The sequence below is a fragment of the Gopherus evgoodei genome, chromosome 6 (assembly GCF_007399415.2).
Source record: "Gopherus evgoodei ecotype Sinaloan lineage chromosome 6, rGopEvg1_v1.p, whole genome shotgun sequence".
Taxonomy (NCBI): domain Eukaryota; kingdom Metazoa; phylum Chordata; order Testudines; family Testudinidae; genus Gopherus; species Gopherus evgoodei.
The window spans coordinates 10984054-11272411 of record NC_044327.1 but is presented as its reverse complement, the minus strand read 5'-3'; the positions used below and the strand labels follow the sequence as shown (position 1 = coordinate 11272411).

Sequence of the window (288358 nt, the reverse complement as noted above, 5' to 3'; positions counted from 1 at the left end):
TGAGCTCACAACCCTGGGTTTAGTAGGCCAATGCTCAAACCACTGAGCTATCCCTCCCCCAAATAAAAGATAAAATTAATATTGACATATGTTGACAACAAAACAGATCCAAGTTTGCATATGAAAAATATTCATTCTGCTGAACTTTAGCTGGTAAGGATATTGCTCACTGGTGACCTAAAGAAGGAAAGTTACAGTACCAGCCCAATAGCTTATCAATGCCTTTGAAACCAAACATTCCTTCATAATGAAAAGAAGAGGTAGATCTGTTGTCCATTAGGCATCATCTATGCCAGAATCTGAACCACTCCCCTGTACAGTTTGCTGTACTTTGTCCAATGAGCATTTTACTGCACCTCAATCTCAAAACACAGATGGCTTCACATGGTGTGTGGGGACTCCCAGCTTTGCAGGAAGTATGAGACTGACTCCCACCCCTTCTTTTAAAGAGCTACCAGGATCTCCTCTTTGCTTGTGTGCAAAGACTTAGATTTTGGAAGAAAAGAATTGGGTGGGATTTATAGGTCATTTCCCTCTGTCTCAAGCCACTTCGGGGATTTGACCTTTGTATGTCAGATCAGATGAACTGAACATCACTTTCTTGATAGCTAGAGCATTGATTCCCCCACAACTGGTTTTCTATAGAGCTGGGTGAAATTTCTCACACAAAGCATTTCTTCTGTGGAAAATGCAGATTTGGTGGTGTGCATAGCCCATACTGGGCTGGAAGGGGTTAACACCATACTTTGGGCGGAGGAAGTCCCACCCCTCAGACTGTACTGGGCTTGTGTCAAGTGCCATGGCAGTATAAAAGGGAGCAACCCGGCTCAGTGTGGATGGACTGCTGGAAAGGGAGGACCTTTGAGCGAGTCTCCAGCTGTGTAGCCATTATAGCCCTTGCCTGCAGGAGCCGGAGATCCTGAGAAGCAGATTGGAGATCTGTGACCAATGGAGCCCCAGGGAATAACACACGCTGAGGAGCCCAGAGACCTACTACCCCATGGACTACAGCTTCAGGAAGCATGGTAGGAAGTGACCTAGGGAGTGTGAGTGGTATATCTCACCTGTATGAGGTCAGTGTGTTTTGATGGAATTCCCTGCTGACCTAGTGGCAGATCATTCTCAGGTATTGGCCACTGGGCCGTGCTCCCCTGGACACAGGGGCTGCTGCTTTCACTCTGACCTTTGGACCTCAGTGTGGTGAGGTCTGGGACAGTCTGGTAGACAGTAACTGTGGTGTCCACAGACCCACTATCCACCCCGACAGGGGACAGGGTATGCATACACCACCACAGGTGACATTAAAACATTTCGTGAATTTGTGTCAATTTTACCAGATTGTTTCAGTGGGGTGGAAGAACTCTTAAAAATCCCAAAAAGATCAAAACAGTTTGTTTTGATGGAAATGAAACATTTCAAGTTTTCAGTTCAAAGCAACCTTGTTTCAATATTTCCTTTAATTTTTATTAAAACAATCAAAAACATTTTAAAAGATCAAAATCACAATTAAACATTTCATTTCTGTGCAAAAGAAATGTTTAGTTGAACCTGAAATTATTTTTTTTTCAACTTTTCAATTTTCTGAAAATTTTCAAAAAAATTGTTTTTTGGTTCAACCCAAAACAATTTCCTCTCCAGTTTTTTCAAATGGCCAGCAAAACCAAAACATGCATTATTCACTCAGTACTAACTCTTTATGCTGTTCCTTCTATTCCTGAACATCTTTATTTAAGTAGAATATTAGATAGCCAGTCAGATCCTCCTTTTCTACACTTCCTTGCCACCCTAGTAACAATGTATGCATGGGGTTAATTTTCCACCATCTGTATATATTGTAGAGCCTTATTTTCTTTACTCATGTTAGCTTACACTAGTGATCACACTAACTATGATGACCTTGAAAATCTCTTTTAATCTAAATTACATATATTTTTCCATCCCTGTAGTTTAATTTTCCAGATTAGTTAGGCATGAAACCACTTGACCCTGCTGTGTGTCTATAGGAGCAATAGCTGCTCTGGTGCAATCTAATTTCTGGTGTAATTGCTGGAAGAGGCCTTTGTAGCAGTGGAATGAGTTCTAGATTATGTTCTACTCAGCTGCAAGGCAGTTATTTCAAGAGACAAGATGTTCTGGGCAATGTCTTTAATTGTGATATTTCCAGCGTCCTTTTTAGCTCCAGACTGAAGATCTATCCTTGGAATTTAGTCTTAATGAAAAGTATCACACTTAGTCCGTCTGAAATACAAACTTGTCATTCTCAAACACTCAAAAATCATGAGCCAGGCCCCCAAAATCATGAGATTAGCTTAAAAAGCATGAGGAGCTATCATGGATTGAGGTGTCAATACAGGAGGATTTGGAACAAATTGATAAATGGTAACAAAGTCACCATGACCAGATGGTATTCACCCAAGAGTTTTTAAGGAATTCAAATATGAAATTGCAGAAACTACTAACTGGTCTATTGCTTGAATCAGCTTCCGTACCAGATAGGTGACTGGAGGATAGCTAATGTGATGCCAGCTTCTTAAAAAGGCTCCAGAGGCAAGCCTGCTAATTACAGGCTGATAAGCCTAACCTCAGAATCAGACCAATTGGTTGAAACTATTGTGAAGAACAGAATTATCAGACACAACGGTGAACCCAATTTGTTGAACAAGAGCCAAAATAGTCTTTGTAAAGGGCAATTGTGCTTCACCAATCTATTAGAATTATTTGAGGGGGCCAGTTAGCATATGGTGACCAGATAGCAAGTGTAAAAAATCGGGACAGGGTGGGGGGTAATAGGTGCCTATATAAGAAAAAGCCCCCAAAATTGGGACTGTACCTATAAAATCGGGACATCTGGTCACCTTGAGTAAGCATGTGGACAAGGGTGATATAGTGTACTTAACAAGGTCCCTCACCAAAGTCTCTTAAACAGAGTAAGCAGTCATGGGATAAGAGGAAAGGTCCTCTTACGGATTAGTAACTGGTTAAAAGACAAGCAACAAATGGTAGGAATAAATGGTCAATTCTCAGAATGGAGAGGTAAATAGCGGGGTCCCCCAGGGATCTGAACTGAGACCAGTGCTGTTCGACATATTCATAAGTGATCTGGAAAAATGGGTGAACAGTGAGGTGAGAAAGTTTGCAGATGATAGAAAATTACATAATTATGTTTAAAAGCAGACTGAGAAGAGTTACAAAGTGATATCACAAAACTGGGTAACGGGGCACAAAAATGTCAGGTGAAACCCATTGTTGATAAATACGAAGTTATGCATGTTGGAAAACATAATCCCAACTACATATACAAAATGATGGGGTCTAAATTATCTGTTACCACTCAAAGAAATCTTGGAGTCATTGTGGATAGTTCTCTGAAAACATCCACCAAGTGTGCAACAGAAGTTGAAAAGCTAACAGAATGTTAGGAACCGTTAGGAAAGGGATAGCTAATAAGACAATAAAGCAGGGGTTGGCAACCTCTGGCACGCGGCTTGCCAGGGTAAGCACCCTGGTGGGCCGGGCCAGTTTGTTTACCTGCTGCGTCCGCAGGTTTGGCCAATCGTGGCTCCCACTGGCCGCGGTTCGCTGCTCCAGGTCAATGGGGGCGGCGGGAAGTGGCACAGGCCGAGGGATGTGCTGGCCGTGGCTTCCTGCCGCCCCCATTGGCCTGGAGCAGTGAACCATGGCCAGTGGGAGCTGCGATTGGCCGAACCTGCTAACACGGCAGGTAAATAAACAGGCCTGGCCCACCGGGGTGCTTACCCTGACAAACCATGTGCCAGAGGTTGCTGACCCCTGCAGTAAAGCATAATTTCACAATATAAAGCCATGGTATGCCCACACTTTGAATACTGCATGCAGTTCTGATCATCCCATTTCAAAAAAGACCTATTAGAAATGAAGAAAAGTACAGAGAAGGGGGTGGGTGGGAAATTAGGGGTATGGTACAGATTTCATATGAAGAGATTAAAAAGACTGGGAATGGTCAGTTTGGAAAACAGACAACTAAGGGAGGATATGACAGATGTCTATAAAATCATGACTGGTGTGGAGAAAGTGAATAAGTAAATGTTATTTACTCCTTCACATAACACAAGAACCATGGGTTGCTCAATGAAAATAATAGGTGTAAAGCAAACAAAGAAATACTCCAACACACAGTCAATCTGTGGAACTCATTGCCAGGGGATGTTGAAGACCTAACACATAACAGGGGTCAAAAAAGAATTAGTTATGTTGATGAAGGGCAGGTCTATCAATGGCTGTTAGCCAGGATGGGCAGGGACTCAACCCCATGCTCCACAGTGACTCCAAGATATCTTTCTTGAGTGGAAACAGCTGATTTAGACCCCCATCATTTTAGATGTATAGTTGGGATTGTTTTCCAATGTACATTACTTTGCATTTATCAACATTGAATTTAATTTGCCATTTTGTTGCCCAGTCATCCAGTTTTGTGAGATCCTTTCGTAGCTCTTCGGAGTCTGCCTGAGACTTAACGATCTTGAGTAGTTTTGTATCATCAGCAAATTTTGCTACCCCACTGTTTATCCGTTGTGAATAGTCCTGTTGAAGTCAGTGGGGCCACTTTCGTTCCTTAAAGGTGAGCATACATGTAACTGCTTTTCTGTATCAGACTAGAGTGCCCAGCACATGGCAGAATCAGGTTCATGAAGCAAACGTACATCACACAGCGTGTCATGTATGTTTGCTTCTTGAACCTGATTCTTCCATCTATTTGGGCCCCTTATTAGGGTCTCTCGGCTTATGGGGATGGAGAGATGAGAAAGGGGTTCAAATAGTTCAGGGAAACCCAGGGAGGGCGTGGGGGAGAAGAGGAGGAAGAGAAAAAAAATTAACTAATATATTCAAGAGAGCAGGGGAAATGTATTTATCTCTGTCCTTATTACTTTCTCCTCATTTTTCTTGCAGCTGCTTTACATGCACTGCATACATCCCTATAAAACTGCTTTTAAAAGGTTTTGCTTTTAAATTAAAAGAGCCATTAATGAGCCAAACTCTACTTCACTCAATGCTGTGCACTAGTACGCGATTGGGGTCTGATCTGAAGTCAGTGGAAAGACTCCCATAGACTTGAGCAGGATTTGGATCCAGCCTGTGCTTCACTTCTGGGTGAAGGGAGGTGGCCTCTGGCTGCATGGCCTCACAATGTCCCATAGGCCACTAACACGCATCCTGCGGTGCATTATCAGTACAGCTTCACACTTGGGAGAGTTGTGTCTCACCCACCCCCATGCTCAGTCTAGCTCCAATCAATCCTCAACTGAGTGACACTAGTACTTCAGAAGTTAATTAAATCCCCCCCCCCCCACCTGATCTGCTCCACCTCTTCCTAATGCTCTACTCTGCAACCTAAGAGGAAGCAGCGGGAGAGGGAGGGAGTGTAATTACTGAGCTCCATGGCACTAGCTCTACATACAGTGCTTGGTAACTTTTAATTATAGTTTCTGCTGTTCCACTCAGCTGAGGAGCAGAGCAGCATGTGGAGGGGGAAGGGTGGAGTGGAGTAGTGGGAGGTGAAGGAGCTCAGTTCATTGGAGAGAAGCCACCTGGGTTAGGGGAGGGGAGAGTGGGTAAAATCAGGAGGAAGCAGGCAAGACCTTTGAGGGAGGAGGAGAGAATTTGTGGGAGGAGAGAAGCAGTTAGGGATCAGGAGAGGATGCAGAGATGGATAGAGAGAGGGAGAACAGGGGGATAAAGAGAGGAGAGAAAAGAGGTAGGACAGAAACAAACAGATTGGGGAGAAGGAGAGAGAAATGTAGCTTTGCCTGTGGTGAGCAATGAAGGAGCAGATACTGGACAGAGAGCAGGGTGTGGGGTTGAAGTGCAGAGAGAGCATAGACATAAGCAAAAGTCAGACACACTAATCTAATTTGTTGTTTTTTATGGAAAATTGGGTTTTACAATTAAATGAACACTTTTTTTTTTTTTTTTTTTTTTTTTTTTTTTTTTTTTGCAGAAAGTGCCTGCTTGTCTAGAAAACTTTTGATTTTTTCATTGGACAACCAAAACCCTACAAACTGAAGATTTCTGATTTTCAGCCAAAAATGTTTTGGCCAAAAAATTTGAAAGGATAGTTTTCCATGAGGGAAAAACAAATTATCTATAACTGACACATAACTGTAACAAACTAATTGCAAAATTAGTCAGAAATTAAATATCAGACAACCAGATACACATACCTTTTAAAAGAATAATTAATAAGTGATCAGTGAAATATCTCTGATGCAGAATTTTACTTTTCCTGCTTGGTTATGTTGGAAGACACTCAGATACCATCATGAAAACCAAGCTGAGAAAACCCAGATAGACAGAAATTACATAAATGTAATAATGTTCTTCCACTAAAACACAGGAGGGGATGACAAGACGGATATGGTGAGCAGGGCATGCTGGAATAATGAGCAGAGCATGGAGAATGAGCAATGGTGGGCACAGCCCATCATGGAGTGAATATGATCATGGATATGTGAATAAATTCTGAATGCACCATATTCTCCCCTCCCCCAAACTCTGAGTCCTGAATCCTCTCCCAGAGTCTCAGTGGGAGAGGATGCAGGCTGTCAGGATCCTAGCAAGGACAGTCAGGACTAAGGGTCAGAGCAGGGTCAAGCCTGAGGCTTGGAGTAGCAGAGGAGTTCATATTCAGGTTCAAGGCCCGGGCTGATACCCAGGGTCAGAGGCTGAGTCAGGTTTCAGGGTCTGAGTCAGAAGGAAAAGGCCAAATCAAGCCAAGGTCAAAGCCAGAGTTCAAGGGCAAGAACAGCCACAGGAGAGCCATACTATTGCCTGAACACTTCCAGCACACCCCTTGCATTCATATAGGGCAGGGAGCCAAACAGGAGCCATAAGGCTGCTGCCTGTCAAACCTCTTGAGGCGGGACTTCCCATAGTCTGTGCCCACGGTGGGTCATGGGCAGTGGAGCACAAGTTAGTTACAGCTGCTGCTGGATGGCAGCTTGGAGATTTACAGGCCTTGGTTCTAGAGCTGCAGGGTCTTATACAGGCTAAGTGGATGTATAGACTGACCTACTTGTTCCTCCAGAAAAGGGCTTGGGAATCTCGGCTGCTGCTGCCTTGCTCTACCTGTTCTGTGAAGAAAACATTAGTCTCCATAGCTGTCGTGCTGGTGCTTTTCATGACCACTAAACCCAATTTATTTAAAAGAATGTAGGAGAGGGGGACCCCTGGTGTCACATCATATTGGCTTTATCTGCAGCTTCTGAAAAGAACATGCACGTTCCAGCCTCTGACGGAAATCAAAGGACAATTTAATGCCAGAGAAGAATTCAAGCTCAATGATTTGTTGCTGCATTACCAATAGTTTTTTAACTCTGACCTCGTGATTTTTGCTTTCTTTTGGCTGTTCCTTCTCTCTGTGTGTCTCTCATCTTTCTGGAGAATTTCCCTTAAGGAATTCCCAGCGATGACTCCTCAGACGAAGATGTGAGTGGCTGACATTATGTAATGTTTTGATATTTGGCATTCCCATGGTAATGGCCCACCCACCAATGCAGAATAAGTTGTCAGAGCATGAAATTGGTATTTTTACATATTCTTAATGTACAGATGTCAGTCTGAAAACCATTCACTAATGTTAGGATTAAATTCTTTGTTTCATTCTCTTCATATGCACAAATCTATTTGCATGATTTCTTTCCTTTTTGGGAGTAGAGAGAAGAAAGACAAAACTTAAAGTAATAACTTAATAGCTCTACTGAAAGGTCCAAGCTAACTTTAAGGTATTGTGTGCTGAATACAAGATAGCGCTCTTGCTTTTGGATTTATGAGTCTCAGTTTTAGCACCTGTGCTCCTGGCATGGGAGCAGAAAGTGAACTACAAGTACCAGATGCAGAGAGGCAATATAATCAGTGACCCATTTTCTGCTGCCAAATTCATCAGCATGTTCCAAACCAAATCCGCTCACAGTTTACAAGTTTGTTATTCTGCATTAATTACAGTGAAAGAATGGCCTACCCTTATGGGAGGATTAGTATTTCTAAAAATAATGTGCATGGAGAAAAGAAGGAAGGGTCTGAAAATGGGGCCACCTAGGATGCCAAATTGTGTTTGATTATGAGATGACAAAGACTAGAAGATATCAAAGTAACTTTCCTGGAGGCAAATAAACTGTTCCACCAATTCTTCCTTTACCTTCCACTTGCCTCCCAGAAGGCTGCATCATAAATATATGGGAGTAATGTTGCTTCTCTGCAGTGGGATATTGTCTTCTAAGTGAACAGTGAAAATAGAAGGACCTTCTGGCTAGAGTTTACTGCTAGAATTCTTGTTGATTATTGTTCAATGGGCTCTCAAGAAGGGAATAGTCTGGAAATAAATCCTGAAATCCTTGTTTGTAAGGGTGATCCTTATCCAAACAGTCTGATTTTCCTGAGCGAGGCTACTCACGTGATTACAGAGCTAGGCTCCTGATTTGCTTAACAAAGATTCCAGCTGATGACAACATGGCCAACATATCAGAACTAATTATCCATCTTTATCAAGCCCTTCTGGAAAACTACCTCCTGTTGTTTTAAAATTCATTTTAATGAATTTTAAATGAATAAAATATGATGGGGTCGAGGGTCGGGTTGTCACTAGGGAATTTTCTCCTGAAGGTGGCTGTGACACTCATTTCGTAAAAATAGCTCAGGCCACATCTACACACGAGCACTAGACAGGGGCACTGGAACAATTTGTATAGTGGGGGTGCGGAGAGCCATTGAACCAAACTGTAAACCCTGTATATGATGGAAACCACTTCAAGCCAGGAGAGTTCAGCAGCACTCCCAACATCCCTAATTCCAGCACCTAAGGCACTAGACAGCTGTAAAGTCAGCTTAGCTGAACCAGTTTTAAAACTGTTTAGGATTTAGGGGGAGATTTTCCACAGTGTAAACCAACCCTAGGAGTCTGATGCTCTTGAAACACAGCCTGTGAGACTAAAGTAGGCATCCATCTTCGGTTTCAGCTGTGACCTAGCTCTGATGTTTGAGATCTCCCAGCTTTGATGTCTGATTTTCTGGCGGCTTCTCTCAGCTGACTAAAACCCATCAGCAGGTGGTGGGGAAGTGGGTGAACACTTCTAGCTACTTGCAACTCAGATCATAATGGAAGACTCCCAAAGTGGAAATTCCAGTTGAAAACTTTCAAGGGGTTTCATCTGGCCAGTAGGCTGTTGGCTCTGCAGATCTTGGATGGGACTGTACCTTACTGCTCGCTGGAGTGAGCACTGTGCCTGGAGACATGTGGGCTTACAGACAGAGACCCTAGGTTTTGGAACTGGAAGATTCCATTGGTCTACTGACTCCTGGAGCTATACTGGTAGAAGGGCTCTAATGGCACATATTGGAATTTCCACTGGTGTGCTGTATGGAGCCTCTTCAGTCTGCATTGATGGAGGGAGGAGGATGGTCACTGCAGCCCCTTATAGGCCCAGCACATCATAAAATAACCAACCCATCACTGTGGTTTGATTTCTTGTATTCTAGCAGCTGGTCACCATTGGTTGAGCAACTCCAGGTCCAGCCAATGTTATATCAAAGGCAAAGACTCCATGCCAGGGGCTAAAACAGAAAATGAAAGGCCATGGCTACACTACCAATTTTTTGCCGGTGCAAGTTACTTCAGCATAAAGCTGCTACAGATAGTATATTGGTTATGCACATGGGTATTTGGCTTCTGGTGTCGGTGCTGTGTGCTCTCACCAGGAGTGCTTGTGTTAATGCACAGTGTGGTGCACCAGGGATAGGTATCCCAGTATGCCACTGTCATAAACAGATAAGTAAGAGTTAATAGAACAAAAGTGCTTCATATCTCTTTTGCCTGGAAAGGGTTAACAAGAACAGTGAGCCTGGCTGTCACCTGATCAGAGGACCAATCAGAGGACAGGACACTTTTAAATCTTGAGGGAGGGAAGTTTTTGTGTGTGCTGTTAGTTTTTTGGTGGTTGTTCACTCTGGGGGCTCAGAGGGATCAGACGTGCAACCAGGTTTCTCTCCAATATCTCTGATACAGGCTCTTTTAAGTTGAGAATAGGGAGTACTAGGTAGATAAAGCGAGTTAGGCTTATGTTTGTTTTCTTTATTTGCAAATGTGTATTTGTCTGAAAGGAGTTCAAATTGGTATTTTGCTGAAAGGATCTTAATTTGTACTTGTATACTTGGGCTGGGCGGGTATTCCCAGTGTCTATAGCTGAAAGACCCTGTACCTATTCCATTTTAAATTTACAAAGATAATTTTTACTGTTTTTCTCTCTTTAATTAAAAGTTTTTCTTGTTTAAGAACCTGATTGTTTTTTTTTATTCTGGTGAGACCCCAGGGGACTGGGTCTGGATCCACCAGGGAATTGGTGGGGAGAAAAGAGGGAAGGGGGAGAGAGAGGTTAATTTCTCTGTGTTAGGATTACTTTCTCTCTCAGGAAGAGTCTGAGAGGGGGAGACAGAAGGAAGGGGAAAGGTGAATTTTCCTCTCTGTTTTAAGATTCAAGGAATTTGAATCACAGTGATCTTCCAGGGTAACCCAGGGAGGGGAAGTCTGGGAGAGGCAACGGTGAGGGAAAGGGTTTACTTTCCTTGTGTTAAGATCAAGAGGGACTGGGTCTTGAGGGTCCCCAGGCCAGGTTTTGGGGGGACCAGAGTGTACCAGGTACTGGAATTCCTGGTTGGTGGCAGCGCTACAGGTTCTAAGCTGGTAATTAAGCTTAGAGGAATTCATGCTGGTACCCCATCTCTTCGACGCTAAGGTTCAGAGTGGGGATTATACCACGACAGCCACCCATCACCATCCAGCACTCTGTCTCTTGGCAATGCATGATGGAGTAGAAGGGGTGTCTGAGGCTGAGGGGTTAAGTTCCCAACATGCAACTTTCTCCACCCCACAATGCTATTTTCATCCCATAATTTTCACACCTATTTTGAAAATCCCATGAACCTGCATGGGACTTATCGCTGTCCGCTGTCTATGACAGAAGCATGGAGCCTGCTCAGCTCTGCACTATTGTCATGAGCGTTGCAAGCACAGGATGCACAATCCTCCGGTATTTGCAGAGCCACAAGAACTGCATCAGCAGGGACTGGAAAGAGTTCTTGGAGGACAGGTTGCTGTGGGACATAGCACTTCAAGATTGCTGGTGGCATTCGTAGAGCAGCTGCAAATGGTGGAGTGCTACTTCTGGGCCTGAGAAACGAGTACTGACTGTTGGGATCGCATTGTAATGCAGGCTTGGAATGATGAACAGTGGCTGAAGAGCTTTAGGATGCAGAAGGCCACATTTCTGGATCTGTGTACAGAGCTCGCCCAGCCATCAGCACAGATTCACCAGAATGAGAGCTGTGATGAGAGTAGAGAACCAAGTGGTGATCACACTGTGGAAACTTGTAATGCTGGATTGATACTGGTCAGTGGGAAGCCAGTTTGGAGTTGGTATATCCACCGTGGGGGTCATTGTTATGCAAGTGTGCAGGGCCATTAATTGTCTCCTGCTACACAGAACCATGACTCTCAGCAATGTACATGACATAGTGGATGGATTTCCAGCAATGGGGTTCCTGAACTGCAGTAGAGCAATCAATGGCATAGAGATCCTGTTTTGGCCCCAGACCACCTTGCCACACAGTACATCAACAGAAAGGGCTATTTTTCTGTGATTATGCAAGTGCTGGTGGATCACCTGGGGTGCTTCACCGACATTAGTGTTGGCTGATCAGGGGAGATCCATGACACTAGCATCTTTAAGAAAACAGGACTGTTCGGAAAGCTAAAAGCAGGGACTTTCTTTCCCAAATGGTGGATTACCATTGGTGATATTGAAATGCCAGTAGTAATCCTTAGAGATCCAGCCTACCCCTTGCTCCCCTGGCTCATGAAGCAGGACACTGGGCATCTCGACAGCACCAAGGAAAGATTCAGCTCCCAGCTCAGTAGGTGCAGGATGACAGCTGAGTGAGCTTTTGATAGACTGAAGGGACATCGGCGTTGTTTACTCAAGGATTGGATCTCAGTGAGAAAAACGTCCCAATAGTTATAGCTACCTGCTGTGTCCTGCATGATATCTGTGAGGGAAAAGCTGCTGCCAGGGAGGAGGTGGAGCGGCTGTCTGCTGAGTTTAAACAGCCAGACACAAGCTATCAGAAGAGCTCAATGCAGAGCCTACGACTCAATAAGACTTTGAAAGAGCACTTTGACAGCAAGTCACAGTAATGCATTGTGGTGTACAGTACTCTCCCTGGCCCTGCTCTTTGGGGGCCTGTTAAGAATCATGTGGTTTACTGGGCGCATCTATGAACAAACACTGACTATGCACCTGTTAGTTTTGCAGTGCTTGCTGTATATTTATGATTATTGCATTGTTTGTCACTGATCCTATCAGTTGTCACAATGTACAACAATAGTGAGTCCTTTCACTGCCGCCAGGCATTCGGCAGCATACGTTGAACTAAAATCTTAACTCTTTTCTAGACAATAGTTTTATTGGATAGTGAAAACACTTAAAAATGCAGTGCAAGTTAAAAGCAAATACATTTAAACCTTCTTAAATGTATGGAACAGACCTTAAAGAAGGGGAAGGAACATTCACATATATACGCCAACTGTGAAACTTTGTTTGTCCATAATGTCCTCTAGTATGGAGTGGTAGGGGTAGGGATGTGGCACCTAATGTCATGTGGAGCGGGGGGAGGTGCTATACTGGGGTTATCCATGGACTGCAAAGGGAGGTGAGTCCAGGATTATTAAACCTGTAGGTCCACCAGAGTCTGCAGCATCTGTGTTTGGTGCCATAGAAGCCCCAGTATGTCCTGGTGCATCTCCCTCTGTGACTCCTGTGCTTTTCTCCTGTCTGCTCTTTCCTTATCCATACAGTATGCAATGTTCATCCTCCAGCCAGGCCCTCCGCTCACAGTCTAAAGCAGCTCTGGATTGCAGGATCTTGCTGAACATTTCATCACAAGTCCTCTTCTTTCTCCTTACCTGGCTCAGGTATTCCATGGGTGTGGAGGGGGAACTCCTGAAGGCCACAATGGCAGCACCAGCGAAGAACACGCACAAAGGTACTATTGTCGGTATAGTTGCAATGGAAAGTGAAAGTTACGATTCAGAACTCCCTTCCCTTGTTCTCCTAAAGTTTAAAACAAGACCTGCTGATTGACACTTCTGCTTGGGAGTGTTTGTGCCTGGTGTTACTCACAGCTCCAGCCGGGGCAACAACAGCACACCAGTGGTAAGGGAAATGAGGCAGGAATTGCTCTGTTGCATGAAACTGAGACTAGGACAATGGCATTGAATGCTGGCACCATTTTCCATAGGTGGCACCTATGCTTAGTTTTGTTAGTCCTCCTTGATGGGCAGGGGAACCACTCCTTCTGCCTGAGTTCACAAGCTCTGTGCAGGCATTTGTACAATTATAAAGCAAAACTTGTATATTCCACCTTATCACATGTAATATATACATATATTACAAGTAAGATTAATGCATGCGGCAACTTATAAGCATTTTAGAGTCCAAACACTAAATACATCCTTTAGAAGTCTAACAACACTTGTCTTGACCAATACTAACATACTGGTCTGGTCTAGTTTCCAGCTATGAATTTGTCAGTGCTCAGCTGATGGCTACAGCCTTCACAAGATCTGGCACTTGGTCTGCCAGCATTACTGCATGCCCCCCTCCACTTCCTTCTCACTGTTCACACCAGGGGCATGAGATCTGGGTTTCTCAGAGGTATCCACGGTGGTGTGCGGGGGACTGGTGGGGTCTCTGACAAGTACGGCATACAGCTCTTTGTAAAAGTGGCAGGTCTGTGGCTTGGCACCGGGTCAACTGTTGGCTTCCTGGCTTTCTGACATGCCTGCCACAGTTCCTTGGCTTTCATGTGGCACTGCTGATGATCCTGGTCATATCCCTTCTCCTTCGTCTCCCAAGCAATCTGCTCATAGATGTTCACGTTTCTGTGGCTGGTACAGACATGTACCTGCGCAGTCTTTTCTACCTACAGGCCCAGGAGATCCAGTATCTCCTGTTTACGTCTAACTGGAGCATGTCTGTAGCTGGTGTAGTCAGCGGGGCAGTTGCCCACAACAAACGTGACCTGCTAGGTGAACTCACCAAGATGGGCATTCAAGAAAAGGCATTTCAGACATTCACAGGGTTTTAAAATGGGGTGGCTCCCATTCTCTGTTATTCCTTGGGCCGTGGAGTTTACAGTTGTGACCAGAGCAGTCAGTGCTGGGCATTGTGGGACAGCTGCTGGAGGACTGTTAAGGCTGATATAGGTAATAGTGTCTACACTCTCGCTGTGTCAACCTCAGTATGTCAATCCTTGAGGTGTTGGTACTGCATCGCTGTACCAATGCTCCCCGACTTACGCAAGCATTCCATTCCAGAATGCCTTGCATAAGTCGAACTTTGCATAAGTCGAGGACGTATACCCAACAGTTATGCCAGAAAAAACCAAAACGCTTATGGAACTTAAGTCAGGTTTGCATAACCCGGGGAACGTCTGTAATGGGGACCTTACATCAGGAGAGACAGATTTAAGTGTAGATGCGTGTACAGCTAAGTTGACACCAGGCAGCTTACATAGACCTAATTTTGTAGCGTAGACCCCCACCACCTCTTCCAAAGTGCCAACTTTAGCTCACACTGATTGTCTGAAGCTCCTAAGCCTCTACTGCTTTTTCCTATTCGCTTTAAATAATACACTTTTATTTATAAAGGGATAATCAGTCAATGCTATGTATTTACCCACTTAGGGCCAGATCTTCAGCTAGCACAACTCAGCCTAGCTCAGTGTAATTTACTGATTGCAAAGAGGCTATCATGATTTATGCCAGCTGAGGATCTGACTCCTAAAGCTTTTTAAATGCCTTATGACATGGCTTTTTTTATTGTCTTAAATCTCCATCTAAGGGTATGCACTTGCAACTGTACAGCGCTGCCGCGGGAGCACTTTGAAGTGCGAGTGTGGTCGCGGTGCCAGCGCTAGGAGAGAGCTCTCCCAGTGCTGCACGTACTCCACCTCCCCGTGGGGATTAGCTTGCAGCGCTGGGAGCCACACTCCCAGCGCTGGGGCACTGTTTACACTGGCGCTTTACAGCACTAACTTTTTTCACACCTCTGAGCAAGAAAGTTGCAGCTCTGTAAAGCGCCAGTGTAGCCAAGGCCTAAGAGACTAAGTGACTCATTACAGGGTCTGCAGTAGTTACCTATGGTATGCAGTGAGACACTGTGCTGCAGTGTGCCCTGGGCCTCTCTATGGGCCTGATCCATTGAGGAAAGACATCCAAAGCCCACTGAAGCTAATGTAACCACCAGTGCCAGAATTTGGGGCGGGGGGCAGGGGGCCATGACACTCCCCCACACTTTTTAACCAAAAAAACATAAGCGAAGAATTCATGTCCGCTGCAGATTTCTCTTCCGCCACCCCCATGCAGAATAATAGATTCTGCTGGGGAGGCGCTGTGGTGCCAGAAGAGAGGGCAGCTGGCTCACTGCATGAGCTGCCAGCCTCAGAACCTTGGCACTGCCCCCCCCCCACTTCTACACAGGTTCTGGCGCCCTGGCTAGGAACGCAGCGTGTACCAGTATCACCCAGCCACGCACACCACCTGTTCTGTCCGATTGATTACTTTGAGAGAGGTTGATAGTTTTACTTATTTTATATTTTTTTAGGCCTGTTAGTGATTCTGTAGTTGGGGCTGAGCAGAGCTTTCTATTTAAGAACTCAAGAAGGTGGAGGTAAAAGCTCTTTCAACCAAAGAAAAGATGAAACAGGTACAGTCTGCTATACCTCCAGGCTGGAGGAGAGGGGAAATATTCAGAGGCCTATTTGTCCCGTGCCCAGGTTTCTCCTCTTCACTAGGTTTAACATATTACTGTCGTTCTATTCTTTTTCCTTAGCTGCCCGTCTGCACTTAAAACTGACTGTGAAATGCACAGATTTATGGCCTCAGCCAAACAACTGCTCTCAAAATCCATGGGAGATGGGGCTGACCAAATTGCATCAGACCATTGGTGTGTTTAGTTGGATGTTGTGCTCTTGGCAGCCTTCACACCTGATGATTCAGCAGAATGTGAAAAAAACCCTACATACAACACAAGGGGGGTTACACCAACATAAATAATAACCAAAGCTTCCTGTCCAGGATCCTCCACGAGGCCATGTATCTTGTTAGAGCCAGAATCTGAAGTAAAAATTGCAGCTTGAATGGTTGTGTTGCCTAAGCAAGGACTGCATATTGCCCCTTCTGTGTGGAATGGTCTATAACTGTACAAATATCATGAGCTTGTAATTGTATATTCAGTGTGCATACGTGGCTTATCAGGAGTGTATCTGGCAGAGTACAGAAAAGCAACACTAACTGCAGTGAGGGTAAAAGGGCATTCTTGACCTAATGGGCAATTTATATTTATTTGTTTTCACAAATACAGATGTAAAGTTAATCCTGCATAGGATAATTCCAATTTATGTTCTTTTCTCCTATGCAAGATTTATTCTACTTCCGTAAACTCTGACCTCTCAAAGGGCAACATCTACATTGTCACATCACTTGTGCTTGAGGAAACTTGCATAACCATGTTCAATGCAAAATAAGGAGAAATAAATTTGTAAGTGTAATAAATTACACTAGATTTTTTTAACTTTATTGCTATTTTTAATTTTGTTATGCTTAAACGAAGATATTGGGCCAGATCCTCAGCTGGTATTTGATGGAGTGACACCAATTTACACCAGCTGAGGATCTGGTGCATTTTTTTTTTACAAGTTTTCTTGAGAATGGTGTTTTGTGTTGTTGCTGACTGTGAGGCTGGTAAATGCGTTCCATTGCGAGTGTTGCAATATATGATTATTTTTGGAAGAGCGTTTTTTGGTTTTGTTCAGATGGTTTTCTCTAAAGTTCTTAAAGTTGAAGTGTCATAAACAGATAGTTAAGGGTTAATGTCTCTCTTACCTGTAAAGGGTTAACAAACAGGGACCCCAAACACCTGACCAGAGGACCAATCAGGAGACAAGAGAGTTTAAAATCTTGTGGGAGGGAAACCTTTGTTTGTGGGTTTTGGGTTTGGCTTTGTTCTCTCTGAGTCCTGGACGGGGCTAGAGGTGTAACCAGGTTTCTGCCAATCTCCCTGCTACAGTCTCTTATCTGTTCAGAATTGTAAGTAGAAAAGGTGGTCATAGTCTTTTAATTTGTTTTCTTTTTCATTTGCATATGTGTACTTGCTGGAAGTAGCTTAAATTGTGTTTCTGCTGGAGAAAGTTTCTTTCTATTGTTTATAAGTTGAAAGACCCTGTAACTTTTTACCATCTAAAGTGCAGAGATAAAACCTGTTACTTTTTTCTTTGTTTTTTTATTAAAAGCTTTGCTTTAAGACCTGTTTGAGTGTTTTCTCCTAGTTAAGCCTCAAAGAAGCTTGAGTCTGTATTGCCTGAGGGAGGGAATGGTAAAGTTCCTCTTTGTGTTAGATTCACGGAGTTGAATCAGGTGATCTCCTAGTGTTCCCAGGGCGGGAAGGAGCTGGGGAGGAAGGAGAGAGGGGGAAGGAAATGGTTTATTCCCCTTTGTTGTGAGACTCAGGGAATTTGGGTCTTGAGACCCCCAGGGAAGGTTTTGGGGGGAGACTAGAGTCGATCAGGCGCTCTACTCTAAGTCCTGATTGGTGGCAGCCTATCAGATCTAAGCTGTTAATTAAGCTTTGGGGAATTCATGCTAATACTCATATTTTGGACACTAAGGTCCAGAACTGGGAATTATATTATGACATGGTGTGCAGCATATGGGAAAGATAAGAATCCAAAAGCCAGTAAGATTATAAATTTTTTCTCTGCTAGCTGCTTGTAAGCAGAGAGAGAAAGGGTTTTGTTTTAAACCTACAGCCAGAGATTTTTTTTTCCTTGCTCGGTCTGGCTGTGCATAGATAATGGCCTCAGGCAAGGGCCATTAGGTTTAATGACGGTCGTTTGTTAAACAAAGCAGCCTTAAGTGGTCAGCAATGCACTACACCAATGGAACACACACACAAATGAAAGGTTTCTTTTTGTTCTAGTTTTATTCGGGAAGGCTTGTTAGAAAGACTCTGTTGCTTAGCAACAGAGCAGACAACAGAGAGCCAGCAGTTCAGAAAAAAAAAACACCAGAGGGCACCCCAGCACAAGAAAACAGGAGCCATGACTTCCAAGGCAAAATTGGATGCAGTGGAACAAATCAAAGAGGCAGACCACAGGCGAGATATGGAAAAAAAACTACAAGAGATGGAGCTGAGAGAAAGAGAGGCAGCCTACAAAAGAGAGCAAGCAGCCAAAGATGTAGACCACCAAAGACAGCTGGAACTCCAGAGGGAGACCTACCGGCAGGCCCTGGAATTAGACAAGGCTAAGCAACAGAACACAGCCAATCCTAACAACCTTTCGCCAATGATTGTTCCATATCACAAGAAATTTCCCACCTACAAAGCAGGTGATGACACTGAGGCCTTCTTAGAAAATTTTGAAAGAGCCTGCCTTGGGTACAGCATCTCTGAAGACCAGTACATGGTAGAATTGAGGCCACTGCTCAGTGGACCCTTAGCAGAGGTGGCGGCTGAAATGCCTAAGGAGAAAATGAACGACTATAAACTTTTTCAAACCAAGGCCAGATACAGAATGGGGATAACACCTGAACATGCCCGTCGGCAGTTCAGAAACCAAAAATGGAAACCAGATGTGTCATTCCCCTGACACGCCTACCACATTGCAAAGAATTATGAAGCCTGGATATCAGGAACAAAGGTTAACAATCTGGACGAGCTGATACAAATGGAGCAGTTCTTAGATGGTATTCCTGAGGAAATAGAGAGGTACATCCCAGATGGGAAACCCAAAACGGTAATCGAGGCGGGGGAGATTGGAGCCAAATGAATGGAAGTGGCAGAAAAGAAAAAAGCTACTGTCAAGGGGAACGAATACCCCAGAGGGCACACCGACAATAAACCCTACAACCGAGGGCAGCCAAAGACCCCACCTACAACTCAAGGAAAGCCACAGACGCCCTATTCTTCCACCTCACCAGTCTCCAGTAACCCACCTCGACCCAGTGACCAATCAGCTGGAAGATGCTTTAAGTGTAATGAACTGGGACATATAAAGGCCAACTGCCCAAAGAACCCCAACCGAGTGCAGTTCATGACACCACCCTCACACCAAAGATCCCCAGGCCCAGATGCCTCTCAAATAGCCTTGGAGCGAAGGGAAATTTTGAGAGTGGGCGGAAAGAAGGTTACTGCGTGGAGAGACATGGGGGCACAAATGTCAGCTATCCACCAATCCTTCGTCGACCCCAAATTCATCAACCCAAAGGCCCAAGTGACAATTTACCCCTTCATGTCACAAGCTGTAGACTTGCCTACAGCTGAACTGCCTGTCCAGTACAAAGGCTGGTCAAGAATGTGGACTTTTGCAGTCTATGACAATTATTCCATCCCCATGCTGCTGGGGGAAGACTTGGCCAACCAGGTGAAGCGGGCCAAGAGAGTGGGAATGGTTACATGTAGCCAAACCAGGCAAGCTTCCAGACCCATTCCTGTTCCTGAGCCGTCCACAGGGGCCCCGTCTGTATTACAAGAGACCCAGACAGAGGTAGTGGACCCGGATCCCCTGCCAACAACTGAAACAGCCACAGCGACTCCAGTCCCAGACCAGGAACTGGAAAAGCAGCCAGCACCAGAACCATTGCCAGCGCTGATACCAGCGGTTGCAAATCCATTTTCAACCCCAACGCCAGAGGCCGCCAGCGAGCCTGAACTGGCAGAAGCGGCAGACAACCACACCCAAGAGGCTCAGCCAGAGCCTGCAATACCCCCTGGTGCACCAGCAGAACGCGGCTCACCAGCCACGGAAACAACCCCATCACCTACATCGCTTCCAGACGGACCAAGTCCACAGTCTAAGGAAGAACTGGTGTCTCCAGCTTCAAGGGAACAGTTCCAGACTGAGCAGGAAGCAGATGACAGCTTTCAGAAAGCTTGGGCGGTGGCACGGAGCACCCCACCGCCTCTCAGTTCTTCTAATCGATCCTGGTTTGTTGTAGAACAAGGACTTTTATACAAGGAGACTCTTTCTGGTGGACACCAGGAAGACTGGCATTCACAAAAACAGTTAGTGGTTCCAGCTAAGTACCGGGAAAAGCTCCTTAGCTTAGCCCATGATCACCCTAGTGGCCATGCTGGGGTGAACAGAACCAAGGACCGGTTGGGGAAGTCCTTCCACTGGGAGGGGACGGGCAAGGACGTTGCCAAGTATGTCCAGTCTTGTGAGGTATGCCAAAGAGTGGGAAAGCCCCAAGACCAGGTCAAGGCCCCTCTCCAGCCACTCCCCATAATGGAGGTCCCATTTCAGCGTGTAGCTGTGGATATTCTGGGTCCTTTCCCAAAAAAGACACCCAGAGGGAAGCAGTACATACTGACTTTCATGGACTTTGCTACCCGATGGCCAGAAGCTGTAGCTCTAGGCAACACCAGGGCAAACACTGTGTGCCAGGCCCTAACAGACATTTTTGCCAGGGTAGGTTGGCCCTCAGACATCCTTACAGATTCAGGATCTAATTTCCTGGCCGGAACCATGAAAGAACTGTGGGAAATGCATGGGGTGAACCACTTGGTTGCCACCCCATACCACCATCAAACCAATGGCCTAGTGGAAAGGTTTAATGGAACTTTGGGGGCCATAATACGTAAATTCGTCAATGAACATTCCAATAATTGGGACCTAGTGTTGCAGCAGTTGCTTTTTGACTACAGGGCTGTATCACATCCCAGTTTAGGGTTTTCACTGTTTGAACTTGTGTATGGTCACGAGGTTAAGGGGTCATTACAGTTGGTGAAGCAGCAATGGGAGGGGTTTTACGCTTTCTCCAGGGACTAATATTCTGCACTTTGTAAGCAACCTACAAAATACCCTCCGACACTCTTTAGCCCTTGCTAAAGAAAACCTAAAGGATGCTCAGGACGAGCAAAAGGCCGGTATGACAGACATACCAGAGAGCGTTCCTTCAAGGTAGGAGACCAGGTTATGGTCTTGAAGGCGCAACAGGCCCATAAGATGGAAGCATCATGGGAAGGGCCATTCACGGTCCAAGAGCGCCTGGGAGCTGTTAACTACTTCATAGCATTTCCCAATTCCTCCCTAAAGACCAGAGTGTATCGTGTTAATTCTCTCAAGCCCTTTTATTCCAGAGACTTACAGGTTTGTCAGTTTACAGTCCAGGGAGATGATGCTGAGTGGCCTGAAGGTGTCTACTACGAAGGGAAAAAAGATGGTGGCATGGAAGACGTGAACCTCTCAACCACCCTGGAACGTCTGCAGCAGCAACAAATCAAGGAGCTATGCCCTAGCTTCACCCCATTGTTCTCAGCCACCCCAGGACGGACTGAACGGGCATACCACTCCATTGACACAGGTAATGCTCCCCCAATTAGAACCCCACCCTACTGGTTGTCTCCTCATGCCCAAGCTGCTATAGAACAGGTGTCATAACCTTAGTCCCAGATTTGGACCTTAGCGTCCAAAATATGGGGGTTAGCATGAAAACCTCCAAGTTTAGCTACCAGCTTGGACCTGGTACTTGCTGCCACCACCCAAAAAATTAGAGTGTTTTGGGGCACTCTGGTCCCCCTGAAAAACCTTCCCTGGGGACCCCAAGACCCAAATCCCTTGAGTCTCACAACAAAAGGAAATAATCCTTTTTCCCTTCCCCCCTCCAGGTGCTCCTGGAGAGATACACAGACACAAGCTCTGTGAATCCAAACAGAGTGACTCCCCCTCTCCGTTTCCAGTCCTGGAAACAAAAGCACTTTCCTCTTCACCCAGAGGGAATGCAAAATCAGGCTAGCAAATCCAACACACACAGATCTCCCCCCTGATTTCTTCCTCCCACCAATTCCCTGGTGAGTACAGACTCAATTTCCCTGAAGTAAAGAAACTCCAACAGGTCTTAAAAAAAAAGCTTTATATAAAAAAGAAAGAAAAATACATACAAATGGTCTCTCTGTATTAAGGTGACAAAATACAGGGTCAATTGCTTAAAAGAATATTGAATAAACAGCCTTATTCAAAAAGAATACAAATCAAAGCACTCCAGCACTTATATTCATGCAAATACCAAAGAAAAGAAACCATATAACTTACTATCTGATCTCTTTGTCCTTACACTTAGAAACAGAAGATTAAAAGTAGAAACTACTCCTCCAAATCTCAGAGAAAACAGGCAGACAGAAAACAAAGACCTCAAACACAAAATTCCCTCCACCCAAAGTTGAAAAAATCCGGTTTCCTGATTGGTCCTCTGGTCAGGTGCTTCAGGTGAAAAAGACATTAACCCTTAGCTATCTGTTTATGACAACAGGAGATCCAGAATATGCTACAGATGGGTATAATCCACTCATCTACCAGTGCATGGGCATCTCCAGTGGTTCTGGTACCCAAACCAGATGGGGAAATACGCTTTTGCGTGGACTACCGTAAGCTAAATGCGGTAACTCGTCCGGACAACTATCCAATGCCACGCACCAATGAGCTATTGGAAAAGATGGGACGTGCCCAGTTCATCTCTACAATAGACTTAACCAAGGGGTACTGGCAAGTACCGCTAGATGATCCTGCCAAAGAGGGGTCAGCATTCATCACCCATGCAGGGGTGTATGAATTTAATGTGCTTCCTTTCGGACTGCGAAATGCACCTGCCACCTTCCAGAGGCTGGTAGATGGTCTACTAGCAGGACTGGGCGAATATGCAGTTGCCTACCTCGATGATGTGGCCATTTTTTCTGACTGGCCCGAACACCTAGAATACCTGGAAAAGGTCTTTGAGCGCATCAGGCAGGCCGGACTAACTGTTAAGGCCAAAAAGCGTCAAATAGGCCAAAATAGAGTGACTTACCTGGGACACCAGGTGGGTCGAGGAACCATAAACCCCTTACAGGCCAAGGTGGATGCTATCCAAAAGTGGCCTGTCCCAAAGTCAAAGAAACAGGTCCAATCCTTCTTAGGCTTGGCCGGGTACTACAGGCGATTTGTACCACACTACAGCCAAATCGCTGCCCCACTGACTGACCTGACCAAAAAAGCCCAGCCGAATGCAGTTAAGTGGACTGATGAGTATCAAAAAACCTTTACCCAACTTAAGGTGATGCTCATGTCTGACCCTGTGCTAAGGGTTCCAGACTTTGACAAACCATTCCTAGTAACCAAAGATGCATCTGAGCGTGGTATAGAAGCAGTGCTCATGCAAGAAGGACCGGATCACAACTTCCATCCTGTTGTGTTTCTCAGCAAGAAACTGTCTGGAGAGGGAAAGTTACTGGTCCGTCAGTGAAAAGGAATGCTACGCCATTGTGTATGCCCTAGAAAAGCTACACCCATATGTTTGGGGACGGCGGTTCCAGCTACAGACCGACCATGCTGCGCTAAAGTGGCTTCATACTGCCAAAGGGAACAACAAAAAACTTCTTCGGTGGAGTTTAGCTCTCCAAGATTTTGATTTTGAAATTCAACACATTTCAGGAGCTTCTAACAAAGTAGCTGATGCACTCTCTCATGAGAGTTTCCCAGAATCCACTAGTTAAAAAGTGTTCTTAAAATTTAGAAGTCTGTTAGTTATATACTTAGTAGTATATGTAAAGGTGCATGTGTTGTATTACTCTGTTCATTTTAGAGTTCTAGGAAGAAATCGCCGCCAGTGAAATTCCCCACTGTCTGCGATTTGTGGGGCGTGTCTTAAACAGATAGTTAAGGGTTAATGTCTCTCTTACCTGTAAAGGGTTAACAAACAGAGACCCCAAACACCTGACCAGAGGACCAATCAGGAGACAAGAGAGTTTAAAATCTCGGGGGAGGGAAGCCTTTGTTTGTGGGTTTTGGGTTTGGCTTTGTTCTCTCTGAGTCCTGGACAGGGCTAGAGGTGTAACCAGGTTTCTGCCAATCTCCCTGCTACAGTCTCTTATCTGTTCAGAATTGTAAGTAGAAAAGGCGGTCATAGTCTTTTAATTTGTTTTCTTTTTCATTTGCATATGTGTACTTGCTGAAAGTAGCTTAAATTGTGTTTCTGCTGGAGAAAGTTTCTTTCTATTGTTTATAAGTTGAAAGACCCTGTAACTTTTTACCATCTAAAGTGCAGAGATAAAACCTGTTACTTTTTTCTTTGTTTTTTTATTAAAAGCTTTGCTTTAAGACCTGTTTGAGTGTTTTCTCCTAGTTAAGGCTCAAAGAAGCTTGAGTCTGTATTGCCTGAGGGAGGGAATGGTAAAGTTCCTCTTTGTGTTAGATTCACGGAGTTGAATCAGGTGATCTCCTAGTGTTCCCAGGGCGGGAAGGAGCTGGGGAGGAAGGAGGGAGGAGGAAGGAAATGGTTTATTCCCCTTTGTTGTGAGACTCAGGGAATTTGGGTCTTGAGACCCCCAGGGAAGGTTTTGGGGGGAGACTAGAGTCGATCAGGCGCTCTACTCTAAGTCCTGATTGGTGGCAGCCTATCAGATCTAAGCTGTTAATTAAGCTTAGGGGAATTCATGCTAATACTCATATTTTGGACACTAAGGTCCAGAACTGGGAATTATGTTATGACATGAGGTAGGTGACATTTTAAGTGTCTATGAAATTGGGAGAGCTGAAAAGAACTCACTGAAGCCCAGCCCTGGCAAGATAAAAGCAGGGCTGTTAGGAAAAGGTAAGCAACTAGAGACGCTTTAAAAGACCATAGTTGTACTCTTGAGCAAAGGGAATATAGCACCTGCTCACAGAATCATAGTAATGTAGGGTTGGCGACTGGTAGGGACTTCCAGAGGTCATCTAGTCCATCCTCCCGTACTGAGACAGGACCGAGTAAATCTAGACTATCTAGGACAAGTTTGTCCAACCAGTTTTTAAAAACTTCCAATGATGGGGATCCTACAACCTCTCTTGGAAATCTATTTCAGAACTAACTACCTGTATAGTTAGACAGTTATTCCTAATATTTAACCTCCAGAGTCAGAATAGTGGGGTCCCCACAGATAAAGGCAGAAGAGCTAGCAGAAGAAGAAAAGTAACAACATGCAATCCTACCAGGGTGACCAGGTGTCCAGTTTTTGACTGGAACACCCAGTCGAAAAGGGACCCTGGCGGCTCCGGTCAGCGCCACCAACTGGGCCATTAAAGGTCTGGTTGGTGGTGCTGTGGCACTAAGGCAGGCTAGTCCCTACCTGTCCTGGCACTGCACTGCACCCCAGAAGCAGCCAGTGTGTCCGGCTCCTAAGTGGGGGGGGGCATGGGCCTCTCAAGCACTGGCTCTGCATTCCCATTGGCCGGGAACTGTCCAATGGGAGATGGGGAGGAGATGCCTGCAGGCGAGAGCAGCGCACGGAGCCACCTCCTCTCCCCCCGTCCCCACCCTACTAGGGCCGGACCTGTTGGCCGCTTCCGGAGCATGCACAACATTGTGTCAGGACAGGCAGGGGGCCTGCCTTAGTCCTGCTGTGCCACTGACCGGGAGTCGCCCGAAGTAAGCCCATGTCCCAACCCCCTACCCCAGCCCTGAGCTCCCACATACCTGGAGCCCTCTGCTCCTGCACCCTAAAGCCCTCATTCCACCCCAGAGCCCATGCTCTCTCCTGCACCTCAAACCACTCATCCCCAGCTCCATCCCAGAGCCAGCGCCCCCAGCCCAGAACCTTCACTCCGTCCCAAATCCCAACTCCCTGCCTCAACCTGCAGCCCCTCCCCCACTCCAAATCCCTCAGCCCCAGTGTGGAGTCCCCACTGCACCCCAAACCCCTCATCCCCAGCTCCATCCCAGAGCCCGCACCCCCAGCCCAGAACCTTCACTCTGTCCCAAATCCCAACTCCCTGCCTCAACCTGCAGCCCCTCCCCCACTCCAAATCCCTCAGCCCCAGTGTGGAGCCCCCACTGCACCCCAAACCCCTCATTCCCAGCCCCACCCCAGAGCCTGCACCCCCAGCCAGAGCCCTCACCCCATTTCCTGCACCCCAAGTCCCTGCCCAAACCCAGTGAAAGTGAGTGAAGGTGAAGGAGAGCAAACCGCCAAGGGAGGGGGAATTTAGTGAGCAGGGGAAGGGGCTTCAGGGGAGGGGGCTTCAGGGGAGGGGCAGGGCTACGGTATTCAGTTTTGTGCAATTAGAAAGTTAGCAACCCTAAGTCCTACCTCCTTGCCTTCCTCTATTGTCCAACTCAACTGGCTAGCTCCCTTGATCTCCCAGGTGCCTTCATCTCACCAGCCACATGTCTCAAAGGAACGTTCACCACCGGAGTATTCTTCTTGAGATCCAGATAGCAGCCACCAGGAATGCCTTCTCCCATCTCTGGACAATCTGAGATTTCATACATCTTAAGGCCACAAGAGACCATTGTGATCATCTAATCTGACCCCCTGCGTTACAGGCCATGGGACTTCCCTGATTTAATTCCTGTTTAAAGTTCAGTAGTAGCGGTTGACATTTTGATATATCCAAACCTGGTTTATAATTTTCAGCGATGAAGAATCCACTACAGCCTTGGATAAGATTCCAATCATTAATTACCCTCACTGTTAAAAATACAGACCTTATTTCCAATCTGAATTTTCTAGTCCCTGGGTCTTGTTATATCATTGTCTGCTAGATTTAAGTGCTCTCCATTATCAAATTTTTTTTCCCAGATAGGTATCTATTGACTGACTGATCAAATCACCACTTAGTCTGCTCTTTGATAGACTCAAGGAGCTCGATCTACTGAGCTTATCACTATGAGGCAGGTTTTCCAATCCTTTAATCATTCTTGTGGCTCTTCCCTGAACGCTCTCCAGTTTATCAACATCCTTCTTGAACTATGGGCACCAGAACTGGACCCAGGATTACAGTAGCAGTTGTGCCAGTGCCAAATCATCATTATCATGGCAAATCTCCAAGGGACGTGGCCTCCTTGCAGATCAAGCATCAGCCGAGTTGATCTCTGGCTAGGTCTGTAAGTTGGTCTGACTGAATATAGTGTTGGTCTGACTGAATATAGTGTATGTCCATCACTGGCAATCTTATCACCCCACCAAAGCTTTTGGCATCCATGTGATCACATGCTGTGTTACCTAGCAGCATTTCTTGGTAAACACACTTTAGAATTCTTTGGTCTTCCATTCTAAAAAAGTATGTCTAAACCAAGAAAGCCACTGAAATTGAGCCAATGCTGATGGAGGCAGTTGCTGTGTTCAGCTTCAAATATCCTGATGTTGTCTGTTGGGCACACAGAAAATGAAGAGCATGCAATGAGTGAGACATTCAGAGGTATCAGCTCCTACTCGATAGTCCCCTCTTTATATGTCCACAGATCACATCATCCCTTTTGGCCCAGCATCCCCCTTGGAGCTCATGTTGGGGTAATTATCCACCATTAACCCTCTGTCCCCAGGTTGTTTTCAGAGTCACTGCTTCCCAGGATAGTCTCCCATCCCGTAAGTATGGCCTACATTCTTTATTTCAAGATGTATGACTTACATTTGTCTATATTGTAACACATTTTGTTTGCTTGCATCCAGCTCACCAAGATATCCAGATCACTCTGATTCAGTGACTTGTTGTCTTCATTATTTACCACTCCCCTAGTTGTTGTGTCAGCTGTAAACCTTATCAGTGACAATTTTAGGTGTTTGGTTTTTTCAGGTCATTGATAAAAATGTCTAATAGTGTAGGGCCAAGAACTGATCCCTATGGGACCAATTCTTCTTGAACAATGATCAAATGACCAAGTGTTTGTCTCTTCTAGCCTAGATTACTTGAATGCCTACCACACAGGGCATTCCAGCTTGTCCCACTCGCTGACTGCTAATCAAGTCACTCACCGGTGTTCTGTGCACTCCACTGGCTTCCCATCTGATATTGGATCCAGTTCCAAGGGAGAGTTGTGGAGATGAAGGGCCTAGTCAGTAGCTTGACTGTTCCCAGCTCAACATAGTAGTGGAAACCTCTGCTCTTATAAAGTGGTGTTACAAAAACAAATACAATGTTTGGCTGCATTAAGAAAGGTGTAGACAATAATACAGAAAATATTATAATGTCACTATCCAGATAGATGATACACATCATGGTGAATTGCATGGTCTGTTCTGGTCACCTCATGTCAAAAAGGACATACCTAGATCCTCAAAGGTATTTAGGCTCCTAATTTTCATGGATTTAGAGGTGGTTCAGCAGTGGGTGATGAGATTAATCAGAGACATACAAGGAGAGATTTTAAAAGGTCAGTCCTCTAGCTTTGAGAGGAGACAAGAGGCATCCCAAATAGCAGATGGTAAAGAGGAAGCAACGGACACTCCTAGTTACTCTCTCCTAAGAGAACAAGAGGCCCCATACACGCAATGAAATGTAAAGACAAATTTAAAATCACTACTTCTTGATAGACCACATTGGTACTTGGCAGAGCCAACTCCAAAAAGGTATTTTGAGGTGAAGAACTTAGCACGATTCATAAAGGCCAAGGCTGAGGTTTTCAAGAATAGGAGCCTAACGCTGGGCTGCCAAGGGCAGGATTTTCAAAAGTCTCTAGGTTAGCTAGGTTTATGCAATGCTTTCCAGCCAGTGGGAGTGGGGGGACTGACAGCCCAAGCCCCACTGCCACAGAAAGAGGGGCACACAGCCCTGGTTCTGGCCCCGGCTGCAGGCAAAGGGGATGGGGCGGGGTGCACAGCCCTGGCCGCAGCCACAGTGGGCAGAGTGGGGGGATGCACAGCCCTGGCTCTGGCCCCAGCTGCGGACAGCTGAAGCCTGAAGAGGTACGTCACCTCCTCTTAGTTCCTGTGCCAGCCCTACGGCTGAATCTGCCTCATTGTCCTTCTACCAGTGGCCCCAGAGCAGACGGCCATGATCTGTGACTCCAATCTCCTGTCTTGGCGGCTTTCTCTGAAGTCCGAAGTTCACCACAGCCACTCCTAAAAGCTGAATTGAAGCCAAACGTCATGTCACAGTGTTCAGGCCCCAACTGAAACTGTCCCTCAGCTATAAAACACCCCACAGATGCTCAGAATTGCATCTTGGGTAACTGCCCTGCGATCCAGGGCTAAGCTTGAGCAGGAAGTTTAGATTTACCGCACCTCCTGTAGGACATTCCACACAGCCACATTTCCTATAGGCTTATGTAAGGCTGACAGACCCCTGGCTGTTGGCAGGCGGGATTGAACCTGGGACCTTGGAGCTAAATTCATGAGCCTCTAGTGCAGTGGTTCTCAACTTATTTACCATTGTGGGCAGGGCATGCAGCTCTCTACATGTTAGGTGGGCTGCAACCACACAGTATATATGTAGGGTGACGATACATCCTGGTTTGGTCAGAAAAGTCCCTTTTTTAAGCCCTTCCTTGGCTGGCCCAACTGTTTTGGCAAAAGTGGGAATTTGTCCCCTTTGTTCTTGCCGAATTGATCAGTTGACAAGAGCAAATGGGACATATGCCCACTTTTGTTAAAAAAAAAAGGGTGTGGTGCAGAGGAACATGCATGGAGGGGTTGAGGGGCGACTCCGGCCAGGTGCAGGGAGGGAGGCAGGGATCAAGCAAGCAGCGACCCCAGCCTTGCACAAGGGGCAGGCAGGGCTCGATCGAGCAGTGACCCCAACCTCTCAGTGGGAGGGGAGTGTGGGCAATTTGGGAGGGCTCTTGTCAGCCCCGCGTGGTGGGGGGAGGAGTGGGAGAGCCAGCTGCACGCGGTGTCCCATTTTCCCTTTGGGAAATGTGGTCAGCATATATATATATATATATACTACCTGTATGGTTATGAGGAGTCACATGGGCCGTAGCTGTGTGCTGATTAGGCTGCAAGTGGCCCGCAGGCTGCAGGTTGAGAACCACTGCTCCAGTGCATGAGCTAAAAACCACCCACCTCTTAGCTCAGGCTGTAGCAGACATATCAATCTCCAGCTGGGCTAGGTGCCCCGAGAGGAGACCGAGCACCACACCGAGCAGGCCTGGGTTACATTTACATAAACAGGAGAGAGTGTAAAATAGAGAGAACATCCTGGTTAGAACAGCATCAGTGCCGGGTCTACTTTGTAAATTATTCCTAGGTGTTAGTTAAATAAATAAATTATACAGCTGTCTGTCTTAGTCGTCATTCAAATGCCACGTCCTATTTGTCCCTAGACAGCTGTGATAACACTACTCTTTATGAGCCGCACAAATATAGACTCATAGACTCTAGGACTGGAAGGGACCTCGAGAGGTCATCGAGTCCAGTCCCTGCCCTCATGGCAGGACCAAATACTGTCTAGACCATCCCTAATAGACATTTATCTAACCTACTCTTAAATATCTCCAGAGATGGAGATTCCACAACTTCCCTAGGCAATTTATTCCAGTGTTTAACTACCCCGACAGTTAGGAACTTTTTCCTAATGTCCAACCTAAATCTCCCTTGCTGCAGTTTAAGCCCATTGCTTCTTGTTCTATCATTGGAGGCTAAGGTGAACAAGTTTTCTCCCTCCTCCTGATGACACCCTTTTAGATACCTGAAAACTGCTATCATGTCCCCTCTCAGTCTTCTCTTTTCCAAACTAAACAAACCCAATCATAAATATCATCAACAGTCCAAGTATATATTCTAAAGCAATTACCCCCATACCCAACAGCAGTGGTGGCCAAGCCGTGGGGTCACCATCTGATTGCACTTTGGTCACAAGTAGATCTAGGGGACCTTTTCTGGCCAAAACTTTTTTTCAGTGAAAAATGCAGCTTCAGAGGCACTGAAACACTTTGCAAATTCGTACCAGTGGAGCTGAATTGCTTAGGCTGGAAAAAAAATCCCCCAAATGTTAAAACATTTAGTGGTGGTGTTTTTCAGTTCAAAATGACTTTTTGTTTAGAAATGTATGTCCATTTTATTTTTTAAATATTCCAAAATGTAAGAAGATGCTTGAAATTGAAACGAAATGTTTTGTTCAGCCAGAATTCTTCTTTTGCTTTTCAATCAGCAAAAAAAAAAAAAGGTAGAGAGTCAATCCAAAGTGAATTTCCACCCTCCCCCCATTTTTCAGAATTGCCAGCAAACTGACAAATCCATTATTTGCCCCGCTCTCATAATGAGGAGGACGAGGCATTTCAGACATTTTGTAATATACAAAGAAATGCAAGAACAAAGTACTGGATTGGATTGCTGAGCCTAACCGTGGACTATATGAAGAATTAATAATACTGGCCGCAGACTCCAGCTAAAGAGAGAAACGATGAGGAGCAGAGGATGAGGCATGCAGTTTGAAGAGGAAAGCGAATAATAGAGCAACAATATTACTGAAGAAAGAGTGTGGTTCAGTCCTCCTGTGTGATCTTGCTCAAGTCACTTTCCCTTCCACCGCTTGTCTATTTAGATTGTAAGTTCTTGGGGCTAGAGGTTATCTCTTGCATGTATGTACGGCACCTAGCACGATGGGTACTGCACTATAAATGACAATAATAACTCAGCACTGCGTAATTACTACATTTGGGACCAAATTCCTCAAGGAAGTCAATAGAATGACACTAAGGATGACTTGGGCAAGGTATTTTTAGTAGTAGTAGCTTCTCTCTTGGTTGGGCCTATTCTTTGTCTATCCCCTTGGCGTATGTGGTTAATGGGCTAGACCTTCAGCTACTGTGGTCCATGGAGCTGCAGCAGTTTATACCTGCTGAGGATCAGACCCTCAGACCCTAACCCATTGGAAGGAAAGGAGAAATGGCCTCCTTTGCATAGGCTGGCCCCAGCAGTAAAACTCTCTGATGATAATCTGGTGATTTTTTTTCTTCTTATCCTGAAAATTGATTTACAGGCTCACGCTTTGAATGCTGGAGTTCCGTCAGGGTTGAGTACCCACCTCTTGCTAATAAGGCGTGATGAACTTACTTCCATTAACAACTCTATAGCTTTGCGAGCTGGGGTTCTGAGCAATGACAGCCATTGTCAAAGGCAAAGACTGGGTTGTGTATATTCCTCATACTGGATGAGTTCCAGGATGGTTTGTCAGAATATTGGGTCAGGAAATGGTTATGTTTGTGATTGGTGGGTCACAGGACCACAAAGATTAGGAAGCACCAGCCTACCGCCTAATAGAGCATTTCCAGCCTTGTGCAGGTTGACGTGAAATTTAATTTGTACTAATCCACCTAAGAGCGATGAAGGATGAAATATATTGTAGGCAGGATTGATCTGTTTTACAGCGTCCTGTATTTTATACATTGGGCTTTTTGAAGGCATAATTGTCAGTTATGTTTTGCTTTGGGTTAAGTACTTGACCTTTCTCAGCTTCAAACTCTCTCAATATCCGTGATCTTTAAGTTCATTGCCCTTTTAAGCACTCTGTTCTCCATCCTGCTTTTAATGTAACATGGGAGTTCTAACCGCACCAATTACATTTCAGCAGTCAAATTCCCACTGACGTCAACTCCAGTATGACAGGCCCAGATCCAGATTCTTTGAGGACCTGGGCCATAGTGACTTCACTGGGAGTTTTGCCTAGGCTGGACTGCAGAACTGGGCCCCCAAAGCTAAAAATTAACAGGCCCATGCACACTCTAGGTAATCCTGCACCCATTGACTCCATTAGGGCCAGGATTTTTTTGTCCATTATCTGTGCTGCAATGGGATAATTTCAGTTTCTTGTGAAAGGGACGGTTTCAACTCTGTGGCAAAGCTGGTCCCCTTCTCCCTGCCTTCCATAGGGCTTTCACAGGATTCCAGCTCCACAGAGCTGGAGGGGACAAGTCAAAGGGCTGATCTGGGCTCCTCCAGATTCTCACGCACCTCCAAACCTATGGGGAAAAGAATCCTGGCTAATACACATTGAGGTTGTGTTAACTGGCAATGCTTTTCTCTCCATGCTGAAGAACTCCACACACCCCAGGGGCTACCAGGGTAATGGGAGCCTCTAGAAACAAAGCTCTTGCAAGAGCTCTGCTGTCCAGGGCTGGAGAGATGCTGGTGGGGCTGGACAGGAAAGAGGAGGCATGGATACCCATTGCCTCTGTCAGATCCCCTGAAGTATGTGCAGCTCTGGAGTGATTCACAAGAGAAGGAAGTTGGACCACTGGCTTCTTTTGCAGGGATAGGGAGAGATCCAACCCCCTGCCCCCAATGGAAGAATGAGAAAGAAACATCATGAGTTGAATTTCATGGCATTTCCTCTCCCCTCTGTGAGTTGTTCCAGCCTAGGGGAGATGGGACCCCAAGATATGGCAACAAACTAGCAGTGTGTAAAATGCACTTTGGTTCAGGGCTCTTGTGCCACTCACGTCCCCTAAAAATCCTTAACATGGGACTTCAGTGGACTTTAAGTTACATGGTCACCCAGCACCCACCACGATTTACAGATATCGCTGAGCCAGTGTCTGATCACACTTCCTAGACTGTAAAATGTTGTGAGAGTTTGGTTTTAATTTCACATCAGTGGCCTGTAGTCAGGGCCATCCTTTAGACACAAAAGGCTGCTAGAAGTGGAGGCGTCAATGAGAGGACACAGCTTATACATGTGAATATTTAACTTATCTCAGTCAAACAGCTCATGTATGTAACTGTTTCCAATCTGGAAAGCACATTACTCTGCTGTTTTAGAAGCATAGGGTGTCCTGAAACATAGGCCCTGCCAAAAGAGAAATGATTGTGTTAGGCATGCTGGTGAGTGTCTACCCCACACAGGTGAACAAAGAGTTAACAGGAGCCTGCAAGCTCAGTTAGTTCACCTTGCTGCACCTGAAGGGTGTGTCAGACGTGATCAAAGAAGGTAACAAAAGCTATAGGGAGGTCCAGGAGAGGTACCCAGGGCAGAGAAATCCAGGAGACAGATGTCAGTGACTGGCATAGAGGAGGTTATACCTACTGGTTAGAGAAGAAGCCATGCCTAGAGGCTAGAGCAGGTGTCAGTAGACAGAAATTAGATCCCAGGGTCAGAGCTGGAGTCCAAGACCAGGTGATAGAGCCACAGGTCAGAGTCAGAAGTCAGAGCCCAAGGTAGTCAACTGGAGTCAGGAGCCAGAGCCGGAGCCAGGAATCGGACCTGAGGGTCAAAGCCAGGTTACCTGGAGTGAGGCAGGGCAGGGTCCAAGACAGAAGCAAAAATTTCGAGCTGTCTATGAACTGTGGCTACTCTTGGGCTTAATCAGGCATCCTACCGCAGGCCAGCTGTGCTCATTAGGTTTCCTGGAGACTGGCTCTGCTGCGGGCCCTGATTTCTGAGCTGGGAGTTGCCCCTGTCTAAGGAGGGGTTGAGGCAGACAAGCTGCAGAAGGCCCCAGGCACCGAATTAACCCCTGTGGTGGGCACTGGCAAGGGCGCTGGGCACAGAAAGGCAGTCCTGAGGCAGCAGCGTTCCAGCCAAGAAAGGAGGAGCGGGGAGAGCCTAGGGAGAAGCCAGAGGCCTGGGAATCAGAGGAGGAGTTTTGTTAAGCACAAGGTGCAAGGGAGCCATGCAAGGAAGTGGCCCAGAGAAAGAAGCAGCACATCTGAAGGAGCAGACCCAGCTGCTCAATATAGGGCCCTTGGGCCACAACCTGGAGGAGAGGACAGGCCTGGGTTCCCCTGCCAGCCCTGAGGATAGGGCATACAAGCCCAATTTAAGGATTACGGAGTCCAACGTGGGGCTGAAGACTCAGCCTCAAAGTCAGGCCTAGATAAAGCCCAAAAGGGGCAGCAGGATCTTTTGTGTTGGGACATTTGGGGACTTTTAGTTGTACCCTTGTTACCCCAGAAGCAGTGGAATTAAAACATGATCTGGCTGGAGGGCCCAGTTGCAAGAGAGACGGCTACTAAACCGGCTGTCTGCAGGAGGGTGCCAGAGAGAGCTCTGTTACCCCACACCCAGCCACGAGGGGGCGCATCAGCCGTGAGTTAACTCTTCCACATAGGGGAGACCTTGCAGGTTGAGATGCACTCCAAAAGCTACTCTAAGGTACTTTCAGAGTAACTCATCTCTGCACAGCTATCACATATTAGAAAGAAAGAGAAGCTCTCTTACCCTGCATCTTTTTCTATAACATAATTCTGTAAATTCATTGCAATATTTTACCACTTCCTTGTGGAATCTAGAAGTATTCGCCCCAAAAGGGCTTCTTTAAAATATATCGATTGCATATGATGTTCTTTTGTTTTTAAGCAAGCCATGTTAGAACGATTCTAAAACAACTCTCTGTGCATGGCTCATGTAACCTCACACTGTGTACCTCATTGATTAACCGTGGTCTACATATTTAATATCGTGTATCTTTTAAAGCACCTTATAGATTCACAGCTGTTCTGTAAGGCACTTAGATTTATTTCAATGTTTACAATACATTTGTTGTTCATTAAACATATTTACCCGGGCTAACCCAACATGGAAAGAAATTATCTTGTTTACAGTGGAATCTTGACAAAAATACATGCTGAAAAGACAGACAAACACACATAAACCTGGATTGCTTAGTGGAACATTGATTTGCTGCCACATCCAATTTTTCTCATTAGAACTTATTTTATTTGAACATGACTCAGTACCCCGCGTACATGCGAAGTTGTTAATCTTATTACTATATGGAAAACAAATTAATTATTATGCATGATATTGGAAATGGGTTGTTAAGTTGGCGTTGAAAAGATTAGAAAAATACACTCATTACTTCCAATGATATCTGATATACATGTATATATTGAGATCCTTTGTAATGTTCAGATAAATAGATAGAAAAACCCTTTTTCTATGTCTTTAGAACATTAATTTGAATTTTTTTTAAAAAAAGGTTGGATTAAAGGCCGCATTTTGTATGTGAACCATTTACATGTTAAAATATAAATATTTCAGCTGAGGAAATGAAGCTGTTGTTTTTCTCTGTACATGGTGATGGATATATTATGTTAATACAACCACCCAGTGCCAGGTAGCAAGATTCACTGAAACAAAGAACTTGGAATTCTAGAAACCGCTCTCTATAGACCTTTATACATTTTGATCTCCCCGGAGATTATCTATGGAAATTATTGTTGTTAAAATAACTGCAACAACAATAAACTTAGCACTCATAAAACACATCTTTGGTGCATGTTTTTATAGTATCTAGCACCACAGGGTCGTAGCTCATTACCAGGCTTTGGTAATATAAACAAATAAGGGATTGGATTATAAGCATTAACTAATGAACGTGTGTGTGTTCATATAGAATATATGTATTATTACTGTTTAGTCTATACAGACGTTCATCTTTTCAATATTTGGTAAGGAGAAGGTCTCTTTAGGGACCCCTCTTGCACCTCTTACTCTAGTGAAGAATCTTGATTTACGTGAACTGTGTTATCAGTTGCAACGGAACTGCTCATATAAAGGTTACTCATGTGAGTAGTGCAGTTTTGCCAACCCCAAGCGTTCAAAATTAATGAGCCTGGGCCCCAAACGTCGTGAGATTAATTGGATTAATAATCATGAGATTTGCAAAAAGAATCAATTTAGGGTCTCTTTATTTGCCCCCTGGGTTTTGAATCTTTAGGGGGTCACATTCACAAGTTGTTCTCTGCTACCATGAGGGCTAGAAACATTCTTTTCTCTTGAACAGGAGCTGAGGTTCTCATTTTCAAAGAGCTGGGGTTTTAAGGAACATACCAAATATGATGAGACTTGCGGTCACATGATAAGAGCTGGTAACACTGGTTTTCATCGCCAACTTTCCACTCACTTCAGTGTGTGTTGGCTCAGTTCTCATATAGGGCTTGATCTTATGAGGCATTGAGAGTTCTCAGCACCCACTGAAGTCAGGGAGAGATTTGAGCCTTCAGGATCAAGCCTGTTTTGGTTCAGATGCAAGTCTTTCACTTTCTTTGGGGAGCCTTGTGAAGCTCCCCCATTGCCCAGCATTCCAGCCACCAGCTCCCCCCCTCGGGACTGAATGGGACTCCCTTCATAGCATGTCACCCTCACTCTTTAATAGTCAATGAGATCACTTCATAGTGAGTGCTCCTGCCTTCCTGATCAGCAGGGGAGGGCATGTCCACACAGCATAGATCACACAGAGGATCGGCACCAGGTCTGAGCTCATGGGTTAGCCTAGCTCTGTTGTTCGGCCTCCCCCTCCCCCATGGTTCTGGCACAGCCCATGGTTTGTTGAGCTGAGACGCTCTAGGATTCTTTCCCAGTCAGTTGCAGGAGAACTTGTCTGTCCTTTGGGGGTGATTGTGGGAAGGCATTGGAAGATTATGAGCACTCAAGGTTTTTAACCTGCATCCTCAGTGCAAAGTGAGCAGGGTCCAGGCAGAGTGAAATGGGAGCCTGGGTTCTAACCCCACCTTCCACCGGGTACACTAGACTCAAACACATGTCAGAGGTTTTCCTGTGTAGATGGCAGGAGGGTTAAGGCTAAAACCATTGTAAGAGCCTAAGTTAACTGTGCAGTGTGGACACTCCCTGAATGAGAAACCGATGGTGGGAACTGAGTGCTCGTTACCCACACTATAGGAATGTAGGGCTGGAGGGACCTCGAGAGGTCACCTACTCCAGCCCCCCTGTGCTGAGGCAGGACCAAGAGAACCTGCACCATCCCTGACAGGGGTTTGTCCAGCCTGTTCTTAAAAACCTCCAGTGATCAGGTTTCAACGACCTCCTTTGGAAGCCTGTTCCAGAGCTGAGCTGCCCTTACTGATAGGTTAGACATTAGGAAACACTTTCTAAGTGTCCCATGCTGCAGTTTGGGCCTTGTCCTACCTTCAGTGGACATGGGGAACAATTGATACTGTCCCACCTATAATAGCCCGTGATAGATTTTAAGACTGTTATCAAGTTCCCCCTCCGTCCCCCTGGTCTTCCTTTCTCATACTATAGAATGCTCAGCTCTGGGCAGCAGAGGCAGGTTGTACAAAGGGTTTTTTGTTTTTTAAATCAAACTGTGCAGTGGAACAATTTGCTTCTTGCTTTCAGAGGTGGGAACAAGAAGCTGCCAGATGGCCTGGGAGTATGGACTTGTTTATGGTGCCAAAGTCCTGGGTTCAGATCCCACGGAGGGCCTGGTAACAGGGCTTAAATCTAGGGCCCCTCGTATTGTGTCTGAAAGATGCATCAGACATTGGGTTCAGTGCAGGAGTCACTCTGTTAAATTCTCTGCCCTGTGTTGTACAGAAGGTTGGACTGGATGATCATAGCAGTCCTTTCTGGTCTTAAAATCAACGAAAGAAAGAAACAGTGGCGTGCTACCAAAGACTTCTTTTCCTGCCAAGAACGAGCACCTCTGCATCAAATATTTTGTGCATCTTCCAACAGCAGGTTTTCCAGAATACCTAGATCTGATGCTGTCCATCATTCTGAACTGAGCTGCATGCCTGTGGAAATCAGCAGCTGTTTAAATAGAGCGCTGAGTGGCTGTAAAAATGTATGTAACCCACTGGAAAATGTGCCTTATAAGACAATCTTTGGAAATCCTTGTCTCCATTTACTTCCTGCAGGCCAAAAACTAAACCTCCTCAAGATAAACTAGCATAGGAAACAGAATGAGTTAATCAGTCAGTCCAATGACAAAACAAAGTATAATGATGTGTGGGAAATTCCCTTAACACCTGGCAACCACTAAAGCCCCGTTTAGTTCCCATGTAGAAAAGCTAGAACTGCAAGAGTTTGTCACTGATTTCCTGTCCACACATTCTGGATCTTCTCCTCACTGTGACCAGGCGTGGAGGGGGCTCAGCACTTCACCCAGCCGGGACCTATGTACAGTGGTGATTAGAAATGACCTTATCAGAGCTGTGTGTTGGCTTGCACAATCCAGGACTCCCTTTGCTTCCCCAGCCACAGCGATTTCTCTGATAAAGAAAGACAGCTCCCCCCAAGGCCCATCATTGCTGCTTTGGGCCAGCTGGAGAGTTGTGCTGATGATGATGATTTATTCTCTATTGTTTATACCGCACCCAAAGGTATTGGCCTCCCCTTTAAGGGGTGGACGCCTGGAGCCAGTAAGCCCTGTCCAAATAGTCCTCCCCACCTTTAATTAGCAGAACTACCTGGGTTGGGAGGAGCTGATTCCCCTATAAAGAGCAGCAGGAAGGGGCTGGGGTAGAGGAGAGGCAGCTTGAGTGAGAGATGGCAGCAGAAGCCTGCGAAGGCAGGGCATGGTTGGATGGTGAGTAAATTGCAGCAGGGAATCCTCAGTCTTCAGTGGGAAAGGCTCCAGACAGGGAAGAACTGGGCAATCCCCTGCAGGAAACATGGGATGTATGGATTTGATGGGGACTGGAGAACTTTATTTTTAGACTACTAATAGATCCAGCACTAAGGAAGTGTGTTGCTGAACCAGAGAAGATTTTGTTCTGGTGGTTTGAGAGAGCCCTGAAAAGAGGGGAAACAGAGGCTAGGGTGCTGCAGAACTAGCCCTGGCCATGAGGGGTTACTCAGGCCCTATATGAGGTATGCTTGGTGGTATACAGCCCAGTCTTCAGTGCAGGGATCTTGACAATTTACAGGCTGTATTTGGCCCAAGAGACCAGGGTCCTTCCTTTCCCCTTTCCAGATACTTTGTTCCGCTAAGGGGGCAAGTTTGGGCAACTGTGGGGGTCTCACTAAGTGGTGGCATAACGAGGGCAAAGGTGGTTGTATGCCACCCACTCCTGGTTCCCCTGATGTGGGGGGCATGTTGGGAGCAGGCCAGGTCATAGCTAGAAGACACTACTCTAGCAATCCTAGGCCAGCAGAGCGGCCCATTGAGGCTGTCCTGCCAATGTAAGTCAGATCAGCCTGAGGCTGCTCTAACTTTTGCCGGGGACCAGACTCAGAAGGGACCACTGGGATCATCAAGTCTGACCTCCTGCACAGCACAGGCCAGGGAACTGCCCCAAACTAATTCCTAGAGCAGGTCTTCTAGAAAAATATCTGGTTCTGACTTAAACATCGGCGATCGAGTTACTCTCACCACTCAAAATTTACACCTTATTTCCAGTCTACATCTGTTTAGCTTCCAGCCCGTGGAACTGTCACTCCAGGATCAACTGAGTGGAAAGGTGGCAGAAAGCCACCGGTGCTCACTTTCTCCTCAAAGGGTGCTGAGGTGACTTGCTCCTAGACCCCTGCGGCAGAGCGAGGGGAGGTAGTCCCCACCCAGGGCTTCACTGCTCCCTCTGCAGCAAGGACCAGGCAATAGCCAGGAATTACTTGTTTTTCTGAGGCAGCATCTTGTGCTAGGGTGTCTTGCCAGACAACGTGAGCCTGTATTTTACTGTACTATATTACACAAGTCTTGGGGTGGCTTATTAAAAAGCAAGCAAGGAAATTCTTCAGTTTTCACTGGAGAACATACCACAGAAGTAAATGACTTTTTCCACAGTGATTATGACTATATATTGAGCAAACAGGGTGTTATCAAATTGCTATTTTTAATTTTCTTTTTATTGATTTCAAATTTAACTAAAAACAAACCCCAGAAAAAGGTTCCAATTACAGAACAACCTTTTAATATTTCACAGTTAGTAACTTTCATACAGCTGTCCAATTGGAGCTAAGCAGTTTCTGGAATTAATTAAATAGATTTCTGTTAAGTATTGTTTCCCAGCATTGTTCTTAAAGTCTTCAGCTTACTACAATTCACAGTTTTTTATCTTAAACCAGGGCTCTTTATAATTCTGCTCTGAACTCAGCCCTACAAAAATTACAGAAAGAATAAAAAGACTACCCAAAAACAGCCAAAGGGGAATGGATGGGGGAGGGAGCAAAGATCTGATGAGAATTATTCTCTGAAGAAAGCACAGTATCAGAACCACACATGGATCTATAATTCTATATAAGTAAATCAATAAGAGCTTTTAAAAATCCATATGAAGGAATTGTTTAGCAAACTACCAGCAGCCCCACCATCTCCCTCACCACAGTCTAGTTTTTCTTCCACCAGCATTGGAGCTGTAGCTTCCAATAATCACAATGCATCACAATAAAAAAATATTTGATACATTTTAATGTGTCACTTGCAGGTTGGCTGGGAGTACAGCGTTGCAGCATCCACCTCCTGATGTCCATTTTTAAATGCTCATGGTGGCTGGCTCCAGAATGTTCATGTGCAGAACAGATTCTTCTCTTTTGTTCTTTCGGGGTGCACCCGTGGGCCGATCCTTAGCAGGCATCATTTGTCACAGCTCCCCTGGACTTCAGTGCAGCGATCTTTGTCTTCAGATTGCTGTAGAAAGCTGGGATGGTTTTGGTGGAGAACAAGCCTGATACACCGTGGGCAGGTCGGATTGGCTGTGTCTCTTGTAAATGTCCTTTGTTGTAAGCCTGCTCCCAGCACTGTTTCCAACAGGCCTTTAAATGTGCCGTGTGCTGGCTAGTCGAGATCTCACTATCGCTTCTGTTGACAGAGCTTTGTTTTGGTTTTCAAGCCCCACAACAGAAAATGGAGCTTTTTGTGGTTTTTATCAGGTATTTCCCTCATCTATTTCAGTGGGGGAAATCAAACGCTCAGAGCAGTGGTGCGTGAAATGCTAAGACACAACAAGTTTCCATTGTATGGGCCTGGCTTTGAGAATGCACAGTAGCAGGGCAGGGACCATCTCTTTGTTCTGTGTTTGTACATCACCTAGCACAGTGGGGTCCTGGCCCATGACTAGGGCTCCTAGGTGATGCACATGATTAATAATAACCAAAGAACGGTGACAAAGCAGTAACTGAGGGGTATTACTTGTCCCTTGGCAATGAGCTCCATAATTCAGAGCTGCTTCCGGGTCCCAGGTGGCCTGAGGGTGTGAAGTGTCTTTTCTCAGCCGTGTTCCCTACCATGATTCGAAATGTTTCTCTCTGATGTGGACCTGGCCAAATTCTCTTGTGCCCTGGTGATTTCCAGATTGGACCTGCTGCAGGAGCTATTCCGGGACAGCTCTCGGAAACTACAGCTGGTGCAGAACTGGGTCACCCACTCGCTTGCTGGGGTCATTGACAACGGGAAAGAATATTTCACCAGTGCTTCCAAGTCTGCACTCTCTAGCTGCTTAGTGCGATTCAAAACGCTGATACTAATTTGTAAAACCCTCTATGGTGCAGGCCTCACCTGCCTAAGAACCCACCCCTTTTCCTATGCTCCAGGCTACAGCTGAGATCGGCTGAAGGTCCCAGTTCCATTCTGCAGACTAGAGCATCCTGGCAGGACATCTTGGGGCTGGTTTAAATTGCTGTAGCTCCAGGTCACACCTGTTGAGGACCTGCCATTGTGAGTGGAGGGCCTTCCTCCGTCAGTCTGACAGTGCCCTCGTCTGAATATTTTTGAAGGTCCCCATTTGCTGAGGCTTTTGCCTGAGTAGGGCGCGAATGAAGAATATTTGTTGTTTTTAAACAGCTTAATTTGGGGTCACCTATTTATTTTTGGGTGAAAGTTCACTGACTCGTGTATTTAATGAAGTGCACCCTGGCCCACATTGTTGATGAGCATGATTTTAAAACCTAAATTAAAGAAATAGATGCTTTGAATTCTGTTTTCGCTCTTAAAAACAGGAATTATTTTAAAATCAAACCCTGGAAGGGAGGACTTTCTGTCCATAAGACCATAAGAACGGCCATACTGGATCTGAACAAAGGTCCATCTAGCCCAGTATTCTGTCTTCTGACAGTGGCCAGTGCCAGGTGCCCCAGAGGGAATGAACAGAACAGGCAATCATCAAGTGATTCATACCTGTCCTCCATTCCCAGCTTCTGGCAAACAGAGGCTAGGGACACCATCCCTGCCCATCCTGGCTAATAGCCATCGATGGACCTATCCTCCATGAATTTAGTTCTTTTTTGAACCCTGTTATAGTCTTGACCTTCACAACATCCTCTGGCAATGAGTTCCACAGGTTGACTGTGTGGTGCGTGAAGAAATACTTCCTTTTGTTTGTTTTAAACCTGCTGCCTATTAATTTCATTTGGTGACCCCTAGTTTTTGTGTTATGAGAAGTAAATAACACTTCCTTATTTACTTTCTCCACACCAGTCATGATTTTATAGCCTCTATCATATCCCTCCTTAGTCATCTCTCTTCCAAAATGAAAAGTCTCAGTCTTATTAATCTTTCCTCATATGAAAGCCATTCCATACCCCTAATCATTTTTGTTGCCCTTCTCTGAACCTTTTCCAATTCCAATATATTTTATTTGAGATGGGGCAACCACATCTGCACACAGTATTCAAGATGTGGGTGTACCATGGATTTATATAGAGGCAATATGATATTTTCTGTGTTATTATCTATCCCTTTCTCAATGATTGACTGCCGCCGCACATTGAGTGGATGTTTTCAGAGAACTATCCACAGTGACCCCAAGATTTCTTCCCTGAGTGGTGGTAACAGCTAATTTATACCCCATCATTTTAGATGTATAGCTGGGATTAGGTTTTCTAATGTGCATTACTTTCCATTTATCAACACTGAATTTCATCTGCCATTTTGTTGCCCAGTCCCCCAGTTTTGTGAGATCATTTTTTAGCTCTTTGCAGTCTGCCTGGGACTTAACTATCTTGAGTAGTTTTGTATCATCTGCAAATTTTACCACCTCACTGTTCACCCCAGATCATTGATGAATATGTTGAACAGGTCTGGCCTGGTACAGACCCATGGGGAACACCACTATTTACCTCTCTCCATTCTGAAAACTGACCGTTTATTCCTACCCTTTGTTTCCTGTCTTTTAACTAGTTACCAATCCATGAGAGAACCTTCCCTCTTATCCTATGCCAGTCTACCACAGAATATGTGGCATGCACCCATACGAAATATGTGCTGTGATATCTACCAGAGACACATGCAGGGAATATCTGGCTTCCCCGCAGCCACATGTGGGCCACTTGGTAAAATGTGTTAGAATCAAAAACTCTTCTCTAAGGGAAATTTATAGATGTATGAATTCACTGCATATGACAGCATGTCAGGAAAAAGATTCACCTGTCTACCAATCAAAGGATTCATAGGGGGTGGGCAGAAGGAAATCCCAGACTTTTCACCTCTATACAAAAGACCCCAAACTCAGAGGAAGACAGGTTCAAATCTCTGCTTAGAGTCTAATCTCAGACACCTGGTTAATGCTAAACATGTGCTCAGAGATTTTGACCCACAGGACTCTTTCAGTCAAGGAGGGAGAATCAAATTCCTGACCTGGAATAGCAGCTAGGAGAGTAAATAAATAATACCTTAAGCATCTTTCCTTTTGTGCCTTGAGAAAAGCTTAGATTTCTTAAGTTTCCTCTCTTTCGTTGCATTGAGTTTCCACTTTTCTATCCACGGAGAGATCACCTTAATCAATGCACTATTTACTTCAATGGTATTTGCCCCCATTTCACTCATTTCACTCATTTCACGTCATATCTTCCCATCTGCTTTTTAGCCTAGCAATTCCTGAAGCAATGGAGTCAATTTGACCTTTTCAGAGTTTTAATAGCAGCGAGCACAAAAGTTACAGTACCGGATATACTTGAGTTGAAATTTCCCTTCTTTTGCTGCAACACTGACCTTAGAGGCTGAAAGAAGCAAGCATTGTTTAGGCCCATCTGAGCTGTCTCCTGCAAGAAGTCTCATCAGAAAAATATCATTCATAGTTTTCCTTACCTGGCAGCATTACCTGCCCAGAATCGCCCCAGCATTTCCAAATGTCTATGGAAAGAATACAGTTAGGAAGGGGGTTGCAATAAGGCAAACATAAAATATGCTTTGAAGCAAAATTGCAGAGACAACATAGGCTTTTCAAAATTGTCTTTCTGCCTGTTTAAAAATGCACAATTGGTGAGCATGTTTGACCAGCATAAATTGCACTGGTAAAATTTGAATAGGGTTTGAATAGGAATGGATGGCCTTGCACTTAAGGAAATGGGTGCGACTAAGAAGATGTGTGTTCAAAGGTCCTAGCTCTGCCACAGCTTCCCTAAGTGACCTTGGGTAAGTCACTGCATCTCTCTATACCTCTGATCCTTAGCTGTGAAATGAGCCTAATAATCCGCATCTATTTAGCTTGCATGCACCCTGGGGCAGGATTTGCCTCTTACTATGTGGATGTACAGCATAATGTGGCCCTGATCTAGGTCCGAGCCTCTAGGCATGATGTCACTGCACCCACTGCATTCAGTTCAGTATTTTGCAATGTCTGCTGGTGAGGAACCCCTCGGATTGTATACGTTATAAAGGACTGCATTTGAAAACACAGCCAAATGCTGGCTAATCCAAGGTGGTGCTTGTACCCCACCATCTGCCATGCTCGTGCTCCTAATACAGCCATTTCAAAAGAGGCTGTTTGACTGCCCTCTGCCACCTACCTGAGACCAGCCCTATACATCCCTCAGTCCTTCTGTTCCAGCTAATTTGCATGGAGAGGATCTTAGTCAGGGCCATTCCTTGGCCCAAGCAGCAACTTACACATGTGCAGCAGCTGTGATATATGCTGATGTCCCTGTGGTCATGCCTCATTCCACCATGGTGTCAACCTCAGAGAACCTGTTGAGCTTTCTTGCTGCAACTTTGTGGAAGAGGCATATGCCAACGGCGGCCATGCACACCAGCTTTTTCTGCGATCCAGGTAAGAGTGTCGCCAGACAGAAATTGCTCAGAAATTAACTTTTAAAACATTATTTTTGTGACTTAACAAATCATTCAACCCAGTGACTATAACTGGGGCCTGATCCCACTCCCATTGAAACCAGTAGGCTCTTTGGCCATTAATTTCAGTAGAAACAGGACTAGGCCCTGTGCTTTGTGAATTAAATTTGACTAAATCTTTGCACTGAAATAAATAAAAACAGCAGCTCCTGCTCACTGTACTCAGGTGAGTGGTCCCATTGAAGAAAAACATTTAAAACATGAAAGGAAGATGAAATGGTAGTTGGGGGCAGGCAACTATGATCATCTGGATTTGCCACTCGTAAACCACCTTTTATTCTACTGATCTGAATGGGTACAACAATCTGGTGGTCTGTATCTCCTGAAATGGTAGAGGTGAGCAATTTTATATGTTGGTTTTGAGGGTATTCAGTATGCAGGTCTGGAGAGACTTGACACATCTTGTTTAAATGAGACATTTCTGAGTCATGTTAACGCAGCCAGCTTATGGGGGAAGGGGAGAAAGGCCATCCTCCAAAACAGGGAAAGCACGATAAATGACTAGCACTGTTTTTAAGCCCCCCAAATGTGACTTTTTTGGTTGAAATGTTGAACACTGTTGAAACTTTTGAGCTATTTTATCAGAATACTGCCACCGAGGCACTTCATTTGCATGTTTGCACCTGCCAGTTCTTTTTTTCCTGATGATTAAATCATCATTAAAACAGGAGAGGGACTAGTTCTGGGTCACCTTCTACAGGGTCCAACTTAGCATGTGTTATTGATGGCTGGACGCGTGGATCACAAGCAAACATCTTTTAAATCTTACTTCCTGAAGACTTCTTTCAGTCAGTTTCCTAAGGATCATTGAGGACATTAGGTGATACCATCAACTTTCTGGGAAGGCCCAGGGAACACTCCTTCATAGGATCATAGACTATTAAGGTTGGAAGGGCCCTCAAGAGATCATCTAGTCCAATCCCCTGCTCAAAGTAGGACCAATCCTCAAATGGCACCCTCAAGGATTGAATTCACAACCCTGGATTTAGCAGGCCAATGCGCAAACCTTCAGTCTAGTTAGCCTGCCCATCTCAGGGTTTAATTTTATCCCTGGGAAGATACTAGGTCACAATCACTACCAGCTCGTCCACATGTTGAAATTAAAATGAAATGAGGAAGAGAGGTGAAATAAACAGCATCACGGCCCCATATGTGCGGTGCAGACATGTAGCTCTGAGACAACAATAAAACCGCTGTTTATACCTTCAGCTACTGAGGCTAGAGGTGAGGATCATCCTTTGACAGTCCCGCAGTTTGGGAATTGTGTGGTTTTTCAGGAAAATTAGTAAAAAGCAAAGGATTTGAGAAAGGAGTTAGACTGTACATGCTCCAACATAATACCTTTGCCTGTTCCCTGAGCAAAAGGAGAGGTTAGTCCCTGCTACTGAATACAGAGTCCTTGTAAATGAAAACAAGCATGTGGTTGGGGAGGGAAAGGTTCTTGTAAACAAATAATTCTGGATGTTCCTAGTAGCTAAGCTATGATCTGATACAATGAGCACTATAAGATATTTTTCCATGTGTTTTTATCCTTTTATTCACATTTTCTTTTGCTACTAATTTCATGCATCAGAGGTCAAAAGACAAAAGGCTGGGTCTGGTTTAAGACCCATCTAACTGCATACCTAGTAGTAAGGCCACAGAAAGAGTCCTTTAGATAGTCTGGAAAAGGGATCAGGTTCCTGAAACAGAACAATTTTCTTCTTAATTCCTTTGTATTATCATTATTCCCCCGCACCAGGTTATTTACAGAAAACAAAACGATGTGGGAAATGATACACAGGATGGAGTTTATATCACCAAGACAGTGCCAGCTAAGGATGCTTTCTCTCCTTATTCCTCAAGTTTGAAAAAGAGGTTTTGAGCCCTGAGTGGGTTTTATTGTATAAAGGATTGGGGAGCCTGCATATGGATGAGACCTTTAGGCATCTATATTTGGATTTTCTTCTCTGTATTTTACAAAAGACTAAACAATCCATGTATCTGTTTGGTTTAGGTGTGTATTTTGCTGCTAAGGCCTCAGTCTTTGCTTTGGAAAGAATTAATGTCTTTAACGTTAAGATCTGGCTTAGGAAAAAAAATCAGGAATAAAAATTGAAACAGCTGCCTAACATTTCAGAATTCAAGTCAGTCAGTAAAATACATGACTTGTGTCTTTAATACTTTTCTTTTTGGATCCAATGCCGCTGGTGCTTAGAGGAAATAAAGGATTATACATGTTGATTAGAAGATTGGGGGGGCAGGGGAATATAATTTTCTTTTTAAAATCTGCTTTAACCTGTCCCCTTTTTAGTTCTAAACGCAGCCTCGGGAGTGGTCGCGGGACCTGATCCTGCTCTCTCGGACTATTGCTGTTAATTTCAGTGGGAGGAGGCTGGGGGCTGTCACCGTTTGCACGCCAAGCTCCCGACTGTAGGAATGACTGGGGATTGCGCCAGGAGCAGTGCGGGACAGGAGCAGGGCGCCTGCGCTTGCGCGTGTTTCTGTCTGGGTTTTGGACCCGGCTCGGAAACTACCCGAATGGCAGCTGGGCTTTAAATCCTGCGCAGCTAGCTCCCGCCGCTCAATCAGCCCCGATTCGTTTTAGGCGGGGATTAAGATGTTCAAACCCCTGGTTCGGTTTGATTTGATTTGACTTCGTAGCGCGCTGAAAAATTCCCCTGCACAATGAACAGGAAACACATCTTGAATGGCCGGGGCGAAAAGAACTGGTTCAATTCAGCCGCTCGGGCAAAGCTGGTGCCTCCCCGGTGGTCAGACGTCTATGGGGAGCGCCAGGGCTCCTGGAGCCAGCCCCAGCCCCCCCGGGAAAGCAGACTCCAGCCCAGGGCATCCCAGAAAACCAGCCTAGGGCGAGCAGACTCCAGTTCAGGGCGAGCAGGCTCCAGCCCAGGTCATCCCAGAAAACCAGCCCAGGGCGAGCAAACTCCAGTTCAGGGCGAGCAGGCTCCAGCCCAGGTCATCCCAGAAAACCAGTCCAGGGCCAGCAGGCTCCAGCCCAGGTCATCCCAGAAAACCAGTCCAGGGCCAGCAGACTCCAGCCCAGGGCATCCCAGAAAACCAGCCCAGGGCGAGCAGACTCCAGTTCAGGGCGAGCAGGCTCCAGCCCAGGTCATCCCAGAAAACCAGTCCAGGGCCAGCAGGCTCCAGCCCAGAGCATCCCAGAAAACCAGCCCAGGGCGAGCAGGCTCCCAGAAAAGAATATAGCACGTGAAATGGCCCCTTTCCTGCCCCGCCGCTGGCTTGTTCTGTTTTGTTTTGCCCGGGACCAATGTCCTAAGGTTTCTCCTAACGCTTAGTTTTAAAACAAGTTCTAATTTCTCCACTTTAACCATTGTAAAACGCAGGGCCTGCTCCTGACCCCCACAGGAGTTTTACCCTCGGTTTCATGCGAGCAGGATCGGGACCTTACCACCACTTTGCCACCCTTGAGGGAAATCGCCACTGGGAGCAAAGGGATCGGTCCCCGGAGTCTCCTCTGCCATCGGAGTCTAAAACATACGTTGTGCAGGGCAACATCTGCATCAAGCGTGGTTTGCTGCTGTTAACAGTAGCCGGAATGAGGGGCCCGGGCGATAAAAAGAAGCGTGTGACCGATAGAAGGGTGTGTGGTGATTTCCAAGGGAAACCCTCAACGTACATTTATTTTCAAGCTTAATTTAAAACCCCCCAAGTCTGTGCCCACCCGCATGTTTCAGAAACTCCGCTCTCAGGTGGGAAAAAGGGCTAAAGAAAGAGACAAAAACGGAGTGGAGAGGGTGATATTTTTACACGTGCCAGGCTCGGGCAGTTGTGTGGAAATTGTCAAGAACTCACCCAGGACACAAAGACCTGGATTTGGCTCCAATGGAATCGCTTGATGCTCTCTGGTGGATCTGCACCGAGCAGGTCCTTCTCAGCAGAGTTCGAGTTGTTCATGGGAATAACATTTTCTTGGGGTGTCTTTCAGGGACGAGAAATACTTAATTCGCGAACAGAAGGTTGGCGAATTGTGACAGGTTCTTGGAAGCCCCCGCCTGTCTCTTAAAAAAGCCCCATGTCCCAACACCTTAAGAAAGTATGAAGGCAGGTCCTGGCAGGGGCTATGATGGGAGCGCTGAGAGATGGGAGATGTTGCTGTCCCACTCGCAAGGTGCCAGCGCTTTCCCTTTTAAATCCCAGGCCGGACGTGGCTTTGGAAAAGTTGCATGTTCACACTCCCGTGCGCCTGCGACAGTAGAATGGTTTCCCCAGCGGAGCCGGGGGGCTGCAGCGGGGTGCAGCTGGGGGCAGAGGGGGGTAACTGGTTTGTCCCCCTTGGTATTAAACTCTGCCGCAGCCTGGCTGGGATTCGGAACCAGTGGGATCCGCTGTCATTATTGTGAGTTACTGGCGTCCAGTCTCTGCCCTGGAGGCAAGGGACAGGGGGAGGGGGAGAAGTGACCATGACCTTGGGGGAGGCAGCCAGACTTCCCTCCCTCGGCTGCAGATAAGCTGCGGGACTCTGCTCCAGCTCCCCGCAGGCTCTGGGCTGCTTGTGTCCCGGGGCACACGTGGGAAGGGGGCAATGGAGTTACGCTGTGCCCCCCTGGCCCCCAGGCACGGCGCGATAACCAGCGGCGCTGAAGCCAGGAGGGTCGCAGCGGCTGGTGGCAGAGTGAAGATTTCTCTGATCCTGGGGTGTCCTGGACTGGGGACGGCGTGAGGTGTTTTACCCCTGACTCCCGGGTGGGTCCCCACCTGGCCCTGTCCGTGGGGTGTCCCTGGGCGCGCCCGAGTGCCCTGGCTTCGCTGTAATCCCGGTTCCCGCTGGGGTCCCCCCCAGTAAGGCATGGGGCTGACGGCGTTAGCCGGGGATATTACCCTCAGGGCAGCGGCAGCAGCGGTCACCGACCCTCCTAGTGTCACATGCAAACCCCGGGGTCCAGTTCCGCGCTGCGCCGTTTGAATCCCAGTCCCCGGGACTCTGGTTTCCTGCTCACTGCCCCTGGTGTAACGCGGGGAACCGCTTCGCCCAGACGGGAGCGGGCTGGGCAGATGTGTCCCACTCCCATCGCCTCAGGAACAACCCGTGTCCGGAGCCTGCGGGGACTGGTGTTTATTGATTTCACTCGGCCCCTGGAAAGCCTTTAGCCTGGCCCCAGATCGGATCTGATTCCCGGCTGGTCGCGGGCTGGGAAAGGTGGGCAGCGGAGGAGGAGCTGCGGGGGCTGGGCGCGAGGTCAGGAAACAGACAAGCCCGGGGGCCGAGGCTGCTTCCCAGCCCAGGGCCAGGTCTGTGCTGCGCGCAAAGCGAGGCCACATCTGTGCTCGGGGCCAGGCACTGCTGAGGCTCTGGCTGCATTTCTCCTTTTCTTCACTTGATTTCTTCTCGTGGCTGGGCCCGGAGGGTTTTGCTCTTCCTTTGCAGGGGTGGCATAAGCAGATCATGCCTCTCCACCTGCTGGGCTGCAGACTCAGCGGGTGTGTGTGTGTGTCGTGATCTCTCCCTAAGGTGCAGCCTCCTGCCCCATAAGGTTTGGGAAAAGCCAGAATTTGTGCATATCCCGCCGCAGTAGCTGGTTTTGCTGCACCCCTCCTGCGATTTTATGGGGATTTTCTGGGTCTTCACGTGAGAGCCATTAACTTCAGTCACTCAGTGCATTAAGTGGCGAGCTTCATCGAGCTTGCAGAGGCAGAGCCAGACAGAGCTTTCCTGCCTGGATTTGTTCTCCTACAACCCCGTTCGTTTCTAAATGTACGGGGCGAACGCACATGGCTTCTGTTCCCAAGCTGTGCCCTGGAAGGGCAGGCGGTAGAAGCGGGAGGCCCAGGCACTTCTGGCGGGCGGTGCCCCTTTCCGGGGAAGGGGACACAGAGTTTGGGAAGTGCCTGCAGCTCCTAGATCGCTCTCCTGGGCAGCCCCTCTCTCCTGGGGCTTCTCGGGAGTCAGGGGTCAGCAAAGGCAGGGTGTGGGGGCGAATGGCCCCAGCCCCCCAAGCTGTGGCCGGAGGGCAGGGCCGGATTGGCCCTGCCCCGTCCATGGGCTCGCTGCCTGGGGAAAGCAGGGCAGGAGCCGGCCCCAACCACCCAGCCTCGGGCGAGCGCTGGCCCGGCCCCGCTGTCTGAATGGGGCTCAGCTCCGGGGCCATTCCCTTGCGCAGGAGAACCGCCAGCCCGCTCCTAAGGCGTGCGAGGCCCGCGGGCTCCGGGGCGTGCAGGGCTCCGCTCCTGGGCTGGGCCCTAAGGGCTAGGCATGGCCCAGCGCTGGGGAAATCCACGCCCACACCCGCAGGAGAGCTGGGCAAGGGCATGCACCCTCGGCCACGCGTTAATCCCCAGGCAGGGGTCTGCCTCCCGGGAGAGACACCTGTGTGTGCATCCATATACACAGAGAGAAAACTCTCCCATTTGCACACGTTCTTGTGTCTACAGAGAGACAGGCATACACGTGTCTGCGTATGTGCAAGTAGAGGATAAAATACGATTATTTACAAACGTGTATCTCTATGGAGACACACAGGTGTATATATAAACATTCATAGCTAGCTGAGAATACACAAATATACATTGATAGAGATATACACACACATTATCTATATACACACGATATATATACCTTTGTCTTTTTAGGCTAATATTTTAATCTAAGCGGGCTGCACACACATTTGTAGACACCTTGTTCCATGGCCAGTATAGATAGATAGATACGCATCTCTGTGGATTATATATACGCACATATATACAATTCCCTATCCATACACAAATATACATGCACACGGACACACTAGCATACCCACAGCCGCACACGCACACAGTAACACGTCCATCTACCCACACGCGCATGTGCGCAGCATACGCACCCATCCGCCAGGAAACGCACCCGAGCCCAGGTGCTGCGTGGCAGACCGGAGCCCTGCTCTGTTGATGGCGGGGGCTGGAGAGGGTCCAGCAGCTTAGGGCTGGGTCCCGCTTTGTTCCCGGCGGCGCCCCGTGCCCAAAGCGATTGTTTCGTACTTTGATGCCGCCCTGGGGGCTAATTCATCCCCCTCTGCTCCGCTTCCGGGCTGGGGAGCAAAGACCCTTCCACCTGTTTGGAATATGGACCGCCCCCCCCCAGCCCTTCCCCCTATGGGCCAGCACAGAAAGCCACGCGCTCCCTCCCGCCTGGGTCAGTCTTGCGGGGCTGGGTTTGCGGGAGGATCAGGCCCGCGGATTCGTGTCCCGGTCCCACCAAAGCGCCCTGGCGAAAAGCAAGAGCCCGGCCCCTGGGGTCAGCGGGCGGCTAGGAAGTGTTTATTGCAGCGGGGTTATTTTTATACAAACAAATGAGCTCAAAGGACGTTAGGAAAAAAGGGAAGTCACAGAGCTGAAGGCAAAACAAAATCTGCAGCGGGCAGCTCGGGCCGCTTCATTTCAACGGCCCGGTCCGTCGTGTCTGTGGCCCGTTTAGCGGCCGTGGAACAAGGCGGCTGCAAAGGCGTGTGCAGCCCGCTCCGAGTAAAACATTGGCCGGAACAGACCAAGCGACGGGCTGCGATGGCTCGCTGCTTTGCTGGCCGTGGGAGGATGTTTCAAATCTTGTATATGGGCGACATGCCGATTTCGAAAGTATTTGATTTGAAATGAGGTTATAACAATGTGCCCCGGGTTTCTGGATGGGAGGATAAAATATTTGTTAAGGTTTTTAAAAAACGCACCTGTGAATTGATTCCCATCTTCGCAGGGATTTTCCCCCCCCTCGCCCTCTTTTTTTTTTTTTTTTTTTTTTTTTGTATTTTTCACTCCCCGTTCACAAAGCAGTTACACGCCCATCCAAAACACCAATACCGTTTGAGAAAGAAGGTAAACCCGTCCTTTGGGATCTGCCTATGGCTATAACCATTAATACTTCTTTAATGCATTAGCTTAATATGCCGCAGTAAGATGCATATTCTTTTATTTTCCTCTCTTTGCAAAAGAGGTCAGGAGAGAAACTGTCCCTTGGCGAGGTCAATTCGATTCCAAAAGGTGCTCTCTACCCAGAGCACCGCTTCCCACGGAGCCAGGCAGGAGAGGAAATATTAAATGCATTTTCATCGGGTGAAAATAATAATAATAGCGATCACTGATAAATTAACGAGGGGGTGAGAATTCAGGAATCGCAGTGTTTTCGCAGGAGAAACGTTCGCAGCCCTTTTCATGTACATGGCTGCTATAGGATGTTTACATTCGCCTGAAACTAGCTTGGAGTATGTGGGTGCTCATTTTAGTCAAAGCTGGAGTTTAAAGATTCCCTGTCCGCCTTTTTCATTGTAACCGAGACAGGTCGGCGTTTAGCCCACTAGAAAAATGCCTTTGCCACCCTCTGTACGGTGAAAGAATATTTTGCATAAATGTATCGTTTGCCATTAAATCGATATCGGCCCTTCTCACCATATTCCCCCCTTTCCACTCGCTAAATATGCTAGAGAGGGGCTTTCGCTTTGCTAAAACTGTCTCCACTGAAGCATATTCTGCACTCAGGGAGAGAAAAAAATAAGGTGTCTAGAAACTATTTTGATACCAAGTTCAGCTGCAATGGCAGATAGCGAAGTGTGGGTGGCTTAGCCGTCTCGTGGAACAAGTCGATTTTCGACAGGCATGAATATTTCCAAACTAATCAGATTGACTACAACAGCGAAGGAGCTTAAAGTGCAAATGCTTTTCTTCGGAATAATTTTGAGTCCGATATTTAATTTTCGGTTAAAAATGAACAGCATCCCGCCTTGAGCACAATTGTAAGGCCTATGTTTGTGTGTGTGTTTGTGTGTGTGCACATGCACGTAGGATAGAGGCCGTAAAACACGAGACACACATATTGTGAACATAAAAATCCACCGAAAAATCTGTATTTCCACCGAAGACTTGCTCCTGCGTAAAATTACAATATTTGAAATGTCTCCGGTGTTAGAATGGTTACAAATGAAAATAAGAAACGTTTTCCTTAATGCCTTACTTAAAAAAAAAACCCAAATCGAAGTACACGACTGCATGAAATCGAATGATCCCTTTTAATTTTTTTTCCTGAGGCCCGTGGGACGTTATTGTTATGACTGGTCCTTCGATATAATTTCGGAGGGCACCGTGTAAATAAATATTCCCCCTCGAAAAGTCTAGCCTAGGCGCCTCTTTAAAAAACAATCAAAGCTGAGATGATTGTTGAAGGTGCTGCTTCTAGTTCACGATCATCTGGGCTAGTTTTGCAGTATGGTGACTTTCTAAGCAAGAAGCTGATATTAGGACAAAAGGATCCTTGGTAAGGGACTAATTTTGGTCTGATTATCCACGCAGATATATTTAAGCAAAGACAAGTGCCCCTCCCTTTAAAGCGAGTATTCGATCAAATATTGCAGGCAAGAGGAATATAATACGTAATCATTAAGTTTAAGAGGAAAAATGATTTCCCGGTGTGTCCCCATCAGCCTTTACTGTTGTTTGCCCATTTAACGCTCTGAAAGTTGGTTTTGATGAAAAGTTGATCAGGTTTCCAGCTATACATTAAAGCCCTTGACTGTTTTTGTTTCAGTAAAGTCACAGGCGTCTCTCTGCCTCCGCCTTTCGCTGCTCTGTAAACAGCTAAAGTCACACTTTAAGGCAGTTGGGTTGCAAACAAACTTTGATTCCTGCTACAACAGATGTCAGAGTTTCTTGGTTTTTGGCTGCGTCTGGGGACATCTTGTGATGTTTTAGAGAACAGGACATGATCTCACATGGCGAGAAGCTTTTTAGTTCCTTAATCATTTCACGGTTCCTTCGGAGGCTTTTTTTCCACCTAAAACGTTTAGTTTCAGCTCAGTGATCAGCTGCAAAGGCTCGACGGGGAGCGGAAGAGTTGAATTATTCCAACCTGCAAGCAGACCGTCAAAAAAAAAAAAAAGTGGAAACTTTTTTTCTCTGTCCATTTCACCAAGTCCTGAAAAATCAGAATGGAATTAGAGAAAAACTACATGACTTCCAGGACTGGCCGAACAGGTAGGACTGTCCTCCTGGGTTTTAAAGTAGCTGTAAATAAATATGCAATTTCACTCTCTAGCCCGAGAGCTGCCTGTGCGTTGGGCACAAGTAGTTTTCATATACGGTGTGTGTCTATATGAATCTATAGGTGGGTGTCTCCGTGCATACATGCAGTGTGATACTGATCTGTTCTCACGGCATGGGGATAGGGTTATATAGCTCTGGGTTTACAGGCACTGGGTTATGTTTGGTTGTACTGGTAGGGGCTTCAGTGGCTTACAAGCCCAGAGACTCGCTGCTTGGAAAAGACGGTAAGAAATGTTCAACCAGCACAGGGGCTGCCCTGCCCCGCACTCAGGTACCGAGCTGCTGGTGGAGTGAAGTGGCCGCATTGTGTTTGCCTGGGGATGTAGCTTTTGGATCGCCAAAGGGATTATCTCGAGATCGACCATTTTCAAAGCAAAAGTCAACACTTGCGCCAGGCATGGCAGAGTTCGGGGGCGCTGGGTGCGGGGAACAAGGCTGGCAACCATTTGCGTTTCCTGCAGGGGTTTCAGCCACCCAGCCAGACACTCTGTTTGTTTTTTTTGCGGGGCGGGGGAGGGCGCAATCGGCAAGCGGCCAGAGCTTTGGAGGGCAGGCTCAGTGGACGGCCACAAACACGATCAGGAGCATTGCGTGGGTCCCACCGCTGGATGCGTAGGGGGGTTTGGGACAGTCCCGGCGAGGGGGCATGGCTAGACAGAGCGCAGACCCCGCGGTGTCAGCTCCAGGCTCGGGACTTCCTGACCCAGGAGGGGAAATCCTCCACCACCACCCCCCAGCGCATCGCCCGCACGAGCAGCCGGGCGAGCTCTGCTTTCTTCGGGGATGCTCCGGACGCTGTTCCGGCTGGGGGCTGTGACTGTCACACTCTGTAAAGGGGCTAGAGATCGGGGCGTTTGTGAGGGAGGCCGAGCCGGCGCTGGGAATGGCCTGGGGGGTGGGGGCGCAGGGATCTGCCCCGCAGTGGAGAGCCTTGAGTGTTCCCGGGTCCCGCCAAGCTCGCTATAAATCATGCAAGTTTGCAGCGATCGATGGGCCCGTCTATTAGTTAAATCGCCTGATTCATCGGTTAATCGATAACGCGTTTCCTTGCGCTTAGCTGCGGGCCCTGGGAGGGGCCGGGGAAGGCCCTGGTGGAGGGGGAGCCCGCTGGGGGGTAGGGGAGGTCCTAAGCCGCGCCCAGAAGCTGCCCCGGTCCCCAGCTTTTGGCTGCTCCTGCCAAAGCTTTGCCATCGTCCCTGGTCGGGGCTGGGCCTTGCTTCTCCGGGGCCTGCCTGCCGGGCCCTGCGGTGGCGGCTCGCCCAATCTGGGCAGGAGCCGGACCCAGCACGATCCGAACTGAGCGTTGCCTGGTTGTGCCCTAGGCCATCGGTCCATCTTTGCTCTCAACCGGCTGGGGGCGGTGGGACAGGCCCGTACCCAGGGCAAACCGGCCTGGGTAGCCGGCTAGTAGCCACGCCACAGGCAGGTGGGGAAAGCCCAGACCACCCCCCCGGGAGATCAGGGGAAGCAGGCCGGGAACCCCAGAATCCTAGGGGGGGGAGCTTCCCCCTAGGCCTGGTCTGTAGTTACAGCCCTAAACTTTGTGCCCCGTGTTCACTCTGGACGGAGACCGGCGCCCTGCACTCTGTGCTTGCTCCTGGGTCCCGTTCCGATGATGTCTCCAGCCAAATCGCAGACTTGTCTCCCCTGGCCTTGGGAAGAAAACACAACCTGTGTCCGCTTTGTAAAGGGCAGGCAGCGCATCCGGCGCTGCCCGGAGGACTGGCAAAGATGCGGGCGCGGGGGGTGATGGCTGGAGCAGGATGACTAGACCGTCACCTCCGGGCCAGCCCTGTTTTCACTCCGGTCTGTACACACACCGCAGCGGGAGGCTCGAAACAGAAAGGTGACACGGAATAGCGGAAGTCATTTTCGGCTTTATTCTGTATGGCCTGTTGCTTCCAGCCTCCCTCAATTGGTTTCCCTTAAACCAATTTCTGTCATTTGCTCTCTGGTCTTCCTCCTTTAAGGGCTGGGGCCTTCCTTTGCCCCAGAGAGTAAGTGCTTCTAAACACCAGAGACTGAGCCCAGCAGCTGTGCATTCCCCCACCCCAGAAATAGGTACCTTCATTCCGTGATTACTTTATTTTGGAGGCTTTGGGGGGAGATTCTGGCCCCCAGTTTAGTGTGAAACAAAATGCCTTCGTCATCAGAGCTTTCAAACGGACACCTCTGCTCTGGAAATGGAGCTGATCTAAATGACTGTATGTAAATTGCACCTGCCACCCTGCCTAGCAGTGTCCGTCTCCCCAGCCTAGAGCTGGAAGAGGGGCCTGCCTTGCAGAGACATCCAATCACAGCTGCAGCCTCTCTCCCCTTCCCCCCCCCCCACAAGGTATTCACTTGACTGGTAACAGGGTAGATCCCCATATCCTCTAGTACGCTCTGCCATTCTCCGTGTCTAGACGGGAACGGAGGTGGGGGGCGAGGGGGGGTACCTGACGCAAAGTAACACGGATCAACTCAAATCTTCTCGCCTCAAATTGTCCAGGGATACCTGCAGCTGTGGGCTGGAGGGGGGAGAATCTTACCCCTGTTTTTTCGTGCGTGGGGTTAAACGAGGGTTGATGGACAATCTAGTCTCCCGGTGCTTCTCAGGCCACTGAATCTAGAGTCTGTTAAGGGAGGCGCTTTTCCCCTCTGTGACCCGTGTTTATTTTCAACTCTGATCTCACCCTCAAACCCTCCCGGGGCAACACACGTGGGACTCACGCTTCCATTCCCAGCTTTCGCCGTCCTGGGTGGGTTCACATCATCACCCATCACTACTTCATCTGAGATGGTTTAAAAAACAGTGGGTGGGCGCTGGGTGACCTCGAGGTCCGCCACGAGAATGGCAACTGCATTATTTATCTTCCTCGGGTTTAGAGGGGAGAGGGGGCTCGGGAGAGGGAAGGGTTTTGTCTGCAATAAACCCTCTACCTCACCAGAGCCCATCACGGGAGGGGGAGATTGAAATAAGAACTAACAAGGCGGATCCCTTGCTCCAGGCAAACCTCTAAAACACATAGTTAATAACCATCAACATTGCTGGTGCAATGGTGTCCTGAGAACTTGATCTGTCAAAAGCGACAGAGTCCTGTGACGAAGTGGGTATTCACCCACGAAAACTCATGCTCCAATACTTCTGTTGGTCTATAAGGTGCCACAGGCCTCCTTGTCGCTGATAACTTCATGTGGCTGGTGACCGCAGCTTAGCACGTGGTGTGGGAAATCGCTGCACGCCGGGTTTAAGAGTTGTGTAAATAGATGTATATTTTCCAGTCCCACGGGATGAGCATGTTTGCATCTTTGGGTCTGGATGCAATAACCTCGGATGGGCTGGTCCTAAAGAAACGCCTTATTATTTATATTGTATGATTTATTTGCTCAAAAAAGCTGGCTGTGCAGTACTGGAAGGATGCTTCCGATGAAGCCTGCTGGGCGTCTCTCCGGACTGTGTTTCTAGAAGTTGGGGGGGGGAGGTAGGGACCAGGGCGCTGATGGAAAGTTACAGGGAAATCCTCTTCCCATGTATTTGTCCTTCGCAAAAGTCGCCTTTGATGCCCGCTTTGTGCCAGTTTTAGAGTAAATCCCTGCCAGCTCCAGCGACATGGGCTGGATGCAGTCGAATTGTTCGTGATTTTATACAAGTTTCACCCGCCTCCTGAGTCCTTTTGAGGCTCTCTCCAAACCCCTCAACGTGCTGGTGCCTGGCACACGCTGGCTACAGCTCATTAAACCCGAGCGCCCCAGGGCAGGCTGCTCGCCCTTAGCCAAAGAGATCTTGCAGCACTTCGGGACTGCTAAGGGGTCCCGCGTGCTCCAAACTGGTGTTACCCATAAGATTTTTTTCCTCAGTGAAAACTCCCGGAAGGTGAGATTTCCCTTCTCGATTGAAACGGACCGCGAAAGGCTTTTGCGGAGATTTTTGCAAGTTGTTAGCGCGGTGTGATTTTCAATCGCTCTTCGGGCGCAAAGTGAAAATGATCAGGTCAGAATTTGAACCTCCCTATACACCCTGTCGTGACCCCTCTCCTCCCTTCTCTAGCTCTCGAAAAAACACCGACCCTTCCGAGTGTGGCGCTTGGTGCGCAGAATTAAACCGCACCCCCCGGGCAGCTGCGGGAAAGACGCTACACAAATCTGACCTTCTCTGAAACTAAGTTGTGAGGTCAGCGCTGCTTTACTCTGCGTGCAGCTGAATGCAGGTGGGACAGGCTCCGAGTCTGGCAGTTTCTGTAGCCGGAGATTTGCACACACAGGAAGGTGTTTGCCAGCTGCGGGAGAGGCTCCAAAATTGTTTCTGTTAGACAATGGATACCAAAAGCAACTACAGACACTCCACTGTAATCAGATCGTTAGAGATACAGCGGCTAAGTGCCTGGAGCTTGGAAATCCTCGCCTGGAAATCCTTGTCGATTAGCACTTCTCGAAGGAAGAGGAGAGAATACACTTAATGCTGCGCTGGTTCAGTGCAGTGTATAGCGAGAAGCCTTTCGCTTTAAGCGTGTAAACGCCCCGCGGCCAGCCTTCCTCCCCAAACTGCACCGAGCCCCGTTTGGCACAGCGCAGTCTGGACTCTGGGCGGGCGTGGGACAGATTCACCGCACAGCCGAAGCATGGGGAAAGGTGTGTGCCTGGGTGTATTTCGCACGTGCGTTCAGGACAGCCTGGGAGCTGCACACCACGGGACGACACCCGACGGAGAGCCCAGAGGGGCTGCGGGTGCGGTCCCAGGTACATGCACACGTCAGGCTCGCAGGAGGCGAGAAGGCTGGTTTTTGGAGAAGACATTTGCTTGTGCTCCCGATGTAGCGGGTCAGAGTTTGCCAGGCAGGAACTCCCCCTACTGTTAATTTCATAAGGCTGCAGCAGCGCGTGGGGAGAGCTCCTGAACACAAGCAGGGAGGAACCCAGCCAGAGGAAAGGGCTGTTTGGGAAAGGGCTGGCCAATCCGAGCGGTGTTAGGCGTTAAACTGTACAACGCCGAGCCCTCAGGCTCTTAGAAAGACAACGGGGCCAAAGGAAAAAAGGGAGGTGGTAGAGGTAGGTAGTGGCGAGTCAGGACGAGAAACGAGGCGTTTAGAGCAAGTAATAATAATAATAATAATAATCATCATCATCATCATCATCAAAACTAGCCATAACAAATGCCAGCAGCGTATTGCACCGAATAAAAGTGCTGCCTGTGGCAGTGACTTCTGCTGCAGTTTCCTTTTGGCAAATGGCTTCCACTGCTCTGGCTCAAACTAGTTCGTGCACTGGGAAGACCAGGCGCCGTGTGGACGCTGTCTGTGTGATCCGGCTCAGCCCAAGTCACTTCAGCAAAGCTTAGAACTGCCCGGTAGGGTTTTCCCAAACTGTTCCACGAGTCTCTTGGCCAGAGGAGAGCAGCAAGCCGGCCTTTCAACCGGGCTTCCAGGGAACACGTCCACCCGCATGAGGCCGGGTTAGCGCCGGGTGCACAGGACCCTGGTGTGGGTGCCAGCGATCACACGGGTCTGGAGATACCCATGCACAAGAGACCAGGGAAACGCGGCTTCACCCCATGAAAAGCACAAAGCAATGCGAGACCTTGGGGGGAAAGGCCTGCCTGGCCTCTCTGTAGTGTCCTTGGGGCACCTGCTCTCACTTTCCAGAAATGCCTGATTTCTCCCTGGTCTCTGCCCGGGGCTAGACTCGCTCCTACCGCCCCCTCTAGGACTAAGCGAGTCCCTGTGGCCGTGGAATGGGCTGCCTGGGTGGGTTATGGAGCAGACCCCCCTTGCTGAGGCTAGGGGTGAGACTGGACAGGCCTTTCCCCCGGGGAGGCCGACGGCAGGCTCCGGAGCCAAGGGCATGGCCCTGTTTTCTGCACCAGTTTGTGTCTCTCCAGACCTCTCCCCTGGGCAGCGGGGGCCTGGGAAATGCTGCGCATTAGCGTCCAGCACACTCGTGTCGATGGAGGCGCAGACTCCCAGCTAAACCCCGCCCTGGCTCCCGTGCCCCGGAGCTGCCGGGCACTGCCCGCAGCTGGGAGAGGACTCCGGGCTCAGCGTTCAGAGAACAGAGAGCATCGTGCATTGCAGCTGCCCGGCCAGAGACAGGCCTGAGGGAGGCCACGGGCTTGGGCTGGGGGAGGCTGAATAATGCCGAGGCCAGTAGCCCCTGGGTGTCGGTGGCCGCTCCGCAGAGTGAGCTTGGGGTCATGACGCGCATCACTTCACCCGGGGCTCTCAGATCAGCCGCCCCTCCTAGCAGGGCTATTCCTCTCTGCCCCTAACACACAGAGCGCGGCCGGGGCAGGCCAGGGGCTCTCCTCTGCCGGCCAGACCCTGGCTGGGACAGAGCCCCCCGGGAAATACCCAGGAGCGTGTTCCTGCCTCAGCTACACGACTCAGCGATCCCTTCTTTGGGCCTGGCCCACACTGGTTTAGACAACCTCCCTGCTCCAGTGACCCTGGTTCCCTGTCCGCTTTAGATCCCTTATTAGTGTGGAAAGCAAGCGAACAAAACAGAGTAACCAATCCTTACACCTACAATACACAATTTGGCGGTGCTTTGCTTCAGCTAGTCACTTCAGACAGGGAAAGAATTATTTCTGCATCTCTCTCTGTGTGAGACTATTATAAGTATCTTCACACACAGAGTGATTTATATTATATTATATATTAGCATGCATATATATATGTCATACATTGTATTATATATTATATTATAGGAGCATGCATATATATGAGTCATATACATGCATACATATATTTATATATAGGATTCCTCTGTGTGTGTGTGTGTGTGTGTGTGTGTCTATATACACACATGCTCCTATCTAGTCATTATAATATATATATTCCCCTGTGTATAATTATGAGACATTGTCATAATTTATAGTATGTACGATATAGTTTATATATAATATAAATTATATGTGCTGTAAATGTGAGTCTCCGTGTACCATATAATTATACACAGAACTCTATATGTGTGTGACTGTGTAGATACCGTCTGTATAGCTCTATTCACTCTCATATGCACAGCGACACAGGCGGGGTGTATATCTGTACACCTATAACATATTATTGATGATGCACTTGCTGCACAAAGTTATCATAGGAGGGAAGAAATCTAACAAAGGGCACAGTTCCTTAATTCTGCCAAGCATATGCAGCTAGATCCGGTAATAACTATAGATTTCATGAAGGCAGAATAATAACCAGTAGCAAAACAGACGGTATCGAATCTCTTTTGTGAGGTCTGTCGTACGCGGCGCTCTGCAGCCAGGGAGAGGCGGCGAGCTCCTCGGTATATTTAATGATCATTATCGCCCCGCTCTCATTTCGCGGTTCCCTCGGTAAAAGGGAGCATCCTTCTGTGACTTTGTGAAAGTGTCTTTTTGAAACAATTGCTATGGTGGGTTTTTGTTTGTTTGTTTGTTTTGGCCGCCGTCTCATTAACTTGGGAGTGAAAATACCTGGCTGTGTGTGTGTGTGTGTGGGGGGGAAGGTTTCACTTTTACTGGAGGCAAAAAAGTTGGAGGGAAAAAAAACCCGCCCCCGATCTCAGCTTTGCCTCCGGGCCTGTCCTAGCGCGGCTGGGAGCTCTGTGGGGGTCCGCTCGCCAGCAGCTCCTGGCAGGACCCGGCTAGCCCGCGCTTTGGGGCGCTTTCCAAGCGGCGCAGAGAGGAGCGGGAGTGGCCAGGACAGATCAGGGCGCCCGGCCTTTCCGCAGCACGGGGGCGGGGCGGGGGCCCGATCCTGAGCGGTGTGTCCCATGCCCCCCCTGCGGCCCCAGGCCGCCTTCCACGCCCCTATTCCCGGGGATAACACAACCTCCCCCCCCACCCCCAGCCGGACCCAGCCCGCCTGCCATCCCCCATTCCCGGGGGTAACACAACCTTCCCCCCTCCCCCAGCCCCGGGGGTAACATAATCTCCCACCTCCCCCAGCCGGACCCAGCCCCCATTCCCGGGGGTAACACAACCCCCTCTTCCCCAGCCTCCCTCCCATCCCCGGGGGTAACATAACCTCCCGTCTCTCCCAGCCCCCATCCCTGGGGGCAGCACAACCTTCCCCCCCTCCCCCAGCCGGACCCATCCCTCCTCCCATCTCCGGGGGTAACACAACCCCCCCCTCCAGCCCCCTCCCATCTCCGGGGGTAACATAACCTCTCGCCTCCCCCAGCCGGACCCAGCCCCCATCCCCGGGGGCAACACAACCTCCCCCGTCCCCCAGCCGGACCCAGCCCGCCTCCCATCCCCCATTCCCGGGGTAACACAACCTCCCTCCCCCAGCCGGCTGGACCCCACGCTGCCCCAGCAGGGGGAGGGGCGCCCCGGGAGCATCAGCCCGACGTGGTGGCTGGCCACCCCCTCCCCCGCATACTCCCCCCAGTTTGTCAATGAACCGGCTCCGCCCCCGCTCTCCCATTGGTCGGGAGCTGGCTAATCGCTGCCGGCCCCGCCCGGCAGCCAATACGGGGGCGACCGGCAACTTTACTTTTCCGATTGGCCCGCGGGCGGGTGAGTGACGGCCCCCGCCCCCGCTCGCTCCCAGAGGCTGAGCCCCGCGCCGCTGTCCACATGCAGCAGGGTCCTGAAGGCGGCTCCGGCCAGGCGCCTCGCTCCGCCATGGGCGCGCAGTAGCCGCGGGGCAGCCGAGACGGGCAGCGGGATGGGAGCGCAGCGCCGGGCGCCGGAGCCCGCCGGGGCGGAGCCGAGGGCGTGAGGGAGCCGAGCAGCCCGCCCGGCATGGTCGGAGCCCCCGGCCCGGCTCGTCCAGCGCCTTCCAGCTTCCCCGGGGCGGGGAGCCCCCGACTGGTCCGGCCCCGGCCCCCAGCTCACCCCGCAGCCCGCTCCGGGATCCCGCTCCGCGCCTCTCCAGCCCCTGGATTGCTCCGGACCCGCCTGAGGAGCTGTGCCCGCCCGGGGCTCTGCTGACCTTCTCCATGGCGCCCTGACCCGCGCCAGCGCCAGCGCCAGCGGGAGACCTGCAGGGACCGGGCGGCCTTGGGAACCGGACCGCCCCGAACTCCTCCCCAGGTCCCGTCCCGCCGCCGGGCAGGAGGGACCGGACATTGCCGCGCCGGGAAGGATCTTTGGGTGGGGGTTTGTTGCTGGCCTGGAGCGAGAGGTCTGGGCGTTAAGTCCCCGCAGTTTGAGCCAAGGGAGCGGGGCCGAGCGCCGGGGAGTTTAATACCTGACAGGAAAGCTACCGGGGACCGCTCCGATGGAAATACACTGTAAGCACGACCCGTTTGCAGCAATGCATAGTAAGTAGGCGGCTAGTTCCACTTCTCTGACATTTAGCACCGATCCAGCCACCCTGCTTGGTCCGATCACAGCGTCCCGAGCGGTTATTAAAGGGGGGTCGGTGTAGCTGCCTCTGGGCACCACTAGCGAGGACCAGCAGCACTTGACCTGCGCTTTGCAGGCAGGATGGAAAAGACAACAGCCGCCGCCGCTGGCTCGCTCTTTCCCCCTTGAATTCGCGAGATAGACTTCGGCGGTATTTATAGAGAATATGTGTCACCTATATCCCCATATACACGCCACTCGGACCAGCCTTTGCTAATCAGTGTTTTATGAAAGTCAGAGACAGAGTGCACGGAGAGAACCAGAATGCAAATTTCAAACATTGATTTACCTAGCGCAGGTACTAAAACCACCGGGGGAGAACTACAGAGAGGAGTGCACCTTTTATTTTGTTAGAACTTTGCCATCTCGCAGTGAGAGTCAACTGCCAAAACTAAGCAGTACAATCAACCCCCTTAAATAGTTCCACCGAACAGACCCGTTCCTTTTTGTAAGTCTCTCCCCTCCCTTTTGTCGGATGGCTTAAAAAGTTGAGGTTTTCCTTAGTCGACTTTTACTATTTCTCTATTATTTATGTAGAGATAATTTTCAAGACAAATCTTTACTAGAAAAAATAGGTCTTGGAAATATTAGAAACAGTCTGCTTTAGTGTGTATCATTTACTCTCTAGAAGAATGATGTACAAATATTTCTAAATCAAATTTCTCTTTTTCTCTCTTTCTCTCTGAGAAAACATTGTGTTTGGATGATACTGAAAAGTTTGGTCTGCAGCATTTCTGCCAAATTTAAAATACCGATTTAGCCTAAAAATACCCAGCAGTTATCAATGATAAACTGAGTAAAATAATTTTCTTCTAAAAACATAGAATTATTGTTTACAACATCAAAGTCTAAGTGAGGCAGAATGGCTAACTAGCAGAATGTGTGTAATATGTTTGCTTGAGGTTTGTTGTGCTCGAGAGGCTGGGAGAAGATTTATCCATTAACACAGTGTTATGTGAAATGACATCTTCTCTCATGGTGAGTTAAACGCTGGATTAGATCTAGAGATTTCAAGGAAATATAAAGTAGAACTAATCACATTTCCCTTCTGCACTCCAGCCTTTTAGCCAAGACAGATTTGTTTTCAGAATAAAAGAACGTGATATATAGATGGACATTATCTATCTTATAATAATATAAATTTAGAATAGGACACACAGTACATGATTATAGAAGGGCAAACTGTAAGCTTACAGGGAAACGTATAAGATGAACTACAAAGAAAAATACAACTTTTTTTATTAAAAGAACTAAGGTTATATTTTAGCTAAATCGAATTTTCAAACTAACCTGCTTTTTAAAAAAAGGAAAACTGTAAATGGAAAAAATGATTTTGATTTTTTTTTATTTACAAATCAAAATATTTTAACTGCTGTGCAAATCGAGCTTTTCATTTAGGAGAACGACAGTTTGAAATATGACTAATAGTGAAACCCAAGATTTCTCGTGGAGTTGTCTTTCTGCTAATTTGACGGGCAACCATATGTGGAAAAGCCACCAAGGGACTTAGCTGCTTCCTCCATTAACCTAAATAATGATAAATCAATATCTTCTGCAGGAATGTAAGGGGAGAAAAAGAAATGGAGGGGCAGACCCCCAGTTTGATTATGATGCCTTTTGCTATTGTAGTCAATCTGTTTCCGGAAAGATTTAGTGCAACTGACTCCGAAAGAAAGAATTTCTGGCTGAATTTTCAGCTGTACATTAACAGCTATTCTGTTCTCCCTCGTGAGACCTAGTTAAAACATTTGGAATAATAATAACATACATATACGTGACTCTGAGGAAAGGGATCAGACTTCTTCCTGCACAACAGCCCAGGCAGTGTTTTGGCACAAGTGGTGATTTAGTCTTTAGCATCCTCAGTGAGCGAAGCCAGCTAACGCCAGCCCCGTCGGAAATACCCCCAGCCTAGAACCGCCTTTGGAGCCGGGAGCAGAGAGATGCCCACCAAACAGCGGAATGCCCTGGCCAGAGAGGACTCATTTCCCAGGGAAGTATAGCAAAGCCGTCACACAGCGGGAGAGCAAATGCGGAGCAGAGAGCAGAGTGCTTACAATGCCTGCCGTTCTTTCTGGCCCAGGAATAACAATCCCACATTGTTTCTTCATTCTCGTTGGAGGGGAAAGCTGGAAACCTCCAGCCCCCGAATCCAGCAGCGATGCAGTGTGCAGTAAGGAAGAACAGTGTAGTTGTATTCTGCTGTGCTTTCGCTACCAGGAAAGTCAGTTTTGTACAGGTGGGGACAAACCCTATCGGTCTGGTCGCACGCCCCAGTATTTATCCATGGGAGCATAGGTAAAGCTGTTAATAGGTGGGACCTTAATGGCATGTTTCGTGGTTTCAATACCTAGCCAAGCAATAGGTTGGCTGGAGCGGGGACTCACCCCGGGAGTCTGGTCAGGGGTTGGGCTGGTCGAGCTGGGGGTGATTCCTCTGCGACTTAACAACAATAAGCAGCACGAGGTTAAGACCAAGTCCCTCCACCTCCATCGCTTTCCACAGCTTGGTAACGACTCCGCCCCCAACCTCGGGGCATTTCCTCTTTCTAAAAGTTTTGCTCGTTCAACTTTTCCTGCTTTTTGCTTCCCACGGGGGCGAGGGGAAAGGCTGAGATATGACGCGCCAAGCCGCAGGGCATTTTGCCTACAAACGTTCCCAGTTTGCACGTGTGCGTTGATGTACGAACAATAAAGATCCTGGCCAGATCTCACCTGCGCTAAAATTAGCCCCAAACCAAATCCTAATAATCCGACAGCTCCTTCCTTTCCTATTGGACGTTTGTCTTTGCGGGAGGCTGAGGGGCAAGCTGATCGCTGGGCGAGGAGAGGGAACCCATCACGCGCGTTTCAACTGGGGGAGGAATCAGAATACGCTGAGTCAGCTGCTTCCCCTAGCACTGGGCAGCCTTTGCAGCTGAAATCCACCTAAGCAGCAATCCGAGCAAACGAGCCAGCGAGGATCCCCTTGCAACCGGGCTGGGCTCGAAAAGAAGGGACCGCCAGATGGACAGTTAAGAGCTGGACTTTCCAAATAAACGCCGGACACATTGAGAGAGACAACGAGAATTCATTTAGAAGGGCGCCTTTGTGTCTGTTCGTTTGCCCGGCTCGCCCATCGTTTTCTAATCGTGAGAACCGAGTGGGAAAATACCGTAAAGGTGTTTTGTTCCTTGAGGTGGTGGCACTTAGCTTTACCTTCTGCAAAAGAGTCCCCACCTGGTTCTAGGTGCGAGGTAATATTTGCAAAGAACACCCCGGGGGTTATTTTTCGCAGTGGCACTTCTAGTAATTGTTGTTTTAAAACTTTCTTTAAACCCCTGTTAGCAAATGGGTTGGCTCTATTGTGAATCAGCAATCCCTTCGCTTACAGCCAATCGATGGAGCAATGCTGGATTTAGTGCTTAAACAGCTGCTATAATGTGTGTGTATTCATAGAGACGTATCTCTCTATACTTCTTTCCCTCACAGATATGCATATATACGCATATTACACACATATATATGAATATATACTATACATGTATTGTGTGCATATATAATATACATATATTATAACAGACACAATACACACAATCCATCCATCCATGTATAACTACATATATATGTCTATATGTATAATATACGTGAATACTTCTCAGTGAAGACTATACAGTACATATGTACATACATATGTATATATGCATACATGTGTGGATTATGTTCTTATATTATATTCACATAACCACACACACAATACATAAATATGTAGTATATATATTCTCCATCGTTAAAATTGCGTAACAGTTTGTCAGTAATAGGCACAGTAGTATAGAGTGCTGCAGACTTGCCCCAGGCTTAGATGTGTTGTACTTTTATAATGCCACCGTTGGCCTGGCATAGTGCAGTTTTCTTGTGTAATCCCCCCGGAAGACACTGAAGGCCCAGTTATTTAATAACGTGTATTTTTCACAGGGAGGGACTGGTTGCTGTTGTCCTGCCAAACTCCCAGAGCTGGCCCTGCCAGACTCGCTGTGACCTGTACTCTGCAGGCTGATTTTTAAAAGCATTTGTCTTTGCCTTCCTTCAGTGAGAACTTCCATCTGCTAGTCGAGGAGCCGGTGATAATGGGGACAAATACGGGGGAGGAGGAGACGGCATCCCCACGGATGCGTCGTTTCCCTTTCATTTGAACTAGCTATTCCTTTCCCAGCCCATACATTTCCCCGGCGCGAAGGTGAATGGTACGAATCCGAAGGCCCGTTAAGTGCCCGTAAAAGGCGCTAGGATGCTTTTTAACCCCAGCTGCAGAGTATTTTAACGTAATTGAACCTCTCCTGCTCCAGCACACGAAGGCAGGGAGCACAATTCACCCAGGCTGAGCAATTTGCTCAGCAGAGTGACCCTAACTGAAGAGGCAGGGTGATCTCATAGCCTGGGCTGGTTAATTTCCCTGGTCTCCTTCGCCTGGAAAGCCAAGTGGGGATGGCTCCTTCCCTGGCTAGTGAGACTTGGCATCAGGACTAGAGTGGTTTTGTGTCTTGGGGACAGGAGAGCAAGCAGCGAGTGAGCTGGCGGGGTCGGGGTATTCATTTGCCTCCAGGAGACCAGCAGTATTGAGAGCTGTACGGAGAAGACAGAGATTTTCAAACTGTTGGCTAATTAATTTGCCTGGTTATTAGCATAACGCCGCTTCCCTTTGTTAGAAATCCAGAAGGATCCAACCCTGCACAGGTTCAGAAATCTCCTCCTCAGCACAGAGCTATTGCACGTAGAGAAGCTCGCCCCATGGCTTGCCAGCCTTATGTATGTTTTCATAAAACCACCGACTCCTTACTTGATGATTTATCGCTACATCTTTATTATCTAGCAGCTGCAATCATCCTGTTCTCTCGGAGGGAAAGGCCGGGTTGCTGGGGAGCGCCTCCCGCTGCAGGACATTTTTTTGTTGTGACTCTCAAGCATTTTAATCCCCCCATAGCCAAACTGGGGGCTGCCTGAGCCAGCAGAGAGATCTTTGTTAGGCACGGGGTTGTTGTTTGTTTCCGGAGGGAGGAATATAACTCCCTTTAGAGAGTGACCTATTTGAAGTCACAGAATGGTTTCATCCCATATCTATTGACAACAAACACCAAGGCTTTACGTTTCCCCGCCTCTATTTTAATAATCACGTTTACACGTGAACCTAACCCCGGGAAACTCAGGCGGGTGCTGATTTTGGGCTGTTTGGGGGAAACGCGGATGGGTTACCGTTTGGCCTCACTCCGCGGCACCGAAGTTCAAGTCGAGCAGGGTTTCACTGTCGCCGGGGAGAGCTGGCAGAGCATGTAGGGAGCCGAAACCCTGTCCCTGCTGAAGCCCGGGAGAGCATCCCACTCAGCTGGTGAAGCACCGATCTGCCGCCGCTGCTGGGCGAGCCTTGCTGGCCGCCAAGAGGGATCGCGTTCGAACTTCGAGCAAAAAGCACCGCAGAACAGAGGGCTCCTTTGTTTAATTGCCCATCTAGAGGGTACATTGTTGTAGGGCATTAAGGAGCCTTTGACTCTGGGAGAGCTCGATGCCCGCAAAACACCGAACTTGTAATATTTGGAGGGAATAATTACAAAATTAAAACCCTTCCCAAAACAAAGTCTGAGCTTTAAATATCCAGATTTTCTTTCTTTCTTTCTTCTACTTTGAATTGCTTTTCTAGATGAAAAGCTATAGAGCTTTGCCCTTTAAAAAAAAAGTTAAATACGATGTTAATAATTGAATATCATTGAAATTGCTTAGGAACCTGAGGCTAGTTTGTTTCAGTTAAGTGGGGTTGTACCTCTGCTTTTTGGTATTCAAAGCAGTAAGGATATTATTCTTCTGGCCTTAAAGGAATTTCAGAATCAAAACGGATAGGCTCTGTAAAGCTAAAAGAATGGGATGGTTCACTCTGGAAAATGCAGCACAAGGTTATCCTCAAACTTCTTTTGATATGTTCGGAATAAACTCATTTTTGGAGCAGAAACACTTCGAACCTGAAGCTTCCACTAAGATCTGGTGTGCTGAAAAAAAGATTCACTTCTGAAATTGACAAGGAACTTCAGCGACTGGCTCCTCTGTGTGGGCTTAAACTGGCTTTAGTAATCAGATATTTAATGTGGATTCATTATGTGTTCTGACAGTTATTGAAGGGGTTTACAAAGTTTCATAGTAGTTTATCAATGGGGAATTGACAGGATTTAAATAAAAATAGTTTATACAATTGTTTTTTTTTTAAGCACAGAGGCATTTGACCTGTCAGCTTATTCTGCATAGTCCAAGTTTTCTGTAAATAAAGATTTTTCTTATTACTTTTTTGTTCCAGTTTTGGTAACAGGGCTGTCTATGCTATTATTTGTTTTCAGTTTTGCCAGCCTTCTGTGATGTAAGTAGTTTGAATGATTACCAACTTGAGGATTAATTATATTTCATCACTGCTACATGGGATTATTACATGTTCATTGGTTTTACACGATTTAGCTGCTCCTCATCTAGCTGGGTCCCATTTCACATCAGATATATGATTCACCTTGCTAAAGGGGAACAGTGCAAATCTGCTAGAAAAAGAATTATGTATAGGTGTGGGCTAAGCATTCACATTTCATTTGTAGGACCATGATGTCTGCAGAGGCTGCTGTAAATTATAACAGCAAAAGCCATTCATATTCCCCCCCCTTTTGATTAAATTAAGCATTAGGCAGTCATTTGGGGGGGAAAAGTAAACGATCATTAAATTCAGTGCAACCCTTTTCTGACTGAATGAAACTAAATTTATAAGGAAAATGGTTCCAGTCTTATTTGAACACAGCCTCATATTTGTAGGGAGACTAAAAGTCACCTTTTTACCATGCAGCCACAGGGATTGCCTGGGCAGTTCTTACTCAGGCAACATCTTCCATTGGTTTCAAGGGGAGATATTGCCTGAGTATTGCTGGGCCTAAAACTGTAATTTGAAATGCTGTTTTACGTACTAGGGGCCTGATTTTGATGTCACTTCACTCAGGAGGAACTCCATTGAATCCAATAGGGTTACATTGGTATGAGATTGCTACGAGAACAGAATTAGGTTTCAACTTTTAAAAGTCTCCCTGCCTTGGCAGTGAGTGATGATCAGTAATTTGAAAATGTTTAAACTCTTGTTGAGGAGTGAGGTTGGTCATTGTGAAGGAGGAATCGGTTGCTAAACAAGATTGCGGTAGAGAAGTGTCTTCCAACTATCACAAAGATGTTTTTTTTCCTGCTTGTTTTTTTTCCCATGTGTTTCAGGACATGGAGGAGTGAATCAGTTAGGGGGTGTTTTTGTGAATGGTCGTCCGCTCCCTGATGTTGTCCGCCAAAGGATTGTGGAACTTGCCCACCAGGGTGTCAGACCGTGTGACATCTCCAGGCAGCTACGGGTCAGCCATGGTTGTGTCAGCAAAATTCTTGGCAGGTAACTTTGTTTCTGTAAAGGAAAATATCAAACTCTGGATCAATGATTCTGAAACAAGAAATATGTCAGATGGAGACTGATAGAAATGACCTAGGAATGACAGGAAATTGCATAGGATCAGTAAGTCACAATTTAAGTTGTCTCACCTGGGAAGTGAAAGCGATTTTTTTTTGTTTATTTACTTCACCAAAAAATTCTTGCAAATAACTGAAGAAATGAAGGGGAGGGATGTGGTCTAAATTTCCTGCACCTGTGTGTACTGAACAAATTGACAAAGCTGTGCATCATCTGCAGTAAAATGGAAAAACCAGACGTTATGAATCTGGCAGTGAAAGCTACCCCTTTTATTTTCTAAAAAACATTCTATTTTTAGCACATAATTTCACTGCCTAAAGCCACCAAGAGCAGTTGTCAGTCAGCACATTCATTTACATGACCTCTTTTGAAATTTGTCACAAAAATTTCATTTTAAGGCTTGTTTTATTCTTGTGATAAGTTATATTCCCAATTAGAACACAAAGAATTATAAGTAATCATTAACGCTCTTAATTCTGATACTTTGAGAGTAGCCATCTTTTCTGATTGGAGATGCTCAAAGTAGTAAAGAAATAGTAAATTAAAAAAATCGATTATGTCAGAATTAGGTTGTGAACTTGATTTAGATTCAGGAAAGTCATGACTGCATTTTAACTCCTTGTGCACGAATGTGAATACCATATATCACTGGTTTTAAATGAACTAGAATGCAAGTATCTTGGGAACTTTTTGCTGCCATACTTTTCTATTACCTTCTATTTTCTCTCTATAACTCAGAGAAGTTTTTAAAATGTTTATTGAGCATTAATAATTGAATTAACTTCATTGTTTGCATTCCACTGGTATTAGTCATATTCTGACCTTCACTTTCCCCCCTCAATTTTAATTGATCTGTTTTATTGGTCGGACTGTAGTTATAAAGATTGTTAGAGCAAACATTTGTCTAGCAGTGTACATAGACTCTTCCTTCTGAAATAACTGCAGCAGCAGTCCCACGTGGACAAATCTAGCAAAGCTAAGGATTATTTCACCCTTATTCTGTGAGATCCATTGTCTCTACTGGAGTATTTTCTCTGCAGTCCTATTCAGATTGCTGCTATAATGCCATAGGAACCAGTCATATGCACAGAAGGTCCCAGAAACCCAGTGGACCTGGTTCTTCTCTCACATGCCACAGTTTTACTCCAGTGTAATTCCACTGGAAATCAGCAAAGTTACCCCTGATTTTACACTGGTGTAAGTGAAAGGACATGTAAGCTCTGATATCTTTACTCTTTCTGAGAGAGAGACTTTTCTCGTGTGGGACTTTCCTGCCTACCACAAGCTGCTCCATTCTGTTTGATCTTTGAATCTGTTCTGAGTGCTGGTCCTATTTGTGACATCCTACTGCTCTAGCAGATTTACAAACCATTTTTATTAGTATCAGTGCAAAGCTAATAAATAGGCAACTCATTTGCCTACCGCGGAAAAGTCCAACCACTTTCCTGTTTCAGATTTGAATAGATTTGTCATTAGATATATTTGCATTATGGAGCTCAGAGAGCAGCTCCTGAGTTTTGTCATTTAAGTTGTCAACAATAAATTGGAATTTCATAGCTCATTATTTTCATAACTAATAATTACGGTGGGTAAAATGTCACTGTAATTGGAGCTGCTGTCTGTGGGGAAAAAATAGGAAGGCTCCACGCAAAAACATTCGGTTCCAAATTCTGGAACTGAAAGTCTTTGAATCCGCTTGTTTTTAGTCAAACGTTGGAAAAAAACACAAAACATTCAAGGAAATAAATATGAGCCTTTGGGGCGATGGTCTGGATGGTGGCAGAAGGAGGCCGACTGTAGCTGATCGCTCACGGAGCATTACAACAGGGGTGTCTGCCCTGCGCCCATTTGAGGGGAGAATTGGCAACCTGCCTGGAGCTCAAGGGCAGGATCTAATTTGCATAAAATCAAGCAGATTGCAGCTGCCCTGTCTTTAGTGTGGGGTTGTGGCCAGATTGAGAGGGAGAATTGCACTCTGGGAGCTGTAGTCTCTGTGGGCCTTGCCCCAGGTTAAAGATAGACTATCCAGGTGGGAAGAGTGCTCTGTGGAATTCTAGAGGTTTAGTTGGCCTGCAGGTTGCCCCCCAGCATTACAGGGAAATTGGGATTAAGTTATTCTGGGGCTGACTCTGTAAGGGCCTCATTTTATGCCCTTTAAAGTCATTGGAATCTTTCCATTGATTTTAATGGGGTTCAGATCAGGCCCTTATCTTCTATGCCAACGTCCTTCAATGAGGCAAAACTGTTACCCAGCAACATAGGGGCCTGTCTGTCTGCAGAGTCCAAAATGCATCACCAAAGTGCTTGTCAGTTGGCTAGTTTCCTGTCGGCTAGATTGTCCAGAGCTGGAGGCGACAGTAAGCAAGGGGCAACAACCAGTGATCGTTCACACAGGCAGGCCCGAGAGAGGGAGACTGGTTACACAGAGGAATTTTTATAAATGCTGCCATTTTTTGTTTGATCCATGAAAATTGTGGGTGGTTAGTAATGTAGCACTAGGCTTACCAGAGCCCTGTTCTGGAGCTTTCACTCACTGGAGGGATGGCATAAGCGAAGGTTACAAGGTTGGGTTTGCACGGTCATTTTTCATAGGCATGATTATTTTAGGCACATCATGCAAACATGTTTGTGCCATTATTTCATCATTCACCCAAGGAAAGGGTATGGGGTGGGAGCAAGTGTTTCCTTCTGGCCTCAAGTTCATTGTTAGGCTCAACTCAGGGCAGCCCAAAGGTTTAATCCATCACAAATGTGCGTCACCTTCCATTACTAGTACTCAAATGAGTGCATGGAGACAGAAGTGGAACAGACCATTTGTTCCAAATTCATGTGAAAACAGGTGCAAACATCATCTTGTCACTCCCATTAAAGGGATTTTTTTAGGCTCTGAAAGAAGAGTGCCCGCAGGATGATTAAACCTGTAATACAGAAGAAATTTGATGAATGCAACTGCCCTTGAGACACAAACTTCGGTCTCATAACATGTTCATGCTCTTTTGCATCGCAGAGATTTTAGGAGATTCGTTTTTCCTCAGACAACACAGATGTCAAGTAGCTGCAGAGAAAATATATCATGTGAACATATGTTTTTATTGGGTGGGTTCTAGTAAAGATCTTGCTAAAAATCTGGGATGTGCCAAGGTCAATGAACAAGTTTAGGCTGATAAAGATGATACAGCCAGGCAAGGTCTCCCTGTATGTAGAACCCATGAAGAAATGGGAGCTCTAAGCACAGAGGGCTTTTAGAATCAGGTCTGATAGGGAAGAAAGTATCAGTCTCTCTGCTGTTAGTTCTGGGCTTATCTTTATCTGGTCTTAGAAAATTACAAACTGTAAAAAAGTGCATGGCATCGTTGACTTACACAGCCAGAACAACGTCATCACTTACAGCACAACTTTTTGGCTTAGCATTTAGGGAGATTGTTTTCTTCCTTAGATTTCCTCTTGGTCCTCTGTGGGCAGAACAAGACTCTCACTTTAAGCAATACAGTAACAGCAGTTCTCAAAGTGTGGGTCAGGACCTCAAAGTGTGTTGCGATGCTGTTTTAATGGGGTTGCCAGGGCTGTTAGACCTGCTGGGGCCCAAAGCCGAAGCTGAAGCCCGAGGGCTTCAATCCTGGATGGTAGGCTCAGGTTACAGGCTCCCTGCCTGGGGCTGCAGTCTTTGGGCTTCGGCTTGGCCCCGCCACGGCAGTGGGGCTCAGGCCTTGGCCCCCATTCCAACCCAGGACAGCTGGGCTCACGCAGGCTCAGGCTTCAGTCCCCCCTCCTGGGGTCGTATAGTAATTTTTGTTGTCTGAAGGAGGTCGCAGTGCAATGAAGTTTGAGAACTGCCACAGTAGGACCTTAGAGTTATGAACATGTCGGGAATGGAGATTGTTTGTAACTCTGAAATGTTCATAACAGTGAAAGAACCATAATGTTGTGTCCAAACATTTACAACTGACCATGGACAATGCAGCTTTGAAATTTATTTTGCAGAAGAAAAATGCTGATTTCCCTCTATTTTGTAGTAGTTTAACACAGTGCAATATTGTATTTGCTTTCTTTGTCTCTGCTTTTGCCTGACTGTGCACTTCCAGTTCCAAACGAGGACTGTGGTTGACTGGTCAGTTTGTAACTCTGGTGTCCGTAACTCTGAGATTCTACTGTATTTTCCAAGCTTTTGTTTCAAGAAAAAGAAAAAAAGAGGTTTTTATTTTTATTTTATTAAAAGAGGTTCTCAGCTGGAATAAATTGTTGCAGCTCCACTAAAGGAAGTGGAGTTGGTCTCATTTACACCAGCTGAGCAGCTGTCACAGCATCTTTAATATAATTCTGTTAAAGGCCCTGATCCTACCACTCTGTCTGATTGGAATAATTTTTAATCACATGAGTAATCTCACAGACGTCAACAGAGCAATTTGTGGGCAAAGATTATGGTATCGGGCCCTACGAATTTAAAGAAACCAACCACTCTACTTTCTTCTGAGAATAGTGATGAGAAAATATTTGTTTCCTCCTTAAGAACTGGATATTGAAACCATAGCTCCCTGGAAAAGAGAATACAACAAAATGTTACACTGACATACTTACTTCAAGTGTACTCTGCAAATATTTGTCATGATACTACTTTACCTGGCCTTCACGTGGGTGGGAAGTGATGACAAGGCATTTACATTAATGATGGCGAATTTCCCTCTGAACAGTAATTTATTACAACAGAGTTTAGTACAAAAATAATGGTGCTGAATGTGATTTGTTTCTATTATGTCCCTATCTCTGATTAATAACACACATTTCCAGTTAATTTAGGAACTCAGCATGCCCTTTAATCTTGCATTGTTTCTATTGTCTCGCTGTTATGGAAAAATATATGTTTTATACTGGGGCCCATTTTCAATTACTATAAATTAATCCATTGGGGAGATAATGTACTACGTAGTCAGGAAGTGTGAGTGAAAGGGCAAATGTATCATAGAAGAGACTGGAGATGCATTGTGCTAAAAGAGTGCGCACTGTAAATCTCCAACCTTCCTGTCTGTCAACTCTTGGTAACTAAAGCTTTGTCTTGGATTCTCTCCCAGGTACTACGAGACTGGGAGCATTAAGCCTGGAGTGATTGGAGGATCCAAACCAAAGGTCGCCACACCCAAAGTCGTCGAAAAAATTGCAGAGTATAAACGCCAAAATCCCACCATGTTTGCCTGGGAGATCAGGGACAGACTTCTGGCCGAGCGAGTGTGTGACAACGACACCGTACCCAGCGTCAGCTCGATTAACAGGTACAGATTTGGACAGCCCCGGTGAGTGGCTTTCACCACTAGAATTTGCAGCATCTCCTCATTTGGGTCATTTGCAAGTAATCTAGTTTGTGTTTGTTTCCTGGATGACTTGGGCAGCCATGAAAGCTAGTGGTTGAGAACCGGGGCGAGTGTGTGGCATATTATGAACAATTGCTATCACCACGCAGCCTCACTGCCGCATCCCGCTCCCGACCTGCAGTTCCTTTGCTGGGAAAGACCCGCGCTTATTCGAATTGAGCCCCACACTCGCAGGGTTGGATTCAGCAGTAAGGGATTTCAGGATATAAACATTCCCTAGGGATAAGATCGAGACCACCAGTGACCTGAACTACTGGTGATCTAAAAAAGGTTTGAATCCAGATTCAGCTGAGGGTGGGAAGAGTGATGTCTAGTGGTTAGAGCATGTGAGCATTTCTGGATTCCCTTAGGCCAGATTCATGTTCAGTGGGGTAAGGTACTGCTCACCATGAGTAAGGCTGATGGAATCTGGTCTGTAACTTTTATATGCCTCAATTATCCACCTGTAAAATGAGTGGTAATTTTACCCACCCAGAGGGGTGTTTGGCGAGTTGATTAATTTTAAAAAGAACTTTGAGGAACCCCACATGCAAGGTACTACCATGGGGCCTGATCCTGTACTACAGGAACATTGCCATCGACTCTCATGGGCACAGGATTAGGGCCCTGTAGAGGTACAAAGTATAATTACTTTTTTTCGAAGTGCTCCACCTAAATGAATCGTAAGCAGAACTATTTAGGAAGCCAGCACTCCCTTGCACGATGGATGAGATTCTAGCTCACATCGAAAAGAAAAATGAGTGTTCATCATGACAGTGTTGAGAAACATCTTGTGAAAAGTGACAAAAGTTAGTAACAAGTGTTAATGGAAGGGATACAAATCCCCTAAATATTCTAGATAGTAAGCAACAGCCCTTCATCCTCTGCAGTATTCTTCTTAGAGGGTTCTTCATAGTTAACGATACAGGGTGTAGACATAAAACCCCTTTACATTTAAATTCAAAGACTGTGTTGGACTTTGAATCCATTTTGTGTGTGTGTGTTTGGTTTTAAAAATCAACATAGTTTTCATGACATTTCATCCAAATCCCCAGAATGCAGCTAACTCTAAATTTCCATGCGTGTCTAGGGTCATGTAATAAATAGATGCCATATTATTTTATGTGTCTGTTTGGAGATCCCAACCTGGATGCCCTTGTGGAATTGCCCCTGAAGTATTAATAATCTCTGACATGATAACATGAAAAATAATGGGTGGCCCTTTACCTCCAAATCAAATGTTATGTGACAGATTCATGGAAATAAGTGCAAAGACTGGGTAGACAATTCAAAATGTTGAATGGTGTCTGCAGTTTCCTAACTGGAGTGAAATCCTAGCAGCATTCAGTAATACTGAGAGATTTACAGATTTGGACAAGAAAGAGACGAGTTTGAGAAACAGAACAGAAACCGGGGGCTGAAAGAAAATCTTAATACTTGGCGTCCTCAGATAACTGAAGGGCAGCTCCACTCCCACTGAAATCCGTGGGGGTCTTGCCATTGTCTTCATTGGTAGTGTGATTATTATTTTTAATTATTGGACCTTCGGGGTCAGGGCTTCATTGTGCTGGGTGCTCTACAAACACATAACCAAGAGACACTCCCTGCCCTAAAGAGATTACAACCTAACTAGGCCTCTCACTTGTTTTAATCCAGTTTTCACATTTCACTCTTTTGTTGCCTTCTCTACCACCCTAGTGTATTTCTCGTACCAATAATATCATGGAGTGATCCTGTTTACATGTCAAAAAGTTGTGCCATGATTTGGAAGCCACCCCATTTGGTGGAAATCTCATCCCTTCTCATGCATCTGCAGTTGTGGCTCAGAACCTTCCTTTGAAATGCATTCAAGCTTTTTGCATTGGTTTGTTTTATTGGGCAGAATCGTTTTTTGCTACCTTACAGCCCCTTCCTGCTGTTCAGGACTTGCAATTGCATGTAAGAAAAACCCTACATATGGTAATAAGTCGGGAATCTACTCCAAAGACGTGGGGCCCCAATTCTGCCGTCCATTCCTATTCAGCTCAGCACTCTCTGGGACGCAAGCACAGGATTAAAGTTAAGCATATATGTAAATGCTCTGCTGTGCTGGGGCAGTAAGGTCTGACCCTGCACATCTTTGCTCATGTAAGGTAGTACCACTGCAGTCAGTGGACTACTCATGTAGTTAAGGACTACTGTTGTTACTGGGTTTGCTGGGTCTGTCTCTTTAAAAGCAGTTCATCTCTGAGAGCCCTCGGGGAAGACTACCCAGCCAGAGGATGATCGTCTGACATTCCACTGCATGGGACCTATAGTCCATAGCAGTCTCCGACCCCAGCTCCAGAACAGGAGCCATGGGGCTGGTGCACATACATAGGGTAATGTGAAAGTCCCCATTTCGTTTTAACTATTACATGCAGGATTTGTTTTTCTCTAGCCCTTGGCAAAGAACAATTCCCAAATTCTAAAATGGTAAAGCACAGAATTTACTAGGGAAAACCATCAACATGAGCAGAGCGCCACAGTGCAGACGCAGGGCAGATATAGTATACGCTTATGCACATTACGTTCCTACATGCGAATGTTTGTTCACAGGGCACATTAACATTAACAGGGTAACATTTTCAAAAGCACCTAAGTGACTTAGGAGCATTTTCAAAAATGACTCAGGGGCAATTTTGAAAGGTATTGCGACACCTAAAAATGCAGGCAGGTGCCTAGAGGGGTTGAAAATGGGTTCTGGGTTTGTAAATCACATAGTTGATTTTAAAGTGTAACCCTCTATCCATTGACTTTGGATTCCCATCGAAAGCTCTTGCTTCTGCTTTGTGTCGTAAGTAGCGATAGACAATGGCTGCACGGCCCACATGTGGAATAAATGAAGGGGAGTCATGCTATATCCTCATTCCACCTGGCCTCCCTGCTTCAGGGGAGGGAGGGAGGGAGGGACGAAGGAGCCAGCCTATTGCTACTTGCAGTGAAAGCAGTGCTGCACGAGGGAGCTGGCTGGCATGCTAGGCAGTCTGGCCTATGCAGTTTCTTACCCCGTGCTCATCACCATAGCACAGCTGAATGCCTTCTAGTACAACATGCTTCAAATAACACCTGCCAGGTGTTTGCCACATTGATTAATGCCCGACCAGAAGATACTCAGATACTATGGTGATGGGCCAAGGAGAGGAACCTGGGTAGAAGAGAATTCAGAATTTGGGATAGCCTCAATTCATACAACCAATACTTGATAATATTATTTAATATTAATCATAGTAGACTCCTCAGCAGGAGCAAATTCATGACAATAAGTTTTAATTAATAATAATTATTAGCTTCACTCATGTAATCTGCAGGCTCACTGGCTGCTTTATTATCCGTTAACCTGCCAGAAATAAAGATATTTACATGTAAGAAGGCCCTGACTTCTCTTAATTCCTTCTGACAACTCAAAATCCTTGTGCAAAGTGTTATTTCCTCCCCTTCCCTCTCGTGCAGATAGATCTCACTTGAGGGGCTCAGTCCTGCTCCCATACTAAGGTCAGTGGCAAAGCTCTCACTGGCTTCAGTAAGACAGGATCAGGCCCCTGCTCCAAAAGTCCTGGCTTGTTGCTGAGGGAAAAGAATGCTGGTAGGCACTGGCCAGCTTGGCCCCACCACCAGGAATGTAGTGATTAGAACTCAGCACCCGGGGCCGCTTCGCAATCTGCAGCTTTCAGGGCCTGATGGGAGAGGCAGGGAGGGAGTCAGTTCCTACGTTAGGGAGCATGTCTCGCCAGCTATTTCTGCTCAGTAGAGAAATATGGGAATGCCATGTGATTAAGTACCTAGTGTATGGGGCTGGGATTCAGGAGACCCAGACCTGGGATTCTATTCCTCGCTCTCTCACTGGCCTACTGGGAGATCTCGGGTGAGTCATTTCCCCATTCTGTGCCTTGGTTTCCCCTTCTGTAAAACAGGGATCATGATACTGACCTGCTTTGTAAAGAGCAGCAAGACCTGATGAAAAACTCCTTATATAAAGAGTTAGGTGTTGTTACTATTGTGGTCACTACTGAATGGTTGTAAAATAATAGAAAAAGATCTAGTGGGAACAGATAAAAATTCTGCAGAAAACTAATTTTACATAAAAGGAGTCTGAATGATAAAGCCCTTATCTGAGAATAATTTTTAAGCTTCTTCCTTTTACTATACACACAAATGCAGACCCCCACTATAACTTTACACATGAATGAAGTTTTGGCATTCTTGGGTGAACATATCAATGTGCAAAAAACTGATGTAGAGCAAGGCATAAACTGGGAATCTAGCTTGTTAAATAGCCCCGGAAGAAGTAATCACCACAGCATGCTGTCAAAATAGTACATAAAATGTACAGACCTACTGTGAGAAGCATGTCAATGAACTATGTATTTAGCTGAGTCAACACCACTGCACAGTTAGTATTTGGGCCTGATTTTCCTTCCACTGAAGTTCATGGCAAAATGTCCATTTATGTCCTGGGCAGATATCTCACACCTTGTGTCTTTCCCGTTTATACATTGTCACTGTCATTTTTGCCAGCGCATTCCTGTTGCCTTTCTTGCTAACTGGCCTCTTTCCAAAAAGCCACCACACACCCTTTCATTTATGTCTCTGTATCAGTCCTACACCACATGCACAACTGCAACAGATGCTGCTCTCTGGGAACACTGGTGTAAATTGGGAGTGACCCCTTTGAAATTCATAGAGTGACTCCAGATTTACACCGGTGTAAATGAGACCAGAAGATGGTCTGAGGGTCCAGTTATGACAAGATAATTATTGAGTTTTGATGTCTTGCATTTGGTCCAAGATTTGTTGCTTTCAGTGTTCCGTTTGATTTGGGGTAAAAACTTCAAAAACGCCTCAGAGACTTAGGAGTGTAAGTCCCATTTTCAAAAGTGAAAAAGATTTTTAAAGGCATTTAGGCGCTCAAAGATAGGTGATAGGTGCCTACTGGGCTTTTTTAAATATGTTGGTGCCTAACTCTTACAGAAATCAATGGGAGTTCGGGGCCTGAGCACTTTTGAAAATCCAGCTAGGCATCTACCTCTATTTTCAGGCACCTGAAAGCCTTAGGTGCTTAACAGCCTAAATCTCAATGGAACATGGGCTCCTAATTCACCTGGGCCCAGATCTTCAGCTTTACTCATATGCTTTACTCCCATTGATTTCAGAGAGGTTCCTAAATGCCTTTAAGGATCTGGGTCTTCAGCACTTTTGAAAATTTGGCCCTAGATCTGCCCAGCTGTCTGACTTTCACTGTGCTTCAGTGGAATAATACAGGAAAAGATGTTTCCTTTACCATCTAAGTGTCCTGAATGGACAAAATACCTTCTAATGTTCTCCAGGCACTGATATTATTTACCTGCAGTTTCTACAGTGTGCATGCATCATAGTAAGGAGCCATTTGTTTCTTTTCAACTACATGCAGGATCATACGGACTAAGGTACAGCAACCACCCAACCAGCAGGTCCCAGCCTCTAGTCACAGCATAGGTGAGTCGAACTTTTTTTATATGAACAAAATAATATAATGGAATCCAAATATTCTAAAGAACTTTTAATCATTCTTATGGACAGATAATTCTGCATAAAACACTTCAGCACACGTACTAATGTGCCTTCTTTGTCATTTGGCAAGGGCTGAACATGGTAAATGAATTTTATAAATACTGCTAAAAGATTTTGAATTTTACTGATTAGTATGATAAATAGCTTTCACCGTGAGACAGAAAATTGAAATCTAAACCAACTCCCCTCCCCACTAATGGGGATCTATAGAAAGTCAGATAATTAAAGTAATAAATCAAGAAAGGGATACTTATTCATAACATTTTCTGCATCATTAGTCAGTAAGTAGTTTTGAATGTGTTTTTTTCTTCTATCAACCATCCCTTCTATAATTCTTTGTGCACTTGCAGTCTTGGGTGAAGAGGTACCAAAACTTTCCAAACTTTCTTCTCCTGCTCTTCCCTTCTCCTTCCTAATGCAGATGTTCAGGCCACAGCAACATGCTCCAGCCAGGTTCCGATGCTGCTCATGTCGGGAGACAGCAACCCTGATTAATATATTTTTGTGGTTAACGGAGTTGGTGGCCTCAGTCCAACTTTCTTGTTCGTGGAGATTTTTGATCTCTTTAAACATTGTCTTAGGCAACTGCATGTGTATTGCATATTCTCCTTTTGTAGGCATGTTCACTCAAATCAGAAGGTGGAGCATTCCTCATCTGAAATGTCCATTTCCTGCAGCGTTCATGCCTCTTTATGTGCAGAATGCAATGAAGGCAGTGAGCAGCGGACATTATTTACTTCAGTTGAACCAAGATTTGTCTTTCATAGCTAGTCCCTAGGAGGTTAAACTTGGGTTTGCTTTCTTAGTAGCAAGGCGTTCCATGGAGGGTTGCTAAAGGAAAGGGAAGGGAAAATGGCCTTGGGGTGACGGTACAAGACTTAGGCAATCTGGGTTCTGTTACCATCGATGCTACAAAATGGGACCTCCATTAAGCACCTCGCTTGTGGGTCTGGTAGCTCATTCTGCAAGTAGCCCCAGTGGGATAAAGTACTGCTCAGTGTGAGGAAAGGCAGCAGAATCTCTGCCCTAGTGTCCTCATCTGTGAAATGGGGGTAAGGCTCACTTCTCAGGTGTGCTGTGAAGTTAAACTGAGAAATATCTGGGAGGTGCTTTTTGCGAGACTCAGTTGGAAAGTGCCTGGGCGTACTGCTATTTCCAGACATTTGGAATCGTTTTATCAAGACAGTGACTCTAAGAGCCTCCGCTGAAGAAAAGCAGCAGCTAGCGTGAATGATAGGTTAAGGCTTGATTGTGTTACCAGTGAGCTCAGGAGCAAAACTCCTGATAGCTTCAGAGGAGCCTTTGTTTATATGGGGCAAATCCTGACTCTGCTTTGCTCTGCATAGATGGAAGCTCGGTGGTTCATCTTGATGCTGTGGCCGCCGAGCACAAACAGAGTGCTGACTCTCCCTGCTGGCACTGTGAGATTAGCAGCTGTGGGACGGCAGTGTGACAGCCCATCCCCTCCTGCACCCACCCCACTGCCCTGGGCCAAAGGATGTGTGTATGCTCATGCTTCCCTGGCCCCAGGGAAGGATGGAGAGCCAGCTGTGGAGAACCTTAAAGAGGCCAGTTGGCCACAGCAACAACACTGGCTGACATCTCCAAATTTACATTGACCTCTAATGCCACTCCCTGTAGGACAGGTCAGTACCCCACCTGCCCTACCGGGGACATTCTGTCAAAGGGAAACAGCTTTAATTCATGTCCTGGACAGCTCCTGGGGGCTTTCGCTCCATCCTCTCCCCAGCTGTGCCTGCTCACATTGTCTGCTGTGCTCCTGGCAGACCCAGCTTGCAGGCAGGTAGGTTGTTACCTCCTGGCTCTAGCACTGGCCACCTGCAGCCTGAGTTCTGCCTGTTTGTGTTGACAGAATCCAGGCAGCGAATCATGCACATTGACTCATTCTTACCACATGCCAGGGTGGTGTATGAGGATGGACGGGGAAACCACAGGAAGGAGGGTAAGTGCTGTGCCCATGGTTACAGAGGGAGTCAGTGCTGGGATTCGAACTCTTGGCTTGGGCACTATTTCCATCTGCATCCTTGGTCAAATCACTTAACCATCTTGCCCCAGTTTCCCTACTGGGGATGTTATTATTCAATTACTTGCTTCCCAGGAATTGTGTTGGAGGTTAATCAGTTTGTGCTCGCAAAGCATGTTGAAGATGTAAAGTGCAATCTATAAGTGATAAGCATTATTATAATTACAGTTATCCTATCCATTCAAAGCCATTCCACCTCTTTAAAGCTGTAAACTGATAACCAGACATTTTGACAATGTCTTCTGATCTTGGTAATCCTTCTTCGAAAGGTTCCCGTAGCAGGGTGCTCACCTCATACTTTCCTCCTATTTAGTGTTCTGTGTAATACTGGCGAATGACTCCTCTTCCCCTGTTGCAGTCGCTGGCGTCAGGATGAAGGGTTTAATACAAAAGGCTCACTGAAGCACTCCGACAGTTAGGTTACCCACCCTGTGGTTCCCCCACTAATAATACATCAGCAGGCTTGGATTGTGGCTTCAGGTTAACTCCATATCACACTAGATTCTTATTTAATGGCTCAATATGTAATGTTACATTTATTGTATAGAGAACGAGCCAATTAAAAAAAAGATAAACAGTAGATAAAGCACAACATGAGCTTTGACATTTGTGAGGTGCATATATAAGGTGTTTGATGGGTGTGGCAGTGAGACTGCTTTTCAATGGCCTTCAATGGTCCCTAAGACAAACACAGTAGGGCAAACTCAGCCATAGGGGAGGGATAGCTCAGTGGTTTGAGCACTGATCGGTTAAGTCTAGGGCTTTGAGTTCAATTCTCAAGGGGGCTACTTGGGGATCTGAGGCAAAATCAGTACTTGGCCCTGCTAGTGAAGGCAGGGGGCTGGACTCAATGACTTTTCAGTTCTATGAGATAGGTATATCTCCATATGTTATTATAGTAGTTGTTGTTGTTGTTGTTAATTGGAGCCTTGGACCTCTAGTCAGGGACTGTTGTGCTAGGTGCTGTACAAACACAAAGAGAAGAATAGTCCCTGCCCCAAAGAAGATACACTAGAAGAATAAGACGAGAACAGATGGAGACAGACAGACAAGGGCATGTAATGAACCAGTGATGCAACATTGTGTCAGAAGGAGAGGCGGTGTGCTCAGCTCTCTCATGGCACCACTGCCAGATCCAACTATTTTTTCATAACTCTCACAATCTTTGGTCTTTTTCGTAATGTCTGAGTTGCTGGAATCAGATTATGGCCTGAGAATCGCAGCTTTCATTAACAACAGGAGAAAGCTTCTAGGCCACACGGTGGGAGAGAAAAGGCTGAGACCCGACCCCTCAACACTCTGACACCCAGGGGCAAATAAAAAGGACTCCACATCTTTTTTATTATTTTGTAAATCTAATGATTTTGAGGGCCTGACTCCTGATTTCTGAACACTTGGGTTTGGCAGCACAGTCTGCTGCCAGCCAGTGGTTTTAATGAACAGTGGATGCCAGGAACCAGAACCACCGTGGTACTGATAGAAGAGAAGCAATCTGAGTGGAGCATGGCCCTGAGGGTTACTCTAGGGCCCAAAGCTGCTTTCTTTGCTGGAGCGGGGTTCACTGAGTGGCCACGGCTCAACAGTCTTCAGAGTCCTGGGGGCCTTGTAGGTAATCTGAGGGCCTAGTGGCCAAATTATAGTCTGTCCTTCTCTGGGTTACCCCCGGTTGGGCTAGGGGCAGAGTGAAGGGTTGGGAGACCCAGGCCCTCCCTCTCCACTGGGTCCAGAGCAAGGGGGGAGGCTGTGTTTCCATCCCCTCTAGCTGATACCCCAGACCAACCTCCCCTGGGCCACTTCCTATCTCCCATGGCACTCTTCCTTTTGGGGCATGGTCCATAGCAACACAAGATTCTATTACCACAGCAACCAAATACACAACAGATGTGATCACAGCCCTCTGCCCCCTCCTCGAGGAGGCTGTTCAAGGAGTCACAGTGATTGAGAAAGTCACTTGGGGTTGCCCAGTTCCCTTCCAATGTCCAGTGATTTCCCCCTTGGAGAAAAATGGTCAGGGCCCTGGCTGCCCCATCAGGCCTTGGTCCAGTCCAGGTCCTTCCTTTATGGATTCCTCTGTTGCAGAAGGTCCTAAAAGGCTCCCTTCCTGCAGACAGCTTCTCCTTCCCACTCCCTGCGTGATTGCCAGACTCCCATTTTAATCAGGTCCTCCATTTGGGGCATGCTCTACGGCTGATGTGGAGTGGGGCCTTCTTGGCCCAGCACTGCTCCATCACCGCTTTCATCTCAGTGAGAGGGTCTGCAAATCCTATCGCATGTGCACACACAAAGCCCCTATTGCAGGCAATTGTGTGTTTGCCACAAGCTATGCTCCATCAGCCCCTCTTCAAAACTCATGTGTCAGAGGAAACACAACAAAACAGGCATGACCATTCAGCTTCTTAGCTGGGGCACTGCAGAATCACATGAAATTGTTGTGGCTGAGGGTGTGGAAAGTGGTCCCAAGATGACTGGGATGGCAAGAGTTGTGGGCAGGCTTTGGCTTTCATGTTCGTCTGCACGCTGACTACTCTGCTTTTAATTACAGCCTCCACGGGGTCCGTGACCCAAGTCTCGACAGTGAGCACTGACTCCGCAGGCTCCTCCTACTCCATTAGTGGAATTCTGGGAATTACATCCCCCAGTGCTGAAAGCAACAAACGCAAACGCGATGAAGGTAAACGGGCCTATTTTCTCTTTGGTGGGTAGCACGTACTGAAAAAGGGTCGGGCGGCGTTAGAAAGATGCTCTATCTGCTATTGTCCTCAATACTCACTTTCTTAGAATTCACCATATCTAGTTGTGTCTGACATGGGTCCATGTAACCTGCTTTTGTGACTTAATCTGTTAATGTGGGAACTGTTTTTACCGGAGTGCTAGTGCCTGGCCAGTTGGGCTGAGATAGGTACTGAGACAACAGTGTTGCTAAGGAGACATTGCCTGTGTGTGCAAGGTTTTCATGCTGGTGTGACTCCATCAATGGCAATGGAGTTTCTTCCGATTGCTACAGGTTTACGTGAAATCACAATCAGGCCCAGATAGTTTGCCCCTGCTCTACTTGAAGTCAATGGCAGCTAGAATGGAAGCAGGATTGGTCCCATGGTTGGGTGCCAGTATTCAGATATGATAAAGCACTTGGGATGCATTGCATTTTATCAATGACTTAAGAATAAAACTGAACTAAACTAAGAAAGCTTCCCGCCCATCAGTGCCAATGGCAAGATACATTATTACGATGGCACAACACTGCACCTTGTTAAAAAATAAAATACAAACGAGGTGGGTTAGACTTGTCTGAGGTCGGGATGGTTTATAGGAACAGTTTCCTTTGCCCCAGCTCCCACTGACATCAGTGGGATTTTTGACAGCGAAGGTTGTACTGAAGACTGCTTGATTTTGCTTTGTATGGATCATTTCCTGTAGGTTTTGCATTTTTCTTAAGGTTCATAGTTCAATGTCACTTTGCAGCTTGGATGTCGCTTTGATGAACACGTTGCATTACCTTTAAAAATAAGGATAATTTAGGACAAAAGACAGGATATTCTGAGTTTGAATTTTTTAAAGATGCCTTAAATTATAACCGACTTTTTCCTTAGAATCATAGAATCATAGAATATCAGGGTTGGAAGGGACCTCAGGAGGTCATCTAGTCCAACCCCCTGCTCAAAGCAGGACCAATTCCCAACTAAATGTTGGATGTTTCTTATTATCTAACCACAGGAGTTCCAGAGGTTAGGAAATACCATCGGGAGAACATGGCAGCCACTCCCTGGGGCAAGTTTAGGGCCTGATCCTGTAGACGTTGTATGGGAGTGACTTCACTGGGACATCTCACATGTGTAAATTACTTGCATGTGGGAATGGTTGGAGGATTGAGGCCTTAGTTTGTTTTCTTTCTGCCCACTTGTTGCCACCCCTGCTTCTTAAACTACTACAGTCGTTGCTTTTGTGCAACGGTGGTCACAAAGTGCAGACACTGCAGTGCTTGACGAGGAGTCTGTTCTGCCAGCCATGAGCCTGCCCTGTTCATGGGATTTGCACACACACCTCAAGGTGAGAAATGACCCTGGAGTCTTTGTAAACTCTGGGGCAGGAAGGGAAAAAGCAGTGTTTTCTCGGTGGCCTTGAGCCTTCCAAAGAGCCTGACAGGACATTTAAGCCAGTTATTCTCCTGTTCAATTCATTCCACTCTTTGTATGTACACACAGAAAACGAGCCTGACTTTTAAACAGCCCGGAGTGCCTGTCCAGGTCGAAACAATGAGTGCGTGTGGCCGTTCCCAGGGCTGGACAAAGCAGTCAGGTGCAGAGGGCTGTTTAAATCCTGGGACCATGGAAGTCAATTGCAAACTCCCATTGACCTCTGTGGGGCCTAGATTTCACTAAGACTGTGGCTGGCTGCATGGGTGCAAAGACTCAGTTTGTACATGCAGTTGCAGTAGGTGTGCACATTAATTAGATGTGCAGTTACACACTTGACTTTTTGAAAATCAGGTCATAACTATACAAATAAATATTGGCATTATAGTAGGAGCAGTAGCAAAATCTGTAGTTAATTAAAGATGTATAACCATCTACTGTGGTGATAAAAGCAATATGGGAACCAGGACAGAAAATATAGAATCTCCATCCTACAGCCCTGTTTCCAGTCACTTGTAACTTTCCAAAACATTCTCCTTTGGGGCCGACATTTTACAGGGTTGATCTGTGCTGAAACGTGATTTTTAAAAAACTTTGAGCTAACCTTTTCTGCAGTGCATTAAGGGAAAAGCGGCATAGCCCCTTGGGTTTTGGAGAGCGGCAGTCTTAATGTTGCAAACTCTCACAGGGATATCACAATAGTTTCATAAATTTCTTCTAAAGCCCCAGCTCCTGTTGTCACAGGAGAGTCTCAGATTTCATTTATAAGAAGTAAACCCTCATAGCTGCAGAGAAAAGATTGAGAATGTGACTGTGAAAGGCTCAAACCCAGAAGGCTACCCATCCCCGGTATGCCAATCCACAATAGCAGTACTGCTATCTTCAGCTGCACACTGAAGCCACACAGCTAACGGACTCCCTCCTGCAGACTCGTTAAGAGGGGTAGACAGGGTGCTCTGGTAAGTGTCTAGCTAAATGGTTCCACGTTATGGAATTTCTTTTTTCTGTCTTAATCCCCTCTTCCTCCTAGGATATTCCATTAACACCCTCCTTCCCCCACTAAGCGATTGTCACCTGCGCACAGTTAAGCACTCAAAATGCACTCCGAGTAGTACAAAGAAGCCCTGCTTTTGTATTGGAGACTCTAGAATAATGGAATCATATTATATTGTATTATTTCAGGAAGAGGAAAATGTGATGGTTTAATGATGGACTGTATAGTAATATATATGCACAAGGGGGCAGAGTTAACTTTGCCATTGATTGACTTTTGGGAGCTCAATGCTACATGGTTAAGGTTCTCGTGACTTAGTTTTTTGACATATGTCTCTCTCAATATTGAGGGAGGGGTCTGTCTGTCTATAGATCTGTGATAAGCAGAGCCACTGACTAAGTAACCATTGTAAATTGATCTAGGCTTCTGTCTGACTGGGACAGTGAAATGCAATGAGTTCGCTCTTCAGCTCTGCAAGATGCATCCAGCACACAGTAGGATTCTTTGCCTTTTTTATTCCTCTCGGTCTGGACATTTTTTTTAGCAGCTGTCACCAGTCTTTAACCCAGTGGGTTGCTAGCCTAATAGCAACAGGGGCAAGCCAAATCAGACAATCTTTATTGGCTTATACAGCTGAAGGTGCCATTCCCCCTCCCTCATTGTAAAGTAGACTCGGAGCAGATGTGCCTTGGTGGGGGATCGGTTGCTTTCACTTATAGTTAAAGGACATACTACTGGGGACTGACACAAGGAGCAGACTACACAGTAGCTAGACAGGCTTACTAAAGAGAGATGCGATCGGCGTTCTAAGTTTAAAAAGGCAGATGCCGTTGGGCACGTTTGCGGTTTTGTTTTCAGATTCCCCTCTCTACCTTCGGTTGCTTCATTTGGATTTTCCCTGCGCATAGTGGGAAGCCCGAGCAATGCATGTTGAGCAGATGGGTGGGAGGATGGAGAATGATCTTATTTTATCATCTTCTAATGAATTCCATTCAGCTGAAAAAAGGCCGTAGAGGGGAGCAGGCAGTGAGCGTGGGACCCACAAGTAGGTTAGGTTACATTTTAAAGACAGGTTTTTACAAATATCCCTATTCAAAGAAATTGTTTTATTCCATTAAAAGTGCCTACATTTTCAGAAATGACTAGGGGCTTGTGGTGGCTCAGTTCCTGAGTGTCCAGCCTGAGCCTTCGTAAAGGGTCCTGGAATTCAGAATGTGCTGAACAGCTGCCCTCTGAAAAGCAGCATCTCAAATGGGACACCCAAAAATGGAGGCTCCCAAGATCACTGCTCGGTTTTTAAATGAAGAGACTCTTCTGTTTGGATTTAAACTTTCCCTGGTGATGTTTGCCACCAGGGGTGAACATAGATCAGATGAGGAGGGGGAGTTCTCCAGTTCTGGCTGCTGTCCTCAAATTCAGTTTTTCTTTTGGTGGTGCAGTGTTATGTTGTATTGTGATGACAGGACAAAGCTATAGGAGAGAATAGGGGAAAAAGACAAAATGTATGCAAAAGGAGGTTGTGTCGCCAAGCAGACTTACATCCAACCAAGGAAATGAATGTGTGTAGTGTGTCTACAATGTGTGTGTGTATGTGTACAGTTGTCCTTTGTGTGTGTTTGTACAGGGCACAGACATACTGTATGCATTACATGTGTTTGTGCAATGGGTGCGCATTTGTGCAGCGTGCATGTGTACTGTTTGCAGTGTGTTTGTGCAGCATGCCTGCACACGGTGTTTAACATGTGTGTTTGCACACCGCATGTAGTGTTTGTGCAATGCGCACTGTAAACAATGCATATGTAGGGTGCCTGTAAGTGGTGTTCAGCATGTTTGTGCAGTGTGCGTGTGTGCAGTGTGAGTGTGTGCATGTGTATGCGTGCAGTGTGGGTGTGTAATGTGTTTGTGCGGTGATTAGGTGTGTGTATAACTCAACAGGGTCACGTCCCTGGAGGGCCCCACAAGCCCATTTCTATATGTATGAGATTTTGTAACAAAACTCCAAATGGGTGCTGGTGCTCTGCCTCGGCAGTCACTGAACTCACCTGGCAGTTACTGCATGTGAGAAGAGGTTTAAATACGTGTTTTTTAACAGAGAGATTTGATGCAACCTCTCTCTCTCTCCTCCAGGATTTCTCTGTCTGTCTCCCCTGGCCAGCAGGAGGGGCAGGCTCCCTACAGAGGCGGCAAAGGGGGCTCCCAGCTCAGCTGGGACGCCTCTTCGTCTCCCATCAGGTGATGCTGTTGCTACCCCTCCTGGCAGTGTGGCTGGGAGTCCCAGAAACCCCTCAGCCAGGCACTAGCTCCTCTTGCTGCTCCCACTGCAGAGTCTGCTGTTTGGTGGGGTCTCAGCTCACAGTCCAGGCTGAAGGGATGCTCCGGGGAGGGGAGCTTTCCTTTTCTTTAACCCTGGCTTGTCACCGGCTCTCTGCACCACTGGGCTAGTGCATGAGACCTGCAAGTGAAAACGGCTGTGCACCATGATTTGGGTTTGGCGAGCCTGTTCCCATTGGCCGAGCTGAGCACTGTGCGCAGAGCAAACAAACCTACCTGGACGGAAGCACCCGTGATTTTGAAAACCATTTCAGGACACACACTCCCAAGACACACACTCACACACACAAACCAATCAAAGGCCAAGTGCAACGAGAGCAGGACTGCATCAAGGCCCTGTAATGGGTAGGGCTGGGTTTCCCTCCTTCTGGGCGCATGGATCACATCCTCTCGGCAGGACCATGGCCACCAGCTGCTGTAACGTCCAGGCAGAGCGGTGGGCATGTCTCCACCACAGTTAGCATGTGGTGAGCAGGAGGCAGCCTGGCCGTGGGCAGGAGTGCGCAGTGCTGGGAAGGGGAACGGGCCAGGGGATGGAAATCTGCATTCCACAAAGTGCTTCCATCACAGTGTGTCATTGCTGAGTGCAGGGCTAAGGTCCGATACTATTGGAACTCTTCTTTCCGAGGTTATCAGAAGGGATCACCCCACATTTTTAGCCACTCATCCAGCTCCCCTGGCTTTTACCTAGGTCACCTCTTAAGAAGAGCGCCATTGATTTCAGCCAGGAGCGTATTGTCCATAGCTCCCTCACTAGCTGGGGGTCTGGCCTACAGCTCTTTAGTGTACTTCCCATCCAGTGGGTTCTCATCCCTAGCCGTACACTGCTGTGTCTGTGTGCCACTGGGAGAAAAATCTGCTGCTTTATTTATCTTCTGCTTCTCTTTTGCTGCTTATGCACCAGGCAGCCCACTTGGAACATTCTCCCTCTTACAGACCCAGATGATAACAATAATTATGATTTTCTTGGGCCAGCCCCCTCCCCACTGTAAATTAGTGCAGCCCCAGTGACTAGAGCTCTGTTGACGTCCACCAGCTGTGGATCTAACTCATCAATATTTCACCAGTGCCAGAAGTAGTCATGACACTGTAGAGAAGATGTAGCTCCTGCCCTGAAGGATGAAAATCTTACAAAGTGTAGCCCTTACTCACTCTGAGGAGCATTTACTCCCACGAGCAGTGCCACTCTTCGATGGCACTGCTCCAGGGAGTACGCTCTCCCCATCAGGGCAATGGGCAAACAAACGAACCATGGTAAAAGCCGGCAAAGGAGAGAGAGACCGGCCTGGGTGAGGACAGATAAAGCTGTTCAGAAGCCGGGTGTCCTGGTAAGGCCAGGTGCTCTGGTGGAATGCTAGTGCTGTGTCACTGGGGCGGCGATGTTGCATGTGCAGCGTGTGAGTGTCTCTTCTTCCTTCTCTGCTCTTTACTGTTATTTTTCATTTGGGAATGAGATAGGGCAAGAGAAGGGGAGCTGGTGGGAAAGGAGAGGAGGCCGGTGGCTGGGAGCTAGCTGAAGGAGGAGGGGATTGGGAGCGGAAGAACAAGGATCTGAGGGGTGCTGGAGGAAGGAGACAGCTCCAGCACATGGGGAGTGGGGATGCTTGAAGAGTGGCCTGAGTGCAGAAAGCCGGAATGGGAAGAGCCAGAGGCGAGGGCTGATACATGCAGGAGCAGGGCCGTTCGGGTGCATGAGGAGCTCTATCGATGGGAGGTGGAGGGAGCCAGCTGGTGGGGGAAGGAAGGCTGTTGAGGCCACAGCCTGATTCTCTTGTCCTGGTAGAGGGCTATTTTGGGCAACTGCTTCCCAAGCTTTATAAACTCTAAACGTGTCTCCTTTTGGTTTCCCTGGCGACTGCGGAGGCTTCTTTGAGGTCAAGAGACTAGGAATTTCTTCTCCCTTCTGCACATGGACCAAAGGAGGGAGGGGAGCTGCTCTGAGTAGGTTCCTCTTTCTCTTCTCACATGTGCCCAGGGAAGGTGGTGTCTGCCCGGGTTTCCTAGGGTCATTTGAAATTAGATCACATTTATATTCCGGGATCCAAATACCTGTCAGACATTAGGGCGCTCACTAAGGAATACCACCTGACAATGGTTTACTTGCCATGTGTAATATAGAGAGCAGCTGGGGCAAACGTGCTTCTTGTCCTCACCACTGAGGTGAGAAAAGCCATTGCACCACATGGCTGGTTCTTCAGCAGCTGCGCTGGTGCAAGGAAGTTTCGTGCTCTAGGCGAAACATCCACCTTGTGCCCCCCCCCCGCTAACCTCGCCCCTTGTGGCAGCTAACTGAGCCCGCCACCCGGGGAGCCCATCCCCCTGCCCGGGGAGGCCCTCCTCCTGCAGCAGCTCCCCCCCCTCTGCAGCTAACCCTGCCCGGGGAGACCCCCCCGCCCCACAGCAGCTAACCCTGCCTCAGGAGACTCGGCCCCCCTGCAGCAGCTAACCCCGCCCGGGGAGTCCTCCCCCTGCAGCAGCTAACCCTGCCTGGGGAGTCCCCCCCATGCAGCAGCTAACCCCGCCTGGGGAGACTTCCCTCGGGGCAGCTAACCCCACCTGAGGAGCCGCCCCAGCTCTCTTCCACTCCACCTCCTCGCCTGAGTGGGCTTTTAGGCTCCTCCAACCACTAGGCACCCTAGGCGGCTGCCTAGTTTGCCTAAATGGTTGCACTGGCCCTGTTCAGCAGGGTTTTCCTTCTAGACTTGCTCAGGTAGATTTCATGGAGAAAATAAGGGTTTGGTCTTTGAGAGCCTTGTAGGTTCTAGTCAAGTTGGAAAAAACTCATTTAAGACCTTGTGATATTGCTGGTAATTAATGTTAATTGTTGGAAAGGATTTTGTGATGGAAAACACATGCAGGCTGTTCCGGTCAGCAAAATGGTGCAGTCTAGCTCAGAACCCAAAGACTATGGACTAGATCTTGAGCTGGTGTAAATCGGCATAGCTCTGTTTATATCAGGACCAGATATTATATGCTCTGGGCTAAAGCTATCCTCGTAGGTGGACACCTGATATTCCGCATTTCCGTGCATAGGTATCTGTTGAAATAATTCACTGAGGAATGTAGCCTGTGAGGACATAAATGGTGAGGGAAGCTGTCAAAAGACTGGGCAGGAAAATGCAGAAGGTTATGGAAAGAAAAAATCATTCGCTGGTGGAAATTTTATATTATATTTTATATTAGAGGTGTGCTCAACTAAAGTGCCTGACAAAACTCAGTGACAGCACTAGTATGCTGGGTTCAGAAGAGGTCAAGTGGGGTTTAGGTTTACCAGAGAGTGATTCAAGATTTGTTCATCATATGTGAGCAATGTTGTATAGCTTGCAAATTATTAATTTATATATACTCTCTCTCACACACAAACCTAAAAACCAAAGACATATGGCAAAAAAGGAATGGGAAAAGTAGACATAGAAATTAAATTGTTTGGAATCTACATGTAACAAGCAATGTGAGAGTAAAGAAGAACATGAGAAACAATGGATGTTTGGAATCTACTTAAACAGTTAGCAAATCCTTAGTCACACGCGTATTCTTTACTCATGAAAATATTTCTGTTGATTTTAATGAGATGAAGATTTTGAGGGTCTGGGGGCACTGATTTAAATTCCTTCCTCATTCAAATCGTTCTTTGAGTTCAGTAATTCTTTCCAGATGTCTCAAAAATACTATGAGATGATTGTTCAATCAATGTATCCATTCCCCGAAAGCAACTATATCTACACCCACACATTGAGAACAGCCTTTAACATGATTCGATTTGGACTTTACTCTCTACATCACAATAATGACTCCATGCATGGTATTTCTAATGCAATCCACTGCTTGCTGGAATTATTTTAGAGGAACCATGCAAGCTAAAATGCTGGAACAAGATATTACACTTCCTGCTGTTGCCTTTATGGGCTTGATTTTCCACTCGGTTACACCATTTTTACATTGGTGTAACTCCAGCGGACTCTAGGGAATTACACTGATATAGGGTTGCTGTTAAAAGACGGAAAGTATTTAAAGTATTAGTAGCACTTGGGCCAGATTAACCAGTGTGCTCTGGCTGCTGTGAGCCATTCCAGTGAGGCAAAATAGTCATTAAACCAGGCTTATCTGGCGACTTAGCTGTGTTCATAGTTACCCAGTGTCACTGGAGCTGTGGCAAGCAGCTAGTGCACCCCAGTGAATCCTGCTCTGCCCTGTCAAGGAGTGCTAGGCACAGGACAGACCTGTTATCCAGGCTGGATGCTTGTCATCTCCAACACCAGTCAACGTCAGCAGTCTAGTCTCGATTCCCTAGCTGAACTGTGAAGCACTTGTAAGATTTTATCCTGCTGCTTTCTGATGGAATTAATATTTAAAGTCTCTCCCATCTACATTACAGATCGGTTGAGGTGCTATATAGACACATTCTAGGAGTTGCATTATATGCACTGTGGGGTTGCATTAGAGAGTGATAGATTTGAAGGCCAGGAGTGACCACTGTGATTGTCAAGTTTCACCTTGTGCACAACACAGGCCGTAGACTTAAAGTATGAACTTCTGCCACTTGAGCTAAAGGACAAAGTTCAACTATCTCCTTCCTTCTGAAATTAGCTGTGTTTCCTTAAGTTTGGACAAATGACATTAAATGATTTAATTGTACAAATCTCCTGTGTGAAATAGATCAGCCTCTTTCCATTGTTGCCAATCATTAGATTATATTTTCCCAGTGTTTTCCAAGAGGATTTATCCCTTAGCTGGTGCCTATCGTTCAATCAGTGGAATATGATTGTTGTCTTTGTTGTATAGTAGCTTTATGTTGTGTGAGAATGTACATTGTCATTAAGTTCTTTGTTATCAAGTTCTCTCCAGTTGTTGTTGTTTTTTGTTCTGAAGTCTATTTATAAGAGTGATGGTTGATAGATGTACATTTAAAAATTTCACATTTTTGGTTTTTCCCCTTTCTCCCAGACAGTGGAATGAATGAAATCCGGGGATTATTTTCTGTTGCTCATTTTTAATTTTAATTTTAACTTTTTTTTTTTTTCATTTTTCCACTCTGTAACCTTCCAAAACTTCCTCCTCTTTGAAAGAGCTGGAGAGCGGCCAGAGGAAAAATGAAATTCTGCTCCTCTAACTTTGCCAAAGCATGAGAAGTTTTGAAACATGTCAGAGGAGCAAATGGAAAAAATAAAGAGTGGGGGGAGAAATCCAGTTTATAGGGGAATCACTTGATTCTTCTCAGGTGTGCGTCTTTCAAGGTTAGCTAGCCCAGGCCCTCCTGCCCTTGGAGAGCAAGCTATCCTGTTACACAGCTCAGCTAAGTAAGTTCAAGCTGCAGCTGATTGCCTCCGTGATAGGCCTATTGACTTGAGGCAATGCCCGCAACAGTTAATGAGGGTCTTTCTAGGGACTGCATTGGGTGCTGGATGAGGCCCATGCAAAACATGACTCAGCGAAATCCTGCCTTGCTGGTGAGAGCTGATGGGACCACAGCACAAGGTAGGGACAGGTCAGTGGTTTGAGCATTGGCCTACTAAACCCAGGGTTGTGCGTTTAATCCTTGAGGGGGCCATTTAGAGAACTGAGGTAAAAAAAACTGTCTGGGGATTGGTTCTGCTCTGAGCAGGGGGCTGGACTAGATGATCTCCTGAGGTCCCTTCCAGCCCTGATAGTCTATGATTCTATGAAGGTGGTATGGCTGCTGGCATATCTTCAGTTCCCTGCATGCCACAAGCCAGTGGGCCTTCCTGGGACACTTTCCATCCTGAACCCTCATGTAAAGGCAGCAGCAGCTGTTCTACAGCTCTCTGGAGTAGTACCCAAAACACCTGACAATGACTAGGCAGCTCCTGCATTGTTGTGCTGATCAATATGGTCTCTTTGTTTCCTGGTACTCCCTTGTCTGTCTGTATCCACTGGTTGTTTCTTGGCTTATGTTTAGATGGCAAGCTCTGTGGGGCAGGGGTGATCTGTTTGTGCAGCACCTAGCCCAGTGTGGTTCCGGTCCAGAACTGGGACTCCTAAGTGCTTCAGTTGCCTTGTTTCACCTCAGAAGTGGTTGCATTTCAGTGGTGGATAAAGTAACTCCCAAGTCTAGTTTGATTATTAGGATCAATGCAGACTCAGTGGGCTCACTGTGCAAATCCAGCTGCAGGATCTGGCCCTTCCTTTGTAAAGCGCTGGAGGGACAAAGACTGGATACAGATGCCACATATTGCACTGATAGACAAGGTGGGTAAGGTTAATATCTTTTATTGGACCAGCTTCTTCTGGTGAAAAGGACAAACTTTTGGGCTACACCGAGCTCTTCTTCAGGTCTGGGCAGGTCTCTGAAAGCTTCTCCTTTTGACCAGCAGAAGTTGGTCCAGCCAGAGATACCGGCTCACCTTGTCTCTCCCATAACCTGGGACCAACACAGCTACCACGCCACTGCAGAGAACGTCTTACTGACATGTATTGAATGACAGGGGCAGAAGTGCTCTGAACATGGAGCTCTTAATATGAGTCAATTAAAAGTGTGTGGGTCTCTCTCCGCCTCCACATGGCAGCATGTGCAGCTGCTCTCTAATTTTGCTAGTTGGATCCTTTTCAAAGCTCAGGGAGGCTAGTGAGGCTAGTGTCTGTGTGTCTGTCTCTCCTCCCCTGCCTGTCTGTCTGCCTCCCTACCTCTGTCTCAGTGTCTGTCATTCACAACTGTTACAAATCCTGGAGCAAGATGGTGCGCGGGCTGTGAAATGGCTGCGTTTGGTCCCCCTTGGCCAGCCACTGAGAGCTTTTATGAATGGAGCAGTGTTTGCCTCAGGGATCAGGGCTGTGAAGAGCTCATTAATGGATAATGAATTCTCCCCCCTCCCGCCGTTCCCTGAGAAGGAGTGGTGGTGATGGTGGCGGTGGTGGTTTGACACAAACAGTGACAGGGCGTGATCTGCCGATGAATGGCCACTGTCATTTACAGAGTGATCGGGTGGCAAGCAGCACTGCTGCTCTCTGTTCTGGGCCTGGGGCTTTGATCTCTGGGAGTGTGTTGGCTTCCGCCGAGCCTCTAAGGGACACCTATTCAAACCCTCCCCCCCTTCCCCCAGACAGACTAAAAGGAACTGGAGTCTCATACACACACATGCACACACACAGTGTTCAGCTAAATGCTAATGCCATTCAGCTACCCAAAACTGGAGGCGTCTGCAAAGAAGAGCCTCGTCTTCCTTTAGACGGAGCAGTGGGGGCAGGGAGGGGAGTTTGTCCTTGTCTGGAACCACATTAAAAATGTGAATTTATTAAATGCATCTGGCTTTTCTTAGACCAGGCACTCACTTTGCAGACTGAACAGGGAGCTTCCCAAATCAGCATTCTGAAATGGAACGAAACCAAAACGTATCCAAATTCCCCACGAAATGAAAGCCAGGAAACGAAATGAAAGGAAACCTTTTGGGTTGAACATTCTGGGTTTTTCATTTCTGTAAAACAGAAACATTTCGTTCTGATTTTGACTTTTGCATTTGTTCAAACGTTATACAGGACAAAGTAAAAGTACAAAAAAGTCATTTCCAAAGGGAATACCAAAATGCTCCATTCTAATAGTTTTCTGAAACTAATTTTCACTGAAATTAACATTTTCACAATGTTTCAATTTCAGCCAAAAAGCATTTTCTGTTGAAAAAACAATACGCTGGAAAATTAGCAGCCAGCTCTAGTAATGAATTCCTATGTGTAGATCTCATTTGTTACTGTGGCAGGAGTCCCCAAATCCTGCAAGTACCTGAGTATGAGCAGCCCTGACACCCAGCCCTGATCCCCTCGCTACACCTGACCCTGAGCATCTCACTATATCTGGCCTTGAGCATAGGGTGACCAGACAGTAAGTGTGAAAAATCGGGATGGAGGTGTGGGGTAATAGGAGCCTATATAAGAAAAAGACCCAAAAATCGGGACTGTCCCTATAAAATTGGGACATCTGGTCACCCTACTTGAGCACCACTGTAACAGGGTGGCCCGTTCCTTTAAGGGCCAGAGGCTTTGGGCTTGTCATTCCTGTTCAATTACCCCTGCCTGCTACACCTGGCCAGGGGAGGTCTTAAAAGGAGGCAAACCCAGCAACTGAGGGCTGGTGGGGGGGGCAGTGGGCTGTTCTGTAGTGGGCCAGTAGCCTAAGTGGAGATAAGAGCCAATCAGGGAGTGCAGCCCCCTGAAACCCTGCATGGGGGGGTGATGGTGCTGCCCTTTGGACAGTGAGTTTGAAGCTCAGGAGACAGGTTGGTGCTAGGACAGTCTTGCAGCTGGGGCCAGCCTGCAAAGAAGGGAACTAACAGCTGAGCCTGGCTGGGCTGCAGATTTACTTGTTTTGCTATTTTTGGTTCAGTTAAAGACTCTGAAGCCCCAAAAGGGGTTGAGCCCTGTTATGAGGCCAGGCCTGTGGCCAGAGCGAGCTGGAGAAGACACTTAGAAACTGAGGCAGGGCTGCTGCAGTACCATTTTCAGCCATGGAACACCTTGATTTTTTTCATTTTGAAATGACTATCTGTTTCTAAGAAAATATCTAACAAACAATCTGTTTCTAAATGATAAAATAAATCAAGTCAAAATCGGAACAAAACATTCTGATTTTTATGGAAAACTTTCAATTGACCTGAAATGATGTTTTTTTCAAAAACTTCATTTTGTGGCAAATTTTTAAATTGTTTTTTTGTTCTGATTCAGAACAAAAGCAAATTTTGAAATGTCAGAATTTCTCAGGAAAAGAAATCCTGAGTTTCAACCAGCCCTAAGAAATATCTGTCTAGCCAGACCAAGGGGACAGCTAAAAAAAAGACTTAGGTGCAATGAATAATGGTTTTAATGGTGGTGATTTTGTTTCAAGCTGGAAGTCTTACATTATCTCGCACTTTCCACTTCACCCGTGTACAATCTTAAGATGTTGGATTTCATTTATATATTGTGGGAGAGAGCCAATAGTGAGGATAATAAAAATTGGGAGAATGGGGGGAAAAATGGAGAGACAGGTAGATTCTCATCAGGCTACATTGTCGCAATCCAGTTACTTTGTTCTCGATATAAAATACTTTTCAATTATTTGCCTTCATAAGTAATTAAAGACAGGCCAGAGCATCTTCTGCAGGGAAAAAGGGCAGGAGTCAGTGAGCATTGTGGTGGAAATATATTTAAATTAGAATAATCCAGATCTTGTTTGCTTCTAGGGTTGGCTGCATTATTTTGACTTGCAGAAGGGAAGGATGCCATATACTGCTCGTTTTGTTCTGGAGTAGGGTGGGGGTGGTGCATGGATTGACTGATTTCTAAACTGGCTAGTGTAAACCTGCAGGTGTTACAGTGCAGTAGATTCAGCTTTGTAATTATGGGTCAGTTGACCTCTCAGTGAAGGTCAATTGGATGAAAACTGCTTTCAGTGGGCCCACTATAAGGAGGTGAATTGTGACACCTGCTGCCAGGCCTGAGAGGAACAGTCCGGGACATTTCATTTTGCGGCACAGCCAGGCTGCTGAGCCCTTGTTTCAAAGGGAGCCTGCAACTCGACCAGTTGTGCCTTTAAAACCCCGTGAAAGGTAGAGTTATTCCTGTTGTGTACGTTGGCTTTTCTGACAGGACCGGAATGCAGTCAGACAACAGCAGTGATGTTCATCTTCAAGACATGGGCAGATAAGGTTTTACACTGTCTCCCCTCTCCCCCTTTCCTGTACGTAAATCTATGTGGCTAACATCTCTGCAAGTGCTTCCCCTACATCAAATGAAATGCTTCAAGCTTTGCCAGTGAAAGGAGTGCTGAGGAAATGTAACCTTATTCCAGACTTGCTCGAGTCAAACTAATGCAAATTTCTGCCGGTGACTAACAGGGCTTTGAAACATGCTGAGCTCATACCCACCTCAAAGGGCCTCTTACAAAGCATTAAATCATTTGGCTGCTCAATAGTTAAAACTGTTAGAAGGAACTATTTGAAACCAGGTACAGTATTTTTCTACACCATATTTTGTCAGAGTGCCCTGAAGCACTGACCTCGTCATCCCTGTCTTATTTCAGAGTAGATTTTGCAAAGAATTATAGGCCCCACTTCTGCAAATGAAGCCATGTGGATGGACACTTGCTCTGGCCAAAGCTGTACTTGGCCACAAAGGCCAGGCTGTATGGAAAGCCATTGTCAGTGTCAGAACATCAAGAGGCTTTTGGGGGAGGGAGGGCCAGGGGGAAAGAGAACTGAACTTAGAGATGGGGTGAAATAATAGTTGCAAAACCCAAGATTGTTGACAAAAATTAGAGTTTTTGCATATCTTCCCTGAAATCCCAGAAACTTTGTGAAAAATTTAACAAGAGAGTTTTGCGACACTGATCTGTGTTTGTATAGTGCCTAGCACAATGGGGTCTTGTTCCGTGACCGAGTGCCACCAGAGAGCTCTAATAAATAATAACAGGCTGAGGAAGTAGTGGTGACGTCACCTGTTTAAAGGCCTCATAGCTTGAAGAAATGAACGCAGGTCTGTGAGCCCCAGAATTCTGAATGCTGTTCCTCTCTCATTTTGATTGGGCATCAGACTTTGCACTTATTTAGTACTGAACTGAATTCCTGAAGCTACTCCATGAAGCCCAGCCATGGTTGGCCCAAGTCAGGTGACTCAGGTCTTGGGCGGCAGGGCTAGAAACTGCAGTGGAGACGTTCAGGCTGGGGCCGGAGCCTGGGCTCTGAAACACTGTGGCAGGTGGGGGAGGGGTTCAGAGCCTGGGCTCGAGCCTGAGCCCAACCTACTAGACTGCAACTTTTAGGCCTGCAGTCCGAGCTCCATGAGCCCGAGTCAATTGCCCCTGGCCCTGAGGCTCGGTGCTGGGGGATTTATTGCAGTGTAGCTGTATTGTTCTCCTCATTTTGCCTGTGGAGGTTTACTGAAGTTAAAGGACTTCTTTGTAGTCACTCAAAGCCAGGATCAGACAGCGGGGCTGAAATCCAGGCTCCTTTGACTTCAGTGTGAGTTTTGCCATTGATTTCAATAAAGCTGAGACTTGGTCTTGCATCCCCTGGCTCCCTCTCTGTGGCTAATTTGCTAGGCTACAGTAGCTTTCTAGGGCTGAGTTATAAGCCCCTGAAAAACGCGATCCATAATGGAAATGCTGCTGTTTATTGGCGCTCCTATTAACGGCTGTAATGACGACGTTAAGCTTTTGTTCATGTTCTGTCTGGAGGCTTGTGAAAATAGTATTCCTTTTTAAAATGGACTGACTTGGACAAATTTTCCCTCTCCTTCACCCAAGGTTTCCAGTGAGAGGGTCTGTCCTGTCACATAGCAGGATTCAGTGTTAAAATCTTCTTTTCTCACCCCTCTCTTTTTTTTTTTTGTGGCAAAGTAAATACAGATAAAACATAAAATCAGCCTTGCACTAATCCAGCCCATTAATAACATGCAAATAGAGACGTTTAGGGTCAGGATATTGGAAATCTGTCAGTAACAGCCATCAGTGACCTTAAAAGCTTTCTGAGAACATGCTTACTATGTCTTCTCAAACCGTGCCGTCAGCAGCGGCCTGTTGGTTGCTGGTGCAGCTCCAATACAAGGAATCTGTGTTTTCTGTTCTTGGTGTTTTCACTGCCATTTGCTAGGTGCAGATGGTTCTTCTGTCTGCACAGGAATACACTGTCAATAGCATGCTGGGTCTCTGACTGTCTGGAGACTGATCACCATTATATTTGATCACCTTCATGGTATCTGATTGGCCTTCAAACACATGATGCCAGTGTCCTGGTTTGTTTAAATGTCTTCTGTTCATCCTGCAGAAGCTGCCCTAGTGGTGGCTATGACAAGAGCTGATAGGAAAATGGGTGCATGGAGGTTTCCATGGAAAACATGGACAATTTAAAAAAAAATCGTGTTATCAAAAAATTTCTACAGAAAATTTCAACTTGTTGTCAAAAACTGAACAAGTTTCAGCTGAAAAGCAAAAGTTTCAACTGGGAAAATTGGAATTAAATATTTCATTTCAGGTGGGGGCAATTCAAATTGAAATACTTTGGGATGTTGGATTGAGTTTCAACTTTTCAGGTTGGCTCGATATTAAACTGTTTCTCCCTGAACTGCCTCAGTGTCTCATGGGCATTGTAGTTCAAGTGTATTATATCCCTGTTCTCCTCTGTGGGCCAAACATCCTGCTCAGACTACATCTCTCAGATGCACATGGGCTCCCTCTAGCAGACATGTCTCAGTGCTTAACATGGAAGTCAGTTCTGGTGCATCATGGCAGACTTAGTGTGGCTAGGAAGCCTGGCCCGAAGGGAGAATGGGGTTATGAGGTCCACCGTGGCTGAAGAGGACAGTTCAATGTCAAACTGAGCTGACACTAAACTTTTCAGTTCTGAAATGTCGACATGCTTCATTTGGATCAAAAACATTGACAGGGAATGTTCTGATACCTCTGAGTTGAAAGTTTTGGTGTTTGGCCCAAAACATTTGCGTATTGGCTGAAAACACAACCAGAAACATTGGTGTTCGAGCAGCCAGTTCAACAAGAAACCAACATTTTCCACAGAAAGCAGCCACTTTTCACAAAAAATCCATTTGGTCAACCCCCTCCCAACTTCCTGTCTAACAATGTGAAACAGAATTTTTACAGTTGGGCATAACTGTGACCTTGATATGATTTGTAGAGCTGTTACCACAGGATTGCCAGCCATTTCACGTTTGGGATCTAACAGTTTCTTGCCATGCAGGTAGCTTTTTGGCATTGTCACAGTATTCCTTCTGTTTTATTTTCCTGGCAAATCATTGTTGTGTAACTACCCCAGCTTTAATAGTCTTTGACTCAAGAAGCTTCTTAGATATCAGTGCTAAGATTTTTGTTGTTCTGCTCTTGAGACTTTCAACTGGTGAGCCTAATCAAGTATTGATGTGTGCAGGGCTGAAAGTAACTTAAAGGACTTACCAGTACTCCAGAGTCCTTTCCAGCCTGGGGGCTCCATTTCTTCAGTTTTTGCAAAGATTTAAGTTATCTTTGGCCATTTTGTAATGCTAAAGATTGTAGCCTGGGCACTTGGTGAGGATGGATAGCTATTGACTCTCATGAACTGTATCCAAAGAAAGGAGGGATGAAAAAATGGAAGATACATGATGTCTAGGCAGGATTGATTCTAAAGAAAATGTTTTTCATAATTTTACAGGAGCAATCCATGAGCAGCTCTTTGAATGTTATCTATGTGGGGTATTTTTCTGGCCCCCACTACACCAGTATGGGAGCGCCTCCCAATCTGTTGTGCATTTGTCCTCCCAACATCCTTGTGGGGTAGGGAAGCGCTGTGCCTCACTTTCCATCTGTACAATGAGGATAAGTGACTTGCCAAAGGTTGCACAGGGAATCTGTGGCAAGGAAATGAACCCAGGTCTCCAGATGCCTAGGTTTGTGCTTGAACCCTCCCACACCATCCTTTCCAAATCCAGATAAAAATGTTTCTGAAACATAACAGTGGCATTCCCCCATGGCTGCCATACTGATAACTGTGAAAATGGGGACTCTGGATCAGAACCTGAACTAGTATAAACTGACACAACTCCCCTGAAGTCAATTTAAACCAGATGAGGATAGATCCTGTAGGTTAAGTGTGCCTGGATTCTTTTCTTGATTAACCAGTGCTAAAAGGTCTCCCTAAAAGTTACTTTTTTGTCAAGAATCTCCTCCCATGTAACTTTCACACACACATCCTCTTCTACCAAACAAGAGAAATGGAGGTTACATATATGTGTCTGAGTCCCCAAGCAGCTCTTAGAAAACGCAGCCCTGCTGTCACTAGGAGCATCACATTTGTGTTTGGCGATACTGATTTGGTTTCTGAAGTGTAAGCAAACACTAAGCTGTCACGGTTTAACCTGTCCATAGCAAGATGGACACCAGCATGGATAGAGAGGAGGAAATTGCCTGTGCAAACTGTGTCTGTGCAAAGTGAGTTCCCTGGAAAGTGATAAAATTGCAATCATCTGCCAAATTGATTCCACTCTGCCTCCCTTTACAGCTCTTTCCTCACTTCACGGGAGAGATACGTATCTTCCTATGAAAGCTGCAAACTTCCCTGCAGATTGGCACCACCATCCATAATACAGCACAGGCCGTGCACCTCTTCATCACCCTGGAGACAGAAACAAGACAAAATTGTTCCACAGTGGTCAGCCACACTGTAGCCACTGCAGTGAGGGGTCATCAACCTCTGATATTTAAAAAATAACGGTGCGGCTTGAATTTGCTTCCTGTCTTCCATGCTGAGTTTGTAAGCCAGTCACATCTAGCTAGTCACCGCAAAATTGAGTCTGGAGCCTCCTGTTTAGAAACCGACAACACACATCCCAGGAAATCATGCTATCTCCATTAAACTGAATGCAACTAGTTAATAATCACCAGTTCAAAGGGTGCAAGGAGCTTTCCTATTACTCTGGAGGTTTCTCTTAAGAACAACCCTACAGCCTAGCATCTCTAGGTGTGTGTGTGTGTGTGTGTGTCTATCTGTAATCTGAATCTGTCAATATTCTGAACATACACAGTTGTCACGCACACAAACAGGATCAAATTTTCAAACCAGCCTTAACTAGGCCTCCACATTTTATGTCCCAAACTTTCTCATAAAAGTGATCGGTTATGCAATGAAAATCATCTGAGCTGCTCAAACATCAGGTCTGTAGGCATCTGAATTGTTAAGCTAATGCCTGCAAGTTGTGGCAGCAAAAAAATGATCCTTTTTTATTACCCTGTCCCACTGTGCTAGTCACTGTACATTCATATCGCAAAGAATTGGTCCCCGTCCCAAGGATCTTACAATCTAAGGTGGCAGGTTTTTACAAATCTGGTCTCTGGTGTGTATGAATGCATTTGCAAGTGTGTGTGTATATACACACAGGCATACCGTTCTCCATTGCCCTAACCCCTAGAGATAGTAAACAAAAGGAAAATGAGAGCCTTTCAAAGGAAGTTGATATACAATATGTAAATATATTAGGTTGATTATATTACATTGATTATAATTGATTTTTGTTGGGTACTTTTTTTTTGTGTTTTAATATATAGTAGTATGTTTATATCTAGATCTACAGATGTGTTTCTCTCACGTATACTCACAAACACTCTGTGTTATGTATGTACAGTAAATGGGAAGACCCACCTAATTATAGCTATAAATTATGCAAAATAGGTAATATATGTATAAAAGATTACTCTGGATCTGCATATATTATCACTGATTTTTGCCAGCATCTTTCGACAGGCTACCGGTTCCCCCTTGCTTGAATTCAGGACATCCCTTTCAAGTGGGTCCATGCATGTCTTTGGACGTATAAGGAGAACAGATATTCTTATGTTCTGCACAGTGCCCAGAAATATGGTGACCTCGCCTTTTCATCTGTGATTACCATCTGCCTATTCATTCCAGTATGACCTACTGTGCTGCCCCGTGCCTTACGTTTCTAATCATCTTCCAAATCCCGCAATCTTTGTTGAACTCTGACATCCAGGACTAGTCATTTGGGTCACCGACATTCATCTGGTAACCCTCCAACCCCATTAACACGATGTTGTCGCCAATCTTCCTCCTTTCCCTCCTAACACAGGGAGAGGCAGCGACGTTTGTGCTCCCAAGTTGCAAATTGTTTTACTTTTGTGTGGAAACAGAGCTATTGGCGTATGTTACTGACAGTAGTCCAGGGGTGTCTTGGGGCAGGGGGCAGTATCTTAAGGATCACATTAAAAAGGAGAGAGACATCGTGCTTTGGGACGCTTCTTTGGGATAAATCCACATCAATATCCCTGATGAATGGAGATATGCCAGATAGGTTCTGTTCTTGCGGACTGAGAGCCTCCTGTGTTATGTTCCTTACAATTCACAATGGCTGCCTAGGGTTTGCACATGGGATGCTTGCCCCTTCTCTTGCATTTCATTTCTCAGTGGATGTTTTATCTAGCTATTTATCAAGGTAGCAACGCCAGCCTGTAACTGCCAGCACTAGGATGGCTGAATCACCTCCTGAAATACAACTGCAAAGGAACAGCAGCCCAAACTAACGCCAACTTCAGTCCAAGGGAGGAGGCAGAAAGCTCTTTCAGCAGATGATTGATTAATAAGCTAATCTGATCAGAAACGACCAGGGGGTAAAGTGTGTGTGTGTGTATTTGGGAGAGCAGGAGAAAAAAGGTCCTATGAAAGTATCCTGTAACTCAGTGAAGTAAAAGGACACCAAGAAGGCTGATAGTTCCTAGTGTCCATTAAAAACAAATTATAAACAGAGCAATCATAGATACAATTGCACTGAGATGGCAGAGGTCTTTACGAGTGCTGATGGGTTGCCGATAGTCAGCTGAAACAAATGGTTCAATAGTGTGATACCTCAGCTCCCAATAACAGAGGGCAAATGGCCTTCCAGGAGGAGATATAGATTTTCCTCTGAGATATGGAAAGGGAAATAAATTAAATTATGTTAGAACATAGCTTAAAAAAGAGGAGTGGGGGGGAAGACAGAAAATAAGCTTCTGCCGGCATTTGCAATTTAATTGATATTTGGCGGCAGGAAGCCAATCAGTATAAGTAAATTGACGTTGTAAGATAAAAATAATCGCTTAATGGGATACCTTCCCCCCTGGCGGAGGCAGAGCGGATAAATGTAGCTAGGCCCACAGAAAGCAGCGTGATGGCTGTTACCGGGTCCAGCCTGCTGCTGTCTTACTGGCAGGGTTCTGCTCATGCTGCTGTTTATTTTTACGGCATCTGTCTTCGCTCCCTGAGAGAAGGCAATGAGCAGTTTCACACTGATTGCCACCCCAGCCAACGGCGGCCGAGAGAGAGCCCATAATTAATGACTTTATTTGCTGGAGCACTGCTGAGAACAATTGAGTTTGTTATGGTAACAACTGATGCCAGCTTTCCCAGAGGCTCAGGGGAGGTGTTTTAGCGTGGAGTCCAGCCGCCAGAAGCCGGGCAGCGTACCAGATGATCCGCTCGCACGGGGAGCGCTGGCAGATGAAGTGTCAATAAAGCTGAGTGATTCAGCCTTGCGCTGATGAGAGCCGAGTGAAGGATGGGGGCTGGCATGAAGCATGGGCCTTTCTGGACACGCGCTTCCAAGATTCATTATTACGATGCCTTTTTTTAACCAGGCAGCAGGGGCTAGTCATCGTGGGAGAGCAGACTCCAATTTGTTAGTCTCTCTCTGTCTGTGAGACAAGACGGGTGAGGTAATGTCTGTTCTTGGACCAACTTCTGGTGGGGAGAGAGACCAGCCTTCCAACTGCACCAAGCTCTTCTTCAGGTCTCTCTATCTGGGTCAGGGCTGCCAGGAGACTTTCAGAAAACTGCTGACAGTTTGTGCAGCAAGATCTTTTTTCTTTCTCTCCTGCCTGGCGGCTTGAAATGCTCTGAATTTCCATTCAGGGGGCAACTGAGATGATGCGCGATACCCCACCTGCCAGGCCAAATCAGAATTTCCCAGAGCTGATGAATTTGTGTATGTTTTGCAGTGCTGCAGGCGAAGTTATTTTCATGCTAAAGGCGTTTCCTTGCTTTGATTCCGGTCCCTTGTGTTGCTTTTTTGAAGACGTCACTCAGAAGCAGAATGGCGCAAAACTCGGCGGTTTCCTTAGCAGGGGTTCATGCAAAGATTGTCTTTGGTTTCACTTCACCTTGCTTTACAGCTCCTGAATTTCACTTTGAGTCTCAGGGATTAAAACAAACACAGTGTTTCAAAGCGAAACTCTCTCTAAACCACCAAGTTTCATTTCATTGCACCCTGTGCAACCCCCCCCCTTGTACACAGCATGATTTTGGTGTGAAAACAGGAAAGACTTCATGTTGGCTTGCATTGGGGCCCATGGTCACTTGAACCTGAACTCAGTCTTTCTGCAAAGGTCTGTGAACTTTCGATAAACTTGCCTGAGTTTGGAGACTGTAATGAAACAAAGAACGAGGCAACTTCTGTGTGATCTTGAGTTTCACTGAGAACATTTCACATTGTTTTAGTTCCAAGTTTTACTTGCTTATTCCTCATCTAAATAAACCACAGAGGTCCATGGCCCACTCACAGTTTACCTTCTCCTAGGGTTGCCAGTTTTGGTTGGATGTATTCCTTGAGGTTTCATCGCACGACATAATCTTTAATTGAAGATTAATCTTTAATTCTGGAAATGCCAGGACAATCCTGGAGAGTGGGCAACCCTACCCTCTCCTCTTTCTGCCAATGGCATGTTTTTCCCATTGATAATTCACATTAAGAGTTCTTATCATCTTCAATATTGTCCGTCCGTCTTCTCCTTGGGTGGGCATGAGTTACCATGAGGATGTCCTTCCAAAAGATACTGAGCTGGTTTGTTTTTCATCATCTGAGCTACCTACCCGGCCCACTGATGTGATTTCATCACATTTACTTCATAGACCTGCCACAGTTCCCTATCAGATCTTCCTCTCCACACATCATTCTCCCAAAATTCATCTGAACACTATTTTCCAAGGTATTTATCTGTCTTCTTTCCTTCCCAGTAAGTGGCCAGGTGTCGCATCCTTATCAAACACATAGATCCTCTAGATACAGTCTAAATTTTAAGCTGGAGAAAAGCTTTGCTCGAGTGAAAAGGAGCGCGGCAAGGGAGCAAACTGCAATATTTTTGTACACTTAAACATCAGGGAAAATGCTGAAGTTCCTTGAACTTGTTGCTGGTTAAAAATAGAAGCAAAATTAGGATTCCTCCTTTTGTCATTACAATTTTCAAAAATTCACAACCAATGGAAGTTTGACCAAAGACTTGGAAGGGGGATTTGCAAAAAACAAACCTCCTCCCCAAAAAAACCCCAACCCAACCACCTTGGGTGGAATTGCTCTCCCTGCCCCATTTTTTTTAAAGACAAATTTTGCTAATGTTTGAAATGTTCTGACTCCACTCAAACCACAGAACAATGGTGGATTTAAGAATGCAAACAGGTGCACTGTTGCTGAAAGAAAGTGTGTTCTGTGTTTCCTGCCACACAGAGCTAACAGGGGTGTGATCAGAGAAGCAGCATGTGTGTCCCAATCATCTCCAGGGTCTGCTCATGCAGATCCCTCACAAGGGCAGGAAGGCTCCTGGCAATGCTCAGGAGAGGTAACAGGTAGGGGAGGAGTTGCAGAGCAGAGAATAATCAGGACGGATGGGGGAATCCTAGGGATGGATTACCAATCTCTTAATTTAGAGCGTGTTGATGGTCTTTGGTGAGTACAGGCCAGTTGTGGGTCTGTTTATGGGATCCTGGGAAAATATTACAAATCACAGCAGCTAAGATGAAGAGGAAGTGAGATTCTTATGGCCTGCCGACAGTGGGTTCTGCACAGTCTACAGTTTTGGCATAAAGAGCCCAGAACTCAGCATAGTCTTCAGTTTGGAACTCAGTCAAGTGTGGTGTTAATCTCTCACCTAGGTGCATTTTTTGACATCTTGGCATTGTGGATTGAGCTTGGGGCCAGGAGTCAGCTGCTCCTGGATTCTAAGTGTGCTCGCTCTTCCCCCAAGTTGCTCTATTTCTATAATGGAGATAAGATGTACACACCTTCCCTGCAGAGTTATTGTAAGGCGTAATCTGTTAATGTTGGTAAAGCACATTACAAATGTAAATCACTGGGTATGTGCTGCTTATTATGATCTATTTTATTTATTATCCTATATAAGTGAGAAGGTCCTTTTGGCTTTTTAGAGTACAGGTTAGCTAAGAATCAATGGCCTTATGCATAAGAAGAAAACTGTTAGCTAAAATTTAAAACATACCTTTTATCCTAGTGATGACCAAGCCAGTGAACATATAATGTATATTAAATCGGGCTGGAAAATGTTTCCCCATCTTGTGGAAAATGCTGACAAAAAACAAATAGTTTCTGTCAATTTTCTGCAGAAAACATCAGCTGTTCATCAGAAAATAGAAAATCGATCTTTTTTTCTTTTCTGTTTTTTTGGGGTTTTTTTTTTTGGCAAACTAATGTGATCAACTTTGACTAAAGTTTGCCAGAAAAACTCACTTGTTTTGTTCTGTGTTTGGGAGAAAATGTTCAAACTTCTGAGTAGAAAAATAAGAATTTTTAAGGAAAGCAGATACTTCCTTCATTTTGCCTAAACCACAATTTCCCTGGGTGAAAAAAGTTTTGATGGAAAATTTTCAGCTGTATATCTTTCTTTGATGCTATCCAGTATTGTCACACCTTGCAGAAGTGATAGAAGAAAATTCTATGGGGACCCGTCACAGCCCCAAATTTAAAATTTTGTAAAAGAAATTACTCCTTGAAATTGTTTGGTTTTAGTGAACACTTCTTAAAACGAAGAGCATTTTGTTGCGAATCTCTGGGAATTACCTTACTTTAGGTGCTACATTAGCCATCTTTCATGTAACATACATCTGAGTAATAATGAAGAGAATATTTGTATTTTTCACAAGATTTGTGGGCTTCGTCTTGCAGTCTTTATTCAACCCTACAAGCTCAACATTAAGTAAGGACTGTGAGGCAAGATCTTTGTTTTTTAAGCAATAAAGATCTTCACTTTTTTTTTTTGGACATATTCATTATGGGTTTGATTGTGCGGCCCTTGATCACATTGCTGAGCACATTTTCACACAAGTCCCATTGACTACTCTAATGAGTAAATGATCCTAGATGTCAGTCAAGGTTATGTAATCTAACCCTACATTCCTGGCATGCAAGAAGGCTGTATGTGTGCTATAGGATGAGCAGGACGTATGTATTATAAGAGGGAATTACAGTGCAAAGATAGGTTGGTTTTATTTTCCCTATAGATTAGTGTGGACAAAGGCAGCTTGACCTGGTGTGAAATTGTTGGAGTTCCTTTAGAAAAGGACACTTAAAAGGTTTGGTTCTCTTTTACAATCATTTCTGACACATAGTTAAGGAGCGGTTGGTTTTATGCTTCTGTCATTCGTCTCACTGATTAGTAGGATCTATTTGTATTGTATGGTGTGGAAGAAGCCGAGCCATAAAGTTTGGAACCAGTTCAGAATTTCCCCAAAGTTCAGGGGTGTTTGGATGAGAGGTTCTGACTGGCCCATGTCAGAGAATAGCCGGTTACAAAGGCTGGATTCTGATCAGGTGCCAGTTTTCTCTAGTGTTTGGTGCATATCTCTCAAACTTCAGATCTGGCACTATGTGACACCAGCAATCAAAATCTGTGGCAGATTTCCAAAATGTGGCTCACCTGTACTTTGTTGTGTGTCACACCATTGACAGATTATAATGTTTAAAACTGAGTAATTTTGTTTTAAAGGATGTTTTCTCATTATCTGAATTAAAAAAAAAACTGGCAAAAACAAACAAGCAAGTTATTTGATATGCATCCATAAAGTCCTCCCACATGGACCACCAGCAGTATTTGAACCCTGGACAATCAGTTTTCCTGCATGGATTTCTACCACCTGAACCTCAGAAATAACTGTTTTTCTGTCAGCCACCACAGGAAGGGGACTTGACACACACATCACTGTTTGCTAGGTAGCAGCAGAGTGTTGGAGATCAGGAGTTGTGGGTGGTGTTTCTGGCTCTGGAAGTGGTAAAATCCTTAGAGCAGTGGTTTGCTAGAGGATAGCCAGAGGTCCTAGATTTAGCACTTTTCAGTCTGAATGGCAATGTGGCTAAGACCTGGCTCAACCATATTAAATCTATTCCAAGCTCTGCCTGAAGTGTCCTCAAACAACCTTTCCATTAACTCATCCCTAGTTTTACCTGCAGTACACAACTGCCTTGTTGGGTGGGTGTATAAGGCCTTAGTGAGTAATAAGGGCTGTGAAGTGTGCAGAAATATAGAGGGCAGTCAGCGGCAATGAGAGAGAACTAATGAGCTCCTGGCTCCCAGCTCAGTGTGCGTAGTCTGCAGGGTATTTTGATGAGGGGCGCTTTCATGTGTCTGTGGAACGCTGCATGATTCAGCCTCAGTGTGGAACGTTCTGCATAATCTGCTGTGCTTGAGAGCTCCATGTTGTGGCTACTCAGACCTGGGCTTTTGATCTGGCACAGATTGAATATTATTGGCAATAGGGAGGTACACAAGAGAAATGTGTCAGATTTTGCAAGAAGGAAAGGTTCAGGAACCAATCGGAAGCTGCATACTTCACCTGTGTTTTCACAGCAATACGTGCAAAGGATGCCCCATACAAAAAGAACCTTGGGTCAGAGCTCAAACCCCTACAATGGCTTTGTGGTGTTCTGGCAGCTCAAACCAGCCATAACCCCAGCTTAAAGTCCATTTGAGGATGCCCCATGTGTAGGGGGCTCTTCAGTGCTAGAGCTTCCAACACAGCACCCTCTGACTGCTGATACAGTGGTCATGTGCGAGGGTGAAGAGGACCTGAGTGGGTATCCCTATGCCCCCATGATCCCTATCTTCTGGAACAGCCCTTGGGTCTATGTGCAACTGGCATAATGTAGATTAGCCTCCATGCATGGCGGAAGGTCTGGCCATTGGATTAAGGTAGAGCAAAGGCCCAGAATCTGGCCCCTAATTACTTCATTTGTTTTGTCTGCAAATTACTCCATGCTGCAGTATCTTCTACCCACACACTGCCATTGACAGTAGAACTGGCAGGCAACAGTTTTCCCATTCCCAGCAAATAGTTGAGATTTTGGAAAAACTGTCCTGGCCGGAATCAGGATTAAAAGTCAGAATTTCAAATATTCTTGAACTGACAAAATGAAACATTTTGGTTTGTGTCAACTGAAACTTTCATTTCAGGGTTGAAATGTTTCATTTTGATTTTGACCATTTGATATTAATGTTTTATTCTAGCTCAAAGTTTTAAGCAAAGAGTAATTTTAAACCAGAAAACTGAATTTTCATTTTGAAAATGTCAGTGGGATTATCTGTTTGATCTTTTATTTAGCTGTGACACTTAGTACTTTGCCCAGACCTAAAGAAGAGCTCTGTGTAGCTTGAAAGTTTGTTTCTCTCACCAACAGAGATGGGTCCAATAAAAGAGATCACCCCAACCACCTTGTCTAGCTAACTAGACATTTCAACAACTTCAAAACTCTTTTTTCCAACTTTTTTCAAGTTGAGAAATACATTGAAATGGACCCTTTCCTGTGAATGGTTTCAACAAGGCAACATTTTTTGATGGGAAAACATTTTTTTTCAAAATTCCCAACTAGCTGTCACATACAGTATACGCAGTATCCAATTCAGTACCATTGACTTCAATGAATGCATGCTCAAAACCACAGATCGCTATGTACTCAATGCTGGACTTTAGTTTTCAGTCCACCACCATCCATTCACAGAAATTATTTGGAGAATAATTCTGAGTAATGGAATTAATTGAGAAAATTGTAGTCTGTTCATGAAGAATTGGCTGACACGAAGAGACAAAATTCAGTTAAGCTATTCATTACAAATTATTTGCCGAGTTTTGCCGTTTGCATTTCATTGGGTAACTCAGCCAGGAAAAAGAAAAGAAAATAATGGAATGTAGAAAAACTCAGCCACAGAAGTGAACAGAACAGAAATTGTGAGTTTGCTGGAAATCGGCTTCTGATGCATTCATTTCCATTGGATTCCTAAGCAAAGCTAAAGAGACAGAATTGCTTGTCTCACAAAGCATTGACAGAGCTCCAGTGAGCGCGCCGGAAGCAACCAGCTCAACATAAAACTTCCACAGTAACAGTGAAAGGATTTTTAAAATAATGGAAATACACCTCTACCCCGATATAACGTGACCCGATATAATACGAATCCGGATATAATGCGGTAAAGCAGCGCTCCGGGGGGGGCGGGGCTGCACATTACGGTGGATCAAAGCAAGTTCGATATAACGCGGTTTCATCTATAACGCGGTAAGATTTTTTGACCCCTGAGGACAGCGTTATATCAGGGTAGAGGTGTATATACAGTGAAGTACATTCAGACTTGCCTGATAAGGGAATCCCTGGCAATATATGCAATATCCAGGGAATTGCACTGTAGATGGCTAAAGTTACTGCAGGATAAATAATTAATGTTTAGGTGTCACTAATTAATTCATTAATTAGTACAGAGCTATACTGTTTTTCCCCTTCAAAAATAAAATCTTGCCTGGTTTGATTTTGTTCTGTATTCAACACATCAGAATATTTTAGGTTTCTAAAAGAAGAGCCAGCAAACCCAGTATAAAGGATTGATTTCTTGTTAGAGCACTGAATGCTTTTGGACTCCTTCCGCTGTGCAATTTTAAGAAACTGTGATTACAAAAGTTTGAATAACTAAAATAATGGGGCGCTAAGAGGCCTTGTGCCACCATGGCATAGTTGACTCTGCCGGTGTGTTCTTCTCCCACAATGTGTCTTCTCTAGTTAGATGGAATCTCTTTGGGGGCAGGAACTGTGCTGCTCTGTTTGTGCAGCACCTGGCACAGTGGGGCCCTGTTTTTGGTTGGTCCTGAGGCACTGCCATAATGAACATGTTGCATTCATCATGATTATGGATCATGTTGGTTCATGCCAATGGAATATGAAATGTAAGAGGTGGATAGCGGCTAAAATTTAATTTGCAGGTTGAGATCTGCACGCTCTGGATTAATGAAGATTCAAAATTGTGGGGAGGAGAACAGTTAAGGTGGATTGAGACCTAAAGTACAATGATAAATACATAACTATTATCATTTGTTATTTACTATTAACTATTTATATGTATCGGTTCTGTGCATGTTTATGTGCTAATAGAGAACACACACATGCACAGATTTATAGTACCATACCATCCAACACTCATCCCTTAGGCTCTTGTGTGTCTTCTATTAAACGCAAAGGATGATGCCCTCTGGGCCCAGATACTGCCACATGTGTTCCAGGGATGGGATTTTGGGCGGCAGTGTTGTGCCCACAGGTCTGAATTAGAACTTTGAGAGCCATGGGGCGCTGGAGGAGATGGAGTACAGGGTGCGCCCCAGTGCCAATGGACTGTGGAAGTCAAGTGGCCTCCAGTTCATGAGCACTGGATCTTACTACATCTGCAGCACTGTGGATGCCTGTTGCTGGTACGCAGTTGGCCCCATACCCCTAGCTCTCTGACAACAGTAGCCAAATCACGGTTGCCTCCTGCACATGTGTGCTAGAGCTGCAGGCGGGATCCTTGCTCTCACATATATATTACACTGTAGTGTTTGTGACCGATAACAGTGTGTGTGTGTGTGTGGGGGGGTAACTTTCCCCAAGTTAGGGATGAACTTGTCACTCATGAGTGACAGAGAAATGGGGCAACACATAGGTTTTTGAATTCATCATCCTAACCAAATTAAGGCCCCAATGTTTTAAAAAGAACACATGAACAGACCCCCTATGCCTGCATGAAGCCTTATTGAAGTCAATGAGGCAAGGATGCATATGGCTCTCTCTACAATCTGGGCCTATATTATTTCAGATCCCGACATTCCAAACTTCCAGCACGCTGGTTTCTGTCTCCGACATCCTGGCCCCCTCAATGTCATTGGCAAAACTCCCAGTGACACTAGCGGGGCTGGGATTTCCTGCTCTGTGTATGTATCTTGTAGATAAACGTGATTAAAATGCTAAGAAACCTACAACTTGTCTCCAAAGTGAAGCTAGAGGCACAAGCTATCACTCTGTGGTCATCAGAATGGACGATGCACAGATACAATTTCTGGGCGTGAGAAATAGACACAAATGTTTGGGTTGTGAAATTGCCCAATATGAAATGATGGAATTTTATCCATATTTTTTTTGTTTGCAACGAATGTTGTCCAACTCTAACCCACTTATAAAATATGTAAAATACTATTAAAACTACATATTTCACATAAATTGCAATAATATATTTGTAAATATTTTATACTGTGATAGGGTTCTGATCTCCATTATAGAACAAAGTCCCACTTCTGCAAAGAGTGAGTCACGTCCGCAGCTTCACGTCATTCCATTGAGTTCAGTGGAACTGACCCTATGCTTAAACTTAAGCATGTGAAAGTCTCTACAGGATCATGCTCTGAATTCTTAAGTTTTAAAAACTGAAGCCATATTCAAATGGTGCTAGGCAAAAATCATATCAACAATTTCTGCCACTGTGGTGGGCACAGGCATTGGTACACCGCAGTCCCTCCTATTCTCTGCTTGTGGCACATAATAGTCTAGTGTCCTCTGGGTGGTGATACTTTGGTCTAATTTCAGTTGTTGGGTTAGCATGCGGGTGCTGGTGGCCTGTGATATTCAAGGGATCAGTCTAGATCAGTGGGCCCCAACCTTTTCTGGGTGACCGGTGCCCGATGACGAGCCACCGAGGACCGTGGCCGGCGGACAAGCATCCGTCAAAATGCCGCCGAGAAGTGGCAATGTCAAGAGGCATCGCCGCCGAAATGCTGCTGAAAATCAGTGGCATTTTGGCAGATACTTGTCCGCCGGCCAGTATGTGGGTACCATGGCGCCCGTGGGCACTGCATTGGGGACCACTGGTCTAGATGATCTGTTGGTCGCTGGGGGCTGTGAACTCTGACTCTTCCATGGAATCTTTGGATTCTAAGCTCTGTGGGAGGAGGGATTGACTCTTCCTGTGTGTTAATTCAGTGCCTAGCACAACGGGACCCAGTCTCCCTTGGTGCTGCTAGCTGCTATTGAGTTATTAATTAAATAATTTAATTAAATGCATTTACATTTACATTTGCAATCTGAAAGTAACAGGTACAAATACTATACTAATAACAGCAACAAAAATAATTTTCATCAAAGAATAATGAACGTCAGTTGCTTTTGAAGAGTGTATCATTCTGAACCTTGCAATGTCTGGAACTGGATCCAGAGCACATCAGAGTCAATAGGAATCTTTCAATGGGCTTTGGCTCAGACCCGTACCTAGTTAGTGTTTGTATATTAGATGCTGCTGCTGATTTTGCACTAGGCTGCACTAGTGTTCACTTTAATTCTGCGTGTTGCACCCTTAACTCCATTACACCTAAACCCGAATAGTTTAGTCAGTGTAACAGCGCATTCCACCCTTCTGCAGAGGTGCTGGTTTCATTTGCTAATGATGTGTACCGGTTTGAACGGTGGTGTGCAGAAAGGGAGGCGGCCTGCTGTGTGTAAATTCCTTTAATCCATCCTTCGAATACGTGTTGGTCTAATCAGGTATGTCTTGCTAACATACTGAGACGGCACAGCTACAACAACACTGCGGTAGTCAGGTATGTTCAGACAGTGCTGTCATGAAGCACTGAATAGTGTAGAATACCCTTTATTCAAGAAAGTGGTTCTGAACCTGGACCCAGCCCTGGGCGAAGTCCTGCCCTTGCTGAAATCTGAAAGTTTTGCTGTTGGTTTTAGAGGGACCAGGATTTCGCCCATGGTAGTGAAGACCAGACAGGACACTCCTGCAGGAGGCTCCTCCAGGGATGGAAGTGGAGGTCCCTTGTGTTTTGGAAAGCTCCTCCATCAGATCTATAGTTTTTTTTTTTTTAAGCCAGAAGGGACCATGCTCAATCCTCCAGTCTGACCTCCTGTATATCACAAGACAGAATTGAGATAGTTAACGGGAGCCGGGGCTTGGCACAAGACAGTGCCTGGCATAAGGAACATATGGGCTGGCACTATTTGCTGCTATTGGCCAGACAAAGTGAGGCCAATTTGGCTGTGGCTATTCACAAGCAACAAACGCAGGCAGTGCTTTAGGCTTCCTGCTCTGCGCAGCAGAGTGTTGGGTTTTGTATATTTGTGTAGTTTTATAGAGTCCAGCTGCAACAGTGATGGGCACTTAAAGCACCCCAATTAAACAAAGAAATAAAACTAGTCTCTGGGCCTGATCCTGTGTGCACATAATCACGTGTACACTAGTGGAGATCCATTGGCTTTGATGGGGCTCTCCACCAAAGTAGGGTAATGCATGTGTGCAAGTGTGTATAGGATTGGGTGTTTTTTCAGGCCCTGACTGTGATAAACACTTCAGCATCTGCTATTTATGTGCTTTAAAGTTAAGCATGTGCATAAGTGGTTTGCAGGATCAGGGCTAAAGTGCTCAGCACCTTGCAGGATTGAACTCTTCATCAGTCAGCTCTTTTCAGTACAACTATCCAGGAACTGCTCACAAGTGGGCATCTTCATAGACCGTGAGAGAATGTACTGCTGGTGTAGCACCTAAAACACAACTCCGTCAGCTGCCATATTGGATGAAATCCTGGCCCCACTGAAATCAGTTGTGTTGGAGAAAAACTTAGTTTTACTTTTTGGTTGGGTGCAGCAAAGTTAGATACTTTATTTTTCAAGCAATTGCATAGAGAGAGAGAGTGCACTAGGACACAGGGTTTTCCCCTCCTAGGCAAGTCTTTCTTTAGGTAAGCAATTGCAGCAAACATTTATACTTTTTGTTACATACAATAATAAGCAACAGCTGCTTTTTGTTTATACACAAGTCATTTTGATATTTTATTTTTTTAATTTTATTTAGACTACAGTTTACATTTTATATTTAACACAAGACTAACAACTTTTTACACAGTTTTTTTTATTTGCCTTACACAATCTTTGCTTTTACAAATTTTGCGTTATTAGATTACAGCTAGCCTGACTTTTGCTTAGAGGTGACTGTTTGCACTGACATTCCTTTTAAATTCCTGTCAGCTTTTGCTTTACTTCCACAGTTGCAAAAGTCCCATTGATTTCAGTGGCATGGAGATTTCACCCACTGGATCCATTCTGCTAACGTCAACAAATATCTTCTAGAAGAAGTGACAGCATATTGGCTGGGTTTGCACAGATCCTTTTGGATTGTTCATGTATTTTTGCACTGTTTTTCTTTCTCAGCTATCAGCTTTAGGTCTCTTTTCTAGTTCTGCTTCCCTCTTGACATCTGGAGTAATGTACTTATAGGATCCAACTGACATGTACACTAAGTAAGACCCCAGTACACTGCCACTCTGGTATAAAGCAGTCTTTGGGTTTGTCTACACTACCCACAGGATTGGTGGGCAGCAGTCGATCCACCGGGGGTTGATTTATTGCGTCAGATGCAATAAATCGACCACTGACTGCTCTCCCATCCAGTCTGGTACTCCACCAGAACAAGGAATGCAAGAGGAGTCAACGGGAGAGCGTCAGCTGTTGGCTTACCGCAGTGAAGACACCACGGTAAGTAGATCTACGTATGTCAGCTTCAGCTACGCTATTCACATAGCTGAAGTTGTGTATCTTAGATGGACCCTGCGTGGTAGTATAGACAAACCCTTAATTGTAAATGAAAATCAGGCCCATGCATAGCCTGGATACTGTAATGTAAGAAGAAGCTATCAGTTCTTTGGTGGTTATTAAGGCATTATTTACCTGTTATTTGTGGTACATTCTTACAACAAAGCAGTAACAACAGCAAATCCTTCACTTTTGAACAACCATCTCTCTTGAGCAAACATCTGTCTATCTAGTCATCTCTCCATTGCTAAGACTCTTACCACTGACCAGAGAAGTTAAGCAAATCAGTATTTTTCAAAGTTACAAAGTCTTGTCCCATCAGGTATAAGGGAAGTATGGTTTGGCAGGTCTACGTTAAACAGAGGCTCCAGCTTTATCTTCTGCTGATCCTTTTCCATCTTAGGAAAACATTCGTAGAAATTGCTTTTCAAAATAGATTATTAAAAGATGTTAAAACATGGTGTAGAGCGATGTATAAATGATTTTAAAATACTTTAGGTTACCTTATAACGACCAGTTAAAAAGCAATTTCAGATTGGCATGCATAAAATGTGCATGTCTCTAACGTGTTGTATGACACATCTGAGAAAAAGGGATTAGGAAGAAATCAGTTTCTCAAAATTTAGTAACAAACTCGTCTTGACTGTTTTATTCAGAGAATTACAGGAGTTACAATCTCTCGTATTAGAATTTCTATACTATATACTGTACCTGAGTTATAGTCAGGACTGGCTCTAGGGCAGTGTTTCTCAAACTGGGGTCGCTGCTTGTGCAGGGAAAGCCCCTGGCGGGCTGGGCTGGTTTGGTTACCTGCCGTGTCACAGGTCCGGCCGATGGTGGCTCCCAGTGGCCGCGGTTTGCCGCTCCAGGCCAATGGGAGCTGCAGGAAGCAGCGCGGGCCGAGGGACCTACTGGTCGCCGCTTCCAGCAGCTCCCATTGGCCTGGAGTGGCGAACCGCAGCCACTGGGAGCCACGATTGGCCAGACCTGCGGAAGGGGCAGGCAACACACCGTCCTGGCCCGCCAGGGGCTTTCCCCGCACAAGCGGCAGAACAAGTTTGAGAAACACTGTGCTAGGGGTTCTGGTGTCTAGGCAAACTAGCCAGTGGCCACCTCTGCTGCCTAGGCAAACTAGCCAGTGGCCATTAACTTGGATACAAAATCTGCTGAAATCAAAAGGACACTTTCCTTTGACTTCAGTGAGCTTTGGATTAGGCCTGTACTAAATATCTTGCTGCCTCTTATATTTCACTGACCCCTGTTGTGCCTCTCTAATTGAGCCAGTCCTGATTGTATTACTCTTTGTATAAGGTGGGGGGAGAAGGTTAGATCAGTAGTTTGAGTATTGGCCCACTAAATCCAGGGTTGTGAGCTCAACCCTTAAGGGGGCCATTAGGGATCTGGGGCAAAAATTGGTCCTGCCTAGTGAAGGCAGGGGACTGAACTCCATGACCTTTTAAGGTCCCTTATAGTTCTATGAGATAGGTACATCGTCATTTAAAAAAAATTAAAAATGTAATGCTGATTGAGTTCCTTTTTACTTAGCTGCTTTGTTTTTAAAATTATACCCCTAAGGGTTTGATCTCCTTGCTAGTGGGAGAAATGTATCATTAGAAATAGCTTTGGTGATACTGTATTTTTTAAAAGTGCCTACAGTATCAATATTTCCATCTCCAAGAATTTAAAAGTCATGAATCAGCCCCCCACCCCCAAATCATGGGATTGGTTTAAAAATCATGAGATTAAAAGGAACAAAGCTGGGTCCTGTGTTTTGTAGTTTATAGGCTTTAGGGTGCACTCTGGACATATCTCCAGGCTTTTCTCTGCAACCTTGAGGACTAGAAACTTACTTTATTAAAAAGGAAAGCTGAGATTCTAACCTAATCCTGTGACTCCAGGAGCTGGAGCTTTAGGGAGAACACCAAATGTCATGAGACGTGATAAAATTGAAATAGTTGGCAACACTGTACCATGTAACTACTTTCCTTCGACTTTTAGTATAAAGTTTTGGAGTGACATCACTGGAGCTCAGAAGGCCCATAACACAATGGTTCTGCTATGATGTGGGGGGTCCTAGGAGATATTTTTGTGGCTCGTGTGGGGAACTCTACAGCATGTCATGGGACGCAATGCTGCAAGGGGAGAAAGGGAGCTCTAAATCTGCCAAGCAGTGGACTGTGTCTGGTAGAAAAAGGCTTAGTGTAGCAGATTCTGAAGTGCAGGCCACATGAGACAGTAATGGCACCAATTCATTGGCTACATTCCCTGTGTGGGAGGATGTAGGAGGCCAAGATATTACTGGATTAAGGCTTTACCGCTGCCTTCACCCCTGCAGTCCTGCCCCCATACCATGGTACCACCTCCCAATGGGCATGATTGGTAGCAGGATGCCTCCTTCACCAGAGAGGACAGCAGATGGGGGCCAGTGGGAGGGTGTGTGTGTTGTACATCTCACCTCAGGTGACCAGAGAGCAAGTGTGAAAAATGGGGATGGGGATGGGGGGAATAAGTGCCTATATAAAACAAAGCCCCCAATATTGGGACTGACATCTGGTCACCCTAATCTCACTTCACAAAACACTGTCTCATACAGGCACAGAGGCAACCTTTCTGCCATGGCTAGAGCGGGGCAAAATTTTTCAGATGTAACTTTTTTCCCCTGCCCCAGTGAAAAATGCAAATTTGGCCACTCGAAAACATTTCACAAATTCATATCAGTTTTGCCGAATTGCTTCAGACGAAAAAACAAACCAAACAAATTTCAGAAACTGTAATGTTGTTTCGACACTTTCTAAAGGAAACATCAATTTTGGGGTCAAAATGACTTTTTTTTCTTAGAAGGTTCCTTCAGATTTATTTTTAAAAAAAATAAAGGGGATGGGGGTAGAAAAACCCATCAAAACACTCAGTTATACAAAGGGTTTTTTTTGTTTGTTTTTTTAAAATCTGAAACAATTTATTTTTCACTTTTCAATTTACCCCCAAATTTTTTAAATTGTTTTCAGGTCAACCTGAAAACAATCCCTCTTCCCCTGATTTTTATTTTATTTTAGTTATTTGTTTCCCCCCTTGGAATGGCCAGTGAACCAGAAAATCCGTCATTTGCACAGATCTCGCTCTAGCCGAGGTCCAGGGTCCTGTGTGTCAGGCAGCTTCCTGATTCTCTGCACCCCAGTGGCTGTTCCATCCTAAATCAGTTAGCAAGGGTCCCCAATCCCTCTATACCTATGCCAGCTTTCCCCCACCTGAAAACTCTCCCAAACTGGTGGGATTCTTATCCGGCTGGATACGCACTGTGAAACAAGATCCAAGTCATGGCCATCAATACTTGCTTAACGTGCACAGTTGTGAACTTGAGCACCCGCTGTGCCTGCCAGCACGACCGTTACTCATGGTGGGGAGTGCCCATACACACAAGCAATCCCATTCAGGACAGCAGCACTATTTGTGCACATGCTTCCCAATGTGCATAAAGGATACAGAGTCAGACTCGTGAGGATTGGATTTGTTGAGTAAGACGGTGTGAGTTTTGTGATGTTCCTTTTCTGACCATAGTGCACTCGAATGTGATTTCGGAGCAGCAATTGTGTTAACACAAACAGATTTTATAGTAAGATTTCAATATGGGTGTATGAGATTTTTAAAGGAATAATCTGTGACTCATTGAGTTGATGGTTTGTAATGGCACCAAGGCTATGTTTAAATATTCCGTGTTAAACAAAGCAAAGAACTCCCCCAGGAAAAAAATCCAAAACCAAAAAAACCCAACCAACCAACCAAACCCCCTAAATCTTTCCTGCATGCCTTTGATCATGTGTCCACATATCCAGCAATTCTGCAGCCATGGCATTGACCCCTTGTTTCAGAATTGTGCTCCAGAATCTAAGCTTTCATTTAAAAAGCTATTCTTTCTCTAGCCTTCATAGTAGCAAGGAACATCTTAAAAACCACGACCCCAAATGTTACCATGGCAGCACTGTCTGCCAACTGTCTGGAACAATAACTGGGAAAGAGGAACTGCCCCAGACAAGCCTGTGGGGCAATAAGACTGAAGCATGAGATGGCAGTGTAATATCCACACCATTAACTGTTTCATTGTTGATCATTTGAGCAGAGGCATCCAGATAACGGGTTTATTCCATGATCTTGGACTGCCTCAATTGTTTAATTTATCTGACCCGGCTGCAGTATATCCACTGTAGACTCCAGTGACCTGGCTGCAGTATGTGGAACCAGCTGGCCTCAGAACACGTGGGGTCTGGCTTTGGAGAGGCTAGCCGCTGTTTTGGTTTAGGACACTGTGGCGAATCAGAGTGCTTATGACCATTTTAAAAGGGTTAAGGCAACAACAACAACAACACAGGAGCGTATTTGAGGCAGGCAGATATGCTGTAGAGAACCACGCTTTAATACTCTTTAAAGTACCTGAGGCCACCCCCTTCTCAGAAGGGATGAGAGATAAGGGTGACTGCTGATTGCTGGGGTCAGAATTCAAACAAGCGTCTCCACACTTCAGACTCAATCTCTCTTTTATCATTTGTTAAGGCTCCATTATGCTATACATGAAGCTATGCAGTCTAGTTTCCCCATAGATTCTTAGGGCCAAGAGGGATCACCAAGTCTGATGTCCTAGTATTATCCCCATTTTACAGATGGGGAAACTGAGGTTGCATGACTTACTCAAGACAATAAAGAGTTTATGGCAGAGCTGGGAATAAAATGTCCTTAGTCCTAGGCCAGCGCATTAACCACAAGGCCATGTTCTCAGTTGCAAAGGGCCCTGTTACAGTTCCAAGGAACAAGTGTGGCTGGCCAGAGGCTGCTCGTCACAATCTGCTGCCCAAGGCAACGTTTCAGGGTGCTGCCCCCTCACGCCACTCAAATTTGGTTTGGCCATTCCCTCTGTCATGGCAGAGGAGCAGTTGGGCCAAGCTTGCTGCCCTAGGTGGCTGCATAGCTTGTCTATAGCTAAAGTGGCATCTGTGGATGGCAAACAATAATAGGGAAGCCAGGGTGGAGCAGCCTGAGAGCGGTTAAATAGGCTAGTTATGTGTGTAACTTGCTGGCTGTGAATTATTTGACATTTAAAAAAAAAGCGATAAATAATAGCAGCAAACTTCCAGTAACCCACAGCTATAATTAATCATTCTCTCTCTTTCCCTCCCTCCTCACTGCACACACACCCCCCCCCCCTTGTGTCAGGCTGTGATTGTGCTAAATTCTACATGGGCAATTGCAGTTCAAGTCAATAGGAGTTGGATGTGTGTACCAAGGGGCCAATTCAGCTCATTGTATAGCACTTTGAGATATTTGAGTGTGAAAGGGGCAATAAATTATCTATCTTGTACCTATCTAGCTACCTGCGGTATGCAGAACATTACAGGCATGAAAACAAGGCCGAGTAGATCAGATGGTGGATAATTCTAATTGTTACACATCCATATCACTGTATGGTGGGCTTGGCTTTTACAGTCATTCTGTCTGTGACATCAGTAAAACACAAGAGATTAAAATGCAACTTTAATATGGGAGCATTTAGAAGTAGTCAGAATTTTTGCTAAACTTGGCCATGAGACAATACACTTCAGCATCTGTCTGCTGGTCTCTGTGTATCCAAGACGAGCAAAACTGGTCCAAGTATATCTAACAGGTCAAGCTTTGAAATGAAGAAGCAATAAGCCAGTGAAATGGTACTATCACCAAAACATGATTGATCAATTGAATTCTATCAGAGACAGTGGGCAGTGAGATTAACTCAGGCCTGATAGGTTCAATGAGTTAAAGCATGATGTTCATTTCGGCTTCATTTCACCAGTCTTTGCTTGTGAAATTGGTCAATCAATAGAGGTTGAAGATCATATATATATATATATATATCGGTGACCATCTTATAGGGAATATAATCTAGTGTAGTCAGCTCCTAACTCCGGCTGCCTTCAGTGGGTAATGGAGACAGAGCTGAGACTCTATCAGTGCCATCGAAATGGCCTGATATCTTCTCCAAATGAAAAGTATTTTTGGATCTCTGATGATTTATCTTCCCCCACCCCACTCGCTTTGATCTATGGCAAAAATCATACTCATCTTGGAGAAATACAGTGATTTCTCTTGAAAACATTTCATCACTGAGCAGATATATACACAAAGCTTATTTATAGTGATATTGTCCCTTGCAAAAATAAATAACTGTTTAGAAAACTCAGCCTGGGTAAATGCAAAGATCTCCCACTGTGCATGTGATTTTTTTTTTTAAAACCATTACTTTGATACAGACAGAGACCAAGTAACTGCCTGCTACAAAATGCTGAGGAGATGGGCTGGAAATGCAGTTTACATTTTAAACAAAGCCTTCCAAGTGGTAATTAAACAAAGTCTTCATTTTTTCTAGATTAATTTACACGCATGATACAAGGAAACAAATCACCTTTTTTTTGCCCCTGGTAATATTTCATTTGCTTCATAATGTTTTAAACGTCGTGGGTAACATCCTTCCTAATTAGCTTGCATCTTCTGTAAGGTGAAGTAATTAGGTATGATATTAGTTAATGAAGTTGGACAGTACAAAGTAGAGACGGAAACCATGTCCTGTATTAGTATGAGCTGTTAATGCTGTTGATTCTCTGCCTCTTGATTTAATCTTTTTAAAGCCATGTTGATATGTAAAAAAATGCTCCCAGCCTATATGTCATATACAATAACACCATAACTTCAGACAAAAGTATTTCCTATAGACCTGTATTTCAGATATAGCATTGTTAATAGCATAGGGAAAAATTATTCTAGTTGAATGTGAACCTTAAGCCAGCTCCTCAGCTGGTATAAACTGGCTTAGCGCCATATGTTGATTTATACCAGTTGAAAATCTGGTCTGTCATATTTTGCAATTATATACTGATATTAATAATACAGTGATACAATACTAGTTTCCTTTTCTAGACAAGCAAAAATGGTGTGGTGCTGACTTTGTCATTTCAGTTCTTTTAAATACAATCCTGTAGTTCTAATTTTGCATAGGATTTAAAAGTGTCTTAAACACAAGTCTCATTTGTGCTCCTAAGTCACCTGGGGGCATTTCTGAAATTCCTATTGTTTTGTGATATCTATCCGGGGTAATTACGTGGGTATATGCTGGTACTGCAAGCAAGGTCACAGCTTAGCAAATCCTTTAAGGTGGTATCTCCATTCCTCTCCCCTGTCTCCTAAAGTAATTCCTTCTTAAATAACAAAGACTTTCTACTCATGGATATTATTCAGGCAGCTCAAGTAGTAGATTGTCAGCAATATACATAAATGACACACCTTCCTGAAGGTGGACCTGTTATACGCCTGACTGTGCCTGTGTTATTTACAGACTTTTATTTACTGTTGCTAACTCCTTTACTAGCGTGAGTGTTGATTATATTAGCCTATAGCTGCCTAAACTGATTCAGATTTATTCAGACGGTGGCCGACATTTCTTGTTAAAGTGAAGCTCACTTTTCAGGGTAAAAAAAACAACAATTAAGGAGGCGTTTGTAGTTTTGCTTATTGATGCGAGGAAAGCAGCACAGAGAGCTCTGATTGCCTTTCTTCTAGTGAGTAATGGCCAGTGGTAAGTATGGAATGGGGGTCTTTGGGAGCCTGTTGGGATGTCATTGGGACCCTTCAACCAGCTTGGAACACCCTCACAAACACGGGTGCTGTCAGACACAATGAGTCTCCGCTGCTCAAGCTTTGATTGTCTACCTGGTTGTTGGGTCTGGGGATGCAGGTTTAAGCAGGTGCACCACTCCCCCAGATCAGGTGTCTGGGGCAAGGAGGACACAGCCAAGGGTAACTGAGCCAAAATGAAGGGCTCTTGTAGTCAGCAGATGGGATAGGCCAGCAGAAATTTACAACCCCCCCAAGGAACAGGGCAAATCTGGGAGGGAATGGTGAGTACATGCCTTGGCAGCACAATGCTTCCTGGGGTTTCTTCTGGAGTACCATGGTATGCATCATCACCCCTTTTGACCTGAGCAGCAAGCCATGAATCAAGATTTCTTGGTTGCTCCAGTTAGGAGGAGAAATTGGCGAGAGTCAGGTATTTTCTGTTGCAATTTTGTTTATTTGCAAGGAATGTACACAATCCTGTTTCCTGCTGTTTGATTCCTATGGTGTTCAGGGAGACAGTTTCTTTGTTCACTGTTCCTGGTTTGCCTGTCCAGCCAGCACTCTGTACCTAGAAAGCTTTTTCTGAGCTTTATCTCGGGGACACATGATGGTGCTTCCAGGTGTCTACTTGGTTTCCCTCTCTGCTCCTGGCTTGCTTCTGTCTCACTGTCCCTGGGTGTATCGCTGCCCACAAAATCCAGATTACTGGGTAGGGTCTCATACCCCCTTTGTCTTAGGTGAGGCTGTTTAGCTGATTCTCACAGCTCAGGAGAGGGAAGAGATCCCAAGCATTTGGATGAGGTTTAACCCAACCCACAACAGCACCATCACTTACAGAAGACTGTGTCTAAAGGCACAAACTTGCCTGTAAAATATAAACACCCCCCACCCCGGGGCTGTAAAGGATGAAGCATTTGCTTTGGGACAGTATCCTCTTTTGAATCAAGGAGAATCCTGTGCTTGCCTCCTTTATTAGCATTTCTGGAAAGATGCCATTGGACTGGGAACTAATTGTTTTGCAGAGTAGGTGGGTGCATAAATCCTGCTACTGTCAACAAAACATAACCCTCGTAGGCTGGAGCCTTGATTATATGAAAAATGTCTTTACCACTCCCTGGTGCCCATTTATAACCCAAACTGTTTCAACCTGCCAACGGTATTTTAATGATCAAAGATGTTTTGGTGAACTGAAACAATGCATGATGCTAATGATAATTATCTTGCATTTATATAATGACTTGCAGTCAAATCCACCCCAAAGACCTGTATGAACTTTGCTCTTTGACATTATGTACTATGCCTAGGATATAGGAAGCATATTGCCCTCCAGTGGAATGAACCAATTCCATAGCGAAATACAGTGACTATTTAATAGTGCACAGCAATGCTGAATACCAGTTCAGTGCAGGAAGTGGAAAAATGCTAAACCCATTGGAAAGTTCAGGTGTTGGGGGTTGCGGAGGGGGTGTGCGGGGAGAGGGGTGGATTTAGGTAAGCAGAATGCAATTAACAAAGTTGGAAACTGATCTACACAGTGGAGCCAAAACCACTTGTTAATGGTCACACGTCATCAAAACAGAATTAGTTCCAGCATCATTTCTGCTTGTCTCTATATCCTGGTAGGGCGCCACGTATTGTACATCATTCAGCTAAAACAAATCCAAGCAGTACCAGGAAGTGCTCCATGTTGCACTCACTGGAAAGGAGAACAGATCCTGGCCTAAAGTAAGGTCTTTCTGCACTGTTTCTGGGGTGCAGCCAGGCCTTCAATGCACCCTAAATGAGCAGCTGAATATCCTAAATGCATTTAAAACTGGTGTGTTAATTATTATTATTGTTGTATTGTGGTAGGGCTCTAGCCCCACTGTGCTAGGTGCTGGACACATACAGAACTAACAGATGGCCCTGTCCTAAAGACATTGAAAGCTAAGTATGGCTCTTTGTCATCTTTTCCTACCTCCCCGATATTGGGGGTTGGAGAGTGGTCAAGGCTTCGCCCCAGGGCACTTCTGCTGGTTCTTATTGTGTAATCACCTACTGCCGAAAGCTCTGGTATAACTCTGGGTACTGAAAGAAAATGGCTGCCTTATGCAAATCTGGAAAAAAGGGGGTAAAAGAGGGCCTGGAGAATGTGCCATATAGAAGGTACCAGCTAAGATACTCTTTCCTTGTTTGTTGCCCTGACCATATCACTGCCCTTACTGAATCCCTACACTGGTTCCCCTTTGATCACCACACCAAGCTCTGATCTTCACCTTCAAGGGCCTTAACAAACTTGCCTCTCCCTACTTATCGACTCCTATCTCGTAGCCCTATGCTCCTGGCAGCTCCACTGATGATACCTGCTTTGGAGGCCTGTTTGTCTCCTTCTCTCACAACCACCTCTGTGCTTTCTTCCATACTGTCCCCACGTCTTTCCTGCACAGGTCTGCAAAGGCACTGCCATCTTGTCTTTTAAGTCACCACTTGTGGTGAGGCGTACATGGAGTCCTCCAACTAATGCTGACTGAGTCAAGTGGCTGGGAGGGGTGGATGACATTGGAGAGTGTATGTGAGATATATCAAAGGTATTTCAAAATTGTGTATATCTGGCTGGAGCCCTGTCCCCTACCCATCATATGTCTCTTGTCTTCGATCATCTGCGTCTTGTGTAGGGACTGTGTCCAACTGGGTGTTCACATACTGCCCAACACGGTGAGGCCCTGATCCTGACTAGGGCCTTTGGGAGCAACTGTAATACTACTAAATACTTCTTCTGCTACTACTTACAATTCCTAGCATTTATTTTTGGTAACCCAGACAGTCAGTAACATCCAGTGATGTAACCAAATGATGACTTGAACCAAAATAAAGCTAATTCTAATCTTCAAATATGCCCACCAAACAAAAAAAAAAATAAAGTCAATGGATGTGCTTACTGCAAGTATGTGGTGTTGCAATTGTTTCTAGATAAACAAGACTCCTCTGCACCATATTTAAACAAAATCAGATCCAATTATACACCCACTCTTTTGATATATAAACAATGCGGGAACCATTAGAAATGCATGGAACATTTTCCAGGTCATTCTATAACTTAGATTATTTTTCTCCCTTTCATCACCCCTTCCTAGACTGAAATTGTGTAAAGCTTCAACTTCAAAGCCAAATTGTGAATAACATTGGTTTAACCTGAAATTTAAAGCTGGCATTTCCATGCTCTGTAGACAGGGGCTCCCTGGCCTTTTGCTACCATGCAGCTAGCAACCAGAATTTTAATTTTATAAGCCATGGTTGACTAAACCCAGCACTAGGTCTATTAGATATTATTTGATTTGGAATAGAAAAAGATTTAAAGATACACTGCTCTCCTATAAACCTTTGTACCTTTTCACACTACTGTATGCATGTCTAGACATTCTGTTCAAAGGACAAGTTCAGATTTTCCCTGATGGATTTAAAAATTGACTCTAAAACTGTTAAACAAACCTACCAGTGATATTTCTGTTTTAAATCAGAATGACTGTGTCTAAATAGGTAAATAAAAAACAGTTATGACTTGAATCATTGGCTATAAAGCAAAAGGATTCCTCTTTCTGTTTCCTTGTTTGTCTTCCTAACAGCAACCATACATTCTGTGGCACCAGTATGATAAAGATGCTGGCCAAAGTTTTCCAAAGTGATTAGTGATATTAAGTATCTCAATTTTGGGGATCCAATTTGATACACCTTAAAGGGCTCTGATTTTCTCAGTGTTGGTGTGTGGAGCTTTGTGGAAATGAGGGGGCTTTAAATTGTTTCAAGTTGAGCATGCAAAATTGCTTTTGAAAATCTTGACCGCTGTATGTAAAAACCTAATCCTGCATTACTGTAAATCAGTGGGAGTTTGGCATGGATTTCAAAGGGGGTAGGATTGGGTCCTACCGGAAGAGTGGTTGTTGCATAGATCTCTTTAGATACTTGCCATCTGCAAGTTTAAATGATGCAAAACTTGTAGTAAATTGTCAACACTGCTGGACATTTATAAGTGATTCATAATGGAAGCCATCTTAACTGTAAATAAAACCTTAGCTTGTATGGTATGTTTAGTTACACAACTCAAAACTTTCTTTAAGGCCAGCTCTTGTCTTTCAAATGTGCTCATTTTTGGTATCTAGTGCAGCGTTGCCAGCTCTGACAATTTAGTGCAAGTCATGTGGGATGCGGTGTTTTTATTTAAAGCTCCTGGAGTCATGTGAATATGGGAGAATCACAGCTTTTATTTAAAAGTACATTTGTACCCCTCATGGTTGCAGGGAAAGGCATGAAAATGCTGCAAGTGCATCTTAAAGGCTCAGAAATCAAAAGGCAAATAAAAAGCAGCCACATTTTTATCTTCTGAAAATCTTGTTACTTTTAAGCCAATCTCACGATTTTGGGGGGCCTGTTTCATGATTTTGAACCTCTGGGACTGGCAAAACTGCTGAGTAATGTTGCTAGTCTCTGCCAAGTGAATGGACCTAGAAAACACCCATTGATTTTCAGGAGCTAACCATCCCACCGCTACTGTAAAATCTTATAACTAATACAAGCGGCCATTATAACTAACACTGAATTGTGAGCTGGGAGCCGAGAGGGCAAAGCAGACCAGACCCTCTAGGATACTGGTGAGTGCCAGGCCATCTTTAATAGCTGGGCTGCTATTGGTCAGTTGTAGTTTCTGATCAGCCCTGGGATTGGCTGGTGGGCTACTACCTAGACAAGGTGGAGCTGGCTGCAAACAGACCTCTTTTTTGCGCTGCTTTCCACTGCTATAGAATAGATGGCAAAGTTTAGTGTAGCACTGAAATTCACCAATGAAAAATATGGCTTGCAGCATAGCAGGAACGCCTCCATTCTACGGGCAGAGGAAGCAGCTAATAAATTTATGTTACTTTAGTGTGTGACTGAGGGGCTAGGAAAATCTGCCTGTAACACCTCAGCTGCTGAGTCTTGATGCTATGAGCCCTCAGGAATTATGCATATGTTAACAATGGAACATGTCCATTGCAGCTTACATTTGTTTTTGGGGGCATGGAGAACTGCCTTTTTTAAGGTTACTGATAACAGTAAATGTGTTCTGTTTATCCCTCGGATCCTGATCATTTTGTTATGTATCAGAATAAAAGACACTTTGGACTTGAAACTGTCCATTTGCACCGAGGAGGAAGCTGGCCTTTACCATACCTTATAAAGTTAGCAATGGAATGTGTTTACTAAATTGCGTTAAGACTTTGCTATTATAAATTGCACCGCTGTTTAATAGTGTCTCTTCTACAAGTTAACTTTTGCTTTTGAATATGCTGACACATGTAATCAAAGGACAGAGTGGAACACAGTGAGAAGCCTCTGTGTTGTGGCGGTCATTGTAATAGCTATTTATTCTTCTGTGTATTTTGTCATCTATGAAAGGTATTCAGGAATCTCCAGTACCAAATGGCCATTCCCTCCCGGGTAGAGATTTCCTTCGGAAACAGATGCGAGGAGATCTTTTCACCCAGCAGCAGTTAGAAGTGTTGGATCGAGTCTTCGAGAGGCAACATTATTCTGACATCTTCACAACAACTGAACCCATCAAACCAGAGCAGGTACGATTGTGAACCACCAAGCTTTTCAAATGCATGCTTTCTGGCTGTAGACACTTTCTTGCAGGAAATCACCAAACACTTAGTTCTCAAGTTCTAACTAGGAGAACATTGGAGAGTGGATGTCATATCAACTTCTGTATCAGTAAGTGCACAGCAGTCATAAAGGAGTCTGAGTTTTTAAAAAATTAAAAAATGGTGCTTAAAGGCTACAAAGTGTTTGGGGTGTGAAGTTGCATCTGATGGTAGCTTTATAGCAGGATTTGCAAAGAAGGCCAAGGTTTTCAGAATTGTGCAGCTAATTTGGGTGCATAATTACGGTGACTGTGCATATAAAGTGGGATTTTTTGCACATGTAAATGACCAGCCTGTCTAGACTGAACAGATGTCCCTATTTTATAGGGACAGTCCTGAAATTTGGGCCCTTTTCTTATATAGGCGCCTATTACTCTCCCACCCCCTGTCCCTATTTTTCACACTTGATGTCTGGTCACCCTAAGTCTGTCATCTAACTGGCCATTTGCTCAGGCAAATACCTAATTTGTGTATACAATTTGGATGGTTGCATGTGCAGATCAGTTGTGTAGTTCTGAAAAATCTGGCCCTGTTTTTAGGAAGATCTTATATTTCCACTCCTGTTTTTCACATATGGGAATAAAGCCCTTACAGGTGTTGACTTATTCTGTTTGTTTGCTAAGTATAAGGTTCTCACTGCTGTTAGGCTACTGCCTTCTATTTAGTCACAAGTGCAGTATGTGTCTTTGCTGTTCTCTGTGTGATGTAGTCATTAAACTATTGCTGTCAGTTCAAGTATAGGGTTCATTTGTCACTGGTTCTGTATTTAGCAATACATCTGGTTAATCATTGGTAATATCCTGCATGTCCACTGGTGAACTAGGGTTCCAGGATGTAAAAATGGAAGGACTGATCTCCCTTGCTTGCACACATCCATATGAGAGCAATGGAGGGATACTCAGAAAGTGGGAACATCCTGGATAAGTCCAGGTTCTGGTAGTAGCTCAAGGAATGGAGAAATATGTTGCTATATGTTTTTTTTTGAGAATCCTATGCAGTGCTGAAAATTATGCATTATGGTGGAAATCCCATGAGCCTTTGATCACCAGTGTGACCTCTAAATATTGGAAGAGCTTCTCCTTGGTTTTGTAGTTGTTGCAGTGCGTTCTACTTATGTATGTTGCAAATGTAAACCTGAATGTGTGAAGCCCCTTTCCACTAGGTCACAGTTCATATCTAGTAGTGTTGGGGAAGGGGGTAGAGGGCTCAGATCACAATGGGCTTGTTTTGTTCCTAGTTAGAAAAAGCAAACAAGGCTGTCCCTGTGGGTGAGAGGAAAGCAAGCACTGAGAGACTCAAGGAGTGAAATGCCTTTGCGTGCCACTAGATGGTGATTATTCCATCGCTAACGTCTGTCATGGTAACGTGGAGATGCTAGCACAGCACTTGTCCACATTGTCGACTCTTTCCACACTAGCGACATGAAAGTCTTTAGCTGCTAGTTCTCTTTCAGTTCCCTTACTTTCACGGGTCAAAAGAAAATGCAGTGCTGGGAAAAGGCTGCTTTGCCACCTTGTTGAATCTTTCAGATTCTGAAGGATCCAGCGTCACTCAGAATTGGAGCTTGAAGTCAGAGTACACAGCACAGCAACAAATCTAGGCGAGTGAAGTGTTGCAGGTTACCGAATCCCTGCGGTGGACCCGTTGCTCTAAGCAGAACAAAGGATTGGCCCAGGTGTGCTGCTGCGCTATCCTGATCACCACACATTCAGCTGGCTGTGGTGAAGACTGATTGCATCGGGTCCTTTTTATCTGTATTCTTGGATGGCTGGTCCTGCTAGTTAGTCATGAGTTAATTAGGAGGAATTGGCCCACTAATTTAATAACTAAGACCCGGATCCTCCAAGATACATAGGCACCTAACTGCCACTGAAATCTATCAGTTAGGCGTCTCCATACCTTGGAGGATCTGGGCCTAAGGGCTTGACACTGTGAGGCGCTGAGCACCTTTGAGTGTCTGTAGCGCCTGTTGAAGTTACTGGAGCTGAGGGTGTTCAGCACTGTGCAGAATTGGCCTTCATAGGATTTGATGTATTTAATCAAAAATGGAGTTTCCAGCCGGATTGCTGTATAGAGGTCTGAGTGCATTCGCCTGCCTGGGGAAGCTTGGACCCAGGTTTTCAGTTTGTACGGCGGGCTGGTGGAAGACCAGCAATCCTAATGAACACTGACGCTCTGTGTAGTAGCTCCCAGCCCCCGCTGCAATAGCAGATGGAGCCCACCTCAGTCCTCCTAAGAGAGGCCCCCCCTAGCCCTGCAGACATGAAGCCCCCTGAAATGGGGAGCGTCTCTGGCTCCAGTCTCAGACCCAAAGAAATCAATTATAAACAAAATATTGAAGATATTAATTGCTAGAAGGGAAAAACCAGAAATCTCCCAGCAGTATATAGTCATAGCAGCCTTAAGAGCCTGATCCAAAGGCCATTGAACTTAATGGAAAGAATCCTGTTGAGTGCAAGGGACTGGGGGTCAAGTGGTAAGCTAGCAATGGGGGTAGGAATGATTAGCTGTTGCTGAGGAGACACAGAAATATGTTAATGCGAGTCATTCGCCCCAGAGGTGTGGCATTCTGGCCCATTGTGACGATAAGCTGCCTGCTCCCTAACTAAAGTAAATATCCATAAATATCTGCTGTGCTCCCAGTTTTAGTAATTTTATTCAGGCCCAGCCTTTCTTGATTTCAGGAAGTGGTTTGCTTGAGTGGGAGCTCCAGGATTTGGTCCACTATTCGCGCAGGTGAATTACAATTCTCCATCCATTCGAATATGGAGCATCCCACAGTTCTGCCTTGGGAGCCCCTGGTGGGGATTTTCAAACAAGTGGTGAGTGGAGATGTGGTCAGGCTGCAAAATGCACATCTAGGTTTTGAGATGTTCAGGGCATTGGCGCTTGGGTTTTGGCTCAGCCCGTCATAAAGAGAAAGGTCATTGGCGACGTTTAGAGGTGGATCCTGGTTTGGATTTTGAGCCCCTTCATAGTTTGTGGTGTTTGTATCACAGCATGTTAGTTTGGTGTCAGCTCTAAATTGAGGATCTGAAAACTAATGGCAAAACTCCCCTTTCTGACGCTACCTCTGCACTTGTGGAGCACAAATGGATGGCCGCGGGAGCTCCATGTGTAGATGAGACTGAAGATCTTCAGTGCAGGATGGAGACGAGAATTGTGTTTGGAGGCAGCTTACCGTGGACTAGGTCTAGGTGTGGTGCAGGGAGCAGGTTGCACTCGCTTCATGGCTGGCAGTGCCCCTGCCCCTATGTGCTCCCACCCTGAAAGAATTCAGGCTGAATTGGTTGAAATCCTCCCACGGGCTCTTGCTGGGATATGGCTTTATGTATGTGTTGGTGTTATGTCCTGAATTAGGGTGCTTACTTACCTTGGTGAACACTTACCCAAAGAAGCAGTCCCGCTGATGCTGCATGGACATGCTCAGCTGTCAGTTCCCAGTTTATTTAATTCTTCACAGTTTGTTTTATTCTAGCATGGGCATAGCCCAGGCCAGCTCACAGCGTGCAGTTGTCAGACCCCATAAGCTAAGTAAGCTTCAGCTGGGCCAGGACTGGAGTGGGGGACTTCTAAAGGAATTCCAGGCTACAAGAGGCACCAGTGCAGCTTCTGAGTCAGGGCTAAAACAGTGCCACAGCCTGGCTCTGGAAATGCTGTGCCTGATGACAGATGGTTTAAGTCCTCATGACACTTTTCATGCAAATAGGTGTGACAGCATCAATTCAAGCTTTGGTAACTGTGCTTTACCTGAAGTTTCATTTCTCTGTGGTCAGGGGCGGCTCTAGGCACCAGCGCACCAAGCACGTGCCTGGAGTGGCAAACCATGAGGGGCGGCCTGTCAGTTGCTGTGAGGGTGGCAGTGAGGTTGCCTTCGGCGGCATGCCTGCAGGAGGTCCGCTGGTCCTGCGGTTTCGTTGGTAATTTGGTGGTGGGGACGCCGAAGGCGCGGGACCGACGGACCTCCCTCAGGCACACCGCCAAATCTGCATGACCAGTGGACCTCCCACAGGCATGCTGTCGAAAGCTGCCTGATTTCCATGCTTGGGGCAGCAAATACATAGAGCTGCCCTGTCTGTGGTATTCCTTTTTGCTTCCTGCCCAAAACTGTTGTGTAGTTTTTTCCTCTGATCTGCAAAACAGCTGCTTTGTGGTATCCCATGGGTGACTGTAATGCAGAGGTGGGTAAACTGATTGATTGTGGTTTATACAGAGCATCTGGCACATCTGAGAGACTTTAGGCTGCGGTGTTGTGAAAATGCATTCACTCATGTTTTGGGGGGGTTAATCTAGCGATAAGCACCAAAGAAAAGCTCATGAGGAAATTAATAATTCTATCTTCAGAGCAGGGTTTGACTAGTGTGCCGTAAATAAGGCCTGGGGTCACACACTGAACAATGAGGAGAAAACAAAATGTTGAATAGCTGCTCATTTAGTGAGCATCATCCAGTCGGTGCGCTGAATGAGACAGGCTCCTGTGTCAAATAGTGTGTGATCATATCATTAAAGGCTGTATCATAACACAGACACACAAGGGGGCCAAACTAACCTGATTTCTGGCATTTCCTAACTTTTGAGTGCTTGGCTTTGCAACCAACATGTTCTTTTAATGTACAGTTTTGTATGCATAGATGCATATGTAAATATTATAATGTTAAGGTTGTAAAGTCTAGCACTCAGAAGTTAAGAAAAGCCAAAATTAAGGTCGCCCATGAAACCTTACTTTGATCCCCTTGCACATATGCATTCTGGGTGGGGAACCATGCAAAAGAACCCCTCCTGTAAATATTAATTCTTTTTGTCATTTTGTGCCCTTATGTATTCACTTTCTGCAAGCATCCTATGGTCAGTTTGTACTGGCAGAAACTTTTGGCATAACATAGATTTCATGTATTCCTGGAAACTGAATTTTAAATTCTCTCTCACAAATATTTGCACTAGAAACCCTACTGCATTTTTCTAATCCAGAAACAAATTGTCACCATCTCATCTTTCTGATCAATCACAGCAAAGCAACCCATCTTGAGCTTCAAATATTTCTGGTCCATCTGCAAAGAAAGACATTCAAACCATCTTTCCCCAGGCTGGGATCAGAACCTTCTTTTCTTTTTTGTGTTTCTTGGTGTGGGAGCCAGATCTTGCTGTTAGCTACCCCTTGATGGAGCTTCGTGGAATGTGTCAATGGGTCACCCAAGAGTGTCTATCTTCTGCGGGCCGGGGATATAACTCTGCTGCTGTAGTCAGGCTCCACATCCCATTACTGTTCCTAAAGCCACCAGCAGCTGAATTGTTTCTACCTGTACCTGCTAGCAGCCTCAGGCAAAAAACCAGGAGATGTTTAATGAGCACAAATTTACATAGATTGGATTAAGCCTCTCATAGGCTGGGTAGTTGGCTCTGATTACCACCATCAGTGTAATTGCATGGAGCAATCCCTGCTGTCAACAAGCAAAGCTACTGGAGGAGCTTATGCCAGGGTTTCAAGCAGGTGCAAATTCCACCAGTGAAAATACTGGCTTTACCTGTCCACACAGAGTGTTGCAACAATGCAGCTACACTGACAGCAGGCCACAGACAGCTGTTATCAGTGCTGGTCTCCAGTCTAGACAATGCCTTAGGGTGTGTCTTCACTGCAGAATTAACTCTGCTCTTGCTTAGGTGTTGCCCCAACCTAGCCCCGTCCACTCACAAAACCGTGTCAGCTGGGCATGGGCTGGTGTTTTAATCTGGACTAGTTGGCCCATCTGAGGCTAGAGGCTAAAGCCTTGGTGCTGCTTCTACTCAGCTGGCTCTGTCCACTTTCCACAGAGGACACAGGCTAGTTCTACTCTGTGCTGATAGTCCTCCATTACCTCCCCACAATTCTGCCCTTGAGCCCAGAAGGACAGACAAGCTCTCCCACGACTCACTGGGAAAGAATCCTAAAGTGGCTCGGCTGATGGCAGCACCAAGAGCCATAAGATATTGCCCCAGCAGTCCCAGCAACGCACACAGGAGAGCGTAGCACGTGTGGGGAACCAGTGACTCTTGACTGGCTTTGCAGTGTGGCTGCTCACACCCAAGCTGGGCTGCCCTGGGTGCTCAGTTTGGATCAGCGGTACCCAGGTCTAACTGTGAAGGGTCTAACTGTTAGATTGGTTGATGCTGAGGCAGGGTTCCTCAGTTCAGTGGGGAGAGACTTCCGCCCACTCCCTGTGCTATAGGGAGAGACCACCCCAATGAATTTGCCCTTCTCCCCCTCAACAGGCTCCTAAATGTCTAGATCACTTTTTAAAATGGGACATACACTCCTAAGTCACTCTGGCACTTCTGAAAATTTTACCTAAGAGTTGGCTGAAAAACAAGGCAAACTTCCAAGAAAATGTTCTCGAAAAATTATTCCTGGTTTCTCCCCCCACCCTCCCATTGAAATTCAATACTTTTATGAAATTTGTCACTGGAAAACATTCCAACCATTTCTATCACTGGTTAAAATGGGACACATTTTTCACCCAAATGTGAAAAATCCATCCCATTTCTGTGGTCCATGTTTGAAACAGATGAAAAATATTGCTGAAAAATCAACATTCAGTAAACTTTGACCAGCAATGAGGCACTGGAGATTTGAGAAGATACACGCCACATTCCCTTCTCCCATCCCAAGGACAAATGGTAAGGGGCATTCCCATGGCCTGTGGAATGAGGGGATCGTTGGGGTAGGCAGTGAGAGCTGCATTCATAATTTTGGATACAAACAACATGAAACTTGGTCGCTTGAAAACATTTCGTCTGAGTTTCACTTTGAGATTTTCATGTTCTTTTGAACTTGAAATGGAAAAACCCGTGATGCAAAAACATACCTAAATGTATATGCAGTGAAGTTCTGTACACTAAAACTATGGTTTTGTTCAGGTCTAATCTCTGACCTATACTATTTTCTAATCTTCTATTTATCTACAACAGTCATTGTTTAACAGCAACAGCTCAGATCCTCAGTTGGTATAAATGAGTGTTGCTGCATTGCAATCAGTGGAGCTACTCCAATTTATACTAGCTGAAAATCTGGCCCAGTATATGCACCAGAATCAGACAACTATTTAGAGGATTTGGGTCATAAATTTCCTACAAAAAAAATCTAAACTGGATTTCCGTCTCCATCTTAAATGGATTTTCTGTTACATTCCAAGCATTGCACATGGGTCCAACCCTCGTTGAAGCCAACAGGAATATTTCCATTGATTTCAACAGGGCTTAGATCAGAGCCAATGAGGCATAACCTGATGTGACTAACTACAACACTATGTAAATCAAAGACTTAAAAGAAACCACCTGTTATTGATAGCAGACAATTCCCAGCACTGTGCAGCAATTTTCCTGTTACCTTCTGGGTATGTCTACACTACCCGCCAGATCGGCAGTAGTGATCGATCTATCGGGGATCAATTTATCACGTCAAGTGTAGACACGATAAAATAGATCCCCAATCGCTCTGCCGTCGACTCCAGAACTGCACAGTGGTGAGAGGCAGAAGCGGAGTCCATGGGGAAGTGGCAGTGGTCGACTCCCCGCCATCCTCACGGCCAGGTCAATTGACCTAAGATACGCAACTTCAGCTACGTGATCTTCGGTTGACCCCCGCCCCAGTCCCTAGCCATCACATTCAGTTTGGGATAAAATTTTAATATTTTGGATTTGGATAAGCATTCAGGAGTTTGTTAAAAAAATTTTGATGGCAGATCCTTCAGGTGGAAGGAAAAAAATGAAATTCTGTTCAAAATGAAATACTGCTTCTTAAATCTCCTTTGCTTTAGAAAGAATCAGGATAAGGTAGCTGGAGCAAATACATATCTCTTGGCACTTGTGCTTAGAGAGGACTTAATTCCCTTTGAAAATTTTCAGTTTTTACTTTTATGAATAATAATCTTAAAAGAACCATGTGTCAAACTGAGAGCTTGTGTTTTCCACTTAAAGGACCTGTACTGCAGAAAGGACTCAGCAGTCTCTGTAGGAATGAAACCAGTGAAAGAGGGTGAAATGAATGGTAAAATCCTCCTTGTATAGTTTGAATTTGTACAGCTATAAAAACACACAAGACAATGACATAATGAATGATTTTTTTTTGTTAAACTGATTCACCGAATTGCAAAGTGCAATCATTAGATGAGTACAAGATGAGGTGCTGATGGGATGACCACTACTTGTGCAAAGCCACTGGGCTATGAATAACGCATCCTGGTTTCCTGTTAGGAACTAACTTTTTTGATGAATGATGACTTCAGCCAATCTTATTAGAGTGTTAAAGGGGAAAAATGATTAAAGCATGAAAATTCCTTGAATCTCCAAAGTTCATTCCTAGTGAAATTTAACCATGTTGGATCATGAAACAAAAAATATAAAGCCGATATTTATTGAAATCTTACTTAAACTGTCTGTGGTGTAAGACTGGACAGTGGTAAAATCATCCCTGGCTACAGTTACACCTTCTGGGCACAATCTTTCACTCCTTCACCACTTGTAAAGTCTGTGGGCCAAATTGTGCTCTCTTATTCCATTGCAAACCCCACTGTCATAAGGGGGGGGCTATACAAGTATTAACTGAGGACTGTCTGAGTCCCAACCTCTCCTAAATAGTGCGCAAAGGCAATGAGTTAAAACAAAAGTAACATCCAGCTAAACTTCAGTCTCCCAAGACTTCCTTACAGTACCCCCTGTGCCTACTATCCTAGTTCTTTCGATAGAGATCCACTCCCAACTTTTTTGTATCCCTTTTGGAGTTAACAAGCCACACTTACCACAAGACTTCAGCAGCTTTGTACAGGTTTCTAATGCTCAATGGGCCATCCAAAAAGCCCTGCCGTTGGGAGAGTAATTGAAAGCCAAATCTGGGCTTTACAAGGTGTTGGGAGAAAACTTTCTCGAACAGGACGCAACTATCAGAATGCAATCACCTCAGAGAGTCGGAGACCCTACTTCTACCTGTGCTACTGAGAATAATTGTTTTCTCTTCCTGGAAACCAAAGAAGTTCATCATGATAAAATATTCTGAACCTTGTCTGAAACAACTGCTCTTTATGGCCCTGATCCAATGGCAGTTGGAACCAATGAAAGATGCCCATTTGGTTGTAGTGGGCATTGGATTGGGCTATCTGAGGGCTAATATTTGCTTTGTACTTCTCCATAATACGACCGTTACCCTGGACAGCTTTTACAGCCAAGCAGATCATCCTGGAGAAGTGTATCTTTATACACTTGGAAGGAAAGTGTAATAGATGACCATCTAGTATACTGTAATCAGCAGGATTTAACACATCTTCTCATGGAGAATAAATACTGTCTCATTTCATCATTTGTTGTTTGAGTTGCAATTGTTCTTATCCCTGAAAAATGGCAGTGGAACAGGAGGGGTGAAAATAACCTCAGAGGAAAACAGATTTACAAAGCAGTTTCTCTCTCAAGTAAAACTACCTTTGATTCTGTCTGTAGTTTTATTGGGGGGTGGGGGAAAGCAACTCCTAAATCTGGCACAAGGAAGTACATCAGGAAAGAAAAACATTCCCCTATTTACTCTCAGTAGACTATTAAACAACACCAGGCTATTAATTTGGCTTTTGAGTCTTCACTAAAGCCCATAAAAGCGCACAGTTGTCAAATGGAGTTCATTTTAATTTCCTTTCAATCACAGTAAATTATTCAGGTGATAAATCAGCTGGGGCAGCCTCCTGGCTGTAATAGAAACCCTAATTCCTGGCTAATTATCCAGCCCATTGCTGCCAGCAGATCAATACTACTACACAATGGAAAAGGGCTAAGGCCTGCAGTGGGAGAGGCAGAAGACAGCAGCTGGGAACAGTGACATGCCTGTGACCTCCCTGGAAGGTCAAAAGGTCGCAGGAGGCTAAACTGTGTGAAGGATCTGACCCCTGCCTTTTTTTTTTTAAAGGAATGCATCCCCTTCCAGTAACTAATTTATCCCCAGACTTGCAATATTTTGCTGAGGCAATTATAGCATTGCAATTCACAGCTTGTCCTTCTGCCTTTGCTTTTGTTACTGTGGCTTTTGCTGGCCGGTCGCTACTTACAGGGAGCTAATCCCGCAGTCTGTCTGAGTGTGTGTATGTACTAGAGACAGCCCCTGCTGGGTTCTTGTCTGGAGTGGAATTCAATTTGCCTCTCCAGCTTTATAAATGAGAGTAAAATATACTTCCTTTTTCATTTGCATACCGTGGATAAGACATGGGGCAGGCCCTCCCTCTCTTCAGAAGGATTGCAGTCATCCATTTAAATCTGTTGTATTTGTGACTGCGCTATTCCACAGGAAAACAAAAGGTGGCCAACTAACAAGGCGAGGTCTGGCTTGACCTTTCGGTTCTATTCGAGTGGATGGCCTGGAAGATAGCCCAATGGTACAACTCTGAACTGCAGTACAGGAGCTCTATGGTCGGCGTGAATACCGTTCATGATATCTAGCTACTTAGACATCCAGGGAAGAGTAGTGGTGGACAGTTCTGGCCACAGAGAAACATGTGTTTTGTAGTGTTAAAAACGATCCATCAGGCTAGTTAATGAGCAGTTTTGATTGACTCTGAAGGAATTCCTGTCCAATGGTCTTTGCCTGGCTAGATGGTGGCTTTGAGAAGTAGGTAAGAGTTGAAGTGGGGAAAAGTAGGGTGCAGTGGATCAGAGCTCGATTCCAAGTGCATTTCACCAGGGGAGGGGAAAGTTCCTTAGGAAGCTAGACAGTATTTGCATTATTATCCCATTCTGCCGTTGGCAAAACTTGGTTGTTCAAAAACTGCTCTTTAGATAAAGACCTCCAAGGATGGAGACACCAAACCCTCCATTTTAAGAGGGTTTTTTAGCTTTTCTCCTCACTGCCCCTTCCCTTGCCCAAAAATAATCCGTGTAAATGTATTTTTATGGCTGGGGTGAAGCCAAAGAATCTACTCTAAAAAGCAGCTAAACAAAGCTCTCCTGCTAGAAGCTCAAATGAGATGGAACCACCAGAGTTTGACTAGTGAGAATGAGGAGAAGTAGGTGGTCGCCCTATAATGAGGGAGCAGGGATAGTGATTGTAGCAGACATTTTGATCAATTATAATTACTCCTTTTGAACTTCTTTGTTTCAAGATGGATGTTTCTTGTGATCTCATAAGTGTTATCTTGGTTATGTGTCATCCTTAGGCCAGGTTAGTGAAATCTGAGTATGCTTTGTCTGTGGATTTCCTCTCCCTCCTCCCCCACAGATGAAATATTCCTGACCATCCTCTTTTTCTGGGGTGAATTCAGGTAAATATCTAGTGTCTATCTTGATTGCCACTCCTGTGCTCACACTTCCAGTGTTCCTTGTAGGTCAGTGTGAGTCAATACTTCCTATCACTGTTGTCTCAAGTAATCAAAATGACTTCTGCTGTCGGCAAAAATGTTCTTTTTGCATAGTTGCTCTGGAAATATGTGGTGGATATTATCTATACAAGATGCATCCTTACAGGTCTCTTCGGTTTCAAATAGAGGTGGTCAGTTTTTTCCGCTGGGGCAGGTTTTTCCCTCAGAAAACGCATTTTTGTAGAAATTGAAATATTTTAGGGAATGTGTCAAGTTCAATTAAATTTTCAGTGGGAAAATGTCTAAACGAATGGGCTCAACCTTGTCATTTTGGGTCAATAATTCCAACAGTTCTGATCATTGCTGATAATTTCTGAACTGGAATGAAAACAAATGTCAATTTATCAAAATTTCTGGTGGAATGGAAATTCCAGTTTGTGATCAGCTCTCGTTCTGAACCTACCTGGAGCTGAATGCTCAGAATTTTCATGGACTTCACGGGGTGTTGAGTGCACCCAGCACCTTGGACTTGGCTCCATAGTCAACTATTCCTGTTCCCTTGCACTATTATTATTTGTTTTTATGGAGTCTAGAGGACTCAACCGACATCAAAGGCCCGTTGTCCTAGGGGTGCTAAGCATGCACATTGTATGAAGGAGTCCCTGCCCTGACAACCTTACAGTCTCAATAGAGATGACAGATAGCAGATGAGAGAAAGGAAGTATTATTAGCCTGTTTTTACATATGAGGTTGAAGCACAGAAAATTTTTGACTCGTCAAAGGTCACACTGAGAGTCTGTGCCAGAGCTGGGAACTCAGTCCAGATCTCCTGACTCCCAGTTTTGTACCTAACCACAAGAGCCACCTTTTCACTCTGTGGGTGAAGAGAATGTTGGTAGCTTTCCTCATTTTGCACCCTAAAGATGTGCATCTTTGTAGAGAGAAACGAAAGGAGATACCAGCTGCTGTAACAAAAACAATTATTATTTTTAGCATTTAATTCTGCCTATTAAAGAGGAACTGTCCAAGTTTTGTATTTAGGAACCTTTTTTTAAAAAATAAAAAATGAACAAACAACCTCCCCTGCCCTCCTTTCTGACCAGTGGACTTTTGTGTGTACACTTTTCAGGAAAAAAAGTATATTATTTCCCATGTGTTGTACCTTGTTGTGACATGTCATGTTGGATGGTGGTCAGTCACATTGTGCTATGTTATGTGACACAAGGTAACAGTGTGACTAATGCTCATTGTATTGCATGACAATTGACTGTGGTTGCTGAGAAATTTCTTGGAAACTACTGCTGCAGAAACCTTACAGCTTGCTAACAGGCTTCAGAAGCAACTCTTTTATTTCTGAAGGACTGCCACTACCTGTGCAAAAGGATGCCTTTTGTTATCGGAAGCAGCTAATGGTATTTCTCATCTTCCAGAAAAAGAGGAAATGTATTAAAAGTTTAACATAAGGGATATTAAAATAACCTTATTGTAACTGGAGCTGGGCAAACAAAAATTTGGCATCTGAACCAAAAAATCTGAAAAAAAATTTAGTTTTGGGATTATGCAAAATCAAATTGTTTTTTTTCCTTGCCAAAATGAAAAGCCAAAAACCCTCTTCATTTTGGGTCAAATGGAGCATTATGTTTGACCCAAAACAGAATGTTCTGTTTTGTTCTCAGGTTGTGTTTTTACCCTCTTCCTTTTGTAGATGTAAATTAAAAAATGAAAAGTAGAAACACTTACTTTAAAAAATGACAAAATAAAACACTTCTACTTTTTTGGAATTCAGCTGAAAAAAAACCCAACAACAACAACAACAAAAGAGGGAGGAAGAAACTATTCTCGGAATTTGACCCAAATCCACAGTTTCAGTTGACCCTAAACTGCATTTTTTGGCTCACAATTTATTCACCAAAAAGATTTCCCCAAGCTCTAATTGCAACATACATGGGAAAAATGACAGGTGAGGCTGTAATATCCCTGTCTGCGGCAAGAGCTTTGGGGTGAGATTCTGTTGTAGGTCCCCAGTTTTGTGAGTGTCCCAGAGCCCAGCCCCTGCTCAGTTTCTCCAGATCATGAGTCTGGGCATGAGGAGAGAGCAGGCTGCACCTTCTCCCCTCTCATGAGCAGAGAGAGCCTGGGAGCTTTGGCTCGACCCCCTAAACACAGACAGCAAAGCTGAGCTGGACTGAGGGGACAGTACCTCTACCTGTAAAAGGCTCCCCTCACTTATTACTTACTTTCCCTGTGCAGCAAGGGGGAACCCAGGAAGACTCCTTCCATAGGAGTGCAGCAATGCATTACCCCTTAAGCAAAGGCTCAGTCACCTTAGCACAAAGAAGAAGGGACTGATGTTTTTTGTCGTAACTTTGCAAATTTTCTTTAGGCACCAAATTTTCTTTAGCAGTATTTAAGTTCTTCCCAGGACCATACTACTAGCTGCCTAACAGAAACACAATCAAATAAGATCATTGTTAGGCTTGGAAGGGTTAGATTTTTATCAGTAAATGTCGGTAAACATCAATTTCACCATGTACACCACAACCCCCCCAGCAAAAGTTCCATTGACAATCTGAATTTACCGATAGGCAAAGTAAGAAAAATGCTGCCTGAGAACTTGTTTGATGAAAGGATATTTGCTTTGTATGCTTTGACAACTTGTGTTTTAATGGCTATAAAGCTTTAACTTTTGGAATCTCAACATCTACTGTCATTAAATAATTATTGTCTGGACCCTCCCGTGATCTCCTGCAACTGTGAAAATGTCAGGCAATTAAAAAATGAAATATATGCTTAAAAATAAGCATTGATATTACCTGTTGAAATTATAAATACATAAATCTAATTCTGCCAAGTCTACATATGCTACATGCATACATACACCTATGTGCTTTTACGTGTTATTTCCCATAAAGATTGTGCCCATTGCTCATTTTATTCATTTCACAAACTGTGCTGAAAGCGAAAGTGTGTCACTTTTAAACTTGATGTAAAAAGAAATATATACCTATTTCAGATTCGAATCTCAGTTACTCATTGATTCCAGTGGAGTTATTAAAGGTTTGCAACGATGTAACTGAGATGAGAATTTGTTTCTAGGATTTGTAGTTGTGTAGGTGTATAGAATCTTTGCCAGTGTCCCAGACTATAAGAATTCTAAATATCCCTGTAACACACATTGTAATATCCTCACAGCGCTAGTTCTTTCTAGGTATGTTGGGCTTGGATTTAATTCCACTATCACACAACCTAAGTTACCTAGGTTCTCAGCTGCAGTAAGTAAAATATCCAGCTACAGCTTTTTAAACACCCTCATCATCTCCAATTTTTCTTTGTTTCTTTATCTCAGGCAGACTATGATGGGCCACAGTGTATCTCCTTACTTCAGCCTCTAAGGTATCACACAGAAAGGAATAGAAGAGAAAATTGGTTATTGCCACTTTTCACTATTCCTAATAGCTGGGGTTGTGCAAATTCTTCTTGTTTGGGGAACAAAACTGAATGATGAGAAAAGTCCCACCACTCTGGTTCTGCTGCTGTTCCACCCTATGCCAGGGAAAGACAGCAAAACACCTCTGGTGGATGCCAGCAGGAGTACTGGCCAAACAGCTGAATATGATAACTAGGAGTACAGATTCTTAATGCTATAAGTTCTTATACTGTGTCATTGCCATAGTATCTGATCTAGTATATTGTAGTATACTAGCTGTCTGTCCCTTCCATTGCTTATGAATGAACTGTCAAGGGATCAAGAGTTATTTTAGAATAAACAAGACTTAAAAAAACTTTCAGTACTAGTTACTTCACAGAAGCAGCTGCAGTGATAAAGGGGATCTTAATTTATCCATCAACTGTTTTCCTCTCTCTTTATTATGTTTTACTTGCCAGGAGTTTTTGTGGTGCTTTTATGTTGTTAATCTGACATGTAGATGCATGTCAGGCCGAGACCTGAGGGAGTGACTTTTTTTTTTCAGTTCCGAGTTTTTTGCTTTCCTCCAAACCCACTAATGGTGCACTTCAGAAGCGTGCACTTGCATTTTTTAAACTCTGACGTATGAAGAACTGGTGATGAGCACTACAGGAAACCCCGAGATGGTTCTTTTTGAAAGTATAATGCACTCTCAGTTTTTTACTGCTTTCTTCCTTCCTTCCTGCTCTCTGGTATCCCTGTCAGTGGAAATATAAATTCCCAGGGAAAACAGTTTCTGCTTGGTGCTCTCTCTCTTTTGTCCTTACTTTCTCCATTTCACAGGCTGTGTCTGCACAAAAGGTTTTTGTTTGTTTGCAAAACATTTCCACGGTTTCTATCACTAGCTCTGTCCCACTTGAGGTAGCAGCAGTCAGGGCCCTAGTGCAGACAGGGTCTCAGGCTACCACATGTTCTAACCACCATGTTGTCTAAAATGACTCAGAGAGCGCAGTGGCTGAAATGTCAGCAGCTGCCAGCACCTTGTCTCCAGTAAAGCTAAATCACTGGCAGCGGTGGCTTCAGGCACCAGCTCTCCAAGCGCGTGCCTGGGGCGGCAAGCCGCGGGGGGCAGCCTGCGATCCCTGCGAGGACGGCAGTCAGACAGCTTTCCGCGGCTTGTCTGCGGGAGGTCTGCCGGTCCCGCGGATTCGGCAGCGGGTACTCCGAAGATGCGGGTCTGGTGGACCTCCCGCAGGTGTGCTGTCGAAGGCAGCCTGCCTGCAGTCCTTGGGGTAGCAAAAAAGCTAGAGCCGTCCCTGATCGCTGGTAGCAATTGTCGAATATTTCTGGAAAGAAGGATAAGTTCTGCTGTTGAAGTGTAGGCTTGTAAACACTTCAAAGACTAAAATTCTCACGGACAATGAGATTGTGGTGCATTGAGCTCTTCTTACAGCCCTGTCTACTCTGGGAGCTAGACTGCTAGCTACTACTAAATTTAAATATAGCAGAAATACAGTTCCAGTCCTGTTTTCCTTGAACAATGTAGAGAGCTGCTAACAATAATCATGTTTAAATAGTTTAGCTAGCGAGGCTGTATTCCCAGGCCTTGGCTACACCTGAAATCTTTCTTAGCATTAGTGTTGAACTACTGCCAATTTAGATTCCCAGTAATGGGAAATCTAATGGAGGCAGGGTGTTAGTGGTCGTCAGCAGTGTTAGGACCATGTCTTCTAGCAGGGTTAGACAATACGATGGTAAAAACCCAGGTGCTTTCCTGTGCTAGAGCTTCCGTTGTTTCTACCAGTGGAGCTGCATCAGTGATAACATTGCCCAGAGTTACATTAGGAAGACACCGCTCCTATTTCCATAGGAGACGTCTGAATTTCCCTGGGGTTTGGTGACGGGACTCTTGGTAATTTAATTAAGCTTTCTGTTCATCACCTATTTCACTGGAGAAAGGTGGATTTCTAGGTTTGGGGACAAAGACCACGTCAGTGCGTTAAATGGGCTTTAAAATAAAAAATAGCTTATTGTCTAGGTGGGGCTTTCATATCCCTGGTAGAGCTGCAATTAACTGCCCATCAGTCCAAAAGAAGTAATAAGCAGTAGTCAGGCAAACAATGGACTCTGTCCAGGAATTGAAGAAGCGCACCGATTTACTGACCATTCATCAGACTTTCAATATGTCAAAGCATAATATATGACTAAGATGAGTACAATATAATTGCTCAAGCAGTCTCTGTTCCTTTGAAAATAAGTCAGGGAGATGATTCATGCAATTTACAGTATGTATGCAATGCCCACCACTTGTGCTGGGAAAATACACACAGAATTGTCTGAAGTTGGCTTGCTATGAGGATAACACAATGTTGCATGATAGCATCACTCACCACAGGTTTGTGTAATAGTAATATTGACCTACTTCTCGCTGTCTGTGTTACCTACAGGAGAATGAAAGAGAAATAAATACACAAATAAACTTGCCTGTTGACTTGTTCAATGGGCTGCAGTGATAATGTGGGGTTTGCTAATTTAAACAGAAAGCCCTTGCATTCCCGTGCACTTGGGTAACGGGAGCAGCAAGAAATACTGCTCTTAGCTCAGCTAATGAGTGAATCCTATAATATTGCTTCATATCATAACTTTGCAATTATCTTCCCTTTGCTTTGAATGAAGCAGAACAGAATTTCAACCCTAAATTACTCTTATTTTCAAGAGACAATACTTTTTATTGGACCAACTTCTTATTTGCAAGCTCATTTTGTAGGCATTTCCTATATTTATGAGGCAATTTAAACACCAGAGGGAAGTATTTTAAATATATCCCAATATAGCCTGTAAACCGTGGGTATCTCGATGTGTTAAATGATTTGAAAGGTAATTCCTGCTGTTGGATGTGTCCTTTCTGCTTTCCTGAGTGACAGCGGCATAGCCATTGTACTATTGCACTGGAATGGGAAATGCTGACGTGGTAATTGGATGTGGGGTGTATGTCCCCTGAAATATACAGATATTTAGGGGCTCTTTCTGCCTTTTCAATTATGAACAGACCATGGACAGTTCCAACACATGAGTCTTTAGATGTGGTGATCAGACAATGTTTGCAATATGTAAGCACACAGGGTCTCATTCCAAGCCCACTTGAAGTCAGTGGACTTTGGATCAGACACACAGTGGTTGTCATTTAAAGAAGTCAGACTCTCCTAGGGATCATTACATGGTGTGAATTAGAAAACCAGTTTCTCCCTTTACTCTAAGCAGGAAACACATGCTATCAGATACCACTGTCTGCTCTAGCACTGTTTTGTCAACGCTCTCCCTGCCTCACTGACTATTGTATTGCTCACCCTGCTATGTGAGAATGTGAGGGACATAAAAATACAATGAAACCAAGTGGATCCAGCTCATTTGGAAGAAGAACCTCAGTTACACGATTCCTTATTTCTCATGTAAGTAATGAATAATAGGATAACAGACTTGTATGGAATGCAAGAATAATTGGGTCTGAAATGAAGTCCCATGTATAGAGGGGCAGCTGAACAAGGATAGTTGGTAGCATCTCCATTTCTCCCTTAAAATGTAATAAATATGAAATTAAAGCACCAATTAAAAACCCAGGGAACTTTCATTTTGTCTCCTTACTTGAGTTCTGAGCTCTGCCACTGTTGTCCAAGGGAAGCCTAGGAGAATCTCCCAAGGAGATTTCCAAAGGTACAAAGGAGAATTAGGTACTCAACTCATCTTGAAAATCAATGAGAGATGAGGACTTAACTGTTCTCTGGCTTGGTTGTCTTATCTGTAAAATGGGAACAATAAGACTTGCCTTCTTTACAATGGTGATGTCTGTAAAGCACTTGAAGATCTCGGAGTGTGTGGTAGAAAAGTAACATATGATTGGATTTTTGAATTATTAGAGGGCTTAACACAATTGAACTGACTGGCATTGTTGTTATTTTTCAGAGGAAGCTGATCAGTCTGCCCAAAATTTAGGGCATCGCTGGCTGCTTGTCACTGAATGGCAGAAAAAAGTATTCTTCAGATAATGTATTTATTTGACCAGTCAAACAGAGCTGGTCAAATAATGCACAAATTATTCATCAATTAAATTAGGATATGGGGAAAGGTAGAATGCACCAGATGATGTTTGGCAAATGTTTTTCAATGTGACCACCTCCCAGTATTTTCTTAAAGTCCCAGTTTCCAGAATCATGTGATTAGCTGAGAATCTCAGCTTTCTTTAAAAGAAAAGGTAACTTGCTAGCCCTTGTGGTTGTGAAGAAAAACTTGAAAATGTGACCCAATTGCATGCTAAAGGCTCCAAAACCAGAGAGCAAATGGAAAAGAACCCAAGATTTGTTTGTTTGTTTTCAATCTCACAATGTTTAAGCCACACTCATGAACTTTGAGGGCCTGACTTCTGAATTTTGTACATTTAGTGTTGGCAATACTATGTTTTCAACTAACTGCATGTGTCCTAATGGCAGCTGTCAGGCTGGAAGAAGGCTCCTGGTAGGATCGTACAGAACTGTTGTATTCCATTCAGTGTTCTCATGTATTTAAGTACATTAGTATTTTGAAGTACTCTACGTATTAGTACGTAAGTACCTTAAATATTCTGCACCTACTACTAGTATTTAGGTACATTTTAAAGGTACTTAAAACACAAGTAACTTTTTTTATTATTTGCAAGTACTTTTTCAAAAGAGTTTTTTGAAACAATCACAGCCCTCGCAACCATCCCAGATTGTGGTTGGCTCCTGGGGCCCATTGTCCTGGCTTGGGAGCTTCAGGCCCTGAGTTCCTGCTACCGCGGCTCTTGTCCATTGGCCCTGTTGTTGCACCTGCCCCCTTCACCTTTGATTGGGCACTGCTGCAGCTAGGGAGACTTGTGAGTCATTCCTAGGCTCAGCCCAACAGAGCGGTGAGTCAGTGAGGGGCGGCAGAGCCACGGCCACCAAACACGTATCTCTCAGTGTCCTGCAGTGAGAGAACAAACCCAGTAGCTGCAGCTCTTTTTCTTTCTCTTCCACTAGGTACTTATATTATTATTATTTAGCTGGTTGTCTGGTCAATATATGGACGATTGCAGGGGATATGGGAGTTGAAAATACCTCCCAGGTCCTCAGCAGCGGTGAATCCATGTAGCTCCCTTGAAGATGGAGGACCTATTCTGACTTACCCAAGCTGAGGTTCTGGTCCCATGTATATATTTATCATGGGTTAGGGCCCATTGCTATCTACTATACATGAAATAAATAGCTGTAGCTTTGGCAATTTCTGACTGAGAGGGAAAGAAGTCCGGGCAGCGGAGGATAGTTCCTCACTTCAGGTGAAAGTCTGAGGTAAGTGGCAGGAATGCGAATTTATCTCAATGGCATTGGAAAATAGGGCTTCTTACAGTGATTCCATGCTCCAGATTTGCAACAGCTGCATGTCACATGTGCTTGTGCCTCCAGAGATCTTGGAGATTTTACACTGGGAAAATGATAGCAGCATTTGGTTAAGTAGTGAATTTGGCCTATTGTCATTGTTGACCATCATGTGGAAAGAAGCCCTACATAATTCCAAAATCTACCCATGCTAAAAGAGGTTTCTGTCATATATTTAGTAATTGTGGCATGCAGTATGACCTGATCTGTGACTGTCATAAACCACTTTGCTGTTACCTTCGTTGTGGCACAGTTAACCTGTAGCATGGTTAGTAGTCTGGTTAGCGGATCACAAGAACAAGCCGCTTCCTGTCATTTCTGGCTTTTTTTGGACAGACATACTGCGAGGGAATCTTTCTTGCTGTATTGTCCCTCTGATAGCGCTAGTCACAGATAGAGCTGGTCAAAAAAGGAGAAAAAAATAATAAAAATGGTGTCCAAAATGTTTTATGAGAGGGAGGGGTGATCAGACAATGAAAATTCCAATTCAAATGATCACAAAATTGAAATTAGAAAAATTTTGACCACCTCAGCTGGAACCCAACAATGTTAAATAAATAAATTTTTATATCAACATTTAAGAATTCCATCTGGTATATTTTGAGTTTCATTCTAAAAATAAGCAAAGATTTTGGAGAGTTGCTTACTTCATTTGAGCTGGTTCGCCTTTAACTTTGTAACACACCACTAAATGCTGCAATCCCTACTGCTTTCTGTTGAGATCTAATCTCATGATGACTTGAACATGACTTAGTCGTGGAGCAGAGGGAAGCCATACATGGTTTTTTGTTTGTTTGTTTGTTTGGCTTATGGCAGTGTACATCTTTGGAAAACATTGTCTGTAGATTAATGCTTTGGATTAACTGTGGTCTGCCATAGCTGTGGTCTTCCAACACAATGATGGAGCAGTTGGTGAACTGTGACCATGAGCTATGGGAGTATGGGGATGGAAACCCTTCTATCAAGCAGTGCCACATGCCAGTCAGAAGAGTTAGAGAGCTATGAGACGTACTGTGTTATCATGTGTTGAGATCTGTAAGCTAAGGGAGGATCAGCCTACAGTCTTCATCACCAGATGATTTCACATTTGTAGGGTGTAAGACTTGATTCTCCTTGCCTTGACCTTGTCTCCTTGCCTTTATCTCTGTTCAAGGTGGGTGGTAGCATTTTACCTTCTCTTTGCACATGTCTATGCAAAGTAGAAGGCAATGGACAATGAGGTCCTTTGTCTTGCTCTCTGTCCAAATGACTTTTACATGAAGGTTTTAAGTTTAGAGACAAAACCCTTGTTTTATTTAACGTGGGATTACAAATCCTTTACACATGGTTTTCTTCCATTTCCTGCATTAACTGCTTCCCAGCTCTAGTTTATTTTGGGCATCTCCTTCACAATCTTCCCATAGGTGATCAGAGCACACCTAAATGACTGCAAAGACGATATGTGTTTATTGACGTATGTAACTTTATGGGTGTTGTGTTTTGTATTTTTGTTAGAAAAACAGCAAGAAAAAAGTTAGAGCAAGAAGAGTGCAGCCAGCTGGGATGCTGCATGCTGCCTTTTAAACAGATCACATGGAAATAGCTGGGAAGGAGAGTATCCCATAATCAATGACCAGTTTTGAAATATGATGTTTAACCTCTCTCAACTTGAGTTTCCTCATCTGTGAAATCCAGACAGTATTACTGGAAAGAGTGTTAGGAGGCCATATTAGCTAACATTCATAAAAATTACATTGAGAACCTTGGATAGGAAGTGTTATGAATATACAAACTATTATCTTTATTTATGGTTTTGCAGATGCCACCTACATTACTAGGGGCACAATGGGGAAAAAGATTGATGGTACTTGATAAAAACTCCACCCACAATCCCAAGGAACCTGAATGTTTCTGCCAAAATTATCAGTAGTGAAATACCTAGCAATGCTGCTGTTTGAATTTTCTGCAATAGTGGCCAATATCATATGTTTCTGAAGAAGGTGCAGAACCACCACAATTGACAATTATACATTTCTCTAGCTAGTGTAACTGAGGATCTTAATATTGTTATATTTCCAATCCTTTTTTGAGTCCTCTTTGCCTCAGTAATGTCTTGTGGCACAGAACAATTATGTGTTGGGTTAAAAACAAAAAAGATTTCCTTCTGTCAGTTTTAAATCTGTTGCCTTTTAATTTCATTGGAGTGCCCCCTTTGTTTTTGCATTGAGTGGAGCACTACAGACTATTGACAATGAACCAGTTGTTGGATTAATTTAGACCATTTTTTCCTGTTCACAAACATTCTGGACTTTTTACAAATATGTTCATTCACTGAAAAGACTCAACAGAGAGTTTCTGCCTGTAGACCTAGCATTTAGTGCTTTTTCTGAAGTTCATTTGCATAAATGGGAGTCTTTTCATTGACTTCGATGCATTTTGTTCATTGTCATCATTCATTCAAATGTTCATTATTAGCAGGGTGTGACTGAAAACCAGTTGCATGAGCCAAATTTTTAATATATGATGCCTTTAATTAGTAATCTTAATCCATGGGGACATAGCTCACAACTGATTAAATTAGACAGAAATCCTCCCTGGTTTCACTGGGGACTTCTGCTCAGAAACTGACGGTATGATGCAAACCCATAGTGCACAAGGATTCCATCCAACATTCTGATGAGTGAAAATTCAGTCACATGAATGGTAGGGAAGAGAATGAAAAGGCTCACCAATGCTGAGCAAGGAAGAATGGTTACCAGTGGTTAGGTAGATAGCTTATGACACCTGAATTCAAGGCCCTGCTCTGCCACAGACTTTCTGTGTGACCTTGGGCAAGTCACATGGCCTCTCTGTGCCTCTGTTCCCATCTGCCCAATGGGGATAATGACTCTGCCCTGACTCAGAGGTTTTGTGAGGATACATTATATGCTGTCCGATGCTCAGATACTATGGTGATTGGGGAGGGGAGGGATCATAAACACCTTAGACTGGATACTGTCAAAAAAACAAATGTCCATGAACATTTCTTACAGTGTCATCCAGCTTCAGTTGTAAGAGAGAGTAAAAAGGAACCCTGATCTTCCTCCTCTGTCAGTCACTAGTTTATATACCTTGATTATAGTGCATTTTATTTCCCTTCTCTCTAAACTAGCTAGCCTTACTCTTTTTAATCTTTTCACCTACAGAACTCATGCTCTATAGTTTTCATTCATAGGATCATAGAAATGTAGGGCTGGAGGGGCCTTGAGAGGTCATCTCGTCCAGGATCAATGAAACCTAGATCATCCCTGGCAGGTGTTTGTCCAGCCTGTTCTTAAAACTCCCTGGTGAAGGGGATTCCACGACCTCCCTTGGTAACCTAGTGCTGGAATAGGTTACCAAAGGACATTCTGAAATCCCCATCATTGAGGCTTTTGCAAATAGGTTAGACCTCTCAGAGATGGTCTAAGTATTCATTATACATCTCCAGAACTTTTCTGTTTCTGAGGGTGTGTCATTTAGTTTAGAAGATGGCATTGTAATACTGTCAGTATTGTTCCCTATTCTTGCTCATTACAATAAGGCTCACACATGGAGGGTGGATGGGAGGTGGTGGTGAAAGACAAAGGGCTTAATTCTCCACGCCTTATAACCTTGTATAATCCTGTAGAGCTCTGCTGAGCAAGAGACCCAGGGCTGTAAAGTGCTGCCAGCTCAGGGTGGAGACCTCCTGACTCTGCATAGTGATAAACGACTGCACAAAGTGCAAGGCCGAGGCAATTTGGATTCCCTGGGACATGCAGAAGGGAGAGAGTGGCCAAATAGAAAACCTCTTCCATGACACTACATCCCGAAGCAGGTGGATCTGGCCTTTCATCCTTGGTGGGTTTGGTCAATGGAAGAAGGCTTTGTTTTAAAATTTCAAATGAGAATTTATTATCTGATGGCATAGCTGGCTAGCAGCCGGCTCTTACTGTGCTAGGAGAGAAATGTGATTCCTACACAGTTACAGTGGGTCTGAACCTGATTACCCTCTGACTTACAGTGGTGTAACTCAAGAACAACTCCTCTAAAGCCAACAGAGTTCCACCAGTAGACCGATGAGAGACAAGAATCCCACCCTATTAACCAGACTTTATTGCAAGCCAGAAAACATTGATCTGATTGAACCTTTGCTCTTCAGACAATTGATGAAAGCTCCCATTATCTATCCAAATCACAGAGCTTCTCAGTGGTCTTCAGGTACAGGCTGTCCCTGCTCCGGCCAAGCCTTTGTTTACTCTGTGGGATGCATTTCTGCTATTTTACAGTGCAGGCTTCGATCCCTGGTCTGCCCTACACATGCACACATTTTCTCCGCTCTTTAAATCCATGCAGGCATATCTGGTTAAGCACTTCTCATTTTAGTTAGAAATAACTGCTCCCCACTGTGGTTAATTTTACTCTAGGTAATCTCTGAGGTTGAAGACAGGGGACAGTTTAAATGTGAAATGAAATCACTCAGTCCTACATATTCATGTGCAGACACAAGTGCACACTCTTCCAGCCTTGTTTTTATTTAATTTGCCAGCCCTGTTTAAAAATAAAAAGACCAATTTCAGCCACAAGTGCTAATATTTTCCCATGCTCTTTCATGGCGTTTGGTTGTTCAGTCAAGGCAGCTTTGTGTGTGTGTGTGTGTGTATGATTTACTGATCTGTGGCTTGCCACATGTCTTTAAAATTACAGTGCCCATTTCCTGCTGAAATAATTTCTACAAAGAGTGGCTCCTATTACAGCAAGAGGAGCACGGACGTCATGATTTATTATTATTTATGGTCCCAGGGCCTTGTTTATGCACGATGGGTTAGGTGCGCAGGATAGAAATGCCATTATGCAAATGACATTGAATGTCCTTACTGAGCCTAAATAATTTTTGTGTTGGACGATTAAACCTCATCTGTTATTGATATGGGCTGCAGTCGGGCTATTAAAGAGTCCCAACAGTACTTACTCCCAGTAATGGGAAAATTGAGAGGAAGAGGCTAAACAATTGCCTCAAGTATGCTGTGATTGTCTGGTAGGAGTGGAACATAACAAACCCCCTGAATGGAAATCGTGTTTATTACTTAGGGATAAATAAAGAAGGGCGAACATGCAATAAATTACACTTTGTGATTTGAATCAGCGCAGCAGTGCATTTGCGTACTTTCAATTTCTTTATTTAAATATATATATTTTCTTTTGGGGTAAATACTAGAAGTAGCCAGGAATGATTCCCAGCCAGTACTCTCTCTGTATTTCATGAGAGAGGGAGGGGGAGATGGAGGACGAAGCCAATCTTCTCTGAGAACAAGGGAGCGACGTCGTCACTGGTGGGTTTTGTTTTTTTTTGACACAGCTGTGCGGTCACATTTTGATCAGTGTTGATAGCTTATGAATTCCAAAATTGACAAAATTTACAGAAAAATGAGGATAATCCATCTTCCTTAGCAGCCTGTCAGGAGCTGGCTATACTTCATAATCCTCAATTACAGATGCTATTTTCAGACATTTACATGCAGATATTAGAACAAAATGAAAATGAGAAACAAAGAGAGAATGGAAATGCAGCTATTTATATGTATAAAAGGAAAACAACAGGTAAATTCTAGGCATTTAGATTGGATTTGGGGTCCCGGTAGCAGAGCTGAGAGTAACTATGTGTGTTTGTGGATTTCAGTATGAAACAGTCAAATGCAGCATATATTTCCAGCATGCAAATAATCTGAAGGTTTAGGTCAAAAACAGCTCAGTTATTCTGAAGTATCAGAGTAAATGTGATCCTGGGAAGGTGCACTAAATAATTCCCACTTTTCTAGGGAAATCTCTGGGGTTTGCCTCAGTTCTAATTGGATGTGGGTTAAAATGAAGCACAGCTGTTAAATTTTTAAAACTTAGTCTATAAAAGAGAGCTTTATAAAATATTTTTTCATAGTAAGAAAAGATGATTCCATCATTTGAAATCAAACTTTCATCCCTTTCTAAAAAGTCACTACCAAGTGTTGACTAAAACAAAGGGAAATTGGAGTTCATCCCTGATGGACTGTGTGTATAGGATTTACCCCCAAGAAGAATTGGGTTTGGGGATAGTGCTAGGCAGAGTAGAAAATGTGATGGAAATCATGAAATGATGGGCCAGTGGGGCAGCGAATAGGTTTTGATATACAGTTCTTCAGCTCCCTTCCCACTTCACATCGAGGGGAGGTCAGGAGGAGGGTTTTGCAATGAAATTTCCATTCCCATAAAATTTAAGACAGAATTGCACTGATGTCCATACAGCTGCATGTGGTACTGGGCCTCCGAAAAGCTGGGGAGTTTAATTAGAGCTGCTTTGGATTAAAGTCTCTGAACCATGTCGAACGTTATAATCCCCCCCCCCCCCCCCGCCCTTTGTGAGTCTGACATAAGGCTTCAGTGGAAAGCATGCCCAGTGCTTGTTAGTTCTACCTTTTTTTGTTTATTCTTCCTGCATTGTGACACTCTGACATGACTATGTTAAGTTCTAGCCCTTCTAATGAAAATGACGGTAATTCCATAGCCATATTAGATCAGTGGATGGTGGTGGGCAGCTAGGAAAACCCTAGAGATGTTTTCTTTTGGTTTTGGAAAAGAGCATGGAGGCAGATCTTGTGGACCAAAGCCAAGTCTCCATTCCGTGTGTGTGTGTGTGTGTCTCAGTCGCATAGACTTTAACGTCAGAAGGGACCATTATCATCATCTAGTCCGACGTCCTGCACAATGCAGGCCACAGAATCTCACCCACTCACTCCTGTAACAAACTCCTGACCTATGTCTGAGTTATTGAAGTTCTCAAATTGTGGTGTAAAGACTTCAAGGTGCAGAGAATCCTCCAGCAAGTACCCGTACCCCATGCTGCAGAGGAAGGCGAAAAACCTCCAGGGCCTCTGCCAATCTGCCCTGAAGGAAAATTCCTTCCCGACCCCAAATATGGCGATCAGCTAAACCCTGATCATGTGGGCAAGACTCACCAGCCAGCACCCAGGAAAGAATTCTCTGTAGTAACTCAGATTCCACCCCATCTAACATCCCATCACAGGCCATTGGGCATATTTACTGCTAATAGGCAAATATCAATTAATTGCCAAAATTAGGCTATCCCAGCATACCATTCCCTCCATAAATTTATCAAGCTTAGTCTTGAAGCCAGATATGTCTTTTGATCCCACTACTCCCCTTGGAAGGCTCCAAAGAAGGTCTGTTTTTCCCCAAAGAATTCAGCTAGCGATTGCCTGGTGCAAGGTGCCCTAAGAATCCTTGAGCATGGGTTGAATGAAAGAGAGAACCAAGTAATAATGAATTTTCAGAGGTGCTTTGGTCTCAGTGCTTCTAGTCATGGTGTGTGTTATTGTTTTTTTTTAATTGGATATGTCCAGGTTGAGTGCCGGGGCTTGTACAAAATATGCCAGCCAAGGGACCAGGTTAACTATGAGTATGTAGAATTGGGCACAGAATTTTCTTATCATACACCATTCATGATGCATCGTGATGGCACCACCAAATCAACGTCTATCCTTGAGAAGACAGAGAAGAAGCAGCAGTGTGGCTTTTTACAGGGAAAGGCCCCGAGTGCATCACTTTATCTTACTGCACATCATTAGCTGAAAGGGAGGGCAAAAGGACAGATTCTGTAGGCACAAAACAGCAACAAAAAGACCACAAATCACTTGGAGTATTTTTGTATTTTGACAGTTCAAATGATTTCCTTTCACATTACCGTGTTCCCAACAACAAAAGGCACCTATATAATACAAAGGAATGAAGAAATATCAGTTGGTTTATTTAATTTTTCAGAGTTGTGGTTGGAATATTGAGCAGCTGAGAAAAGCACAGCATGTGTATCCGGATAGCGCCTTTGAAAGGTTACTTTCAGTGCAAACGAGACATCCCTTTCCTTTCCTCCCATCACTTGGTCTTCTGACAAGGTTACATATTTTCAGAATGCAAAATAAGTAAGAGGGGGAAAAAAGGAAAACATTTAATTTTAGCACTTTTTCCCTACCACTCACCCTGGATCACAGTAATACATCACAGTAATCCCAGCCAATATAACTTGAGACTGAAGGTGTTCCAGCCAGCTGTTCTATTCCAGTTTTCTCTCACCTTTCTTTATTTGGGGTTCATACACTTTAGGGAAGCCATCTTTCCCCCGGGCCCCCGCTTAGTATGCTACTCTGGAATAAAATTCCAATAACTGCATCAAAAAGAAAATCGCTCAAGAGAGAGTTGTCCACTGCCATTTTTTCTCGCCAATCCTAATCAGTGTGCACCCACAAAGGTCTATATCACCCCAGCTATAGCTGCTGTGGTCACCGGCACTAATGTATTGTTCATTCATAAAATAACTCTTGAAGAACAATAGTAGCAAGGCTGCCATCCCTCATCTTCCTTCACTTTTTTCCAACAAACAAACTGGGAAAAGACCTAGTGTGGCACTAAGGAGTGTTTAAAGAAAACCCTTTAGGTGTTAACTGTGGAAGTTCACCACATAGTACAAGATCTGTACTCTTTCACAGGCAGCCCAACCAAAATATTCCCCCAGATAGGTGCAGGAAAGGACAGAGGAATTAAAAGTAGTTTAAAGACCAAAGGACATTTAAAAGTAAAGGCTCCTTCCTTCCGGTCTCGTGGAAGGAAGTAGACATAAATAACTGAGGAAAGCTGACTCTCTGGAAATCTAGGACCACAAGTCAAGGTAAAGAAGAAAATTGAGGTGTCACCGTACAAAATTGGGGGCAGAAGTGGAGTTGGGACATGAAAACCAAGTCCTAGAGTTTGCATATGAAGAGTATTGCAGTGCTATAATTGAACATACTTTGAACATGGCTGAAATGTATTCATCGTCAACCTCTCATAGATGATTGTGCAATGAGAGCATATTAAGGACAGTACATAGGAGCTATCTACATTATACCACTTCTGCCATGGTCAGAAAAATCCCAGCTGAGTGGTTTGGATCATCCAAGGAGCTTCAGCTCCTTAGAACTCTATGCACGATATAAGTGAATGGCCTCTGTACAGAACCCCCCCCACACCTTTCTACAGAGTGCCTGTGGGAAAGCTCAACTCAGAAAGGCAAATGATATCCTTATCTATATTCACTGGAGTAATGTAGGTAACTGCATTAATATTCTTTGCCTATTTTGAACTGGCCAGCTGCTGTAGAAAGTCAGTTGTGGTAGTGAGATGTATATTGATACTAATTTTGGTTCTATCTCATGGTAAAAAAAAGAATGTGGAGTGAATTCGAAACCAGTGGAGAAGTACTGGTAGGAAATCTAACCTCTGAGCTGTCTTCAGTCTTTAACATCAAAGGATTATTTTAAATGAAAGGTTAGAATGTAGGATACTGGCAATATTATTTGTCCTGTGTCTCCAAAGCCAGAATCCAAAGCATGCTTCCATCGCCTGAAAGCATGTGTCACAGGAAGGATGTTCTTAAAACCAAAGTGCTGGTTGAGTCTTCACCATCCTGCTTTTGTAACTTCTTTTCCTCCTCCACCCAGCATCTAGATTGTGTGACCAGATGTCCTGATTTTATAGGGACAGTCCCGATTTTTGAGCCTTTCTCTTATATAGGCATCTATTACCCCTCACCCCATCCTGACTTTTCACACTTGCTGTCTGGTCACCCTACATCTAGGCCCAGGTGCTTCTCATGACATAGAACAGTGATTGGGCATGTCACAGAACAAAAAAGGGACTTAGGACCAGGTTCTCATCTGGTTGAATCGATGTAACTGTGTTGACATCAGTGAAGCTGTGCCAGTTTACACCAGCTGAGAATCTAACCCTGAAAGTGAAGCAGAGAAATGGAAGGCAGCAGGAGTATCACTTGCAAAAATGGCTAGTGATCGTGTTTTTTAACAAAGGCCCTTGAGCATGTGGAAAACTTGTGAGTTTCCTCATCACCCTGGAGTGGGAAGGATTACATAGGCACATGAAAGCTGTTTGTATACAGGTGGAAGTATACACAATAAAAGATTGGCGGGTGTCAGGGAAAATCCTTTACTTCTTGAGGACTGGAAGAGTAGCTCTGGGGAAAACTGTTGTTTTCTTCTGAGGGTGAAGGCAAGAAACCCAGACTGCTCCAGGCTCTGCTGCTGAATTTTATCACTTTGGGAAAGTCACTTGAACTCTCTGAGCCCAGTTGGCTACAGGCATAAGAAGGTACCACTCCATTAAACGCAAGAGGATTGCCCTACCTGTGAGAGCAGTAAATGTGGCACTCTGTGCCTCAGTTTCCCTTTTGTAAGAGAGGCCTGGTACTACTTTTATCAAACAGGTATTGTAAGAGTTAACTGTTTGAAAATAACGACTATGTCCTCTCATCAAATGTAATGCTGTGGATGCACCAGGCAGGTTGCTACTGTTAGTCAATCTGCAGCGTATACAACATCCCATCCTCCTGATGTAGATGGGTTGGGGGAGAGGGATGCAGAGAGAAATCTCTCATTATAGTTCAGAAGCTTTTTTTTTTTCTCACTGCTCTCCTTTTATATATTCTCCTTCTTACATTTCTGTGTTTTCTTTCTCCTTCATGCTATGGCAGTGGTGCTCCATGCTGATGAGACAATACTTGGTGCAACCCCAGGCAGTCATTTTTCAGGTAATTTCTTAGGGTACCAAACACCCAACTCATGCTTTTTCAGGTATCAAGCTGGTTGGGTTTCCCCGATTATGCAGGGCTTCTTTGGTTGTACCTGGGTAGGTTGGGTATTTTCTTTTCCTGGCTATTCCTAACCCGGAGATCATGGGGCTGTGTTGCAACTAGAAAAAATCAAAGAAGTAACATTCTTAGATTAACGATCAGTCCCCACGGCAGCACAATTCTAGAATGTAACTAAGATTTTTGGTTACTAATTATGAATAATCAATGGTTAGGGTTAGTAGGGATGAATTTCTGATACAGTCACAAGATTCAGGAGGAGGAAGGATCTTCATTCTTGATGGTGAGAGGAAAAGCCCCTCCAAGAGTTGTTAGTTTAGCAAGCTTTGCCTTTTTTGGCTTCATGGTGGGATGTATGGCAGTGATGTGCTGTGTGCGCGGAAGAGGGAGCAGAAAAGATGATAAAAGGCCCACCCCGTGTGACAAAGCCCTTGTTTTGTTCAGTGGTGGTTACATGCATGTCCAAGGCTCTAGTGTTCCAATACCAGCCCCAACTGCAGAACACAGAAGCTAATCTTTTCTTTAGGGACTGACATGGAACCATTAGTGTTATTGGGACTGCCTGCTCTTTCTGTGTGTCTCTTTGCCATGTGTGTGTGTGATAAGCTTGGCGGGGAAGAGGATCCCCTGTTTTTATTTGTTTGTGAAGTGCTGGACCCACAGTGCTGCTGTATGAAGTAATAATAATTATAATCAGCCCCAGAGCTTAATGCACCTGGGTTCTGCAGGGAATTTAAGTTTGGACTCTTTTGTTGGGTTTATAAAACAGAGGCTCTCTTTCTGCTCTGTACTCCAAATTCTTAGCTTCTATTGAGGCAAATATTGGCTCCAGTTGTTTAACTGGCTTGTTAACATACTCTGCAGCATGAACTGCTTTTTCCAGGACTATTGTACTTTCTGTTTCCAAAGCCGTACGAACAGTGATAAATGCCAGTCTAAACCTGGCACGAGATGGGCGTTGTTCATTTCATCACAGCTGGCTTGGCCTGGGACCAGCATATGCTAGACATATGCATATGGAGCATCCTGCCATGAAACATAGGAACGCTGAGCACAACAGTGGGCACCATCAAGGGTGCTGCCATGTAGCCACAGTCTCCTAGCAGCTGCTGTTTTGGAGAAAACCCGTACAGCAGTTAATGTTCTTCTCTCTTTGTTTGGGCACATTGCTTTCTGAGGGGAAAAGTGGAAAAGCCATTGACCAGCAGGCAACTGTGTTACTCGTGATAAAGGGCTATGCTTTTTCTGACTGAGGCTTTATCCATATTCCTCTTGCCTCGAGTACCAACAAACATTGGTAGGTGTTGCTGGCAGATCTCTCAGTTCAGGGCCTTTGTGCTGGCCAGGCCATAGCAACAGGCCTGTGAAGTTGGCAGTCACAGCCCCAAAGGAATTTCCACAATGTAGGGGGCTCCCCAGTAATGTCATGGCTCTGTATCATCCTGCAGCCCCTGGTGTAGGGTGAGCATCAAGAGCATTCCCCTGGGAATGGGGACATGGCTGGAATACCACTGCATTCTGGCTATTCCCAGCTGCTGAAAGAGCCCCTGAGGCCCCAGGCTAGGTGCAAGCTTGGACCTTGCTGAGGCTGCTCTAACCTGTGGCAGGCTAGCCAGCCCCTGAACACGGAAGGTTAAAGCCACCTTTGCCTCCTCCTTATTCTGCCATCCTGGGCTGAGTTAGTGATGAATTTCCACCCACATTTTCCTTAAAGGCAGTAGTAGCTTCAATTGTTCCAACCTGCAGAAGGTGTCTCAAAACTCTGGCTAGTGCTGCAACTTTGGTAGATCCTATTTTGTAGGCTAAGATAGACACCCCAGACCCATAGGTTTACAAGGCACCACAAGAGTCATCAAGAGTCCCTGCCAAGATGCAGGATTTGGTGGGTCTAAACCATCCAAGACAGATGCCTCCAGCCTCCTTTGGAAAACTTCCAGTGAAGGAGCTTGCATGACCTCCTGGGGCAGTCTGTTCCATTGTCCTACTGTTCCATTGTCCTCCAGTTAGGAAGTTATCAATAAGCTGTCTATGCTGCTGTCAAAAAGAGCAACATTGGCACCAGGTGCATCTTTACAGACATGGCATGAAGTAGTGGGGAAGTACCTGCTGACTTTCCAAGGCTGTTTGAGTGGGGCAAACAGTGAGTTCTGTGCAAAAACTTTTTGCTATGGTAAAAGTTTGTAGTTATTGATACTAATTCTTGTACAAAGTTTAAGGCTTCTGTTATTGGGAGTATAGAAAATGTCATCTTGTTTGATAAGCCTTGTCTGCTGTTATGTTTTGGGGTAATTATAGTCAGTGTGAGGTCTAATCCTGATATTCCTTGTTCCAAAACCAGTTACTGGAGGTTGTAGGTCCAATAAAGTGAAAGGAGAAGAAAGGTAAAGTGTATAAGCATTGTAGACAGTTTCCGGGCCCGTAAAACTTGCATTTTGCTGACAGTGAACATATCAGTTGCAAGTGCAGTGGCAAAAGCAGTGGAAACCATGCTGCTGGCCTAGAAATCTGTAGCATTATTGCTGAGAGTTGGCCAAATTTAGACCAGCTGTGAGTGGGTCAATAGAAGTGCATCCGTTTATACTGGATCTGAATTTGGCTCAGTACATTGGCACAGCTTGACATTTTACATCAGGCAGCTTCAGACTATAACTCTTTTTACAAAGTGTTAATGGTGCTCGTTAGACTCATCACAGGGTTTGTCTGCACTACAGTCCGAGGTGTGATTGCAGCAGGAGTAGATCTATCAGAACCAACTGTAGGTGGTTTGGGTACTGCTAGCAGTGATGTCTGGGCAGCACAGACTTCAGCATGGGCTAGTTGTCCAAATACATACCTAGGATCCTGGATGGGCTTGTTCATCCCATGCTGAAACCCGTCCTGCTATTGGTACCTAATCTAGTTAGATTAAAACTAGCTCAGGAATGTCTACACCTGCTGCAGTCACACCCGTGATTGCAGTGCAGACGTACCCGAAGCTCCATAGGTAAGCATTAAGCTGCATCAGTACTGTGCCTTTAAGTGAACTGTCATCAACATTACAATTAACTTCAGCTCTTTCTAGTGAAAGAAGGATTCTAACCACTGAACAGGGCAGATCTATGTACTCTACTGTAACAGCACGTAATAAATAAATGCTACTTTTTCGGAGGATATTTTGTGTGCTCTCTTCTCCTTATCAGAATATGCTAAAGCACAACTTGACTTCAAGAAGTCGGGGTTTCGCTGGGCCAAACTGCTCACACAGTCCCATACTGCTTATTATTCCAGCAAATTAGCTTTCAAAGGCACTGTACATCCTTACAAGACAACAACATGAGAAGATGGGCAGTGGTATTTAGGACCCTCTGAAGGACTAGGGGATGTGACAGGGTTTTAATAATCAAGGCTAGAGAAGATGAAGGCATGGATGCCGTGGAGTGGAAGTAGTGGTGTACGCAGCATTGTTGAGGAAGTGTTGATGAGCAGATAGGCACACCCACAGATGTGTCGAGACAAGGGACGTTTCAGACTCAAGGGGGTGCAGAAGACTCTGAAAAATGAAGGAGACAGGACACATGGGGTTATGCCTTAGTATTTTCACCTGGCCGAAAAATCTTGAACCCAGAGAGTATCACACAATTGATTTTCTGGCAAGATACCACTTTGATGACACCAGCAATGGTAAACTTGGCAAAAAATATTTGCCGCACCTGCTGGCAAGTGCTCCCTGGTGATGCCGGGTGACTCTGGTGACTTGTGCAGCTTGAATCTGAAGCCTATTCTTCAAGAGGAGTTTGAATCTGCCATTCCTGGGTTATCAGTATGAATGCCTGCTAATTTTAATAACAACTGTGCTACAGAGACACAAATATAGACAAACCCTGATATTTATGCCAAACCCCAAGCTGAGCTTTCTGTCTCAGACCATGCACTGAAACCATCTCATGGCTCACCGATAACTTTGAAAACATTTTGTATTTAGGAACAATCATGTTTAAACAAGATATTTTCTGCATTTCTCCTTACTTTAATAACATTTTAAAAGGAATTTATAGAGTGCCTTGAAAATATACGGGGCCTGTTTCACCACTGCATTACTCCAGTGTTGCAATGCAGTTACAGTGGCTTAAACTGCAGTAATGCAGTGCTAACTCACCCCAATTTTTAAGTTTATTTGTTACTACTACTTATTCTTCATTGAAATCATAACCTCCGATTGCTCTGCACAGGGTTATAATCTCACAAATATGGGAGCATGGCATTGAGGGAAGATGAACTCAAAAAAGCAGATTCTAGTTTTGTGTAAATAGTCCTGAAAATTACGGGAGGCGGGAAATGCAGATAAACGTTCTGCCACATACGCAGAATTCTTTCTAAATGTAGGGCCAGATCCCCAGCTGCTATGAACTGTCAGAGCTCCATTGGCTTTCAAAGGCATAAGTGGACATTGTCAATCTTACTTCGGTGGAGCCGTCAGAGGCTTTGGCCCCAGATGTTTAAAGTTTCCCGTATGAGATCGGTGGATCTTTAATATACCCAGGTGACACTTGATCTTATTTGTTTTAAAATAAATTTGGCATTGGAAATGCTTTGGGAGATGTGGTTCCAAGGCCGACCATGAGCCCCTGCTCGCAGTAACTAGGTTTACCTAAGTACGCTTTATTGCTTACAACTTGAAGGAACTACTGTGTTCTTCAGTGGGATGTGGTTGAAAAACATTTCTGCTTCCATCTTCCCTATAGGCATGTCTTTCTCTACAAGTGTGATTAGTGGAATGAGAACATTTTGATTGTGTTACCATGAACTATTAGTGAACTGTAACAGGCAAATGACTTGCTGTCAACAGTTATAGTCACCAACTTTTGTCTACAAGATGCTGCCACACTGAAAGATTTTGTTGCTTAACAATAATAATATTGGATCCTTTTAGTAAAAAACAAAACAAAACATTTTTTGTTCTACCAAAGCAGCAGAGACAAAGATAAGACACACGTAGTGTGGGTTACTAACGACAGCTTTTGCAGCACATTTTAAATGTTCTTTGCCTTTCACATGGTTAATCTGATAAAACAGGTTTAGGATTTATCTTTTTGCATTGTATGTAATTGTGTTATACTGCATGTATCAGAAAAAGGTTGTTGAATATCAAATATACTATTTCTGAGGTATCTCTTGCTTAATTTTCCAGACGACAGAATACTCAGCCATGGCATCATTAGCTGGTGGATTAGATGATATGAAGGCCAATTTAACAAGCCCTACTTCCGCAGAATTAGGAGCTAGTGTTCCAGGACCACAATCCTACCCTATTGTAACAGGTAAGACATCTTGGGAGCCTGATATATGTTGAAAAAGAAGTGTTCGTTGGCCAACTGGGGGAAGGGCTGAATGGTATTTTGCTGCTCCTGGCAACTCACTGCCATTTATAAGAGACATAAACATAAGAAGTGCCACTATTCTTTTCAGAAAGTCTCAAAATTGGTGTGAGTTCATAGCCATTCAAGCAGTTCCAGGCCCAGACGCTCAGCTGGTGTAAATCAGTGATTTCTTTAAGTCAGTTGATCGAGACCAGTTTGCACCAGTAGAGGCTCTAGCCCTCCAAATCTAAACCCTGAGTACCAACACATCACAAAAAGTGAGGACTTGTCTCTGCTTTGGGTGTTGCAGGTTGTTTATCCTGAAAGTGTTTGGCATTTGAGACTGGTCTGAATTTTGATGGCATTTCAGATTGGACTGAATTTCCGGTGCATCCGATCCCTCCAAATACAGATGCTCTGGACCACTTTTGGAATTCCACTCTTGCTATAGGCTTTGGCATTTAAAAGAAGCAATAACTCATTATAGTAGTGTTAAGTCAACTGTATTTGTGTAACAGTCATAGCCATTGAGAGGAGGTTAGGGACCAGTGGCCACTAGATTTTGATAACATTCGTCGACTGAGTCAGCTACATCACTTGAAACTAGACTGCACAAAATGCAATAGAATCTCAAAATATTTCCTGTAAGAATCACTCATGGCTTAGTACATGAGCCTCTAAAATTCAAGGATGTATTTTACCTACCCTTAAACTTTTTCTTTTGTTTTTTTCATGACACTTGGTGACAGTTCAAATTTCAGCCTTAGATTTTCCTTCATTTTGCCTACTGTGGAGTTTCATTTTGGCCCAGGTCCTCCAAGTATTTCAGGCACTAACTCCCATTGAAATTGGTGTGAATTAGGTGCCTAAATACCATTGAAGATCTGAGCCTTAGCTGCTGAGCAGAATGTTGTGAATTTTTAGGCTGCCTCCATCTTGTCTTTAAGCACAGCAGTTGTGCAGAGTCTGTGAACAATTTTGAAAACACAAGTTAATGCAGAGTTACTTTTGCGCAATGCAGAATCAGCCTGGGAACTTATTGCCAAGAGCTTAGCAGGATTCAAATAAGATCATATAATTATATGGTTAATGAGGAAATCCGCATGTCTAGTAAGTAGGATATACCTATATGTACACATATATATTGGCAGGAATATAAACCATCATGCTTCAGTGCATAAGGCAAACACTGAGTGATGGAAGTTAGGAGCAGTGTTCCCTCTGGCCAGGTTGTTCCATAATTGCTCACTACAGAGCCTCTTATATCTTCCTCTGAAGCACCAGGTACAGGTCACTGCCAGAGACTGGAATTGCCATGGCAGATCAGACAAATCAAATTGCTTTTAGGATCTGATCCAATGCCCACTGAATTCAATTCCATTGACTTTAATGGGCACTGGATCCAGTCCTGAGCGCACAGTTCGCTCATAATAACCAAGGTTGTTGAAGGGGGAAAAAGGCAGAACTTCCTAGAAGCTGTGAGAACAAATGTGTATCATGGGTTGGTTAGACTGTTTGATGTACTGTTGGGAGGTGCTCAATAGGATGGTGATGGGAGCAGCGTAAGCATCTCCATAGAACAGAATAGAAGTGCACTGTGCAGGTCTAATTTACCTGCAGGTGCTCAGCACTTCAATGCTAAGGTGATGGGTGCTAAAGGAGACTGTAAGAAGCAAATTAGGAGGGCACGAGGTTAATAAAAGAGAAATGAGTAACAATAAATTCTGTGAAGCTGAGAAAATCAGAGATGTTGGATGGATCACCAAGGAGCAATTAAGGAGGAGAAGAACAATACAGAGGGGGTAAATATTTCTTTGCATCAGTCTTCCCAGAGAGGATGTTGAGTGAATATCTACCTACCCAAGCCCTACACTTTGCCAGTGGTAGGATGAGGCACTATGAAAGACTAAGGGCTTGTCTAGATGGGGAGTTAGTTGAGTGACAAGCTGGGGTGTTAATCTACAGCGCACTAGCATACCATGCCCCAAAACTTCCCTAGTGCTCATTGGCCTACCCCTGTTTCAAACAGGGGAACTTGTAGTGCGCCGCTGTAACTGAGTCCATATGGACAGTTAGTGCCTGGCTAGGGTGACCAAACAGCAAATGTGAAAAATTGGGACGGGGGTGGGAGGTAATAGGAGCCTATATAAGAAAAAGACCCCAAAATCGGGGCTGTCCCTATAAAATTGGGACATCTGGTCACTCTATGCCCGGCATGCTAAGGCAGTGTAAATTTACACCCCAGCTTGCTAGGCAAAAATTAATAAAAGGAGATGCATTCTCCACCCCTCACAATTAACTTGTAGAACCTATTGCAACAAGTTTCAGAGTATCAGAGTGGTAGCTGTGTTAGTCTGTACCAGCAGAAAGAACGAGGGGTACTTGTGGCACCTTAGAGACTGAGAAATGTATTTGTTAAATAAATTTGTTAGGCTCTAAGGTGCCACAAGTACCCCTCGTTCTTACTGCAGCAAGATATCCCAGACACTAAGAATTTAGTAGGGTCCAAGGATTTCATCCAAACTGCTAAAGTCAATGGAAAGACTCCCGTGTACTTGAGTGGGCTGTGGTTCAGACTCCCCCGAAAGAGCAGCTCCTTATATGGGCAATCAAATCACCCACCAGATAGGATAAAAAATAACTGGGATATAGGCCTTCTGTGTCAGGGCATAAACCAACTACCAGCTGCCTGGGGCTGGGAAGAAACTTACGTAAATTATTCTGTAGTTGTCCATTATGGCGCATTATACTTGCACCTTGCCCTGAAGCAGCCTGTACTGGCCACTGTTGGAGACAGGATACTGGATTGGATGGACCCCTTGTCTGCTCTGGCAGGATAGTTCCTGTGTCCCTGCATATTTTCCTGCCTCTCAGAAGCAGCACTCCTTCCTATTCCCACCTAGGCCTTTTGTGTAATGGGGGGATTGTAAAGCAAACCTTTCCCAGAGAGTGTTCTCTGTATGCCCTAGCATGAGCCCTATTCATAGGGCTGCCTCCCCTGAGAAACTGCAGTCTTGTAATTCTTACTCAGGCAAAACTCCTATTTACTCCAAGGAGAGTTTGTCTAAGTAAGGAATGTGTCCCCAGACCTGCAGTGCACCCAGAATGTCCAGACCTGCGAAGCACAGGAGCAACCATTTCCTCCCCACGAACCTATAGTGATAACCTGGCCATTCTTTTTATGGGCTTTTTTACTTACCTGTGATGGACTAGTCAGCAATATTTACTAAAATAGGACCTGGGGACTCTAGAAAAGCCGCTACTTGTTTTGTTTTAAGCTAGAACCAAATGTGAGTTCTTATGCAAAGTTATAAGTAATTTTAAGAAGTTGAATTGATCTGTTGGTTTTATTTTTACCAAGCCTAGAAAAATTCTGTCACTGATCTTAGATGTGAGAGAGAACCATAACAACACGGGTGTTTCGGAAAGGGTGAGGTATATAATTCTTATCACACCGGAGTTTATTGTCTAATGTCTGGGTTTATAATGGTATTCACATTAGAGTTCCACTAATATGTGCAGTCTTTTTTTTGGTACTTTTGATTTATGAGAAAAATCCATATGGCTAAAATATTTCATTTTTTTGGTAATATCACTGTGTGTATTATGGTGTATCATGAAGCCTCAGACAAGATCAGGGCCCACTGTGATAAGTGCTGTACATACACATAGAAAGAGACAGTCCCAACACTTTACAATTTAAATAGACATGACAGACAAAAGCTCAGACGGAGACAGTATTATCACCCCTATGTTATAGATGGGGAACTGACTCACGGAGGAAGAAGTCTCTAGCACAACTAGGAATTAAACCCAGATCACCTGAATCCCAGACTAGTACCTGAATCACAAACTACCATTCTTTGGACAATCTATAATAATAATGTTGTAGTTTTAGAGATGAGCAAATTGGTTCAGATTAAATAAGAACCGAGCTGAATTCCAGCTTCTCCTGAGGTTCAAAGACGTCTGGCTAACTTTTAATTCTTGATAGTGCAGAAGCATGCAAAAACTTTCTGGTTCTGGGTGAAATAAGGAGAGAATCTGTCTTGTGGTGTTTCCTGCCTAACCGAAAGCAAAGTCCTACAGTTCTGAAAATCTTACAAGAAAGCTTGGCCTTCGAAGACTTCCAGCTCAATTTTGCAGACCTAAGATTTTAAGGTAGTTTAGATAAAGGTCAGCAAAGCATTCAAACCTTGGTGTTTAAGTGTTCCAAACCACTGTGCTTTTGAAGTCTGGTCTTTGCTGCTTTTAGATGGTGTTCCAACATGTGTTACTGTATAATAAACATGCTTGTTATAATACTTGGTTGTTGGGAGACCCAAGGGCAGTTTTATATTTAAAAAACTGACAAGTGAATTGTAAACTCCAGCAGAAATCTTTGATTGAAATCATCATTTTTATAGGGAATATTTCTGTTTTGTGTGAAGCAGACCGATGAATACCGAGTGGCCCATGTTTCAGCATACAAAAGGCCATTAATGTGCAGGGTGCTTAAAAAGCCCCATATTCCAGGATGAAGAACTTGAAATATATACTCCTGAGAGTTTGAGAAATAGGTTTTATTCTGGCCAAGAAAACTAATCTGGTTCTTTTGATAAGCTGAGATCTGCAGTTCAAGCTTCAGCAGTTTTTATGAAAAAGTCCGGGGACATTGCTGGGCTTCTATTTGCAAACTGACCGATGTCTAGTTCGTATTGTGAGTCTTTAAGCCATCTCATAAAGCAGTTTAATGGAAAACAGGCTGAGAACTAAGAGGATAAGTGAATTATGATCACAGTTTTTCATTGTTCTTATTCCAAGACCATGTTTTGGACAGCAAAGCAACACTGAGAAATGAGATGTGAAAGATCCTCTGTATAATTGTTGATGTGCAGTGTGAGGTTCACGTTTCCGAGTAGACTGGTAGATCAAATTGGCAGTGATATCATTTGAATAAAAAGCACTGCTTAAACATTGGCATTCATACCAGCACATGCCTTTAAAAATAGGCCTAAGTGATGGCGAAAGGAATTGTTGATGACCGTTCTCAGCGTTGTTTCATCCACAGACTCCCTTGTGTTATGGACCGCTGGCTAACCATCTGATTAGCGAGCCACCTGATTTCTCTCCATCGTTTTTATGCCACATTAAATATTAAGTTAAAAAAATTCCTTCTCTTACTGCTTGCTGCCATGGTTCATAAGCACGCTCTCCATTTGCAAGCCAATGACATGTGCCTACCCCATTACTGCTGTAGTCAGCAGTTTCAGAGCAGCTTCTGATTGTTACTAATTACCTGCAGATGCATTTTCTCCGCTCCAGCTTGCTGACTTCAGCTTGGTCGCTATCACTTTGAGAGGACAAAGTGGCACTGAAATTGATACCTCCGCTCGGCTCTCCAATACAGCGCAGAGGACAGATTGACAAATCCACAGGCAGTCCTGACTGCAGCTGGTTTGAGAGTCAGTTTGCATTAGCAGTGCCCAGAAGTGACTGGATTCAACTGTCGACTGGCCTAGCAAAGGAGCCAAATAAGAACATTTCATTTTAGTGGGAGCAGACACAAACTCTATCATTCAGTTAAAAGAGGATGCTTAAAACGAAGCATCCAAGGCAGATTATGGTTTTGTTTTCTCAACAGGACATAGGAACCTTGTCATTTACCTCCCCAGAAGCATTCAAGACCAATGCTCCCTTCCTTAGCTTCCTTTCCAGGTTGCGGCAAAAGTAGTGCTAGAAATGTTGGACTTAGAGAATGCAAGGAAAATGCGCCTGGCTAAGTACACGACTCCAGTTTTAGTAAACTCAAGTTTGTGTTTCTTTATGTAGATGTATCTGATACCCTTAGTATAGTATATTATGCCAAGTAGCTATTTCTCCATAGATCCAAGTGTACAAAGCTAATACAAATAACACACACATTTCTCACAGTTGATATTTCCATATATGTTGCTAGGTTTACATTAATATGAAGTGAACGTGGCCAAATGAAAGGAAACACATGTAATGCAAAGGACCCGTATTTATCCTGGGATCTATGACGAAAGACTGTAGTTACCTGATCCCTCGCCAGACTGTTTTGTTCCTCCAGCGATGCCTCAATTTATTCGGTAGCTTTGTCTCATTAATCTCTAGCCTACTTCATGTCATATTCATCCTGACAGGCAGTGGCTGCTATTTACGTGCCAGTGTTTTGCCAAAGCTTTTGTTGCATTTCAATGCTTGTTTATCATTTCTAATGCTGCGAGCAAGACGGTAGGCAGGTAGCAGGCCTGGAGAACTTTCCATCAAACCTGATGGAAAGTGCTTGAAATGGACAATGATGCTGAAAACAACCCCCAGGCTGATCTCATGCCACTTGCATTTTTAAATCATTACAGATTAGACTAGGTCTCCCCTACATAGGCAACTTGCCCAAGATCTACAGGGAGTCTGTGGCAGAACCAGGAATCAAACACAGGTCTACCTGCAGCCCAGTCCTGGGCCTTAACCATGGTCAGCTTTCTGGCATGCTGTAAAGTTAGCCTTTTCCCTCAAGCCTCTGGATAGGCTGATACTTGGGTGATGCACTAGTCTAGTTGATGGGTATTTTTATTATCAGAGCTAGCTTTTGTGGTATTTGGAAGAGTAATCAATCGAGTGTGAGCCATGGTTGTGTTTGAAGCGTTGTAAAGCTCCTGGAGCCCAGGATTAGTGCACAGAAAATCTAAGGGTGGCTAACCGGTCCCACTCCTATTAACTTTAAAGGGAGCAAAGTTAGGCCACTATTGAGTGGTTTTTGAAAACCTCACCCTAAGTAACCAAACAAAATATTGCAAAGACTGTACTAATAAAAGCACTATTCTGGGATACATGCTAAATATTAATATATTCTTGTTTGTTCCTTTAGGACATAAAGCACTCAGTGTCTTGTGTGATCTGAGAAGTTCTTGATCCAAAGAGGATTTATTTTAGCCACATTTCCTGGGAGGGAGAGGGGAAGGTACATGGTGTGCTTCACCCCCCTCCACAATGGTATTTATCCAAAAACAATACCTGGGGACAGATCTGCTGCGGATGTAAATGGCCATAGCTCCATTGAAATCCATGGAGCTAGGAGTGTGTTCACCTGACAAGCACTGTAAGTGCTGGAATGTAGAGTATACAGATGAGGTCACCTTGGTATCCATTGTTTTACTAGTTCCATCTCCTGCTGATGTCTATGTGATTGACCATGCCTTGGAAATCCTAAAGGATGAAATAAAACTTCCCAGTTGGGGGTTTTCCCTTTGAAGCTTTTTAAATCTTCCTTTTCGAACCTCCTACCAGAAGATAACATGTTTTACATCTGCCTCGAGGAATAAAAATGCCTCTGAGTTTGGATCTCAAAAGGCTACTATCACAGTTAGGGAATATATCCCAAAACATCTTCTGGGAATGTGTGTTAGGAGGAAAGGGAAATGCATAAGAGATCTTTAACTAAACCCACCTTTTCTTCCATTTGTCTGTCATTGATATTTCCATGATCTTAGGATCTGGCTCATTCATAATTATTGTTTTAAATATATATATATGTTAAATATAAATTAGAGAAATATAAATGTCTCGTTTATAAGGAGCTGAGGTATTGCGGTGCTGGATGAAGTATAAATACCTAACTAGACCGAATAAGTAATTGACATGAGATAGGGTATGCAATTGTCATGGAATAAACTCTTACATAGGGTTGCTAGAGTAAATACTGCCTTGATTTCTTCTGACTTGAATGACTCTGCAGACAGGCTTCCCTCATATCATAACAGAATCACTGCCTTTTTTTTTTTGTAAGTTTTACCTTCTCTTTATTCTGGTCATGCTGAAAACAGAAAAAGTTTAACCAACTGATAGAGTGCAGCTCTCTTCAACCCTTATATAGCCTCTGGGATTGATGCCAAGGTAGCTAAGAAAGGGCTATTTATCTTTTAGGTAGAGCACCTTATCTGACCTGCCTTTTATGACCCCTTTTTTGATGATGATCTGAGACAGCTACATTACTTTTCATGTCAAATTGAAAATATAACGTGAAAATAAAAATACTAAAATAAAATAAAATAAAAACTCACATTTATTTTTGAATAATACCTAGAAAAAAAGGACTTTTCAGCCATCCTTTCACACTCAAATTCCCAGTGAAGTCAATGCGTGGATTAGATGTGCAAAAAGTGTAGGCACGGGGTCCTAATTTCATAAATGTCGAGTGCAAAAGTGGAACGGACCTAATAGCGCTTGGAAAATTATTGTGGAACCTGCAATATCTGATCACTGAGGAAAATACTCATTGGTTTTAGTTGTATACTTTTATTTAAAGAATTGTTAAATATTTTTATCTAGTTGGTTCTGAAGGTCATTTTTTCATAGTTGTTAATTTCAGGTCAAACCCTGGTCTCATAGAGAACAATGAAGAGTTGCCATTGACTTCATTTGCAACCAAGATTTAGCCCCCATAAAGAACATTTACAGACGCTTGAATTTTTGAAAGCATTTAGAGAGGAAGGATGGTCATATAGTTATGGTACTCGCTGTGCCTCATAAAATCTGGCTTCAGGTCCCAGCTCTGCCACCAGCTTCTGGTGTGACCTTGAACAAGCCTGGTGTGCCTTCATTCCCAGTCTGAAAAATGGGCTAACACTTGCTTTGTGTGTCTTCTCTAAGAGTGCAAGATCTGTGGTGTAGGGAATTGCTTGCTATTTGTTTGTAGTCCCTTCTGTGCTAATAATTAGAAGGCGTTTGAAAATGGATTTTCTATCTCCTGAAAAATGCCAAGGTTTTGAAAATAATAAAAAAAAAATCATCCTCAATTGGGACAAAATCAACATTTTTTTCTGAAACTAAAATTCCAAACAATTTTTTATTTTGGGTCAATTGAAACATTTCATTTTCATAAATTCAGAACATTTCATCTTGATTTTCACCATTTTTATTTATAAAGTAAATTAAATTTCAAAATAAAAAGTTGTTTCAAAATGAAAAATTGAAACTTTTCATTCCAAAAAACATCAAAATGGGACATTTGAACATTTGCTTTTCTCCAATTATTTGTAAACAAAATTTCACACATATCAATAAGGTTTTGCAAAGCATTTCAGTGTAGCCAAAACAGTATTGACAGTAGTTTGGATTGCTAAAAGCATTTCAAACAAGTGGGACAAATCAGGGCACATCATTGGAAGTCTGACTATTGATGTTGTCAGAAGAGTTTTGACAAACATTTTTTGACCAGCTCTAATAGTAATAGTAACAAGCCTTGCTATAACTATTTCTATATGGAAATTGTGAGTAGTGCCTGAACATTATCACCCGATAATGTTGCAGTGCAAATTGGTGATAGGAGATGCCTACTCCAAGAACAACAAAATGCCAGATTTACAGCTCATTCTCTATACTTAACAGATAAATGTGCAGATGCCTTTTTCAGTAACCTGTTTGTCCCTCTGAATAGGGCCTGTCATGTTGTGAAAAAACTCCCATAAGCTCCCTTGGAAAGGCAGCTGATCTCAAAAATGTGTCATTTTTTAATGATGGCCCAGAGTTTAGCTTAAACATGGTTGACTTTTTCCATTTTTTTGTGATTTTTTTTGTCCTTCCATTCAAAAAGAGCTAGTGTGTCTGAGAAGGGACAGATATTATCACCCTGGCCCGCACACTGCTTAAGACCATGTTGAAGAACTAACTGGTTCTGGTTCTTTCCAAGACATACATCCTGATCCTATTGGGAGTTTTATCATTAATTTAAACAGTGGTAAAAATGTCTCAGTGTAAAGTATCATATTAATAATTTGCACTTATGTAGCATCTTTGCTTATTATCTTGAGAAACGTAAGGCTTGCTTTTCACGCTTATCTCCATTGACTTCAGTTGGAGATCAGGCATAAACAGTGAAATCCTGGCCCAACTGAAATCCATGGAAATACTTTGATGGGTCCAGGATCCACCTGAGGTTTTTCAACTTGGGCACCCAAAATTAGTGGATATTTTTGACTATTTGGAGACCTGAGAGATTTACCCAAAGTCAGACACAGATGACCAGCGGCAGATCCTTGATTAGACTTCAGCACTCCAGATACCCAGTGATGTTCTACTGGACTGCTCCATTGTTACTTCAACACAGTGTAGTCAAATCTCCGCCCAAGTGGCATTTTATGATTCCAGAGAAATAATGTAAGTTTGTCTCAAACTCCCAGACTGCAAATAAAAATAACTGAAAGGGAAAAAACTCCAGTTAATAGAGACATTATCTGAATTGTTCTTTTGAAGAGCACGGCTAACAATACATCTGAAAGTTCTAGAGATTCAGCTGACATGAAACTTCTAAGTAGGCAGAATGATGCATTAGAACCTTATATGGCTCCAATTGTCATAATCTTGGAGCATCTCACAGTCTTTAATGCCTTTATCCTCACAACGCCCCTGTGAGGTAGGGCAGTGCTTTGATTCCCCGTATACAGAGGGGGATAGTAGCACAGAGGGGTTAAGGGCCAGATTTTCAAAGGTATTTAGGTGCTAAGTGCCTACCTCAAATTGAAATCAATGAGTTAAGTGCCTATGTGATCTTCAGGTGCCTAAATCCCTTTAAAAATCTGGCCCTACATGACTTGCCCTGGGCTCACTCAATACGTATCTGGCAAAACAGGACTTTGTCTTTTCCAACTCCAGCCCTACCACTGCACCGTCCTTCCCCTAAATCCTTTTAATAGAGGATAGTTAGTAGCTCAGTACCTCAAGGAGCCTTCCTAGAATGGATGATCTGGAAAAAAGTGGTGAGCTGTGAGGAGGAAAAATCTGTGAATAATGCCACATTATTTAATTAATCAAGACTGGAAGGAGTTCCCAGCTATTGAGGATGGGCAACAGGACAGCAGATGAAATTAAGCATAGACATGTCCAAGTTGGAAGAGACCGTTTGAACAGCTCATACATGCGCATAGGTTCTAAATTAACTAAATGGAGGGGAAAGGCCTAGGCTCTATTGTTTACACTGAACTGTCCACATCTGCTCAATGTGAAACGTTGGTCAAACTGCAAACAAAATGTTAGAGATGGAGAATAATACTAACAACCTGGTAATTCCATTTGTGCACTGAGGGCGCATCCGCACCTCAGATACTGTATTCCGTTCTAATCGCACAATCTTCAAAAGTCTGGGTCAGAAAAAGCAAAGGTCTAGGGAAGGGCAATGAAAATTATGACACGGGTTTCCTTAGCAGGAGGTATTAAAAGGATTAGGACTGGTAGTAAGACTTGACATGGTAGAACTGCAGATAAGGAATGGTATGGAGATGGGTCCTTGGGCAGGCCTGTCATTATACTAAAATGATGTTCACCCAAGGATGTGAACTAAAATGACCCTCCCTTTTTTTTTTACTCAATGTGCAATTAACATGTGGAACTCACTGCCACAAGATGTCTTTGAGGCAAAGAATTTACCAGTTTTTTAAAAATAGGATTAATTTCTCTGAATAATGTGTTACATTATGTAGAATAAAAATGTGTATGGAATAGAAACCCTGAAGCTTCGGGATCTATGACAAACTGCTACCAACCTTGGGTTAGGAATAAACTTTCCCATATTTACGCTATTGCATAAATGTCCATTCAGACTAATTTGCACTCACCATCAATAGAGAGAGTATACTTTTTCTGTTTTGTTCTGGTTCTTATTTTGTGCCCAACATCATGGTATCGGGGCACCTTAGATTATGGCATTGAGCAATTTAAAAGGTATCAGTTATGTGTTTCTTTCCTTCTTCCTCTTCCTGGTTTCTGGAATTGCACATGGATTTTAAAAAATGTATGCTGTGTAATGTGTTTACGTCAGTGATGACAGGAAAAAGTTTGCCTTGCACCTGATGAGAAAATAGTTCTTGGATCCTGGGGTCGTTTGTTCCACAGTCTGGGACGAACCCCTGAAAAAGCCCTGTCTCCTTTACATTGCTGGAGGCTGCTCCATTGTGCCAGGGAAGCACACTCCTCTTGTTTGCTCTTTGGTCAGATATTGAGTGAGACTTTGTTAGACTTGGTGAGTAGGGGTGTTATATGGGCCCATATATGCCCACTGCATAGAAATGTCAGTCACTGACAACTCTCTTCTTGAGAGCTTGGCTCTGCAGCCCAAGCTGTAATGACTCCTGCTTTTAGTCTGCAGGTCACTGTCTCAGTCCCTGGTGTTGGCAACCATGATGGCCATCACACTTACAGGTGTGTCTCACTGGCACACTAGAAGGTCAGGAGGTAGGCTTCAATCTGGCAGGAGTGGGAGAGCAGTAGACAGACCTGCTGCTGGGCTTCTAATAGGTAGGTTTGATTTTTACAGGGCCATGAGAGGCTATGATGTTTTGGGAAGTGAGACTCCTTTGTGGAGGTTCCCTCCAGCTGGCAGGTTATGTCATCACTGGTGAACTGGGAGGGCTGCTCCTGCTAGACGTACTTTCAGTAATGTTTACATGGGGATGAAAGGTTAGACACAAGATTTTACAGAGGCATGTCATAGCCTCTCACGCTCTCCACGAGAGTCAGTGTAACCAGGAACAGCTTCAGCAGTTCGTTTCCCTCTCTGATTCCAGGCAGGTGCAGCTCCCTTTCTCCCCGGCTTTCAGGAACCAGGCACCAAGGGGCACCAAAGCTACATAGAAAACTGGGAAATTAGCTAACAAACACTATGTTTAGTGACACTTGTGTTACGACAGGGCACATCCACGACAAACCTTAAAAGTAAGGAAGTTAGAGGTTGAGGAGAAACTCCAAGACAGTGGAACATACAAGTCTATGTTTACCCATCAATTAAACACCCATGGCTGGCCTGTGTCAGCTGACTTGGCCTCGCTGCCGATGTTTAATTGCAGTGTAGACACACTCATATTGCCTACAGCCCTGTTGATAACACACTCCGGTGCACTGTAAATCTTTCGCTTCCATCTCCAGTAGATATTCAGCTTTCTCAAACTCGCATTCTACTGCAAAACTCAATCAGTGACCTCCGCAGCACTAGGGCAAAATCACTTCCCCAGCACATGGCATGTGTCACAGTCAGATGTGCTGATCTGCTGATACCAAAATACATGAGATCGCTGGGGGAACAGGCATAACACAGTATCCAGCTCCTACACAGGTAGGCAAGAGGAGAAAGAGTCCCGCCACTTGTGTATTCACTCTCAGGTTTAGGTACCTAACTCCACACATGCCTGGGCCCAATCTTGTCTGTTAATATTAGCATTGCCATTGGTATTTAACAAGCACTGGAATTGGTGGCCATATCAGAGGAAGGATAATTCAGTGGTTCAGATGCTAGCCTGGAACTCAGACATTGGCTGATTTCCTAGCTCTGCTACAGACTGACCGGATGATCTTGGGCAAGTCACTTAGCTGCTCTGTGCCTTGGTCCCTCATCTGTACGAGAAGAATAATAGATCCTCCCACCACCACTTTGCACTGTATTTTCAGGCTAAATGTTAAAGACTGAGAGGTGCTTGAATAGGATTATTATGTGCGTCATATGTGCCTTCGACACAAGGAGTAGGATACGACTAGCAAAATGAGGTTGTTTTCCTCCCCACTTTTGATCTCCCAAGGGACTTCAGTTTGGACTAGATTGTTCACACGTTGTTCTGTAGTTTTACTGACCCAGCTGGCTCTTGGTAATTCTGTCGGACATATGGATGGCGAAACCTGCATTTGTCCCATGTGTGCAGTGTTGCATCTAAGCTGCGGCTCTCCCAGGTACTCCTATATCCAGTTTATTACCATTATTGCTTGTATTCCTCTAGCCCCATGTGGCCTAACTGAGATCACGGCCTCCAGGTGTAAGCAACGTGCAAACACATAGTAAGAGATGGTCCCTGGCACAAAGAACGTGAGGGAATTAATTTTACAGAAGAGAAACTGTGGCATCAAGAGATTAACACACAGGTGAAGCGTGAGTGCAGTCCAGAGCCTTAGCCTTGAAACTAGTTGGGAAGAGAGAGATTTTTCTACCTGTCCCAAATCTTTCTTTCCGAAGAGAACAGATTATCAGGGCTGCTGCCATTTTGTTAGTACCGCTTGGCGGTGGTGCTCGTAACTACGGTTAGCCTTGCCAGTGCAGATTCACTGGTACTGAAGTGTGATTTTTTAATTTTTTTTTTGCAAATATATTCTTTAATTCAGTGGATTTTTTTTCCTGAAAAACGCCTGCCACCCAGGCTTCGTAGTGGGCCCGGGAAGCAGTGGGGTGGCTCTGTACATCATTTATGAGTACCAGGAGGAGAGTCTTTCTCAGCACTCTCCTGCTACAATTCACCAAGGCTTTCCCAGTGTTGCACCCAGTCTCTTGGCTGGTGTTTGTATCTCATGGATCCTTGCTTTGCTGCTCCCTGAAATGCACCTGCAAGCTGGATATCAGTCTGCACAGCAAGCTTACTTGTATCATGAAAAGGAGGTGACACTGTGTTGTATGGTTAGGTGACCTCATGACAGGTTGCCAGAGATGTCCTGTACCTGCTGATACTGGGGGGTTCAGAGTGAGGGCAGTGGCTTCAGCAGATGTTACTGGGCATGCTTAGTAGGTGTGAGCATGCTCAGTATAAGCCAAGCAGCAAATTGGGGATGAGGGGGGCTCCCACGTGTTGCATTCTGATGATCTCTCCTCTCATTCGGTACCGAGCTGTCACCTCCAGTCAGCCCATTTACTAAGTGTTTAGCCCAGCACCTTCATGCTTTCCCCATACTGCCTCTCCCGCTTGGGTGGAGTTCCCCGCAAACATCCGCAAAGCTGCCTCGTGACCTGCCAACATGTCCCTCCCCAAAACACTCCCTTGTCGTGATGCCTACCAGAGACTCGACAACGGTTGGGCCGCTGGTGTGCTGAGTCCACTGGCCATTGTACTGACCAGCATTGTCTCGCTGTGTCCTTGTGCTCCCGTCTCTGTTGTCTCATCTTATACCTAGATTGCAAGCCTCCCGGGGTGTGGACTGTCTCTTTGGTCTGTGTTTGTGCAGCCTAGCACAGTGGGGTCCGGGTTCGTGACCGGGGCTCCTAGGTGCTACGGTCAGACTACTGCTATCAATAATAAATTACAACACCTGCCATGCTGGCTCAGCACCCCTATGCTGTGGGTGTGGTGGTAGGCTGGAGCACAGCTTGTTCTGACCCCTACGTGCAGAGCCCTGAGGTCTGGATGGCCAATGTAGAGAGGCTTTCTCCTCTCTGTGCCCTGGCATGGGTGTGAAGTCTGAAAACTCCAGCAGCTCTAATGTGTCATCCCTGCACCCTCTGCCCTACCTCCGTTTACTCCCCAGACGTGTGCTCCACCATGGTATAGAGGAAGGCTGTAAGGCAGCACTCTTCGGTGTCCCTGGCATGCAGCGAAGAGCATAGCACCTCAGTCTGCCATCATCATAGCTGGCTTCCTGGAGGGATTCTTTCTTTTGACCTTTGTAATTATTCCTGTTCCATTTTTTTCTCTTCTCTAAAACTCTAGCACTCCTCTCCAGTGTGCTAAAGATGTGAGTGAAATTGATGACTAGAACGACTCAAGTCTTTATGATGATGAATGACTTGCACTGCCAAAGCTTTTATTGTCTGTGATTTGGGAAGAAGGGGGAAACTGATTTATCATGGCTGACTGTCGTGCTGTTTAATACAGTTATAAATCCTGACGTCACTGACTGGTGGTATGAACTAGAGAACTCCTCTGGTTAACTGCCCCCCCACCCCCTTTGTTTAACTTTTATAGATTCTCCCTTTCATAGCTCTGCGCTTGGCTGTCACGGTTACACTCATCAGAAGGTAACATTCAGAAAGTAATTTAAAAGCATGGGAGTCCCTGCGTTCAAAATGTCTGCCACATGCTCCAGGGCAGAGCAAATCAAGTGGAGGATTGCAATGGACTTTCCCATCACAAAGCCAACGCTGACATTTTGCTGTCCACCTGGGTCCAATACTGCACCTCGTACCAATGTGAGTCAGGACTGTGGGTCTGAGCTCCTACGCTGTAAGGAAGAAACACAGCCAGACCGGTAACATACACTAAGCAAGTGCTAGCGAGGGGGACCAGATCTTCAGTCCTGTTGCAGTTGCTTTGCAGCACTTTGGTGATTTAAAGTGACTTGAACCTGGCTTAGGGGGACAACCTGTCGTACAGCAGCAGGCCCCACCAGTTTAGGGGTCTGGTCTGGAGAAAGGGGGAGTGGCCAACTTTAGCAATCCCCAGTGCGGAGGCTGAAGTTTTGTCTTCGATGCCCAAAATAACTCACGCATGATAGCTATCCCTAAAATCCTACCAGAGATGATGCACTGTAATTTTACTGAGAGATAAACTAGGCAAGGTCAACCATTGACAAGAGAATATAAGTATTGAGCTCATCTGGTTTACCTCACGGTAAAATTACAGGTGCTTGCCTCCACTAAGATTTTACAGAGGGATTGCTAATGCATTTTGGTTTGGTTTTGGGTGTTTTTCAAGTTATGAGCGTGTGAAAACAGAGGGTTATAATAGAAACTGCTCTGGGAGCTATGGGTAGCAGGTGTAATGCAGAGCAGCCTAAAGGCAGTTCTGTATTTAAACTGAGGGACCAAACTGGTTGCTGACTCAGGGGAGAGTGAAGGTGCAGGTCGCCTCTACTCCTGAGCTAGGGAGGCTACACAGCAGTTTCTGTTATAACCCTCTGTTTTCACACGCTCATAACTTGTGGAAACTTTCACCCTTTGGGCCGGCATTTCCCACCGTTGGCTTACTGCATTCAGACAAATGTGGTGAAGGTGTGAACAAATCCCCTTCTGTCATTTTTGAGTTATGAGACAGTGAGGAAAAGAACACCTTTTCTCATTGTCTAAAATAACCAAATTACGTGAAAAACACCCAAAACCAAACCAAAATGCATTAGCAATCCCTCTGTAAAATCTTAGTGGAGGCAAAGCACCTGTAATTTTACCGTGAGGTAAACCAGGTGAGCTCAATACTTATATTCTCTTGTCAATGGTTGACCTTGCCTAGTTTATCTCTCAGTAAAATTACAGTGCATCATCTCTGGTAGGATTTTAGGGATAGCTATCATGCGTGAGTTACCCTGTGGCAAAATGTGCTATTTTGGGCATCGAAGACAAAACTTCAGCCTCCGCACTGGCCCTCTGCCCACTCACTGATCCAACTGCAGCGGGACAACATCCTAAAAGCTATCATTGTTATAGCACCTAGAGACAGTATTCAGGACCAGACCTGTCATATTAGGTGCTGTACAAATGTACAGACTGACATGATTTCAACTCTATCAATCAGGAGTTAGAATTGGAGTTATTTATATTTTAGACAAGTGTTATGTCTAATAGTCAAATGTTACAAGTCAAGTCACTCACAAAGAAAGGGAAGGAAGGAAGAACTTGGATGAGGGTACATAGTCTATGAAACGATCTGCACAACCTGGTAGTACTGAGTCAGAGTGCTCTCCACCCCCTCTTTTCTACCATTGTCTAAAATATAAATTAGAGCCAGTCAGAATTTTCTTCAGTGTTTGACCTACTCTAATGTAAATGTGCCCGCTGGTGCGTATGCTACCACTCCCCTCCATACCAATTCACAGGGATGTGAGGTGCCGTAGTACTTACCTACAGAGCACGGCGTCTTTAGCGCAAACTGTAGTAGCTCATAATTTTAGCTCTGGAGATTCCCTGGTTCAGTTCCTGCTGTGTCAGCCATGCTGGTGGCCTTCATACAAACAGATAAATACAATAGAGGTCAGCAATCCCCACTGGCCATCCACATCGCTATTACCAGCTGGCAATTTCCCACAGGAATGATGGTAGAAATGTCTTGAGTAGGGCTTCTGCTTTACAGGGTTCATTTTGGGGGTGAGTGGGTATTTTTAGCAGTTGTTGAGTTTTATGTGGATGTCCAAACACCATTTCCAGTGTTTTATTGGTGTTCATCTGTTAAAATTGAAAATCCGAAGCCCTAGTCTTGAGGAAGGATGGTAAAGGGGAGAGGGTAGTGGCTTTATATACTATTTCGGGGGGGGGGTATTTTAAGGTGTGAGGGGCAGTGTGGAAGAAAGCGCTGAGACTAGGCTTTCTGGCTGATCAAATATGAGAACATAAGAATGGCCCTACTGGGTCAGACTAATGGTCCATCTAGCCCAGTATCCTGTATACTGACAGTGGCCAGTACCAGGTGCCCCAGAGGGAATGAACAGAACAGGCAATCATCAAGTGATCCATCCCCTGTCGCCCATTCCCAGCTTCTGGCAAACAGGGGCTAGGGACACCATTCCAGCCCATCCTGGCTAATAGCCATTGATGGACCTATCCTCCATGAACTTATCTAGATCTTTTTTGAACCTTGTTATGGTCTTGGCCATACTTACATGTATTTCACCCCTCAAAATGGTTTCATTTAATTTTTTTTCATCTTTTTGGAAATTAAAAATGTTTTGTTGGGGGAAAAACACTTTCACATTTTTACGTTCGTCTTCCCTGTTCAGTGGAAAATGGGGTTTCCCTTACTAAAATGAAATGAAAAATATTTTTTTGTCAAAAAACTCCAAACCCCGAAACAGTCGTGCCTCTTTGATGAAAATATTTGAATGGCTCTTATAAAAGGCTAATTCAACAAATGTAGTGATGGAGGGAAGAAGGCAGATGAGAGTGTTAGTTGAACAGGCCGGTGGGATCAAGCAAAAGTTTTTTGAGGCTCTGAGAGCTGGTGTTGTGGAGGAAGAAATTAGAGAACAGTGACCTGGTAAGGAGGAGGAGGAGGTGGTTGATGAGACTGGATGTTTGATGTGGGAAGGGATGGAGTTGTTGGGGCAAATGGAGGAGAACAGGTTTGAAATAATTTAGATTTTTAAGTACGTCACAGTTTCCTGTATTTTACTGGCACTGGAAATGGAAAGGCCAAAACACTATAAAGGATTCTTTTCTCACAGGATTTTCAGCCCAGTTTTGCAGAGCCCAGGGTTACCTTCTGGGTGCATATCCAAACTGAACTCATGTTCTGATCCTTTTAAGCAGCGCCGGCTCTAGCCATTTCGCCGCCCCAAGCACGGCGGCACGCCGCGGGGGGCACTCTGCCGTTCGCTGGTCCCACGGCTCTAGTGTACCTCCCGCAGGCGTGCCTGCGGATGCTCCACCGGAGCTGCGGGACCGGCAGACCCTCCGCAGGGACGCCTGCGGGAGATCCACTGGAACTGCCTGCCGCCCTCCTGGCAACCGGCAGAGCGCCCCCACGGCATGCTGCTCCAAGCATGCGCTTGGCGCGCTGGGGCTTGGAGCCGGCCCTGCTTTTAAGGTTAGCCTATCAGTACAAAAACAGTGAGGCCAAACTATTAGCATGAAATTAAAATTAGAGCTGATCAGGAATTTTCTTTCGGAATGATATTTAGACAGAATATGTCATTGCCACACAACTGAAATTTTCTACAAGAAGATTTTAATTTTATTGAAATTTTTTTTTTTGGTCAGAAAAAATTATTTGGGTTGAACTGACCCAAACTGAAATATTTTGGTTTTTTTTCTGGTGGTTGTTGGGTTTTTTGTTTGTTTTTGCAGACCCAAAACTATTTTTTTTAAAATAAATTCAACAATATATTAAACTGCATTGCCCTAGGGCAATGTGCCTGATGGGAGTTGTAGTTTCGGACCTCATATTCTCCTGCTGGCCAGACTCCTGGTAGGACTACATTTCCCATCAGCCAATGTACTCATTTACAGCTGACTGAGCTGTGTAGTGTATTATGGAAGTCACATGATTCTCTATGCAGTAGTCCAGGTAGGGAGACTGGCTCATAGAAGAGGCATCAGATTCCTGAATTACAATTCCCATAGTGCAATGAGAAAATGCAGTTTAATGTTGAAATGACTTGAAACAGAGCATTTCAGGTCACTTCAACCAACTGAAATGAAGCATTTGAAGTTTAGGAATGTTTAAAAGTTTTGTTTTGACTGAAAAAAATTCAAATAATTTTTTTATTGGAATTTCTGATCCATGGAATATTTGATATTTCAGCTTTGTATCCCATTTTGGGATGAAAGACAAATGTGGAAATGTCAGAATTTCCTGTGAGATGAAAATTCTGAATTTTGCTCAGTTCTGATTGATTAAATGTTAAAGCTCTGAGCTTGAATCTCTTTGTTATGAAACACAGTATAAAAATTGTTGACTACATTCAAAATGATCCTCAGGTCTGATATGTCTCTGTTGCACATGAATTCCAGACCTAGATCATAAATAATGATTCTTGTGAAATGGAAAATTTAGCACGGGATTAACCCTCTGCAACACAAGCCAGTTGAAGTTTTGTTCCCTGTGCATATCGAGCAACTTCAATAATTGATTATTAATACACCTTCCCTGTTCATATTTCTGAATCCATTGGCATGCAGTAAAACTCTGCTTGCTAAAATCTGCTGAAGTCCTTGATACACTTGCCCACGTAAGGAGTCACAGTAAAGCTAACAGGGCTATTTGCATGAGTAACAATTGCAAGAGTGGGACTGATATGAGATATGAATGTTCTGATTTCTGGAAGTCGTTTTGTAATAATTGCAACAGCCAATTTTGAGAATCATTTCTTACATCATCACTGTCATTTTAGGTAGAGAGAATGAAAGATTTAGATACCATACATTATTATTATTATTGTTATTATCATTGTTTTATTTTATTAACCAACAAAAATGTGCTTGATACTGTGCACAACAGAAAATGAAGACAGCGCTTGCATTAGTGTGGCCACTCATGCATCCCTGGAATACTGGATGTTCCGGTACTTCTGGGAATGGTGTGGACCTGGCCCCACCAGCATGGATCCACCACTGCCAGTAGTGTGACCTCACGTGCACAGTATGCGTAGGGTTACGGCAGTGGGGATAGAGCAGTGTGCTCTTCAAAATGGCATCCCCTGGCTGATACAGGACAAAGCCAAGTTTGGCCGTATCTTGATACCGGATGGGAAACAGGCCATAGAATGCAGGACTATCTATCTGGTTTAAAACTGGATGAATGGCCTGCTTATCTTACACTGAAGAACTTGAACTTTAAGGCCCAAATTCAGGAAGGCAATTACACATGTGCTTAACTTTCAGCAAGAGCTTAAGTGTCATTGAAACAGGACTTAGGCACATGCTGAAAATCAAGCATGCCCATAAGTGCTTTCCTGAAGGTAGCTTGACATAGGCATGTGATTCAAATCCCACTAAAGTCCATGGGAATCTTTCCACAGAAGTTAGTTGGCTCTGGATCAGGCCCTATAAATCTTAAACCACATGAGCTGTTTTTACTGCTTGGAGAAGCTCCTTTGGCTTCAGTGGAATTGGTCGCATGAAGAGCCTTTCATACCAGGGATTTCAGGTCTGGCCCTTGGAGAAGAAAGGATACACTGGGAAGCCCAGAGGAAGGATTAACTTTGAGTCCTATGTTAACATCTAAACTCTTTCAGATTATATGTGAGGTTCCTGATTTCCAGCTGAAACTATACTTGGTTCTTGCTGCTTGGCAAGTGAAAACTCAAGTCTTTCCAGTTCTCCTCCGTAGACTGGTTAGCTTTCTTCAAGGATTATTTTTTCTTCAGTGAACTTAAAGTAGATCATTCCAGAGCTGCCAACTTTTTATTGTGACGCTCACAACATCGGAGTCTTTTCTTGAAGCCCCTGCTCCTGGATTCAGCTGGGATTATGGAAGAACCCCTGCTTTCATTTAAAAAATAAAGGAAAGTGAATGACTTCAGAGAAAAGCTTGAGAACGTGATCCAGTTGTTCCCGAAGGTTCAAACACTAGAAGACAAATAAAAAAGACACCAAATGTATTATTTAAAAAAAACCTCATGATTTTTAAGTCTATATCTTATGACTTTTGAATGCTTGAGGTTGCCAATATTGTGTTTGTGTACTAGGAGGGGAGAGAGGCTCTTTTGGCTTTGAAGTTTTCAAACAGCGGATCACCTTGTTTGTCTTGCAGCTTCATAGTGTCAGACTGATTACGTGGAGATGGCCTCCTGGTGCCTGCTGTGCCTTGGTTATTAGAAGTATTGCTGTGCTACAGAAAGGAAACAACAATAGAGAGAATGGGTTGCTTCTGCACACGTTAAGAGGACTGATCAAGCCACATGAGATCCCATTTCAGGCATAATGTGCATCAGAGGGCAAAATTAGATTGAGAAGTAAATGGAGCCTAAAATTTCCATAGCTTTATCCGTCAAAAAGCTGCTTCACTGCGTGGTTTTAATTCTCCTAGTTCTTCCATTCATTGCATCCAGCACACTGACTGCAGAACATTTTAGAAATAATGGGATGAAAAAAAACCCATCTTTAATTTGGCGGTGGTGGTGAGGTGCATCAGGGCAGTTCAGACCTTAGAGTAGATATGAAATGCATGTGCATGTTACACCACAGTAGAGAATAGCCAGATTGGCACTTTTAGCTTCAGCTGGAGTTTTCTGCACTTATTAATATTTTGACCTGTTTTGGAGGCTTTTGTTAGGTAGAATTTCCTTTCATTGCTGCTTGTAAAACTCTCTCAATGATGAACTCTTCTCTGTCCAAAGACGAGAATTTTCTGGGCTTGAAGTTTGCCAATGGTGGCGAGCCCATTCTTTGTTTTCAAGACTCCCTTTGTTTCCCTTTTTAATGTGTTTTCTAGACAAGGGGAGGCTAACTGGTCTCCCAAGTAGACACGTTTTTTGCTTTTGAAAGCAACACTCGATGTCATTTAAAAACTAACACAGATAGGTAAGCAAAGCATTGATGGACACTGAAAAATTCCCATCTGAAATCATGGAAATTGTAGCTTTGGGCAATTGAGACCAGGGGTATAATCAAAATAGTAAGGGGAAGCGTGTATGAGTGCCTGTGCTGTGTCTGTTTATGCATATGTGTGTTCTTTTCATATCCAATAAAAACCAAGCATCATGCAGTTGCATGAATTTCCTGCACAATAATCTGTTGCAGCAATGACTTTTCTCAAGTTGCATTCCAAAGTATATATAATGCACGATGATACACATATGGCATTTAATATATACAGGGAAAACAAGGCTAGGTTTTTATCAAAGAACAGAGGTTCAAATGCCACTGCCCTGTACTTCAGACCTGGCCCAAAGCTCACAGAAGTCAGTGAAAAGACCCCCATTGACTTCAGTGGGGTTTGCATCAGGCCCCCTGTGTAGTCATTTACACTTGTGCGAAATGTCTGTAAAAGGCCAGAGGAGAATTTTGGTTTGATAGTGTTCTATACCCATTTTGCAGAGCTGTAATTGGTTGTACCAGGGAAGGAGAACTGAGGGATGAGGTCCCTTCATTATTGGTCTGTTCCCGAAGGAGGTTCATGTATTCACGTATGGGTAGCTATGTGTATGTTAAGTCAATGCTTTACATTTGAAATCCTGTTCACTGAGGGGGACTTATATAGTCATTCTGAATGCAGTCACTTTGGTTGTAGAGATGTGAGAGCATGTCTTTTTCTGGTGAGGGAAAAAGGCAGGAATGATTTGCTGTTGCAATTAGAGTTGTGCAGATAACCAATATCTTGGTTTGATGGCTGAACTGAAAAATAGAAAAAAAATTAGGTCAACCCACAACGAAAAATGTGTCTATTTCATGGTGAATCAATAATAGCTGAAAACAACAACAAAACAACAACAACGAAAAAAACCACACACACCTTTTGGGTCACACTAAACATTTTGTTTGACCTGAAATGAAATGTTTTGTTTTGAAGCATTTTTTTTTACCTTTTTAAAAAACAAATTGAAGTAAAATTCAGAATAAAAAGTCACTTTCAACTGACAAGTCAAAACACTTTGTTTCAGAAATGTCAAAACTCAACATTTTTAGATGGCTTTGTTTCTTTTCAACCAAAACTATTCAGTAAATTTTAACATGAATTTGTGAAATGTTTTGGTCAACTGGGATCTTCATTTTTTTAATCCAAAAAAATTTTGTCTAAAAAATGTCACCCAGCTCTAGTTCCGATGTAAAAAAAGATTTATGTTGCATTAATGACATAGCAATTTACACTCAGCCTGTCAGCGAGGGTATAGAGGACCAACAAAGTCATTTCTCAGTGAAAAAATGGAGCAGTCCATTGTTGGTGGCACCATTATGGGCTGGTTTTCTGCAGTTCTGTAAATGGCAATACTGTGCTAAGGCTGCATGGGCGACCTTCACTGTACAATACCGTACTTCCCAATTTGAAGGCCAAATTCAGACTCATGCAGCTGACTCAGCCCCTGGCAATGCAAAGGTGTCATACAGCTGAGAATTTGAGACTTTTATTTTTTTTTCTACAAAGTGCAACCCTATATTGGAATGTCCGGATTTCTAATGATGCTTGTTCTCTTAAGGATTCTCTCTGCCCCCACCCCCTCCTTACCTTAAATTACAGTTGATGACCTCTTTTTCCAGGGAATTTCCTTTGGGTTTTTGGACATCTGAGAATCGCTGAGTGACAGGAGTGCCTGTGGAGCAGGGATAGGCAACCTATGGCACAGGTGCCAAAGGCGGCACATGAGCTGATTTTCTGTGGTACTCACACTGCCTGGGTCCTGGCCACCAGTCCGGGGGGCTCTGCATTTTAATTTAATTTTAAATGAAGCTTCTTAAACATTTTAAAAGCCTTATTTACTTTACATATAACTAATAGAAAGAGACCTTCTCAAAACGTTAAAATGTATGACTGTCACGTGAAACCTTAAATTAGAGTGAATAACTGAAGACTTGGCACACCACTTCTGAAAGGTTGCCGATCCCTGCCGTGGAACATGCAAGCTGTGCAGAGATGAATTCCACTCCTCCCCAAAGCATCCTCCGCATTGGGACCTTATGGAGGTTATAAGGTGCGCCTCGGGGCCACATGGAGATGAGAACTCTGCAAGCCCACAGTCTATGAAGAAGCTGCATTTAATAACTAAATAGGTCACACTTTATATTAAGGTTTCATATATAAATAGTGAGTAAAGGGTTAATAAGTGTTTAATAGGTGTTTTAATAAATGGTTTATCAATTGTTATTGATTGTTGTAGAGTCTAACAGGCCAGTAGGGGGTAGATTTTTGAAGGTATTTAAGTCCTAGGTTGCTTATAACTATGCCATGTAACTGTCCATAATACCTTGTACCCATATGCTTCCAACTATTCACCACCCATACCGCTCATGTCTTTCCCATTCTTATAAGACCTATTAACCATAAATTGAACACTGACAAATGGAATCTTAATAGAAGGTGCAACCACTGCCCACAAATCCTCCCAGACAGTCAAAAGCACCAGCCCTCACCAAGACCAACAGGCTGTAAAACGTATTGAGAGTTTTTAGGCCTAACTATTTGGTAGCTATGATGAGCCATATCAAGGTGGGATCACTGAATGGTTCTGAACTCTTTTACCTTTGTTCCGACCTTCCAAACTTACCTTGGCATCAGATCACATGTGACATTTCAGGCATATTGGTTTAGTTTAGGTGAAGTTGTGGCATGCAAGGTAAACCTTGAGTTTGTGATGGAAAGCATCCTGCATCCTTCACTATGCAGAGATTTATGTTTCCATAATAGAATTATGACTAAAGGTTTTCAGTGATCAAGCAATGGGACTGAGATTTTCAAAAGAGCCTAAGAGAGTTAGGTAATGAAATCCTAGTCTAGAATAATAATACTTGGCACTTCTTCAGCAGATCTCAAAGTGATTTACAAAAGAGTATCATTTTCCCCATTGTACAGATGGGGCAACTGAGGCACAGAGTGTGGAAGTGACTTGGCCAAGGTCACTCAGCAGCCCAGTGGCAAATCTAGTAATTGAACTCCTGTCTCCTAGCACAGTGCTCTAGTCACTCTAGCTAATAGATTACTTACTGCCTTCTCCAGGAGAAGACTAGCATGCTGTAATCAATTAATGGTGTCACTAGGAGTTCAGAAGTAGGCTGACCAAGGATCTGTATTTTAGGTTGTGGGTCATGCTCACCACATTGACACAGATTCATCTTTCATCAACAGAAGTCTCAAACATACAAGAGAAAAGGGAAGTAGAGAAACCAAGTATTCAGGGGAATGAGATTACTGGCTCTTGTATACATCTTGTGTAGCTTTATTTTTTTCATTGAAAAATATCTTCTAATCTCAAATTTCATATGAACTCTAGTTATCTGTTTAGATTCAACTGCGTGCAGGCTGGAAGATTTATCTTTTCCCCTAATCCATCATAACCGTGTGATAGTAAGGTGTTTCTGTAATGTTGTGGACTCTGACTCTGGGAAACTGGCACTGATACACCTTTCCACATAACGTCTAATATCAACGTTTCAAACCCTTCTGTATATTGAGGAAACCAATATGTCTGGTACAGAAGCATGGCAGGTGGGTCATGGGGCAAATCAGTTCAATGATTCTAGAGAAAATACCACGGGAAATTTATGCAACACCAGTCAAAAGAGAAAGCAAGCAAGTCAGATTGAGTGACACAGAAAATGTTCTTTTTAGAATTGGTTGTACAAGGTAGTAACTACACAGAGTTGCTTAGCAATTGAAAAGAAGAATTTTTAAAAAATTCTTTTCATGTTTCCTTCCCACAAGGAAATGTCTTTCCAATTTTTATCCTACTTTGCCTCATATTTAGAGAGGATGTAGCTGTGTCTCTGACAAGTGTAAATCCATGCTTTAAGACGTGACTGTATTCCCTTATATATCTGCTCCTTTTCAGGTGAGAAGGGAGATAAACAAAGGCAATCTGGGGTTCTCATTCCAGTACAGTGTGCTTAATCTAAATTTTATGGCTTAGATAGCAGATTGCAGTGCTACTGTCACAGCCTTACAGCCACAGTCACGGTGGACATTTCAATACCTCCTCCACTAACCTTTCCCCCACTGCTCTCATTCCCGGGCTGCTAATTTCACGCAGGCACTTAAACATGATGGATAATTGTGTTCTGCTTATCAATGTTTAATTTAAGGGCTGTCCCATCTGACCTGGATGCCCTCTGAAAGAGCTATGCCTCGTTATTGATTTCATGGTCACACCTGTGACATTACCTGCTTTGTAGGAAGTAGACTTTGACATTCCTGTGAGGCCTTGGCAGCCAGACCTAATTGTCAGAAGAATAATCGAGCTAACAAAATCATTACAGCTGATCTGTGTGTTACCACTGTTTTATCTGCCTCTAATTAGGTGCAGGGGAGGTAACTGATGGCAGTAAGCATGCTACAGTAGGTTTGATGTCCATAAATAGAGCTGGGCATATAGTCAGGGGGAAATTATTCATGAACCTCTTGGCAAGTTAGAAATTGAATTTCAATTCCTCCAGGTCTCACCCCATTTGTGTTTTCATTTAGGAAACAATTGGGTAAGCAAAGTTTTGCTCATGCAGTTGTTTGCGGGAAAATGACATTGGGCTTATAGCTAATATTACTTCAATGATTTAAATGAAATTATAATAAATAAAAAAATAATAATTGGAGAGATACCTATCTCCTAGAACTAGAAGGTACCTTGAAAGGTCATTGAGTCCAGCCCCCTGCCTTCACTAGCAGGACCAAGTACTGATTTTTGCCCCAGATGGCCCCCTCAAGGATTAAACTTACAACGCTGGGTTTAGCAGGCCAATGCTCAAACCACTGAGCTATCCCTTCCCCCCCTAGAGTCTGAACTTCATTACATTAAATTCTGGACTTCATTACAGGAGGCAGTGGAAATCATGTGACCACCATCTTGGACTTTAGTTCATGGGTTTAGTGACTAGGAGGGAGGTGGCCCTTCAGAGTGGCAGATCATGGAGGAGGAAATGGGGAGAGTGATGGAGTGGGGGAGGGGACTACTTGGCATGGGTGGGAGAAGGAAGAAGTTAAAAAAAAGGACAGGAGGAGGAGCAACTCGGTAGCTATGTGGGGCCACTCTAGACATGTTGCAGGAGTGCAGAGCTGTGCACTCAGCATCCTCTGCAAAAGGCAGATGTCATGTGATGCTGGGAAAGGAACACAGTCATTTTCTTCTAATACTGAACAAGCACCGTTTTTAGAATAAGAAAACCAGCTTTATCCCATAAGCTGCTGCCTGTCATTCTGCTTCACTCCAGAGCTTCTGCCTAGAGCAGTGCCCAAAGTCGTCCAGCCTGCCTCCTGCCACAGACTAAAGCAAACGATACTTGTGCATGTGTATACGAACTTTTTGGCAAAAATCATAGAGATTATCAACATTTTTCAATATTTTTGGTAAATGAAGAATATCCAAAATGATTTGCTGAAAATGCTGGTTAAAATATGATGGAAAATCAGGTCCATTTTGAATGCAGTAGGGTAAATTTGGGGCCATTTGGTCAAGGCATTCCCACTATACAACCTTCTTCAATTACCTCTTCTTTACATTTAAACTTTCTCAGAACACTTGTTTTGTGTGCAGAATTAGGGGAAAAAATTTCTGGGCAATAGCCACATGAAACGGGTCTCTGGCCTGCCCCATTAAAAATCTGACAGCTGGTGCCAAGAACAAACTACAAAATCTCAGAAGTAAAAAGAGTGCCAGACAGAACACCGTGGTCTCGGCATGGAATGTAGCACTGAATGTAGTCTCCTGGCACGGGGCAGAAAATGGGATTCTCTCTTTCACAGAATATCCCATAGCCCGGAGACCATACATTCAAGTTTCATCTTCCACTGACTGCTATTCATTTCTCTGTGTGCTTCACAACTGTTGTTATTGACCGAGATCCAATGACCAGACCTGATGGGCAGGCAACTCTCGTTCCCCTAATTTACAAATAAGATGAGGTTGCACAAGGTCACTAGTTAAGAGTTGGAAACAGACCCTAACTCTATAATAGCAAAGAGCCAAGTCTAATCCACATCAAATCAATCTGTTTGCCTGTCGTGCTTGTGACTACTTCTCTCAGCATTACACAATGTTTCCTTCAGAACCAGGATTCCCAGCATTCTAGTGCTGACGAGCAAACATTTGTGCAATCTACTTGCAAAGTGAATGAGCCCTGGTGATAATGGGATGTGGAGTGGTCCTGAAAATCGTGTCCAAATCCAGCTGCTGGCCCATGTGGATGCTACCAGGAGAGGTGGAGAGTCAAAAGAGACATCCCCCTGCCGCCCTCAGTGATGTTCAAGGGGCCCTGAATTATTGTCAGAAAGGCCAAACTTATAAATCACAGAAAACACGGACACGGTCGCCAAATCTTACTTTTCTACTTTCTTAAACTCCAAGATTTTCCAGATGTCTAATTAGCCCCATGACTCCTGGAAGATTGGTTGTTTTTTAAATAACAACATACAGAGGCCCCAAAATACCCACTTTCCCCCAAGTAATGGGACCCCAGAACCAGCCCTGCCTCTAGGGGTCATTATGGCTTGATGTGATGGGATTTCTGCTTTCCAGTTTAGTTAAGGCTGCAGCTAAATTTCTGTTTAAAATCAAATTTTGCATCCTCTCTAAAATCCTCCAGAAAATGTCAGATCAGTCTGAAAATAGGTAAGCCAGAAACCTGATGAAGAGGGTCTTAACAGTCACTCCTGGAAGAGCCCAAAATGGCACCTGGGTCCCACGTGTAGCAGGAACAATGTTTAGCCACTCACTGCTGGTGCCTCATTGCGAACTATTGAGAGGAAGCCTCGACATGGTGAAATTTCTGTGCAGCCAATGGGCAAGGGAGGTGCAGGAAGTCCTGTGCTTGAGCAAACAGACTGGGTCCATGGAGACCCGTGTCTCCTTTTCTGCCACAGCCTCTCCATGGCAAGTCACTTAAAACATATTTTTTGGAGGTGGCACGAATTTTGTCTCAACACTCCCTCTGTAAAATGGTGGTACTGATACTGCCCAAGCTCCCAGAGGGGTTGTTTATATACATCCATTCAGAGAGACAGAAAACCCTGGAGCTGTGCAGTGGGGGTGAGTGGTGCTGAAGGGGAGTGGAAGCCTGGAGCTTCTCAGGTAGAGGATCTTGAACTGGACTGTGGGAGTTCTAGTAACAGCAGAAGGGTTGGGACAGGGGCATGGGTAAGTGGGGAGACCCTTGGTCTCTGCTGTGCAAAGGGAAGGCAAGGACTAGTGCAATCAGGGGTACAGAGGCCTTGCAAGGTTTTCTAATGATGGAGTGTGGGATCCTGAAGTTCCATATTTTAGGAGGGTGCAGGGAGAAGGCCCATTGTTCAGCGGCATCTTTGACTCAGCCCAAGCAAGTATTTCTGTAAGTGGTGTGTGGAAAGGCACAGAGGGAGTTCCCTGAAGTCTTTATGCATCATTGATGGCCTTGCAAACATGTAACTTTTGAGTGTGGCTGATGACCAACCACAGACACCAAACACTATTTTCCGTCCAGTGAAAACATCAAAAGGAGGCATTTGTAAATACTTGGGGGCAGTCCCTGTGAGATTCAACTGATCAGGCATCTAAGTCCCTAGCAGCAGAGCACAAAGGGGTGTGTGTGTCCTTCCTTTTCTTAGAACTACAGCAAAATGAGGCTACACATTTGAGCATCTCATTGCATACGTGTTTGTCTTCAGCCCTGATAAAACTAGCTCAGGAGAAAACCTGCTAAAACTGCAACCAGTGGGTTCTGTGGTTCTGGTCCCTCATGCAATGAGACCAAGATAAATTCAGATTATGGGTCTGATCCTTCATAGCTTGTGCATCATGATTCATTGATTTCAACGGGAGTTTGGGTGCACAAGGGAAGCAGGATTGGACCCTAATTGGTTGCATACTATAGCGGTGTATGTGTGTGTTATGTCGATGCATGCAGCATCTTCTGTTCTGGTTGTAAGGTAAAATGTACACTTGCAATGAAGCATCTAGCTGTTTCAGACCAAGTCCTTTACACAGCTGACAACTTTGTGATTTGGACAAACATCTGCTAGGAATTTATCTGAGCATCAAACTCATTTTTACTTGTGACCTATTTGAAATTTGAGCCCTGTTCTCTAGAGATGGAAGATTAGTTTATTAACCCAGAGTGCTAGCTAACCCCTGACCGTGTTCCTGAGTGAATGGAAATTTCGTGATTTCCCTAAGCATGAACTGGAGGATAAATGCTTAGTTGTCTTTTAGTGCATCCTGTTATGTGTTCCTAGAGATGGAAATGACAAGACCCTCTATCGTGGAATAGCAGAACAATGTTGGTTAAAGGGTTTTGCAGCCATCCTTCCCACCACCTGCACCCCGTGCAATAATTAATTACGTCTCTTGTGGATTCATTTCTTTCATACTGTTACTGGCAATCAGGTAGATAAAAGGAAAAATATTGTTGGTGCTCTGTGGTATTAAAAGTGAAGGGTTTTCACACTGTCAGGGTAATGAATTCTGCAAGGGTTTAAAGCGCCTGGACTTGGGGGACTCTCTGTGTCATGTGTCTAGGAGTGACAACCCCCAGTGGTTAATTACTGCCATGGATGAGAGCTGAGCTGGTAGCAAAATGAGAAGTTCATTATGAGTTAAATCTGAAGTTAATTGGATTCACATTTTCACCCATTGGTATACAAAGATACACCTCAAAATGCTCTTTAGGTTAAAAAAAAAAAAAAGTTAGGCTCCGGCAAGATGGTGCCAAATGCTGTCGTGGATTATTTTATCCTGGCTTTGATACAACAATTATCTTTCATGTAGACTGTTGGACTCCATTTCACAAACCACCCTGAGGTGTTTGCCTCGGGAGGTATGAACTTTTGTAAAAATGTCTCTTGTAAGTTATGGTCTCTGCTCAGAGGAGAAAATATTGCTGATCTTTGTTAGAGCTGGTTGCAAAACTGAAAATTTTCCATAGCTGAAAGTTTTGAACAAAACGTTTTCATTTGAAAGATTTTGCCAAAAAAAGATCATTTTCCTATTAAAAAAAGTTTGAAATGAAGCTAAAGGAAAATTTTCATTGCAAATCTGAGTTTTCATTTTTGTTTTGAGTTCTGAACATTTTAAAATGTTGGGTTTTGCTTTTTGGCTTTCAGATTTTCAGTCCCTGCCCTACCTTTGCTCATGCATGCACTCTGTCTTTCTGTCTGTCTGTCTCTCTCTCTTTACTTCCTGTCCCCTTTTTTTCCAATTGGAAATGTGGGAGAAAATTAAACAGGGATGAAAAGGTGGGAAAGAGAAACTCTTTTCCCCCTCACTTTTTCACCTTTCTACTTTTTGATGGGGGGAAGGAGAGGGGAGAAGCAAAAAGGAAAGGAAAGAAAAGAGAGGAAAAAAAATCTGAAAACTGAAAATCAAAAACTGAATTTTGTTTGTTTCCAAAAAACTGAAATGAAATAAGATTTGCATTATGTGATGAAACAAATTCTCAGTTCAGATTGTTTTTTGTCCTACAATTGGAAAAATTTATCCATTAATTGTTTTTGCAAAACATATTGAATGTAAGATAATTTTATGCAAGATTATGCATTTTATGCAAGATAATTTTTTCAACTGAAAATTTTCAACCTGCTCTAATCTTTCTTTCTTTTTTTTTTCCTGAGTTTTCTTGCAATGGAATTCTGAATTTCACGGAGCTACATAGTATAAGAACCTGAATTTTATTCCTACAATAGAATTTAAGGGTCTACATTTTCAAAATTGACAAATGATTTGGGGAGCCTTCATTTTGTGGATTCTTACTTTTTAAGATGTCTTTGAAGGGCCTGGTTTTCAGAGGGTGGGTGTTCAAATTGAGGACCCCAAAATGGAGTCACCCAAGATAATCAGTCACTCTGGAAAATTTTGGACACGGTGACTCTGCATAATTAAGGCATCTTTCTCCCTCATTCTCCACCGCAGCCCCACCACATTATAAAGTGCCAGGGGAGGCACATACAAGTACCAAGTGATGGAAGGACCTTCAAGCTATGGAAAGAGGCAGTGACAACATATTTCCCACCCCATGGGAATCCAAGGAAGACCTCCATAGATGTGGGCTCTCTGTTCCTTGCATGAGGGTAGGGCAAGCAGGGCTAGAGAGCCGTCTCTCCACATCGCTTGTTCAGCTGGCAGTCCCATGGTTGGTCTGCTAAAGCACACTGCTAGAAGCAGCATTAACATCTACTCCATGCCATGGCTGCCTAGAAAAAGATGAAAGATGCATAGCGGTGTAGCCAATGGCAACACAGCTCCTACTGGAGGCCGTGCAAATAATTCCTCTAAGCACATGTCTTCCATAGAGCCTGTCAGTGTGACTGCACCAATGAAAAGATTGTCCTATATTTTTGAACTGGCTTGAGATAAATCTGTCTCCAGGCCATCCAGTACAGGGGTAGTCAATTATTTTTTGTCAATCTCCAAATTTCTTAGCCAAGGTATATTCAAGGTCCAGACTCCAGAGAAAATAATTTAAAAAAAAGATGATAATAAATACATAAAAGGATTTCAGGATCCATTCAAAAGTGGTTGGCTGTCTGTGGTCTGCCTATTGTTTACCCCTGGAGCACATATATACGTAGTATTGTTTAGTTTATAATGCAAGTTTCTATGGGCATAGACCAGACCTTCCTCTGTGATTTGTATAGTATGAGCACATGACTGGTTCTCAGTAAATAGTTGATACCATAAGAATAAGGTAGGGCAAATCAAATACACAAGGGCCATCAATGACCTGTAACAGAAATTTGAGTCATTTAAGCCACAGGTTCACTGAACTCAAATCAGATCACAGATGATAATCAAAATAGGATCAACCACTGTATTCATTTTCCTAAAGCTCTGGGGCAGAGAATCATTTTTGTTATATTTGTGCACAGCACCTAGCATAGTGGAACCTCTGAGCTCTACCACAAAACAAATGAGATAACTGTTGTTATTTTATAATAATAATTTGCATGATTGATAGGAGGCATGATAATCTAGCATTTCTCGGAGCTGTATGGAATAAACCCATATAGATGTCTGCATCAGTCTCAGAATGATATAAATCATTACTGTCCTTATAACTGCAATGAAATTGTGATTGAACTATACGGGTGTATGAGCTAAAGTCTCATGATCTGTTGTCACTGTAGTATATTCTAAACATGCATTTAGTCCTACAATACAGAAGCTATCTGTAACCAAACAAACCAAAAGCCGACGTTTAAACACACAAACCAATCCTGCTATGCTGAGGTTGCATCAGCAATGCCATTCTGGGTCAGTGCTAAGGAACTCATAATCACTGTGAGAACTAGAGCTGGTGATTGAGTAAGTGGCTGATATAAGCCCTGATCCTGCAAAGACTTATGGGTATGCAGAATTGCGTGTAACGTTATTTATTTAAAGTACGTTTACAAAAGGTCTTTGCAGGATCAGGGTGTTGGCACTTAATCGGTGAGACGCTCTCCGTGGTGAAAATGGGCAGTTTGTTGGGGGAAGTGCTCTCTGTTGAATGAGAAGTAAAAGTCAAGGTGGAGTCCATTTATGATCTTATCATGATACTATTTATGTAAAAGAATTATCCTGGTGTTCTGGCTATTTTCCAACGCAGGTAGCTATATCCTACTGACCTAAATTCCTTCTGCAGTTAAACAGCATTTCCCACTTCCGTTCCTAAAATGTTGTGCACTGTCATGGTGGGGTATTAGTCAATACACTTCACCCCAGAAGTAGCTACATTTCAACTTGCAGGTGAAAGGATTCCTGTCTCCCTTTGCAAAAGGTATTTATGTGAAAAGGATCTTATAAATAATACTGCTTTACCTTTTATACAGCACTTTTAAATCCATCCATCTCAAAGCAAGTTACAAAGGAAGATTGTTATCCCCAAATGGGAGATGGAGAAAACAAGACACTGGGAAGTGTAGTGTTGGCCAAGGTCTCTCAGCTGCTCAGGAGCAGGGCAGGGAATAGTGTCCCAGTCTCCGGCTTTCCCATGTAACAACATACATTTAGTTGTTGTCTGTTTTAGGTGCACACGTGTTGATATGTTTTCAAAGGCGGGGTGATTTAACTTCTAATGATACGCTGTACGCCATTACAGAAAAGGGATGTAGAGGCACACACACGATCCTATGCTTCTTTGCCCAGGTGCAATTTCTGAAGTTATATATTTTTTTAAACTCTCTCTGTATATCTACATGAAATCAACCCGTGTATTAACAGGGAGCTCTGGGTACAGTAAAATCTTTGCCCTCGGTCTGTAGTCATTTGGTAGTCTACTAAGGAAGATCTAAAGTTTTCTTGGGACCAAAATAGAAAAAAACAACCACAATCCAATTCTGCAGCAATTCTTAGAACAAAACATACTTTTAGGAATATTCCTCCCTCACGATAATACCATAGAGAGAGTTGCTCTGTTTCCCCCAAAACTGTTTCCTTTGCCAGGAAGCTTGGAAGCAGTTAGTTATCTGCAAAATGTAAACAGGTATTTGTCAGCTAATCAATTATTTGGAGTGCTCAGCATTATCAGGACTCTTTGCAGTGGAAAGGAGTGAGCTGTGTATGTTCCCTCTGTCACTGACAATGACATACAGTCAGCCCTGTTTGCGCTGACATAAGGTCATCTTTTCATCCCCAGTGAGGTTGGGGAGCTGTGCAGACTGTCTGCTAGTGTTTCAAACAGTGCTCTTACAAACTCCACAGGCTCCTACAATCTGTTTTACATTCCTTTGTTATAGAATTTCGAGGGGTGGGAGAGCCAGGGCCAGAGTGGTCTCTTCAGTCCTTTGTTCTGCCCTTCTCTCTCTCTTGCTCTCTTTCTCAGTTTAGATTTTAATGAAAAATAAGTGCTAACATTTCCAGCTAACGCTTGTCCTCTGCTCACAGTCCAGGGGTGATTGCTGGTGGTGAATTGAGAATAATTCAGTGAGTGAGTCCAGTCCTTTTCCCCTAGCCCAGTGTGGAGAAAGGACAGTGTTGTGATTAAGGCATGGTCCTATGCCACAGCAAGTGGTGGGTTCTAATCCTACCTCTACTCTCAGTTTTGTATGTTATATAGGCCAGTTTTTCTAGGTATTAAGGCACCTAAAGGTGCAGATGGATGCCAAGGCAGTTTTGAAAAATCCACTAGGTGCTTGTCCTCCATCTTCAGATGCCTAAATACCTTAGAAAATCTGGTCTTTAGTCTCTTTGCCTCAGCTCCCCATCTGTAAAATGGGGCTAATACTACTCCTTGGGGAGACTTGTCTACTTAGGCTGTAAGCCATTTGGGGCAGGGACTGCCTCTTACTTTATGTTTGCGCAGTACCTGTCACGAAGGGGCCCTGATCTCAGCTGGAGTTGGTCTTAATAATAATGTTAAGTAGTTTCATTACTATTTGCATAATCCAGTCTGTGGGACAATCCCCAGTTTCTTAGAAGCATCTGAGATCAGACTGAGAGGGAGAGAAGTAGGGTTGGGGCAGCCCCTGAGACCTGCTCACGGATTCTCCACTGGATCAGAGACGTTGACGATTGAAAACTGCCCAGACCCAAAGCCTGCAGTGCGATGACTCTTCCAAGCATGTTAATCAGCAGCCGACAAAGCATGTCACTGGGACAGGGGCTGCAGGTGTCAGGTTTCCCTTTCGATATGGCATGCTGAGAAGGAAGAGCAGCATTTGTGAAGAGCAGTTTTTCTGCCTCTTCCATAAAGACAATGAATAGATAATTGGATGCAACAAAAGCCAAGCTTTAGCATCGTCCTCAGGCCAGAATCGTCTAACTCCAGTGCCTAAAGTTAGTCGCCTGCATCCAAACTCATTCTGAATACAAATGGCCTGATTTGAAGAGGACCTGGGCACCTGTGGAAACTGGAGTCACTCAGCACATCTGAAATGATCCTGGACATCTCTGATTGTGAGACAGGCTTTTGGAAAAAGTGAAGTGGATTGTAAGCGAATTAAAACCGGCTCCATGTAAACTAGGAGGTGGGTGAATTGGGGGTGGAGAGTGGGTTACAGCAGATCAAAATAGGAAAGGGATCTCTTCAGTTCTCCTGGCTGTCATCACAGGTCCAGACACCATTTGATGATGTGACATTACATCATCTTGTGGATACAGCAAGGGGACAAAGGAAGGGATGTATCGCACAGGCATGCGTGTTCCAAAGCAGGCCAATAGCCAGCTAAACATGGGGAGGGTTGTGAGGGGCACCTCCCTGGGGCTTCCCTCCCCCTGGCTTGCATCACTCAGGTTTGACCAGGACGGAGAATCTCTACAGATGTAAGAAGGGTCACAGACATGGGAGGCATTCCGCTGTAGGACACCGAAATGCTGGACTTCATGCATTGCAGAAGATTCCCAGCAGGGAAGTTTGATATGAGATATCTCTTGTGATCTCTCTCTGCCTTCCACCTAGAAGGGAGAGAGCTCTGGGCATGCAGCCTCCCTTCTCAGCTCCCCTGGAGGGGATAGGAAGCTGGGAGGGTGCAAATCGAGAGCTGTCCATCTGGACATCTTCTCAACTCCCGCCTGGTGCTGCCACCACTCATCTGACTGGCTGGGAGCCCCAGAAACCTCAGTCAGGCCCCCACCCCACTGCAGATTCTGCTGTCCGCTGAGCTGTCAGCTCCTCAGCCAAGGAGGAGGAGCTCTCACTTTGCTTGTTAGCGGGCGGAAGGGGAGGCTGGGCTTCCACGTGCTCCTCTCTCTAATCGAAGGGGCTGATGTGAGCTCACCAGATCGATATAAACTAGATTTCCAGTGGAATCTGGGAGACTTAAAACTGCCCTCGGGCTCATGACTTCAACTGCATGTCAGTGTCGTGGGATCATTACACTGCAGAGCATCTCAGGGCCAGATCTTCGGCCCCAGCATCGCTCCACTGCAGCTAGACGTGTAGTAGGACTTTGAAGCCAATGGCGCCCGGCTGATTTACCACAGCTGAGCTTCTGGCCTGGCTGGTACATCTCAGGATAAAATCTGCTCCAACACGAGGTCCAGATAGGAAGCTGCTCCAGTTTGTTACATATGCTGTCTCCTGACGCAAATGCCTCCCATGCGTTCGGTGTACAAAATAAATGGTTTAGTGGATATTTGACTGCTGTGACCTGATCTCTCACTTTTGTTCTGGGGTTCCATGGTGAAGCAGAGCAGATATCTCACTTCACTAGGCAGAATAACAAGGGCTTCAATTAGCTGCACACATCCCTATAGCAGATTCTAGTTATCTGAGCCCTTTCCCAAGTAACTCTCCTTGTTAAGGGTACTTCATTCTGCCGTCAAAGGGTTTCATTAGCGCATTTATCTTCGTTCCAATGGAAATCATGACCCACCAATACTAAATGTGCAGATTTACATAACCCCCCCCCCCCCGGCCTTTCCCCTCTCCTGCTCGAAGTACCCAATGTCCTTTCTGTAGAGAAAGGTAAATCTTATAGAGGTGGCTGGAATTTTGTGTCCTCCCCCTGCAAAAGGAAAAGATTTTGATGAACTGTCGCCATATCCCTCTCACTTTTTCAACCAGCTCTGATTCTACCTTTCACTTATAAATATTGTTGTATGAAAGAATTTGTAATTATGTTGAAAACAAGGCAAACTCCTCAAAATAAGCAATAGGGACATAGATAGAATGAGTCAGGTATGTTAGACTTTTCCCTGTGAGTCTGGGTAGGGTGGTGCTCATGAATGGTCATTTATTTTTTAAATTTCAGGTATTTGTTTCAAATCGTGGTTTGCTCACAAGTAAAACCGTTGGCAGGTCTCATTGTAATCTTCAGCAGATGTTTTACCAACCGGATGGAAGCAACAATTTGTCTTGAGTGACCGTCTGCTAAAATAAAGGCTCAGAAGTCAGTCATGAGGAAATGTGAAATATGCTGAGTCCTTTGAAATCAATCCACCTTCCCATGTAATATGTATAATTCTTACAGATTCACAGCACTCTCCATCTCCTGGGCATAGGGAGAGCTAACTGATGCACATGAGGAAAGCCAGCTGGGTTTTAATAGAAATTAAAGCTCAGTTTATTTTTGAGTGACAGTAGTTCCTTTGCTAAACCAAAAGCCCCCATACCTGTGAAGGACTGGGACACTTGCCGTTTTGCAACTGTGAAATGTATGCAGTATCCCTGTTTCACCTTTGGATTGCTTAGCCCTTCAGAAGAGACTGTCAGCTACCACATTAGAAACATGGCAGGTGGTACTAACCACACTGCCCAGCAGGAAGGTCATTTCTGATTGGTGGGCTGATTTAAAGCCTAACCGTGCATAGGGCCTCCAAAACCCTACATTTGTTTGCATGGAATTATCGTAACTGTAATAATACACTGGTCTTAAGAATTCTTGCATTTTCAGCACCAATAGAGGCATTAAAACAAATGTCAAACCATAGGAAATCTTTTTATTTCAGATAAAATCCTTATTAGTCTGCTGTTTATTTCCTGGGGATGTTCCAAGACCCACTAAGCATAGCTAGATCACAGACAGCTGTGTGTTTCCAGGGTCTACAAAACACTTACAAATTACAGTAGTCAGACTTTGAACTTGTGTGGGAGGTCAGGAAAACAGACACGGCAACAAGAGCAGAACATTTTGATCTGTGATAACCATTTGCTGCCTGAACTGTTTAATTAAGATGCATGATGAGAGATCTGTTCCTTTAAAAGTGCAGGAGCAGTGACGCTGAGTTCCCACCTACCCCTCTTGTGTGTGCTAGGCTAGCAGAGTGGATAACGTAGCCAGCATTGCTCCACGGCCCCAAGGAGAGATGATCTGACATCACCAGTGTGAGAGCAGCAGTAAGGATACCCCACTTGAGAATTTGCCCTCTGAATATCAGGGCCTTTAAGTTCAGCATCAAGAATTGAAGCACCCAGAATCTCTCAGCTCTTTTGAAGACATAGACCTCAGACAGTCACCCAAGGTGACACCTGACGTCTATGGAAGAGCCAGGAATTGAACCCAGAACACCAGTGCACCCACTCTGAGTTCACAAGACCATCCACTCTGAATTCTTACCAGGGACGTCATCAAGGTCTTTAATTTTCACTGCTAATTTTCTGAAGTTAACCAGGGAACTACATTCATGTCGCTCTGTGATACCTAGAAGTCCTGCTTTGTCTATTTCAACTTGTGAAAAAGGTTAACTTGGGGACGCGAACTGTGAAATACAGAGTTTCAGCCTTTCTCTTGCATGCGAAGTTTAGAATAAAAATGTTGCTGATAGTCTTGTATTTTTATCTTGTGCCTTAGAATAGCAGACAGCCTGATACACTGAGACCATTGGGGTGTCAAAGCTATGAGCATAAAAAAGAAAGAAAGAGACAGACAGGTCCTAATCAGCATGTACTTAACTTCTGAGTACGTTAGGGTCGGCAACCTTTCAGAAGTGGTGTGCCGAGTCTTCATTTCTTCACTCTAATTTAAGGTTTTGCATGCCAGTCATACATTTTAATCAGGGCTGGCTCCAGGGTTTTTGCCACCCCAAGCCGTGGGGAAAAAAAAACAAAAAAAAAGCCGCGATCGGCGGCAGCTCCACTGAGCTGCTTTCTTCTTCAGCGGCAGGTCCTTCCCTCCGAGAGGGACCGAGGGACCCACCATCAAATTGCTGCCGAAGAGCCTGACATGCCGCCCCTTCCCCTTGGTCAACCCAAGCACCTGCTTGCTGAGCTGGTGCCTGGCCCTGGCCCTGATTTTAATGTTTTTAGAAGGTCCTGTTCTATAAGTCTATAATACATAACTAAACTATTGTATGTAAAGTAAATAAGGATTTTAAAATGTTTAAGAAGCTTCATTTAAAATTAAATTAAAATGCAGAGCCCCCCGGACTGGTGGCCAGGCAGTGTGAATGCCACTGAAAATCGGCTTGTGTGCTGCCTTTGGCACTTGGGAATAAGGAAGGCCCAGCAAAGTTCAAGCTGGCTTGTCTGCCTCAGTGCTGAGCTGTGTGTGCCTTCTCTCGCTGTCGCTCACTTTATCAGAGCTTTATGGCAGCTTATAAAGAAATTGTCTCTTCTCTCTCTGCCAAGCTAAAAATCCCACTTTGGTATTCACAGTACAGTTATGACAAATGCCTGGCCTGTGTTCTGGGTGTTCAGGGAAATGTAAAAACATGTCTAGTTGTTGTGAATGCTCACATGGTGATTTGTTGGTTTGATTCTTCAGGTCGTGAATTGGCAAGCACAACCCTCCCAGGATACCCTCCTCACGTCCCCCCTGCTGGACAGGGCAGCTACTCTGCTCCAACACTGACAGGAATGGTGCCTGGTGAGTTTAACAACCCCCCTTCCTCCCCCCCTCAGCATTACAGAAGCAAAGCCAAGTGCTTTCTGGTTGTTCTGCACTGATGCCAGCAGAAGACAGAATTACAGTGATGAAAAGAGAAGAACAGATGCAAAGCGAGTCTAAATAAATAAACCAACCCCTCTCTGCACAAGGGAGAGCCTAACTTCTCCACTGCCAAAGCAAAGTCTTCCATCCTGTAGGCAGGGAAAGGCCTTTACCCCACTGCATGGCCGTTTGCTATGTGTTGATCTGATCACATAGGGACAGCCTCAAACTCCCCCCCCCATTTGTCATGAGGATGATTTTAATCAACACTTTAATGTTAAGCACGTCACACATATTGGTGCCAGTGGGCTAGATAAGCTGCGTTGTGGCAAACGTTTGTTGGACTGGAAGTGTTCAGATGGTTACTTTACTAAGCCCAAAATCTTAACAACTCGCACATCACTGAATTTCCCACAGGCTTTTTCCTTTTTTTGGTAAGCCCTTTTTACATGTTTTTGAGATGGGAGCTTCTGATCATCTGCTGGAAGGCACTCCAGCTCAGATCTTCAGAGGCACCTATGTTCCTAGCTCCCATTGGAATCAATGAGAGTTAGGCACCTAACGGGACCTGAGTGGCCTCAACCCCTTCGGAAGTCAGTGGGAGCTGAGCATGCCCAGATCTCATAAGATGCACCTTGTAGGATGAGGTCCCTATGAATACAGTTGGGTTATCCATTATTAGCAACTTTTGATTGACAATTATTCATCTATGATCCTAGACACTATGGAGATACTGTTGGTGCTTTAGACATACAGATAGTGATAAGGCTAGAGACAGATGAGTGTTATGTTGTATATACTCCTGGGTTTGACATTTAAGTATGTTGAAAATCATTGACTTCAAAAGAGCTATGTGGATTTACAGCAGCTGAGGATCTGGCCCTCACAACCTTTGATCTCAATGTTAAGGCCACCACTGCTTACTAGGAAAAGTGTTTATACTGTATTATGAACTCCAAGCATTCAAAAGTTAGGAGTAAAGGATTTTTAAAAATCATGGGACTTTAAAAAAAAAGTTGGGTGTTTTTTTACTGGCTTTCTAGTTTCTGGGCCTTTAGGGAGCACTTGGACCATATTTCCAAGCTTTTCCTCAATCTGTTTTAAAAAAAATGAAAGCCGAGATTATTACATAATCACATGACTCCAGCATCTGGAGATTAAGAACAAAATATCATAAAACTTGTGATAACCAGCATGAGAGTTGGCAACATTGGCTTTATGTCTAGAGTGTGTGGCAGTTTGCATATATGATCTATTGTGAGTGTACTTGTCTCCTGGTAATATCTTTAAGAAATTAAGAAAAACACATTCATTCTTCACATGAATTAGTTTTAAGAATTAGACGTATGAATCAGGTCATTGTAATAACATATAGTCATTTTTGCCCATAAAAAATGTTGCAATGCTATTGAAAGTAATGTATGGGGGGGATTTTATAAAGATTGACATAAATACAGAAACATTACTTTCCCCTCAAAAAGTAAATGTGACACAACAATGGCTTATTTTATACAGCTGTAATGATTTACATCATACAAAAAAACTTGCCTGGAACTTCAGGCCAGATTCTCAAGTGGTGTAAATTGATCTGCTGATTTCAAAGGAACGTCAGCAATTTGCACCAGCTGAGGATCTGGCCTGAAAATGCAACAACATCTTGCTGTGATTGCAAGTCACTTCCTACCATTTAAATATTAAGAACCTAAAAAAAAAGTCACATCAGTGTTAAGGTACTTTATTAACAAGATTTCCCTAAATGTGTTTTGCAGTTATGCAAGCATCTCTGAAGAGCAGCTAGGAACAAGGATAGGTGAACTAGTCAGGATAAAACAATCTGCCTCTGATTACAGGGGGGTAGGGGAATAGTTCAATGGTTTGCACATTGGCCTGCTAAACCCAGGGTTGTGAGATCAATCCTTGAGGGGGCCAATTAGAGATCAGGGCAAAAATCTGTCTGGAGATTGGCCCTACTTTGAGCAGGAGGTTGGACTAGATGACCTCCAGAGGTCCCTTCTAACCCTGGTATTCTATGACTTAATCAGAACCTGAACACAAAGTAATGCTTTATTTTGCAAGATGGCAAAGTTTAGTTAACTTCATTTACTCTGACCTCCTAGTTCTTTCCAAGTCTGCAAGTTAGGGTGACCAGATGTCCTGATTTTATAGGGACAGTCCCAATTTTGGGGTCTTTTTCTTATATAGGCACCTATTACCCCACACCCCAGTCCTGATTTTTCACCTTTGCTGTTGGGTCACCCTACTGGAAGCAGAAGTAATGCAAGACTGTGAGAGGTTGTTCTCCTAACACTATTCCCTCTGTGTTGAGAAGCATGGCATCCTGGGATCTAGTGAAGGAACCTGATCTCGAGCAAGCACTGTCTTTCACTTGAGCCAGCCTGAAAATGGGAAGGTTTGCATGAAGCTTCTTGATAGAAGCAAGTGTTAAATTATGTGCATAGCACATCTGTGCGTTTAAGGCTAAGCCTGCCATTGTGCAGCTGTTATGAAACCCAAATACTCTGCATATTATCTAAGATGATGCCAGTTCCCTGAGATGAAAGGAAAAGATCGTCCTACTTCGTGTCCTGGAGCAATTTGTGCCCTTCCAAATGAGGGACCTGCCCTTTCATGTGACTAAGGATTTTGGGTGACCCGCTGGAGATGCCTTGAAGAGACCTGATTTTCAGAAGGTGCTGAGCACCTGCTCTTTGAAAATCAGCCCCTTAAAGGTGCCCCAACTTGAACAGTGGAAAATTGAGTCATTTTTGAAAGTGTCGGTGATGATGTTTCAAGGTGGTTCTGTTACAGCCTGTGTTAAGATTTTATCTCACTAGTCCTTATTATTAATGATTATTATTTGTATAAGCATAGTGCCCAGGGACCCCAGTCATTGTCCAGGACCCCATTGTGTTAGGTGCTGTACAAACACAGAACAAAAAGACAATCAGTTGTGTTTTTCAAGTGTGCCTAAGCATGGTAGGCTCCTAACTCCCATCGAAGTGTGTCTGAAAATCCCTTTAGGTGTCTGCACCTTCAGGTGCCGAAATCCTTTGAAGACCTGGCTACGTTTACAGTCTGCTTCAGTTTGGACTACCAGGGAGGATGAAGTGCAGAGCACAGCAAAGGGTTGTTCTGTAACTGCCCCCCGTAGGCACTGCTGCCGTGAACTACAAGGTACTTAGTTCGCATGAACATGGCCCTGTTTGAAAGAAGACTAAGTTAACGTGAACTAGGTACCTTTTAGCTTGTGCCAGGAGCGTCCCCACAGGGCAGTTAGAACGAACACTATGTGCTTGGCAATTCGCACACCCCCGTAGTCCGCACTGCAGTACAGCATAGACAAGTCCTTAGTCTCTCTCTCAGTTCCCCATCTGTAAAATGAGGTTAATAGCCCTTCCCTACCTTGCAGGGGTGCAGGGAGCATAAATACTTTACAGGTTGTGGAGTGCTCAAACACTACTACTAAGTAATGGTACCTGAGATGGGCAGGTCTGGTAATACCCAAGACCAGTCGCACATTATTTGGCAGAGTTTAGAAAGATGCAATGCAATGATCTAGACTCGTCTGATTTCTCTGTGTAATAGATTTATTTTTAACTACACGTAGGCTGGTGTGATCCATTAGATTGAGTAACTGCAATGTTCCTTTCACTGGTTCTTTTAATAAAAACCTTCTGCTCCAGCTAGGTTGAAGGTCACCTGCAATTCTTCTAGGTTCTCGTCCTCTTTTAAGTGTGGGTTTGCTAACTAGAATCCAAAATACGTTCTCTGTCCTCACTTGTCCCTTGTCATTTGAAGGGCCAGTTTCAGAGGCTTCTTCTGAATGCACATAGTCTTTTATGATTTGGTTCTGAAGGAGGTGACAGATCAGGTTTAATGCTGTATGCATATGCATGTTTGTGCTCTGATATGGCTGAATTATTCTGCCCTGAAATTTATATCAGGGGAATGTACGTTTCACCAATTCTCTGGGATTCCCTCCTCGACCTGCTGCTTCCCTGGAATAATTTTCAGAGCATAGGCTCAGAATGTGGTTATTTGATAAGCGCTTTAATTGTGAGCCATGAATGATTGTTATAATTAACTGATTGTGTCAGTAAAGTGTTTAGAGACGTGGGAGAAATAGAGACATGATAAGACATATATGATGTTTTGTTGCATCCTTGTTGCTGTTGACATCATTGATGTGACTGAATAACCTGGTCCCCAGCTACAGTGCCTGTGTTTGTACAGCATTTGCCAGGGATTCATACAGCACGTGTCCGAGGGGCTGGGGAACGAGTGTTAATTCTTACAACTCAGGGATGAGAATACCTGTCCAGAGAATTCTTGATGTGGTAGGTCAGAGCTGAGTCTACCCAGCTCCTCATGCTCTTATCTCCTTCCCCCGGTCCCCACACCAGCTCCCACTCCCTCCCTGCTTTTTCCCCTCCTTCCCAAATCTTCCCTTTGCTCCAAGGCTCATCTCAGCCGGCAATGGACCTTGTGTTCCCCACCGGCCTGGCCTTTTCTGCCAGCCACCTCTTCAGCGCCGTCCTCCTGGCCCCATGCCAGTTCCTGCTCTCCACCTGCCATTGCTGTCACTCTGTCACGCACCCTCCCTTCTTCTCAAAGGGGCTGTGAATGCGCGGCCTCCTCCTGGGTGCCCTGCAAGTGGCCCCTCACCTCAGTTTCCCTCTTGATTCTTGAAATAAACTCAGGGCAGCCTTTGGAGTATATAAATAGCCCGTTTTGTGGGGTTAAGTTATTACCAGAAGTCCCACTACCGTAAACCAGAATCCTCCCAGCACAGTCCAACACCAAATATGGCTCTAGTGTCTCTCACCAGGCCACATCCCAGCCCCTCTAGCTGGGGTGTTTCTCCGCCCTGTTTCCTTCCCAGGTCAGCTTCCAGCTCTTGCCCAGGATCAGCTCAGTGGGCTCATCCCTCCATTATTCCTCAGCCTTCCAGCCACTCTGGGCCTCCATTTTGGAGAGCCAGCCGGCATTGCTCTCTGCTGCTCTCAGTCTTCAGCTCTGTGTGGCCTGGGCAAATCTGTAGGTGACTCCCCAATTGCCTTCTGCTTTCACCAGCCTCACCTGGCTCCACAGCTGAAGCAGGGACCTCTCCCCACTCTCTCCTTCATGGGCAACCGCTCCTGAAGCTCTCACCCCGCTGTGCTCTCCCTCAGAGCTCTCTTTGCTCTCCGGACTCCTGGGTTCTGAACTCTCACTTATAACTCCCAGGGGCAGCCCCACCCTCCTCATTCCCCAAACTAGGGCGCACCCAGACTGGAACAGGAGAGCTGAGCCCAGTTTAATGTAAAGGGCCAGCTACCCTGTGGCAGGGGCCTTTAGTCCCTGGCCCATTCCAGGGGGAGCTCAAGGAGAGCCTGTCTATCAAGACATGCACAACAGTGCCTTCCCAACTGGTCCTTGGGCATGATGCATCTGTCATGATCTGTGGGCCAGTGTGAAGAGGGAGCAACCATGGTCCTTTGTGCTCCGTGCCTCCCTCCCACCACCTTTGGGGTGCCAATGCCCTTGTGAGTGACCCCAGGGAGCAGTTACTGCCCGCACCCCCACATACTCCTACCTCCACATAGGAGCAGGCATAGCTCAGTGGTTTGAGCATTGGCCTGCTAAACCCAGGGTTGTGAGTTTAATCCTTGAGGGGGCCATTTGGGGATTGGTTCTGCTTTGAGCAGGGGATTGGACTAGATGATCTCTTGAGGTCCCTTCTAACCCTAATGATACATACAGGGCCTGCAATTGTAATGAGCAGTGCTGGGGTGGGTCCTTTTGTCACTTCCACTTTGCAGCTGCGTCAGGTCCAGTAGCAGTCTGGTCCTTTGTGAGGACTTGGAGGAAGGGCAAGTCTCCCACTCAGGTTCCTGGCAGAGCTGAGACAGGACACATTGGGACTAGCTCGACCCAGGCTTCCTGAAGTGGCCTCTTCTCCCAGAAGCCACATATTCTCCCTTTACCCTGGCACAGTGCACCAGGCTCCAAAGGATTAAGTATAATGGTTTGTATGCACAATGACACTCAAGAAAACTAATCTGAATTAACTAACGGTGTAAATTTAAAGTGGACTAGTTAAACTGCATTAACCTCCTGTGTGGGGTCTCTAATTCTGAATTAATATGACTGTTATTCGATTTAGTTTAATTTACTTCCAGAGTGAATTAAACTGAACTGAATTAAAATTGATTTAAAACCACTTTCTGAATAAGAGCATCCACACAGGGTTTTAATGCGGTTTAAACAATCCACTTTAAAAATGAATTCAGATTAACTTTTCTGAGTGTCTTTGTGAGGCAAGCTCTAAGAAAGTGTTAGGGCAAAGCAGTTCTGAATCAACTACCTGGTTGCACAGGAGAGATGGAATCTCCTGGATTAGCGCCTCTCTTGCTTTTTGGTCCGATTATAAATTGGGTGTCTCTTGCTTTACTATGTTATTGTGGGGTACCACACGAAGTATCTGGGGTTTAAAAATACAGGCACTGACTGACTGTCTCTGAATGAAGAACGCTTGGGTAACTGCAAAATATCCTGATTAACTCTCTGTCTCCTACTGATTTAGTTGGAGATTTGAAACCTGATAAACCATTAGATCAAATTGCGAATCCTACAGCTAAGGAATTAGGAGGAGTTTTCTGGTTCCTGATGAATTGATAGGATCCTCAGGAGGTAACCAAGGCGCAAATCCTCAAATGTATTTCTGTGCCTAACTCCCATAGACTTCAGTTGGAGTTAGGCACTTAAATACTTTTGAGGATCTGGGCCTAAGAGGGGACTTCCTGGGCAAGAGAGAGGTGAGCTTCATAATTAATTCTATAGCTAACCATGGTTCTACCACAGTTTTAAGGCAGGGGCCAATGTTAGTGGGGTTGCTGCTGCTGTGGGACATACATAATGCACAAACAGCGCTGGTTGGGAATCTTCCATCCAAAGAGGTTTTTGACAAAAATGCCTTTTTCCGTTGACTTGGCGCCTATTTTCAAAATGTGTCATTTTCGCTGAAATTTCATTTTAAAATAACCAAAACAAAGCATTGAGATGATTTCCAAATGGCCTGGTTTGGTATTTTTGGACCAAAAGTGATTTTGAACTTCAAATTCATTAAAGGCCAAAATTGGAACAAAATGTTTAGATTGAGATGATTATTTTTCCCCCCAGAATTTTGTTTTGTAGCAAACTTTCACGTTTGTTGTGGTTTCATTTCATTTCTGGAAAAAAAAAAAATCCAAATTGGGGCTTTTCCCACTAAATGGACAACACAGTTCTCTCGGAGCTCTAGGCACAAGACTTCCTACTGCAATTCCCCAGTGATGCTGCATTTTTCAGGAATTCAGGGTGTACTCTCCTCTGTGGCCTGTCAGCTCTTCTGGAAGGGAGGATGGCATATATCAACAAAGAGAATTATCCCCGCCAATGCAACTTGCAACCAGCTCACTTAAACCAGCTAACTCATTAACTGAAAAAAGTTCTCCAGAAAAATCGAGTTCTATACTGTGCTTTAAAAATGACAGCCTTGTAAAACGAGAACCTGGTAATGTTTTGGGATCTTAGGAGCACATCTTTCCCCATCAGGATCTTAGCAGTCCCTGCACACTTGTTGTCTTATCATATCGACTGCCACTCATGGGAAAATTGCCTGCGAAAAGTAACATTTCCAAATGGCACTGCAGGGCCAGCAAACCAATTGCATACCCCTCTACCTCGATATAACGCCACTTGATATAACACCAATTCGGATATAATGCAGTAAAGCAGCGCTCCGCGGGGGCAGGGCTGCACACTCGGGCGGATCAAAGCCAGTTCGATATAACGTGGCTTCACCTATAACGCGGTAAGATTTTTTGGCTCCCGAGAACAGCGTTGTATTGAGGTAGAGATGTATTTCTGTGATAACATCATGTCTAGATGTGCAGAATTCCTGGGTAAAGCATGCTCCAAAGTAGGAAAAAGGGTGGGGATTTATATATGTGTGCATCATTTGCCAATACAATACAATACAATACAATACAATACAATACAATATAAGCATGTGCATAGGTCCCATTGCTATTTATCAAGGCATTTAAGGACATGTCTAGGTGCTTTGCTGAATCCAGGGCACTATGAGTGAAACATATTTGCATATATCCCACTAGCTGTATGTGGCTGTGTGGCCCAATGAATAGGGCACTGGACTGGGAGTCAGGAACTGTGGATTCTCCTCCGACCTTTGCCACTGGCTACCTGAGTGACCTTGATCTATCACTTCACCTTGCTGCATCTCAGCTTTCCCTTCCTTAAAAGAGGAATAATGATGCTCTTGTAGAGCGTATAGTGATGTATAGATGAAGATAAGTGTTAAGGGTTATTTATTGTATTATGTGTGGTCCAATCCACAAACCTCTTTTGCCCAGAAATCCCATTATTGTCAATGAGAGCAGAGCCTGATTCAAGACCATTGCAATCAGTGGGGGTCTTTCAATCGACCTAATTGGGCTTTCGATGAGGCCCTGACTGAGGGCAGGGTCTTGGATCAGGCCCAGAAGTTTTGGTTAAATTTCCACATGGTTAAATTTGCGTACATTGCAGTCAAACAGCAATTTACAGGTATGACTCATCTGAAATTCTTATGAACGGAACAAAGTAAATTTTGATGTGTGAATTACACTGTTAAAGTTACAGATTCTGTGAAATGTGTGTGGAGAGAGATTGTGGTATTAGGGACTCATCCTTTTAAGGGATGAGCTTCCCTATCCCTTGGAAGAAGTCCTCATGCTCTTCCTCGGTTATATTGGTTCTCTTACCCATTCCCCCAGCCATTGAAACCACAGTCCTGAATAATACACAGATCTGCTTGTCCACTCAACAGAAACCGTCAGAGAACAAAACAAAACTGGAGCCAAATCCTGTCTCTTGCTCGTGCAAGCAGTACCACTGACATTGGCCCTGATTCAGCTGCTGTCAAAGGCAATTGACTCCAAAGGAAGCTGTATTGGGCTGCTAAATGGGACCACAGGTGTAATTGTGGGAAGCAGGACAAGACCTTTAGAAAAGGGAAAGAGCCAAAAATTGCAGCATGGAGAAAGTACTATGACTCAATTTCCTGTTTTACCTGGTACCTGATTGATTGGGAAGATTATGGCCCAGTCAACCAGATATCATAATTTGCCCTGAGGGATCTTAGTCAAGGACTTTGAGTACAATGTATTCTTCCTGCCTCTGTCCTTGCACTGGTGGAGGTCATGATTGTTCTCTGCAGGAAATGTATTTTTAATGTATGGTTTTAGAAGTGAAACTTGGAATTGGGGGTGGAATCTAAGAGATTGAGGCAGCTAGAGCTTGAGGGTGATTGGGTTGATTTGTCGCTGGATCTGGTATAGTCCAAGGAATCGGCAGTCAAGTTTCCAAGAGGTCTGTCCATGTGGAGGTGTTCAGTTGAAAGCCACATCTTTTGTCCCGAGGCATAGGCAGGCCCTGTTGTCCACATTTGTCTGTGTGCCTTTTGTAGCCCTCCTTTGCCTTTTCAAGGTGTTCCTTCACCTCCTCTTGGGTGTGATGGATGTCTTGTACTAGGTCCAAGGTAGATGGGTTGCGGGAGAATGTATGTAGTTGGGGGTGAAATTGGAGGTGGTACCCATAGTTGATAAAGAAGGGGCTATGGCCTGTGGATGTGTGGTCTGCATAATTGTATGAGAACTCTGCATAGGGTAACAGTGAAGGCCAGTCATCCTGGTGATGGTTGATGTAGCATCATAAGTATCGTTTAAAGATCTGGTTGATTCTTTCCATGTGGCTGAGGATGGTAGGCAGAGTACAGTTGTACTCCTAATAAACGTAGAGTCTCCTGTCAAAAGTGGGCAGTAAACTGAGGCCCCCAGTCAGAGGTGATATGATCCAGGAAGCCCTAAAAATGTATGATATTGTTTATCTAGAGCCGAGTGGCTTCCTCCACGGAGGGTAAACACATGTAGAGGATGAAGTGAGCCATCTTAGAAAACTGATCTACCTCATCAGGATGGTCGTGAAACTACTGGATTCTAGTAGTTCCACCACAAAGTGCAAGAAAAATCCTCCCAGGCTGAGGTGGTGTGTCCAGAGGATGGAGAAGACTACAGGGTCTCAGGCATGGGATCTTAGAGTGGGTGCACATCTTGCAAGAAACTACAGAGGTCTCTGTTGTGGGGGGCACTCAGACGCATCAGAAGAAATGGGACATTAATCATTGGATTTTATATTGCTTTAAGTGTCCTACCAGGGTGGAGTCATGGCACAGTTGTAGAACCACCATTCTCACAGGACCCCTCCCGAGTGTCATGTAGTTGTTGGCTGATAAAGGCCAACTCATCGGGCAGAATTCCTGAGACAGAAGCAGAATGGATGAGTGCAAGTAGGTCCTGGTGGCAAGTCGGATTAAGTATGGGACTTGAAAATGGTCCCAGACTGGGGTCTCATGGATCAAAGCCATTTCTTCAAGACATGGCTTCATTGCCATTTCTGGTTCCAAGGCAGTATGTGATGGTAAAATTGAACCGAGAAAAGAATAGGCACCACTGGAGCTGTTGGTTTTAGAGCCTTGGCTGTACGCAGGTACTCCAGGTTCTTATGGTTGGTAAACACTTGGACCAGATGGCAGGCCCCTTCCAAGTAGAGTCACCACTCTTCGAAGGCAGTCTTAATTGCCAGAAGCTCCATGTCCACAATCTTATAGTTTCACTCAGCAAGAGTGAACTTCCTTGAGTGACCATAATGTAATTATCATTGTGGGTGGGGGAAATATCAGACACCCATCACAGTATCGTTTAACTTCAGAAGGGGGAACTACGCAAAAATGAGAGAGCTAGTTAAATGGAAATTAAAAGGATCAGTCACAAATTGAACTGCATGGAAACTATGTAAAAAACACCATAATAGAGGCTCAAAAGAAATGTATACTCCAAATTTAAAAAAAAATACATAATACCAACTATATATATGAAATGATAGGGTCTAAATTAACTAACTGTTGCCTCTCAAGAAAGAGATCTTGGAATCGTCATGGATAGTTCTTTGAAAATATCTGCTCAATGCTCAGGGGCAGTCACAAAAGCGAACAGAATGTTAGGAACCATTAGGAAAGGGATAGATAATTAGACAAAAAATGTCACAATGCCACTATATAAATCTCTGGTGTGCCCATACCTTGAATACTGCATGCAGATCTGCTCATCCCATCTCAAGAGATATTGGAATTGGAAAAGGTTCAGAAAAGAGCAATACAAATGATTAGGGGTATGGAACAGCTTCCATATGAGGAGAGATTAAAGAGTTTGGGACTTTTCAGTTTAGAAAACAGATTACTAAGGGTGGGGGGAATATGATAGAGGTCTATAAAATCATGAATGGTGTGGAAAAAGTGAATAGGGTAGTGTTATTTACTCCTCCTCATAACACAAGAACCAGGGGTCACCCAATGAAATTAAAAAGAAGAAGGTTTAAAGCAAAAGGAGGTACTTCTTCATACAGTTCACAGTCAACCTGTGGAGCTCATCACCAAGGGATGTTGTGAAGGCCAAGACTATAATGGGGTTCAAAAAAGAATTAGTTAAGTCAATAGAGGATAGGTCCATCAGGGGCTGTTAGTGAAAATGGTCAGGGATGCAACCCAATGTACCAGGTGTCCCTAAAGCTCCAACTGGGACTGGACAATAGGATGGATCACTCTATAATTGTCCTGTTCTGTTCATTCCCTCTGAAGCATGTGGCACTGGCCATGTCAGAATCCTGGAATGCACAGCTGGATAGGCACCTGTGAATGAGAAGTACCTAGATGGTGCTCGGGATTCATCTTAGTGGGGATTAGGGTACAGGGAAGTTCTCTTCTCTCTAGGTCCAGGCTGGTTTCCCCTGATGTGCCTGGACTGGATTGTTTCTCTGAGCTCCTTGGTATTCACACTGGGTAGGCTGAGATGGCATGGCCAGGTTCATGGCAGTAGAAGCACAGGTGCTGCTGATGGCACTGATATTTTTCATCAAGTCTGAAATGCTGATGAACCAGATCTTCCTGCATAGTTTCAATGGGTGATACAGAAACTGAGGTCATGGTATGCAGGAAGTGGGGGCTGCAGGAAATCTCTCTTCTCCTCCCTTCATTCTCACAGTCAGTTATCTTTGTGGGCAAGTCTGATGCTTCTGGGTGGTTGTGGTTCTGCTGTTTGATCCGTTCTTGTTGCATTGGGCTAGGTCCTGTATGGTTATTATGTCTGAACAAGCTGCCATGGCTGAGTTGTGGCAGCTAGACCTAGGAGTCAGAGCCAGAAACCTCAGTCACAAGACAGGAGTCAAGAGTCAGCTGGGCTGGGATACTGGGAGCTCGGAAGTAGGAGACAAACTGCAGATCAGAACCGTGAGTTGGGAACCTGAGCTGAGGATGGGTCAGGATACTGGGGGTCAGAGGCAGGCAACAGATTGGAGGTCTGAACCAGAAGTCAGATGTTAGGAATCAAGTTGGGACAGGGTGCCAGGAGATCAGGCTTGGGGAGCAGGAAGCAGAAGGCACACCGTCTAGAGCAGGGTGGAGCCCTGTTGTTTGGACATCTTCCTATTCCTGCCACTGGTTGAAGTAGGGCCAGCAGGGCTATCAGCCGCTCTGGGACTCTGCCAATCGGATCTGGGGCAAAGCCTCACACTGGGGCTGGACTTCCTGGGAGTCAGACAAGCTATTGCCAGCAGTCTGCCAGGTGGAGGGTTGGAGTGTGGCTACTCCCATGAACTTTTTAGGCCAGATGTGAGACCCAGGGGTCATGACACCCAGGACCAATGTCCAAGCAGTCCACTGGGTGGCAGGGACCACAGTCAGACCCTTGCAACAGCACCAGAACCCCTAAAATTGTAGTGGAGACTTCATAACCAAACATCTTGGGTGCCAAGTGGTGAGTGAAAAAACCCATGCAGCCCTTGTCCAGTTTGCCATATGGCAAACATCCCTTCCAGAACCCCCAACTGGCAATCACCCCGGCCTCTGGCATCACCAGAGATCCAGCTACTAGATTCATGGCGGAGTGGGCCAAGGAGCTCACAATGGCTACTGCTCTTTGACAGCAAACTGCATCACCCACTTACCACTCTGCCACCACCATATGGGAACCAGTCACCCAGTGCACTCCCACTGCCCCACAGCAGTAACAAGCCTGAGAGCCCAGATCCAGATGCAGGATGTGACCGCTGGCTGCTGAAAGGAAACCCAGCTGAGATCTCCCCCACACCAGTGAGCAGGATGAGCACTGCAGAATAGCGTATGTGTTTGGAAATGCTTTTCATGCCATCCTCTGAGAGATCAGAGCTGCAAGGGCAGGCTGGCTTTAGTGGAGCAGTTGTAATATTAACAACCCAACCAAACTAATGCTTTTGTCATACACGAGACATCCTCTAGGGTGTTTGCTGGAAGCACTTATATGATCGATTGCCTTTCTAGAGCACTTGGCACACTAGATGGTTGGGACATCAGAACTACTGCACTGGGTCAGAGTGGTGACCCTATCCTGCATCCTGGCTAGCAGCAGATAATTCAAGGAAAGGAACTAGTAACCCTCCGTATTGAACAGTTCTGAAATGACCTACTCATAAGGGAGGGAGGCAGGGATACCTCAGTGGTTTGAGCATTGGCCTGCTAAACCCAGGGTTGTGAGTTAAATCCTTGAGGGGGCCACTTAGGAATCTGGGGTAAAAAATCTGTCTGGGGATTGGTCCTGCTTTGAGCAGGGGGTTGGACTAGATGACCTCCTGAGGTCCTTTCCAACCCTGACATTCTCTGATTCTTTTTAACTCCCATCATTTAATAGCTTCTGCCCTGAAGCATAAGAATTTGTATCCCTTATAAATGCTTATTCTGTCTAATGTACCTCTCTAGATGTTCTCATTATCCATATAAATGTCTAGTCCATTAATGAATCCTACTAAATTCTTGGTTTCAGCGATAGCTTATGGTGATGTATCCCACAGATGAATTATGTGTTGTGTGAAAAAGTATTTCTTTCTATCAGTTTTAAATTTGTATCATATTATTTATTCCAGTTGCGGCTGTGCCCAAAATATGCTAGATGCTTTCCAAACAGAGATGACACAATGTTTGCCCCAACAAGCTGTAGCCTGGTGTGCCCGGGGCAGCCCTCACTTAAAAATGCAAGGTCAGGGCAGGCTGCAAAAGGGACAGCAGATATTCCCAAAACTGGTGGTAAAACTGAAGTTAAACTTACCAACCAGTCACAAACTGTGCTTCTGATGCCAACCCTGGTTATCAAGAAGCTGAAAAAAGAAATCACATAGCCTCCGTTATTGCATTCCAGTTCTCTGGCTTCCAGTCAGCACATAGGTCCAGTACAGTGAGAAGTTACTTAAAAACTCTGCTCACTGTACAAATTGTTATTCTGCACCCCAAAGGGCCAGCCACATTGCCAGGTCAGTATGAGATTGGAAGGTACTACCCTGCCAGCCAATCCTTTAGTGTCCAAAACTAAAGGTGTATTATAAAGAAAAAAGAACAAGAGAGATGTTAAATGGTAAAGCAGTCAGATACATGCAGAGATTTCGAAGTCCATAGATCATGTTCTTACCAGTATTGGTGAGTTTTCTGGCTTGAAAGTTCTCCGGAACACATCCACAGCTTGGATGGGTCAGTCAGTCTTTTGTTAAGAGCTTATTCTGTAGAAAAGTCACTCCAGAGGTAAGAAGCAGGATTGAAGACAAAATAAAGATGATAGTTCACAGCAGATGGCATGGAAAATCCTTGGAGTTCTCTGTCCATAGGCATGCCATTACAAGTCCTGCTGACTCATAAGGTGTAGCCTCTGGCATCTTTCAATGGGTTCTTTGTACAGCTGATGACCCTTGATGGGCCATCAACCAGGTTTAGGCAGTGCTGATGCCAATATGTCTGGGGGTGTCACCCAGAAACAGCACAAGTTGGAAATACAGATATACCCTATATAACTATAACTCACAATACAAAGGTGATACAAACATATTAACAAGATAATTATACCTGGCAAATCATAATATTTTCACAGATACCTTACATGGCAAATCTGGTCAGATTCCTTACCATTTTATAATATTGGTATTAACAATATCATAAAGTGTCTCCCATATTTCATACAGCGTCACACAAGCATCACTTTGTCTTGTACAAGAATGTTAAATAGGAGTGCCCTGTTTATCTTCATTCCATTCATTATTTCATGTACCTCTATGCTATCCCACTGATCTCCTTTCCAAGCTAATCAGTCCCACTCCTGATCTCTCTTCATATACAAGAGTTCCCATTCCTCTCCTCACTTTGTTGCATGTCTCTGAAATGCCTCCATTTCTGCTATATCCACAGCTGGTTGATTTGAGACATTCTGACAAAATGTTTTCTATTTTTTTTTAAAAATCCTCTCTTTAGTTACGTGTTCTTGACGAGAACTGAATATAGCATTCCAAGTGATTCATATATGCCCCTGATTTATGTCACAAGATTGTATTCCCCCCATTGTTTTAGAGGTTCAATCATGTTTTTAATGTTTATCCCTCCCACCCCCAACCACACACAAGGAAATTGATGTTTCAGTATCTTGCCAGAGTTCCATTGATGCGTATCTGGTAATAAATGACATTCTGCAGACAACTTATATTGTACAACATGTAAAGAATATGACTGATTTTTTGTTGCAACTTGCAATGTCTGGTATTTCCAAACAAGGGGTTAAATTCATTCCAGGTATAACATCACTGAAGTCAATGAAATTACACTAGGAATGAGTTTGGCCTCTTGAGTTAAATATGGAGGGCAGTCCTTTGTCCAGAATCTGTGTGTGCACCAGGGGCAGATAACCATCAAGCAGCATTTGTCAGGAGGTGCCGAGTGTCTTCTGCATGCTTCTCCTGCTTCAAGGGGTGGGGGGAAAGGGAAGTGGAAGCAGCAGCTTCTGCAGTCAGAAGAGGGGAGTGAAAGTGTGGGTAGGATAGCAAAAGGGCTGATCGAGCTGAGAAGGAGTGCAGGTCTGCAGCTCCAATGTCTAATGCAAAGCACAGCACTTCCAGCAATACAGAACCCTCTAACAGAGTTTTGCAGCACCAGAGCAAAGCACCAGAGCAAGTCATGAGACCAGGTTCTAATGTCTCTGCCTGTCTAGGTTCTTAATTCTCCATCACAATAGAAACTGACTGCATATCTCTTATTATACATGATTTTGTTTGTAATGTGGCAGCCCCTAGAAGTTCCAAAACAGAGATCAAGGCCCCGTCATTCAGGGTACACACATAATGGAGGTAGTTCCTGGGCCCAAAGAGCTTGCAATTCAAATGATCTTTTATTTTCTTCCCAACACCTGCATGCCTTGCAGCTTGCCCTTCTGCCTTGCAGGCAGCTAACAGACCCATATCAATTTTCTCAAGTCTCAGAAATAGACAGAAGCCTCGAATAGCTCTCTCTCCGTTTCAGTGCAAAAAGGGAGTAAGTTTATTGTGGTTAAACGAGTGTTAAGTGGGAGGAAAATCAGATTTGGAATCTAGCTGGAAATGGACAGATAGCATGTCTGCCTGGCACACCCCTTGTACTTTCAGTTTAAAAACATGCTGCATATCCCCCTCATCCTGTCCAAAGGGCCTGCGGCATATTATAATTGAATTTGAATAAGGTTATGCTTAAATAATCATGCTCATTCATTTAAATATTTGTTCTGGTTCTTGTGCTGAAAATGCTCAGACAATGGCCCTTGTTACCCTCTGGCTTTATTTTTTTTTTCACTTTTCTCTTCTTGCCTTCTCTGGGGACGAAGTACTTGGCCTCATCGCTCATGTTTTCCCTTTCACTTGACTGTCATTCTCATTGTCCTCTCGGGGCTCAGAACCGAGGGTGACAGGAAAGGGTAGACCGTCCGGGATGGTGATGCTGGAAATATAGTCATTAATGGGACTCTCGAAACCCAGATGTCCTTTCTGAACACCGGTAATTTGTTTTTAATGAAAAACCATGCAGTGACCCTGAACAAATGAATTTCCTTCATATGAAGTCTATGTGCAATTACCCGACTAAAGGCACCTGCAAACAGCCGCATTCAAACCTAGGATTTAAAAAAAAAAAAGCAGGAGCAATTGTGCTACTACTGTCTTTTGTTCATCAGTAGGCTTGGAAGCATTAGATTTTTATTGGTAAATGTTGATTTCACCGCACATACACAAACCAATCAAAATATTTCCATCGATAATCATCAAAATTTACAGATAGGAAAAGTAAGAAAAATGCTGCTTGAGAATGTCTTAGTGTTTGATTTAAGGCTGTTTACTTTGTATATTTTGACATACGACGTTGACAATTTGTGCTTTGATGGCTGTAAAGTTTAACTTTTTGAGGCTCAAATTCTACTGTGATTAACTAATTATTATCTGACTGCTGTCCCATAATTTCCCAACCTGCAAACGTTTAAACTGATTAAAATAGAAAACAATGTTTGAACCCCATAATTATGTGCAACTGTGAACATTTAAAATGATAAAAATAAAAAACAATGTTTCGAAATAACTCTCAATATTATCTGTTGAAATAATTTAAAAAAAAGTCTAATTCTCCCAAGCCTAGTTATAAAGATGATGTCTAGTCAAAACCACTAGGCACTTGGAAACAAGTATGCTGTTTTTACAATAATTCTTCTTGTTGTGACTACAATGACCATAACATACAAGACCACAAAGTAGTGCTGGGGAAGAAGTTAGATTGTGTGAATTTCCTCTCTGGAGGCTGTTTGTTCTAATGTAGGAATGCATCTTGTCTGTACCTGCAAGAGGAAACAATATATCCAGCAAACTGCTTAAACAAAGTACAATGTAGAGCCGCCACTATTGTATAAAGGACAGAGACACGAGTGCTGTATCATAGCTGGGATCACAATGAAGGTATTAGGATTTTAGTACCTTTTCAATAAAGCCTTTGTTTTTTCCAGGGACTCTGAAGATCTTAGTCATATTTATTGTCATGTGTTCATTGGATTTGGTCTTGTTTTGTGTAAGAAAGCTTCAGTTCTGCTAAAGTTCTGTGACAGCATTTTGTAATCTTCTGACATGCAACAGTACATGTATGAAAATGAGTTAACTGGAAGGAGGAAAAAAAACTAGGAAGGGGCATGACAAAAGATAGCATGGCAGAAAATATAATGGAGCAGTGGGGATAGAGTAAAGAATTAGCCTCTGATTCTCCTCTGATTTACACCCTGTAAAACTGGTGTAATTTGATCAATTTCAGTGGAGTTGCCTCTGATTTACATTTATCTAAGTGAAAGCAAAATCGGGCCTTTAATTTTTAAACAGGCATATTTATACCTGCCTCTGGAAATTTCCATTACGTGTGTCTGACGAAGTAGGTATTCACCCATGAAAGCTCATGCTCCAATACATCTGTTAGTCTTTAAGGTATCACAGGACTTTGCTTTTTACAGATCCAGACTAACACGGCTACCCCTCTGATAAATGAGAAGTGAGTGCTTGAAATTCCTTCAGTGTACTAGAAAGTTGGTAAAGTACCTATTACCTTGGTGCCCAAAGAGAATTTATAAACCACCTAGGGTGACCAGACGTCCCAATTTTATAGGCACAGTCCCGATTTTTGGGTCTTTTTCTTATATAGGCTCCTATTACTCCCCACCCACTTCCCGATTTTTCACATTTGCTGTCTGGTCATCCTAAACCCACTGGGTATCTGTCCTAACCATGCTCCATAGTCTGGTTTCATAGCAAGTTTTTCTTTTTCATCATACAGATTACAGGCACTTATTCTACCCACCACTATTGCAACATTTTGCAGGGCAGGAATGCAAGAGGCCAGACGGTATGTGTCTTACTTGCATCTGCTCCTGATCCATGTTATGTTATCGCTCATAGCCAATTCTTACTCCAGAACTAGGCTTTGCCCTAAGGTGACCTACTAGTAGCTTTTCTGATTTCTTCCTGTAGGGCCAAATTCTGGTACCCTCACTCACTTTGAATGGTGCCTGACTCCTCAAGTGATCCCCCAGACTTCAATGGGATGACTGTGGGCATGATCCTGGGAGTGCCTGAGCCCACTCAACTCCCACGAACTTCTGTGAAAGGTGAGGGGGCTCAGCATCACACTCAGTCCTTTGTAGGATTGAGCTTTGTCTGGACCTGATCTAAAGCCCATTGAAAGACACCCACTGCCATCCCACTGGATTTGGGATCAATCTGTGTCATTGGCTGGGACTACGTTTCTAGCTTCGTGGTACTCATGGACTTTACTCTTTCCCCTTCTGGCTCAGAGGTTTAGATTTCCCCTAACATTCAAGAGGCCTGGTGTATAGGACATGCAGTAGGGAGAGGTCCCATGGCACACCCCTACACATAGCATCTACAATCCTGTTTTCAGCATAAGGGAGACCCTACTGGCAGCTGCATCCAGTCCTTGCCTGGGCAGAGGCAAGCATGTGCCCTTGCTGCATGTTAGGATGGCTGTGATGGGAAGCACTGGCCATTTGCTGTAGAGGGGTACCATAGGGTCCCTCTCCTTGCACCCTAAGGGTAAAATCCTGAACTCATTGAAATCCAGCACACTTTGGCCATTGACTTCAGCAGAAGCAGGATTTCACCCCTGGCTTCTTGAGGTGTCAGCCAAAGTTTTCAAAAGTGGCTTCAATTTTTGGACTCTCAGCTTGAGAAAACTTGGGCCTGATTTTCCAAGGTGCTGAGCATCTGTAGCAACGTGTGATTTCTGGGGGAGCTGTGAACACTCAGGGCTTTTAACATCAGGCACCAGGCACCCAGATATGCAGCACCCAGAATCAGTGGCCATTCTAGAAAAATTAGCTCATTGATTTGTAGATTGTGTGTCCTCCTTCCCCTTCTGAGATAGGCTCAGGCTCCTGACCTAAGAGGCATAATTGGACCTTTAATGACATGTTTGTCAGAATTGTGACATGCCAGGTTATTTCAAGAATATATAAAAACTCGGAAAAACTATTCCTCTCTATTTCTCTCCCTCACAGAGAAATAGAGATTGGTCAGGCAGGAAATATTTTGAAAAATCTCCATAATATTTTCCATACACTGCCACAGTATTAAAGAGTCTAGATCCTCAGCTGGTGTAAATCTTCATCATTCAGATGAAGTTAATTCACAGTCCTCCTGTGCATATACTTAAGTCAAAGTCCAGCTCTTGTTTCAGAAGTGTTCTGCCTTAGAAGGTCCCTTCACCGTGAGCCCCCCAGGTCCTCATAAAGGTATGTTGCAATCTGCAGCTTCAGACCTAGCGACAGCTGTGTCAAAAGGATGCAAAGCACTAGCACTTCAGGGAAAAAATCCTTCACATTTGACGTAGTGATGGAAGTAGGGTTCTATCTTTCTCATTCAAGTGAACTGCCCTTTTTGAGTGCATTCCAGATGTTTTCAAAAACACCCTTTTCACCTCACATACACACACATATTTTGTAGTAAATCACGATACAACCGCTGTGCCATCACAAATATCTTAGGATACTGCTGGCTCTCAAATTAGCTCTACTGATGATTCCCCTAATTAATGGCAATGCAGATAAGTCAATGATATGCGTTTAACCACTACTAATGCACATCTTGAATAAGGGACTGCCAGGATCTTTAAAAGCCTTAAGATACATTTTGATGTTCAGCTCCCAGGAATGTTATGACTGCACCTGCATGGAATATAGATAAAAACGGTATTGTTTTCAGTAGAATGTCGTCAGATATTATTTCATTAACTTGATTTGGAAATTACTTTGGAGGAAGAGGGAAGGAGCTGCCATTTGAAAAGGAGAAGCTAGGGTAGTTTACACCTACTATAGCTAAGCACAGCTATACTTTATGGACCAGATCCTCAGCTGGAGTAAATTAGGGTTGATCCATTCACTTCAATGGGGCTATGCTGATTTCCATCAGCTGAGGTTCTGGCCCCAGGTGTTTTACAATCCATGTAGAACGTCTGGTCCACTGTGCTAGTTTTCTTTACTTTAACCACCATTTCCTCCTCTGTTTAAAGTGAAACATTATGCATATCTGGACATAAGTAAGCAAGGCAAAGTGTGTATAAACAAAAGACTCCATATTTAGAAATGGGGGGAGGAGAAAAAACGTATTGTATTGCTCCACTCTTTGGAAATTTCTATGCATTTGTAATAACAAAATTACCATAATTTGCTCGTTAACGCAGCTAGATCAGTCAAGCATTGTTCCAAACATGTGGAGGCTGCTTCTTGCTCTAGGTCTGCCAGTGAGTTAAGCACGGTGAAAATTAGCATGCAAATAGCCCTAATTCAGCAGTCTGAGCTGTCAGATTCACATTCAGTGGCTTGTTTCATTTGAAATCCCTGACAGGAACGGCTTAGGCGATCCCACCCTCAAGTAGTTCCAGCCAGAAGAGGCACCAAGGGGGCACTTTCTAAGTGACAGTTTGGCTAGTTTCAGTCAAATAAATCAGTCACGTCAACTGGTAGCAGAGTACAGCTACCCTGGGTGTGGGGGAGGAGATATGAGGGAGGGTACTAGGATATCCACCCAGGCCTCCCCACCAAACTTTCCCCAGCCTATAGGGGGGACTTGAGGGCTCCTGTTGCTTGCTAAACAATTTGTTTGAACCGTGACTGGTGGTGGCTGCGGAGTGTCGCCAAGGGTTTTTAAATTCAGATATTGATTTTCAAGCTAAGCCACTGTTTGCTGCACAAGGACTTCCAGTTTGGAGCCGTTTAATGCTGATGGATGAAAGTCTGTGTTTACAATAATTTCTTCTTGTAGCGCCTGGCCTTGTTTGTGGTAACGGAGCTCGGGTAGCACCATCGTCGAGGCGGCTGTGCTAGGCAAAATAAAAAGCACGCCAGGGTGGCAGGAACTGGCTGCTAGATACAAACAGATGGCTTCCCTTCCGCCTTATTCCAGAGTCAGGTCCGCTACCGGTCCAAAAGGAGAAAGGGGGATGTGGAATACACTTAGAGGGGGGCTCGCTATATCTTCCAGTCCTGATAAGCTTCATTGTACAAGCTTGATTTGTAAGACTTTCAGAACGGACTTCCTGACTGTATCGTCCTGGATCCTGTAGCCTCTAATCAAGCTAAGGAGGGCAGGATTGGGCCATGCACACAAAACTTCATATGTGCTTCCCAGCTCCTATGCACTGTGTTAGGAGGAGACACGTGCGGGAGTGCAAAAACAGAGGCCTCTTCCTGATTCCAACCCTGTAATTATTAACAATAATAATGACTTAAATAAAATAAGTGACCATTTCTATGTCCCCTAGCAGCTGGACAGGCTTGGGCTCCATTGTGCTAGGCACTGTACAAACGTATGGCAAATGACAGGGCCTGCCCCAAAACACTTAGGCCCAGATCCTCAAAGCTGTTTAGGTGTCTGGCTCCCACTGATTTCAAGAACTGGACCTTTCAGTCTACATCTTTCCATTGCCTTCCACGGGCATTGGGTCAGGCCTGATGAGACTCGATCTATGAATGCTGACTTCACTTTTAAAGAAAGAAGCGTTTCTTTCAAAACTGGCCGACTGAAAAATAAAAAGCCGGGCCAATAGGAAACAGACAGACTGGAATTGCGGGGAGGGAGGAGATGCCCATGGGATCCGCCAGGTTTGTGGTTTGGGTTAGTGAACCAAAGCACTGAAAAACCAACAGAAGGGAGCTCCAGTGCTAAGCTGTGTGATGTCACTGGGAAAAGTCTCCACCGGGGGAAGAGCATAAGAGCGTATTCACCCCAAGTCAGTATGTGTTTAAGGGGATGGAACATTCTGTCCTTTTTATAAGGTAGCACTGACTTTACTAGCCGCAGTGGTCAAATGATGTGTCTTAGTTATTTGCCAAGTGCCAGGTATTCCTTGTCTTTGTCTTACTTAATCTTGTTGGCCAAAATTTTCAAAATGAATTAGGTTCCAAAATCCATAACTAAATGGCCTGATTTTGGAGATGAGGAAGCATCTCCCGCTGAAGTCAGTGGGGCATTGTATTGGTGCAGGGGTGCTTGCTGCTGGTACATTTTTACAGGATCAAGGTCTTCTGCTCATGACTGGAAGACCAGGTCACCCAATGTCATCTGAAATATTTTTCCTTAATAGATTAAACCAGTTGATGTTTCCCCAAATGTTATGTATCGCAGACAGTGCAATAGGCCAGAGATAATGTAACTCTTCAGCTCAACTCCTTGTCAAATTATGCTTAGCTATCAGGAAGGAGTTAGATTCAAAAGAAAGGAGCAGGGACAAAAGAATATTGTGGCATGTTGCCTGCGCGTCGGTGCAAAGATCTGACGTATCTGATGGGTATCCATGTCATAGCTGTGTTGTGCAGTGAGTTAGCTGCAGCACTGTAGAAGTGCTGGGTCGCATGGGGCAGTCACAAATCAGGGATGTCCTATTTCTTTCACTTCCCTGATACACCTGCTACATTTACCAAATGTGTGTCTGAAATCTGTCATTGCATGGGTGGCATTTAGAATGTGGTGGCTTTAATTCACATGGTATTTGACAATGGCTAGCAAAACTATTGTCCACTCGTAGCTTCCCCGTGAAAGCTACATTTTTCAAGGGATGACTCTGTGTTTCCATTGTGTTAGTAGATTTTTGTATATAGATGCCTTTTATCCATGTGTTCCTGTCTGTCTAGCGTCTCCCAGTACGTACTTGTATTAGGACCAATGAGGATGTTGTGCATAGGCTACAGAAATCCTTCCGCAGAAACCGTATTTCCATGTTCCAGTGGAGATAAGTAATCACTTTTGCGGCTTATTTGAGGGTGAATTTTAGCCTAGAGCAAATATTTACCATTCAACGCTGGTACCCCAGGCCATTCCATATTTGATATGACCATCAGGTTTCAACAGTAGAAAAATTCTTTTCTTGACTAATGGTAGGAGAATGGGTGTACAGAAGATTTGTTTTCTGGGATATAGATTTTTTTTATGATTACTGTTGCCACGAATGGAAGTAGCTAATGGCTCCACTTCTTTGCTTGTGAATAGAGGTGGTTGAAAAATGCAATTTCTGTCCCATGGGAAGTTCTGACATTTCTAAATTTTGTTTTTGTCCCTAATTGGGATGAAAAGTCAAAATCTTGAAATATTTTATGGAACAAAATATTCTGAAGTATTTTTATTTGGAATCATCAGAAGGACCTCATCAAACTGTTCTGTTTTGATAATGATAAAATGTTATAATATAATATTAATATATAGAAGATAACATGCATAATGTATTAACATTCATATTTAAATATTACATAAAAGTCACAAGGAAAGTGTCTGAAGGAAACAAAGTGAGGGTAGATGAAATAAGAAACTTGAAACAAAATATTTTCTATTTCTACTCATTTAAAAACTTTTGCACTGAAAGTTTTGTTGAAATTGACACAGTCCAGTGAAACAGTTCTGTTTTGACAGCATTTTCCAGTGGACAGCTGTTTCACTGAAATCTTCCACCAAGTTTCCTTTGAATATGTGCAGGAGGAAATAGATGAGAGGCACCCCGTAGATCCTGCCCAGAGACTGTCTGTATATGCCCAAAGAAGAGGTAGGATTGAAATGTGGTCCGAGAACTTGGCAGGACATTGGGTGTGTTTACTTCTTTGCTAGAGGTGGAGATGGGAAGCTGCAAGGTTGCTAGCAGGTCTGGCTTCACCTTCATTGACTTCAGTAGGCTTTGGATCAGGCCCTTTATGCAGTCACTGTATCAAATAGGTATGAAATTAAAACTTGTGCACACGCTCCCATCCTCTGCATGGGAGGAGCAGATTCAGTACTGTGAAATCCGCACACTTCTTTCTTGTTGGCTGCATGTTCTAAGCACAGATGCACTCGATTATATGTGACTCAGGTACCAACAGAAGAGGTTAGTAAGCAACAGAGAACTCTGGCCACAGGATTTAGTATGTCTTAGAGGCAATGACTTCTAAGATCATTTAAGCTTTACTTAAATACAGAGCTTGCAGGGTCACTTGGAATTAGGTAGTTTGAACACTCCCACCTCCCATAGGCAGGCAGAGGGTAAACTACTTACTCGACCAACAGAAAGGTCCCGATGCCCTGTGTTTAGAAGTACTCCTGCAGTTTCCTCCTGATTCAATCTTTCTTTGAAGAGAAGGCACAAAGCAGACTGGTGAAACAAACCAGTAAAAACCTGTTTAATATTTAATCTCACATGTTAATTAGAGTGAAGCATTTCTGTGATGCTGTATTAAAAGCAAGTCAGTTCCCATGGAACTGAGCCTGATATCCTCCAGGATCTGTGGAGATCCGTGAGTTCCTTCCAACCAAAACTTCCACACTGTAGGCAGATCTCTAGCACATAGTCCTCATTTTCCAATCTGGTGTTTTAAATATTAACATAGTTCCTTGGAGAACCACGCTGACCAACCCCGTCCAAGCAGGCCACAGCTAGTGTCTTGACATGGCTGCTGGCCAGTTCCAGCAATTTGGGATACCTGGTGAGAGGCTTACGTCTGCTCTGCTTTTAAAGCAGGCCCCTGTGTGTTTGTCTAAGGTTATTTCTCTGTCAGGTAGATGGCACTGACTTGACCATGGTGAAGAATCATAGACTATTAGGGTTGGAAGGGACCTCAGGAGGTCATCTAGTCCAACCCCCTGCTCCAAGCAGGACCAATCCCCAGATTTTTACCCCAGTTCCCTTAATGGCCCCCTCAGGGATTGAACTCACAACCCTGGGTTTAGTAGGCCAACGCTCAAACCCCTGAGCTATCCCTCCCTCCAGAGCAATGGAGTGTGTGGTTACATGCTGATAGATGTTCAGCTGTGTGTGTGTGTTTTTTCTGTGTGCCGGCCCAGCCCTGCAGAGACAGCTGACATAGTAGACCTCGAGCGAACCGCTCAATGACCACAAGATCTGTTAAGGGACAAAGGCACCCAGCCAGGTTTATTGTCAAAGTAAAGTATGGTACTAGTGTCCCACAGACTCTACTGGACCATAATACATGCATGTCTGTAACAATGGACAACTCAGTGAATGGCAGGACTTTCTGTTCCTCCCCAGGCTAGACAAAGATACTATTTGAGATACATTTTTATACTCCAATACAAACATGTTAGTACTGCCCCTCTGACATGGTTACTGTAGTTACTGCCTGCTGACATGGCTAGTTATTACCCATTACCTTGTACGTGTTGGTTTGATTAAAACATCTCTGTTACATACTGTTATCCTGACCTTATCTTTTAGGAGAGGTCAGTGTGTTCCTGTTATTTTTGGGGAATGTTTTGGTACCACTTTATATCGGGATGTGTTTGTGGGAGTACTCTGTAACTAGCACTTCTTAGGAATGTGTATTTCTGCAATATTAGCCCTGTTCTTGCCAGCTGCTGTGAGCAGGTCCTGCCTCATACCAGGCCTTTGATGCAAGGCTTATGTTTCAGTCTCTTTTCCTACTACAGAGTGCAGTTAAACCAGATGAGAAATTCTCCATCTTGTGGTCAAATGGTCATTCTCTGGTACCACGTTTGGTGCTAGAAAGAAGAGTTCGCCTCTCCCATGACAAATTGCTTGTCTTTTTTTCGGAGCCTTCCTGAGCTCCTTTGCGAGAGAGGTGGGGCTGAAAGGTGAAGCTGGAATGCCGCTGGCTCTGTCCGTGGTCTTGGCTGTATTACCCATGAGCTACAGTTGTGATTCAAGTTGCTTCAAACATATTTCCACGCACAAAAAAATGGAAAAAAAAATTAAAATTTTGTTTTCACCAAAATTTTTCGTGGATTTTTTTTTTTTTTTTTTAGATTTTCATGTGAATTTCATCCACTTTTTTTCAGTTGTTTTGGTTTTAGGAGGGTATTTTGACAAAACCCTAAAAAGATTATTCCAAAAGTGCCTTTTAAAATCTTTAGATGAAAAGTTTTTGAGACTCGACGCCACTTGCCCAGAGGCGGGAAAAAGGACTCAAGAATCCTCTGATACATTTGCGTGGGCTACCTGGACATTGGGCCTGGGCATGAAAGAGTGGCAGGGCTCTTCGCCCATGTATTCCTCCCATGGAGTAGGAGTGGGCCGGGAGTGAGTGGAATTTTGGTTTGCTCAAGCAGTTGATCTAGTCTGAGGTATTATTACTGGCATAGGCCAGAGGAGGAGCAAAAGAGAGACAGAGTCTCAGAGGGAATCCCTGAATCACACTGCAGGTACAATGAATAGCTATGCTGACAGGCAGACATGGAAGGGTGTCTTGTGGGTGGTAGAAGAAAAAGAAAATCTGGTATAAAATGCACTTGAAAAATTCAGAGATTTTGACTTTTCATCTCGATTCAGGCCGATACTAACTGTCAAAATCTCAGTTTCCTGAGGGATGGAAACTCCATATTTCAGCCAGTTCAGTCAGTGGAGTTAATATTTGGTAAATTTGGAGCAGGTGAAAGGGAATAATGTGATGCTGCAGGTACTGTGAAATTCATTGTCATGGAAGGGAACCGAGGTGAGTGTGTTGGGTCACATTCAGGCCTTTCCCCTGGTAGGGTCAGTGCATGAAGGAGGGGAGCTGTAGCAGACTGCAGGGGGTTCCCCAAGACGACACACCAGGCGGGAGCCGGCAGAGTACCTCAGGGGCCTTGGCGAGAGCATTGGCCCCTGTTGCTTCCCCAGACCCGAGCTGCCTGCTTGGAGACTCTTGTGGGTGCATGCTCCAGTCTCACCCCAGCAATGCACACCTTACTGTCAGGTTTGCTCACTGAGCCCTAGGTGGCAGTGAAGTGGGCAGCTGAAGTGACCCATCCTTTCACCTCTTGCACGGGACCAGTGCAGGACTAGCCAGAATGTAGCCTCGTGGCTGAGGGCATTAAGAAGACTGGATAATTTTATGAACAACAGTTGTGTTTGCACCCATATAAACCAAGGGAATAGTAAAGGGTGTCAAATCTCATGCTTTGGGGTTCAAGCTGATTGATTCAGGGCCTGGGAAAGGAATTTCATCCCCAGCTGGGTGCATTGGGGCTTTGCTTTACCTTTCTCAGTAGCCACTGTCAGAGGAAGGATACTGGCTTTGGCCTGAAACTGCAGAGCAAACCTTGGCCTGTGTTTCATATTTTCATTTCTGGTTTACTATGCTTTCAAAACATAGTTACAGCAGATAGAGGTCTGTGTGGATGGGGAAGGCTATAAAGATGCGAGAGGAATTATTCGCCAGCATTAATTGAGATGATCCATGCAGCCTGGCTGGGCAGTTGTCCTCTTTGTGTAGGGAAATAAATCTCTGCGTTAATGCAGTTCCAGCGTGGTTGCTATGTGGCACCACCTACCTTTGTTGTGTTAAAGTTAAATACCTTTGTGGACAAAAGTCTAAAGTGCACAGCTAAAATCTGCATGTTTCCTGTAATTGCAGAGGTAAATCTTTTTGTCTCCTTGCAAAGACTGGGTGGGATATTTCATAAATGTGTCAGAAGCAACATTAAAATTTTATGGCAGGCAGTGCGGGTCGAGAGCAGTACAGGGCCTGCACAGCAAGGTACATCCACCTTAACCCACAACTCATTACTCATTGATGGGATTTTTGCACCTCGTAGCGTCTCAGAAATGAGGTAGAATTACAAAAAGCTGCATGTTACTGATTTTTAAAAAAATATTAGGATCCATTCAGCACCATTGGAAATAACAGTTCCAGTCTTTGTCTATGTACTAGCTAATGTGAAAATGAAGTAGGGGGAAATACAGAGTCAATTTGTATGATAATAAAATATAAAACAATATAAGTCTCACTTTATATCACTCTCAGAAACCACCAAGTAAATTGGCAATTTTTATGTGATCAGGAAGTTTGGAGAAATATGATCTGAACGTGCCTGAAAGCATTCTATTAACACTGCCCCCAATAGACTGATGGTGGCAGAAGAGAGGAAAGCAGCTCTGAAGCAGACATGCCAAATCCGTGAAAAAACCCACAGAAATTGGGCTTGGTTTTGGCTTAATTGGCTTGTGAGTTGCTTGTTGGCTAGTTTTTGGCTTGTAGCTTATTGCTTCTTCTTTTTTTTTCTTTTAATCGTCTCCCAGCAAGCAGTGGCAAGTGGTGGGGAGAGAGAGAGTCAGGGATGCACAGTGAGCCCACCACAGTCTCAGGCAGCACGCTGGGGGGATCTAGTCATATAGAATGTTGGGGTTCTTAGGGACTGGCTTGTTTTGGCCTTGTTTTGAAACGGGATTAACTTGATTTTTGGCTTATTGTGAAGGTCGGGGAACTTATTTACCGCGTGAAAGTTGGCAACTGCTCTGAAGTTTCTGCTGCTTCCCTTGGCATCTGTGCAGAAAATTAAGTTTTTTTACTAGGATTTTTGAACACAGATGGGTCAGTCATTGTACAAAGGTTACATTTAAATATGTAACCATTTAAATATGGTTCATTAAAGGATGTTAGGAGCATGCTCATGCATGAATAATATGTACTCTAGGTGGTTATAAACACATGTATGGAAGGCATTATAGATGGCTATAAGCAACCTATTGATCTGTTGGATTCTGTTACAATTGATTAACCATTTATTAAAATGCTTATTCATTTATTAATCCTTTATAAACTATTTATAAATAATGAGCCAGTGATAGAAAGTGTGGCTGTCAGACGTGTGTGTGAGTGTGTTATACACTATACCTTAGCTATGTCTTAGATGAGCACTCTGAGCATATCCATGGGAAAGTATTGGCTAGTAGCATTTTTCTGTAAGTCGGAGAAATATGGATTGAGGAACTAATTTGAAAATGAAGCTAGCAACGACTGGCTGGGTTTTGGGGATGTACAACACTATACAGAAGGAGGCAAAGAAGAGGAGCAAACTAACTATCACCACCTCAGTGTTACTTAGCAAGGGAGATGGCAAGGTTGGTTCTCCTGAAATCTCTTGGAATGGGCACAAACGGGAACAGTTAATGTTGCAGTTTTCTTCATGTATGTATAGAGATGCATTTGCCACCCAGTGTAACCCAAAATACCACATTTCTGCCCTGGTCTTGGAATAGCAAACAACTGGTTTCTCATATCCTTCTGTGTGGTAACAATTGCCAAATGCTGGTTTTTAATAATGAAGCAAGTGTGGCTGTTATGGTGGGTTATATAATGCATGTGTGCATATGCATAGCAGTAGGTGGATGTCACGGTTGTAAAGGGACACTTACGTTGTTTGGTGTATCCTTCTCCATCATTATATTCATAGACTTCTACACAATCACCATTATTTCCTTGTTTAGTCTCAGATACCTCACAGGTGAGTGACCTCCCTGGGCAGGTTGCTTTTTCTCTGCTTGACCTCAGTTACCATAAGGACTGGCTGTAAGTATTTCAGGGTCTTGAAGTAAGATGTCCAGGTCCTTTCCAGCCTGTAATATGGCCTGTGCTATTGTCATTTACTGAAGGCGGGCAGAAGGGCATTGTCCAGTGTTTGTGTGTGTGTGTGTGTGTGTGTGTGTGTGTGTGTGTGTGTAAGAGTTTGTGTGTAAGGGTGTGGGGAAGCACTTTGACATATAGGATTTTATATGGCCACATGTTCTTAAAGTCACCACTGGTTATAAACACTTATCATTAATCTCCTGTGCATTATACTTCTCTTCATTTTACGCTGTTACCTTTTGTACCTTCATTGACTTCTGAAAATAACCTTTCCTGCCAGTGCACAGACAGTAATTTTAGGATAATTTTTTCAAAAGTGCCTAAATGACTTACCAGTCTAAGTGCCACTGACTTTCATTGGCACCTGGGCTCCCAAGTGATTAAAGAATTTATGAAAATAGGACTTAGACACTTTAACATTGATCTTAAATATTTTAGTGTAAAGGAAGGAGAAGGCAGGTTTAGTTTCCAGCAGTGTGTTGTTGTTTTCTCATTGGGAGAGAGAATCTGACATGGAGTACTTTAGTTTTGCCAACTTTTATGTACAATTTGCACTTTAGAATATGGCATTCAGGATATTAGTGAAAGCAGAACACAGCTTACAGTCATGATAATAGTCATTAACACTTAGTGTTTAGCACTTTACATTTTTTCAAAGTACAGCACTGACACTAAATTATAGCTTACAGCTCCCAGGGATTCTCAGAGCAGCTTTGTACCATTCTTACCCAGATGCTTTCTATACATAACTTCTCCAAAGCTCGGTCATTGCTAGAGCTGGTCAGAATTTTGGTGTGGGACTTGCTTTTTATTAACATGTTTTGAAAGAGAACAAGCAGTTTTCATTTAATTACAAACCTTTTACTTTGTTTGCATTTGATTAAAAAACTTTAAAGCAAATTTTTTTTCAAAACAAAATGAAATGTTCTTTGTTTAGAAAATTTCATTTGGGATATTTCTTCTTTTGCCTCATTCTCTCACTTCTTTACTTCCCTCTCCTCTCTTTTTTTCCCGCTGCAAAAGAGGGGGGAATAAAAATAATTAAAAAAAATTAAGAAGTGGGGAAAAAATGAAAAGTGCAAGAATGTGTATTTTCCCACAGTTTTTCACTTTTTAACTCATGTCCATTTTTTTCCAGTGGGGAAAAGTAAATAAGTGAGAGAGTATTTTTTCTCATTTTCTCTAACTTTTGAGAATGTGGGAATTTCCCCCGCTTTTTCAACATGAAATATTTCATCCATTTTGAAAAAAAAATGCATTTCCCCCAATGTTTTTCATTTCAACGTATTTTCAAAAATGAAGACTTTCCTAACCCACCTCATATATAGATAGATAAAATTTGTTTCCAACTAACCCACATTTTTCTACCAGTCGTAATTGTTGCTACACCTCACAATAAGGGCTCAATCATGCACAGTGCTGAGTAGCTTCTGCAAGGTGCTGAGCACTCTCAACTTTGTTTGACTTCAGTGGGAGATAAGGATGCTAAATGCTGCCCAGGACCAGGCTGCAATGCCTTTGGGTTAAGATTCAGACTCAGTCACTCCCAGTCAAATGAGCCAGGTGCAATCCAAAACCAACCCCTGAGCAAGGGTTTGTGTGTCTCTTTATCAGGCTAACCAAAAAAGGAGCCACTTGCCACGTTCCTTCGAGTTGGGAATTTTAACATTTTGTAATAATCTCTTTTAGGCAGAAGGTGCTGGACTGTATTGAATCAAGTGAAAATAAAACACGTGGAGCATTCTCCTAATATATTTATTCATGTGTTTATTCAGTGAGAGTGCTGTGTTTGTAACTTAAATGTTGCCATAATAATAATAATAATAGTAATGTTGCAAATCTTGCACTCCAAATGCAGGCAAATCCTCTCTTAATTCAGTGAGTAATGACTGCCAGCTAGATTATAGGGAACAATCCTGCATCGGTGGAGAGACCGTCTGGATGGTCTGTTAGGTCTCTTCTCTTGACTTTTATGGTTTTAGGATAGAATTTGAGTATAGACGGTGTTAGGGAATTATATTTTAGGGTCTGATCATGCAGACAGTCTGCACTCAGAGCTCCCACTCGTTTTCTACATGAGTTTCACATGCTGAATGACTGTAGAACTGGCTCTACCACTTGCCAGTCGCTCGGCCGCCCTATTGGCAAATGCTGTGTAGAGTCAGGGAATGTTATGTCAATTGCATAAAAGCAGGAGGCACATTTTTAATGCAGTGAGTATCGTTTTTCCTACAGGCTGTAAAATACATTGAGTTCTGTAATGCACCTACTGCTCCGCTTTTGTTAAATGATATGTCTTGTGTGAATCTCCAGGGCATGGATTCTCTTCTGCTGTGGGTGCAAATCAGAAGGAATTTCACTGAAGGAAATGGAATTATATCAGTATAACTAAATGAGAGGACAGCCAGGCCCAAAGATTTTATATTACTGCTATTGAAAGAAAGGAATGTATGTGGAGCACCTGGAAATACTTGAGTTTTGCTATTCACAATCAAAGGAGTTTTTTAGGAATGTGTTAGAGTGTTCATAGCTATTAAAGCAGCAAAGAGTCCTGTGGCACCTTATAGACTAACAGACATATTGGAGCATGAGCTTTCGTGGGTGAATACCCACTTCGTTGGATGCATGTCTATTAGAGTGGGTAGGGAATGTTTCAGCAAAACGTTTTTTCATCAGAAATGCTGATTTGTTGACACAGAAATGGTTTGTGAATGAAGGTCAGTTTTGGTAAATCTGCTGGTTTAAAAAAATGTCAAAAAACAAGGTGCGAAATTGTCAAAATGGTTCTTTTGACTTTTTTAAACAAAAAAATGCCTTTTTGATTCAAAATGACTTTGTTTCCAAATTTTAAGCCAATTAGATCCCAAAAAAGCTTAAAAGAAGACGAAAGGTCAACACTGAAACACCACACATCCAAATTTTTGAAACCAAACATATCCATTGACCAAACTGAACTTTTTTCCAGTTTTCGGTTTGTGAATATTTTCAAGATTTTGATTTTTCATCCTGAGTTGAGACAGAAAAACATTTTGAACTCTCACAGATATTCAAGGGCTGGGAAAATCATTTCCCACCCAGCTCTAGTAGTTAGTTAATTAAGAGCCTGATTCAAAGCCCACTGAAGTCATTGGGAGTCTTTTCATTGGTTTAATTGGGCTTTGGATCAGGCCTCGGTGCACTGTATCTCAGCTTTAGGTTAATGCCTTCAAAATATTTCTCTGACTCCAGGAAGAGGAGTGCCTTTACAGACGTATGAGAATGTGCACATTGGCTGGGCAAAACTCTTCTCCTCTGCAGCGTGTTCTGCACATCTCCCATCTGCACTCGTTCCGCTCGCCAAGCCTCCGCTCACATCAATAGCGGTATCGCCCCTGGAAGAGGTACCGAATATGTGACTGAGATCCAGGGTACATGTCGGCGAGAACTTTGCCCAGAAAATATGCTTGTGCCTGATTCCTCATTTCTTACTCCTTGTCTGGGTTAGTGTGGCACTCTTGAAATGAATGGAGTTACACTGAAGTAAAACTGGAGTAGCAGTGGAGAATCAGAGGCCATCTTGTGCAAAAATCATCAGGGATCTGTTGGACACACAAGACTTGTCTACGTGGAGTGACCAAGTGTGCCAGAGGCACTATGCTAATGCAAACTATGTACCTTTTAGGGTTTCCCAGCAGGGTCTACACGGGGCAGTTAGAGCGTAGTACAATAATGCACTTTACAAATCGCACCTCTTTAGTGCACTTTGCTGGTGCCATGTAGACAAGCCCAGAAAACTCAGTTACTCTGCTCAAAACCATAGAGTTAATCCAGACCTACCCTACAATAACTGAGATCATAATGTTGCCCATTTGGGCATAATTGTACTCCCCCTGAAGTCAGATGTAACTTTGAACAGATTAAAGCCTGTAGGATCAATGAATCCATTTCCAGTGTTGTAATGGAAGTTGCTATTTTACCTTGTAATGAATCACGCTGCTGTATGAACTGTTGGAATGGATCAGACCACAGGTCCATCTAACCCAGTAATCTGATACCTGCCATAAGGAAGTTTTCTTCCTGACTCCCATCATTTAGTGGTGGTTTATGACCTGAAGCATGAGAGTTTCCATCTTTTCCAAATCCAATTATAATTCTAGTATTCTTGCTGTGAGCAATCAGGCACGTTATTTTGTCCTAATGTCATTTGGAATCAAATTGGAGAGGCAAAACATTTCACTCAGAAATATCGCAATTGCTGTCAAGGTAAAAATATTCTATTCTATGGCCTGTTCTACACTTCAGAGTTTTGCTGGCATAGCTGCATTGGTTAGGGATGTGAAAAAATTGCACTGCTAACTAACACAGGTATGCCAGCAAAAGCCCCAGTGGAGATGCAGTTGTATTGGCAAAAATGTCCCCTTGTGCTGGTCTGGGCAGTCCCTAAAACATTACACTTGTATAGCTTATTTTGTTTGGGAACTGGTATAAGCTACACAGGCAAAAGAACTTGTTGGTACAAGCCTTGTCTGCGCTATGAAGGTTTACTTACCAGTATAGCTATGTGTAAGTGGCTATACAGGTCCTCATAACCCTCTCATCAATGTAGTAAATGCACTGCTAGAAGGAGCTCATAAAGTAAGGTGACTAATATCTGTCACATATGGTTCCTTGTCTTCCAGCCTCTCCCCGGAGGAGAACCATGTATGCAGCAGAGTGTTTTGTTCTGGCAGGGTTTTAGAAGGTACATGCTGCTGAGTTTGGCTTGGAGAAGCAAGTGGAAGAACCTTTTCACTCGGAGCAAAAGGTGGTGGGGGAGGTTTGAGATGGGCCTAAAGCCCTGTGGGAGTTTGTAATTGCAAGGACACTTGGCCCAGCAGCAAACATGGCAGATTAGTGGTGGTCTCGGTGTTTGTTACCTGTAGCCTCCTCAGAGATTCTGCTGTCTTTCTAAAATACTCAATAGGGGTGGTGAATGCAGAAGCAGCAAGGCCTTCAAGAAGGTGAATACTGTTGAGAATAAAGTATCAGAGGGGTAGCCGTGTTAGTCTGGATCTGTAAAAGCAGCAAAGAATCCTGTGGCACCTTATAGACTAACAGACATTTTGGAGCATGAGCTTTCGTGGGTGAATACCCACTTCGTCGGATGCATCACCCACGAAAGCTCATGCTCCAAAACGTCTGTTAGTCTATAAGGTGCCACAGGATTCTTTGTTGAGAATAAAGAGTGTTTTCCTAAAGACAGTGCTTTGCTGTTTCCTCCATCCCTCTGCGCTCTCTCACCCTGGACTGCAATGACACTTTATTGCAGTAAAGAGGATTAGTTATATTGGGGGGAAATGAATGCGCTGTTCCCTGTGGGATTACATGAGCGTATTCTCTCTTTTCTAACTTATATCATGTTTGTTAGTCAATATGCCTCTGTTCTAAATGCTACCTGGAGTATAAGTGACCGAATTAAAATAGCTATATTGCTTACATCATAATCGATCTTCTGAAACATTGGTAAAGGGAACTACCCTTACTGTCCTTTGGGTTACACTTGAAACTTTCATGGTATTTGACATACAATCCTGTTCCACACAAGACTTTTTCTGATAATAGATGTTAAAGTTGTGTGCATTTAACAGCTATTTCATAATGGTAATATGCAAGCTGCTGCAGTACATTTTGGTTGCTAAGTGCAGTATTTAGCCCTGTTCTCCATGCAGTCAAGCATATCTTAACTCCCTGGATAATGATTGTTATTGGAATTTGCTGAAGAAATTTATGGCCCATATGATTACTTCCACAAAAGAAAATGTTAGAAAGCAAATAAAAAGTCATGAGACTGTTAATTTAAGAAAGTTACTGTAGTTCCTTCATCACACACACACACACACACACACAAAAGGGAGAGAGAGACACCTGTAGCCCTTGTCAGGAGGGGTTGGAATAGAAAAGGATATCACAATTAATCTACAGAGGCCTGCTTCAGATGTGAGTGCAGGATAATTCTTTAATTTACCCCAGAGTCCAATACAAAGTGGACAGGGTATTGTTATTCTTGGCCAGAAGGCTATTTCCCCCCGCACAACCTTCTGTTCTTTTTCCTTCGGTGGTTGAATTTATTGAACATTCTGTGGTGTTAATCTGTCGACTTGAAGGGCTAAAGAAGAACGTTGTAAACCTGGAGCAGAGATGGCAAAAGGATATCATTAATTAGAACTGGAAAACATACAGGCAAGGACAAATCAGATGAGAAAGGACCTCAGGGGTTATAGCCATATGGAGAGGTTAGGAAAGCTAAAGAGTCTGTTCTCCTATTGATGTGTAACTATAACTCCCATTAAAGTTAATCAAAGGGGTGCATGTGTGTGTGTACAATTAAATGTGCATTCGCTAGAAAAGAGGAAATTCAAAAGGGAGCTCAGCTGAGATGTACAATCTGAGGATGACAGAGACAGTAGGTCAACCTATGAGAGCAGGTGACACTCATGGACAAGAAATATATGGGTTGCAACTGAAAGTCTCTTAAAGAGGTTTGGGATAAAGATATGGAATTGGTAATTAATATGTGGCCAGACTGAATAGCAATAGAGACAGCACATGTGAATATATTCACGGGAGAGTCATAAAGGCACTGGGGCCTGATCCAAAACCCTTTGAAGTCAATGGAAGGACTTCCATTTGCTTCATTGAGCTTTGGGCCAGGCTCTGAGAGAAGGAAAGAATCCGGAGTTAAAATATTGGTGGAGGTGTGGCAATGCACCTTGACTGGCTCCTTGGCTTTCTCCTTCCATTCTAGATGCATGTGCGCTGGTACTGAGTGAAGACAGCAAGAAAGAATTTGCATACGTGTTTGTGAATAAGCCCCAATCCACTTTGCTTGTATTCGTGGTTATAGTTCTGTGGGATCTGGAATCTCCATTTCACAGAAAATTGTGGGATTTTGGAATTAGTTTTCATTCAAATCAAAGCAAAACACTGAATTTTGAAATTTCCCATGAAATGAACTTTTGATTGACCCGAAACAATTTTTTTTAAATGTTTCATGGCAATAAAATTGAAACAGTTGATCAGGTAAATCAAAGCTTTTTCAGTTTTGGCTTTTAACATTTTTTTCATCCTATGAGAGTAAATTAGTTTCACAACAAAAAATCAGAATCTTCTGTTTCGACATCATTGGAAACATTTTATCCTGATTTTTTTCCCCAAATTGAGTATTTTGTGCATTCCCATGGAAAGTTTTGATTTTGAAAAAACAGCATCTTCAGACTGAAAACTGTCCTGTCAGAAAAACACACTTCTGTTCATGAAATTTGCGATGTATTTGTGAACATTTTGGTCAGCAAGTTTGTAATTCCCCAGAAGATTGGCGGAATTCAGAACCCTTGCTAATGCCAGCATGGAAACATGTATGTGAAATGATTTCCATCCCAGAGCCCCCACCACCACTTGGAAATCTTTTTGTTGGGTCAGCTGAGAGCTGGAAGGAGTAGGGGAAGAAGTCTCAGAGGAGCAGAACAGACACTAGCAGCCACAGCAAAGAGGAAATTCATGAAGAGGAGCCATAGAGGAAGCAGCCTTCACATTTTGCCCATTTTCTGAGGCTACAAACTCAGGCGAGGGTGAGGAGCCCTTTGTTCCGCACGATGGGAGAACGGAAGGTCAAGCACCAGCCTCTTTCCATGGGTCCACACAAGGGTCTGGGGTGCATGGAGGTATTTGTGGTCCCTCCTGATGCTCTTATTAAGGGTTCTGCTGTGTGATGGCATCCCTGGGTCTCCTGTGGATAACTGTGGGTGTGCCTAGTGCCTGCTAGTTTGCTTCATGTTGATTACACTTTTCCTACGCTCAATGCATAGAGAAGCCCATCTCTATCAGCCACACTGAAGCTTGCTCCGTTGTTTCTGAGCCTGCCTTACTCCCGCAGTGCTCGACATGGACAAGAGGGATCAGAGCTCCGTGTAATAATCTGCCTTCATCCCAGACAAATTGCATGGGGTGTTCACTGCTGGCAATAGCAAAATAGCCTCATTCCCATGATTCCATGCTTTGCTGTTGCTCTCCGGGTCCTGGCTGCGGCGCTACAGCTGCTGAAAGCTGGTGCAGGGCAGCTGAGTCGGCCCTGTGGGAATCTCCAGCATTCCTTTTCCCTCCTAGCAGACGAGTCAACCTCTTTCGCCACATCTCCCACACATGTTCTCTGGGAGACTCTTCACGTCAGTCACTGGGCAGAGGGTCAGGACTGGGCTCATGAACCACTTAAGACCTGTTCTAAGGTGGACTTTATGCTAGCTCCTGCCTGGGATGAATTTCCCCCAATGTTTGCTGATGATCAGGTACTGTTCACTATTATTAATTCACCAGGACTGGCTCACCGCCACAGCACCAGGCACACAGGCGCTCTCCCTGTACTCCGAGTGTGTCCTTCCCAGGACATGGCTGGTTCTTGGCAAATGGCAGTGGTGAATCGTGCAGTGGTGAATTGGTGGCAGGAGCTAAGATGAGTGCACTGAGCAAATGCGCTTGGCAAATATATGAAACGGGGTGTTGTGTATGCGATTGGAGAGGGAAGCTTAACACTGCACATTCCCCATCCCCTGTATCTCTCTCTCTCTCTCTCTCTCTCTCTCTCTCATATACACACATGCTAAATGACTCTGATGAATGGTGGTAGGGAGCAGAAAATAGGGATTAATAATTTCAGTGGATAAACTTGGCAGATATAGGGGTGTGTGTGTGTGCGCGCGCGCGTATGTGCGTAGCAATTCCCTATCACCCCTTGACAAGGAACCAAACGTGACCTCACCCTTCAGAAACACTGTAGTGAGCCACTGGTTGAACGGCAGCATGACAACTGAGGATCCAATCTGTGCACTTGGCAGGTAGATGACAGAGTAAGTGGACCTTCATACGGGGTGGGGGAAATGCAGCCATTCCCCAAATCCACCCTAGCCAGAGCCTGCCACTCAGTTAATTCAGGCCACTCAGCGAAACAAGTGTCTGATGGCAAGTTTAGAGACTAGTGCTGGGCGTATACGCTCATGGACAATAACGTGGTTGGAAAGAGACAGCAGAAAATTGAATGCAAAGTATGCTAGACAGCTGGTAATTCTGGTTTATAATTTTCTGCTGCCATCAAGAAGTGACTTGGCTATTTTTAAATCCAGGGTTCATCTCGCCCAGTATAATGCCTGTTCTTGGGCAGAAGCAAGATTTTAAATGTCTTAATATACCCTCTGCCTGCTTCTCTGTTCTTTTTGTCCCTGAAGTGCTTCTCTGCCCTCTCCTGGAGAGATTCAGCACTTCCACACTTCCTCTGTTTATAACAGTGGTGTCCAGCCTTATTGCCACATAAACCGAAGCACAGCCTTGAGTGGGCCACACAGATTCTACAGATTTTAATAAGACTTAAGGTCACTTGTTGATTTATATTTTAAGTTCAGCTTGTTTTGTATGTATTTAGATAGGTTGTTTCTATGTACAGCATTGTCTATTGAAACACTTGGCTAAACTATAATGATGTAAACATGAGGACAAAATGCTAATGAATCAGCTGTTAGTATAGGATGTTGAAGCAGGCCGCAGGCTTCTGAAATGCTCTTTTACGGCCCATAGGTTGGAAACTCCGGTTTATAACATGTCGTTTACTCAGTGTCAAGGGACCGAAACAGTATCAGGGGTTCCTGATCTCAGCCACGTTAGTGTAAATCTGGAATAGCTCTATTGAAATCAGGGGAATCATTCTGGGTTTCCATTGGTGTAATAAGAGATCAGAATCTGGTTCCGGGGCCCTATGGATCTGGCCAAACAATGCAAGTAGGGTGAAACTCTCCCCTGTGTAGAAAACCAGCACAAGGCCTGGACACCACTACAGTCACATTGTTGAGGGCTTAGATGGGACTTGAGTGGTCCATAAGCCTTGTCTGGCTCTCTGCCCAAGAGTGAATTTCCACATGGAGTGTGCTGCAAACAGTACTGCCAACCTCCCAGTTCAAAAATCATGAGTTAGGCCCCCAAAACTCATGAGATTAAAAAAAAACCCCACATCTTGAGTGCTTTTTATATGCCTTATGACTGTAGTTCACATGTCTGAGTTTTTCTCCATAACCATGGGGTCCGGAAACTGGCTTTTTGAATGAAAGCTGAGAGTCTCATGCTTTCACGTGACTCCAGGAGCAGGGGCTTTAAGAGACACACCAAATACCACAAGACTGGAGTTGGTAACACTGTTTACATGTAGCTGTCAGTAATACGCCATAGGCAAAAAGTGTTTGCACAGATGATTTGTTTAATAAGTGATCCCCAAAGGTCATATTCTTCTAAACCCCAGTGTGTTTGTGACTAATGCACAAACAGAAATGGGTTAAATACACTCAGGAGATTTTGTTTCTCCAGCTCTAATGACTCTGGGATAGACTTTACCTCCTAAATAGTAGTTTAGCTGGTGAGTTAGCCCATTGACTTAAATCGGACTCTTTACAGGCTAAGGGACTATTCGGCTAGTGAGGCTGGTGGAATCTTGACCGTATATTAACAGTAATGGCACGAAATAGTGAACCCACTTATGGCAACATTTAAAAGGATCTTCTACAAGAGCCACGAGGAGGCATAAAGGCAACGGAAGCCATTGCCTCAATACCTTTTTGTTTCGGTGGCTGTAGAAGTCAAAGCTTTCCTACGGCGATGCAGTGAGAGAAATGATCGCTTTAAAGAGGGGCAGTCTTAACGAAGGCCGTTGCTGTTTAGCCATGAAGGAACAATGGATCAAATCACATTCCCCGCCTCCCCAGTGCATGTGCGCCCACGCGCTCCCACACAAATATATCCCTGGGTGGCTGATGCACAGTATTTCTTTTGAACGGGGCTGATTATTAAATGGTGCTGTCAAGAAGTAGATCTGATAGGCCCTGGACTATCCACAAGGCACTCGTGCAGTGCTCATTCATCTCGTTTAGTTTCACTGTACTCCTGCACCATTTGTCTGTCCAAGGCCTGTGATGGTAATAACAGGGCTGGTGGCTTTTCTCCCGCTTCCCCTTTTCTCCTCTATCTCTCTCTCCCCTCTCCACCCCCCACCCCCCCGCTTGATGGATATGCAGAATATGTGGGATGAAGCAAGCAATACTGTCACCGAACTGATGGTGTTCAGTGACTCCTTGAGCTCTTGGCTGGTCTGTACTGCAGGAGCCTGACACCCTGACCACTGAGGCATAAAAAACAGAGCATTGGAAGCCTCAGCCTGTCAGGCGCCAGAGCGTCCCCCAGAGAGGCCCAGAGATGTGTACTCAGAGGGGGGAGGGGGGCAGTGGCTGGGGAGGGGTGAGGAGAGAGAGTGAGAAAAGAATCAAGCAGTGAAATGTTGGCTTGTTTCTACTGCTGCTCGTGCAGGAGCATGGCTGATTACTGAAAAAGGAAAGCCACCTGCTCACTAGCATGCACAGCACAGGAACAGGGAGAGCTGGGTCTTCCTGAGCTGCTAGCTAGGAGGGGGTGGGGAATGCACAAGATCCAGTCAACAGTGCCTGGGAAGCTTAGCGAACTCTGCTGTCCGGTCTCTGTGGCAAGCCTCAGCGTGGCGAGAGAGGTCCTCTGAGAACCAGAGAACCTCTGAGGTTGCACATTTTGCAGGAAGAGGCTGCAAGGCATGCTCAGGATGGCTGCATGGTGCAGCCGTGCTCAGGATTGAGGTTGTTGGCTCGCACATGGAAGAGTGGGGCTTGAGTTCTCATTCAGTTTCAGGATGCCTTGTTGAGGGGGTCTGGGTGAGAGCTCCTGATGTGTGGGATGGGAACCGGTGAAGTGATCCATACAGCTCACTGCCCTCTCCTTGTTCCATGCTAAATGACGGGCTGGGAACTGGTGGAATGGTCCATGGGACAAACATGGCAATTCACACTGTCCTACATCCCACCACTGCTACAATATATATCACAGTTTCAGGGTAACTGCATCTATATTCCCACTCCGTGGTTGCTTGAGGGCACCCTCCCAACTGTTTCTGGCTCCCAGCCATCACCTCTCTTGGGCGGAGACCCGGATCTCACTCCCTCCTGACCAGGGTTTTTAAGGCTGCACAGCTCCCTGATCTACAGTGTGATATCCACAGCAAACCCGGCTGCCTAAAAACCCCAGTGCCTGCGCTTTGCTTTCTCTCCAAAGGCCCTGACCAGTGTCATGCCCACAGTTATAAGTTACCAGACATCTTCTCAGTGCATTGATTCCTAGTGTAAAAACATTACAGAGAAAACATATTAAAACAGGAGAAGTTCTTACACCCTGGCTAAAATGTTTACCAGAGGTCAATCCCCACTCCAATCCAGAGCTCTGGTAGTTTTAGCTTCAACCTCCCCAACTGGGTTTTCCCCATGGTTATAAGTTCATCTGTCTTAGATCCAGAACCAGCACAAAAGCTGGGCAAATCAGCCATTTCTTTGTACAGCTTGGGCCTTTGATCTCAGCCTTCTGTAACAGGTAAACAGCAGACAATAACCCTGTTCTCAGGGGTAGCTTCAAAAGGCTGGGTTTTTGCATAATCAGAGGTGGGTAACTTGCCTTAACCTCTGCCTAGGGATTCCCCAGGAAATCCACTTAATGGCCCAAAATCCGTATTTGTCTGGCACAGGTTCAGTATAGTCTTTTGAACTCCCAGGTCTTACATCTGTCACATCTCCCCCACCCCACCCTGAGAGGCTACATACAATTTCAGGCCCCAATAGTGCGTTAACTTGGTACAATTAGGTCTTTCAAAGATATTGCAGGAAATTGACATATTTGTCACCAGTTCCTGCAGAAGATACCACTACACCCACACCTTGAATACTGCATGCAGTTCTGGTCGCTCTGTCCCAAAGTAGATATAGTAGAAATGGAAAAGGTGCAGAGAAGGGCAACAAAAATGGCTAGCAGTATGGAACAACGTCCATATGAGGAGAGATTAAGAAGACTGGGATTGTTTATTTTAGAAAAGACAAGAGTAAGCATGGGGGTACGATAGATGTGTACAAAATCATGACTGGTGAGGAGAAAGTGAATAGGGGAGTGTTATTTATCCCTTCACATAACACGAGAACCATGGGGCACCCAATGAAATTAATAGGCAGCAGGTTTAAAACAAACAAAAGGAAGTATTTCTTCACACAATGCACAGTCAACCTGTGGAACTCCTTGCCAGGGGATGTTGTGAAGGCCAAAAGCATAACTGAGTTCAAAAAATAATTAATTAATCTTAAGGGTATGTCCATACTACCCGCCGGATCAGCGGGTAGCGATCGCTTTATCGGGGATTGATTTATTGTGTCTTGTCTAGACGTGAGAAATTGATCCCCGAATTGATCGCTCCTGTCGACTCCGGAACTCCACCAGGGCAAGAGGTGGAAGTGGAGTTGACAGGGGAGCCGTGGCCATCGATTCCGCGCCCTGAGGACGGGAGGCAAGTCGAAATAAGATACGTCAACTTCAGCTACTCTATTCTCGTAGCTGAAGTTGCGTATCTTAGATTGATCTCCTCCCCCCGCAGTGTAGACCAGGCCGTTCATGGAGGATAGGTTCATCGATGTCTATTACCAAGATGGTCAGGGCACAACCCCATGCTCTGGGTGTTCTTAAGCTCTAGAAGCATCTGGCACTGATCACTGTCAGAGACAGGACACTGCACTAGATGGACCATTGGCCTAACCTACTATGGCCATTCTTAAGTTCTTATTAGTGGGTGTAGCTAGGGTGCTTCCCTGCATTCTAGGGGAACCCTTTGACTTAATTTATGGACAGTGTTTAAGCCATTACCTTTCATAATTTCACGTTTCACCTATGCATATAATAAACATTCTGTTAGCGAGCCAGCATTTAACAACCATCCTGTGTAATATCCTACATTAGAATATATGGGTCTGAGCTGTCTGATGGCCCCTCTTATCCCCACCCCACTCCCACAGTCAGACTCCAAGAAGGCCAGTGGAACTCATCACCCACATCTGATTGCCTGCTAGCCCCAGGGTTCTGAGGGACTAAAACTTACCAGAACTCAAGGTTGGAGTTGGGGTGAGCTCTGCTTATCTTCTTAGCATGCATGTAGTTCTTCAATTGTTTTAATATCTTTTCTCTGCAGTGCTTTCACCTTATGGAAAAATATGCTTGCTTTGAAGGAAATGTGTAGTAACTTGGCAAAATGCAGGTGCTGGCCTTTTTAGGCAGTCTGGTTTGCTGGGGATATTGCAATGTAGATCACGGAGCTGTGTGGTTAAAACCCCTGGTCAGGATGGAGTGAGATGAGGGTCTCCTCTCAGGAGAGGTGATGGATAGGAGCTGGAAACCTTTAAGTGAGTGCCCTGGAGGGGTCACAGCGACCATTATGCCCCATACAGGTGCAGCTACCCTGAAGCTGAGACAGCCCATACATCTCATGACCCTATCCTTGTGCCCTCTCCCTGGATGTGCTGCGGTATGATGGAGTGGCCCAGACATCTCATTGGCCTGTCCTTATGTCATGCCCATCCTGCCATTTTTGGTTATTTTAAAGTAATGTTTTAACTGAGTTTTTTTTATTCTAGTCACTCTCCTCAACCAGTAAAGAGGGCAAACACCCCCATTCACAAATCTCGGCACGAATGTCTGCTCAGTGGGAAGAACTTTGTAAATAGCATGTGTCAGGCAGGCTGTGAGGTTGGTATAGAAATCCCTTGCCACTTGCAATGTATCCGTGTGATCAGATAATTGCAAGGTAACGCACACCGTGGAGCTGAGCTGTCCCTAAGCCCTTGAGGAAGGACGAGGGCTTTGCATTCACCCTACAGTTACTCAACATTTTGTTGTCCTACATGCTTTGAGGAAGTCAGTGCTAGTCTTGGCTAGAGAGGGAGTCTGGAGCAAACTGGAAACCCAAAGAAAAATAGTCGGCGTTTGGGCTGAGCAGGCAGTCTCAACTGCAAAGAGAGGGCACCCGCAGCTCGGTTGTAAAGGGGCTTGTTGAGTGACCCTTCTCTGAAGCTGAATAGCTGCTTGAATTTAGCTCTAGTCAAGCATGGGTTGCAAATTCCAGGTGGCTCCTCTGTTTTTCGGCCTGGTTCTACCCTTCCTACATACAGTGAGTTTTCACAATGTTAATTCACCTTGGAAAATGCTCAGGACACCATAGTATCAGGCGATGGTCAGACCGTTACTGCATGCCGCCCTTCAGCTGTCGATTCATCCTACCGGCACCAGGCATGTCTGACATACAGTCTTGGTTCCATCGGGCCCTTGTGGCTGCTCTGAAGCACTGACCTATCACTGGAATGTATGTGTAAACACCTGGAGGACAGTTGACCTGACTGATATGTTCTGATATGTATTGTGTCAAATCTGTGCCCACAAACACAGATCGCCGGAACCACTCAAACTACCCGCATGCCCCTTAGCTGATAGAACCCAGACTAGGGTGACCAGATGTCCTATATTATCAGGTCTGTCCCAATATTAGGAGCTTTGTCTTATATAGGCAACTATTACACACACCCCATCCTGATTTTTCACACTTGCTATTTGGTCACTCTAGCCCAGAGAATGACTGCAAATGGTCGTTGTTAGTAGTAAGCTAATAGACAGCACTAGAGGGTGACATAAAGTCCTTATAGCCAGTGGGCTTTCTAACCAATGACACCTACACCACTAGTGACAGCACGGGTGCTGCACTTTTCCCCATCCCAGAAATGATTCGTTCACATACACGAAATGCATAACCAATATTTACACTGGAAAGCTCCATTGTGTTTTGTTATGACAGAGAATTCAGTGTAATGCATCTTATTCATAACACTCTTCTCTCGTCCCTCTCTTCTTTCCTCATCTGCTTTATCTCCTTCCTCCTTCCCAAGCCCTTCCCCTCTTTCCACTCTCAGAACCATTTTCCCAATGTTCCTCATTGATCCTTTGCCTCCTTGCTTTTTTCGCAATAGCTCATTTTAAAAAAAACCAACCAAGAATAAACATTAAGGCAGAGTTAACCTTCGGGTATTGTATATCGTGTCCATCATTCAGCAGGACAGGGAACAGAGAGGAAACTTATATGCTATTCACTTCAACAGGAATAGACATTTGGGAGTGACTCCATTTCTAGTCACTTGCAGTGATTAATAGAGTTGTACAGAAGCAGTAATAATAATAATAATTAATAAACCACCCGAGCCTTTTACAGAAGTCTAGTAAAGATGTACTGGGCCCTTTAAGGAGTAATGTTTAATAATCTGACATTCAATTGTTTGAATCTTTATTTTACATTTCTATTCCCGTGAAAGCACCTTAAGCCGTCAATTTGGAGCAGCTGTTGGAACCACAAAAAACCTCTGAGCTTTTAATGTTAAAGAAGCAACCTTAGGGACCTAGGAACTGCCAAACTGGCTCAGACCTGAGGTCCATCTAGTCCCATATCCTGTCTCTGACAGTGGCTAGGACCAGATGCTTCAGAGGAAGGTGCAATCCGTCTTGCATTAGGCAGGTGTGGAACAATCTGCCCCTATAGTAGGTCTTCTCCAAGTTCCTAGTTAACAGAGATCAGTTTAAATCCTCCTTCAAAATATACATAATTTATGTTAGCATTTAGCTTTGGATACTCCTGGTATCTATATAAATCTCCAATCCCTTTTTGAAGACTGCTAAGTTTTTGGTCTCAACCATATCCTGTGACAATGAGTTCCACAGTCTAATTCCATGTTCTGTTTGTGTTTGCCTCCTTTTATTTTCATTGAAAGTCCTCTAGTTCTTGTGTTACGTGGGCAGGGAGAACAGAAATGGCCTATCTCCCTTCTCTAGATCAGTCATCGATTTTTATGGATTTCTATCATGTTCCCCCTTATTTTGTCTCCTTTCTAAGATAACAATCCCCGTCTTTTCAATATCTCTTCATCTAAGTGATTTTCCAGGCCCTTGATCATTCTCATTGCCCTCGTCTGAGCCTCCTCCAGTTCTGGAATATTCTTCAGAAGATGGGATGACCAGCACATAACACGTTATCTAGATGAGGCTGAGCCACTGTATAATATTTTTTGTATTATTCTCCATCCAGTTCCTTATGCATCTTGTTTGCTTTTCTGACTGCAGCTTCCCATTGAGAAGAGGTCTCCTTTGAGCTGTCTGTAATGACATGGCATTTTAACTAGAACTAGTTGGGAATTTTTTGACAATGATATTTTGTTGAAACATACAGTTTATGAGAAAGGGGTGGTTTTGATGAATTTCTCGAGTAGGAAAAAAGTTTCAAATTGTCAAAACATCTCATTTAGACACTCTGGAAGCCTGCCAATCCAGCGCATAGTGTAGACATACCCATACACTAGTTATGGGACCTCCCTCCCAATAGATATAGCAATAAAGTTTTGGCTCATGTGAGCACAAGACAGTTCAGATGAACATACTAGGACTGGCAAAGATCACTTGTGACCTTCTTCCTGGCTTTTGTCAGGTGGCTGATGGCCTTAATGTTTTGATGAACGTGTGTGTGTGTGTGTGAGAGAGAGAGAGAGAGAGAGAGAGGTGTCAGAAAAAAATAATTCCTGACAGATTGTAGAATAATAATAATTATTATTTGTATTGTGATATTGCCTAGTGCTAGGTGCTGTACACACTCATAACAAAGTGATGGTCCTTGCCCCAAAGAGCTTACAATCAGTATCAAACAAGAGATGAGACGTGTACAGAACACACAGCTGGGGAGAGCAGAAAGTAGCAGTGAAACGATCCTGAACAATGTGGTAATGGTGTGAGCTCACATGATGCTTTGTATGACAGGAGCTCAAAGCCCTACACAGCCGTAAGCATCATTATCCTGGTTATAGAGAGGGAGAGAGATCCTGAGGCTAGCCAAAGGTGATGTCGTGAGTCAGAGGCAGCAGTTTCCTTGCACAAACTGGGATGCTGGTGTCCATGTCTAGAACTTCAACTGCTCCATCCCCTCCAGCTTTTGGAAAGCCTGGTTGAGGAGTTAGGCTGTACCTCTTCCCCACAGCTTGGCCAAACTGGGGGCCAGATGTAGTACGGGGCAACTTAATTCCAGGGATGAGGCTCAGCATGACCCCAAGACCCTGAGGGTATCTAGCCTTAGTGTTCCCTATCCTGGTGAAACATGGAAGGAGCTAAGTATCAGAGGGGTAGCCGTGTTAGTCTGGATCTGTAAAAGCAGCAAAGAATCCTGTGGCACCTTATAGACTAACAGACGTTTTGGAGCATGAGCTTTCGTGGGTGACATGCATCCGACGAAGTGGGTATTCACCCACGAAAGCTCATGCTCCAAAACGTCTGTTAGTCTATAAGGTGCCACAGGACTCTTTGCTGCTTTTATAGAAGGAGCTGGAAAGATTCCCACTGGTTTGGCTCAGGCCCAGTGTGAGGAACATGAGGAAAATCAAAAGGAAAACTCCATCTACTGATTTAGAGTTTGTTTTCTAACAAGTGTCCCAATTTCCATTCCTTAGGGAACCAGGTGGACCGTAAAGCCTACAAGAAGAATTGCACTGGATATCACCTAGACTGCAGACTGCATTTAGCTGCTTCTTCCCCCTCGCCTCATCAGTGTGTGTTTTGGTGCCAAATTACCATTTATTTTGTTTTCTCTTTCCCTTACTTAGGGAGCGAGTTTTCTGGAAGTCCATACAGCCACCCACAATATTCAACATACAATGACTCCTGGAGATTTCCCAACCCTGGATTGCTAGGTGAGTTTTCCTACCCGAGTTTCTACAGGAACAGCCTGCTCACTGCAGCTGGGGCTTGTCCTGTAGGTGGCATATCTCCTCACTGGATGTTGGGCCAGCTTTGGCCTTTGTAAATGTTCAGTCATGGTAAGTGAGAAGAATCTCCTTGCATAGTCTTACATGTCCTTGTTGGATTCCCTCTGGCTGCCCACAGTGATAACAATCCTGGTTCAAAATATACTAGTACAGACCCTTGGGCCGGCCTGGGGTCCTGTCTCTCTGCTGGCTCTTCTATCTCCATCTCTCTTCCTCTGACACGCATGCACCTCATTGCCTCATGCCTTGTCCCCATTCACTGACAGGTACAAGATTCAGATTTGTTATTTGGAGGGCTACAGAGTCCCTTGCCTGCAGAACATGGTACGGTCACTATGCTGTTAAAAAATAACAATATCCTGGTGTTTTTAATCAACTGAAAATGTTTGTTTCCAAATTAGAATAAATAATCTATGCCAGAATCCAAGACCAGAGAATTGCCTGCAAGGTTAGTTCAACCTGCTCGTCTTGCTCGCTATCAATGCCCATTCTTATCAGCCCCCCATTTCATGTCTGCTTTTTAATTTGGCTTTTGCCACAGATTGGGGCTCCATTTCTGGATGGGCTTCTGCTAGCAGGAACCCCTACACCTGTGCAAAATCTTTTCAGCTTGAGGGGAATCTCCTGAGCCCAGGGTCTGTGCTAGCAGATCCTCATGCAGGATGGGGTCCCTAATCTACAGAGTGAACACGATCCATTTTACACCACTGTCTCAAAATTGGCCCCTCTGACTTTATATATACACACAGCACACAGTAATGAGGATTTTCCTGCACAGTTTGTATGGAGGAGGCAGGCAAAATACCAATCAATTGTCCTCTATCAACTGTAGGAATAGGAAAAAAAAATGAGGCATCCTTGTGGCACCTTAGAGACTAGCAAATTTATTTGGGCATAAGCTTTTTGTGGGTTCTAGCCCACAAAATCTTATGCCCAAATACATTTGTTAGTCTGTAAGGTGCCACAAGGATGCCTTGGTTTTTTTGCTGATACAGACTAACCTCTGAAACCTGTGGGAATAGAGTTTTCCAGATTTATGAATGACAGGCTGATGTAGGTGACCTGGTCCAGCAGAGGAATAATTCTGGAATTTTTGACTTTTTTTCATTGTTTCTTTGTTTTAAGTAATTGAACCTCTAAGTAACGGAGCTACCCACCCTTTGTTCATCATAATTCTTGTCTTTGAACAAATCCTTTGGGAGTAACAGACAGCTACAGCGCCCCATGCCATGGTACTGGTAGAATACCGCCATTGGCAGTACTACAATTCAGGGTCTGTTAGTGCTTCCCTCATAAATCAGGGAAGCACTGATGTATGTAATTTGGCATAGCTCTGCTGAAGCCAAACAACCTACATGGATTTACATGTAGGATCTAGCCCAGGAGTTAAGATAAAACTTTGATTTGGATGCTTGAATCCACTTTAACTGAAACACATAAGGAAGGGAGGATGTTTTTCTGCAGTTCTTTTCAAAGAAAATGACCCGGTTTTAAATTGTACAATTGTAGCAAAAATCAATAGCAACTCTTCACCCTGTAGGAGTTCCCCGAATAGGGAAGGTGTGTTCTGTGCAAGCAGAAAGCTAACAGCAGCAACAAAAAGATGTCATTTGAAAAGGATGCCATCTGCAAAGTAGCTAAGGCTAGATTCTGAACCCCATACTCATATTGGAAAGGAATTACTTCCCCAAGTAGCCTCATGTACCGATGACATATTGAAATTTAAATACCTCTTGAAAACGCACTGCTACTTTGATATCTGCAAGTAACAATAATAGCATGCTTCTCTGGAAATTTCAGATTGCCTGGTCATATATGGATATAAATATATCAAACATTGTGAGCCTGGCTCTTGGCCAGTATAAATTGGTGTAGTGCTTTGAAGCCAGTGGAGCTACACTGATTCACACCAGCTGAGGACCTGTCCCAGTGTTTTGAAAAGTTGCAATTCGATTGAACTGAAGCAAAAGATTTGCCTTCATTTTAATCCCCTATGTTACAGTCACTTCAAAAAAAGCACTTCTGAGCCATTTTGAAATTTTTCTGAACAGTGTATTTGTATGATGGGTAAGGTTAAGATTTAGTCAGGGGTATTTTTGGTAAAAGTCATGGACAGGTCATGGTCAATAAATAAAAATTCACGGCTCGTGTCCTGTTCATGAGTTTTACCAAAAATACCCCTGACTAAATCTCTATTTCTGGGGCCCTACTGCTCTGGAGAACCCCTGGCAGGGGGAGGCCTGCTCTAGAGTTGGGGGTTGACTGCCCCCTGGTCGGTGCTCCCAGGGACCGCTCTCTGGGCTCCCCCACGGCCACTACTCCAGCCACTCTGGACCACTGCCACTCGGGAGGTTCCCCAGGACACCCACAGGACCGCTGCTTGGGCAATCCCCAGAGCCAGTCACACCAACCACTGTTCCGATGGACACCAGAGCCACCTGCCCGGGGCCTCCCGAGCAGTGGCCGGAGCAGCTGGCCTTGGGTCGCTCCAGCAGTGGCTGGTGCGGCTGGCCGTGGGGCGACCAAGCAGCTGGGGCCAGCTGCCCGGGAAGCCCTGAAGTCAGCTGCACTGGCAGCTGCGGAAGTCACGGAGGTTGGGGAAATCACAGATTCCATGACTTTCTGCCACCTCTGTGAAAGAATGATCAGCTAGGAGGCAACAAGAGCCATGTAGAGTGTCAGAAAAAGAAATCTAAGCTCAAGATTTATCCTTTGGAGCCCAATCCTCTGTCCTCTACTTGGGCAAGGCTCAATGAGAGTAAGGAAGATGGGGCTGGGCCCCAAGTCATGGTTTCACAGGACTTATTACTTTCATAGCAATGTGAGTTAGGGAGAGAATGTTGGCTCCGAGTTACCATCCATACTTGGAAAGGCCTAACTGGTGTGACTCTACATTCCTGCAGCTGAGATTTTTTGGGGTTCTTTTAGCTCTATAAAGGGTGTTTTCACTCTCTTGAGACCAGCATTCATGCAGTATTGGATTCAAAGCCATGACCCTGACAAAGTTAATCACAGCATGCAGTGGCAAGGCTTGTTTTTCAAAGTCCTGATCCCTTATTGAGACCTTGAACACTTAAAAGAATACATGTTCAGTGAATTATTTTTGCTGGTCGGGAAAGAATCGTAGCAACAGGAGTTGCAGCAAGCTGAGATTTTGCCAGTCCCTAGTGCATCCCTGGGGAAAACAGAAACATGGAAAAGGGGAGCAGTGGCAGTGAGAAAGGAAATTTCAGGGTGAAAAATGATAGATGAGGAGCAGCATGAAAGATAATGGGAGTCAAGTGAGCTAAAACCACAGGTGACCTAAAGGATGGAATTGTTGCTTCCAGGGTTTTTCCTTCCAAACACACATTAGCTGTGAAGAGTGTTAGCTAGTTTCCCTCCCTTAGGGTGGTGTTTTACCATTAAACGGGACCCAGTAAGTTGAAGTAGCTGATCATACGGCAATACCAATTCTGCACCTCTATTTGTTCTGTGGGGCTAATCCTTCCATAGCGCACTGCTGCCTGAATACACCCCGTGGGCTCAGTTCAGTTTTCATACTGGTCCAATAGAGGTTAATAGCATCCTCACCAGGCTGTTCTGAATGCAATGCTCTATGGCTCTCGTCACCAGGCCGATGACCAAACTAAAGTAACTGAATCAAAGTGCTTGATGTGTGTTTGTTTTCTTCAGTAGTTTTAAATCACTGGACAGGTACCGAACAGGCAGAGCCATCTAATGCCAGCATAAGTCATTACCGCTGCCTGGAGCCTTCAGGCCATTCCGTTCGATACTGTTCAGTTTCTTATACTGCTCTGACCGGCCTGGTACCTGAGTTCCTTTCTCTGCGTTCAAGTGATGTAACCAGCCTCGGGTGTCAGACCCCTCCTGGTTTGTAGGCTTTAGATTCTTAAAAATAAGGACCCAATCCTGCACCCACTGAAGTCAGCAGGAGTTTTGCTGCCAACTTAGTGGGAGAGAAATAACCCGCTTAGTTTCAATATGAGTGTGTCTTCTGAGCACAGCTTAAACCTTAGTTTTCACTCTTAAAGTTGTCCAGCTGCAGTGACCAGTTATCAGTGTGTAATTATGCAGAGAGCTGTCATAAGGCTAGGTGCGTCCTTCATTGTTTTCCACTGCAGTGTTAAAATCATAAAGGCTGCTGTGATTTGTATGAACACATACAGACACACACACACTCAGTTACCCGTTATTGACGTCTAGCGAGCCTGCCTGTTTAAAGTCTAGTTACCACAAACATGCTAAAAGTGGATAATAGCAACACAGTCTAATGAAGAAAAATGATTCAATTTCATGCTGGTTTGTTGTAATAACTTCTTTACCATTTTCACTCATTACTTTTGACTGGATGTTGATCACAGCAGATTTTGTTTGATGCACTGTTCCCACTTCTGAACTGATGTGATTTGTGTGCATTGTGAAATGTAAGTGAGTATGACAGGGTTCCCTTTTGGATATACCTGAGCTATCTAGCTGTTGTTACAGGAGACAGGGTCACAGGATCGACAATATTGGCATGGCTTCATATGAGGTGAAAGGGTTTGGAACCTGTCCATTAGGATTAGAATCAGTTCTTCAGGGGGTTTCTAAAAAGGATTAGAGAACAAGTCTGTGCCAGAAATGACTGTGTCAAGAAATAAATTGATGATTATATAAATTAGAAAGAAAAAATGACAGAAGAATGGACAAGTTTATTCTAGATGAAAGGGTAATGACAGGGGGAGAGAGTGAATGTTTTGTGATGTGATGGTTTCATTTTTCACTTTAAATACAGGCCTTTTTGATTTCACCACAGAAATGTGAATTGGAGAAAATCAAACTTACAAGAAATGTGATGCTGTTGAGCAGCTTCAGAGAAATATTGGGCTTTAATAGCTGCACCGAGTAAGAAATGTAATGGGGGCAGGAGAAGGCCGGAGGAAAATGGCTTTTGTTCTTTCAGTCCTGAGCGATTCAGGGTGGGATCCCGGCTCCCTTGAAGTCAAAGTGAATTTTGGCGTTGACTTCAATGGGGCCTGGATTTCCCCCTCTATTTTTTATCCAGCAGTGATCTATTTTTTTCCCTAAATTTTCATTGTTTTTGCCTTAACACTGAGAGAGACCTGCTTGGTCGCTCCGTTTGGCTTCATCGCTCTGAATTGCTAATTAATTGTGTAAAAGCAGAGCTTTCCCTAAGTCTTGTCCTTTGATGGTGCTGGATCTGGAATCCTGGCTGAAGCATGCATCTGGACGGTTGGGAAATCCTGACTGGGCATCAACTTAGACGCCAGGACAACACAACTCATTGAATTGTAGGGCAGGGCAATCAGTGCACTATGTTCTAGGGAATAAAAAAGGATGTTCTTGAACAGTCTTCTGTTTTTTAAAATTGATCTCACATTACACATGGCTCCAAAGCAAAACCTTGGATCTGAACACCTCTGCATTGGGGCACAGACTGGTCAGAAAATAGAATCCTTGGAATGCTTGGAGGAGAAAAATAAAAGAAAATGAAGATTTTGTGCTTCATTGTATATGTGCCTGATTTCTTTTTCCTATAAAAGATGTGGAACAGAACAATTTTTTCTGTTTAGTTTCTAATTGAAAAAAAATGTTCCAGTTTTCCAAGTGTTTTGTTGTTTGTTTCCCCAACTGTCTCTCTCTTTATTTCCCTTTTTGGAACAGGAAAGGAGGTAAAAAAATCAGTGGAAGTAGGGGGGAAAACCCAAAGCAGCAGATCTTTAACAATCAGAAAAATGAATGAAACTTTTTCACTTTCATGTTTTTAATATGAATCTTCTGACCAAAATAATAATTTTTCATTAAAAGTTTCAATTGGACTGAAAAACCAGTCCCCTCCCCCCCCCTTTTTTTGGACTAGCTCTCATTGGAACTGTTGAAAAATCACATTCAGCACAATGATCAAACCAGGACTTTCAACACCCCTCTGAGGTAGCTCCCCAGGTGTGTTATCTTCATCTTCAAGATCATAGAAAATTAGGATCAGAAGGAATCTCAGGAGATCATCTAGTCCAACCCCCCTGCTCAAAGCAGGGCCAATCCCCAAATGGCCCCCTCAAGGACTGAACTCACAACCCTGGGTTTAGCAGGCCAATGCTCAAACCACTGAGCTATCCCTCCAAAAAATAATAATTGGAGATATACCTATCTCCTAGAACTGGAAGGGACCTTGAAAGGCCATTGAGTCTAGCCCCCTGCATTCACTAGCAGGACCAAGTACTGATTTTTGCCCCAGATTGATCCCTAAGTGACCCTCTCAAGGATTGAACTCACAACCCTGGGTTTAGCAGTCTAATGCTCAAACCACTGAACTATCCCTCCCTTCCCAAAAATTTCTGCATCAGTTTCAGCCCTTGCTGGGGATTTGAACTGGTTGAGCTTGACTAACACACAAGCATGGATGATGCTCAGCTGGTGTAAATTGGTGTAGCTCCACTGGCTTCAGCTTTGATGGGGAACCAAGGCACAGAGAAATTACATGACTTGTCTACTGTTACAGAGGGAGTCTGTGACAGAAACAATAATTAAATGCAGATCTTCTGGGCCCCAGTATCTAAGCCACAATGCTCTCATTCTCTCAAGTTTCTGCCCTTGAGATTTGCCTTTCATTGCAGCCTTCCATCTGCCTACAGGGGATTCCCTGCTCTGCAAGGTGAATTTTATCCAGTAACACTGAACAAAATTCTGCCACCCTCACTTGATCCAACCCCCATGCAAGTCAAAAGGAGTTTGGTTCAAGGGAGAATGCCCATTGGGTTCCTACTGAAAAGGAACACTCATGCACTCCCAAGCTGCAGACCTCTGAATGTTAGGAGTGCTGCTACTGGTATCTAGCTGCTCTCCATGGGGTAGCTTTTGTAATGTTGTTTGAGAATTTAAAGGATCATATCAGATGAAGGGTGTGTTCCTCCTCTTCCTATGACTGTACAACACTAGTTAACACTCATGAGTTTGAGTGCATGAAACAAAGGGAATTAATTTTTCATGTGTCTCAATGAAATTCCTTTTAACCATTTCTTCTATACATAAATTCCCTCCACGCCCCCATCCTCAAAAATCACTTCCTTTTGAACTAGACTGGCATCAGTCCAGTCCATACTTGTTGCTCTCCTTTATGAACTCTGAAATGCTATAAAATATCTGTTCTTAAACTTTTTATCTTCTTAAGTAGGTTTTTATCATCTTCCAGGGCAAACAGTAAATGTTTCCCCAACAGGAACATGCCTTTTCTTCAGACAGGAATACTTGAGATGCAGCAAGGAGTCAAAACCATCATATGCTTTTAGAGTTCATCTAGTTTGACCCCCTTCATAACACAGGCCATTAATTTTAACCCAGATCCCCCCTCTATTGATCCCAAAGACTTAAGTTAAACCAAAGCGTTTTGGTCCTTGGGAAGCTAAACTGTTGTGTGCCATAGGGCAGAGATCAGGAGAGACCGAGGTGCAACCATTGCCCGAGTCCCCTGTGGTGGCAGGGCATAGATTAGATGAGATATGCCCAGATGACCCCCGTCTGTGCTACAGAGGAAGGTAAACTCCCTCATGGTCTCTGCCAGTCTGACCTGAGGCAAAATTCCTTCCTGGCCCCAAATCCAGAGATCAGTGTGACCCTGGGCATATCTGAGCAAGACCTACCAGCCAGAAATCTAAGACAGAAGATTTTCTGTACCACCTCATTGCACGGTCCACCCCAACCAGTACCTCCTCTATAGCCAAGGCAGATCTCTTATGCTTCAGAGGAAGGGGTTGGGGGAGTTAAAACTGTGTGTGAGGGAAATACATTCCTTCCTGAGCCCTACAGATGGACTGGCTGAAGCCCTGCGTGGCTCTCCAGTCAAACATGTTCTCAAGAAGAAGGAGTTCAATAACCAAAAACTGATCCCTAATTCTTCCTCCTAGCTGGGGTGTCTTTCTCTGTAATCTGTGTTGACCCTAATCTAGACAAAAATCTCTGGAAGATAGTTATAACTCTCAGAGTTTAACCCTGCTATACCAACCCTCCATACTGAGAGCCTCCTTGCGTCTCTATGAGACATCTTCCTTATTGTCAAGTGTTATCAACTCTTAGAGCTAAATTCCCCAGTGCCATTAATAGATATAACTCCGTTTGAAATCAGGGACGCTTCTGTGAATGAAGAACTTGTCTCCATGAGTTCTCTTCCCAGTTCTTTCTCTGGCTTGTGCTGTGCAGAATGTTAGACAATATGATCATAATGGTCTCTTTTATCCTTAAAATCTATGAAATTGCTTACCATTCTGTGCCTCTATTTCCCGTCTGAAATGTGGGGTTGATAATAGAAGCCCACCTTGGGAAATCTTCTGTGGGCAGTAGGTTGACACTATATTGCTTTTTACATTGCTCCACCACAAAGTTTAGAAATTGTCAAAGGAGGGCAGCACCTCCTTCCCCTCTTTAACAGCAACACGATATTATTTTTCATAGTTCTAACTCCGGTACATTACTTTCCATTTGTTAACTTGGTGCTGCTTCTATCATATACCACACTGTCATTCTAAAGGTAGAGTAGTTTGTCTTCTGCTTGCTTTCCATCTTGTCCCTCTTCTGGGTTTCCCCATTACAGCTGGTGCTTCTTTGTCTAGGTCATCTAACGAGATCATAGGAATACCTGTGTTTTATTAGAAATACTCCCATAACATACCCTGAACAAAATTCATTATTTACTTCCAACCCTTCCGTGGAGCTTTGTGGCTGGCGAGACATGCTAGAGGGTCTTTCCATTTTGAAGTATGTGCTGATTGCCTCCTATTAAACGTTGTATCCAAAGACTCCTAACCTGCACTATCACTGGTGTTGTATAGTTAATGCCTGTAGTCTCAGTCTTATGTGTTTGAAATATTCGTATCTCACTTATGCCTTGAATGTTGTGACTTCTTCATGATGTCTGACAGTACCATAGTGATTTCTCCTCTTGTCTCCATCCTTAACCCTGTTGCCAGGATCCCACTGGATGCTGAAGGGTTGTTGGTCAACTTGGCACTGTCTCCGTACACATCTTGATGGCATGCTGCATGGGGCAGACACGGCATATTTTAATTTTAAAAGAGTCTGGAAAATTAATTTGAAAACAAATTTGACTCCCCCAGTGACGTCTTAGGGTTAGAGTTAAGGTTAGGGTTAGGGTTACACAGCCCTCACTTTACTTGCTTTTCTGATGCTGGGAATAAAAAGACTGGGCCTCATTCACCTCTCATGATGGTTTTAAATGGCACAACTCCAGTGACTTTGGTGGAGTTACACCTGCTGTATGCTGTGGGATCAGAATGAGGCCCACTCTATGGTGGTCTTTAGGGTTCCTTAGCTTAATCACTGTCCGAATGTCACAGCAGCGTTGCTTTGTGCTGAGTGTTGTCAGTGACCCAATCCTCATTTAGCCTTGCATTGTCTTAGTGCCTGGTAAGAGTAACCCCTGCTGGCTGATATTGCCACTGCCACTGCTGTAACATGGCAGGTTTATGGATGATGGGCTGGGGTAGAGTTCTCCTCTCCATGCCAAGACATTTCAGGGGAGGGACAATTGAAGACATTAGATTACTGGTCTGTTTGGGTCCTGGGGACAGATGAAGTGGGGCCAGTGGGAATAAATCTCCCCATAGAATAACATCTTTGCAATGCACATACATGTACATTTTTTGAGCTGGAAATTCTCTATTGTCTGGACACAAGTAGCAGCCCTAGCTGGGGAAATGAGTTTGATAGCTCCAACAGCCACCTTGTTTGGATTGGCTGATCAGAGAAGGCCTGATCTTGCCCCTGTTACACTCCCCTTGTAATCAGCAGTTCTCTCTCCATTAAGTCCAGTGGGCATGTGGAAAGGAGGCGAGTGCTGACTTTGGGACCCCTCCCACCTCAACACACATTGGTTTGGGATGAACAGGAGTCTTTGTCTCCTCTGCCTCGAAGTCCCAACAGAAATGTCCAGACATCCTCTTCGGGATTTGCTCTCCACTGCATGCACAGTCAGCAGTTCTCTTTGTCTCTCTCTCCCTTTGTGGTTAATACTTTTTCCTTTTTTTAAGCATCAGACAATCATTCACTCAATGCAATATAAGGCCGTATCACATATGGAGCAGCTGAATGTAGAGCTTGTGAACTGAGAAAGCTTCGTGCTGGTACTTTTCTTTAAACAAAGGAAAATGCAAGCACTTTAGAGAGCCCAGTGAAAGCAAAAGAAAGCTTGAAACGGGGCTTATGAGATCTCCCCCCAATTAATATTTTTCAGCCATATATGCTTTTGCTTTCCTATTAGAGTCGTGGGTTTCTAGGGAGAACAACCCGTGAGCTTGATTGTGATGAGAAGTCACTTGGATGTTTCCCACGCGTTGAATTAAGGGGGCCTTTTGTTGACTCGATGGTTTATCAGAAGCCTTAGTGATCCTATAATTATGAGCCTGGCCAGTGGGGATGATACAATAATGTGCCTTTGAATATGTGCATATATAAAACCTGTAGCAGACTGAGAAAAATTAATTCATTACTGTAACTCGTGAATGCGGGCCAGATACCTTTTCAGAGTTCTGTGGTGGCTATAAGAAAAGGCCCAACAATGGACAGTGTATGTGATTCAAAAATTCCAGCTTCATTTCTTTTGTGATTACCAGAAAAGATATTTGGAAGAAGATTTGGGGACCTGTCAAGATCTTTTTATTTGTCATCACATTTATTCTTTATGGCGGCACTGGGTAAACACACTGAATTGGAAAGGTAGAACCAAGAGAATTTTTGAAAACCCTCACTGGCAGTGTTATTTATTCATCTGTGCTGGTACTCACAGAGAGAGCACTCAAATGAAATTAATGGGAAATATCTTGAGCTACAGCATGGAACACATCGGTTCTACCTTGGAACATGGAACGACGTAAAACATAATTGGCCATGAGAGACTCAGTGACTGAACTCAGGATTCAGAAGTGCTACTGTGTGTCTGATTCTCCTCTCACTCCTCCTCCCTAAACCGTTATCTTCTTATATGTTTCTTACTGTTAGGTTATTAAAAAGGCTATTCTGGAGCTTGCCCACAATATGTATTTGCTTTCTCCTAACTCCAGATCATTTCTGGAACAAAGATGGCTTCCACTTCTTGTCACCTGACCTTTTACATTGTTTGAGACTTAAAGCTATACTAGCAGTCCGTTTAAGCTAGCCCTCCCCTCTCTTGGGAGAGTCCAATCTTCTGTTCTTCTGAGGTGAAAATATGATCATGGTGGCTGAACTTTAAACAAGAAAACAGTCTATCTGACTTCATTGGGATGACTTGTTGGATTATGTTAATCATGCGCATCAGCTTCTGCAGAGTCAGATCATTGTCCTGCGTTCCAGCTAGTTCTGTTCAATAGCACCTATCCCACCTCCTCTGCAGCAGGTTTGCCAGTCACAAATGGTGGTAAAGGTGGGCTTTCTAATGAGCTTCTTTGTAATGCAATGGTCCTCAATCCAGTGTCCTCGAATCGAGATCTCCACTGACATAGCAGCTGGAGCTGCCCTGCCAGGAATGACTTGTAAGCAAGCGACACGGCACCTGGTGACGTTGTTCATTATTGATGTTCAGCCCAAATATTTGATGACCTGCCGGGGCTCAGAGCATCGTAAAGCAGTTCCCTCCCCCTGCTGGGATTGCAAGCTCAGACTCAATGGTGCAGAGTAATTGAGGCCAGGGTTGTGTCTTGTGCTGGCGTTTCACTGAGGCATGTTAGTGTAACACTGTTTTTGCTGACTTGCCGGTGCCAAGGCAGCTTGGATATTGGCGCTCGTCTCTGGTGAGGAAATCTGAGTTGAGTTCCTGGCATGCAGGAGGCAGGAAAACACAAGGCAGTAGCATGGGTGTTGGTGTCTTAGTAGAGCAATGTCTTGAGGAGCCTCTTGCTCTGTTGAGAGGCCATCTCTCCTTTGAGAATGTGGCTAAACTGCTTGAGCCTGGGGAGTATAGTAGGAGAGTTACGGTAATGTTGGACACCCTGCATTGGCTCAAAAGTATGGAAGTATTGGCTGTAAATTGGAGATGATGGTACTTGGTGACCACAGGCAGCGCACACCCTCAGGTAACAGATCACTATGTCCTGAAACATTCTGATTCTATTTTAGGCTCCGTTTGCTCACTTGATGTGCAACCAGTCTTATTGCATGCCCGGTTACTGTGTGAAGGCATTTTCTGGTAACCATAGCAGCAGGGTTGCAGGTGGGGGCATACACAGAGAGGAAAGAGACTAGGGAAGGAATGGGGTGGGCTTGAGCATGAGTGGTGGCATTTCTGTAAACCCAGCCTGAAGGATCCCCCTAAACATCAAGAGGGGAGCAGGAAAACCTGCAGAATTCTTTTAATACATTATTTTTTAAATAGAATTACAGAAAGGGTGCTTGACCTGGAGACTGACTATTCCAAGATGAGTTACTTCACAGACCAAACAAACTCAAGTTGGCATTAGAATCACAGAATCCTAGAATATTAGGGTTGGAAGGGACCTCAGGAGGTCGTCTAGTCCAACCCCCTGCTCAAAGCAGGACAAATCCCCAACTAAATCATTGTCCCTTTAAGACCCAAACTGATCTTTCTCATTTGGATGAAAAAGGAGCATTACCAATGAGTATGAGTTGAAAATCAAAAAGGAAATAGAGCTGTGGAAGAGAGAGCCCTAGCTCAGCTCAGCAGAGAGACCAGTCTGGGCAAGTGGAAAGAAAAACCCTATCTGTAAGAATTACAGCTGGAGCTGAAATCAGCTGACTTTACATATTCTTTTAGCACTCAGGGATGCAGTTCTAGTACTCCGGTGTCAGCACTTGGCCATCTAGAACACAGTCCAGTGTAGACATTTTTTTGAATCCCCTTTGCCTGAGTCTAGTGGAATGCAGGCAGTCTCTGCCTGTCCTAGAGGTGGTGAGCCACAAGCCGAGAAAGCAGAGCCACTGGGCAAGAAAGGAGACCCATTTTCAGCTAAAGCAGTTTATTGACCGTAAAAAGCTCTTTTTGCTGTCACACCAGAGCGCAGGACTTGGCAGAAGAAGAATGGGCAACCCTGAGCTGCAGAAGTGGGTGAAGGTAGCTATGTTAATGTTTGTGGTCTGAAACTATGACAACAGGCATCACTTAGATCCAGGTGACATGAGTGGCAGTTCTTCCAGTAAATGGCCAGGTGCGGGGGGGGAGGATGAAAGATATTTCCTGGAGCAAATCCCCATGCATGTGAAGGGAGCAGCCCCAACCTCTGCAGAAGCATGGAGCCCAGGGTCCCCCTAGGGTCTGGGGCAGAAGGAAGCATGCTGTGAATGCACCAGCTGGCTGCTTTGGTTGGCCTCCCTCCACTTGCACTGGCTCAGCATGTGCTGTGGGGCTTGGCCGAACCCACTGCCGGAGTTGACACTACATTTCATTTGCACTTCAGTAGCACTTGGGAGCCCTTTGTGCTAGATGCTACCTAGCACAGAACGGAGTGGTGTCCACTGCCTGGATGCACTGACAATCTGAGCATAAGACCAGAGCTGGCGGGCAGATATAGTTCAACAGGGAGAGCACTAGGAAACAGGACAGGAGTGGTCATGCTAGAAATAGCCGGGTAGCCGCAGCAGCGTGGGCAGCGGAATGTACCTGAGGGCTTGTACTCCATGCCTTGGTCTGTGCTGTCACAGCTACGCTTCTGCTTTGAGTGTGTACGTCGGCCTGAGCTGGGAACTCCACCTGTGGCTCTGGCATAGACACACCCTGAGAGTTGAGACCTCTCAAAATGGAGCAGCTCAGCCTCAACAGCGGGCACTGGTTCAGGGATTTAGGCTGTTGCCTCCTCTCTGTGGCGTTATGGAGGGAACGAAGGGAAGAGCTCTCCAGGCTCCCTACATGCCCCGTCTGGCCCTCAGAGACAGACCCCTCATCGCGACTTTCCCCAGGTCTCCACACGCTCTCAGCGAAACTCTGTGAATTCAGTGTTGATGCAAAGCTAACTACACAATTTCTTGCATTTCTGATGTGTACAGCTGGGGGCACCCAAAATGTATAGCACAGTGTGCAGATGTGTGTGTGTGTGGGGGGGGGTGCATGGGTGGGGGAAGCAGGTATGTTCTTTCTCTCCCTTTTTACTATATCTGTATATCTCTGATTCTCTGAAGTGCTGAGCACTTGAGGCTCCAGCTGAAGTCACTGGGGCTCAGCACCTTTGTAACAAGGCTAGCATAAATCCACGTGATTAGCTAGAAGAAATCACTCTTTTGGTTGACGTAGTAGACTCGTTGCTAATGGACTAAGAGGACCGTCGTTCAAGCCTTGGGTCTGGTAATGCACACAGTGCACCCACTGTCTGGGGCCATCGCTGATTGCTTAGACTTGCTGAGGTCTTCAGGTGCAAGCCCAGGTCAGTGTGACTGGACATGCTGTTGGCTTTATTAACCTGCCAAATTCCTTGAAGACCTAGGGAATGAGTTTAAGTGTCTTTGCCCTCTCCATTGCGTGGGTAAACCCACAATCTCCATTCAAAACTGCATGCCACAAACTTTGGGCATGCAAAATGCAGCATTTGAGGCCAAGGTGAAGCCACTTTGAGAAGAGAGAGCTCAGTTAGGGCAGGGATAGTTCAGTGGTTTGAGCAATCCCCTGCTGAACCTAGGGTTGTGAGTTTAATCCATGAGGGGCTGTTTAGGGATCTGGGGCAAAATCTGTCAGGGACAATATTTGGTCCTGCTGTGAAGGCAGGGGACTAGACTCAATGACCTTTCAAGGTGCCTTCCAGTTCTATGAGATAGGTATATCTCCATATACACATGACACTTGGAAAATTAGCCCTTTTAAGTCTATTTCTCATACTCCTTTTTGTATGCTGTTGTGTTACCTAATAGTCCATCCTATCTAGACACATATACTTAAAAAGTAACCCACACCTACATTCAAACAAAAAATCTAGATTTTGAAAGGATGATCCAATCTAGCGATGCTCAATTCTAAGGGGCCAGAAAACAGTCACTAATATTGTGCAAATTCCAGGGTTTGATTCAGTTCAGACACACTCAAGCCCATCGGCATTCCAGAGTTTGCAAAGCTTTGAAACTGGCTTGCTTGGTGCAGCTGGATATATGTATTCAATGCTGAAGGCATGTATTCAATCGAAAACTAGCATATTGGATCCACTTCTGACTTGAGTGACCAATTTCAAAGCTCCGACACAGAATATCAACTCCAGACACTTAGCAGATAAAACATTAGCCACTTGTGATAGTTTTAAAATGTTTTCGAATACCAAATAGATTCACAAATGCCAGGAAAGATTCACAGATACTTCACAGAATCAATCCCCCTCGGCCCTTCTCCAAGTTTATTGAATTCTCCCTAACCAGATCTAATCCAGACAAATGCCTTGATCCCACCAGGGGATCTGATAGCATAGATCCATTTACCCTTGGGAGTCCAAATCACTTCAGTGAGACTCCACACAACCATAATGGACTGGGCTTGCCCATCTCTTTGCAGAGCTGAAGATACCAAAAGGAGAACTGAAATGTGAGGTGCGGTCTGCAGCATTCTGGCATTTAATGTTTTAAAGTGATGTGTCTTGTAGCATTTTTGTTGTACCAGTTTGCAGGCCCTTATCAGCATGGGTCTAACTCCAGCCAAGACAGCTCTCTGGTGCACATGGTGTGTTGAGCAAGCTGCCTCCTTTTGACCTGTGTGATCCTCATAGCCATCTTCTCTCTTTCAGGCTCTCCTTATTATTACAGTGCCGCAGCCAGAGGAGCAGCGCCCCCAGCAGCTGCTGCTGCCTATGACCGCCACTGACCCAGGGAGTCTGGAACTCCAGCACTTACTAAACATATCATCCAGGCTGACGGCATCTGATTCCCCATGAAATAACCATGCAAATCAGACTGCAAGGAAGGAAGACAAAAGTATCCAGTAGGAACCCGCTGGCTGAAATTTTACTCTTTAAACTGGGTGAACTAATTATTATTATTTTTTAAATCCATGAAATTCTGGCGATATTAACTGGGCTCTCATACAAAACAAAGAAATGGGAGAAACCAGTTCTGCTGCCGTCCCATCTGATTTGAAAGGTGCAGTAACTGCATCCTACATACAGCCTACTGATCTCGCTGCCTCTGGTTCTCTCAGCTGTGCCTGGGGACCGGAAGCAGTTCTGACTTTGAGCAGGCCAACTCGGGATGTCTCCCTTAAGGTGCATTGACACAGGCTGTGTGACTCAACGTGAGCTGTCTGGCTTTTTTTATTTTTTTGGTAAATAAGGATTGGTCTGCTCAATTTACACAGCACCATTGTAAATAACTTGCTTCCTTGTGTTACTTTTGAGAGTGGCTTAGCATAAACAGCAACATGGTACAAATGATGAACCGAAAATGCATCTGAAAAATGTGTTTTCAAACTGGTGCACTGATTCAAAGAATTCAGTAAGCTTTAACCGACTTTGAACCAGGTTAACATTCATTGTGGCTATATTTGGGGCTGATGTTACTTCTATATACAGCGTCACAGCTGGCAGTCATGTGTGAACATGCTATGAGCTGGCACGGAACACACGAACGACTGAAAGACATGGGCGGTTTGTGACATTTTACTGCTAAATATTTATTTATGTTTGTTTGTAATCATAACTAGCACTGAAACAAATTCTCTGCTTTCAACTTAAACCACATCAGAGAAGGAATTCCTAATTAATAACCAACCCCTTATGTATATCTATATAGATTACTTGTGAACACCCAATTATTTCTATTTTGTAAAGAAATGAGAAAAATCCCAAGGTAATGATTTTTCAAATTGATATCTCAAATAATATTACATTCAGGGTCACCATGTACACTGAAACATACAAACGCTGCATTACAAATCAAACACATGGGGGACACACATTTTGGGATACCTATATGTTTAAATGAAGACACTTCTCAAAGTCATTCCTTGTACCCAGTGGGCTTCAGTAAATCCATTCCATTGGAATCCATAAAGTTACACTGGGGATAAATTTGACCCATTAATTCTGTATATTCCCCCTCTCTCTCAAAGAGAGAGCATTAATAGAACCAAGTGACTTTTTGTTCAATGTTCTCTACTTCCTGGAGCTAATGAACAGAAGAGAGCAGCTTACAAATGATTGGTTAAGCTAGTACATCAATCAGCACCAATTCAATGGAACCATATCAACTACTCATTATTTCCCGAAGGAAAAGCTTTTTTTAATCCTATATGATCAGCAAACTTCTCGTCTACATAAAGGGAAAATTAGAAGTGTTTCCACTGAAGACAATGGAAAACTCCCACTGACTCACATGGGCTCAGGATCTGCTCCATAGCCTTGCGCAGAGTTGCCATAATTAGTGTGAAAGGGACAAATTCTACCATCCTTACACTGGTGAGCACTTACATGCTGTAGTAATCTGGTTTTGGTCCATGAAGATTTGGGTCTAGCCCAAAATAGGTCTCCTATAAGTGGACAATTGAAGTACAAATATTATTTCCAGAGTAATAACTTTTTAATTATAATTTTATCTTTGTGCTGCTTGTTCTGAATGGATGTCAGCAAATCAAATGGTAGCAATTCAGTGAGTTTTGGCTGCATGTTCCTTCCAAAACCTTTGTACTATATTTAGTATGTCTTCTGATCAGACTCGGAACAGAGACATCTCTAGTTTCCAAGGCAGATAGTCCCTAACTGGAGCCAGGTTCCTGTCCAGGAGTTTAGGTTAGTAAACATCCACATACCCACAGATGAAATGTTCAGAGGCTAATGTGAAGGGGAAAGAAATCCAGGAGAGCTGACTGTATTTAAAAAAAGGCTTATTGAGAGTGCAGGAACAAACCATCCCGATGTGTGGAAAGGATAGCAAATATGGCAGGCAATCAGCTTGGCTTAACAGAGAAATCGTCGGTGAGCTTAAACACAAAAAGGAAGCTTAAGAGAAGTGGAAACTTGAACAGATGACTAGGAAGGAGGATAAAAATATTGCTCGAGCATGCAGGGGTGTAATCAGGGAGGTCAAAGCACAATTGAAGTTGCAGCTAGCAAGAGATATGAAGAGTAACAAGAAGGATTTCTACAGGTATGTTAGCAACAAGAAGGTGGTCAGGGAAAGTGTGGGACCCTTACTGAGTGAAGGAGGCAACCTAGTGACAGATGATGGGGAAAAATCTGAAGTACTCAATGCTTTTTTTGCCTCAGTCTTCACAGACAAGGTCAGCTCCCAGACTGCTGCACTGGGCAGCACAGCATGGGGAGGAGGTGAGCAGCCCTCAGTGATGAAAGGACAGGTTAAGGACTATGTAGAAAAGCTGGATGTGCACAAGTCCATGGGTCCAGATCTAATGCATCCGAGGGTGCTGAGGGAGTTGGCTGCTGTGATTGCAGAGCCATTTGCCATTACCTTTGAAAATTTGTGACGATCGGGGGAGGTCACGGATGATTGGAAAAAGGCAAATATAGTGCCCATCTTTAAAAAAGGGAAGAAAGAGAACCCAGGGAACTACAGACCAGTCAGCTTCACCTCAGTCCCTGGAAAAATCTTAGAGCTGGTCCTCAAGGAATCCATTTTGAAGCACCTGGAGGAGAGGAAAGTGATCAGGAACAGTCAACATGGATTCACCAAGGGCAAGTCATGCCTGACCAACCTGATTGCCTTCTATGATGACATAACTGGCTTTGTGGATATGGGGAAAGTGGTGGACGTGATATATCTTGACTTTAGTAAAGCTTTTGATACGGTCTGCCATAGTATTCTTGCCAGCAAATTAAAGAAGTATGGATTGGATGAATGGACTATAAGGTGGATAGAAAGCTGGCTAGATCATGGGGCTCAATGGGTAGTGATCAACGGCTTGATGTCTAGTTGGTAGCCAGTATCAAGCGGAGTGCCCCAGGGGTCAGTCCTGGGGACGGTTTTGTTCAACATCTTAATGATCTGGATGATGGGATGGATTGCACCTTCAGCAAGTTCGCAGATGGCACTAAGCTGTGGGGAGAGGTAGATATGCTGGAGGGTAGGGATAGGGTCCAGAGTGACCTAGAAAAATTGGAGGATTGGGCCAAAAGAAATCTAACAACAAGGACAAGTGCAGAGTCCTGCACTTAGGAAGGAAGAATCCCATGCACTGCTACAGGCTGGGGACTGACTAGCTAACCAGTAGTTCTGCAGAAAAGGACCTAGGGGTTACTATGGAAGAGAAGCTGGATATGAGTCAGCAGTGTGCCCTTGTTGCCAAGAAGGCTAACACCATATTGGGCTGCATTAGTAGCAGCATTGCCTGCAGATCAAGGGAAGTGATTATTCACCTGCATTTGACACTGGTGAGGCCACATCTGGAGTATTGCATCCAGTTTTGGGTCCCCCACTACAGAAAGAATGTGGACAAATGGGAGAGAGTCTAGCAGAGGGCAACAACAATGATTAGGGGGCTGGGCCAGGGGCAGCTCTAGGCATTTTGCCGCCCCAAGCACGGCAGCACAGGTGGCTTGCCTGTGGAGGGTCCGCTGGTCCTGCAGCTTCGGTGGATCTCCTGCCTGCGGGAGGTCCACTGAAGCCGCTGGACCAACGGACCCTCCGCAAGCAAGCCGCCGAAGGCAGCCTGCCTATCGCCCTCGTGGCGACCGGCAGAGTGCCCCCAGTGGCTTGCTGCCCCAAGCATGCGCTTGACGTGCTAGGGCCTGGAGCCGCCCCTGACTGGGGCACATGACTTATGAGGAGAGGCTGAAGGAACTGGGATTGTTTAGTTTACAGAAGAGAAGAATGAGGGGGGATTTGATAGCAACCTTCAACTATCTGAAGGAGGATTCCAAAGAGGATGGAGTCGGCTGTTCTCAGTGGTGGCAGATGACAGAACAAGAAGCAATGGTCTCAAGTTGCAGTGAGGGAGGTCTAGGTTGGATAGTAGGAAAAACTAATTCACTAGGAAGGTAGTGAAGCACTGGAATGGGTTCCCTAGGGAGGTGGTGGAATCTCCATCCATAGAGGTTTTTAAGGTCAGGCTTGACAAAGCTCTGGCTGGGATGATTTAGTTGGGTTTGGTACTGCTTTGAGCAGGGGGTTGGACTAGATGACCTCCTGATGTCTCTTCCTACTCTAATCTTCTGTGAGTCTATGAATGTAGCCATTATTTTTCCTCTTTTGACAATTAATAGTTGATAAACATTATTCAGTTTAAAAAGCTACATAACAGTATGTGCAGCTCCTTTCTTTGAGCAAGCAGTGCTCTCTTCTTTTGAGACATTTTTTCCAAAATCATCCTCTGAATCCTCACTAAATGTTGGGTTATCATTCTGCAGTAGGGCTGTAAAGGGAATTTTCTTTCTCTTGGATAAAAGTGACTTAGAATCCTCTCCAAGTTTCTTTGACTGGCATGTGCACCAACCTGCATGCACTGAACCTTCTGGAACGTTAGGCTCTTTCGGTTCCCCAGCTGAAGAGAAAATGGTGTATCTGCAAATATACAGTTGCAAAGTATCATGGGAGTGGTAGCTCCATAATTAAGGCTGAGTTGAGTTATGCAGGTGTATGTCTAGAGAAATGTCATGACCAGACAGGAGGCTTACAAGTTTTCTCTCTCTCTTTCCAGTAACCAGGTTACATGTGACCGGCTGCTCCTCTTCTAAATTACATAGTGATGGTGCAGCTGTGTTGGTTCTCAGATATTAGAAAGACAAGAAGGCAATATCTTTTATTGGACCAACTTTTGCTGGTGAGACAGACATGCTTTTGAGCCTCCCTGAGCTCTTCTTCAGGTCTGGGAACCTAACTCACAGTGTCACTGCTAAGTACAAGGTAGAACAGATTGTCATAAATAAAGTGATGAAGGAAAATAAAAATATGCACCATAGATTAAATTCTCCCCTGAACAGAGGGTCAGCCTGAGGACTACAAGTCCTGTCTGAGCTATATTTTGAGGGTGTAAGTGGCGCCTAGACCTCGGGCTGGGTCTCTGCTTTGGGGTGAGTTTCACCCACTGCATGCACTACCTGGCAGACACGTGGTTTATTTATTTCATAGGAGTGAAGTGTCTTGGAATGTTTAGACTAGATTTGATTTTGTGAGCAGAGTAGACATTAGGTGGCTGGATGCTGGCATGAGCATGCTCAGTAAGGAAATGGTTTTTGTTATGCTAATAACAAAAGAAAGGTATGCCACTAGCACGGTTGGTAAATTTCATCCTGTGGATGTGCCTCAACCTATACAACACACTGAGATACACATGGCTAAACCCTGCTGGCCTTAGTCAATTAAGTAGTCCATTTCAATCCCGTGGGACTATTTCTCACATATGTAAGGTAAGCATGATCCAGCCCATAACCTGTGCACACCATCCTCCTAGAAAATAAATTCATTACCACTATTGGCTGGTATTAAGGAAGGGATTTGCAAAACCACCTGGAAGATCTGGACAGCCCGTTCCCATTCATTTTAATGAGAAATCAAATCCTTTAGGTTTCTTTGAGAATTAGAGCCTGACAGTAGATGGTTGTCTGGGCATCATCAAAAATTACCGCCTGCAATTCTTTATCCATGTGCCTAATGTCCACTTTGTTGGTGCCATGTTCCCCCCATTCATTTTCTAAGCTTCACTTAGCACTAGGTTGTATTAGCCCCTGCTTGTATGAACCACTGCTCGCCACTATGGGTTTGCCGGGCAGTTGCACGCACTAGACAAATCACTTGGCTGTCTTTGCATCCCTCAGAAATGAATTAACAAACAGTCGACCCAAGTGTGTGTGATAGATGCACATGCATATACTATGCTGTGTGTGCCACACACACACACACCCCTTTCACGCTCATTAGAACCCAGTCTCTGTGTAACAAATCATATTGTAATGACTCTTACCATCTGACCAATGCCCTGACTCCTGGAGCTACTCTGGAATTCCAGTGGAGATCTGAGGTACCTCCTGAACATGCATTTCCTTTTTTTTTTTTTTTTTTTTGCATTTGGGAACTGAGCAAGGGAGCTAAATGCATCCCAGGAATCGCATCCATGTTACAAAGCAGTTTTTTAAACTACATATGGGGATTAGCAAACTGCTCAGCTGATATAAATCTGCCTAGTTCCGCTAACTTTGGTTGATTCATCCCAGCTGACGATCTGGAAATGTGTCTGTCAGGATATTAGCTTGCCCTGGTGCCACACCCTCTAGTAATGAAGTGTTGATAAGAACCCACATTCCTTTCCCTATGCAGTTTTTATAAGGTGTGCAAGGCTTGGCCCACCAAGCACTTTGGTTATTCCTGGTTGCTTTCTAATGTGCTTATACTACTAAGAATAGTGACCTAAGATCAGCAAAAGGGCTGTCTTGGGACGTGATCATGGAGGCACAGTATGTATGTGCAATGTACTATACATCTATATGATAGCGATGGGTGAATCTCAAAAGGTTTGGAGGTTTGGCTCTGGTTTGATAAGCCCTATGAAGTGTGGATGCTTATCTGAAGCTCACCCAATTCTTTTGGTGTTTCATTCGTCCTTCTCTCTTTTCTTCCACCATCCTCTGACTTGGCTTCCCATTGATCCTCCACACTCCTGCACTGGGGTCACCCTGCTGGCTTCCATCTACACAGGCTCTCCTCCGATTAGCAAACCTTTTGGGTCTTGAAAGGTAGAGGAGGAGGGCGGAGCTGTGGAGAATGAGTGAGCAGTGGTAGCATTATGAGAGGATAGAGACAATGCTGTTCCACATCCAAATCAACAGAGAACATGAGACAAGACCCAAATCAACCAGTGTCAATCAAGGAGATGCTTAGAAAAATTCTGTAGGAACATGACCATAAATAGGACTTTAAAATAGAGAGTTGTATAGTGGACACTGAATTTGCTTAGGGTCAGTTTCCAGAGGCTCAGCTCAGTCAGTGTAATTACCGATGTGTTAACATAAGGCCTCAGTACCCATTGATTGGCATACTCAGCATGTCCCAGGATCAGGCCCTTAGCCTCCGTTGCATTGCACCAAAATCAGCATTGAAACACGAGCTGCTTCAGCCAGCACCCCAAATTCCATGGCAGAGCACACAGGTGAAGTGGAGACTGCAGGTGCTGACAAACTCAGCTGAGTTCTTTAGGGCTGATCCTAGAAACTCACACATGAACAGCCCTCTGACATGATCGTCCTCAAAGATGGAATCCTGAAATCCAGGGGCAGTTTGCCATTGACTTCAATGGGGGCTCTGCTTTCATCCACTGACTTCAGCAGGGCTTCTGGTTCGGCTCTCTCACATGACCAAGGGGTTTGCAGGATCAGGTCCTTAATTTGTTAAATTGGTGTCATTGCCCTACGTGGAGGGGAACTGCTGTAATAAGGGATTATCACAGTCCTTGCACAAATCAGACCATGTTCCCTGTGTGGGAACTGATCCACAGCTGAGAGACTCATTTGGGATATATTTAATCCAAATTTTGGAAGAAAACATGGAACGTCCTCATCCTGGGTAAACTTGCTGTGTCTCCTGCAGTACCTTCCCTGTTTATCACCCTGTCCCCCAAATCCTGATCATTTCCATCACCTTGCTCCAAAGTATGAGATTCAAAGCTTTGCCTGTTAGCTGTCAGCCCAGAAAATGGACTCTGGAAGTATGGTGATGAAAGTGTGTGTGTGTGTGTGTGTGTGTGTTTTGTTTAGAGACACATGGGCGGCGAGGGAATGTGCTGATCTTTGTGGAGACTGCAGGCCCCAGGTATGATGCCTGATTGCTTTAGGCCTGGTGTAAGGAAGCTTAAATTTAAAAAAATAAAAATGAAGGTTGCAACCTGAAAACGTTTTGGGTTCAGAAAAGAAATCTGATTGGTGGTGGTGGGGCGGGTTATAGGCAAATACACATTGTGACATATATTCTCCTTTGTTGTAGAGGCATGTGTCCCCTAAACACTAGCGGGAATTATGCACAGGAAAGATTAGACCAGCCCAGTTTGCTTATTTCAGGGGCCACTGGGTCTTGAGCCGTCTTTGCTCACATACTTGTCAGGCCTTCTGCCATATCTCTACTCTTAGCTGAAAAATACCATTCCGCATTTTTGACTATTTTTTTAAATTGACCCATTGTGCGTTTCCCTTGGAGTGGGACAGGAAAGGAAGTCATGTAATGAGCTCTCTTATTTTTCAAGCAGGAATACCCACCGTTACTTGAAAAGGTCTGTCTCCACTGCTGAGTTAACTCAGGTGATTGGCACCTGGGTCAAACCCGAGTCACTGTGTCCTCCCTTGTATACGTCTCTGGGACTTTGGGGGCATAGCCCATGAGTCTAAGGGCTGGTCTACACTATGGGGGGAAATCGATCTAAGATACGCAACTTCAGCTACGTGAATAACGTAGCTGAAGTCGAAGTATCTTAGATCGAATTACCTACCGTCCTCATGGTGCGGGATCGATGTCCGCGGCTCCCCATGTCGACTCCGCTACTGCCGTTCGGGTTGGTGGAGTTCCGGGATCGATAGGAGCTCGTTCGGGGATCGATATATCACGTCTAGATGAGACGCGATATATCGATCCCTGAGAAATCGATTGCTACCCGCCGATACGGCGGGTAGTGAAGACGTAGCCTGAGTGCTGCAGTAAGCTAAGCCACTCTGTGGTTCTTTCCCAGTGAATTGTAGGAGAACTCGTCTGTCCTTCTGGGCACACAGAGAAAATGGTGGGAGAATTATCCACAGTGAGTAGTTTAGCCAGAATCCTCACTGCGATGAGGATGGGTTGCCAGCCCAAGTCAATGTAGCACTTCCCAGGCTGTAGCTTATAGCGCAGCAAGGGCTAGTGAGCCTGGACTGAAAGCAGCACCACACTCAGGTTTTCTGTGTGGGGCCAGGGGCCAGGTTAGAGGCAGCACCTGAGAAAGAGTCCAAATTAACTGCAGTGAAGACAAATCCTATTTGATTGCATTTGTGGAGGTAAAGGGCTAAATATTCCTGTTTATCAATAGCCAGTTAATTGCTATCAATTTTATACTCCACACTCACTTCCAAATGTAGCACAAGAAATAAAATCAAAAGCACTGAGTGTAGAGCTTTGCCGTTGGAGTTAATATAACTTGACACGGCAACACCAAATGAAGTACACCATCAAAGACATGCTTGACACCAGAAATACGCACGTTTTAGTCTCCTCTGGCTCAGTTGTCAGCTCTTGCTCTGATCTTTACTTATTAGTTCTCTGCGAAGACAAATGCATGTACGGTGCTTCAGAATAAGAGCCAAAGGGAAGGTGTTTTGCAGGACACCTTTGCAGCAAGAGAGAGAGGGTGTGTACATTTGTTTCCACAATCCATGTATCTTCATGTATCACTATGGGGTTGATCCAGAGTCTATTGAAATCACTGGCACTCTTTCCATTGGGTCATTGTGGGCAGTGGGCATTGTATTCCACTGGGCATTGCATTAGGCCTGATGTTTCCAGACTATTTCTTTTGCTTTGCTCAGCCTTGTATTAGAAGAATCTTTGTCCTGGTTTTTCACTTTCTAGTGGCCTTTGTACATTCTGAAATTACAGAAATGCGTTATATTGCAAATGGAATTCCTTTCCAAGAAAAAACACACTGTTTTTTTTCTTAGAGACAGACTACTTTGTATTCGGGACTTACAGCATCAAAGAAACGCGTTATCTATTGTATCCACCAAAGTCTGTGATGCCTGCCTAGAAGCTTACTTGTTAAAATAAAATAAAAACTGAAAAAAACATACAAACAAGAAAAAAAATCAACTAACAATCCCACCCCCCTAAAATAACAATTTAATTGCCTTTGAAAGTAGGAGATGTCTGTCTCCACACAGAAAAAAAAAACGCTTCTTAAAATGTGTATGTTTTGTATTCTTTTTTTCTAGTAGGAAAAGAACTGACTTGAAATCTTGGTGTTTTTTCCTTAGTGCTGTGTGTTGCTTTTGTGTGTTATAATATTTGAATGTAATTACAGCAGTGCCAATTTGCCAAAGATGTCGAACATATTTTGGGGTTTTTGGTTTGGGCGTTATTTTGGGTACTGATGGGGGAGGTGGGATGGGAATGGGGGGAATGAGGTATTGGATGAAAGGGAGGGGCGTTTTTGAGGTTTATTTTTGCTTTTGGATTTGTTTTTCCATTTTTTTTCTTGTCAATACTGGAATTTGTGATTTTATTCTAAGTTAAATGGTTGACTGCAACACTTTTATTTTTTAGATTAGTTGAAGAAACATGCAATAAGATTGGCGTAGTTTCAATATCCGTGTGTCTTTTCATGAGAGTGACTGTTACTTGTGGACATTTGAGTTTATGTAACCTTTATGTGAAATAATTATTTGTAAATATTTACCATAATTTTATTGGTTCCTAAAATAAAAGTAATTTTTTTAAGTTCAAAGATTCTGATTTTACTTTTGTTTTGAGCGTGGCTTCAGGGTCACTTGAAACACATTTAGAAGGGGTTAGACAAACATAGGAATGGTTGAGGTATATTTCATCCTGCCCCAGCATGGGGGGATGGATTTGACGACTTCTTGACATCCCTCTCAGCCTTACATGGCTATGATTGTCTGATCCTAAGTAGAGCCCCTGGGACACCATTGCACAGGGACTCGGTTTCAAGTTTGTAGTGGGCTTCTTTGGCTTCTTCCCCAAAGTCCTAATTCATTTCTGTCCTGAAACATTTGGGTCAGCTCCTGATACCTTTACCTACAATGGGTGGAATTCTGATCCCACTGAAGTCTAGACCCAATGAGGACAACCGTACCCTATGAGAAATCCCGTTGATTTCACAATAACAACTGATTTCAGCAAGACTGCTCACAGATGGCTTGATCCTACAAGGTGCTGAGCACTCCAGTCCCAGCCCAGCAAAGGATCCAAGGACATGCTTTACTTTAAGCACTATGAAAGGTTCCATGTAAGTTAATGGATGAAATCCTGGTCCCATTAGAGTCAAAGGCAACACTCCACAAGGATGACAAGTGGATTCAATATACATGGGAGAACTTGAATCTGGCAG

At 44.4% G+C, this 288358-nt stretch overlaps 1 protein-coding gene across 4 annotated transcripts; it reads left to right on the top strand.

Annotated features, from left to right (window-relative positions):
* The first annotated feature begins 55409 nt into the window (after positions 1 to 55409).
* On the top strand, positions 55410 to 279228 carry PAX5 (paired box 5). 4 transcript variants are annotated; one of them, XM_030567762.1, is made up of 11 exons: positions 55410 to 55507; positions 72146 to 72311; positions 77453 to 77650; positions 83157 to 83221; positions 85170 to 85259; positions 87883 to 88011; positions 134949 to 135124; positions 171165 to 171294; positions 212229 to 212330; positions 261262 to 261348; positions 277122 to 279228. In XM_030567762.1, exons 1-11 carry the CDS (start codon positions 55462 to 55464, stop codon positions 277196 to 277198), a joined length of 1266 nt encoding a protein of 421 aa, XP_030423622.1. In that variant the 5' UTR covers positions 55410 to 55461; the 3' UTR covers positions 277199 to 279228. The 4 variants fall into 4 exon arrangements, with proteins under 4 accessions (XP_030423622.1, XP_030423624.1, XP_030423623.1 ...); XM_030567763.1 differs by lacking the exon at positions 55410 to 55507 and adding an exon at positions 64465 to 64804; XM_030567764.1 differs by lacking the exon at positions 85170 to 85259.
* The last annotated feature ends 9130 nt before the right edge of the window (positions 279229 to 288358 follow it).

Bases quoted from the DNA above. Each gene is read 5' to 3' on its own strand.
- PAX5 (XM_030567762.1), top strand. From the start codon at position 55,462: ATGGAATTAGAGAAAAACTACATGACTTCCAGGACTGGCCGAACAG. The intron at 88,012-134,948 runs GTAAACGGGCCT...CATCTATGAAAG, and splicing joins CAAACGCAAACGCGATGAAG to GTATTCAGGAATCTCCAGTA. The intron at 171,295-212,228 runs GTAAGACATCTT...TTGATTCTTCAG, and splicing joins ATCCTACCCTATTGTAACAG to GTCGTGAATTGGCAAGCACA.